The 281,536-nt window shown below is 48.1% G+C and overlaps 11 protein-coding genes across 32 annotated transcripts in view; 5 read left to right on the top strand and 6 right to left on the bottom strand.

Moving 5' to 3' along the window:
• Window positions 1–5,912: 5,912 nt before the first annotated feature.
• NR6A1 (nuclear receptor subfamily 6 group A member 1) lies at window positions 5,913–80,400 on the bottom strand. 3 transcript variants are annotated; one of them, XM_082775546.1, is made up of 10 exons: window positions 80,248–80,400; window positions 66,482–66,541; window positions 25,518–25,748; window positions 23,539–23,594; window positions 21,408–21,565; window positions 20,089–20,313; window positions 19,188–19,442; window positions 14,076–14,197; window positions 11,680–11,832; window positions 5,913–10,673 (listed from the first exon to the last, which is right to left on the bottom strand). In XM_082775546.1, exons 1-10 carry the CDS (start codon window positions 80,312–80,314, stop codon window positions 10,585–10,587), a joined length of 1,416 nt encoding a protein of 471 aa, XP_082631672.1. In that variant the 5' UTR covers window positions 80,315–80,400; the 3' UTR covers window positions 5,913–10,584. The 3 variants fall into 3 exon arrangements, with proteins under 3 accessions (XP_082631672.1, XP_082631671.1, XP_082631673.1); XM_082775545.1 differs by having other exon boundaries at window positions 20,089–20,316; XM_082775547.1 differs by lacking the exon at window positions 66,482–66,541 and having other exon boundaries at window positions 20,089–20,316.
• A 237-nt stretch (window positions 80,401–80,637) lies between these two features.
• OLFML2A (olfactomedin like 2A) lies at window positions 80,638–88,356 on the top strand. Its single transcript, XM_082775326.1, has 8 exons — window positions 80,638–80,886; window positions 84,996–85,259; window positions 85,441–85,548; window positions 85,703–85,888; window positions 85,978–86,236; window positions 86,317–86,538; window positions 86,704–86,889; window positions 87,087–88,356. Exons 1-8 carry the CDS (start codon window positions 80,821–80,823, stop codon window positions 87,686–87,688), a joined length of 1,893 nt encoding a protein of 630 aa, XP_082631452.1. The 5' UTR covers window positions 80,638–80,820; the 3' UTR covers window positions 87,689–88,356.
• A 7,865-nt stretch (window positions 88,357–96,221) lies between these two features.
• Window positions 96,222–98,004, bottom strand: RPL35 (ribosomal protein L35). The gene is made up of 4 exons (XM_082775869.1): window positions 97,891–98,004; window positions 97,523–97,659; window positions 97,143–97,224; window positions 96,222–96,442 (listed from the first exon to the last, which is right to left on the bottom strand). The coding sequence occupies exons 1-4, from the start codon at window positions 97,891–97,893 to the stop codon at window positions 96,293–96,295; spliced, it is 372 nt and encodes a 123-aa protein (XP_082631995.1). The 5' UTR covers window positions 97,894–98,004; the 3' UTR covers window positions 96,222–96,292.
• Window positions 98,005–98,055: 51 nt separating this feature from the next.
• Window positions 98,056–140,253, top strand: SCAI (suppressor of cancer cell invasion). Of its 5 annotated transcripts, none has more exons than XM_082775864.1 (17): window positions 98,056–98,177; window positions 110,395–110,526; window positions 116,995–117,090; window positions 117,721–117,807; window positions 118,393–118,491; window positions 119,808–119,904; window positions 121,252–121,350; window positions 122,124–122,276; window positions 123,113–123,214; window positions 123,929–124,030; window positions 124,584–124,662; window positions 126,766–126,865; window positions 127,333–127,414; window positions 131,678–131,750; window positions 133,264–133,437; window positions 133,632–133,732; window positions 134,847–140,253. In XM_082775864.1, exons 2-17 carry the CDS (start codon window positions 110,420–110,422, stop codon window positions 134,994–134,996), a joined length of 1,701 nt encoding a protein of 566 aa, XP_082631990.1. In that variant the 5' UTR covers window positions 98,056–98,177; window positions 110,395–110,419; the 3' UTR covers window positions 134,997–140,253. The 5 variants fall into 5 exon arrangements, with proteins under 5 accessions (XP_082631990.1, XP_082631992.1, XP_082631993.1 ...); XM_082775866.1 differs by having other exon boundaries at window positions 134,850–140,253; XM_082775865.1 differs by lacking the exon at window positions 98,056–98,177 and adding an exon at window positions 98,536–98,680.
• Window positions 140,254–140,660: 407 nt separating this feature from the next.
• Window positions 140,661–156,106, top strand: GOLGA1 (golgin A1). 2 transcript variants are annotated; one of them, XM_082775984.1, is made up of 23 exons: window positions 140,661–140,752; window positions 140,991–141,295; window positions 141,966–142,056; window positions 142,870–142,944; window positions 143,285–143,382; window positions 143,880–143,912; window positions 144,568–144,696; window positions 144,986–145,155; window positions 145,558–145,669; window positions 145,793–145,888; window positions 146,113–146,238; window positions 146,748–146,843; window positions 147,293–147,388; window positions 147,669–147,821; window positions 148,046–148,141; window positions 148,894–148,983; window positions 150,218–150,320; window positions 151,003–151,160; window positions 151,630–151,791; window positions 152,351–152,410; window positions 153,258–153,428; window positions 154,388–154,474; window positions 155,309–156,106. In XM_082775984.1, the coding sequence occupies exons 2-23, from the start codon at window positions 141,161–141,163 to the stop codon at window positions 155,387–155,389; spliced, it is 2,418 nt and encodes an 805-aa protein (XP_082632110.1). In that variant the 5' UTR covers window positions 140,661–140,752; window positions 140,991–141,160; the 3' UTR covers window positions 155,390–156,106. The 2 variants fall into 2 exon arrangements, with proteins under 2 accessions (XP_082632110.1, XP_082632111.1); XM_082775985.1 differs by having other exon boundaries at window positions 151,003–151,121.
• Window positions 156,107–158,320: 2,214 nt separating this feature from the next.
• Window positions 158,321–161,122, bottom strand: ARPC5L (actin related protein 2/3 complex subunit 5 like). The gene is made up of 4 exons (XM_082775989.1): window positions 160,935–161,122; window positions 160,791–160,863; window positions 160,248–160,424; window positions 158,321–158,894 (listed from the first exon to the last, which is right to left on the bottom strand). The coding sequence occupies exons 1-4, from the start codon at window positions 161,072–161,074 to the stop codon at window positions 158,832–158,834; spliced, it is 453 nt and encodes a 150-aa protein (XP_082632115.1). The 5' UTR covers window positions 161,075–161,122; the 3' UTR covers window positions 158,321–158,831.
• Window positions 161,123–161,354: 232 nt separating this feature from the next.
• PPP6C (protein phosphatase 6 catalytic subunit) lies at window positions 161,355–164,700 on the bottom strand. The gene is made up of 7 exons (XM_082775988.1): window positions 164,542–164,700; window positions 164,330–164,425; window positions 164,181–164,246; window positions 163,835–163,976; window positions 162,789–162,868; window positions 162,444–162,653; window positions 161,355–161,646 (listed from the first exon to the last, which is right to left on the bottom strand). The coding sequence occupies exons 1-7, from the start codon at window positions 164,614–164,616 to the stop codon at window positions 161,398–161,400; spliced, it is 918 nt and encodes a 305-aa protein (XP_082632114.1). The 5' UTR covers window positions 164,617–164,700; the 3' UTR covers window positions 161,355–161,397.
• A 13-nt stretch (window positions 164,701–164,713) lies between these two features.
• On the top strand, window positions 164,714–167,818 carry RABEPK (Rab9 effector protein with kelch motifs). 2 transcript variants are annotated; one of them, XM_082775986.1, is made up of 7 exons: window positions 164,714–164,829; window positions 164,914–165,059; window positions 165,158–165,310; window positions 165,449–165,610; window positions 165,841–165,990; window positions 166,333–166,482; window positions 166,740–167,818. In XM_082775986.1, exons 1-7 carry the CDS (start codon window positions 164,774–164,776, stop codon window positions 167,027–167,029), a joined length of 1,107 nt encoding a protein of 368 aa, XP_082632112.1. In that variant the 5' UTR covers window positions 164,714–164,773; the 3' UTR covers window positions 167,030–167,818. The 2 variants fall into 2 exon arrangements, with proteins under 2 accessions (XP_082632112.1, XP_082632113.1); XM_082775987.1 differs by having other exon boundaries at window positions 166,336–166,482.
• A 133-nt stretch (window positions 167,819–167,951) lies between these two features.
• HSPA5 (heat shock protein family A (Hsp70) member 5) lies at window positions 167,952–172,463 on the bottom strand. Its single transcript, XM_082775983.1, has 9 exons — window positions 172,104–172,463; window positions 171,801–171,940; window positions 171,390–171,621; window positions 170,987–171,124; window positions 170,628–170,740; window positions 170,151–170,541; window positions 169,594–169,831; window positions 169,234–169,401; window positions 167,952–168,836 (listed from the first exon to the last, which is right to left on the bottom strand). Exons 1-9 carry the CDS (start codon window positions 172,446–172,448, stop codon window positions 168,274–168,276), a joined length of 2,328 nt encoding a protein of 775 aa, XP_082632109.1. The 5' UTR covers window positions 172,449–172,463; the 3' UTR covers window positions 167,952–168,273.
• A 1,459-nt stretch (window positions 172,464–173,922) lies between these two features.
• On the top strand, window positions 173,923–202,469 carry GAPVD1 (GTPase activating protein and VPS9 domains 1). Of its 12 annotated transcripts, XM_082775741.1 has the most exons (29): window positions 173,923–173,968; window positions 176,723–176,811; window positions 177,537–177,748; window positions 178,154–178,997; window positions 180,249–180,335; window positions 181,342–181,476; window positions 181,598–181,787; window positions 184,205–184,365; window positions 185,278–185,407; window positions 185,787–185,867; window positions 186,270–186,395; window positions 187,108–187,281; window positions 187,587–187,727; window positions 188,304–188,438; window positions 189,026–189,145; window positions 189,704–189,781; window positions 189,906–189,995; window positions 190,083–190,279; window positions 190,813–190,900; window positions 191,472–191,552; window positions 192,218–192,340; window positions 192,795–192,924; window positions 193,338–193,447; window positions 193,811–193,970; window positions 194,442–194,629; window positions 195,989–196,202; window positions 196,786–196,858; window positions 197,610–197,807; window positions 198,546–202,469. In XM_082775741.1, exons 3-29 carry the CDS (start codon window positions 177,564–177,566, stop codon window positions 198,684–198,686), a joined length of 4,380 nt encoding a protein of 1,459 aa, XP_082631867.1. In that variant the 5' UTR covers window positions 173,923–173,968; window positions 176,723–176,811; window positions 177,537–177,563; the 3' UTR covers window positions 198,687–202,469. The 12 variants fall into 12 exon arrangements, with proteins under 12 accessions (XP_082631867.1, XP_082631866.1, XP_082631876.1 ...); XM_082775740.1 differs by having other exon boundaries at window positions 189,906–190,279; XM_082775750.1 differs by having other exon boundaries at window positions 185,278–185,344; window positions 189,906–190,279.
• Window positions 202,470–218,389: 15,920 nt separating this feature from the next.
• Window positions 218,390–281,536, bottom strand: part of MAPKAP1 (MAPK associated protein 1) — a 102,763-nt gene continuing 39,616 nt past the window's right edge. For 2 of the 3 annotated variants that reach the window (XM_082775505.1, XM_082775506.1), the window contains exons 5-12: window positions 277,217–277,389; window positions 272,927–273,103; window positions 263,130–263,239; window positions 246,884–246,991; window positions 238,341–238,481; window positions 233,155–233,292; window positions 222,119–222,216; window positions 218,392–220,278 (exon numbers count right to left, since the gene is read on the bottom strand). In XM_082775505.1, the coding sequence (XP_082631631.1) occupies window positions 220,153–220,278; window positions 222,119–222,216; window positions 233,155–233,292; window positions 238,341–238,481; window positions 246,884–246,991; window positions 263,130–263,239; window positions 272,927–273,103; window positions 277,217–277,389 (1,071 nt within the window). In that variant the 3' untranslated portion in view covers window positions 218,392–220,152. Of the gene's footprint in view, window positions 220,279–222,118; window positions 222,217–233,154; window positions 233,293–238,340; window positions 238,482–246,883; window positions 246,992–263,129; window positions 263,240–272,926; window positions 273,104–277,216; window positions 277,390–281,536 lie in introns of all 3 variants that reach the window. The other variant, XM_082775507.1, reaches the window with a different exon arrangement.

Raw genomic sequence — 281,536 nt, forward strand, 5'->3', positions numbered from 1 at the left:
GGTGGGCAGGGGAGCTGCAGGTCGGGGCAGCCACGGGGGCCCTGCAATGAGCCAGCTCCTGGTGAGGTGGGCACACGGGGCTCTGGCACTGGGGACACCCAGCTTTGTCTGCAATGAGGGCGCCAGCTCCAACACCGGGGCGCTTTGCAGCAGTGGCACCCACCACTTGCCCAGGCTGCTGCTCTCCTTGCCATCCCAGTGCTGGGTTTGCTGTAGGACACGGGACTGGCAGTGCCTGCGGGCACCCTGTGTACCCCCACAGCAAGTGCCCGTTCAGGTGGCAGCAGCTGGGCATGCAGAGCCCGTGCCGAAGGCTGTGCACAGCCCTGGGGGCGCCTGGGGACGGGCAGAGGGGTGGAGTGGGGCAAGGCTTTGGTGGCAGAGGGACGAGCTGGTGCCAGCACCCAGGAGGGGACAGGGCCCTGGGCTCCCAGCGACACAGGCTCCCAGGGAGGTACTAGGAAGGGGGGCTGGCTGCCACTGGGTGCCTGCACCCAAAGGCCCTGCTGCAGCTTTGGTGGGGGCGTCCCCAGCAGCCATGGGCACAGAGGAGGCACCGCTGCCCCCGGACACGCAGTGACACCATCCCCATCACGGCTGAGGGACTGGCACAGCCTCTGCTTCGTGCTCCCGATGGGGCCAAGCCCTGCCACGGCCATCGCCAACCCCAGCTGTTGTCACCAAAGCCCCGGCCATCACCAAGGGGCCGGCACAGCCGCAGCCGAGCCCGTGGGGCCGCACCACCCGCCGCGGGACGCAGCCGCGCTTTGGCTCCTTGCTGGTGCGCAGCCTTGATGCTCGGCAAAGCGTATCTCCTTCTCGGATGTTATCTTCATCCACTCAGCTTATCTGCGGCGGGGCAGCCCTCCTGCCTGCGCCACGTTCCCGGAGCGTGCCTGCAGCAGGTGTGGTCAGCACTACTGTTGGCCAGAGCCGGCCGCCTGCGCCGCCGGCTGCCCGCAGTCCCTGACTCCGGGGCGCGTGGCGATAACGTGCGCGCGGCGAGGACTTTGGCGATAGCGTTCCCGATGACATTACCTTGTCCCCCGCATTCTTCCGATGCCACGCACGCCTTTGCTCGGGGGTGCGGGCAGGCCCAGCGCATGGCGGCGTGTGCAGATGGTGCGCAGGCAGCGCTGGTGGTCTCCTCCCGGGGGGACTCATTGACATATCAGTCACATAGTTCTGCATAATTGGGACTTGGATGCAGCCTCTCTTTATGTTTCCTCTTGGCAGTTGCCAACAACATGAAGCACTCCTGGGTCAAAATGACAGCCTTTTGTTTACTATTCCTGCTTATGTGCCTCATTTTCTTCAAGGATAAGAGCTCTTTATAGGAATCTTTATTGTGATGAGGTTAGCAGAGAGAAAGATTTCTCTCCAGCTTTCTCTCTCTCTTTCACAGCTGATTAGCAGGGTCGGCCCGCGGGGAGAGCCATGTGGAGCTGGAACCCAGCGCCCACCTCGGGGTCCCGCCGGCCACAAGCCGCCCCGGCCCTGGCTCAGCCCTGTCCCGGCAGCGCGGTCGGGAGCGGCGCAGCCCCGGCAGGGCCCTGGGCAGTGGCAGGGGAGCGGCAGCAGCAGCAGGAGCTTGCTGGGGTCGCACACCTCTCACCATGCTGCTGCTGTCCCAGCCATGGGGGCCCGTCCTTCCCCTGACCTCTCTGGTGTCAGCCCTGCCAGAAACGCCAGCAGCCATTCGTGCACCTGCGCCAGGCAAACCCAGAGGTGAGGTGCTCAGACTGCTCCAGTAAACGCAGCCCCACTGGTCCACTGCACGCAGCGGGCTGGTGTCCGGCTCTGAACGCCGGGGGCAGCGGCTGAGCAAAATGCGAGGGCAAAGCGAGAGCAGTTGGTGAGACGGTGGGGAGCTCACCCAGGGGACGTGCCCGGTGACGGACACCATCGGGGGTCCGTCCACAGCCCAAAGCCTGGCGGAGGCCCCCGAGCACCACCCCGGCAGATCTTGGCTCATCGCTGGGTCAAGCTGTGGCAGCACCACATGTGGGGGCCCAGCCTCACCTCACAGCCCCGTGGCCGAGGGGTGACACCCCTGGGAACTGCACCTCGTTGTAAGAGGAAAGCAGCTTATCCTTGAAAGTTACTTTGCGAAGGTCAAGAGTGGGACTGTGACAGAACAGCCTGACAAACACATCTCCCAAAGTCCTTGGGCCCGATAATGTATGTCCCATGCAATGTTGACACTAGTGATCCACCAAAGATCAGGTTAACAAGTTTGACGTTAGTGACAGCGTGATTTGTTCCGCGCTGGCTCTGAATTCATAGAGCGGCTGGCCTTCGGTGATAAACTATGGCACCGCGCGCACGAGGCTGTGGCAGTTGTCACCAGCCGGAGCACGGAGATGAAAAGGAAGCAGAGCTCTAATCAAAATACAGTGGTCAGTAGGGGTTGAGCTGGATATTGAAGCATGCTGGTACTTTTCCCACTCCGGGCTGCTCTCCAGGCAGCCCTCTGTGCCCAGGCGGTGCCGCCCAGAGCCTCCGCGCCCCCCCGGCCTCTCCCGCTCGGCTTTCAGGTGCGGACGACCCCAGAGCCCCGCGTGCGCCGTGTCCTCCGCCACCGCCGACCTTCAGGGCCCCTCGGGGGAATAAATCCAGGCGGCGTGGCAGCAAAGGCGTTGGAGCTGCGCCGCAGGTGAGGAGACGTGCTGTAAATAAGGACCATTAACACCACGGAGGGGCAGCAGGAGGGAGGCGCTTGGCAGAGGAGCGGGGCAGCACGGCTCACGCGGGGACCGAGACGAGGACACAATTTGCCCTGGAAGGAGCGGGGAGGGGGCAGGCACGGCGCTGCAGAGGGCAGCAGGGACCCTGCGGGCTCAAGGTCAGGGACACGGCCACCCTGCAGCCCCTGTGGTGGCAGGGATGGAGCAGCCGAGCAGGGCCAGGGAGGCTCCTGGACCAGGCTTGGGGCCAGCTCCGTGTGCTGGTTCCTGCAGCACTGGGAAGAGGAGCAAAGCTCTCCTGGTGGGGAAGGAGGATCTGCACAGACAGCCAGCCGGGCTGCTGGAGCAATTCTCCCCCTGATGTGACCCTGGGATTCTCCTCCCTCACCCCACCCGCACCCTCGGGAGGTGCCGTGCAGGGGCCGCAGGACGAGGCCGTGGCCTGCGGGCACAGCAAAATCCCTCCTGGGCACAGCAAAATCCCTCCCGCGAGCACGCGGCCCCGGGGCAAGCTCGGGACCGGCCCTCGATGAGGCTGAAGGCGCTCGGCGCTGATCTATGGCCTGACACCTTTACTGCAGCTGCTGTAAGGGATTATTGTGAGCACCAAGTTCCAGCTCAGGGGGAATTACTGCTTCATCTGGCTGCAAATTACTGTCAGGGGCCCAGGCTGGAGCAGATCACCGTTCAGCCAGCCCTTTGCCTTGGCCTGGTTCTGAGACAGCTCCCCTGACCCCCTTCTGCTCCCTGGGGCAAAGCCCCTTTTAGGTCTGAACAAAGGGATTTCTGCTGTCTGAAGAAATGCTGGGGAATTTCCTAGGTACAAAGGCTGTTGGGCCAAAGTCCTGTCCTCACAGGCACCTCGCATGGATCCATCTGCTCCGTGCAGGACCCAGAACCACCGATTTTAGAAGTTTTGCAATTCACGAGCTGCAGAGCAATCCCAGGACGGACTCAGGGCCCAGCTGCTTGCTTGGTGCCGCCGCTGCGCTCAGCAGTGCGTGGGCCTCAGCCTGCACCCAACACCCACAGAGACGTAAACGTGAGAAGCACTTGTCAGCCTCTCACCGCACACCCACCTCGGTGACATGGAAAAGCTCCAAACGCTTTCTGCAGTGCCTCCGGAGCTGCTGGTCAAGGCTCCCCGCTGCAGCCCTCGTGCAGACGCTGCCTCCTGCCGCAGCTCCTGCTGCAGCCGCTCCTCCTGCAGCTCCCAGCCCGTCCCGGCCACCCCCGTGTCCCCAGGTGACAGCCCTGCCACGGCAGCAGGCACAGCAGGCTGCAAGGAGGCAGCGGCAGAAAGAAGCTCTGTCCTCCTGCCCTCCTGCCTCTTGGTTAGGAGGGGATGCGCCGTGCAAACCGCTGCTCTCACATTGCCCCCCTGATGCCTGCCTGCTGATCCCAACAGGGTGGGATCGTGCACCCTGGGGACCCCCAGCCCCTCCCAGAGCCACCCCAGTTCCCGTGCCAGCCCCCCCTGCACCAGGGGGTGCCGTGGGTGCCACCGCACCGGCGCCCAGCCCCATCACCCAGATGAAAGGAAGCAGCAGCCTCGCCAGCGGTGCAGAACAATTCACATTTATTAGTTCATACAGCTAACACTCGCTACACATGCGTTCAACACTTATTGGTCACATTTCCACAGGTAGTCAAGTCACAGAGCGGGGCAGCGGAGCCGCGCCAGGCCGGGCTGGCAGGGAGCTGTGCCGGTGCCGCTGCAGCAGGGCCGCCGTGCCCCGCACCGTGCCACACCGGGAGGACGTCCCCTGGGGTGCAGCAAGGTGACGGGGACACGGATCCCACCAGGTGCTCCCCAGGGCGCAGCACCCGACCCCGGCTCCCCGCTGCTAACGTGCCATGCCAGGCAACATCCTGCTTCCCTGATTTAGGCAAGGGATCGTGGGAAAAACGCAGTGTTTGGGAGAAACCATTGCTGGGAGCATCTGCAGAAGGGCCCCAGGACCAAACTGGCCTCGGACCCACCCCAGGAGGCAGCAATGGCCAAGACGAGCACCACTCAGCGGGCCTGAGCTGCTCCCTTGCGATCTGCAGCCAGGACGTGCAGGCTTGTGGAGGCCCTGGGCCATCAGCACTGGTCTGCGCCGTGCTGCAGGAACATGGAGCTTGGAGCCCCCGTGGCACTTCGTCCCGGGAACAGCAGCAGGACCCCCACGAGCCGGGGTGCCCGTGGCTGGGGGACATGAGGTCAGAAACCACCACGGGTGCACCTACCGGCACCAAGAGGCAGGGAACTCCTGCCCTTCACACAGCCCGCTCGTTAGCAACAAACACTGGCAGCATTTTGTTTTTCTCACAATCCCTTTGAGATGATAAACAGGATGTCACACGAGGTAGTTTTGTTATGGAAATCGAGTCAATAATGTTATCAACTATTACAAGACATTTCATAAATCGAAAGAAAACAATGAATCACAAAAGGCTTTGTTAAGGTTGATCGTCATCTGGTTTCAATTTCTGTTTCTTTTTGCCCTTGGGGGCATTTCTTCCACTGAACCGTGTTGCTTCTTTCATAGACTTGTTAGAGGTCAACTGCACAGTATCTTTTTTTTTTTTTTCTCAATTTTTTCTCTCAAAGCGAAGATACCGCCTATACCGCCCTCACCAGCTTTATGCTCTGCTGGTTTACACTCAGCGCACACTCCCTGGCTGCTGGGACAGCCGAGGAGGTGGCTTTTAGCCCCACAAACCTGCTGCCAGGCTCCGTGCTGCGGCTCTGCCTGTGCCCAGCCCTGCCCGTGGCTGCAGCGGGCTGGATGGCGCCGTTCTGATACCCCCAGCAGCAGTGGGTGAGCCGCTTGTACACCTCAGGACACTTCCCAGCCAGGCTGAATGAGCCTACAGTGCTGGCAAACAGGAGGAGGAAGCTGTACCAACTGCAGACCCCAACGCTCTCATTCCTAAGCCACACACTGACGGCAGGAATGGCTCTGCCAGCAAGAGAAGTGCCCACGTTTTCCTGTTCTGTGAGCACCTGAACCCGTTGAGCACTGAGGGCAAAAGGATGCAGCGCATTCACACACTGCTTTGGACATGGAAGCAGCCCAGAGGCTGAGGTGCCTGCTGAAGGCGTGCAGCTGCCCACGAGGCTGGCCCGGCACGCTTCGCCCTGCCCACCCCAGTGGGGCTGCTGCAGGGCTGGGGGCTGAGAGCTGGGGGCTGCGGGGCGCCAGCCAGAGGCACGGCACAGCTCTGCCGTGGGAGCTGCTGCTTGGTCCCCAGCCCCACGCCAGCCCCACGCATCCCTGGGGGGTTCCCCACAGCCACCGGAGGGGCCTAAACAAACGTCCCACCAGGGAAAGCAGAATTCGGCCCCCAACACCTCCATACGGGGGCTCTATTCAGGTCTCAAGGAGTCCTCCAGACAAGTCATGAAAGAAGCAACGGTTGCAACATCAAAACTCGGGTTTCTCTGGGTCCCATTTTAAATACTTATCCCTGAGCTGCTGTGCATTGCAAACAACACACTGAGAACCCAGAGAAACGCCACAGCTTGATACTGACATCTCACGCGTTACCCCCGATTTAAACATCATCTAAAACTTAAAAATTAGTTTCACACTTAAACTAGTTCCCCAAGTTTCCCCCTTTCTCCTGCCTTTTATGTGGCAGGGATGATTGCCGCTTATTATCCTGAGAAATACAGAAATAACATTTTCACAGACACCAAGCTTCATAGCTTCAAATCAAAACCAAGAAAGAAGAAAGAATGATCGGTAAATAGCACATTCACGGGAGAATTTTTTGTTGTTTTAAAAAATGTAATAAAAAGAAATTCAAGTGTGTTTTTTTTTTTTAGTTGTTTTTTTTTTTGTTTTTTTTAAAGGTTGGTTTGAAGGACAGAACTTAAAATCATTAACCTGAGCTGGCTGTGCTTCTGTTCTGTGCACACGGCTGCAGAGCCCTTGTCCGTGTCGGCACACAGATGTAAGGGGGGCAGGATGGGCAGCGAGGGGCTCAGAGTGGTCGGCACCCCAGGACGGGTACCTGCAGCCCACCTCCCGTGCAGGTCACTCCTGTTGCTGCACAGGGGAAAGGTTGCCCACAGTCAGCAACCTGGCCGAGTGACCTGCCCTCGCCATTTGCAAACCGCTGCTCCCCCTCAGTGCCTGTGCTGACAGCAGCTGCAGAAGAACAGAATTCAGGACCTGCAGAACAAGCCAGAGCTACGCCCCGGTTCCCCAAAGCACGCGATGCCTCTGCCCAGCAGCGTAGGCTGCCAGGCGCGAGATGAGCAAGGGAACGGCCACTAGCAGGATTAACAATTACAAAGGAGCTTGCATGGGTGTGAACGGCTGTAGGGATAGCCCCTGCTGTATCCATTTGGCCATCTCCAGAACCCACCGGTTCAGAGGTTTGGGGCGTCCCTGAGCACCCTGGCAGTCCCACAGCCCTCTCTAGGGGCACGTTGAGGACAAGAACTTGCTCTGACACGCGCGGTGGAGTCACGACTCCATTCATGTGACAGAGGCTTGACCCAAAGGCAAGCTTCGGAAGAAAATGCAGAGGTTTTCAAAGAGCTTTTTTGTTCAGGTCCTGGGGTCTTGCCGCTCGAGCGAAGACTCATCGCCATCACCTGCAGCAGCAGTGCCTGCGCTGTTCTCTGTGCTGGCTGATGAGCTGCAAAACAGCAACTAAGAGACCTCCACAGAGCTCCTCGGAATACGGGAGCCTGGGCATTTCAAATTTATGTCCCGAATCTCTGTCCGGATTAAAAGTAACTCTTCAGCTTTCTATTTGCACAAATACTATGAAGGAGAGGAGGGGGTCAGTCAGCCAATTTATCTTTCAAATCGGGGATAAAAATTGACTTGTCATGGCAGAAAATTCTACCAAAGACTATTATTGTTGATTGATTCCTCTATGACAGAAGGTCAGATAAGCAACAGCAGATAGGTACCAAAGATAATGAACTTCCCCCTACTAGCATTAAGCACAAATAAAATATGAGTCCCTGTAAACTGAATGTTACGTGAAGAATGGAACAAAAATTCCAACCTTTCCAGGGTGTCCTTCAAACCAAATTCACAAATACATCTAGCGACTGACCTAACGTCTCTACATTCTAGCTACGTTCCTACCTTCTTATAATACCTGAGTTTGCAATGCAACACATTCACTTTACCCTGTTTAAAAAATACAAGTCATTAGAGGACTTGGTGCAGAAGATATTCCGACTGACTGTCCAGTGAGTTACATTCTGGTTTGGTACATCAGCTTCTGCCTCACTTGTCAATGTAGTAAGGCTTCTTTACTCCCTACAATAAACCAATTATTTGTTAACAGATACTGCTGCCAATCAGCCTTTATACAATTTGGTTATATAACAGAAAGTAGAACGCTCTTGACCGTTTATCATCTTATCTGAATTTAGGTGTGGTTTTTGTTGTTGTTTTTGGTACAGCATTAGTCTTGGGAGTATTTTGGATAAATACAGAATAGCAAATACGTTATTTTTGTTGGGTATTTGGCAACAGGATGACCACTTCTATGTACACTAATTAAAACAAACTCTCATTCATCAACAGATTAGAAGAATTCAGTAATCATAGAATAAAATTACTGCTATGCAATTTAACAATTCCTTGAGTGTATAAAACAGCAAGCCAGAAGATAACCCGTAATAAAAAGATCATATCAAGCTATTTGGAAATTAAACTTAAAAGCTGAGAAATAATTTCTAACTTACAAACAGATATACTAAACTCTTACCATTTACACTTGAGGTATATGCTGTATGCAGAAGGCTTTCCTGAGAAATATGTGCTTGTCTCATTTTACAATCAGAAAGTAAATGAGATTACAGAACCACCTTTGGATTTGTGAAGCTCTATCAAACCGAACTGCTGCTGGTCCCAGCAGCTGTTACCCGTAACATCATATTTAAATAATGAAAAATGAGCAGCTAGTGGACTTTGAGAAAAGGGAAACTGACAAGCTGGAAGATTCCCAACAGAACCACAAAGAACGCAATGGGGCTCGCCGCTAGTCAACAGCACGCCTGCGAGGAGAGGTCTGAAGGGAGCAGGCAGCGCCCAGCACCCAGCAGGGCCGTTGACTAACCTAGAGATGTGCCAAGCCAGTGGGTCACAAGGTCTCCTGGGTTGCAGCTGAACCCTCTGGGATGCAGGGGAAGGAAAGACGAGTGGTGAAGGCATTCCTGCTCACCGCCACTTTCATTTTCATCTCACAGCAACTTCGCTCCCGAGCAGTACTTACTGCGTGCCATGCACAGCTGCTACCAGGACAAGACAAAAAGGGAGCGACTGGTTCCTCCTCCCCTGAAGGAACAGAAGCTGCTTCCCAAAGTATTTTAAAAACAGCATTCAGCAATTTGTTACCTGAATATTATATGTAGTAATAGAGGGAAGGAAGTCCAGGCAGGGTAACGTGGCAGCCTAGGGGAATCTTCCTACCTTAACTGTTAATGAAAGATCAGGAGCTTGTCCCCTGCGCTCCCCACCACCACCACAGGCAGGATGCCATGAGATTTCCTATGAGAATACCCAAATTTAGATAAGCACCAGTACTTAGCAGTTACTCATACAGCTAACCTGCTGTCATTAAACCATCTCTCCATGCAGAGGAGTGGTGTGGAGGTTGCTAGATGGAAATCCCAGCCTTGCAACGCCTGGGACAAATGGCTGACCAAGTACTGTACTCACAGTATTTTTTCCTGGTGCAGAAGGATTCCACGGAGCAGTAAAACTGTCCTGGCAGAATACAACTATGGATCGTGCCCTCCCCAAGTCCAGCAGAGGAAAGCATGCCAGAGGATACTGGAGTCCCTGGTCACCATTATGCAGGTTACATTTAACCACGAGGGGGGTCAACTGGTCCCAGAAACAGGCTGCTTCTGATTGCTGCAGTGCAGAAGTCTCCCCAGCAGTCAGCCACCACCTTGGGGGCATACACTAAAAGGGGCAATCCTGCCTTTTCTCTCCTGCTTTTATGAATGTAAAATGGATGTTAAGGAAGCGATTAGAAATTATTTGCAGTTCCCTCTCTCTACGAGAGTACCTTGCTGTTGTAATGTCAGAGGCCAGCTACGACCTGCAACAGTACAATTTCAATCGAATGGAAAGGAGCAGCAGCAGTGGCAGGCCAGCTGGTAAGGCTGGAGACGGAGGGCAGATCGCACTCCTGCAGCTCCAGGAGGGAACGGGGTTGCAAGCCCTTCTTGGCCTGGGAGCACTGCAATCCTGTGGGCAGAATTCAGGGAAACTGCAGGCACTGCCACTTGTGGCTGAGACCTGCCAGAGGAAGGAAAACCAACTGGCTAAACAAACTGTTTCTTCTTTTCCTCTCCCTGTCATCTTTTTTTTTTTTTTTTTTAATTTCCTTAAACAATAACAAAAATAAAGCTTGGCACTTCTCTAACACCCACGTCTCCAAAACTGTCCATTTGGGAAGCTAACAGCTCTGTCAGTGAGGTGAGGCAGTTTGCGCTCTTCGACAAACGCTTTTGGATACAAATCACGGAAAGAGCAGTGCGTGAACAGCATCTTCTCCTTGAGGTAGTCTTAGTCATGTCAGTCCCCAGCCCCAAAATACAAAAGAACTAACCCTAACAAACACTGTCACATTAAACATCTTCACATTCTGTAAACTGCTGGAGAATGCATCTGCTGCATTCATACAGAACCATGTGCATCGTGTTGAAGATCATACATTCAACTCTGTCGTGAAATAAATATATAGGAAAAAGAGTAAAAAAACAAAAACAAACACAAAAGGTTCTTGCTACAATGGCAGGGACACCCGTTGCCCCGTCTCAGCACTTCCCTCCTGCCCTGGTCATGTTTCCCCCTTCCTCTCGAGGTGAGCCCGCTCCCTGCCTGAGGCACAGAGTAAGGCACGGGTCGGGGGCAAGCTGGGCTCACTCTTTGCTTGCGCTCGTCTTGCAGGAATGTAGAACGGCCTTAAAAAGGAGAGGCAGCTGCTCCAGCGGGACGTTCACCATTTTTCCTGTTAAGAAAAAGGCCAGAATTAGCAGCCATTCCTGAATCAGATTTCCGAGAGACACCTAAGCCAGCACCGCTGACGATGGTTTTACCTTGAACCTCTCAGAGAAACAGTTAATCATCCTACTGCTACATTAGACATTTGATACCCATTTGGACACAACAGGATTTATTATTTACTGAAATGAAAGCTAAATAAATGGGCAAAGTCAGATCAAAATGATTTCTCCACAATGGAGCAGTATTTATAGAAACTGGGAAAGACTAAATGCTGTCTCTCCTCTAACTCCCTTGTAGATCTCGGTGAGTAAATTATGTGAGCTATTATGTGATTATTATCTACTTTGTTACAGCAGGGTAGGATGAAGCATACGGAGCCTTGACACGGGGAGGCAAGTATCTTCCTTTACCATAACACTTGGGAACAAACAATGCCTTAATAACACCAAACAGTGTGGATCTAATTAGTGACACAAGTGAAGCTGACAATTCACCTGCACGTTTCAGATATGCTAACGCCCAGAGGAGCTGACGCCCAGGGTTTACCCCGTAGGACTGCAACAGCTCTGCTCATCCTGTGCTCCTCAGCAGCACTTCAGGGACCTCTCCACCTCTCATGAAACAACCTCTCAGACTGGGGCTACACCTATTTAGGAAAAAATGCCTCTGAGCTAGGACTGAAGGGAGTAAAATAAAATACAAACCTGACCCAAGTACTTAAACTGAAGCACTTGAGGGACAAAGCCTGTCTTCTCGGGAGCAGGGGACTATGAGCAAGCAGCACTGTGCTGCAGAAGGGGACAACTTGCCCCGTGTCAGTCTACCTGCAGAACTGGGGGTGACAGGAGACCACTTCAAAGACAAGGGAGAAGCTTAAGTAGAAAAAGGTCTCACATAAACACCCTCTGGCAAAGCAGGCAAGAATATCATTCTCATAGATTAACTTTATTTTAGAAGAGGATTTCATAATTTGTACATGATTGCGGTGGGAGAAGAGCTCAAAAAGTTACCTGCTATATATCGTATCTCTGGCAAACACATCATTAAATCCGGAAAACGGTTGGGCTGATGGGGGTATTTGTACTCTGTGAAATCCTGGCAGACATACCAGTACCGCTTGTTCAGCTGCTCCAGCTGGGAGGCGTTAGTCAGTCCCCTAATGTCTGAAAGAGCATATGATTAGAGTAATGAAAACACAAGGAAAACATCTGAGACCAACAGATTCACGCTTACTGCCATCTCTTCAGGAAGGACAGATCGATTTCTAAAACTCTAAGCTGGTCACTGTTTTGGAGGCTGACTTCAAATGTCTAGTTACCCAGAGACTAAGATCTCACTCCTCTCCTGGTGTGCCTGCACCCGCAGGGTGTCCAGGTGCAAGACTTCCTTCCACAGACGACACGGATGAGAACAGCACAAATCCTGAGCTGCTCATCTTCAGAGCTTAGTGAACTCTATCACAAGTAACAGCTCCAGACCTGAAATCCCTGACTGCCTTTTGTAAGGCAGCTGTGTGTCAAGGTTTAGTCCTCACAGCAGTTCTGTAATACTTCCTCAGGCAGAAACACGGTGATTTTAGCTGTACCGCCTGGCTGAGCAAAGTGTTCAACTCCATAACTCCAGGTACCATCGCGTTTCTGCCCACCTGCTCACGAGTTATGTCATATCATTTACAGCCTGGTCAAGCTCCTGTTTTAAAATTTAGCTTTACCAGTGTCAGGCAATGTACACAAAGGACAAATGGACATTTCCAAGCCATCAGCCGGGCAGGAAGTCCCACTGCCACCCTTCAGCATGATCAATGACATTTGCATGCTGCTGGGTGTCCTGGGAGGGATCCAGCGCGGCCGGAGCACGGGAACTGCACAACCCTCCTGCGGCTCGCTCCTCTACGACAATGTGACGGAAGAGGCATTGATCTGCTGCCCAAAAGCTGACTTTTAAAAATAATTTTCAGGTATTTCTCATAAAAAAATTGCAAACTTCAACTAAAAATAAAAGGAGGCAGGAAGTTAATGAAAATACACTTCGGAAAACAATGGAGACAGCTAAAGAAGTGCATTATCCAGTGTCAGGAAACTGCCCAGGGAAGCAAACCGGATCTGAGCCCGGGCACACATTGAAGAGTCAGCACTATCTCCTGGTGAAAACGAGTGGGGGAGGAGGGAGTTTTCAGCACATTTTTACAGACTGCAACTATCTTTCACAGTACAAGAAGACTCTGGGGACATTCATTTCCAAAATTACAGCTGAACACCATCTATTAAGCATTTGCCTCTCCACGGTTTTCTTCATTTATGCACACACAACATAAAGAAACGTCCCCAGGGGCTCCACGGATGTGTAATTACGACAAGCAACTACTGAAAAGGGAATCACAACAAACCTATCGATTCCAAACTATTTCAGCACACTCCATTTGCTAGGAAATGACCAGGATTTCCTCACTCATTGAAGAATTAATGTGCAGCTCATTTTGCACTGACTTTACTCGAGATTTTGAAATGTCAAGGGTCTTGCAATGTTTTGGACAGCCAGCTTTAACAGTGGTTAATCAACAGGAGGAGACAGCCCCTTATTAGGCGGAATTCATTGCTTGCATATAAATACTTCATTCGTGAATACTTTCCATTTTAAAGAGGTAACATTAGGCACGGGAAAATATATTGATGAAGAATCTAAATAGCAGGAAGCCAGCTAGATGACCTAAGCATAAATCCTGAAGGTAAATATTTTACAGAGCCAGAAAAGCTCTAAAAACAAAACAAAACAAAACAAAACAACAAACAAACAAAAACCAGGGAAAATCAAGTTTTACAAAGCCATCCCTTCAAGCAGAAGAATGAACAAATACATTTTTCAGTTGGGAATCTGTGAAAGGTTGTCATGCAAATAATCAATACTTATTTTGGGGAAAAAAATCACGTGTATTAACCGTTTTAAAAGAATCATTTAGTTAATTGCCTGAAGAGCTACCTAAACCACTAATACTTTCAGATGACAGATCCTTGCCTGGTGAGAAGTTCATTAGCAGTTGGTAAGTAATGGGTCACCCAAATGTCCTCTAGGGAAGTTTCACCAGTCCCTCTGCTATGGTCTGACTCTGATACTGGCCCAGTTGCTACATACATAAAATGGCACAGGTACCATCCTCAGTGTCTACACCTGAAGGCGATACAAATGACTAAGCAAATGAATTCCTTCACTTTCAGAACTTCCCCACGCAGGTACGTAGGTATGACACTGCGTGGTGCGCTGTCTGTACAACGGCAGAGTTTCCAGAGCCCACATCTGCCCCTGGGTTTCAGATCCTTCCCTCCCATTTTTCATCAGGGAAGCAAAGACTGTTCAGATTGTTTCAGACAATTTCTCTGGCAGGACTGGGTCCTCCTCTTCATTGACTCACCTTGGTTTAGGAAGTTAATGGCTTTCATGCACGCATACTCCTCGTTGCTGACCTTCAACTGGTTAAATTTGCGAAAGAGGTAGATCAACCGCTCCATCACCTCCATCCCCTCTTCACTGAATCTGGAGGACAGAGACCATAAATGAACACCTTCAAGACACAGTCCACACAAGACAGGTAAGAAGCTTATTAAAATAACTTCAGAAATTCTAAAATTTTGCAATGGAATTCAAAAAACCTTTGTCAAAACTGCTTCAAGTCTGCTGGGACTATTAAGTTGAAGTAGAAGCAAGTGTTTCAGTTCATCATCAGCCTGTTCTGATGGGGATTAAGGTTTGATGGAGCCAGCAATGTGCAGCACCTTCTTGTGTGCTTGTAGGCACACTGCTTTGCCTCTCTACATTTCTATTTCCTCAGCTTTCCACCAGGATAGTGCCTTCTCACCCCACTGGGCAGGCACCTTTCTTCAATTTGTATTTCCTGCCACCTGCAGCAACTGAATTTATCCCTGCAAGTGGCCAGCAGAAATACTGAGGCATCCTTCAAGGCGTGCTGTGTCCCATACAGCTGGACAATACCGCTCAGCCAGCCCGGGGGGTTAGGCTGGGTGCTGTTGTACAGCACGTTACAGGGGAACACAAGTTCTCTGCAACAGACATCTAACCTGATGCCCAACTCGTTGGCTTTTTTCTTTTTCTTCTTTTATTAAACGAAACCCTCCATTTCACAGAGCTGCTACATTCATTTTATCCTTTTCTTACAAAATCAGGGCAATCAGCAAGCTTTGGCTCTGCCCAGGGCTTTTCAACACGAGCAGCACAGCACCAAAACACAGCTGCAGCAGTGGGGAGGGCTGCAGGAACAGGGACACCAGACCCCGCTGCGCAGGAACCACCTCCTGTTGCCAGCAGCAGACGTGCCCACAGTTTCTTTTACCCACACACTGCTATTGGAATTGGCTTTGGTTATATACCAGAGAATGACACTGCCCCGTGCACAACAGTGGCACCCTCAGTTATCTAACGGACAGGTGAGGGAGATCACCTCCATCACCTCCCCAAAATTCCCCCGGTGACCGACAAAGGTCCCATATTTCCACACAACCCCACTGACTGCCCGTGTGTTATGGGTTGCTAATCTTTGTCAGCTGAGAGCTTCCTGAAGTGAGACACCACAGTAAGGCTGGGAGCTTTTCCCCAAACACAAACATGCACAGAAGCACAAATAATCCTTGTTACAGCGAGTGAAACTCCAGGTTACAGACGCCTGCCTGCACGCCAGAGGAGATTTAAGGCAGAGGCAGAACCTGAAGGGCGCAGAGCAGCTCCCGGTGCCTGCAGGCGATGTCCCACGTGTGCAAATGGCCAGTACCAGCCTCTCCTGAGCGCCTCTCACTGCGATACCACCGGTTTCAAAGAAACCATAGATTGCATAAATCCTGAGAAGTGGGACAGAAGTGTTTAGGCAAGCTTCAGCTGCGCTCTGGCATTGTACAGCACAAAGAATAAGAGCACAGCCAGAAAGCCATCTCTGAATAGAACGAAAATAGAACCCTTTTCACTGAATAACACCTTATTTTGGCATGTATGTTTGTTTACTTCAAAGTTATTTGTAAAATGCATGGTGCAGTTTGGCCTCAGAGAAGTGAAAACAAGCTATCTGAACTTCAGGTCAATTCTTCAGGAAAGTAATATTGTAAGTGATGAAAGCCTTGTCGGCTAATCTAAAGTTGTACAAGTTTCCTTGCTCTCAAGTTAACATTAAAAATCTCGCAGGTGCAAGATTGCAAAGCTCAAGAAGTTAATGAGCACAAAGACCACTCAGTCGTCTGGTGGGTTTAATTGTTTTTAGAGCGTGCACATTTTTACCAGCCACTCATCACTTCATAAATCCAGGAGAGCTCTTCTCTCATTCCTGCAGTTGAACTGTCTTACTTTTCTGTGCATACTTTCCTCCCCCTTCCAAACAAAGCTGTTCTGTTTTTCACAGCCCTATTTCTTCCTGAGGACTGACTCCTCCACACACTTTTCCTCGCAGTTTACACCAGGCGAGGTTCTGGCTATGGGTTATCAGGATCAGCTGGGGAGAGGGGGAAGGGAAGCGGTATCAGGAGAGTGCTGGGGGAGGTCAGGAATCTATTCATTTCATAGTCATCTACAGAAAAACAGCACAATAAAAGAAAACATTTGATCCAGCAGGCCACAAGAACATTCAGCCCATTGTTAGAAGCGATTAAAACACAGGAGCTCATCCCATATGTTCATTTGTCACCTACCTAAACGGTAACATTGCTCCCGGCATTTTGTAAATGAGACTGAGATTTACCCCAAAATGCCAGACGAGCACTGCTTCAATTAATTTTTCCAACTGGCTGTAAGACCAACCTTCAGTTTGTAATAATCAGCGAACACCAGAATTCAAGGAAACTGAGGTTCTTCAAGGAAAGCCTCTCCTTATGAGTCCCCTTACAGCTTTCACGAGCACGGGTCCCACCGCACGCAGCTACGCTGGGGGCAGCCACCACCACGACAGCTGAGACCAAAAGGGCACAGCTCAGATCCCTCATCTGTGCAGCTTCCCGCTAAATGGCTTTTTGGTGCCATTTTCCCATTTTCCCTCATGACAATTAATACTTGAAAAGCTAAATCAGGAGAAGAGACTACAGAAACGTCGCCCTCCCGAGCACACCTATTTTCACCCATGTGCACGGGTCTGCTCTGAAGGCCTTTTGAGGCTGCGGGCTTTGAATTGCCCCTTTCTGAAGGGCGAGGATTCCTCCTTTGTCTTATTTTCTTACCTCTCGCTCATATTTATCCCAGCCCCAAAATGAAACGCACACTTCTCTTTAGAGGCTCCGACCAGGACAGCAGGAACAAAGGGCGGGCTGAATAGAGGAACAAGTGGCATTGTGTCTTGCTGTGACCCTCGCTGCTCCTCGCAGGAGCGGCACCAGATGCGGGATGAATGGCTGGGCCGAGCAGGGACCTGCCCCAGGAAATGAGGCACCTGGGGCCAGTCCTCGCCTCCTCGTGGCCGTCCCGAGTCAGCCTCCCGGGCTGTGAGAGAGGTTCACAAAGGAACCCCGTGAAACTGCTGGGTGCTGGGATGAGCGAGCACACGAAGTGTTTTAAATCTCTGCTCACCAAGCACCCAGATCCCCTGCGGACTCCTGCAGAACTGCCAGGTCTATCAGGGCACAAACAGGGCAAATGGCAGAGGGTGGGCAGCAGTTCAGTCTGCTGCCAAAAGAAGGACCTGTCTGGCACTGAGACTACAGAAGAAAGAGAAAGGAGAGAAAGGGAAAATAGGGGAAAAAAAGAAAAAGACGCGAAAAATCATCACCATGGCCAAAATGATAAATGAAAGGCAGGTTCCTCAGAACATCAGATAGTACAGGCTATGGAAAAAAAAACAACAGCTAAGTTGCAACATCTTCAAATTTATGCAATCAAAACACTGAGATAGCAATTAATAATGCAGACTTTGATAATAAGGATGACCAGCTTTGTGAACAATCGTTCCACTGGCCCAAGTGATTTTTAAAGACCTTCTGTTCTGGTAACCCTGACCTCAGGGTTACCCAAAGTGTCAGATCGGTTAGTTTTACTCTCTCTGCAGCAAAGGCAGCTTGCAGAGCCGTGCTGCAGGAAGACAGCCTTGCTAAGGGAGAACCATCCTCGAGATGATCTAACCAGCACCTGTTTTCTCCTCCAACAGCTGGGAAGCCTCTGACTGAGCTCTCTGCTCAGCACAGGATGGAGCCCTTCTGTTAGAGCTGCTGTTAGTTTAAAAAACAAAAACAAGAAATGGACTACATCCACGCTGCTGTTTGTTTTTGTTTTTTTCCTTATTTGCAGCTTGATTTTATCAACTTCATCAGCTTTTATCAAAGAAATTAGAAAAAAAAAAAAAAGTATTTTTAAAATGTACTGAAAATTCTTAGAGATATAGAGAAAGCTCAGGAAAAAATAAAAAGAAATGGGCCACTCACTGGGAAACACAGAATGTGAGTGGTTTTCAGCTGCAGGAAGCCCCAGAGACTAGACAGAAACAAAACTATCAGTCTCAATAGAAAACACAAACTGATATCACGGGATTGGTCTGAAATATATTACAAGTCTCGCCCTTTTTCTGTGCACAATTCCAAAAGAATGCTTCCAAACATGATTTACCTTCAGCTGTCTCTCCACAGTCTGAGGACCCAGGTAAGTCAGTCAGTTTGAAAATTTAGAGGAATTCTAAGACAAGTCACCATTAAGAGAGGCTGAAATTGAAACCCTAAGTCTGTATAAAATTCATGGGGATGCGAGCGATAAGGACAAACATTTCAAGTTAAATAAAATGATATTTTAAAAAGACACTACTTAAATGGAAATTACCCTTCAGGTCCAAATACAAGAGACTCAAAGCAAAGGTGCATCAGGCTTCCTAAAAATGTTTGCGCAGCTGACCACCACTTATCTTCTACCTGTTAGAATTGCTAGCATAAGTCTGAGGAATAATTTTCAGAAACACTGAGTCTATGCAAGGTGTGGGTCCTCACCAGCCGCAGGAAACAAGCCTGTGATTCTTACCAGTTAAAACCTGCTGGTTTTATAAATACAATCTCACAGTATTGTTTGAATGAAGCCTGCAGAGAAGACACATACATGTGCACCCACTTTTTCGATGTAACAGATTGTCACATTTAGTGAATGTCCTACCTCCCTAACTGCAGATTTTTAAAAGGTTTCCTGGGGCACCTAAGAGGCTCTTCTGAAGGCATTTGGACCTAAGGATTGCAAGCATGAGCAAGAACAGCATGTGCCCTCCCTGCTCCGGGGACATCCACTCCAAAAGCACGACCAAAAGGAAACTTCCGACAGCATCATACACCGCCCTGAAAATGCAGGTTTTATTCAGCACTGACTAGCCGCGGCCCCTGTCACATACGAAGTCTCAAGCATTTGTTCTCAGCATGGAATAACCTTTCCTTGAAAACAGAAAGGCAGCAGCAGGCGAAGCACCCACAGGGCTGGTGGGGCTGGGAAGAGGCGCCTGGCCACCCTGCTCGCTGCCTGCCCCCCATCACCACACCACGCTCCCTCACTGGGGCTCAGCCCAGCGCCTCACCTGTGCAGCTCGTCATCAGAGGGAGAGTACTTGGAGGTGACATCCGCGAGGTCACCAAAGATCTGCTTGCTGTAAACAGTCAGCGAGGAAAGCAGGATCAGCTCCTGCCAGGTGGAGCTGAGCAGGCAGGTATAGTCCTTGATCGAGAGTTCACAGAAGAACGGCAGCTTCTTGATCCAAGCAATCTGCCTGAAAAGCAATTCATCCGCCAGACGACACAACAATGCAAACAGCTCTGCCTGAGTCACTTTATACCTGCAGGCACAGTTAATATGAAGGCATAGAAATAATTAAAAACATCGAATGACATAATCTGACAAGGCACTTGAAAAGCAAGGAAAATGTCACCGGAATTGGTGTGCGAGCGCCCGGCATGCCGGTGCCCAGAGTGTCACCTGGCGGTGGGAGCAGCGATTGCCAGAGCCTGCCGGGGGCTGGAGGCCCCCCCGGCAGCGGGGGCTCTCCCCAGGCAGGGGGCAGCTCGGCCCCAGCAGGCTGACCCCCTGGCTTTATTCCAGCCGTGTGTGCTTTTCCAGATACAGGGCTTATCCCCAGCCCTTCTCCACGGCTCGGGGCTGAAACCACCAAACCCTGCTCCCGTGCGGGCTCAGCCTGGCACGCACAGCCCGAGGCACCCCGCCAAGGTCTGCGCACCCCAGCGCCAGGGCAGGGCACAGCCCAGCATGGGACACGCTCCGGTTTGCTGCCTGCACTGTGGCTGCAGCTGCTCCCCAGGCGCTGCTCCCCGTGCCCCCAGGGCTGCGAGCACACGCCCGGCTCCCCGTGCCCCCAGCACCCTGCGCACACGAGCTGCAGGCGTGCGCACACACGGGCAGCCCACTGAAGGACAAGCTGAAGGTGGAGCTCGGGGCTGCCTCCCCACCACGCTGCGCACACTCACCCGTCTTCAATGAGCATCGGAGTGCCGAGTGGCTGCAAGTCCTCCGCTGACACCAGCTGATTGATCAGGCTGTGCGACTGGGGGTCCAGGCTGCGCGCTTGCGGGGGCATCAGAGCCGAGTGAGCAGAATAGCTAAAAAGGTGCGGGAGGTACTGATAGTGCATGGACACCGGCGTCCCAATATACTGATCCCTGAGTGCAGCGAATCCATTCAGCTCCACAGACCTACTAGACAGGGAAAAGCATTTTAATATACTACACGAATTCCACACAATTCATTAAAATGATAAAAATCCAGCTCCATCAGAAATGTTGATAAAAACAGAAAAGCAAAAAGAGAGAAGAGAAGAGAAGAGAAGAGAAGAGAAGAGAAGAGAAGAGAAGAGAAGAGAAGAGAAGAGAAGAGAAGAGAAGAGAAGAGAAGAGAAGAGAAGAGAAGAGAAGAGAAGAGAAGAGAAGAGAAGAGAAGAGAAGAGAAGAGAAGAGAAGAGAAGAGAAGAGAAGAGAAGAGAAGAGAAGAGAAGAGAAGAGAAGAGAAGAGAAGAGAAGAGAAGAGATCCCTTTGTGTTTAAACGCTACACTGGAAATAACAGCGTGCAGAGGTGCCTCGCGTTGCGCCTGACTCCAGCTAGATCCATTTAGCGAAGCACTGGGCTCTGCTGCCGAGCAGCCATTCTGAGCACAGCAGAGAGCTGACTGCAGCAAGCATTTCCACTCCTGCTTTCTTAAAGGGCCAGAATTTAGGACTGTAAATTAAGCAGTTTATACAGCCAGCGAACACAAATACCTCCTAGCTTACAATGCAACCGAAAGCAGCTGGGCTGCAAGCCCGAGATTCTTGCCGTGTTTGCAGTCAGATCCTGACTCAGGTGGCCAGCACTAAGAGTAACTGACAAAGTAACACCACCAATTAGCAACCTAAGTGGAGTTCATTTATTTTCAAAATCTGAGCACAGCAGAGAAAAAGAGCTTATGTAGAAGGAACAGTGAGACCTAATCAGGTTTCCATGATCTGCAGGGGAAAAAAATCAATGCAAATTAAGAACTCTATTTCAAATATCAGAATGTTAACTCAACATTGCCTTCTTTTTTCATTTACTCATTAGCATTTCACCTCTCAATCAATTATTTCCAATCCAGTGGCTGTCTTTCTAAAAGCGCATTTAGAGAAGTAAGAACGTGCAGGAAATGTGCAGTACGTTCAGGTCACATGAGGAGGTAATTCCAGGGTAATTTTTCCTACATTGATCCCGAGTATCACTCAGGGAAACAGGGTCAACATTACTGTAACACGAAACTCTTCCAGAGGTAATTCCCACCTTGAAGATGGAGTAGAAACAGGTGAAGGCTGGTTGCTCTCAGAAACTCCATTTCCAGGGGAGCTGTGGTCGCTGTCTCCGTTGTTGCTCCATGACATGTTTGCCTCTCCCTCAAATTCTTGTCCAGACATAATTCTTTCAATCTCTTCCTCCGATATCTTTCAGACATAAGATCATTACAGTTAGTGCCAAGCTGCTACTTTCACTGAGAAGAGAAACACGGCAGAGTTTCCATACACAAACACCCTGACTGTCCTGCCACATCAAACAGGGCTGGAACTGATCTGCGCCAGCAGAAACGCATCAGTGTCCCGAGAAATACCACACTCTCCCTTTACATTTAACAACATACATGAAAAATTCCAGGTACAGCTGCTGATCATGGCGACCTTCAGCTCCAGCAGTACAGCTCGAGTCATGATAACACAGTAGACAGGAATGGACACATGAACAGATGATGTCAAATACGCACGCAGCAACGAGCCATAGATCAGCCCCGTCACGCAGTGAAAAACTGGGGAGCAGCTGGGGCCGGTCCCCTGAAAGCACCACTCGGTACTGAGCAGAGGTAAAAGGCCAGCAGCAGGTGGGGCAGGCTCTGGCTTGGCAGAGCCACTGGGAGAGGCGCTGTGCTGAACCTGAGTTAGTCGGGGAACTGCTCATAGGGAATTGCTGTTCGCTGCTTTGTCCCCGGATAAGAACCAGGCTGCACCTAAAGATGTCATCAAGCACCTCATGCTTAAAACAAGTATTAGAGAGTAAAATTTATGAAGCTAAAATGGACTGAAAAAAAAAAGGGAATTCACTGCTACGGGGTACTGGAGAGACCAGAAGTAGGAAGGTTCAAGGAGCTGGGTAGGCTCCAGGAGCAGGCTTGCATCGATAGTGATGAATATGCAACAACATTTTGGGCTTTTTTCATATATTATGTGCGAGTACCTCAGCATGGCTGTCACAGAACATGGAAAGACCTCGAGTTAGCGATCTGCAAGACAGCGCAGTGAACTCTGAGTGTCATTTTCAAGAGCCTAACATTGCTTAAAGAGTTTATTCCAGTCCTGACAGACTCACATGGGATTAGGAATTAGTAACCGATGTGGTTGTAAACACAGTGTTTGCAAACAGCAGGAAATGCTGTACCATTTCTAAGGGATTTTTACTTATTTATTTGAGCTGTCTCCCTCCAGATTCTGACTGCCAGCAGGGCCGCACCACCTAATTCTTGTTTTCTCCTTGGGCAGTCACAGAGGACCTGAGCTGCCTGGCCCCTGGCTCTTCACATCTGCCATTCTGCGCTGGGGTGCACAGCACTTTCATAGGTGCGCTGTCACAAAAATGCTTCCAGTATTCTTTCTGTTTTATTAAAATAACCAGTAAACTTTTTAAAGGCTGCTTTTCTAGAAACAAGCTGGAAACAGCCATCATTTCTCAGGCGTGCGGGACAAGCTGCTGTGCTGAATTACCTCGCGTTTTACAAGGCATCTCCAGACAAGCTGCGCCATCAATCACCGAGACATTTACTGGGAGCCCCACTTGCAACAACTTAAGAAATTGCAGCACACAGCCCGCAAGATTTACTGGGAGCTTTGGAGGGATTGAGGTCCTCGTGCTGCTCACAGAAGGCAGGCGGCTGCGCCGGCTCAAGCCACAGCCCAGGGATCCCAGGGTGTTCGTGCCAGCACCTGCAGCAATCCCCCGGGGCTGTGACGCGTCCTCTCCCCGCAGACAAGCGGGGCCACACTTTATTTACAAACCTACTGTTCATGACATGCATCTACCTGATGGGGAGCCCAATCCCCACCGGGCTGGCAGGAGGCACGTGCAGGGCTGGCAGGTTGTGCCACAGCAGCGCCGGCCCCAGCCCGCTCCCAGAGGCGCTCAGCTCGCTGCCTCCTCCCCGTCCCAGGGCACGCTGCTCGTGACTCCGGCTCCCAGCAGCCAGAGCCAGGAGTAATGGCAAGGAAAGCACTTGGAAAACACAGCTCCTGTGGACAGGACGTGCCTTCCCACCAGAAAATGGCCGGCCTTTCCCCTGCCACAGCAGAGGGAAGCCCAGCTGATGCAGAGGCGTGTGCCAAGGTCAGCTGAACAGGAGCAAGAGAACCCTGGAGACATTTCTGCATGTGCTCACCTGGACAGGCCCGATACTTTTGTTTCTGCCTCCTGGCATGCCATCCTCTCTGATTGCTGAAAGAAAACAAACAAATCTTGGTAAGGAACACTACCGTTTGGTATCAAAAAATAGATTCCTACTAACAGACTCCTATGAAGGAACACTCAGTGCTTTATCACATTGTATTAATTTGAGAGCTGGCATGTGGAGACCAACCCTCCTGCTCCCCCAAATAATTCAACAAATGCGCAGGTCTGCTAGAAACTGAAAAGCCAACAGCAGCATTTCTGATGCCACAGCACACAGCCCGGTGAGGCCACCACAAGGCACAGACACCGCTGATGCTGGAGACAACCCAGAGATAAAGCAGCTCGCCCCTGCGGCTGTTTCAGAGCGAAGCCCAATTAAGGAGACGATGCTGGAGCTGCTCCTGAGCTGCCCCTTCCCCAGCAGCCCTGACCTCAGAGCAGCCCCACAGAAGGGGACCTGCTCTCCGGCCCGGGTCCCCGTGTTTATCAGGGCACAATCTCGTTCCCAGCGGGCCGGGCAGACTTGGCAGCAGGCTCTCCCCAGCTGCACCATGACCTTGCAGCCGCTGCTGCCTCCCCGTGCTGCACTCAGGGCTGGGGGGGGCTCTCCAGGAACAGAAAATGGGACAGTATTTAAGGAAAAATTCCTCTACTGCACAAGTCTCGTGGTGTCCAGCAGCACCTTTCTGGTGTGGAGCATCTCCCTCTGGGGTATTTCTGCACCTTTTACAGCAGGTACAAACCTGGGCTGGTGCACCAGCCAGCCTGGGGCTCACCTCCCAGCCTGCCCCGGCCCTCCCGCACCGACTGTGCTCCATGTCCAGAAGCCTGGATGATGTGAACCGAACACTGCAGGTGTTTACCCGTGGCTGCAAATCCCTGCCGCATGCACCGACTGCTTGGAAAGCCCAGCCTGAAGCGCTTGCAAAGAGCCACGAGGCCTCAGGAGCCGCGTCCTGTCCCCGGGAGGCTCGGGCTGCAGCGAGCACCAGGAGCAGGACGAGCACCAGCGCGGCGGCCGGGAGATGGCGGCGCTGCCCCGCGCAGCTCTGAGGACTGCTGAGCGCCGGCAGCGTCCGTCCGGAGACACTGCCCAGGAAAATTTGTAATCAAGGCAGTCGGGAGATAAGCTTTCCATCTCACCCCCAAGATGCGTTTTGTAACAAAGACCCTGGTGGATCTGCAGTGAATTTATGGAGGTTTCAGTGCTTTTGACAGGTGGCTTTCAGGTGAGTTATGACATTCAAGGCATCGATAGCTACGTTTAACAAACATGACCCGATGCCTGTGTCTGGGAGGCTGGGCAGCAGTCCTGTAGCAGAGCCTGAGTCCAGGCAGCCCCTGTGCTACAGCAGCCCCTGCTTCTACTCAGCTGATTGTCATTAACCTAGGAAATGTCTGCTTTAAGGTCACAACCTTATTTCTGCAGATTAAAAAGTCAAAAGATTGGAGTGAAGACTAGAGACATGACTGAAATAAATCCCAGTCTAGTTTTTACTGTTAATTTCTGAGCTACTTAGGGTTTCTCATCCTGAAGATGATGCCACAACACTTCACCAGCTCTGTACGTCAGCCACGCATGGGAACCACACCACGGCTGTCCCCAACCCAGGACAGCTCCGGCTCTGGCCTCCCCAGAGACCGGGGCGAGCGGCTCCTGTGCTCCCAGACCCACGAGCTGCTCCGCTGGGGGCTGCGTGCCACCGCCTGGGGACAGGCAGCAGCCAGAGACACTGGCACTTGTCGCAGGCCAGCAACTGCAAGCCTCAGCTCTCACAGACACACAGAGCAACCCAACCTGGGCAGCCCGGAGCCCTCAGGAGCAGGGGTGGCAGAGGCAAGCCAAGGGTCTTAAGACAGGACAAGATTCATTTTGGTTTTGGTTATTTAGGGGGTCTGGGAAAAAGCAGATTGTGTCCCAGAAAGGCCAGCTGGGCCGTGCGGCACCCAAAGCTCAGGTTTCTTTACCTTTCCGGTTCATCCCCATCTGGAGGCATTTGAGCAGCCGGCAGTACTGGCACCTGTTGCGCTGCTTGCGTGACATGACGCAGTTCTTGTCCCGGCTGCATCTGTAAACCCGCTTGTTGCAAATGCTCCTTTTGAAAAACCCCTTGCAGCCCTCGCAGGAGATGATCCCATAGTGCAGCCCCGTGGCTCTGTCCCCGCAGATCAGGCAGGTTCGCTGCTCAACCCGGTCATCTGCAAGAGAAGGGAGAGGGCGCTGCGGTCAACAACCCGGCTTCCCCGAGCGACCCGACCTGTCCCTGAGGGACTGGAGTCGCCTTCATTGCCCACAGAAACCCAAACCTGCTCCGGGGACACGGAACCTGTCCAGGGGACACGGCCACCTCCTGGAGAGCCTCGCTGCGCAGTTCATGCGCCCACAACCTGAGCAAACCGCTACAGAAACAGCACCAAGGTTAAGCTGTTGTGACTCGATTTTACTTTTCCTGCTCCAAACCTTCGGAAGGCCTTTGGATGACAAAAATGTAAATTGTACGACCCCCAGCAATAGGAGCTGTCATATTAAATTCAGTGTCTTGCGGCTGTAACAGCCCCTGTGAGACAGCAGAGGGATGATGCACGGCTCAGCGAGAACCTCCGCGAGCACGCAGTAATCTTCATGGACGTGGATGTCAGACGGGAAGGAAAAAGTAAATGATGGCTGAAGCAACTGACTTCGTTAACCTAGATGTAGGCTCATTATCTTGCATCTGCACGGGGAGACCTAAATCCTGCTTCACATTAAAAGTCAGCCCCGCTAAAATCACGCCGCCACCGCACCGGCAGCCTCCTCCGGCAGATGCTGAGCCACCAGGAGCATTAACCCCTCGCACCCGACGCTCTGCCAGCCCCCACCCTCGTGCTGTAACCCAACAAAATCCTGCTCGGGGTGAACAGAGCTGTGCTGAGGACACGGGCACAGCTCGAGGGGTCCGCACAGACCTGTGCTGTGGCACCTGGCGTCTCCCCAGTGTCAGCGGGCACTGCGGGAAGCCTTGGGCACGCTGGCCTGAGGCAGAGGCCGCGAGGGGCAGGAAGGGCATCGCTGAGCTTCTGACAGCAGGGCTCCAGAACCACGCTGCTGCCTCAGACGGATCACTGCTGGCATTTCTTGGCCTGAGCACGATCTGCTGGGCAGGAAAGTGCAGCTCCCCCAGGCCCCAGGAGGTGGCAATGGCTCTCTGGAGCTCCCTGGGGCTGCAGGCACGAGGCACCCGGAGTCCAGCTTCAGCACCCAGCCTCAGGCCTTGCCCGCACAAGTTTCCCTGCTGCTGCCAACAGCTCGAAGCACAGAGCAGAAACCTCCCCACCCCAGGAGCTCCCAGCATGGCCACGGCTGAAGTGAACAGGGCAGGGCGGCACGTGGCAGTGAGCAGGGAAGGCGCTGGGTGGCAAAAAAACTGAGTGGAGAGAAGGAAAAGAGAGCACGAGCTCTCCTTCGAGCTCCCCGCAGCACGCCGCCGGGCCTTCCCCAGCCACGCCTGACCGGGAGGTTCCCAGCCGAGGATAGTTTTGTCTGCGGGGTTTTGGAGTGGCAGGACACAGAAGTGACACCGAGGTCCTCCCCGATACAGCCCCAGCAGTGTGACAGAGCAGCCTGGCTCCTTCCTACTGCAGAACGTCTGAGCTCGGTAGCAATGAGCGAGCCAGGCACAGCAGGGGCAGAGGAAAGCAGCCCCGGGTTGCACAAGCCAGCCCCAAATGTACACCAGCTGCTCTGACTCCCCAGCAGTTTTCCCCACAGCTTAAACCCAGCAGTGACCACAACCGATTGGTATTAATTTTCTAAAAGATTTACTGACGTGCGACATGCAGATTTGCATTTTTCTGCAAATCCCACCAAAATTGCGACGGAATCCTAAAACAAAGGCCTGAAGAAAGGCAACACAAACTTTAACCAACGCAGCCCTCCCGGTGTCACCGCCACGGGGACGCACTCCCGGCTGCGCAGGCCGGCCCAGCTCAGGGCTGTGCCCAGGAGCAGCAGAGGAATGAACGCTGCTGAAGGCTGCCCAGGCAGGGCTCTGCTGCCCGAGCACCTTGCCCAGGGAGGCCTGGGCACGGCTCCTGGGAGCTGCACCACCTCTGCTTTTTGTGCTCCCGCAATGTGGGGAGGTGTCGGGGATGAGTGTGGGGCAGCGTCCCCCCGCACAGCTGGTGAGGGGCATTGAAGCCAGGGCTCATCTCCAGGCGCAGCTTTTTGTTGTGGGAAGAATGGGGCCGTCGCCTAGAGAACGTAGGAAGCACGGAGGATTAAAGCGGCCGAGCACGGGACCCTTCCCCTGCCGTGCCCGTTCCCCCCGAGCAGGGCAGCGGCGAGGTGGTGTGAGCGACCCTCCTGCTTCAGGAACCTGGGGCTGCACACGCCTCGCCGCACAAGCTGCTGTTGGGTGTGTTTCCAGATCAAAACGCACACAGAGCACACAGAGCAGCGCTTCACGCCACGAACAAAGAAACAAACCCCCGGGGAACAGAGAAGGAGATGCCCGCGTACCCCGCAAACTGCTCCTCAAGCACAACTGGCAGACAAAAAACAATTGCCTACGGGAAGCCTTGGAGTTTCGGTGCTTTAAAAAATCCTGTAGAATTGTGATCCTCCTACAGCCCGCGGGTTTGCCAGCTCCTGACCTTTGCTATTTTTCACCCTGCTTAACGCAAGCTCCTTGTGCAAGCGCACACGGGGATTGCTGAGCTGAATTGCCACTGGGCTTCACGGGAATCGCAAAGCACGGGGGAATTAGAGAAGCCCTGCCCTGGGAGCGCTCCGAGCTCCCTTAACCTTGAAATTTCGCCGAGCACCAAGGCTCAGTGTCGGCACGGCCATCGCAGAGCACAGCAGCCTTCCCCCGCCCCGTCTGGTGGTGCTCATCTCCCAGCTCCTGACAATGGTGATAAGAAATAAAGCCGCCGGCACCGAGCTGCTCCAAAGAGCTTGTTTGTGGCTTGTCTGGGAGGAAGGGCTGAGCAAACACCTCTCGTTTCAGTTTTCTTGGTAGGTCTTACACGTAACGGACTCGTACGCGGGATGTTCGGGCTTTGTTCTCACAACCTATTGTAATGGGGGCCACTAAATCAAACAGTTGCTGCTACGACAAAAGCACTCAGAAAAATCTCAACCTCATCTTGAACCCTGAAGATTTTTATGGCTACTCCCTCACTAACCCCTCCCCAAAGCCACATTAAAGGACGCATTGTTTTCAAAGGTCATGGTAGGTTTCATACCACATTTTAATACAATGTAAATTCTGCAGGAATATTATGATGTTACACAAGAGTCACAGCGGCAGTGTGAGAAAGCAGAGGGACCTCCACTTGTCTGCGCGCCGTAAGGCAGGCGGTAAAAGCCGTGCACTTATTTCATAAAAGACTTTTCCTATCATCGAGATGAGTACTCGGAATCATTTTTAAAACAAAATTCCCATGAATTTCTAAGAAGAAATACCTTAGATTCCTGTTGAAGCGCTCAGCATTCAACTGCCTGGGCACATTTGTACACAGGCACAGAAAACACAAGCACAGAAAACATTAAAACCCATGAACGAGCATATAAAACACAGAGCAAATAAACTATCAGGACACGTGGTGGGTCCTCGGCAAGCCCCCGTCATCGCTCCCAGCGCTGCCACTCGTGCAAACAAGCGCTGCCACCGGGGCACTGCCCCTGCTGCTGCCTTCCGAGTGGGCCGGCAGCTCGTGGTGGGGACAGGAGGAGACACTGGTGAAATCGCAGCCACCTCCCAGAGCTGTGAAAGGTGCCGCACCCGTGGCTGTGCAGCAGCTCAAACCCGCAGCACGCAGCCGCCTGCGCGAGGTCTGCCCTGGGAGGCAGAGCTGGTGTCCGCAGCGTGCTGTTTGGGACACCGGTGCTGCACCGTGGAGCAGAAACAAAACCTACATTTTTTAGACTGAAGCAAGAAGTTAAGACAAAACCCACACCAAAGATCTGAAGAAGAGACCGTGCGGGGATTGAGTTTGGCTGGATGGGAGCAGGAGGACAAAGAAAGCCGCAGCTTTCAGCAGTGCCAGTGCACACAACTGAACTCGCCTTCCACTCAGAAAACCTTCCACAGCAAAGATTACAGGCGGCACCCAACACCGCAATTTATTAATAGGTTTAACAGCTCTTCAACTACGTATCGTTTCTTTGCTTCTTGATTAACTCGTCCGCGGACACGACTCCCGCAGCCCTGCTCAGGCGTTTCCACCTCCAGCTGCTCCGCAGCAGCTGCGTGGGGAGGGGCGCGGGGGGAGCTCCCCCACGTGTGTGACTGGAAGCCCAACACAACCCCGCTCGCCTCTCACCCCTGACGATGCCTCAGACACCAACAGACGTGTTGTGTTGAGACTCCTTTGCCCCTTATCCTTCCCCCTGGCTTCTTTCACGGTCGGCTTTTTGTTTCGAGAAAAACGTCCGGTTAAATTCAGTACTGAGGGGGAACTGCCCTGTTCCTGCACACTGCTGCCTCGAGCACCCCGCCAGCACCCAGTGCATCTGCCAGGGGATGAAGTGACCGACAGGGAGGGGCGGCAGGCAGGGACCACGTCCTCGGGCTGGCCCCCGGCCGCTGCAGGGCGCACAAAGCCAGGGGAGCTGCTGCCCCTCCGGCCTGCGCCGCGAGCCTGACCGGCACCAACCCTCTGCAAATGGAACAAAACCGTTTGTGTGCCCAGCTGTGATGGAGGTTAATTCAAACGGACAAGCCTCCTAAAGCCTCGGGGGAAAAAAAGGAAAAAAAAAAAAAAACAAAAGGGGTGGAAAAAGAGGTGGCCTGCAACGTCCTCCTCTCTGCTGTAAAAAGGTGATGTGCTACAGAGACACGGAGATCGGGCTCGTCCCAAAAAGCACCGAGCGGAGTGTGGGAGACAAAAGTAGGGATGCTGCGATGAAGAAACAGCCAGCACACCTCAGTTTGTTACCCCGTCCAGTAACTACATCCAACAGATGCAGGCTTATTCCACACTGATCTCGTTTCTGCGGACGGGTTCAATCAAAAGCAAACCCTCTTAAAAAGCCAGGGCAAGCACGGCTGTGCTTTCGCACAGGTACACAGCAGGGCATGCAGCGGATGCCCCCGGCCGGTGAGGGCTCACCAGCAGCACCCCAAGGCTCGTCACGGGGCTCCACGCACAGCCACGGGGCCCACACCGCAGCGGGTTCCCCGTCCCACGGCTTTGTGCCGCGCATGGGAGGCAGCCCTGCGGAGGCTGGCGGCTCGTTGGAGCCGGTTGTTTGACAAAGCCCGGGGAACAAAAGCCCGCTGCGCCCCGGTGTGCCCCGCTGGTTCTGAGGGGGGCACCCGCAGCTGCCGCCCGTGTCCGCGAGGCTCCGGGGCCGCTCAGGGCTCAGCAGCCGGCCCCACAGCACCAAACAACCGGCCCCAGCACCGCCACGGGCTCTCCATTCAGCTCCGGGTGAGACAATTTTATAAATCCATCGATTACCAAGCGGCACGGCTAACAGCAGCTTCCCTGCCCCAGCACATCTCGGGGGGAGCTGTCGGAGGGGCAGAGCCCCACAGAGCCCAGCGGGGCCTGGGCACCGCTCGGGACAATGCCGGCCCCACGCAGCCCGGCCCCGGTCCAGCAGCGCCCCGCGCTCCCTCAGGATCCCCCCAGGATCCCCGCAGGCACCGGCCCCGCTCCCCCCGGCCCGGGCCCGGCTCTCGGTGCCCGCCCGCCCCGGTGTCCCCCCCGCACCCCCCTCCCAGGCCGTGTTTCCCGAACAAAGGCTCGTGGGAGGCGCCCCCGGGCCCGCTGCCCCCCCCCCTCCCCAGCCCCTCAGCCCCTCACCTTCCCCGCAGGTCGAGTCCCGCTTCATCCCCCCGGCGCCGCGCTCCTCAGCGGGGCCGCCTCATGGCCGCGGCGCGGCCGGGCTGCAAGGCCCTCACCCGCCCGTCGCCGCCGCGGGCCGAGCCTATGCTAACGAGCCGTGATGTCACCGCGGGGCCCGGCGGGGCCGGGGGCAGCGGGGCCGAGGCGAGCCCCTCACGGAGCCCGGGGCCTGGGGTCGCCCCTCCGCCGCCCCCCCCCCGCCGCCAGGGCCCTGCTCGGTGCCCCCCCAGGCCCCGCGGTGCCCGCTCTGCCCCTGCCCCGGCCCTCGCCGTGAGGCACCGCCGCCTGCTGCTGCTGCCCCACGCCACAGGGTTTGGGCTTTGTGGTGTCCCGGGGCCGTGCCCAGCACCGGGCGCTTTGGCAGCAAGCTGAGGGAGCTGCTGCGGGCACTGCCGGTGGCCCCGAGGAGCCCTTTGGCCAAGCTCTGCTCGGTGGGGATGCCCCCGGCCCATGCTGAGGTTTCTGCAGGGCTCCGGCAGCCGGCATCGGGCGTTCAGTGCTGGCACCGCAGCCTCCACGCACCCTGCATCCGTGTTACACCGCGGCAGGTGTCTGTGGGTCACTTCTTCCACGTTTCTGGTTTTTAGGTTGCAAGACCTAAATCTCCAGACCGTGTTGGTCACATTAGAAACGAGGGAAGGGCCGATGAGTCTCTCTGGATCCTCCCTACATGTGCTGTTTCCATCTCCTCCATCCCAGCACTGGGCTGTGCAGCCCAGCCCTGCCCGCCCAGCCCCGCAGTGCCCTGACACAAGCCGTGTGTGTGGAGCAGCCGAGGTGTGAGCTGGTGTCCGGGGTCAGTCAAATGATCAGGACTTTAAAATGGTACCTGCAGGGCTTGTCAGGAGGCCTGCACTCACTTCGCTAACGGAAAGCAAAGAATTTCAGCAGCGTTATTGCTAGAATGCAGTTAGAGTTACACCAGCCATAGCTCCGAAAAGAAAATCTGTGCTAGAATGGAAAACATTGCATGACACGTTGAGCGGTTCATCTTTTCCCAATTTTTCTCTCACATAAGAAGAAAATCCATGCTGCTTGCTCTCCACAAGGCAGATTGTCTGCCTCCAAACTTGGTGGCAGCACAAGCCCGCATAACGATAAATCTGCGGCTGCTTTAGCTGCCCATGCCCATGCTGGTATCACCTCACATTTATCTGCACCCTCACCCTCCTCCTGGGATGAGCTCAGCCAAAATTGGCAGTTTCTGCCAATGCCAAACCCAGCTTGTCCTCGAGAAGCCTGCACTGGTTCAGCTCAGAAGTCACAGCCTGCTTCTGTTCATCCTGAGGGCTGCAGGGCTCAGCCGCGCTGAGAAATGGCCGGCTTAGAATAAACAAGTCACAGAGGCAACAAAAGAGGTCATATTTCACTTGATCCCCAGCCTGAAATTTTATTGCTTTCTGGTGACATCCAGCAATGCAAATAACCCCGTGCGTGCAGCAGCGGGGCTCCGGCTGGCCGGGCAACCTGCTCTGGCTCAGCCCGTGGGGCCGGGCACCCCCAGCCAGCAGCGGGGCTCTGCCCGCTCCCAGCCCAGGTCCTCTCCTGCTCCTCATTCGGGCAGAGGCAGGTGCACGGCGCGGCAGCAAGTTGCTGCAAAGCAGCGGTGCAGCGGGCCCAGTCCTCTGCTGTGCTCGTGCTGTAAATCTGTGGAGCTGCTGTGTCAGTCCTTGACATGCTCTCCGGATTGACCTCTCTTTTTTCGCTGCGGAGGTTACCAAAGCAGGGCTCGTGAGAGGAGCCTGTTATCCTGCACCCTCAGAGCACGGCCAAGGTAAGCCCATCCCCTGGCTGTGCTGTTTACACAGCTGTTTGCAATTGTGCCTGCTCCAAAATCTCCACATTCTTTATCCTACGCGAGTGCTTTGCTCTGCTCCCGGCACCCCTCGGAGAAGTGTGACCAGAATGCGGAGCACTTATTTGGTAACACTGCGCTGTGCTGTGGGCAGAGGGGGCTGAAATAAAGCGCCTTAATCTCGGGATAACAGCCCAACACGAAATGTTGCTCTCACTACTGCTGTTAGCATTGAAAACAGATCCAAAAAATAAAAAGAAAAGAAAAGAAAATCCAGAAACAACTGCAAGTATAGACAAAACGTGGTGCTGGAGAAAGGGGAATCGGCCAGACAATCCAAATCTTCCAAATTGCTCTAAACTCACTTGTATTGAATACTCATGTCACAGTTTGTCCATAATGAATCCTTAAGGGCAGAAAATAATTGCAGAGATCTGGAACTGTTCTGTAAAATGAGAGCCCAAACTATGAATGGGGCACAGAGGCAGGCAAAGAAGACAAGAAAAATTAATTCTATTGTCTGAACCAAACAGCCTTAAAGCTACTTTGGTAAAAGGAAAAGTATTGTGGCTGGTTCTCCCGTTCTGCCTGTTACGCTGCCTGAATCAGCCACTTCCCAACCCAAACACAAACAACCAAACCAGAAGACGCTGTTTTCCCTGACAGCCAACATTTCAGAAGCCTACCAGTTCACAACAGTAAAAGCCAAAAACACTGCCAACAACTCGACAAGTGACAACGCTGCCTGCAAAGGATTTATTGTCCTGACACGACGGCCATAAGGGCCGGGCAGAGGAAGCAATAGGGCGCACCGAGGCACCCGGGGTATCCTGTAAGGGACCGGGACGGAGGCAGAGCGAGCCGCCTGCAGCAGGCATCCTGCTCCTTCCCCCCAGCCTCCAGCCCGGATACTCTGCACAGAGCGTATCGGAAAGGTTTGTACTTGAACGTCGCACTAGGTGAGTGTGAAAGTCACAGGGAGCAATTCCTGACACCATAAAAAAGGTAAACGGAACAAATGTACAGGTCAAAGCCTGGCAGCATGCATCTGCGTGCAGATCCTGCCTGCTCCTGCTTGGCCTGCTACCAACGTGGCCACTTGTCTGCAGGTAAAGACAGGACGAAGCCGTGTTTAAAAAATTAAAGCGGCTTTGTTTTGTTTTTACACAGCTAGTTTTTGTGCAAAACTACTCCTTGTGTGATTTGGTTTTGGTTTTACACAAACGGGGTACAGCCTCTCTCCCTTTTCTACAGCAGATTGTTCAGAAGCTGTGCAAGGGACTGCAGGAAATGATCCCAGCCATCGGCCTGACGTGTGAGAGGTCTCGGGACAGCAGTTGAATAACAGATGCAGTAATTACCGCTCCTAGCATTTAACGCACCAGGAGCAGGGCGTTAATTATTCCGCTGAAGACGTTCACTTGGTGTGCACAAACTTCAGAATTTTCCTCCTCTCTAATCGCTCGTAGGTCGCTGTGCAAGGTGGATTTTTCTATCACATTTCCAGTTTCGTTTGTTTATATTTTCCTTTGCTCAGCACTGGACTTGCCGCGCAGGCCCGCTGAGCGGGTGGCAAGAAGCGTTTCATTGCAGCGCGCTCCGTGGGTGACAAATCGCCGAGGCTGAGAGACAGAGGAAGGAGCTGGGGGGAGGTTAAGGGCTCCTCAGAGAGGTCACCTTCAGAGGAAAAAAGGAAAACAAATGGGATTGTAGGAATGAGAAGTATATGGCTTTACAGCCTCAGTGGGCAAGTACAAGAAAAGAGAATTGCGGAGGAAAAAGCTTTCCGTTTCTATGAGCAGGCAATCGAGCGCCTTTCTAAACCCTTAGCAGAAAGAGCTCCTCTCCCGCAGGATGACTTCATCCCCTGCCCAGACGCCGGCACTCTGCGACAGCCAGCGAGCCCTGCCGGTCCCACGGCCTCAGAGCATTGCGGGAAGCCTTCGGGAGCCGTGGAGCGGGGTCCTGGGCACCGGGCACCGAGCCCCGGGGCACAGGGGGGGCAGCCACACGGCTCTGCCATGGCACGGGGCACACACAGATTAGCAGAAATCTCTTCATCCAAAACCAAAACAGATCCGTGCCTGGACAGCAAAGGCAGATGCCTCCTTCCAAGGAGGAGGCAGGAGAACTGCCAAGCACTTTGGAGGAAACCTGACAAGCCAAGAGGTTTCTGTAGGCCTGGCTACAGCATCGCTGGTATTTTTAATAGCAATAACAGCAGCGGGCTGACAGTTTGGCATTACAACTGTTAGGATCACAGTCCTGATCCCAGTGGATGAGAGGTGCCGGGTACCCGGGCACTGCCAGAACAAACCCGAGGGAGAGGGCATTTCCCCAGCCGTCAGCTCAGGCAGCAAAACGAAGGGGGAAATACTGCAGAGCTAAAGCTGCAGATCCTGACCCTGCACCAGGCACATTTTTATGAGCACAGCTGCTAATTAGCTGCTTGGGGTCACCAGGAGTGTGGCACAAATGCTCCCTGCACACTGCTCCGTGCCTCCTGCGCATCGCTGGCAGGCGCTCGGGCCCCGAGCAGCGCAGCACCCAGAGCAGAGGCTGCTCTGCAGGGATGTGTGACACGAGGGCAGTGCTGAGCAAGGCACGAGCTGCCTGTGCTGTGAGCAGGGCTGCTGCCAGGCAGAGATAACCGCCCGCCTTCTGCTGAAAGGGAAAACGCCCGCGGTTTGTAATCCTCGGGATTTACGACGAGTTTTAAAAATGCATTATCCCAAAGCCTCGCTATCCGCCGCGCTGAGGCAGGGCCCTGTCCTCGCCCTCCCCGGGAGCATCCCGCAGGGTCACACCCCACACGCTGCACACCACAGCTTTGCCCAGCATGGCAGGAGGAGGCTGGGGCTCGCTGCATGCCTGGGACCCGCTGCTGCGCTGCTGGGCCCTCGCCTGCGCGGGTGGTGCTGCCAGGCTGGAGGCTGGACAGGAGGGGGCAGCAGCCTGCAGCATCCCGCAGCACCCCGCAGCATCCCACAGCATCCTACAGCATCCCACAGCATCCTACAGCACCCTGCAGCATCCTACAGCACCCCACAGCATCCTGTATTTCTGCACTGCTGCCCCCCCCCCCCCCAGTAACACTGCTCTCACTGTTGCATAGTGCAAGAGCCGGGTCCTGAAAAAATACCTGCTACCTGCCCGTCCTCCGTCTGCTAAACATGATCCCAGCCCTTCCCTTCCACCAAACCAGGCTCTCAGCCCTCCTGTAATCCATACCAGCAGCTCCTAGACCCCAGATGCCCACCCCAGGCACGGGGTCCCCAATTAAGACGTCCATGGCTGCAAATACAAGCCAACCTTACTAGACTCACACTAACAAAAACCTTCTCTCTGTTCGTGAAGCTGCACGGGGCAAACCGTTCCCATGCTTCTGACGGCTGCGCAGGGCGGCCGCGGAGCGGGGACTGCTCCTGGGGGTGTGAAGGCTGGGTCAAACAAACTGCCTTTAAGACAATTCGATTTTCAAAGGAACTACACTAACCGCTTCTTCCATGTGTTATCAAATTATGTTAAAGCCAACCTCATAATTCAGATCATTCCATTGGTCAGCTCCTATTTGTTTTCCCTGCACCCTCATTTTTGCTCCAGATCTGTCACATTACATTAACACCTTTCCTACTCACTGCCTACAGAAATAACAGCCTTCGACATGCCTGCACAATCCATTTGTCCTGCTCTAATTACTTTTTGACATAGCCTCTTTTGCTGTTATCTTGCCTTTTCTGACCTCTGTCTGTATTAAAGCCATTTAAAACAATCTTTAAAGTCCGTATCTATCGTGACGTGTCTTACACGATGCCACCGGAGCATCAGGCAGTGCCATTTGGTAAATCCAATATTAAAATCTATTGGAATAAGACAATGTACTCGAGGAAGAAAACTACATATTGGTGGCAGCTACAACTGGCAGTAAATAGAACAAGTCCCCAGGACTGCAGCACATTTTGGGGATGAAATTCCTGTAGTCACGAAACCGTTCTACGTAGCCAGATAGTTCAAAGATAAATGGGGTCTTCTGCAGGCTGAGGAATTTCCCAGAACTGCACCAATAAGAAGGAAAGCAGGAGGAACTGGGAAAAGTGATCACCTTGCACACAGGAAAAACAACAACAATAACGCACGGCCACTGAAGGAACTGAGCAGACAGGAAGAGGACCAGGGCAGGATACACCAACACGGGCAGGTTCAGAAGGAGCTGACAAACTGCACTCTTCTGCACCCTCTCCCCCAAAAATAATAAAAATAAAGGGAATCTTTAATCCCAATATTCCTCTGGTTTCAGCAAGCCCACTCAGAAGTGTGCCCTTGTTTGCTTTTGCAGCCGACTGACGCTGGGGATGAGCCCTCGTTGCCAGCCCCTCGTTGATCTGCTCCGTGCCAGGTTCCTGCTCAGGGGGCGAGAACTCGCCCCGCGTGGTGGGACTCTGGGGATCGGGGTGATCCCCGGACACATGTGCCTCCCGATACTGCCCTTACCTACATCTCCACACCCCATTTTCCACGTGATCCAGCCTCGTGCCACCTCAACTGGCAGCTGGTCAATACTTGCCTCCCGTTAGAGGACCCTTCAGAAGCCCACACCCGTGCTGGTTGTTTTGGGGCAATTTCTCAGTTCACCCGCAGTCTGCTCGTCTCGATACAGCCGGTACAGCCCCAGCGTGCTCTGCTGGGAACACACAGCCCTACATTTTGTCTTCCAGCTGACAGCGCTGTAAGGCCGACACGGGAGAACACCTGAGCATTCAAAATACATGACCTGGGATGTAGCAGCGCGCTCGTTTGTCACAGCCGTCCGAGGGATTTTATTTCTTTGAATTCCTCCAACTTTGTCCCCAGGACATTAAGAGTCCCTGAATGTTGTGGTGTGTTCCTCCCAAGATATCTGACTGCAAACATTTCCATTTTCCCCTCTTTCCTTGCAGTCGGTGAGCTGAGCAGCCTGGCAGCTGTGCTGGGAGGTGCTGCGTGGCGGCAGGGGATCGCTTCCTTCGGGACACCAGCACTGCCAGGCTGGTCTACCCCAACTATTAAAATCTAATTTTAATATAACACACAGCATCGGGAGCGGGGCTGAGAGCTGGTCGGTGACACGGTCCGTACAGGCTGAGCCCACTCCTCAAAGGGAGCCGGGACGCCCTGCATCGCCTTCCACCAAGGCCCGGGGTGACGTGGAACCCTTCAGCCGGGGGAGCAGGAGCCCGAGCCGATGCTGTGCTGGAGCAGCTTTTGGAAATGCTGAGCTTGTACCACATCTAATAGCTGGTGCGGGTTGATGCCTCTGGTAATTACTGAAGCAATATTTGTATCTAAGATGAAAAGCAACAGAACGCCAAAGCTGGAACCAAGACCAGAGGGATTTCCACCTGCTGTGCGTTGCAGGTTAAGAGGCTCGCTCCTCTACAAGGCGAGGAACAAAGCCATCTCTTCCCCTCCAGGTTCAGAAGCAGCTGCCTGGCAGGAATTAGGAACCTTAATTAAGGTGTGCTGAGCTGCTCTCTGAGGATATCAACCACAGCAAAGCGATAATTTCCTAACAGATGCTCCTCAACAGCCACCGAAGGAGCCCGCCTCTCCCCGTGACCGCCGGGGAGCTGGTCTGCCCCGTCCCAAACCTCACGCAGCTCACTGCTGCTGTTTGGGTGTCACTAGCTCTGTTGTGCTGGGAACGTGAACATGGCACATTACATGAAGGGAACGGGGCCGAGAGGAGCCGGTGGTGTCACAGCACGGCCGTGCTGAGCCTCGTGTGGGGCTGCAGCAGGCGCCAGCATCACCCCGACCCCAGCCAGCAGCACGCAGCCACAGAGCCTGGACGGGAGAGCCAGGCTGGGAGCTGGAGCAGTCTGCTCCAGCAACGATTCCTGGATTTCAGAGTCAGCTTTCTGAAATTCCCAGTGTTTGTGTTATGCTCCTTGAAATCAAGGCACATAAAGAACCTCCTCGTGCTTACCACCAGGCATCTCACCAGCCGAAATACGGGGGCTACTTGTGCTGCGTGTTGGTGCCTCTGCAGCACACCCACTACAGCAAATCAGCCTGTGCTGCTCCCAGGAGGCACTCTCTGAATGCTCATGTTCACAGATCTGACCAGCAAGGCTGCCACACCACGTGCAGGAACAGCCTGAATCACAGCTAGCAAGTTCCTACCCCAAACTCAGCAATTCTAGCAAACTGCCACGCCACATCTACACGGGCAGCTCCACGATCTCAGGAAGAGGCAGCACCAGAATTAAAACCCAGTCAATATTTGGTTAAATACGTAAGACAAGAGCTAGGCCTGTTAGCTCTACAGATACAAACAGCAATGAACAGAACAGAACAGAAACACTACAGGGCAGCGACCCCCTTATTTAAAGCACGAGAGATTGCCATCTTCTGTGTGAATTGCCTTCTCAGACACAGGTCTTGCTGAAATCCAATTACTGCGCATTATTTGTAAGAAAATATAAATGTTTTGCTTGTGCCCTTGGACAGAAATCACAGCAGAAACCCCACACCGACAGTTTAATGTATATTATTATGGAATATGAAGCACTCTCATCTGGTATCCCCCACCGACTAAATCCGGAAACTTTTCCTTGCACATACTGTCTGCAAGTCCGGTGAGAAGCCGCGTTGTGCAGTGGCAGGACTACCAAGCTCCCGGTGACAGCGTAACATGGTGTCCTGCTGAGATCCCAGAATAGCAGTGCCTTAAAAGGCAGCGATGCTGAGATCACAAGGAAAAGAGAATTAGGGCACAGCTGTGGAGTTCTGTAGGCTAAAACATAGACTCAATATGTCAGAGAAAATTAAATCACGGAGCTACATGCGATTTCTGGTCTCGTTTATAACTTGGCTGTAGCTGTGCAGAATTTGTACTTGGGTCATGTGTGTGCATGGCTGTGCTTCTGCATGCAGAAATAGAAAGCTGAATTAATTTTAAAAGGAAAAAAAAAATCACATGCAAATGACAATAGCAGGCCCTTTGTTTGGGATGTTGTGTACATGCTGGCACACCTCGGTGCTGCAGCCAGGCCTCTGAGCAGCTCTGCAGGACAGAGGAGCCCCGGCCCCACTGGTGCAGCAAGGCCACGCTCACGGCACAGCGCCCAGCCCAGAGGAGCTCCAGCAGCACCACCCGCACTGAAAGGCCTACATTGTCCTGTGGCTCTCAGGTGGGAGAGACCCCTCCTCAAAAAGAAGGCACCGATACTCACACCAAACTTTTGCAGAGGATTTTTTCCCCCGAGGAGAGGTGTTTTGCTTGCACCCAGCAGAACCCAGTCTCCACACACCCGTGCCGGTGTTCAGCCGCGCTGGGAGCCAGCAGCAGCCCCCCGGCACTCGGTACCTGCAGGTCTCAGTCCCTCACCCTCTGCCCACTGCTCCTGGCTGCCCCCGACCAATGCTGCGGGATGCCAGGCCCCTGACTGCAGTGTGTGGGCTGTGTGACCGGGTGCCACCGGACAAGAGCCTCAGGTTCCCCGGAGGGCTGTAGGGGCCAAGGACAGAGAGGAGACGACAAGCTGGAGCGGGACCTGGTGCTGGCAACAGGGGCACGAGAGCGGGCTTTCCTAAACAGCATGTACTTGAGCATTAACGTGAGAAAGAACAGCAAGAAAACAGAGGTAGGGAGCCGCACGTAATCACGGCTTTGTTTAGCTGAGTGTATTTCCTGTGGAGCTTACAAAGCACAACTGTACGCAACTATGCGGATCTGTTGCTATCAGCTGCCCTTGTCCCTAAAGAGGTGAATTATAAACCTGATCCGTGCAGGGTTGTGGGGCTGTAAGGCTGTGCCTGGCTGCAGACAGGGCTGGGGACCAGCAGCACACCGAGGCGATTCCCACGGGGACAGCCCGTGAAGAGCTCTCCCCAGGGAGGGCCAGGAGAGCCCAGCCCAGCGCCCCGACTCGGGGCAGCACCAGCCAGGGGCAGCTTTTGCTCCGGGCACCCACCTGCACTGCACCCAGACGGAGCTGCACGGACGTGGCGTTGCCTGGGGAAGGGCAGGGGCCCTCGTGGCCATCCCGGGACAGTCAGAGAGCCGGGGAGGCAGGGGAAGAGCACTCAGCCTGCAGTGATAAAGGAGGACAGGATGTTTTGGGCACTGCTGCTGGGCTAACAGAGCGGCCCCCGAGCACACACGGTGCTCACAAGGGTGCGTGCACACACCACGCGGTGATTAATAGAGAAAATGGAAATCTGAGATTTGAAGAAGGTCTGCGAGAAATTGTTTTCCTCAGCAGAACTGAACGCTGCCTGCCTTAAAACACAGCCTGGGTCGTACACGTGCCGTGCCTCTCACAGGTACCTCACAGGTGCAGAAACACTCCCTGAGATGGGGGCGCAGAGCGGGGGGACCGATGCTCTCGGCACAGCCCCGCGCTCCCTGCCCGTGCTCCCGGTGCCTCCAGCCTTGCGGCAGGGCTGGCGCCGGCTGCGCTGCTCGGAGCGCTGCGCTGTGACCCACTTTCCTGCAGTATTTCTGCATAGCGACAGAGGTCCTAGCAGGACAAGTATAACTTTGCAGCTCGCAGGATTCTCCATTTCCTATTGCTCCACTGGAAGAATGCGTTTGGCATTCCCACACACGCACACCGCACGGTGTGACACACACGCACATGTAAAACGCACAAACCCCAGAAGGGGAGGAATGGGAACAACAACGAGGCTCCCCTCTCATCTGCAGGAATTCTCCTGAAGGAGCTCCAGGGCCATGGGAGCTCCTCCAGGAACGGCCGAGGGACCCTCGGTGGCTGCCGGAGGGCGCCCGGCTGCTGCGTCCCGGCTGAGGCTCCGTTAAGGGCTTGGCCCCTTCCCTGCAGCTGGTTCCAGCAGCGCGCTAACCCCGACTCAGCCCTGCGTGCCCACCCAGCCAGGGGCCAGGCTAACGCGCTGAGCTGCCCACCGATCACCTAGCCAAAGCTTTGACAACGTGAGGAAATTCGTTCTCCCTTCCTAAGCCTGGCCCGGCGCACCTCCTGCCTGCCCCGTTTCCTACCCAGCCAGTCCCTGCAGAACGGCTCTGCAGCCACTGCAGATGCACGAGGAGTTCTGACAGCACCTCCAGTCTTCTTATATATATATCTATATCTATAGGTGAAGCATCTATATGTCCCCTGCTCTGAAATTTTGTGCTGGAACTCTAACGAGCCAAAAACCTCCTCAATGGGAAATGTCACAAGCAGAGGATTATGACTTCAGCTACAGAATAAGCAGCAGGAGCAGATGGAACTCTTCAGAAACAATGATTCCATTTTCATGCAAATTTCCTTAGTAGTTAAAAAAAGACGAAGAAGAAAAAAACCACCAAGATATCAGAATGGCTTCTAAATGGAAGGTTTTTGAATGATGCAAAAAGCAAAGGGCTGGTAGCTCGCCATGATCCCGAGCATTTCTGCAGCAGCTAGGAAAAAAAAATAAAACAACAACAAACGTGACAAACTACAAACAGATTCTGCACCTCCTCAGAGCCGTGATAAGAGAAATGGAAAATAGAGAGAAAGTATATTTTAGTTTTTATGATTTCCAACATCATCATACGCTCTGATAATGCACACTTCAGAGCTAATTCTCCTGCTCTTTAAGAGCACAGACTTCATTCATGAAGCAGCATGACAAAAATTCTTTATCCACTTGATGACTACAGAAGGTGACAGCCACCGAGAAAAAGACAGCCACAGGGACACTGTCAGAGTGCTAACCTGCAGCGCTCCTCTCTTTGAGCACAAGTGCTCCCCTGATTACAGGAATACAGACATGCATTTTTCATAGCTGAAATGTGGAAACTGAGCCAATTCTTTTGTTATTAATACTGGCAGCATACCCTAAAAAACAAATACACGCACAGTTAGCAGAACCCGTTCCTGGCTCTTCCACTGACTCGTTATTTAGTTTTGGTCTTATTCCTTTATATTTTCCTCTTGTTTACTTCTCAAGTAAGCAGACTCGAGCTGTTCCCTGACTCTCAGACACGAGAACTGACTGCACAGCACCCAGCGCAGTGGCACGGTCCCGCGGTCTGTGCACAGAACACATTTTAATGGCAGTGCTTCGGATGGCTGATGTAATTCCCCTTGTGAAGGCTGCTTTTCTTCTAACTGAGGTTTTAAAGGTGAGAGGAAACTGCATGCACGGAGAGGCAAGAAGGAAACCCAGGGCTCTGTGTTGGGGATTCACCGGGACAAGCCCCGCAGCCCCGCACAGCGCCCGGATTCCAGCAGTGGCAGCCCCAGGAGCCTGCCCTGCCAGCTGCCGGCCATTCCTCCAGTTTTCAGCCCCAAACCCGAGGCCTTCCCGGTGTGGGCTTCCCCTAGGCTGCTCCTAGGGCTCTGTAGTGACTCTTCATCAATTTCTATCAGTTTTAGCAAACAATTGCTATCTCCCTCAGTTTCATGCTGACGTTTTTATTTTTTTCCCTCCTTTTTCATGCACAAGAGGTATCAAGTTAGCCCTAAATATGACTGTTAGCAGGAGTAGAGGCCTCTGACCGTGTGGTCAATACCAAGAGTACTTCTGCTTTAATCCCATTCTACCCACGCTTCTGCCTTTCATCGTGCCACTGGCCGAATCTTTCCCCTTTGAATTTGCTCTCCAATCAATCTATTCCCTTCCTCATTGATGCAGATGGATTTATGTATTGACAGCTACCAGAAGGACCGAGCACACACAAAATAACTCATAAAATGGGCTCAGCAAGGTTTCTTTCCAAGCTTTTGCCCACTTGCTTCTTAGCAGACAGATGAACGAGTAGAAACACTTTCCTCGGTTAATCCCTCTTTGACCCAAATTAACTTTTGTCCAAACTATTTTCTTAGATAGTTTGATTTACAGTCGTGCCTGACTGAACGAGACCACGGACACATTTTGATTACCCCAGAAGAGGAACAGAAGTGGAGAAGGGTCAGAAGACGCCCGGCTGGCCTGATGGCGGGGGCACACGGGGGGCAGAGGCAGGGCTCAACTCCAGGATCTGCTCACCGGGTCAGAACGGTTTTTGGCTTTGCACAACTGGACTTACCCTCATCAGATGTGAGGCTAAGGACAAGTAACAACCATGAACTTGAGCCACGCTGCCAAGAGGGAGGCAGCCCCGCTCCCTGCTGAGCAGCCCCAGGTCCAGCAGCTCGCAGCCCCCAGCTCCAGGAGCTGTCCTACCCTAGCTCGTACTGGGGACTGCTGGAACGTTGTAATAAAACCAGTATGGATGGGCAGTAACACGTCATAGCAAAATGCCTTTGTCTGAAGGCATCTCCACCCATTGAGCCCCCTTGCTTTCCCTTCACCCCACCGACAAACTGCCCCTCCACCAGGAGCCTGCCTTCTGCTGAGAGCTCCCTGCCGTGGCGCCCCTCACACCTCGCCCCTCGGAGCGGAGGACGACAGCACCACGTCCCCCTAACCTCCTCCTGGTGCCCCTGCAGTGTCTGGGCAGCCACGGTTTATCGGAAGCGGGGCCAGTGAGGCAACTCTTCACAAACCAGCAGAGCTCCCCAAACAGCCCCACAAGCCTGTGCTCGGCTTAACGCCCTTCGTGTACTCCATTTCTCTGTAGCTACAATAAAGATGGCACGGGAGGAGAAAAGCCCTCATGTAAGCCCTCAGCTCTTAGCTCGCTGGGCTTCAAGGTGTCAGGAGAAATGAGACATATTTGACCCAGATGCTGACCTGTCTGAGTCACGCCTATTCGGTCTGATCAAACTTACAGAAGAATTCCTCCTTCCCCCGTTTTGTCACAGCCTTTCTCCAGGACTGGACGTGCCAAAAAGACTCGCAAACACCAGGGGGAAGCACAAGGTGCCCCTGCGCTGCCTTTCTGTTGGTGGCTCAGCAGATCTCCGTTGTGCTCTTTTTGACTGGGGTAAATTTTCTGCACAGAACATACCCCGAAGTCGACTACAGCATTTTAACGTGGTCTAAGGGTTGAAAACTGGGTCAACCCCCAGCTCCTCCTCCCAGCCCCGTTGTCAGTGACAGGGTCCTTCAGGCCCAGCTCCTGCCGCCAGGAGCAGCGTGTCAGGACGCCCTCGGATGCGGTGCCCTTGCCTGGAGAGCTTTTCCTCCACGACCGCTCCAGCAGCAGCTTCCCCCTGGGGAGTGATATTTTCCATAGATTCAGTGAAACACGGTTCTAATTCTGTAATCACGATGTATATCCAATGAACAGGACCTTGTGTTTTGATAATGAGAGCAATATAATTAGGGCAAGCCTCAAAATATTCAAGCAACGTAACCAGGTGGAGATCACCTCTGACATGGGAGACACAAAGGGGTATCTGGAGACTGGGATGTGATTCCATTTACACACAGTGCTGAAGCACTTTCTTTTTCTAGACCCTCACATTTCATGTTTGGGGTCGTTTATGTCATTGCTACAATATTTCATGAAAAGATTTCACTATTTGGACACAACACGAGGCCTGGGAAGTACAGTGTCCATGCACAGCAGGCTGTCAAAGCTCCTAGAGTGCAGCAGCCATTTGGGTGGCTTGCAAAGTCCGTACTACCCTCAAAGACACTCCTGCGGTCTCATTTTTAACTTTTCATAAATAGGTTCAAAGGCACTGTCTTCTTTTCAGCCTGTGTGACCCACAGCTGACCACTCGGGCGCCCATGCAGAGCCCAGGAAGCACCAGAGCGAGCTCTGAGCAGCAGGACGGAGGAGTGGCAAAGTGCCTCAGCAAGTGAGAGAGAATGGCTGGAGACAGAGGGGAAGCTGTCTGGGAACCGGAGAAGTTACCAGAATGATTTTTGTGGGCAGAACGGACAGCAGATAGGAGCTATCGCCTTCACACTCAGGAACAAGAGGTGGGAGCCTCTTCGCCCCCATCAGTGGCAGCTGCACAGCGCTGATAGGAGCCGGGGTCACGGCTGAAGCTCCGTCCTGGCCTTTTTTTTTTCAGTTTGCCTCCTCCTCGATGACTGCCATGTAACTGTCATTTGTTTTTTCATCTCATTTCCCATTTGTGCATCTATCCAGCCCTCGAGGGGGATTCGGTGGGAACTGACAGAGGAATGCTGACAGGTCCTCTCGCCACCCACACCCCTGTCGCGGGAGGGACCCCTGATGCTGGCATCACGACACGACCCAAAACGCTCCCCAGACCCCCGTGCTGGGAGACCCCACAGGGCACAGACCGTGTTACCGTGGCAGCTCCCTTGGGGTCGGCGTTTTAATAAAATTAGGGGGTATGAGGGGAGCTGCCCGCAGCCACCTGCCGCTCCAGCAGCTCACACGCGGCCCCGCGGGGCCTTGGGGGCTGCGACAGCCCCGAGGGGAGCCCCCGGCCCTGCGGGAGCCCTGCCCGGCCCCCAGCCCTGCGAGGGGCGCTGCGCAGCCCAGCCACGGGGAGCCGGGGAAACGAACCGGGGGGGGGGGGGGGGCATTTAGCGCTCCTGGGGCTGCCTCCCCGGGGTGGCGGCACCCAGCGGGCGGGGGAACGGCCCCGCCACCGCTGTTCTGGGGGGGAGCCCAGCGGGACGGGGGGCGCGAGGCCCGGCGGGACCCTCATTCCCAGGCCGGAGGGGCCCGGGGCACGGCTGGGGGCGGCCGGGGGGCGAAGCCCAAACCCCCGCGGGTCCCCCCGGAGCCCTGGGGGCCGCACGGGGCCGGCGGGGGGGCTCCGGTGCCGCGTAGGAGGAGGGGGGGGGGCGGCGACGGCGCTGCCGGAGCCCCGGGGTCGCCCCCAGCCCCCAGCCCCCCGCCGCCATCCCCCCCCCCCCTCCCCGCCGCCCAGACACCCAAACAGCGCCGCGCCGGGCGGGGCGGGGCGGGGCGGGGCGGGGCTGGGGGAGGCCCCGCCCCGTCTGCGGCGCGGGCCAATGGGCGCGGGCGCAGGGCGCGCGTGACGGCGGCGGCGCTGTCCGTCAGCGGGCGCTATAAGGGCCCGGCGGGGCGGCGCGCGCGGGGCTGCGGGGCGCCGGGAGCCGAGCGGGGACGCGCCCGGCCCCGCTGCTCTGCGTGCGCGCTCCCGCGGCGCTGACAAACCCCGGGCGCGGCACCGACACCGGTCACTGGCGGCGGCGGCGGCGCGCGCGCGCGCGGCCGGGCCCCGCTCCGCTCCCGGCTGGGCGGCGGCGGCGGCGGCGGGGGGGGAGCGGAGCGGAGCGGGACGGCGCCTCCCGGGCGCGGGGCCGGGACAAAGCCCTCGGGGCCCCGCCGCGCCCCCAGCAGCGCCCCCAGCAGCGCGGGACGGCGCCGCCAGGTAAGGGCCGGCACCGGCACCGGCGCGGGGCCGCTCGGCGGGGCGCGGCCCGGGACGGGGAGCCCGTCCCGGCGGGAGGCTGCCCGCCGGTGCCGTTCCCGCACGTGCTCCTTTGTTCTCCGCGCAGGAGCTGCCCCGCGGCCGGGCGGCCGCAAAGGTCCCCGGAGCCGCCGGGCAGCGCGGCCGGGCCGGGGGGGAGCCGAGGGGCCGGGGGAATCGGGGGGGGAGGGACCCGGCCCCGGCCCCACCGGGAGGCGGCGGCGGCGGCGGGGGGCGGCGGCGGGCGGGGACAAAGGCGGCGGCCCCGCGGGGAGCGCAGGGCAGGGCAGGGCGCCCGCCGACACCGGCTTTGTGCGCGCCGCCGGCACGGGCAGCAACAGTTGGGGCGGGGGGCACGGCCCGGCACGGCGCGGGGGGCCCGGGACAGCCCCGGGGGCCGCCCGGTCCCTCGGCTGCCCGCAGCACCGGAGGCTCGGCGGGGGCCGTGCGGGAGGCTCGGGGCCGCCAAACTTTTCCCGGCGGGTCCGGAGCCGCGGGGACGGAGCGGGGCCGTGCGGCGGGCGGAGAAAGTTGCCGAGTGGGCGACTCGCCCCGCTGCTCGCGGCCGGAACCGGGGGGCGGCGGGGCCCGAAGTTGCAGCCGGGAGCGGCGTCAAAACGCCTTCAACCCCCCCCCCCCCCCGCTCCCTGCAGCCCCCCGGCTCGGGAAGCGGCGGAGGCTCCGCGCCGAGCAGGGGCTGTCGGAGGGAGCCCATTCATATCTGTGACTACCTGGATTTGAATAGAAACCAGACAGCAATTCTTTGCTCCCAGCCACTATTCGCCCCGCCGGACAATAGAGATTTGTTAGCACACAGGCACAAGCCGGGGGACACAAAGCTGAAGGCAGCGGGGACGGGGGGCTGCAGTGCACAGGAAATTACGGCTTTTGATGCACTATTGGCAGGTCTGCCGTTACGGAGAGGCAACACGACCGTGCCATGTTTAAGAGCTCCTTACTGCCATTTTTAACCACCTAGAACGTCATAAAAGCTTTGTGGTCACGGCCCATCAAACCACGAGTCCGTATGGTTACTTTGCAGCGCCGGTGCCTGCCCCGTGGGCTGGCGGGCAGGAGCGTGGCCAGGCTGGAGGTCTGAATTCACGGGGGGGGGGGGAAGGAATTTTGATGACAGAAAGCCTCGGTGTTTATAAACAGCGCAGATCCGTTACCCAGACAGCTGATGTCTAGCCTGAGATGTGCTGCCTCATGTTAATGGCAGCTGGAAGGGGCTGGAGCTGGAGCGCTGGCTCCGTCCTAAAGGTACAGCAAGTTCACCGCATGCCTCGCCCCGTCAGGCGTGTAGGAGGATGCTGTTCAGTCGGGTCAGCCTGGCAAATACCACAATAAATAAGGAAAACAAAATACTTAGTGTCTCGTACTTCCTATTTCCCCTATTCCCCCCACCCCCCAGTCTTTCAGACTTTTAAAAAAAAAAAAAAAAAAAACTCCTCAGAGACTGGGCTTTAATCCTCTGACTGGAGCCAATGAGCAGAAATTATGAAGATTAGAAAGCCAACCAGCAGGTCCTATTAGATGAGGAGCCTGCCCCTAACTGTACGCCGAGGGGGGAGGTAGGTTCAGCCCTTACCAGGAGGCTGGGGCTGCTCCTCCTCAGCTTCCATAAATCTTCGTACCCATGAACATCACCCAACACCCATTCCAACTGGATATTACGGCTTCCCACCTTCTCAGGCATACAGATGCAGTTCTCAGTCCCAGTATTTAAGAGGGGCCAGCAGATCTCTGCCTGTACGGCCACGAGCACAGCAGAAATACCTTAGCTCTCTCCTTCGCCCAGGGAAAAGGCTGAACAGAGAACTGTAATAAATTGTGGCTGGGAGATGTACGCTTCTGCTCCGAGCTGCACCATCACCAAATAGAGAAAATGGGCTCTGCTCGTTGCTGCTCTTAAGCATGCTTTACTAATGCAATCCTTGTGACTGCAGCAAGACAGAGATGGGTGCTGAAGCAAGGGAAGCAAGGCCCTGTTCCATGGCACCTGGGGGAGATGGGTGGGGGCCCCTGGCCGTGCTGATGTGCCCTGCGTCAGCCCAGCAGGCAGACAAGGATGTGCCTCCGGTGCTCCTTCTGGCAATATAGGGGAACAGAAAGCCTGGATGGCTGAAATACTACACAACTTTTGAAAAACGTGAAGTCCTCTTACTGTAGTGCTAGTAAAATTGAGGTAAAATATCCCTGTATGCGCAGGGCCAGCTCATAGCACCTTGAGCTGCTGTTTCAGGACATTAGAAATACAAATAGGAATGTAAATACTTTGCACAGGAATCAGTTCTGTCTGCATAATATTACAATTTCCTTGAATTCTCTTCCTGATGCAGTACAATGGCTTGGGTGTTTTACTTCTCAGTTAAACTTGGGTGATAAGAATCAGGGTAGATTACAATCAAGCTATTTTAATTTTCTTCGTCATGATACTTACAAACCCAGAAAGACCTATCAAAAAGAAGCCTCTGACTGAAAACAGCCCAGATGATTTCTATTCTAAGTTAAGGATACTGATGCATCTACCAACAAAGCACTTTTCGATTAAATACCATCGTATTCTTAAATTATAGTAACCTTTCCATTGCCTCTGTGACTGCTAATACTGGTTATTCATCAGTAGGCTGATTTTAAAACATTCAGAAAAAAAAAAAAAGTTAAAGTCTTTTGAATTGCTTCCTAAAAAGAAAACAAGCTTAAAGTTCTGTTCGGCCCTGGCAATTAGGTGTCTCAGTTTGAATACCTGTTGGGCATTTCACTTGGAGTGGAAACCATACTGTTAGAGGTTGGCAGAAAGAGTTCCTGCCTAATCAAAATAGGCATAAAAAGAAGGTCCAGGCATGCCCTCCTGGCTGTGAGCATCTGTAAACTCATCTGGGACATCAGAATAATCCCTGACACGCACATAAAGAAGGGTTGCTGAGAGCTGTTGAAGATCTTGTTTGGTCAGGTTGTTCTCAACTACACACAAGTACGGGGTAACTCAAGTCAGTGCTCCCAACTCCACTTACAGCTATTCCAGTATAAAGTTTATGAAGACTCAAAAAAAAAAAGAAGAAACCTTTTAACTACTAACAGGCTTTGAAGTTGCAGCAGTTGCAAAATACCCAAGTGTATATAATCTGAGGATTTATTAATATATAATACTGCATTACAGGGTTAGCTGCCAATAAAAATGTACCAGGTATGCCCAAATTTAGCAATATACTTGGCAATTTAACGAACGTGGAATCTTAAGAATTTCATTTTATCTCAGTAATAGCCAGCAGATGCTACAATCGTTTCAGGACCATACCATTGATTAATGTCACGCAAGATTCAAACAAAAAACACGGAAGACAACAACCAGGTATTTTCATATTACAGATGAAATAAAGGCATCCTTTCCCCATAAGCAGCAGCACTGACGTGTAGATTAGTAAAAACACTTTTTAAACAGACTTCAATCACTCTTAGTTTCCCTGTACTGCATGGAAAGTTTGGACCATCAGCAGCTGCCCCGACCCCCTAACGCAAGGAAGGACCTTAGTACCATCACCACGAGTTTTCAGTCTCAGCTCTCTTACAGTCGCATCAATTTGGTTTTGCAACAGCAAATGACTCAGATCTGTGGTCAACCCGTGAAAACACACAAACTCCCGACTGTCGGAGATGAGATGCCAAAATGCAGTCGAGGACAGGAGCAGTTTGGGGGCGAGTTGCTGAAATTAAAGGGCCTGGAGCTGCCCGTGGTGCACCCGCACACCTCCCCAGAGGGTGCTGCCGTCAGCACAAGGCGCCCCTGCCCTGAACAGCAGCAGGCATCGTCTGTGCTTCCTGCCACAGCTCCGGCACGAAGCACGTTGGGAGCAACGCCGTCACCTGCCAGATGCAGGCCCCTGACAACACAGCTAGTGAGGTCCGGCAAACCACAGGTCATCAATCCAAAACCTTCTGTGGTGTATTTACCGAGTCTTAGTTGGTTACCTAAAGGAACTTAACATTTTATTGGAAAATATCTCGCCATGCCCACTTAAGGCTTTATTACTTAGATTCTTCTGGGCTTACTGGCAGGCCATGCATTTATCAGCACACATCCCTCTGTTCTCACACGTAGGAAGCCTGTAAATGTGGCATTGTCCGCAGCAGGCCCTGAAGTCAGATGTCACGAACAAGAAGGATTAGCCGGGTCTGCAAACAGGCGGTCAGGGTTTGACCACACGTACCGTGATTTCCAGTCCCATCTGAGGCGTGCATTCACAGCACACTGCGTGCCCCGTGTCAGCGGCTCCATTGCCGTAACTGCAGGGCCTTCACTCCGGGTACCGGCGGCCTCGTGCTTGGCAGAATCGTGCTCCAAGCTCAACTGCCCGCTCCAAGGGCCGACAGGGCAGCCCAGTCCAAGACACGGTGCCCCAGCGGTCACAAACAGCTGGGCGAGGTGTTGGGAAGGGCTGTGCTCAGGCTGCTGGCGGGGGAGCCCCACGTTCAGATTTTTAAGATACCAACCTGGCTGCAGATAAGGCTCGCGGTACAAGGATAGATTCCAGGTATAAAAGAATGCGTTCAGGTTTGCCATATATTTTTTTCTGCCGAAGATTTAAATATCATGTGGCTTTAGCTTTCTTTCTGTTCACTGAATATCAAGGTCAATTAGGAATGATGTCTGGCTAGTACTCTCAGAGCAGATTAGACAGTTGCATCAAAAACTAGGACCATGTATAGGTCATCTGTTACTGTGACCTAGATTTCTGAGAATCTGTTCAATTTGTTTTATTGAAAATGTAGTACTGTCTCAGTTCTGTTTCTCATAGTAAACCTTTCTATAATAGCAGAAAATAGCTTTATTAGATACTTACAGACATTGCTTACTACTTCTGCTAATACACAAAGAAAATCAAATCCGTGCAGCAGACCTGTGTCTGTCATCCATTTAATTTTAAAATAACTTAAGGTTCTGAACGGCTTATGCCTTATAATCTAAAGCATTTGGTCCACATGCCAAATACTAAGCAAGCTGAAATACATAATAGCTTAGCTTCAGCTTTGTTTGCCCTACTTAATAATTTTTTCCTTCAGTACCCAGTGGATAGACACAGTATTTCAGCATTATACTCTGAAAATGAAGAACATGCTGAAGTATTTGAGTAGAGCGAGGCTGTTCCAGCTGTATCATCTCTGTGAGCAGTGGTTTGTGTCGCTCAGCCTGGGAACAGAAGCAGCCTTCCCTCCAGAAACCTGCAGTTCCGTGTTTGAGCACGAGGGTCTCGCTGTCTGAGTTTTGATACCCTTGCAGTACGTCCACCTATGCTTTGTGCTGTCATTCGGAAACCCCCGAGTGTTCCAAACAGCAATCTGCCTTTATGACAGGTTTCCTCTCTTCTCACAGCCCTTAATTGTCCCAGTTAGAAGGCAATTACTGAAACACAGATATGCAAACACCCGGTTGTCAGTGAAAGTACATGGAAGAGGGATGGAAAGAAGGTATATTTTGAAGTGTTAGAAACTATTTTCTAAATACCAATGAATTGAGTGTAAAAGGGAAACTAAAAATAACGCTGCGATTGTTGAATCCCCAACTCGAAGAGCAGTACACGAAACAAATTCCAGAACCATCATCTGCAGTGTGTGGCTCGTTACTGTGCTTTGATAACTGTGCCATGAAACAGTCCTGTTCTTATCACACCCCAGGAGAAAGGTAGGTAATAGAATTAAACAACTATAGAAAAGAGCACGGAAAAATAAAACAAAGCCAGCAGATTAAGACTCACGGATTAAAACCGCCAGCATGTTACTCCTTCATAAATTGTGCTCCGTAAATCCACTCCAGTCTTTCCAAAATTCTGAAGTTGGTTCTACCGAGTCATCTGAATTTTATGCTACTTCCATATTCAAACTTTTATGTGCATCTCAGCACACTGGGACCAATTTATTTTATAGGGAAGATAAAAACGAGTAGTACTTGGGTGACGTTATCCAAAGATCATTCTTCTAAATGAAGATGAGTACATTTTCTCCTTTGTGTTTCACAGAATGGCTATGTTTAAATAGGTTAAGTCTACAATTCTGAAAAGAACAGCTGAGTCCTGCTCACCTGGATGGCATACCCATCATCATCTGACACTTAAAGCACACAAAAGCAAAGAAATTAAATACCTGAGGGGGGCAAGTCTTCCTTCCAGCAGGATACGTGCCAGGTCACCAGATGTAAGGGAGTGTCTTCCCACCCACCCCCAAATTATACTCAGTTGTTCTGCAAGAGCCTTTGAAGAGGCTTCTATTTTAAATGTTAACACCTGCAGCACAGTCACAAAGGCACGGCTGGTCTCTAGCTGAGCAGCACACCCAAGCAGTGGAAGAAGAGCATCGCGGGCCGCGGGTGGCTGGCTGACCACACTGCTGCTTTAGGCATCATCTCCAATTCCAGCATCAGCTGAAGGAGATGCTAGAACAGGAGCGGTGAACTAGTGCCAAATTGCAAGAACCAGGCAGGTGAGGGTCATTTACAGATTGTAAGGAGGCTCAGTTATGAAGTTCGTAAGCCTTCAACAACTGTGAAGCCATGCATGGGTCCCTCAGCGTGGCACCCAGGGCTGGGCACGCCAAAGCAATGAATGCCCAGGGCCACTGCAGCTGTCTGCTGTACCCAGCTCAGGGCAAGAACAAAGGCACTGTCTTTTACAGTTGTCAACGTGTGTTTTAGATGTTTCCTTTTCTTTTTCCTCTCATATGGGAGTGGAGAAGTGAGAAATGGACACTAAAGCAGTGTAAAGCAGTAAAGACACTACAGAAAGGAATCCTTGGTCTCACAACCGCGCCCTGCAGCAGTTCTCCATCTTTTCTTTCTTTCTGAGAACTGAACTGAAAGGGCCCACAGTCCCTGCAGGCAGAGGTTCTTAGGGAAGAGAAGTATTATTGGCCAATAACTGACTAGCAGTCAGGCACGCTACCAGGATTTGCATCTTTCAAAACAGCAAGTCTGAGTGGAACTGCATCCTGGATCCCAGACAGGCAAGTCTGAATCAAGAGAGAAATCCATTTGCTTCCTTCACCCATCAGCTTTTCTAGCAGTAACAGTATACCCAATTTAAGAGTACTTCAGAATCTTCTCTAAAAACAGAAAATCAAGTTAGAGGTACCAACAGTACACACAATGCTGTAGTAGTACAATACCTGGTTAGAGAAGAGAAGGCTGTCCTTGCCTTCTGAGGCATCCGGTGGCTGAGGTTCCCTAAAGTCAATGCTGTGGCTGCATGCTGTAGTCTAGATCATTCATAAACAAGCCTGCAATACTTTGGTATGGAAACCTGAACAAGGAGCAGTGAAACTGAGGAAGTTCATTCACTGTGAGTTAGAGCAGGCACAGGATCTGGTAACGGTGGTTTTATTTCCTGATGGCGTAAGGAGCACTGCACTGAAACCTCACGGTACCTGCTGAGGCTAAACTAAAGCACAACCGGGAATTAACCTAAACTGGGAGGCTTAACCTAAAGCACAACTGGGAATCCAGCATCCTGAAGTTCAGTGAGATCACGGCACCTGTTCAACTCCTGAGGCAGACATTTCTCATTAAGACAACGCCACATTTCCAGCTAAACCAGACATCGCCAAGCTGTAAGAATAGGCTGAGAACATACGTTCTTGCAGCTCATCATGCTGTCATTTACTTTGCCGTAGTTATTTAGGGCTATTAGAAGTAAAATCGTTATTGTACTAAATGTATCTTGAAACAGAGTCCTGAAAGATGGCAAAATAAAATTGACTCAGAAGTGCCATGCTGTCTAAACTGAACCAAAACCTGTGAAATTTGGAGGTGTTTTTGTTGAGAACTGCAAACCTAGAATTGTATCAGCTGAGAACTGCTGGTTTATATAGCTGAAAAATAGAAACTAATTATCTTCAAAGGACAAACTATCAATGAATCAGAAAGAGACATGATTATGAAAAGCAAATCCTTCATTTGATCCCTCTCCATCCATACTGCTTCCCAAGCAGATAATCTAAGGTTCATCCAGCTAGAATTGTTAATATTCCAACAGAGTAAGTGAAATATGAAAGTCCCAATTTGCATATGAAAAAATCTGCATTTCTATATTTTTAAGTATGATCAGTGTGTGAACACAGGGACATTGCAACAGCCACAATGTGGCTCATGTTGCAGGAAGACACCTCTGCGGTGTCCCTACCTAGGAACAGATCTTCCATTGCAGGGATCACATTTAATACAGTCTTTCAAGATTAAACCATATAAACAAAACAAAATCTTTAAATTTCTCTGGTGATTACTTTGCAGGACATTTTTCTATGTCTGTCAAGCGTACATGCAGCTCCTGGGCATTTCTTCACTACCTTGAATTGAAACACAGGATGATTCCTTGTAAGACACAGATCTCACTGCAGACACCACGTTCAGGAAGAGCTCACACAAAGCAGACTTTGCAGCATGCACTGGCTCATCAGAAACAAAAGATCAAGAGAGTCCTGGTCTTTGCAGTTAACATTATAATCTCTAGCTACCCTTATTTTTTTCTGAAGCATATGATGTATCTCAGTTTGACTGTTGAGATGTGTGTTAGGACAGAAAGTATTTTCTGCCCTCCCTACTGCCACCACCAAGCCTGGCCAAGTCCAGCCATTTCCCATCTGAAAGCAAGAGGTCAGTTCTCTACAACAGCAGAAGCTTTTGCTAACAACTGTCGTACTGACAGCTGGGCCAGTAGATTCTAAAAATACCAAAAGGAAGAAACCAATCTCAGGCTCGGGCTTGCACTGGTAGCACACTCGAGTGGTTGTAATTACAATCATCGCTCTCCTTCCTGAACCGAGTCACAGGAACTGCGCCTAAATTCACGAGTGGGAAATCTTTCTGATCTTCAGCACAGATCAGTCAGTAAGAGCATTCAGCAGAGCAGTGTCTTCCGAGGAAGTACTTATCTTAAATTCACCACCACCACTATAACAATGTCCTAGGTTTAGTGCAGCGCAGGACAAATATTTCAGCGATGAAGAATCACCAGCATGTCGATATACCAACAGAGACAGGGTTGTTTATATCTACAGAAGCTGCTTACCCAGCAGTGGATGTGTCGGAGCACAGCACAATGGCAGGAGTTCATTTTTAATAGAGAAGAATCTCAGGAATCCTAACAATGAATCTAATATTGACAGTAATCTTCATGGCAACAAATGTTCTCTTAAAAGATGTGGGATAAGATAAGAGTTCACAGGGACGCTGGACAGTTCACAAAAACTCGTTCACTGCTACTGAATGCACAGAAACCAAGAAACGGGGAGCTGAAAAACATCTGGAAGACGAGATATGATTTGTAGGACATGGGCAAGTTTCTCCTGCTTGTATCCTTAACCCAGCCTCAAGGGTCTGCATTTCCCCTGCAAAACCAGATACACCATGAAGCTTGAGCCAGCGCTGCTGTGCTCTAATTGGCTCATTTGTGCAGGTAAAGATATTAACAGAGAGGACAAAATTCCCTACCCTTCACCATTTTGCTTCAGAGAGCTTTATTCTACTTTTAATCTTCATGGGCATCCACTCAGGACCTCAGTGTCTGCATTTTTTCCCCTTTCAGCTTTGGTAGGTTATCTTCAACAGGCAGCTGCACTTCAGGATAATCAAATACCTTTCCTGGCTGAACGAGTAGCTTTACTCCATGAATAACTGAAGCACCCATTTTGTATTTGGGGATTTTGTTGTTGTTTTCTCTGAACATTTCCCCTTGAGGTGCTGCTTAGATCCCCAGCTCCCAACCAGGACCAGACAAACGGTGCAGACCTGCACCATTGGAGCAGCAGGGCATAGGGCTTGCCTGCAACAACCCATATAAACAAGAGCAGCTCTTCTCAATAGAGCACAGAAGAGTTTTTAAATGCTCTTAGTGACAGACAGTCCATCTGGACCACTGGCAACAACTGGAACAGTCTCATTCTTAGAGCTGGAAGTTGCAGATTGGAAGCACGCTCTTCTGTGCTCGCAGAGATGCCTCGCTTACGTGATGCTGAAGGACCCTTTATAGGTGAGCTTGTGCTCGCCGTATGCACACTACTGGGTTAATCAAGTTGATCCTGACCCTAAGCTAAACAGAGGCTGCCAAGTCTCTTGATTTTCCAATTTGCTCTTCACTTAGCTTTTCAGAAACCTCTCCAGCTTAGTGATCTCTCTAGCGTAGCCTTTAGCAGACCAGGACTGCACCGCTTGGTCAAGTTCCCACTTCGAATTACACCGAGACCTCCCTCTTTGTCATTTCTCAGTCCTTTCAGCATTCGCCACAGCAAATGTATATCACACCCGTCTAAGATGTCACATGGCATTAAGTCCAAAAGTCTGCGGTTGTGCTGCATCCACCAGCAAGGCTGTCGATGCACAGTTACATCAAAATAACCTAAGCCCCCCCCCCAGATCACTGGAAACAGGTATTAGTCGCACTTCTCTCAGGTCCCAGAAGAGCTGTGTTTGTTTGCGGTGGGATCAGCACCGTGACGTTATGTTCTATATTCTAAGAGGGCAAAGGGAACAGTCGGGTAGCTTTGTCCCCTGATTTCACATATCACAAGACTTGTCAAGTAGTAATCCAGCGAGCTTTTGGGCAGTTAGGAGAAATAACACCGTGCAGTGCTAATTGCAGAAGGCTGCTGATGCTGAAGTGTTTGGCAGTGGCATTGCTACTGAAACACGTTCCCAAATTCCAGTGAAATAGCAATAACTAAAAACACCGGCAGTGATTGCATCCTTATCTGCCCCCCGTTTCCCTAAGGTGTATTTGCATGCTTACACCGAAGTAATTTACCTCTACAAACACGTTTATAGGACAATTAAAGTTGGTTACAGGACAAAGCAAACACGCTTGTGCAGGGCTTTTCCACAAGTGCTTCCCCCGGCAGAGGGGAGATTGTGGAGAAGTGGAGCTGCTTTCCTACCACATGCATACTGGAAACGTATTTAGCGGCACTTAGGGCAGTGCTGCTAGGGTTCCTGCTAGGCTCTAAATAAAAGCGTTGCTGTGAGGAACTGACAGAAGGATTGGGTTAGGGTGTAAGAATTGTTCAGGCACCACAAATACACAGAATACCAGAGTCATCCACAGAACTAAATCTTGTCACCAGACCTTACACAATTTATCTGCGTTTGAGGATGTGTATGCACATTTTGAGGAGAGTTTTCTCCATACAAAAACCTGCTCTCTGCAGTACAGGTTCAAAGAGAAGCCCTGTGCTCTGCGTGCAGCACTTTCAGTGCCAAGTTCTGCTCCGGCAGTGCTCTGCCCCAAGCTCGTTCCATCGGTGAGCCCTGCTGCGGTTCCACACGTCAGCCACTTGCAGACCCGTGGCTACCAGCTGACTGCTGCTATCACTTAGGGAAGGCATCAGGTCCGCCCGGAGCTTTTCCCACTTCTGGGGCACATCCAGGGATGGGAATTCTCCTGAGCAATGGTGCTCGCACACTGCTGCTTCTCAGCATGTTCCCGGACAGATTCCCCACCGAGGTACTGCCTCCCCCAGGGAGGGCCGTTCCCCAGCTGCCTGGTGTTTCAGCTGAAGCTGGTGAAGGATTCAAGAAGGTGCTGTTGAAGAGCCATGTTCTCTTTCTGTAAAAGCATGACTTAGGGGCAGGGAAGTGTCCATTTGTTTTTATTTTTTTACACTCCCCAATTTACAAGAGAGATCTGTAACACTGCATAAAAAAGTAATAGAAATAGAGATGGCAGCTGTCAAATACGGGCTGGTGTCAGCGCTCACTAGGAAAAACATTTGAAAGGAACATGAGTTCGAGATTCAGTGCAGATAATGAAGCTTCCAAACTTCTGAGGTTTGCCAGCCCAGCACAAAATACAACCACAACAGCATCTCAACAATTTTGCTATGCTAATGCAAAAGAAATGTGCAAAAAATGTTGTGCGGTAGGCTCACACAACCCCTCGGCAGCAGCTTTGTGAGGCTGCCCTCTGCCCAGCTCAGCACGTGCTCTGCTCCCCAGTGACGAAGCTTTGGTTAAGCACGCAGGTGAGGCACCTCAGTAGGGAAACAAAATGGGGAAGAAACGGCATGAAAAGTGACTCGGCCTGTTGTGTGATAGGATACAAGCAATCGCTCGAGCACCAGTAAGAGAAAGTGCTAGGACTATGTAGGACAGAATCCGGCCTCCAGGCTGGTGGTGCACGTTGCTGTCATTGTAGCAGGGTGACCCTCCACGTGTGCTTACACAATGTGCACAGTGTACGTACCCCCCATATGGAAATGTAACACACCAGGAGATGGAAAGACAAAAGAGAAAAGGGGTTTTGTAGGTGGTTTGGGGGAGAAATCCCCTACAGAAGGACACTTGTAACAATTTCATTTGTCCATCCCAAGCCTGCAAACATTGCCCAGTTCCATTGTTTCCGGGGAATATTTTTTTCATCTCAGAATCCGACCAAAAATCTAGCAGATTGAGAGCTTTGAACTTTGCAAGAGGGAGGGAGCATGCAGACAGAATATAGAAATAACACGCACGCTTTGTGGGATTCAGAAAAAAAAAATGATTTCCATTTCCAAAATGAGATGACGACAGTTACCGGGTAGAGGGTCAGTGGAGGTACAAGAGGAGGAAGATGTGAACTGAGGAAAAAGCCTCTCTGCAGTTTAATACATGCATGCAGTTTCATGCTCGGTTTGCACTTGGTTCCCCTGCTTTACGCTGTACCTACCACCTGCGGTCACCCGGGCTCAGCACTTGAGGTCAATCACTGCTTGTTATTAATGCAAATGTTCTTTGTTCGTTCCACCAGCTCCCACTCCAAAAAGATTGCAGGAACAAGGTGAGACTAATTTTCAGAGAATTTCTTTAATTTCCAGGATCAGTTGATGTTTAATGGTACCGCTGAACTCAGCCCATTTAAGTGCAGTCTCCAAACTATATTCTGTGAACAAGCTCATCTCTCAAAGATACAACTTACTCAGTATACAAAAAATATTTGTTAAGTTACATGTATCAGCTCGGGATATTCAGAGACTTCACAAGAGAAATCACTGAATTAAAAGCTAGTCTACAGAATTTTAAAGTAAAATCATTCCTACAAGCTTTGCAGGCTCCAGTTCACCTACAGCAGCTATTTCAGATACAGCAAGAGATTCCATTTTTAACAAACAAGCTGCAAGTAATTTCTCTCTCAAACCGTGGAAGCCACGTGGAAAAAGTGAAGGTAACTGAATGCAAGGTAGAAATTTAAGGAGAATAAATCCATTTTTCCACTTTCCAGGATGAAGATAATCCAGTTCAGGCATTCTGACCGGTACGTTCTTAGGCAGACATTCACATACTCAGTTTAAAACTCACAGTTTAAGGAAAAAGCTGTTCCAGTAATGCTCTAGATCATATTAAAAATGATCTGAGAATCAGACAGACTTTTGAGGCAGTTCTTCACTTTGGGTGGGATTTCCCAAGCCACCTAGCAGCAGGCTGATGGACTCCCACCAAACGGGAGGAATCAGGCTCTGAACAGAGCCCAGCACGAGTGCCTCTGTGAGCCTGCCCAGAGCCTACACTCACCTGGGGCTGGGGAGACCCTTCCACGCTTTCAGCTGCCACAGACAACTGCAGATGGACCTGCAGGTTCGCGGCAGCACGTAGGAAGCAGCTCAAAATATCAGACAAGCAAGAAGCAGCAAGAGGTAGAAACGATTTTGTGCTGCCTGCCCATCAGCAAGGTTGGGATGTCACCTCCGCTGCAGCCAAGAGGAAAAACCTGGAGTCGGGAGCAGCGTGCCCAGCGCCCACCTCGCTTGAGCAGCTCAAGCTTTAAAAACCTTGGCGATGCTATGTACAGTGTGCACATCCACAGGAGGAAGGCTTTTCCACAGCTGTGGTTCAGATATACTCAAAGCTGGTTTAAGAACCACGAAGTCAAGCTAGCATCGATAACAGTAGTGTTACACTTCTGCTATTCATTAGTCCGCATGGTTCCATTTCGTAATTAAAATACTTGCAGTTTAAGACTTTACAATAAAGAATGTGCAGCCCTCAGCAGTGTTTCCACTGCTAGTCTATGGAAAACATATGCATGGAAAGTATGTACAGTGCATGTACACAGCCGTCTTTGGATAGCTTCAGTGAACATTCAACGCTGTCGGTGAGTTTGAGAACTAAAAAAAACCATCGACCGTTGACTGTACCTTGAGGTTTATCACAAACCCTCTCTTAAATGGAAAGCTTGAACCTTCGGAGTTTTTCACATATGGTTGCTATTAACAGGTCATGATTTAGATTATATTAAGAGCTAGAGGTTGAGTTTTTCCAGCTCTACTTCCCTACTTTCTCCAAAAATGAACTGGTAAAAAAAAAATAAAAAAATGGTTGTTTTCTATTTAACAGCAACAACAAACAAAAAGACTATGAGCTAGACCAGAATTTCTGCAAAAAAATGAGTAATGGAAGGTTTTCTGTGGACAGCACAAGAGCAGTAATGTATACACGGCATATGGCATGCTTAAACAAGTCTGGGTATGGGGTATGTTCAGAATAGCAGAATACAGGCCAGATCAGGAGGAAAACCTCCTTTCCATTTGGACTGGCAACTTGAGCTCGTCTGGAAAAAGCTGTGGAATGTCAGTTCATTTGCTCATAGGAACCTGTGCTCGATTTCAGCAGCTGCTCACTGGGAACACTGGCCATGGACTGGATTCCTCCCAGCGAGGTCCAGCTGCTGCCGCAACTCATGTTTGCCTGCTCGTACAGCGACAGCAAGAAGCCAGCCTTGATTCCCAAGGGAAGGCAAGGTGAATGCCCAGGCATCTCAGCCGTGTCCACCTGGTACCCTGCCTGCCCCAGCTGGACCATCCCATGCAGGACTCCAGCCCTTGTGGTAAGGAGTCAAGAACGGTCTCGATTCCAAAAGCAATACTCCTGACAGCAAGAATCTGTAGCCTAAGCGGAGTAACCAAGCAAAACCATGAAAAAGGAAATCCTGTATTTTTAATGCTGTTTCTGAAGTGAAGAATGTTTTCCTACTCTTCTCCCTGTGTAAACGTCCTTCCCAGAAGCCTCCAAGATACAAGAAGCCCTGCAATAGTTGTGTCCTGAGACCGGGATGGCTGCGACCCCGACCGTGCCCTGTGGAAGCACGGAGCTGCCCGCAGGAACAGCACCTAATGGCTGCACTCAACATTCATTGCTGTCGGTGGGTTTTCGTTTCTATCAACTCACTGATCAATGAATGCAAACTGCGGACCAGCTAGCTGAGAGACTGCCCGCTCCTACTGCTCGGGGCTCGCCGGCAGGAGGAGGGACGTAGGCTGCGTGCTGAAGCAGCACTGAGTTCAGCTTCTCCTTCCTCTGGCACAGGGCAGGGCTGTGGGAGCTGTGGGACGAGCCGCTCACGCTCCTTCATGAGCACAGGCCCACACGGATGCTTTGCCACCTGACAGCCACTGCAAAGATAAAGTGTTTTACAAAGCAGTAAATTCTGGATGAAATAAGCATCCCCTGTAGAAAAGCAGATGTTGTAACAAGGCATGAACACGGCTTTTCTCAAGGCTGTATTTTTGTTCTACATACAGGAAAACAATCCTGATCCAAATTCAGGGCAGACTGACTTATTCCTCCCGGTCCCTTACCAGCTTCAATGGAAGCTGCGCCCATGCCGGACACTTTATAAAGATACAGAAAGCGTTCTGGTTAAATGTGGAAGCCTTTTCATACAGGTCTGTACTGTCTACTGAAGCACATTAAAACAGTATCTTGTAATATTTACATTCTGCTGTGAAGTGTTTTTTGTTGTCTGTTTGTTGTTGTTTTGTTTTAAGAATTTTACTTGAGACATAAATACTGAAAAGCAGGAATCGATTATTGGCATTTATCAGTGACTTCAAACATCTTTTTCACATGTTACAAATCTGAACATTAAATGTAGCCACACGCATGTTAAAAAGTACTTTTTTTAAAAAAGGCCCAAATGTACATAAGACAGCTAACAGACCACGTAAGGAGGTAAGGAGTGATCGAGAGAGCTACAACAGGACTTGCAGAGAGTGCCTGGGCAGGGGGGGACACACCAGCTCCACGGCCATCCTGGGAGGATCAGACGCTTCAGTACGCATGACAGACACAGCTGCTGCTGCCTTGAGGCAGAAAAAGTAACCTCTTTAGCAGTCTTCCAGAGTCTCCATGATTTACATGACACAGACACGTGCCCAGGAGCCCCATGGTCTCCACAGAGCACTGGGCACCCCCCACATGCATCCCACAGCCCCCGAAATGCAGCACCAGGCACGACCAGAGGGGCAACGGTGAATGCTGCTTTGCCCAGCAGAAGCACCAGAGTCAATGCATGGTATTAACGGGCACACTCGTTTTCCTTGAGCCTCGTTTGTTCCCGCGGTTGCTTATGGGATTATTTTGAAAGCAGCCCCGTGCTGTGCAGGGTACCCCCAGTAACTGATGTGCTGCACACATCCAGTCAGCACCTACTAACGGCATGTAACCTCCAGTTAAGCGAGTATTAGTAGTAACCCCCCTTTACTCATTCTGCTAAAAGACAAACTTTTTTAATTGTAGACAGGAACAGCTTTGCTGAGTTCAATTGATGCACAAACTGAAGGCACCTCTGCAAAACACGGCTTTAGAAAAAATCTCCCAGGTGTGGCACTGAAGGGCTCTGTTCAGTGCCAGTCACCTACACGGAGCTTTTCTACTGAAACCCTTGGCAAAAGTCAGTTTGTATCTAGAAAGTTCACTGCAGTAGTACAGAAGCGATCAGGCTGAAAGCATGCCTGCGCAATTGCATAACCATGAGCTAGACAAATGACTTGTTTTGATGCAGTTTGACATTTTGCCTTTGAAATTCCAAATTTTTCAGCATGTTTGGAAGACTTGCTGAAAATGTATGATCACACAATTTGTACTTTTTCCAGTGGCTTCTTAAACAATATAAAATAACACAAATGCTTTCTTGTAAACACCAAAATCTCACTTGACCTACTGGTTTTCCCTACATACATCTGTATGAAAATACAAAATAAAGTCTTGCCAGATGTTCATCCTTACTGCAAAAAAAAATGTGAAAATAATTCACTGCAATTACTCCAAGTAAGACATTTCAGGCAGAAAACTACAGAGCAAGTTTGCTAATGCATGAAAATCACAAGGTTTAAGCAGACGCTCCACAGCTCAATGCTCCTAACGCACAAAGAAGCATAAGAACTCAGTTTGCTACTCCACTGTGAAAATCCGTAAGCCTTTTGCTTTAATCATGTTTTGTAATGAGACAGCAAAGAAAAAAAACTACTAGGGGAAAAACAGGTTACCCGACATACTCAGAATTTTTGAAAAATCATGCTTGGGAAGTTTGGGATGCTTCTGACGCCAGCTGCTCGCGCCCTAGCAGAGGCCAGCAGCCTCACAGGCAGCAGGACCAGCTGCTGGGCGCGGGACAAAGCTGAGCACCAGCACCCCCAGTGCTGCCAGCACCGCGGACCGGACAGCCGGGGCTGCAGAGCTCTAGGGGCTGCCCCAGCAGGAATTGCCAGGGCTCATCTGTCAAGGCCCAGCGGCTCGGGCCCTGCTGCCCACCCGACACTTCTGGCAGCTGGCACCAGCGGCAGCGTGCCCGTGTCCCTGCTGCTGCGCTCAGCCTGCCCACCAGCACTGAAGGTGTGATCGAAAGACAGGAAGACGTGAAAAGAACTCCAGGAGCTCAGTTTATTTAGTTTATCAACAGTTTATATAAATAACTTCATACGGAACAGAAGTTTGACAAGCGTTTTTCGGTTTATCAAAGACAACAGCTGCAGCTAGACAAATTCAGACCAGCAATAATATACAAGTATTTAGGGGAAAAATGTCATTTGACTCATCTTAGACAGCCTTTGCTTTCAGTATTTGGCAGATATATCCTGATATGAGAACACAGTGGAAAATTAAGTTTCAATACCTTTTACTGCATTCAGACCCCTCATGCATTACCTGTAAGCTATGCCAGGCTACAAAGATTCAACCGAACATCAAACAAGATTTTCATAAGCTATACACATATAGCTTATGAAAATTATATATACATGTGAAATTTCTATATAAAAATGAACAACTAGAAGAAAGCCTAGCTAGATGAATATAAGTAGTCCTTAACACACAAGTAACTGCACGCACATTTGCAACTCTGAGCCTATGTTACGTTCATTCCACAGGACTGCTCTCATTACAGAGGGAGGAAACATCTCCCCTTGCAGAGGAACCACAGTTCTCCAACAAAAGTAAGTGCCATCAGCACAATAACAGAGGTGGAATGCCCAGTGCCCTGACTCTGGAAAAACTTTAGTAGTTCTGAGCATCTGAACATTATTTTAAAGTGTCAGTTAATAGTATGCCACACCTGAAAAATCCAGAGTGTTTCTAAAAATGACCAAAAAGTTGCTTTAAATGATAAATTTGCACATACCTCATCCCTCTATTATGAATAGAATTGCATTGATTTCAGTCTGTAACATCTGCAAGTCCAACAAGGACTTGTTGCCATCTAGTGGATTATAACCAACAAAATGCATTTGATCCTTGGACACAGCAAATACCACTAGATGGAGTATTAAAAAAAAGAATTCTACATTCACCTTATTTTAAGTGTCCAGCAGCCCAGATTTTTAGTCTCAGAATGTTACAGGCCCAGAATTGCACCACAATAGATTTTACCAACTGCTTTCAGTTTCATTAGAAATGCCCAGCTATAGCATTTCTAAGTTTAATAGGGATACACTTCACATGGATACTTTTAGGTCAATGTAACCTGCCAGCACCTCAGGTTCCTTTTTAATCATCCTATCACTAACATTCAGGCAACTATTTCACAGCTTTCACTGACCTATCTCTCATGGCAAAATCTTATGCAACCTACCTTGTGCTGGTGTAAACAGTGATGTGCAGACCTGGACTGTGCTACTTCTGTAACCAAATATCAGGTCCTCAGTTCTGTGAGTAAGCATTAGCTGTAAAACTTCTCAAAGTCTCTACAGTGAAGTATGAATTCATCTCTTTATATGATCTCAGAGTGAGAAATTCTACCTCATTGTATTTGGCAAGAAAACGAGGTACTTACTGCCCATGGAGTTCACAGGAAGGACAGGAGAAGAGGAACTCATCTGCTCCACATCTGTAGCTAATGAGAAAGTGAAAATGAGAAAGTTGTGATGTGTGTTTTACCAAGTGCCTTAATAAGTTTTTAATCTTGAAAATGTACATTTAAATTAAACAGGTGTATCTTATCTATGGAAGTACCTTTGAGAAGCAGTTTTTAACAGCGCTGCCCTTTTCCCTTTTACAATATTATCTCACATACCCATTACCTGCAGACTTGCTTTTCAAATTGCCATTCCAGCAAAACCACTGCAAGTTAGATAAGAACATGACTTCAGAACACTTCAGCATGAAGAAATCTTAAATTCTGTCTGCTTTAAAAGATGCTATTGCAGACAGTTTAAGTGGAGCATTACCGCAGATGAAGAGAGATGACAACTGCGTCCAGTGCTCCTTCAAAAGATTCATGATAGGAAGACAGATTCCCTTCCAAAAGCATACAAATGCTGGCATTTGATCTGAAGCAGTACCAGAAGTATCTTTAAAGACAAAGACATTCCAAAAAGCTTTGTTTTATAACATCTGAAAAAAGAAACACAACTACCTTCCTGTGCCTGCAAAGAAATTAAAAAAAAAAAAAAAAAGCATGATCTGAACCAAGAGCCAGGTATTCTCTGCACTTCGCAAATGATCCAACTTCCCAGGATCCAAACCAAGAAAGTCATCTCCTAGTAATGGGGTCAGTTTTAATCTGAGATTAGGTAGCATGAAGAAGTGCTCTCTTAAGGGCTGGATCTCTCTCAAAAAAGACAACATTCATTCTTGTGCCATCACCACAAATGCCCAAGTTCAGCAAATCAGTCTCCCTCTCCATCATTTTGATGATGGTAGATCCCACAATTACATATAATTGTCATATTTAAGAGCCAGCAAACACAAGTTTACATTCCTCAGCCACAGAGCGGAGCCCCAGAAGCCCAGCTCAGCCCACAGCCAGGGTTTGCTGCCAGGCCAAATCAGGCCCTTCACATTCTCACAGCTCGGCACTGAGGGCTTCTGTTTACACAGAGCAGTGCAAAGTTCTGCTCTAATTAGGCAAACCACAAATGAACGTAAACACTTCAGCAGACCATTGTCATGGAACACGAAGAGCACACACAGCACTGTGCTTACAGAAATTAATCCCGCTATGTTTCCAGCCACACCTACTGAGCTCTTTGCTGAGCAGCCTTGGTCTTACCACACAAGTCCAACAGCTTCAGTTCAGCGTACCGACGGCCACTCACAATAAAAGTGGCAGGTTTAAACAGCCTGGGTTATGCCCATCTCATTTTCTGTTGAACTGGAGACATTTACTGCCCAGAACTTCTACCAAACGTGCCCTTGTACGGCTGGGCTCTTCCTCGTGTTTCTCACACCGCTGTCCAGAAAGCTGGGTATGGCACAGCCATCCTGGAGCACTCTGACAGCCACACACCATGCAGCACTTCTTACAGCTCCCCTGATCTGCTTACAGGAAAAATAATTAAAAAAAAGTTTTGCATCTTCCTGTTTTCCACTTTATTTCTATGATCTCCTTAATGCAGGAATTGCGAACCCTTTGAAAGAGGTAGGTAACTCAAACTATACACATTTTTGTAAGTAAAAAAAGATTCTTTATCTGCAGTATAACAATTTTAGATAACTGGAAAAAGCCTCTTTTTTCCCCTATTTAAAGCTAAATATGCTTCCATATATAGCCAGGACAACTTCAATAGTAAATGCAGCACTGAAGTTACTTTTATTCTCCTGAGAATGACAAGATTTAGTCCATGGAGACACCAGTGCTGCGCACAACTGAGCTTTCAGGAAGGCTGCAGTGACAGATCAGCAGATGGTCATTTAAAGGTTACCTGCTGCTGTCCGGCAGGGAGAGGCCAGCTGCCCCCAGTCAGCCAGATGGCAGCGCCCGAGGAGCGGCGGTGTGAATAGCCAGCACTTCGGGCAGTAAGCTACACCTGCCAACATCTGGAATAATTTATCAAATATCATTCAAAAAGCAACCACACAACACGCGTGCCTTCGGAAGAGTAATTCTGAGCGGTAAGCGTGTCACCAGGGAGCTGGCGTAGGCTCAAGTCCTGTACTCTCACACTGCTACAGTGCCACATGGAAAGTTGCAGCCAACAGAAGCGCAACACTTGCTAGCTACACTTCAAAGGATAATTTCAGCTCCTGCTTGACATTACATCAATTTTTTAATTACCAACATTCACCACGGCCAGCACACCGGTCACAGCTCTCCTGGTGCCCAGCTCTGAAGTTACTGGGATCACCTCCGTGTTCGGCCAAGCCCTGCTGTGAGCCCCACAACACCATCCCAGCAGGAACACGGCGAGCCGAGACCCCAAAAAAGCACCAACTTGCCTCAAATAGGTGAATTATAAAATGCCTCTTATTCACATAAACTAGCACGTTCAGTATTTCAAGCAGCTCTTTACGAAGCACAGCAATGCTGGTTCTCATGCACACCCCTCCCCTCCAGCCCTTTTTTTGTCATAATTCTATGCAACATTAGGCTCCTAACAACAACTCAGCTAAGAGAGGAGATATGGATCAACAACCGGCTACAGCTTTGGAAACAGGTTTGCTCTACCAGATGAAAAGGACAAAAGTCTGCTCAGCTATGAAGAGCAGCTGGTGCCAATACAACTATTTACCCTCTGACCTTTCCTCTGCCCAGAAAGTGAACAGTGCCAATTGTTTTCTTGGATTATATACTGTTTACAAGCCCTGAGTGGCATGAAAGGAATTAATAATTTAGCTCATGGAGCTGATGACCTTTATTGGGGTACCCCCTATTTGCTGGGCAGAAATCAGAGCAAAGGCTGCCTTGAAGCCACAGGGTTGCTTTAAGAGTTTCCCACTTTACAGCCTAATTGGCCACCATAACATAAATCAATTATTTCTCCTGTTTTAAGCAACAATGCTACCTATTCTCAACCGCTCGATTTCGAACTTCCCTTGTATCAAGCCGGGCCTTGTTCTCCCACTTTTACAGCTGTATAGTAAACACGATGGCGAGGGGAGCGAGGAGAGCTTTGCAGGATGAGCAACGTTGGGAAATGCCAGCAAAAAGAGGTTATGCTGTTCTGAACTTCTCTTGACCTTTGCCTGCCCTTGTCCCCGTTTATGCTAATTGAAGGGGTGCGCGGAGGATACTCCTAGAAATGAACTTAGCCTGAACCTGGGACATCGCATTGGACTTTGAAGGTATCGGTGCACGAGTTTGGCAGCCCAGCACATGGCACACAGGAGTACAGCGTGCAAGGCACCCTGAGCAGCTGCAGGAACCCCACGGTCAGCAGCAGCAGAATCACACTCGTACGACCATCGGGAGAGTGGAAGGCCTCTGCTGCTCACCTGGTGCCCTTCCACTGGAAGCAGAGCCGTTTTCAAGGCTGGATCAGCTTGCCCAGGGGTCTCTTCACCAAAATTTTGAAAACCTCCAAGGATACAGACTCCATGGCCTCTCCAGACACCAGTACTGCATCACCCCAGAGAACATCTTCATCCCCTCAAAAAGTCCAGCAGGAATTCCCATCGCTGCAACCTGCCATCACTGTCTTGACCTTTTGCCATACACCCCCGAAGAGTCCGGCTCCATTTGTTCCTAGAACCACTTTTCAAGGACTGGAAGGCCGGCCGTTAATCCCCACTTAGCCTCCTCTTCTCCAAGCTAAACAACCGCAATCCCCTCGGCCTGTCCTCGTCTGTCAGGCGTTGGAGCCCCCAGCCCTCCCAGCACCTCCCCGAGGAGCCATCGCGCTCCCCAGCGCCCGCGAGGCTCAGCAGGGCCCCGCAGCATTTCAGCAGAGCCGCACCACAGCTGCTCTCTGTTGAACCTGGAGGTTTCGGTCGATCCTTCCCTTCTGGTCACTGAGGTCCTCCCGTGCCCTGCAGAACCTCACCAGCCGGTCAGACACACACCCCGCCGTGCCCTGGCTGGTGCCAGCACCGAGCAGCACTGCCCCTGCACAGGTCCCCTCGGTACCCGGCCACCCGTCAGCCTTTCACCTACCAACTGCTACCCTCTGAGCCAGGCAGAGTTCGTTTTTCACCCACATTTCCTCATTTGGCCACAACGCTGGCACGTCAGACCATGTCAAAAGCCTTGCTTAAGGTTAAGGCAGTCAGCTCTCCCCTCGTTTGGGGGCCCAGCCATCCTGGCCCAGGAGGAAGGAGCCTGCTCAGGCACGGTTTGCTCTTGGTAAGCCCCTGTCAGCGTTCCCAGTTACCTTCCTGCCCTACCTGTGCCTGGAAACATCCTTGGGGAGGATCAGCTCCATGCTTTTCCCAGGAACTGAGGCGAGGCTGACCAGCCTGCAGCTCTCCAGATCAGCTACTGCTGAGCAGAGCCGAGTTAAAGGTGATTCATTATCCCTTATCAGCTAATTTTACCATACAGAGACATTCCTCCCCTTTCCCCTACATCAGGCAGAGCTCCCCGTCTCACCTCTCCTCTGAAAACATGCTGTTTGGAGAGAGGAGTGGGAAGTAAGGTCACTTCGTCATAAATATTGACAGTTATTTTTGTTAGCATGGAAAACACTCACGGCTCCTATTTACCAACAGAGCTGCAAGCAGGCACGGCACTCCAACGTCCCGCGTGCTGCGGGAGCTGTACCTGCGCTCCCCTCCCTAAGCACAGACGTTCCCCTAAATGTCTGTTTACATTCCAGGGAAATTCTGTCAGCGTGCTGTCTGATTTATTGATGCCATCAAAAGTCACGGGATTCCTGAAATGCCTCCTGAGACACAGATCGGAGCAGAGAGGAGACGCGTGTGGCTGTGGTACCAGCCGGACCGCGACTTCCAGCCTGGATTTCCAGAAGCCTTCTGCACCGCGCCGGGCAGGCAGCCCGCACGGTGAGGGTTTCAGAGCACAGCACTGCCCTGACTCACAAGGCGCATCTCTTAAAGGCATTCCGTCCTGATGTGAGAGCAAAAACCACTACAAGATGTAGGAGTAACCAAGAGTAAGAAATCATTGGTTTCAACTTGTATTTTTAATCTGAATTCAGAGCTTCAGCTTGCAGCCTGGTAACGCCGGGTCCTGTCTGTGCTGGAAGCACAAGACATCCTTTCTTTACCCAAGAGATCCTTTTTGTGGCTGCAATCCAACAAGATAATTACTCTCAGTCTTTTCAATAAGCTAAGACAGGACTACCAGGCTCCCTTGATCTTTGGGGGGCAATTCCCCGTATTTTAGGCGATCAGGGCTCCAAGCAGCACCACACTGTTATCACTCCGACACAGCGCCGTCAGCACAAGATGGGCAGTGACCATGAAGGGCCCACCTCCAGCTCCAAAGGACCACATCAGCATTTCTGGATGAAGCACTGCAATGACAGGCACTTCCCCATAAAGACGTTTCGCAGCCAGTGCCTCTCAGCATTAGCTGCCCGCTCCCAGCCATGCCATTTACCTGGAACACGCTCTGGCTGAATGGGATATCGCCCAGCAGGCAGCCCAGACTGCTCCAATATTGAAAGATCAATTGCATAATCGTTCTGCAAATCTTTGTGCTGTGTGTACATTAGTGAAAATCCTATATTTGCTTTTTGATCACTGATAAAATGTTGGCCAACACAAGTCCTTGGCATACTACCTCAGAAAAATCCATCCATTCAGTCTAGCAGATTTACCTACATAAGGAGTAGAATCGAGCAGTATTATGCAAGGGTAGAGATGCTGCTGATTTTTGAAGCGTTATCAACCCAGAGTAAGACTCAACCAGTAACTAGCAGCACATCGTGCCACGTGGAACATACCAGAAATCGGGCTGTAGGTTAGCCAGCATTCCCAGAGGTGCCAGCCCCCAGCGCTTCAGAATGGAAGCACGACCGTTCCTCTTCGCCGTGCCCTTGTAATTCAGCAGCCGGTGCACAACCAGCACCGACAGACAGATCCTGGGCAAGCACAGACATGTGGGGAGCTCTGAAAACAGTTTTCCCCCTAACCTCAAGGTTAATGAGTTTAACAGTGTTCGAGTCTAATTTTGTGAAGATAGCATTGCAGCTTCTGGCTGCACCGGGCTTCAGCTGCACCCAGAGCTTGCTGCGACTCGGCTCTCCTGCTACCCTGGGAAGGAGAGATGAATAACTAGGACTCACTGGCCACGGGGTCGTGCTCTGTGGAAGGATCTCAGCAGCATCCCAGAACGTGAGAAGGTGAAGGAACTAGGCATGAAAACATTCCTCCACTGCTGCCACACGTGCTCAAAGACTGAACAATTAAAACCAACCCCTGAATGCACAGTGAACATCTAAACACTGCGTTAGGAAGGGTGAAAGCTTTGTAAGGGCCTACCTGCAATACATTTGTAATGCTCAATCCTAAAACAAGACAGCTGAGCTGCAGCAGATATGCTCCCCGTGCCATACATAAAGCTACCGCTGGCATCCTGTGGTTAGGTCTATAACTCACTTTCAGCACAGGGAAGTGGCAGGTGTTAGAAATATGATATTCTGTGTCGTATAAATCAATCACCAGAGCTGTAGCTCTTGCTGCACATCACGAGAGGACCAAATCAATGAATGAGCTTAACACGTAATTTGTCAGCGTGGGTGTAGCTGTGGTTGGTGCTCTTTCATTTTCGTGAGGTCTTTGTTTCTTCCTACAGGCCACCTGAAAGTGTTTTGTGGCTCACGCTGATGACTGCAATAAATGAACTGTCCTTCGGCAGCAAAAGGATCGACCCGGGGCTCCCCGTGCCCGAGGGATGCTCAGTGCCTGGGTGTGAGCCCCCGGCTCCAGGCGATGCTGCAGCCAAAGCCCCACGAGCAGCCCCTGGGCTCTGTCCCGGACACGAGACCAGGGCCAGCTCTGAACCTCTGAGAGCAAACGGGAAGGGGCAGCAGTCCTGCAGCCTGACTCAAGCAACTTCCGTGCAATTCAGTGATCTACGGCCCTCCAGTCTCATTGACCACTTGCCTTGCAGCCCTAAAATACTGACATTTGGGGTTTGTTGGAGTGAAAAGCTTGTATTATCGGCCTCCTAGGAATGGGGACTGCATACAGACAAGAATCAAGGGAAATTTGATTCTCTCGCAGCACCTACCTCTCTGCCTACTGTCTCTGGTGTTTGCAAACCGTATTAGCTCCTGCTGCTTGCAATTCCAGAAACACTCCTTTCTCTTCAGCCTCATTCCATCTGCATCTGTCTGCTGCTATAATCTCATTTCGCAGGACGCCAGCTCGCTTATTAGCTTGTAAGTGTGGCAGCACACATCTAAGCAGCACGGAAAACACAGCAAAGTGTTTGAGAACTAGAAAACATACTCCAAGATAGAAGCATCATTCCTAGCATTCGGGTATTTGTTGATATTTATTTCTATCTGTATTAGATTACAGGACAGGGAAAATACCTACATTTTTTAAAAGGAAGCTACCTTCTCCCCAGTGGAAAAATCATTTTGAAGTGACTTCAGTATGCACTGCTGCTCTAAAGACAAATCTGAAGCTTTAATTCTAGTTTGATCTGACCTCACAGCAACAACACAAGAGTTTACGTTTTGCTGGTTTCCATGAAAAGGCAGGATAAGATTTTGCCTTTTTTGTATCAGGTTAAAAGAGACGACTATCAAACTTGTAATTCTAAAGCACTAGTCACGTACATTGAGAGAAATCTGTTCCTATTCTTCTGTTAGGAGCTGAGCATATTTGCTCACCAAGTAGATTAAAAACATTTGAAGATCAGCATGTGTTTTTTTTCCACCAAAACCAGGCGGAACAGTAGCAGCAATTTATCGTTCAATTTTTTATGCAGCAGCACAAACACAGCTTAAAGGAATTATCTCCTCAGCGTACAGCTCCAGCTGTCAGGACAGGGTATCAGCACCTCCCCTTCTGCTCATGACTCGTTCGCTGTCTCCTTTAGGAAAGTGTCTCTGAAAACCCGCATCCTGGGCAGCTGAAGTGTGAATGGAAAATATCCGACAAACAAAATCATTTGCTTTTCTCACCATCAGCTTGATGAAAACCTCACGCACCTCATTTCCACCGATTTCTTGTGGAGGAGGTGTGCAGAGCGCAGCTCACCAGTGGACAGCCACTAAACGTGCTCGTGGCAAGCGACTGCGGCCAGCTGGAGCTGAGCCCCCACACCCCAGCTGCAGTGAGGGGCTCACACGCCCTCCCAAAAGCCTCCTCAAGGCCGTGGCACCAGTGGGCAAGCGGCCCCTGGGCCAGCGTCCCACACCTCAGGGCAGCCAAGGCACGGCACAGGCATGGCACTTACCGAGTGCCCGTACAGCCCAAGGAACAGACACCCCTACCTGGTTTCTTGGCAGCATGCTCGGCTCCCCCAAGCACAGAGCTATCAAGTCACTGCGGACAAGCAGCAGAGGATGGCCCTGAGCAGGGCACGGCTCCTCCTGGGGAGCTCTGCACAGCAGCATTGGGGCAGGAGCACCACCGCAGCCTCGTCTGTCCCGACAGCATCCTTGCCCAGCAGCACCCGACGTGCTCACACTCCCAAACCAGAGACATTCGAGTTCTCTCCTCGTGTTACAGAGAAATCGAGCGCCCTGTGACCCCGAAACAAGAACCCCCGCCTCGGCAGTCCCCGTTCCACAGATGGCCACGTTCTGCTTGGCCAGCGGCGTGCTTCGAGGCTCGCCACTCGAGCGCCAGCCCAGCTCCCCCCACCGCAGCCACGAGCCGTGTCCGTGCCTGGAAGCAGCTCACCGTCCTGAAGGAGAGCGTTGAGGAGCAGCTGGCGGCCTGGCCCTCAGCCACGGCGCAGGGACCGACCCGTTGGGTGTGTTCTGCACTTACAGCACCGGGTTCGAGCTCCTGGAGCTCTTCAAACAGAAGAAGGACAAGGGTGCAAGGAGCCGCGCTGTGCCACCCCCAGCACGGGGCAGCACACAGCTCCGGAGGGCAGCGGGGCTCGTCAGGGCCCGGAGCTCAGCGCTGCTCGGGTCACAGCAGGCACGCGGGGATGGTTTTCCTGGTGCAGGAGTTCTGGCAATCCAAGTGACAGCTATCTCACCATAAATATTATGGTATTCCTTACACAAGGGCTACTGCAGGAGTCCTCATAGAAAGAGCAGTTGTAAACAACTTGTTTCAGCTTACAGCAATTTCCCAGATAAGAGTTCACGTAACCCCTACCCGCCTGCCACAATAAAATACCCTACAGACGCTGGCAGGGACTGTTTGCTTATCGTTGGGCAATCTCCAGCTCTATGTATATATTTTTATTTTCAGCACAGGTTAAACACACAAGGAGCAGCACCCAGAGGGCCGTCCCTTCCCCGCTATCAGCCTGCAGCACAGGCTGTTTAAACTCGGTTTGTGTCATGAAGCTGTAAGTTTCTGCAACCTGCCCCTGCAGGCAGCGTGCTGCTGGACCTGCGGGTAGAGCACAGGGAGGCTTGGGAACACGGGATGAGAACGGCTCCTGTCGGCCACAGAAACCCCAAATAAATCCAGAAGCAAAGCACAGCTCAGCTCAAGTGCTGGAAACGTCTTTAGCCTGAGCTGAGGCTGCACAGAGGTGATTCATCAGTTTTCCTCACAGCTTTGCCGTTTGTTTGTTTTCACACACAGAAGCAGCCTGCCCGTCCTCGTGTGTGTCACCTCCTGGGACGGGCACGGACACGGACATGGACACGGACACGGCGCTTCCCCCGCCGACGCTGCTGTCGGGGCAGCGGCCCCACTTCCCAGCCGGGGTGATCGATCACGCTCTGCCCCTCAGAAGGGCCGATCGGTTTCCTGGTGCCAGGAAAATGATTGATGAATATTTCGAGCCGTGGGCCTCTCCTCCTGCTGGGTGCCCTTTTTACACGTCTCCACCGGGCCTGGGGAGCTTTTCCGAGACGAGGAAGTGTCATTTTTATGGATATCATCCCGGGGCAGGGACAGTGCGCTGGGGAGAGCTGCTATGGAAATCGAGATGAAACACAAAGGCTGGCTCCAGCGCGAAGGTAACAAAGCAATGCAGCAGGCACCAGGGAAGCAGGGAACGACAAGCAGGCAAAGAAAAGCCTCCTGAAACCACAGGCAGGGCGGGAGGCACGGAACAGCCACACCGGCAGGGTAGGGCAGGGCAGGCTGCACGGTGTGCCCGCACCTCGGCGGCTCCCTCACCACTCTGCAGCCCCGTAGGGCAGGGGAACGCATCCAGCCACAGGCCTGCTGGCAGCCCGGGTCTCTTCTCTTTCTAGAGACGCTTTCAAAAAACAAACCTGAAAGCTCAGAAGAACATCCTGCCTGGGAAGCACCGAACAAGAATTTCTAACGAGGCCTCAACTACGAGGCCAAGCCGCGGCTCCTGGTTCACATGGGATGGTGGCATCGCCTTAAACCCAGCTCCGAGCTTTGTGAACCTTTCAAATCCACCTCCCAGCAGCTTACACTCGTACAGACTTCCCCATTTAGCCACGTCCCTAATGAAATACCAGTTGGGCTTTATGAGTGGCCTTCACAGTCACCCCACACGGGCTCCAAGCGACACGGCGATGCGATGGCCGAGCTGGGCCCTGCCCCGGGTGTCCAAGCTGACAGACACTGCTCAAAAAAGCTGGGTGCTAGAGGCTGTGTTTGCAATTAACCACCCCAGAAAAACACCAAGCACGCGCCCAGCATTACTCCTGGGTGGTTGAGAAACCTGGCTCAAGGTGCTACAGAGAAACAACGGCTTCTCTGCGGCAAAACTTCGGCTCCTGCTGAACTGACACCCAGAGCTCCAGCTCTGGGGAAAAACTATCTTAAAAAAGCTCACATTCCACTGCAAAACAAGAGGAGACCCCAGCTCGGCTGGTACCCACCCCAAGCCAAGGCTCAGTAACCAAGAATGGGGCGCCGCAGCTCCCCACTAGGGCACGGGCTGCCTCCCGCTCCTGCCTTCTGGGAGCCTTCAGACTGATGTCCAAGGACATAAAATTCGAGGTTATATTTCCTTGAAATATTTAAAGTTCCCATCAGGTTTCAGCCGGGAGATGTGCTTCAAGCCAAGGACAGCGCAGCACTTCGCAGTCAGCCCGGCATTAGAGCTCTGGTGAACCTTTAGCATTTTCTGATGCGCACAAAGGGAAAAAACAGCTAAAAGTGTTCAATCCTTCACAGCAACCAGAAACTTCCCCAAGTTTCCAGCACCCCCACAAAGGCAGCGAGGAGGTGACACGAGGCAGACGCCCCACACACACCTCATGAAGGACACGGGGTCACAGAGCCACCGAGAATTGGGGTGCTGCAGGCAGGGGCTGCCTGCAGGCTACGCGCAGGGAATCCTTCACCAACACAGCATTTCTCTGAAGCTAGCCTACCAGCAGTGTACTTCCTCTTTCTAGAAAGAGCTGCACAGAACCATTTTTATCAACAGAAAATCTGAAGTCTTCTAATTAGGTAATTAGAACTGTAATAATTAAGACTAAAGCTAAACCTCGCAGGGTCCTCTTGTCCCCCAACTTCCCTTTCTCAATTAACTCTGCGAAGTGATAACCACTGTGGCTTAAAGGCTCAAAAAAAAAAAGAAAAGGGAAGGATCAAAAGGCTGGTTTAATACAGCTGGAGGGAAAGAATGCATTTCAGCTCACCAGCAACCATCTGACGAAATCCTGGGCCAATTCTTTATGTAAATGACTTCATTAGAATTACCAGATTACACCGCTGAAGGCTTTATTTAAATAGGCAGTTTATCAACAGGATAAACTGTGCTCTCATTCTCAGAGAATGCTAGTGTAAAAGCATTTGTTCAGAGCTGCCGCCACGAAGAGCTGCACAGTAATTCACTCAACCCCTTGCAAATTTGCCTCCCAAAAAAAAGATATCAAAAGTGACCTGCTAGAGACGTGACTAAAAGCTCAGCATTACGGCAAGCAGTAAGCACAGCCCCCTGACCAGAAGATTCCGTTTTATTTTCTACTGCAGAGTAACTTTACAACAATTCATAGCAGAAAAAAATTGTTGCAGCTTCCCATCACACACTGCCTGCTGAATTCTTTGCTAGTCTTGTTTTTAATACAACGAGGCACGCATAAAGCCTTCTCCCCCGATTAATGATCTACAGAAGCCATCAATACTGAATTCCAGCTTTACACCAAGAGGTATTTTTCCATCTAACCATCCAAACAAACAGAGGACTCAGTTCTTCCTAATTTATAAATCTTATTTCTCACCACATCCACAGGCTCACAGTTCTGGTGTTTATTGTCTGTTATTATTTACGAAAGCAAGAGGCACCCACGTTCCGCAAGCCAAAACCGCGCTGAAATAACACCGCAGCCTCTTGTTTATTCAGAGACATTTGACTTCGGCAGCGTTGCCATTCGACAACTCAATTTGTTTTTCTTCCTAAACCTTCAAAGAAATGTTTATAGCAAGTAAACGAAGACCAAGCTGTATCAATGAAATAGTCTTTGTTAAGCAAAGGCTTATCTCATCAGATGCAAAGCAACCAAGCATAAAGAGCCACTAAAAACGTCAGTGCGTACCAGTAAACTTTCTAAGAGAGCTGCAGGAGAGGGAAGGGATGCAAGCAAGGGCGTTTTTCTTGAGAACTTTGCATTCTCTGTGCTCTCATAACTTTGCCCTTCTTTCTGCTGCAAAGCTCTCCCGGATCAGTAATTTACCCATCGGGAACATTAAGGGAGCTAAATAATTCAGTTAGTTTCCTGATTCTAAAATCTTCCAAGACTACTCACGCAAAGCACCCGGAGTTGCCTTAATTCTAGATAAGCAGCTCCACTGTTGTTTTATTTGAAACTTAATGGTTTTTATACCGCTTCAGTTATTTTATGTTTCATTCATAGAAAAAACAACAACATGCCAAATGAAACTCTGGGGAAATCGGTGCTAAGGGGATCCTCCAACAGCTAATTGCTAGCAGCGCAGGAAAAGTGAAAGCCCGAAGAAAATTATTTAAAAAGCATTGATTTGACTCGTTTGCCTCTGATTCACACAGTTACAAAACCCGTTCCCCACACGGAGGGGACCCGCTCGCAGCGGTAAGGAGAAGCCGTCGCCTCGGATTCTGAGGACATGCGAAATGCCCCTTGAGATAATGAGGCTGTAATTGCCAGCAAGCGCTGCCCTCAGATCCCGCGGCCGCATTTCAAAGTTCCTGCGAGCCTCTCCCTGGGCAGCCCCCAACCTGGGGCGGCTCGCCCGGGGTGCGCAGAAGCCACGTGCGGGGCTGAGGGGCAGGAACGGCTCCGAGCACCGCCGCCAGGACCCCAAATTACGGGGGCTGCCCCAAAGGGGGCTGCGCTTACAGGGGGCAGAGCAGGAGCCCTGCCCGCGGTGCCGGGAGGGCTGCGGAGCTTTGTTCGGAGGGGGACGCGGGGGGGGGGCTGCTCGCCCCGCGGGGACCTCCCGGGCCCCCCCCCGCTCCTCCCCCGGCCGCAGGGCGCCGAGCAGGGGCTGAAGGTCGCGGGGCGGCCCCGCGCCACCCGGAGGCGCAGCAGCGGAGGGGCCGGCACCGCCCGGGGGGGGCTGCCCCAGGACACGGCACCCCCGGACCGGGCACGGGGAGAGCCCCGGGGCGGTGCTCGGGGGGATGGGGGGATGGGGGGCAGCCCGGGAGGGCCGGCGGGGGGCACCGCAGGCCCCGGGGGCGCCGCTGCGGCCTTTGTTGTGCCCCCGCCGGCCGGGCCGGGCCGTGTGGAGCCCGCCCCGCCCCGAGCGGCCCCGAGCGGCCCCGAGCGGCCCCGCTCCGCTCCTGCCCCGCTCCGCTCCGCTCCGCCGCGCCCGGCCCCGCTCCCCGCCGCTCCCCCCCCCCCCCGCTGCCTCACTCACCGCTGCGCGGCGGCCCCTTGGCGGCGGCGCAGGGCTCCGGGAGCTCCGCGGGCGGCTCCAGCTCCATGGCGGCGGCGGCGCCGGGGCCGGGGCCGGGGCCGGGGCGCGGCGCTCTCAGGGGCCCCGGCGGCCGCGCGCCCCCATGGCCGCTCCGGGCGCTGCTGACAGCCGCGGCCACCGCCGCTCGGCCGCCACGCCCCCCCCGCGCGGGGCACCACGGGAAACGTAGTCCCACCGCCCCCACAGCAAGCCCCGCCCAGTGGGTGTGGAGGCCACGCCCCCTCCCCCATGGCCACGCCCCCTCTGCGAGTGGCCCCGCCCCGCCCCGCGCCGGTGCCCCGGGAGCCGCGGGGCGCCAGGGGGCAGCCGCCGGCAGCGGGCAGCGGGGGCAGCCCCAGGGCACGGCGCTGCGGGCGAGGCGCTGCCGGCACCGGGGCGGGCACCGGGCACCCGGCGGCGCCGCTCGTGGGGCCGGGGCCGGGCCGGGGCGGGGCGGGCGGTCCCGCGGCTCCTCCCCGCCGCCGGTCCGGGCGGAGCGGGCGCTCGGTGCGGGCGCTCGGCGCCGCTCTCGCCATGCGGGCGCTGCTGCTCCCGGCGCTGCTGCTCCCGGCGCTGGCCGCGGCGCGCGGCGGCAGCACGGTAAGGACCCGCCGGGACCGGCACCGGGACAGGGACCGGGACCGAGCTCGGGACGGGACCCCCGGGGCGGGCACCGGGGGGCGAGCGGGGCGCTGCGCTCAGGAGCGAGCCCCGGGGGCAGCCCCGGCCAGGCGGGAGCGCGGCGGACAGGAGGAGAGGGGCGGCGGAACCGGAGCCCGAGCCGGGAGCGGCCCCGGGACGGAGCGGGGCCGGCAGCAGACGGTGCCCGGAGCGGCCCCGGGGCAGGAAGGGCGGTGCGGGGCCGGGACGTGCCCGGGCACCCGGTGCGCAACGCCCGGCTCCGGGATCCGCGGGCGGAGCTCCTCGCGGTGCCCCCCGGGGCTGAGCGCAGGGAGGAGGAGGAGGAGGAGGAGGAGGAGGAGGAGGAAGGTGAGGGCGAGGGTGAGGGTGCCGCGGGTGCCCTGCCTTGCCCTGCCCTGGCACCGCCGCCTTCCAGGCGCTGCAGGCGAGGAGCGCGGCACGGCAGCGAGCCTGGCGCTGAGCGGTGTCCCTGCGGGACGGGACAGGTCCCCTGGCACAGGGCACAGAACGGCTCAGGAGCGGCCGGGCTCGTTGTCAGAGGCTCTGTCAGAGGCCCTGCCTCCTCCAAACGCTGGCACCAACTCAGAGCTCGCACGAACGCTTTTGCAAGAGGTCCCAGAAGCTCAGCGGCGCTGGGATCACCCCACTTGGAGAGCTGGGAGCGAGGACGCCCTCGGCACGGCGCAGGGATGCTCTCGCCTGCCGGCAGCCAGCACACAGCCCGGCGCTGCCGCAGCCCCCAGAACGCTTCTGGGGGAGCCACGGGTGGGGGTCCCCCGGCCTGGGGCAGGAGCCACCTCGTGCCCCCAGCGCACGGGGCTGGGGCTGAGCGCGGGGCCAGGCAGGGCTCTGCAGGTTCAGCGCCGCGGGCGATGCTCGGAGGCAGCGACCTTCGCGGAGCAGGCTGCGCGGGGAGCTTTTTTTTAAGACTTCCTTGTTTATTGCCTTTTGTGTATAAATAGAACATATGGTTCCTGTTTAAGGAAGCCATTTAAAAGGCAGAGCGGGGTTTAATGTTACCGCCCGGGTGCAGGCAGGCGCGGTGCCCTGGCTGCTGCTCAGAGGTGCGTGCACCGCCGGGCTCGCCGCAGTCCCAGCACCCGCTCTCGCCCTCGGCCCCGGGCGAGTGGCTCTCGCTGCTGCCGACCCCTGCGAGACAAAGGGGCGGTGGGCACGCTGCCCCGAGCAGGGGCTGCTGCTGAAACGCGGGCGGGAGATCCCTCGGTCTCCGGGTTTAGGGGTGGCTGCCTCTTGGTGCCGCGGGGGAGCCTTGGTTTGCTCAGCCCCCCGCGCAGTGTAAACAACCCGCAGCGGCTACGGGCGAGCTCGCTGCGCACGGCCCCGGCCCGCACGCCCCACCTAAGCGCGACGCTGGGGCCTCCGCGCGAGGCCGATCCTCCCTGGAGCAGCGCTGCCAAGTGCGAGGGGAGGGAACGCGCCGCCCGCCGCCGCCTGCTCCCACGGGAACCAGCCTCCGGCACGAGGAGCTGGAGCCGTGCCGCGCGGAAGGTGCTGGTGCGGGCAGGACGGCAGCGTGCTCACAGGGCTCGGCCGCGGGTTGGTCTCGGGGTGCTGGTGGGCAGGAGGAGCCCTGCACGGGCTGTGCCAGCAGCGCTGCGCTCCCAGCCCCTTGGCACAGCCCTCGTGGGGCTGGCACCGGGACGCACGTGCACACAGGGACCTCGCGCAGCCCCCTGGGTGTGGAAGGCTGAGGCTGGCGGCCGGGCTCCGAACCTTCCTGCCCGTTTGCACAAGCACAGGCATTGCTGTGGGGAGGTCGGAGGGAGCCAGGGGGGAGCGCAGGAGCTTGGGGACGCGGTGTTTGCCCAGAAGGATCCTGCTCCCCGCACTGCCCTGCCCATCCCCATCCCTGTCCCCATCCCGCCAGCCCTCTGCCACCGCTGCCCGCGGCACCCTGCCGAGCGGTTTATGAGATCCTGTTAAATTTACAGCGCTCCCCAGCAGCCTGTTTTCCTCCCAGCTAGTGAGACCTTCGTTTCCCTATGAAAAGGGAGAGGGTTTTTTTGAAATGCAAAACGTAGGGAGGCTTCGCGGCAGCTTTGGGAAGGAAAACCCCCAGCTCCCAGGGCCGGGGGAGCCGCTGGCACTGGGGCCCGACTGGGAGATCAGTGGCCGAGGGAGCGCAGCTCCCTGCTTGCCGGTCCTGGGCCACCGCCAGCCCCGCGGTGCTGCCTGCAGGCTGTGCCTCTGCCCTTTCCCACGCCGCGCTGTGCTCCCGGGGGGGCGGAGGAAGGCAGAGGAAGAGTTAACCTCAGCTCCCAGCCCTGCCACCGTTTGGTTTCCCAGGGTGAGCCAGGCTGGCCCTGGCTGCGGAGCCCTCCTGCCCCCAGGTCCCCGGCACTGCCTCTCCCAGCCTTGTGGTGCGCGGAGCAGGAGGGACCCCAGAGCAGGACGGTCCCCACCAGGACCTGTCCCCAGCTCCCCAGGGCTCCCGCAGACCCAGCGAGGTGGGGGTCCCTGCACTGCCCCCGAGGCTGTGGGGTCGGGCTGAGCCCACCCACGGGCTTCTCCTGGCTGTGGGGGGCTGACGCCGGCAGTGCCGGTGCCCACGCGTGGCGCCTGTCCCAGCCCCAGGAGCCGAGCCCCAGCTGCCCCCCGTCACCCGGGGGTTCCCGGAGCCTCCAAGCAGCTCTGCATTTCCTCATTAATCAAGGGGCTCGTTAGGGCACTGGCAGAAAAATGCCAGGGTTTGTGTGTGCAAGGTGTGGCTGGCGGCAGGGAAGCCTGGTGGGCAGGGAGAGGTTCCCTGTGGCTGCAGCCGGCTGCCCTCGGGGGGGCTGCCAGGAGCCATGGGGCGTCCCCTGCCCCCGGGCTGCGACCCCGCAGGGAGCTGAGCCCCGCGTCCCCACCGCTGTCCTGCGATGTGACCGAGGGCACGTCCACAAACGGGCAGGTGCCAGCCAGCAGTGAGCAGCGTGGCCGTGACCACGGGTGCTCTCCTTCCCCGTTACCCCCAGGGGTGGGGGCGTTTTCCCAGGACAGGTCCCCCCGGGAAGTCCCTGGCTTGCTGCAGCCTCCCACTGCCCCAGATCTCCGGGGGAAGGCAGCCTGCAGCACACACAAGCTGCTTTTTCCAGCTCAGCAGCGTGGCCAAAGCCAGGCTGGGACACGGGTTTTCACACAGATGGGTGTGAGAGGGAACAAGCAGCTCTGCTGGCGTCACTGCTGCCGGCCGCTGCCCCGGGCTGGAGAAGCCTCCGCAGCAGCTGCTCGGCTGCGGCTCCCAGCCCTGCTCCCACCACTGCTCCTGACCAGAGCACGAGGAGCACGGGACGGGCTGGCAGCTGCCCGCCACCAGGCAGCGGTGCCCCTGCCATTGGGATGTGCAGCGCGGCGGCTCCGGGGAGCAGGAGCAGCCTCGTGCCGCGGTGCAGCCACCCCTGGGCAGGACAGCGGGTGCTGGGTGACACACGGCTGTGCCCACCCGGCCCGCCAAGCCTGCTGCACTGGGGGCTTTGTTCCCAAGCACAGCCGGGGAGAGAGCAGTTCCTTATCTGGAAAAAACAGCAGAAAAGCACCCCGGGCTCTTGCGTGAGTCAGGGCCATGTGTGGAAACAAGGGAGTCCTTGACTGGGCCTGAGGCCATCGCGGGAGCCGTCCCCGTCTGGAGGGGCTGAGCTCACCCCGAGGTGGCTGCGTCTCGTCACGAACAATCGTCCCTGTGTGGGCTCGGGGTGTGCAAGCAGCCCCCCCCCAGCCATGCTGCAGGCACGCGAGGATGGAGGCGCTGCTGGCTCCTCTCAGCGCTGCTCACCCAGGTCCTGCCGGCAGCTGGGAAATGGCAGCAGGAACCAGCCCCGTGTCCCCAGGGCACGAGAGGGTCTGGCTGTCCTGGGGGTGAGAGGCTGCTCAGGTTTTGTCACCATCACCATCAGCTGGGTGCAGAGAGGAGAGACAGGGTGGCGGGGCTGCGCCATGCCCCATCCTCCCAGGGCACAGCCAGGAGCCCCTGGGGAGGGGGAAACCCAGCAGAGCCAGGGGCTGCAGCGGGCGGGAGGCTCGGTGGTGGCGGGTGGCCTCATGGGACCTGGCACTGTCCCCCGCAGGCGCTGGGTGAGGCGGACCAGGTGCGGATGACCTCGGAGGGCTCCGACTGCCGCTGCAAGTGCATCCTGCGGCCGCTCAGCAAGGACGCCTGCAGCCGCGTCAGGGACGGCAGCGCGCGGGTGGAGGACTTCTACACGGTGGAGACGGTGAGCTCGGGGGCCGACTGCAAGTGCTCCTGCACCGCGCCCCCCTCCTCGCTCAACCCCTGCGAGAACGAGTGGAAGATGGAGAAGCTGAAGAAGCAGGCGCCCGAGCTCTTCAAGGTACCTGCGGGCCTGGTGGGACGTGGCTGTGGGGCAGGGCCCCCACCCCATGCAGCAGCAGACCCCTGGGGAGGCAGCAGTGCAGTCCCGGTGCTGCAGCCGCAGCAGGGAAGGGGATCCATGGGGCACCCCATGGGTGCTGCCCCATGGCCCCTGCCCCAGCCCGGCTCTCCCTCTGCAGCTGCAATCCATGGTGGACCTGCTGGAGGGGACGCTCTACAGCATGGACCTGATGAAGGTGCACTCCTACATCAGCAAGGTGGTCGCGCAGATGAACACCCTGGAGGAGGTGAGTGAGCGCCGGGGCACCCTCCCCACCGCGTGCTGACAGGCAGCCCCGCAGCACCCTCGACGTGTGGCCTGGCCCCATCCGGGTGCTTGGGACTTTTGGGGGTGCTGTGGGCTCCCCCAGCAGGGTTCCCCTCATCCTCCCCTCCCTGCAGACCATCAAGACCAACCTGAGCAGGGAGAACGACTTCATGAAGCAGAGCGTGCTGCACCTCACCGACCAGATGAGACGCTACGAGAACTACTCCGACATCATGATCAGCATCAAGAAGGAGATCTCCAACCTGGGCTACCAGCTGCTGCAGAAGGACGCTGCTGCGGTCCCTGACAGCAAGGCACAGGTACCCGACCCCCCCCCTGGGCTGTCCTGTGGCGCTGCAGCTCCTGGGACTGCAGCAGTGCCGGAGGGGTCTGACCGGGGCTCCCCCAGGACACGGCGGGCGGCCGCGGGAAGGAGGCCGCGCGGTTCCCCGGTCCCCGCAAGGCGCTGGCGGACAGGGCGGCTGCACGAGCACCCAAGGAGAAGCCGCTCAAGCCCGAGAAGCCCAAGAAGGAAAACGCGAAGCGAGGGGGGTCGCAGCCCACCGCCAAGCCCAAGCCGCCTGCGCAGCAGCAGACCGTGGTCCGGGGCATCACCTACTACAAGGCCGGGCAGGCGGAGGAGGCGCAGGGGGCGGCCGGCAGCCGCGGTGAGTGCAGGGCCGTTCTGTGGGGTGGGGGCCCGGGGCTGTCGCTGCCAGCACACCGAGCCCCCCCTGTGTCCCCACAGAGAGCACCGCCAGGGGGGCGGCTGTGCCCGAGCGGCAGGAGGAGAGGGACCCCACGCCCCCCCCAGCCGAGAGCACCCCGTCCCGTCCCAGTGCACGGGCAGAGACCACCGTGCCCAGCACCACGGCTGCGCCCAGCACCGCCCTAGCCCCTCGCACTGCTGCCCGCAGCCCCCCCGGGGACGGGGCTGACAGCACCAGTGGCCCCGAAGCGCCCAACAGAGGTGAGTGAGCACGGCCACGCTGCGGGGAGGGGGCACAGGGGGCACCCACGGCACCCGTCCTGGCTCCTGAGGGCTGGTGGCCCAGCTCCTGGCCCTGCAAGGACTGAGCCTTCCTCCTCCTCTTCTTCCTCCTCCTCTTCTTGCTCCTCCTCCTCCCTCCCGCAGTGAAGGAGGTGGAGTGCGAAGGCACCATCAAGTCGGTGGAGCCCCCCACGGAGCACCACAGCTACGGGCGCAACGAGGGGGCCTGGATGAAGGACCCGGCGGCCAAGGATGACCGCATCTACGTCACCAACTACTACTACGGCAACAGCCTGGTGGAGTTCAGGAGCCTGGACAACTTCAAGCAGGGTGAGGCCGGTGGCGGGGGGGGGCCTCGCTTCCTGCCGGGCGCTGTGCCAGGCCCTGGGCGCTGCCTCCCCGCGTGGGGAGCGGACGGGGACCTGCCCCTGGTTCCCTGTGCCTGGCGTCCTGCCCGGCACCGGGGAGCTCAGGGGGCGAGGGGCCGGGGCCTCCCGGAGCTCTCAACACCTCCCGCCCGCCCGCAGGCCGCTGGAGCAACCTCTACAAGCTGCCCTACAACTGGATCGGCACCGGGCACGTGGTGTACCGGGGCGCCTTCTACTACAACCGTGCCTTCACCAAGAACATCATCAAGTACGACCTGAAGGAGCGTTACGTGGCCGGCTGGGCGCTGCTCCACGACGTGGTGTACGAGGACACGACGCCCTGGAAGTGGAGGGGGCACTCGGACATCGACTTCGCAGTGGATGAGAGTGGGCTCTGGGTCATCTACCCCTCAGTGGACTACGACTACTCGCAGCAGGAGGTGATCGTCCTGAGCCGCCTCGACCCCGGGGACCTGTCGGTGCGCAGGGAGACCACCTGGAAGACGGGGCTGAAGCGCAACGCCTACGGGAACTGCTTCATCATCTGCGGCATCCTGTACGCCGTGGACACCTACAACCAGAAGGAAGGGCAGATCTCCTACGCCTTCGACACGCACACGGACACAGAGGCGGAGCTCCGGCTGCCTTTCCTCAACGAGTACGCCTTCACCACGCAGGTCGACTACAACCCCAAAGAGAAAGTGCTCTACGCCTGGGACAACGGCCATCAGATGACCTACAGGCTCCACTTCGTGGTCTGAGCGCCCGGCTGGGCACCCGGCAGCAGCCCGGCACCGGTACCCGAGCTGGGCTGGGGCCATGGGAAGGGCCCGGTTCCCCCCGGGGCTCTCCCAGCCAGCAGCCACCGGCAGGGCCGGGCTGTCAGGGCCCCGTGGTGCAGGGAGCGCCCCGGGGACACCCCCACGATGTGGCAGCTGCCAGGGCTGCGGGACCGGGTGCCACCACCGTCGGCTCGGCCAGCACTGTCTGCTGGAGGCCCCGGGGCTGCAGCAGGGCACGGGGCAGCCCCGCACCTCTCCCACCCCAAGGCGCTGTGCGCGGCCTGGCCCCGTGCCCGCTGCAGCTGTTGGTGCCCTTAGCACCCCCGGGACCTTGTCCTGCAGGGTGGGTGCAGCCGGGGCGCTGCCTCGCCGGCAGGAACAGCCACTGATTGCTATTTTAGAAGATGCAAATAAGATGCCTATGCTTTTGCAATTCATAGCTTGTTATTTAAATGCATTCACAGGAGGCGTGCGCTGGCACGGAGCAGCCTGTCTGCAGCACTGGTGTGTGTCCTGTGCCCAGCACCACGCGGGGAGGGGGCGCGTGGCCCTCGTGCACTCCTCCCAAGGCAGGGCAAGGGCCCAGGATTGCTTGGCTTGGTTTCTGTCATTTTAGAAGTGAACAGTATTAAAAAGTAACAGACGTAAAAACAGACTGTGTGCCTCCGTCCTTTCTCCTGAAGCAGGGACGGGGAGGTGTGGGTGCTCGCGATCCTGCTGGGGGTGCGCCCATCCCACGGCCGGGTGTGGGGCTGCCTGCATGCATGGGGGCTGCTCCCTGCACACGCTGCCTGTGCCGAGGAGGGCACCGTGCTGCCATGCTGCTCGTTCCCACCCGCTGGCAGGGGGGCTCAGCCCACCCCAACCTGGCCCTGCGGGGCCCCAGGGTGGGCACCGAGGGCTCAGCACCCAGCGTGGCCACAGCTGCGTCCCGCGGGCCCCTGCCCGGCGGTGCAGGAGGCAGGCCAGGACCAAGAGCAGGGCCAGGAGCACGGCCTGGCTCAGTCCTGGGGAAAAAAGAGGAATTTGCTGTTTCCAGGTCTGAGCTGCAGCCTGAGGAGGAACATCTGGGAGCCGGGACCGGCTGCCAGGAAATCTGGTCTCACTGTAACCTGGACACAGAGAGACGAGAGCAGCTGAGCGTGGGCATGGGCGGCAGCAGCTGCCCCAGCCCTGCTGCGAAATTCTGCAACCGTGGAGCTGCCAGGGGGCCCCCGAGGGGCCAAGGGGCGAGAGCAGCCCCCCCAGCGGAGCACACATCCTGGGCATGGCCGAAATGACGCTTCCTGCAGGGAACGCCCAAGGCGGGCACCACGGGCAGGCAGGGACTGTAGGACGCCCTTCGCGGCTCTGCTGCAGCCCCAGCCCGGAGCCTGCCCCGGTGCCCCGCTGGCCGTGCGGTGCGGTGCGGCACAGCCCTTGCTCATCCGCCAGTCCCCCGCCAGGGGAAAGGAGCTGGCTGACTTTTTTCCCCTGGCTGGGTCTCTGCCAGGCTTTTATCTAACGATCCCCAGCAAATCCCTGTCTAAACAATACGGATTTCTGACATTTTTTTGCGGTAAAGTAAACTCCCAGCACATCTCTAATTCCAGGGCTTTGTTGTTTTTCTGCGGGGGCTGCCGCTCTGCCTTGCGCTGTCTTGCTGTGCCGGACCAGCGCTGGGCTGGGGGTTAGGGGCGTCCCTCGATTCCCTCTGGGAACGAAAACATCAGGAACAAAGCATGGCCCTGGCTGTGCCCTGGGGAGCTGACTGCACCCAGTGCCACGGGGATCCGCAGGCACCTGCACCGCAGCGCCCCGGGGCCTGTCCCTGTACCCCCAGTGCCCCCGGCAGCGCTGTGCCCGTGCCCGGGGCAGCGGGTGAAGATGCAGCCACGGCTGCCCGGGAAGCAGAGGGTGCGAGGGGAGGAGTTGGTTTGGGGCCCAAAGGGGATGGGACTGGGGGGTCCCAGGGCGAGGTTAATTAAAACCGCGTGGCCGGAGGGCAGCGTTGCCTAATTGCAGCTGCGGGGCCTCCTGCAAAGGCGCCCTTCTGCAAGCACACCCTGGCTGCCATTAACACCACGATAACGAGAAACTTTAATTACACCCAAATGACAGACATTTCACGAGGTAAGTCCTTCCCCCGACGGCTGCTGGCATTTCCCCAAGCCCTGCAGCCCCAGCCTGTGGCAACCGTGGCCAGGACAGCTCGGCACAGCCCTGGGGGACACGCAGGTGCTTGGGTGACACCGACCACAGCACATGGCACCCGGTGCCCAGCACCGCTGGGCCCTGCACTGGCCATGGGGCTGTGGAAGGATCCCTGACCCCCGGCTCAGCACCACCGCAGCCCTGCCCCAGCTCCTGCCTGACAAAACACCAGCAGCGAGCAAAAACAAAGGGGCTTTTGTCTCCCGGAGGGGTCATTATGCTGGGTTCCTCGGGCTTCCCCGGCCCCCCACCGCTCCCTGATGTTCTCTCAGCCTGAAGTCACCCCGATGCCTTTCTCTGCCATTGTGTGCCAGGGACTCCCCCCTGGCCTCGGCCATGGAGCTGCCCCTTGGTGCCTGCCCGGGGGCTGCCCACGCAGCCAGGACACGCTCGGGGACACGTGAAACCTCCTGGGCCGCTGCCCTTGCCACGGGGCCGGGCTGCTCGTGCGTGTGGTGCCACGATGTGTGTGACGGCAGCCCCGCCAGCCCGTGGGCTGCACGGTGCCAGCTCGTGCTCGTCCTGCTGCTGCTGCTGGTGCCCCGCCAGGCAGGGCAGGACGGAGGTCCCAGCGCAGGACGCGGTGGGGACACGTGGCTGGGGACAGGCCGGGTCCCTGCCGCGCCAGACGCCACTGACTTCCAGACATTCCTGCTGTGCGTGCCCAGCACCACCTCTGCTCATAACGTGATTAAGAGATTAAAAATCCCTCCATGCAGCAGCAAGCAGCAAATGAAGCCTGAGATGGGGACGCGGCGGGGTGGCAGCGCCCGAGGCCTGGTGATGGTAACACAGCACCTGGGGAAGGGCGGCCGGGGCCAGCGGGGCCGAGTGGCTGTGGGCACCGTGACCCTGTCCCACAACGCCCGCTGTGGCCAGCGAGGTGCAGGCAGGTCCTGGGGGCTGCCCCCCGCGGGCCCCTCTGCCAGCTGCTTCCTTCTCAGTTACCAGCCTGGCTCTGTGTGTTTGCGGTAGCTTTGCCTCCCTGCTGGCCCAGCTAATCAGGCTGGGGCCCCCACTCAGCACAGAGCTGCCCAGGGCTGCATGTACACCCCCGGTGCCAGCCCCACGGCAGGGAGCAGCCCAGCCCCATGGGCAGCCTGCAGAGCAGGACGGGGCGAGGACGCGGTGTAGGGGCATTGAGCAAGGCACGGGCTCTGCTCCAGGTGGGGCTCAGCCGGAGCCTGCCCGGACCCGCTGTGCTGGGAGCTGCTGCCGTGCCAAGGGCACCTCCTGCCTGCCACAGGGCACCAGGACGGGGCCACATCTGCCTGCGGGTGGCACCGAGGGGAGTGGGGCATGCGGGCTGCGTGCCCTGCATGGGCCTTTGCTGGGCATCACCCACGGACAGCTGAGGGTCGCGTGCCCGCGGTGCTGCGCAGATGGGCCCGGCGGTGCTCAGGGAATCCGGGCCCTTCCCTCACTTCTTATCTCTGGCCAGGGCTGCTGACCCAGGGAATGAAGCAATGTGTGTCCGGCAGCAGATGGAAGTGTGTCCTGGTGCTGTGCCCACATTGCAAACATGCTTCAAAGCCAGAGCCAGCCGTACCGGGTGTCACATCGGTCTATTTTTATCGCCCCCCCTGACCCTTCCCTCCACGCTGTCCCTGCTACGTGAGGGCCCGGGCACAGCCAGCAGCACAGGAGGCATTCCCGCTGCCTGCAAGGGGCACGTCCCTGCTGCGGGCTGCCCGGCAGCCACCAGCTTGCTGCACCCGCGGCTGTCAGCAAGGGGGGGCTTCCCCCAAAGCACCCCGCTGCCCTGCACCAGGCCTGCTGCAGTGACCCCCTTGGCGGGGCTGTGCTCGCCGCAGGGAGCTGTTTCTCTTGTAAGCGTGATGAAGCCGCATCTGGCAGTGCAGCGGGAGGCTCGGGATGTGAATATCGACCAACGCAAACAAGGCTGGTCGGGTGAGCAGCAGGCGCTGCCGGCCCCCACACACCTTCTCAGCACGCCGGGGCTGCGTGGGGCTGCCAGAAGGAGGGGGAGCCAAGGCACGAACTGACCCCAGGACCAGGGGCCCTCTGGCCTCCCTTGAAGTTCCCCTTTCTGGGCTTGGGCAGGCACCAAGGGCACATCCCAGCACAGACGCTGCAGGAGGGGGCAGAAGGGGCAGAGCCCAGGGCATGGAGCATCCCCGCATCCCTCCTGCTTTGCCGTGGGCCCCACCGCCCCCCTTCTCTGTGCCGTATCAGGCACTGTTGTTCCCTGTACCTAAAATAGAGCTGATGGTCCCCAGGGCCAGCAAAAGACGAGGCTGTGACTAAGTTACCGCAGGAAGCAGCGCAGCTTGGCGGGGAGCACGGCCTCACGCCCAGCAGGGCCACTGTCCCCAGGCCTGGGGGGCCGGGAGCTGCGTGGTGGGGCTGGGGGCTGGGGGGCTGCTGGTCCCTGGGGCTGCAGGGCCCGGGCTTGGTGTAGGGCTGTGCCCATGACAGTGCCCAGCCGTGCCAGCAGCGTCTCAGCAGAGCCTAGCAGCCCCCAGGACTCCCGGGGGTGGGAGGCTGAGCCCCTGCCCGTGCTGCTCTGTGTGCCCTGACCCCATCGGCTCCCCACGCTGGGACTCGCTTGGTGGGAAGATGTCGGTGCTGCAGGTCCCAGTGCAGGACCCGCAGAGCCGTGGGCGACGCAGGGCTGTGGGGCCGAGCCCTGCTGACCCCAAACGCCGCGGGGCAGGGCTGGGCAGCGGCAGGCGGCAGCGGCCGGAGGGAAGGGAGGGAGCCGCGGGCCTTGGCGGTGCCGGGGCTGAGTCACCCGCAAGTGGAAACACAAATCCCTTCCAAGGCTCGCCGCTGCTGCTCCAAACCGCCCTGGTGAGGCAGCCGGGCACGGCAGCCCCCTCAGGGTGCCCTAAGGGCTGGATGGGGCCAGAGGTGATGCTGGGACAAAGCACCCGCTCCCAGAGCAGCCCCACCACCCGCCTGGGCAGCAGCAGCCCCCCCAGGACCAGGGAGGATGTGCAGAGGGGCCACAGCGCCCACTGGGACCCTCAGCCCCCACTGCCAGCCCCAGGGCAGCCCCCACCCGTCTGTCGGTGCCGTGCTCCCGGGGAGCTCCTCAGCTTGGCCAGCTCGCGCTCTGCAGTCCCCGCCAAGGAGAATCTCAGCAAAAATGGGCCAGAACTAAAGAAATAATGCAGGATGCAAAACTTTTCCAGATGTTGGGGTTTGCTACTGTTCTCCCACGAGCGCTGCTGCCTCGGCCCGGCACACACACTGCCTGCCCGCAGCCCGGCCAGGTCTGCACCCCCATGCTGAGCACCCTGGCACTGCCTGGCTGGCAGCGGGGCCACGCTGGAGCCACACAGTGCCCATGTCACTGCCTCTGCCTGCTGCAGGAGGGGCTCCTGCTGCTTGGGGTGCTGTGGTGACCCCGCACCCTACAAAGGCTCCCCCCATATGGCGCCCTGTGGCACGGCACAGAGGGAGGAGGGCCGCTCATGCAGCTCCCCGGCCGGGCTCTGCTCGGCCTCGCACAGAGGCTCCCTTCATCGGGTGTGCAGCCCGGGCTGGCAGGGAGTCAGGGGGCCCCGGCACGCAGCACCCCCGGGCCCGGGAGCCCCAGTGCCACCTTTGTCCGGGAGCCACCAGGGCAGCGGGAGGGGGCCCAGCAGCGCAGCGCCTGCGTGCAGACACTGCCGGCATTCACGGGAGCAGCGGGGCCGGGGGCGGCGTGGGGACGAGGCCTCCCCCTGCCCGGCCAACAAAACCGGCATTCAGGGCAGCGAGCGGGCGGCTGCCCCGGGCCGACCTGGGCTGCCCGTGGGGCTGGCGGGACGGGGGGCCGGCAGGATGGGGCTGGTGGGACACGGCTCTGCCCACCAGGCTGGGGGTGACGATGGCATCGCCGCTCACACGGCTCCATGGTGGCACATGGGGGGCAGCAGGCACGGCCGAGGACATGAGGGCTGCGGTCACAGCCCCGCATGGCCCCACACGTCCCGCTGCGTCCCCATGTCCCCTGCCACGGGCAGGAGTCAGGGCAGCGCCCGGGGAGCTGCGGGGCTGAGGTCCTGCAGGAGGGAGGCACCGGGAGCAGCCCCGGGAGCGCCAGAAGCGCCGGGCTTTGCGTGCAGCGGAGCCCCCCCCGTGCCCGGGGCTCCCCGCAGCCGCCCCGCCGGGCCCCGGCCGCTCCCCGCGGGCTGTGCCCGTGCCGCTGGTGCCGCCCCGCGGCCGGCGGGGACACGGACAGAGCCCGGCCGGGGCCAGCCCGGCTGCAGCTGCTGGCAGGAGCCGAGCCCCGCTACCGCCGCCTGCCTTCGGGAGCAGGGGCACGGGGACGGCTGCAGCCCCCCGGGCAGCGGCTGCCGTCAGGGGGCTGGGACAACCCCGCAGCCGCGGGGACGCTCAGGGAAGCAGCACAGAGCGCTGGTGGCCCTGCAAAGCGTGGCACAACGGGCAGGGAGCAGCATCTTCTGTTCTGACAGCTGCAACGTGCAGTTCTGTACCTGCAGCCCTCTGGAGAACCATAGTATGCTACTCCCAATATCTTTAAAGTTGTCCACAGGATGTCGTCTGTAACAGCACGGGGTGATTCTGACCTAAGGGCAGGGCTCACGTTTTGCCACCCTGCTCCAGGCAGATGGAGCAATTCATTTAAAGAAGTGCCAGAAACCCACTTACCTCTCCCTACACGCCTGGTGCAGATTGTGCAAAAGCTTCAGGTGTTGTCCCACATTAACTCCCACAGCAGTGCCCATCCCTTTGCCTCATGCTCTGGGCTTCAGAGCCAAGCATCTGACAGGTCTCCTACTCCCCCTCCCGACAGGAAAGCACAGCACGAGAATCCTACCCCCATCCAGCAGTTACACTGTGCTCCACCACCGCTTGTGTGAGAATGCAGAAACAAAGCGTGCCCCGAACCCTGAATGCGGCATTGAGGGGAGCTCAAAGTGGCAGAGCTGAGGCAAGCTGAACATTGTTTTGTTGTTTCACAAGTGGATATAGAAAAGCTTCTGAAAAACAGCAGATTGCAGCTGTAACCCATCAGCTACAGAAGAATATGGAACAAGTTGGACAAATTGATTTAACTGCAAAGTTGGCCTTGCTCTCAGCAGTTGCACTGGCGACCTCCAGGGGTAGCTTCTGACCTGAACTATTCTGTTTGGAACCACATCATGTAGAACTGCAGCACAGAATTAACAAATTCTCAGTTATGGCTTTAGGATGTTCATCTTGCAGCTTGCATCAGCTGCGAGCCACGATTCATTTTGTCTCTGCAGCTTGGCCAACGTGTTTAGTCGTCTCTGGGCATGATGCCATCCAAACCTGTGGCTTCACCTTAGATTGTTAGTGCCTGATACTTAAGCTTTTTCCCCCACGTTTTCTCCCCTTTCTTTTCTGAATGGTAAGCAGCACGTTGACAACCTGTAACCCAACTGCATCAGGCTTCTGGGACAGAAATGTGCAGATCTGCATCCTCACAGTGGCCTGCTTGTTTTTCTTCTGGAGGGCCACGTGTGCTGGGTGAGAAGCTCGTGCTTCTCCAGAACAGGCTACTGCTGGCCACTGCAGGGTGTTCAGGATCAGTAAGCAAAGCATTTTGCAATGCTGCACCTATTTAGGTAACGTATCAGCCCACAGGAGCCACAGCTCAATGCTCCAACCTTACAGCGTGCTTCAGCAGCCTGGTCCCTTGTGGGGCTGGGGCCGGAGCTGTCAGGCTGCGCCTCCTCCACTGCCAAGGAGGCACTACCATCCCGTCCAGGTCTGCATTCGGCCCTTAATGAAGCCATCGGACAGCCAGCATTAGCATCATTGTAAAGCCATCCCTCATAGAATCTCAATATATGGGAAATTCACTTTACCACAAGTAATTAGACCTCTCTCTGGTTACAATTTGCTTTAGGCTTAAAAATCCTTCAGATCTACGCTGAGTTCAGCGAGCAGAATTAAGACCTATTCCCTGAACAGAATCTGGATCCAATTGTGTGTAAGGACTCCCTGCTGGGTAGAGAATTTCTGGTGTTAGAATACATCAGCTATACTGACACAAACCATCACTGCATCAGTAACGCTTGGACTGCTCTGTGCAACTCTTCACTACATCAGAACCAAAAAAGGCCTTCAGAATCACAACTCTGGGTTCCAAAGAACTCCAGTGAGGGACAGAAAAGGAAATCATTTAATGGGTTCTATGCCAGCTCCATGGATCTGTACTCAATTACCTGCTCTTCATAGAGAAAAGATAATCGCAAGCTATTAGCATATTCATTACCGATAAAAGCTCAAACAAGTTTTCTGTGAATCCTCTGATTTCTCTCCATAAAGGTGATGACATCTTTATCTAACTGCTACTCGAAAGACCACCACTAACACCTTCCAAACAAAGTTCTATTTAATGAGACATACCCAGCCAATATAATTAAGAACTTTCAGTACACTGCAGTTTTACGCCTTGATGGCGTATTTCCGCATAGGGTACAAACGTTCTTTTCGCTGCTGTTTCTTGGTCTTCAGATTTTCTTCGTGCTTGTTTAACCTGCGTCGCATGGCACGAGTCTTCTTTGGCCGCAGATCCAGAGGCTTGTACTTTTTGCCCTGTTTTCAAAAACATACAACAGTTGAGTTTAAAGACTGCAACACAGATCAGATTAATGAGCTCACAACGAGCTGAGTTACCTACAAAAGCATTAGCAGCAGTGCTTTAAGCTTGTTTTTGCTAGAACTATCATTACAGTCTAGAAGCTTATAGAATTTCTCTCTGCTGGGAAGCGGGAATTGATACCAACTTTTGTACCAGCTCTACTAACCTTCACTCAGGTTAGAGGTAAGTAATTGATCTTATGAGTCCCAATTTCCCAAGACCTTTTCAAATTTTCTCGTCCCATTCTAACCAATCCAAATCCCTAACAAGTAGCATTCTAAAGACTACAGGAATGTGCTGAGCAAGAGAATTGCTCACTCACCTGCAACTTAATTAAGATTTAGCAAGCAGAGTATCTGCATTTCTGGGAACTGCATCATCTAGAAAATATACTAGAGTTTCAGAGAAAAGGTGCTGCCCAGAAAACTCTCCTCGCAAAACATACTCACACTGGGTTAGTAGCCATAATTCTGGTTACTCTCTTAACAGTGTTTTAAAATGAATCATGATTAGAAAACTTTGAGCTATACATACATGAACATTTTTTCCCTTACATTTTAAACTTCACAAGTAAGAATCTATAGTTAGAATGCTTCTAAAATTTCAGTGTGTTTGAGAATAACGAAAGTCACCATGTAGGAAGTTTGGACTTACCTTGTAAAACTTTCTCAAGTTCTCCTTCTGAGTCTGGTTGATCACAGTTAAGACTCTAGCAATGGATTTGCGCACCACACGGCTGCAGGTGGAGAAAAAAAAGAAGAGGATGTCTCAGAACACACCGAGGGACAAACACCACGGACTTACACAACCAGCGCTGTGCAGTAAACATGACGCAGATACCGGACAGCCACACAGCCCACAGCGTGCCTGCCCTGCAGCACGGCGCCCAGCAGGCCTCCCCTCCGCGCCTCGCAGCAGGGCCCACGCCCCGGGCCCAGACGCTCCCCTCCGGCCCGCAGCAGGGGGCGGCCGATCCCTGCCGGTCCCTCCCGGTGCCCGTGCCCGGCCCCCGGCCCCGTCCCGTCCCCGCTTACATCTTGGAGAGCTTGGAGGCGGCGCCGCCCGTCACCTTGGCCACGCGCAGCTGGGACAGCTCCACCTTGAGGTCGTCCAGCTGCTTCAGCAGCTCCTCCTTCTTCTTCCCGCGCAGGTCCCGGGCCTTGATCTTGGCCTGCGGGCGGCGGACACCCGGTCACGGCGCGGCAGGGCCCCCCCCCCCGGTTCCCCCCGGTTCCCCCCGGTTCCCTCCCCAGCCCATCCGCCCCCAAGCCCCGCTCCTTCCCCCCCAGCGAGGCCGGGCCGGGCCCGCAGCGCTCGGTGCCGCCGTGCCGCGGCTCGTGGTGGCGGTGGCGGCGCGGATGTTGGCGGATGTTGGCGGATGGCGGCGGCGCGGGGCTCTCACCATGATGGCGGCAGCGGCGACTCGCTCGGCGGCTCGGGCGGAAGGGCCGGAAGGGGCGCGGGGCGGGGGGGAGGGGCCTCGGGCCGGCGCCTACCAATGGGCGAGGGGGGCGGGGGGAGGGCCCCGAGCCGCGCCGCACCCCCGCGGGCCGCGCCGTGGAACCGGCCGCGGAGGGCGGGGGGCGGCGGCGGGGCTGGGCGCCGGTAGCGGGCTGGCAGGCCGCCCCGCCGCCCCGCCTCGAGCCTGCCCCGGAGCACAGCAGAGCCGGCGGCGCGGAGCGGGCCGAGGTGCGGCGGACAACGCCTGGGGGCGGCGGGGACGGGGACGTGAGGGCGGGCGGGGGGCGGACATCGCGGCGGGGCCGGGGATGAGACAGCGAGGGGCAGCGAGGACCGGTGCCGGTGCGGCGGAGCGGCGCGGGGCCGGCCCCGTGTGTGTCCGCGCCGCCTCCCCGCGCGGTGGCGCCGCCGCTCGCCGCCTGCCGCCCGCCGAGCCCGGCCCCGCGGGGGGGGGCTGAGGCGCGCCGCCGAGTGACGTCCCGCGGGGCCAATCAGCGCGCGCCGCTCCGCCGCCGGCCGGGCCGCTCGCCCAATGGGAGCGGGGGGGCGGGGCCAGCCCGGCCCCGAGCGGCGGCAGGCGGCAGCCGCGCTCCGCGCCCCGGAGCTGGGCGGCCGCGGCCGGAGCCGAGCGGGGCTGGGGGCGGCGGCGGCGCCCGCCCGGCACCGGCACGGGCACGGGCACGGGCACGGCACTGACAGCGGCACCGGCAGCGGCAGCGGCGCGGCTCCAGGTGCGCGGGGCGGCGGGGGGGGCAGAGCGGCGGCGTGGGGCCGGGCAGGGCCGTGCCGGGGTCCCCGCGCCCCCCGCCGCGGGCCGAGGCCCGGCCCAGGTGAGGCGGCGGCGCCGCGGCAGGTGCGGGGCCGGGCCCGTGAGGCGCGGGGGCGCGCTGCGGCCCTGACAGCGCCTCACAGCGCCGCGCCCGGTGCCCGCTGCTCCCCCCGGGGCTCGGCGGGCGCTGAGGAACCGGGGGGGGCTCCGGGCCCGGCTGGGGGCCGCCCGTGCCCTCGTGCCCCCGCCGTGCCGCCCGGTACTGCCCGTGAAGGTTCCGGTCCTGGCGGCCCCATGAAGGCTGCGGGCAGCGGCAGCGCCGGGGCTGGGCTCGGTGCCGCGGTTGGGCAGCTGCAGCCCCCGCCTGCAGAGCGGAGCCGGTACCGGAAAGCATCGGGGGCTGTGCGAGCTGCCCGGGCCCGGCCGCGGCTCGGGGTGCGGAGCCGCTGTGCGACCGCGGGCTGCCAGCTCCCAGCGGGCTCCTGCCCTCGCACCTTGCCGGCCGCGGCGGGGAACAGCCCCGGGGGGGGCCCGGTGGGCGATCGGCACGGAGACTGCGGCTGCCTGGAGACCCTGGGTGACCCCCGGGGTGTGACAGCCCCGGCGGCCCAGGGAGCGGTGCCGAAGCGTGACCCCAGCCCCTGAGCCGTGGCCCTGCTGCTTTCTGGAGCCGGATAAGCCAGTCTCCTCTCAGATATTTCGATAAACTGGATTATGTTCGTTAAAAAGAAAAATTAATAATGAGCTACTTAATGACAAGCAAGGAATATAATTTGCCAGTCAGTCTGGGCTGCCAGAATAATGCAGACAGCGAACACAAACGTGGTAGCCAGGTACTGTGCTCCAGAAAATGTAACAGCAATTGTTCACAGAAACCGTATGGAGAGGAAAAAGATATTATTGCCTTATAGGGGCAGTTGCCATCATTGCTGTATTGAAGCACAGGTACAGCGCACAGACAAAAGTCACTCAGTTATCCGTGTCCCGTGTGTACACAGGAGGTTTTCTCGCACAGTCGGCCGGTTGGGGTGAGCGTGTACCAACACACGTATGTTAAACTGTGAGAAGCTGGCAGGCGGTAGCACCCTGTTGTTGTTCGCAGTGATCACCTGAGAAGCTAGATCTGCTCGTGGTAAAAGGCTGAAAGGCGCCACTGTGCTCGCCCCGTGCAGCCCGCACACGCTGCTCCTTCGCTTTGCTTCTACTCCGATTTAGCTCTGCTGGCTTTAAAAGGAGTTGTTGATAAACAGCAGCGTAAATGAACAATGGAGATGAATCTGATCATCTGGACGCGTTGCTTTGGCTTGTCTTTTGCCATGTATGGTGACTTTGAGGCCAGAAGGAAGAGTTCTGGTGTGAAAGTCTGTTCGGAAGTGATGTTGCAGTGAAGTCTTAGCTATCCAGGCAGTATTTGGAAGGAAAAAAAAAAAAAAAGCAGAACACAGCCATCGGTTTTATCACAGAAATCTGTGTTGGTGTCTTTTTTTCACAGAACTCCTCATAGTTCTTTTCATAGAAATGTTTAGCTGGAGCGAGCTGTGCAGGAGGAAAACCAGGACTTCTGCAGGCAATTTTTGCACTCGTTTTCTTTGGTATTCTTGCCTAAGAACATTCTGCAGGCTTGGCTCTTACAGCCAGGCTGCTCTCTGTAAGCACATAAGCCCTATTCTGGGTATGCAGTTTTTAAAGAGGCTGGAAACAGGGCTATGGAGCGGGGTATGTGCTGCAGCAGGGGAAGGCTGTGTAAAGGAGTGCACGAAGTTGTACGTGGGAGCTGCATGGAGGGTCAAATAGAGGTCTGTTTCTATAAAGTATGTGTGTTAGTCGCCAACACAAATATTACCTAGCAGTTTACATGTGCTGAGAGAGCACAGTGCAGTCCTGCAACAGGAATAGAGTAGAAAAACCACCAGTCTGGCTCCCTCGGGATATCAGTCAAGAAAGGAAGTGTGTGGTGCCAGAAAGCCTGGATGGAGCAGCAGGTTTGGAGGACTCCTCGCTTGAAGGATTTTTAATTATTGCTATTATTATAATGGAACACAGACTAGGAGCTCAATTTTTTATATAATTAAGGTAGAAATCAGCAGAGGGATTTCTCTGCCTTGTGGTGGAGTGATGGTCCAGGAGCGTCTCTGCTCTGCAGGGTGAATTCCCAGGGTGGTGACGCTCTCCGTGCAGTTCCTGTGCGTGCTGGCAGCTTACTGCCAAACACTGCTGTGGAGGGAGGAGGAGAACTGAGCTGACCAAAAAGCTTTCCTGAGCTTGCGCTGCATTCCCTCCTGTCAGGGTAGGGATCCTGTTGGAAAGCAGCCACTGACACCTTGGCCAAGAATGCAAACAAGATGGGGCATGTGATGAGGCCTGCCCTCCAGCCCGATGCTGGCCCCGGCTGCCATTTGGACTATCTAGTAAAAGGCTTGCCCTACAGAGGTCTCCTGAGTCTCTGCACCACATTGACATCAAGTCCCATCGCATGGCAACCCTTCTGCTTTGAATTAGGAGCGTGTATAAAGGAGTTAAAACATCGGTCGTTTTCTGACTCAAGCAAAAAAATTATCGTGTAGCTCGGATGCTTTTCAGGAACTTGGCCGCCGTAGATGCGAGAGGCATGTGCTTTTCCACACTGCTTTAGGTGATGGCTTAGTTCAAGGGGGCCCAGCTTTGGCTCAGTCAACAGTTGTGTTGGCGCCTTGCCATGGAGCGTGCATAAAATGGAGCTGGCTGCAGCTCCCCGCTCGCTGCAATATGGAGGGGCAGCGTGGGGCTGCGCAGCCCCGCGGCTCTGCTCTGCTGGGACCCCGGAGCTGCCTTTGAGTCCCTGGGCTGTATTTCGGTGTCTGATCATAGCCGATGCATTTCAGCCCTCGCTGTGCCTGTGCTTCCAAAATCCTCCTCCCCTCTCGCAGTGGCTTGCGTGCTTTTCCAGATGTGCGAGGTTCACGTCTCATTTCCAGGCTCTTCCTATGATTTTGTGGCTTTCTGCGCGTTGCCACCAAATCGAGATAAAACACAACTGGCATTTTAGCTGCTCCAAGCACATTGTGTGTAAATAAACCACTAAATAGTTGAGCTTGTGAAATGTAAATACACACAGCTCAACCCGCCGCAGCTGATGGTGTTTTTCTCTCTCTCCTCTTCCCCTCCCACCCCTGCCAAGAGTAGGCTAGCCTGATGTTCTTTTTTCCTCCTGCTCTTTCATACAAAGCAAATGACTGCTCAGCACCACGTAGGTGGGATGCAGGCACCACTGCAGAGTCACGATTTGAATTAGACGTGGATGAGGGCAGTGGGTGCGTCCTCTTCCATGCTGCTTCTGAACCATCTCCTGGGGATTCCTGGACGCCGGTGGCCCAGCGGCTCTGCCCCAGCCTGACTTGGAGCTCGGGCTCATTTTCAGCTGCAAGCTGGTTAAGGCAGGCCGAGAGCAGAGAGCCAGCCGGGAGGGCTTCTGGGGCTTTGCGCTTTGTTCATCCCCTACACAGAGGGTCGTGAGCTGTAGCGAAAGGGGGATCACAGAGGGCACGGAGCGGACAAACGTGGAACAGATTGCGAGTGGCAGGAGCATAAAGAAGAGAAGCAGAAGTTCTGTGTTATGCAGTTAGTTGAAAAAGGCCACATACGCATCCCATGGTGATGTTGTGTTGCGTGTATTTGAAGTGAGTCGGCCCGGAGTGAATTCAGGAGGGGCTGCTGGCCCCGCGCCCCCGGCCTGCTGGTGGCTGTGCCCTGGGGCCAGCAGTGTTAGGGGACGAGAAATGCCTCTGTTGGCTTCCAACTCCTACTACAAACCTTGGAGTGAGAAAGGAATTGGTATTTTTTTCCTCATATTTCTTTATCAAGCCGCTGTACCTGAGGTGTCTGACTCCTCTCCCTGCCTGCCCTCGCTGGCTGTGACGGATGCCTGCCCCTCGCCACCCCCCTGCAGTGCTGGCAGCAGCGAGCTGTGAAGCCTTTGGGCGTGTGAGCGGGGGCACGTGGGGACACGCGTTTACTGATGTGAAAAGTGGATCTTGCACAGAACCGGGCGGCGTCTCAGGAAGCTGGGGACGGTGGCGCTCAGCAGAGAATTAGGTATTCTGGCAAGAAGAATGAATCTGGGTTCTAATTAATTTTGTGTTGTCTGCAACTCCGTCAGGACTAGCGCTCTGAGCAGAGTACGTGGAAACACACAGATGGTTTTCCCAAAACGTGCAGCGTAGCTTTGAAAGAAAACACAAGAGGCGAGTGTGCCAGTCTGCAGAAGGAGGAGAGAGGCAAGGAGCAAAGGTAGACGTCTCGCTTGACAGAGGCACAAACACTCACATTTCTGCTGGCCAACAGCGGCAGAGTGGGGCTGGTCCGTCTATTGTAGAGCAGTGATTGTTTGTTTGTTTTTCCTTAAAGGATGAAATGGGAAAGGACGTTGGCATAATGCAGGGGCGGGATTGATTTTTTCCTTCCGATGGGCACTGCTGTCAGCTGCGGTGGTTCGGTTTGGTTTTTCAGAGGGAAGCTCTCAGCAGGGAGGGTGCCACAACCAGCTGCTCAGAGCAAGGCACGAGGAGGATTCTTGGCATCTGTCTTCTCCTTTTAACAGGCAGTTAGTGGGCTGTCAGGAGCCCAGCACCATACTTCAGCATCATCTAGCGAGAGCTGTGGAGCTTTCTGCATCCAGAATGGTGCTGGGATCTGATCTGGGAGTCAGGCCTTTGTTGGTAGAGACTCGAGCTGTGATGGTGCCAGGCTTTGGGTATGAGTGATCAAGAGCTTAGTTTTGTCTATCTGTTTCTTATCAGCAAATTAATTCCTGCAGGGTGTCTGGCTTTATATTGCAGTCCCTTTGGGCAGTGATGCTGTGGGAGATGTTTCAGGATGAAAAGTGAAGAGAGAGCCGGTCTCTCTGACTCAAGGTTAGAAACCTTTCAAGTCCTGACAGATTAGAATGATTAGAGACAGAATTCCACCGGCAGCTTCTGCAGAGAGCAGTTCTAATAATGCCTTGGTCTGGGGAAGTTCCTGTTTCAACAAGATAGATGTAGGAAGTTTATTTGCTTTTGCTTTTTGGTTATTACCTGCATCTCTGAGCTAGGAGTGGGAAGCGTTTGAAAAGCAGTTTATATTTCTCTGCTGTGCTTTCTTGATTAAAACGGTAAAACTGGCCATGAAGCTGGGAATCAGGATGCGACCGTAACTTACTCTTATCATTAGCTCACTTGTCTAAGCACATGATTATATTTCCTGCTTGACTCCAGCATCTGAATATTAATCAGAGCCTCAACTGTAAACCCCGGGCCATTTGTATTCGGTGCAAGCAGTGAAACTCCAGATCAGCAAGAGTTTAGGACGTGCTGTTTGTATGACAGTTTGCTGTTTCATGTTGCATCTGTTGCAGAAATGCAAGCTCTGATGCTCAGGCTCAGGGTTAATCAGGACGGCCAGCCCAGCCCTGCTCGCTGCTTGGTGTACAGCCTGCTGCCATCAGGTGTGGGGGTGAGCAAAGCTCCAGCAGCACCTTTGCCATAAGATATTGCTCTTCCTCTTATTCCTGTTCCCCAGACTGACCACCCTGGGCTGCCATCCTAGACTTGCCTCTGCTGCGCTGTTCTGAAGCTCCTGTGGGGGGTATTTAAGGGACAGAGTCAAAAGCTCAGTAATCAAAACAGCTGGAGCCTGAAATAAAATGGATTCTTGTTCTAATTTTTGCCACAAAGCTTCCCTGGGTCATATTGATCACATTTCTGGGCGGTAATAAATGTTTCTCTGCATAGTGGGAATATTCAACATCCAGAGTGGGAATATTCAACATCCAGACTTAATCTGAAAGGCTGAAGCTCCCCGGAGATCAGTGCTGGGAAGGTGCGGGAAGTCACTTGCCACATGAGCGATGTGTTCAGCTTTTACAAAGAGTTTTAAGCCTAAGGCTGATGTCTAGTGAGGATTTTTTTTTTTTTTTTCAATTGACCATTTAAATGAAGTAGGTAAAGCTAAAAAACGGCTACTGGACATTCTTGGCTCTTATCCCGTAAGTGTTCCTGTGGGGAGCTGTGCTGGGAGGCAGCTGGGCTGCTGAGCCCACTGCTGAGTGGGGGCGATGGCCTGGCAAAGGAGGCTCCAGGAGGTGGAGGCGCCTCGTGCAGCCCACCCTGCTTGTGCAGCTCCGGGGCCCTCCCCTCGCTCAGCAGTTTGCCCGGGTCCTGGCACCGTCCCGGCACCGTCCCGCTGCAGTGTCACCGCTCGTTCCGCAGCGAGTGCCGGGCGTGAGGCTGTGACCGCCCTGTCCTACCAGGCAGGTGAATCCCAGGTCAGTTACCTGCCTGAGCAATAACCCTGGCTGAGGGGATGTGCACCTAGTGCCCCTGTTTAACATACCTGTGCCTGACTGTCGTTGTCAGCTTGGTTTCTGTGCAGCAGGTGCTCTCCCACCATGCACAAAGCAAGCCTTGCTTTGCAAGCTTGAGTCCGAGTATAGGGCCGGCTGGGAGTGCGTGCCGTTGACTTGAGCAGACTTTTTCCTTTCCAACCGAGCCTGGAAAACCTTAGCCAAAAGACAGCAAACCACAGGGAAGTGGAAATGTGTGTGATGTAAGTGACACATAACTTTAAAAACTGATTGCTAGCATCGCGAAGCTTTCATCCATTTCCCATCCAAGCCCTCCTTCTCCTGCTGCCTTGCAGCTCCAAATGCTCTGCATGGTCTTGGCGTTCTCTGGGATGCCTGTAAGCTCTTCTCTGCTATTCTCCATGCTGCAGTGGGATGAATTTGCACAATATAACAACGTGTTGTGCTGAGCAAACCTGGAATGGTGCGTTCTGAGAGCGTGGTGGAAAGAACCTGGCATGTGAAGTGCGGTGTTTGGCTAGCGCAGATTTTCTGCCTTCTTTAGCCTGAGGAGTTGGCAAAACCTTGGAGAGAATAACAACTTCTGCTGAAAATCACATTTTTCTGTCTTATTTTAAGTCTTAAATCAATGTTTCAGAGTCTCCTTCTGCAGACTCTAGCATACCTACCCACCTGCCTACATCCACATTTTTATATATATACATTTTTTTCCCAGCAGCATCGTTCTAAAATGTGCTACTTGAATGAGAACCAAGCAATGTGCAGAACAGCCCAGTGGTTTCTTTTGTGTGAAAGAAAACAAAAAACATCAAACATAAGAACAAAAACATAAGTAGGTGATATTTCTAATATAGCTGGGCTTAGAAAACTGGGACAACCGTCTGTCTGCAGAAGAGGAGCACGGATCTGCGGGGTTACTCCTCGAATCGAGGAGAGGTCTACGTTGGGGATATAGTGCTGGTTGCATTTTATTTATTTTTGTCGTTTGTAGCTCAGCAGTCCCTGAGGAAACGGCGATGTCAGTAGCTATCTTCCTCCCTTTGCTGTGCCACTTGCTGTTTCTAATAATAATTTTCTGTCTGTGGTGCTGCTGCATTACAACACAGTCTTTAAGGCAGGGAAGACCTCCTCCTTTCCTGCGCTGCTGTGATTCTTTGTACAGCACCAAATGCCACCCTCTCTGGTGCATGAGAAGCCAAAACCAGTGCGTGAGATAAGTAACCTGATTTTTCTTCCCAATCACAAAGGAAAAGCCAGCTTCTCCTGCCACTGAACTGCTCATTTCCCTTTTTCTGTCCATCTTCCCTTCCCTTCTTCTCTTCATATTCAGGCACATGCTGTGGCTGAGTGAAGCTGGGGTTTAAATTGCAGCAGTACTCAGCTCGTGCCTGTAACCAAAATGTTGCTTTGAACCTGGGATCTGTGGAAAAAATTACCTTCTAGCAGCTCTTTTAAAGATACCTCACAGATGGAAATTGTCATGTTTCTTACAACTGCACTTATTTTTTCTCTGCTTCTACTTCTTTCTTGGTTGAGATCCTTATTTCTTTTTCCATTATTTTTTCCCTGGAAGGAAGACTCTGCTTGCCCATTATGTGGCTCAGTCCGAATGTTTTGGTAATGTAACTTCTGTGTGGTATTTTTTGTAATCACCATGAAGATAGGCTTGATGCACAGAAAGAAGCCTGTCCGTCCTGAGCAAGCCTCATCTTACTCCTTAAGCTTATCCTCAGGGAATTTCAGGAGGACTTTCCACTGTACCGTGTCCATCTGTAAACGCACTGGGTGGTTTAGAAGTACTCCGTTTTTGTGGATGCAGTACGTGGCAGAGCCAAAATGTGCCTTTAATTATCCTGCACAGGGGTGAAACTTGAGCTCCTCCGCAGGCACCGTCCAGCGGTGATACCTGGGACGTGCTCGCTCCTCTTCCCACGGAGGTGCTGTGTCTGTTGTGTCTGTTCTGGCCCACAGGCCAGATGTTTGCATCTTCAGGTCATTGGTGGTTTTGGGATTGTGTGGATAACTACAGTTTGGTTTCATTCACCTTTTAACTGCGATTTGGCTGTTTCATTATAAAATAACCTAAACGAAATAGGGCACGTTGAGACTTCTGTGTTTAATGTATTACGTACTAATGAAATAGCTTGTTATAAACACCTGAGCCCTACCCGTTCATTCTGATGTCTTAGATCAACTTCTAAGTCTTCTGGTCACCTCCCTCCTTCTAAAAGCATCGGTAGAAAATGAGATAAATTCTTGTGCTCGTCTCACTAGGTAATGATTAAGGTCGGGTGAGAGGAATACCTCAAAATGTTTGACAGATGTTCATGAAGTTAGGTTATGCATGTCTGAACAGCTGGCAGGTGGGGTTTTTTCCAAGTCACGCTACGGATCAGGCTGTTCCTGGTTCCTCACAGACCTCTGCCCAGAGCCCTCCGGAGGAAGGCTGCCCGCAGCCTCGGGTGCCCGCGGCCAGGAAGGAGCCATGGCTGTGCTGCTCCAGGGGCTGCCCGATGGACACGGGGTCTGGATCGTGTGAAACAACAAAATCACAGACTCCAGAACTAGTTTATGTTGGCTGGAAGGCTCTTGGGTAAGGCTGGATGTTTTCCTGACACCAGGTGGTGGCGGGGCAGTGGTGAGCCTGCCCCTCGCTCCTCGTCCTGGCTTCGCAGGGCTGCTTCAGAGCCTGGCCTCGGGCTCTGGGTGCCTCAATGCCACCTGCGTGGTTTGGCTGCAACATGCATCTGTTTTCAGTCCTGAACCCTGCATAGAGGGGAAGAAAATGTTGTGAGTGTTGTAGCGGAGTGTCTGCGGGGTGTGCTAACTTTGCAGGTCCCTGTGCAGTGTCAGCGTGTGCTGAAATGCGGTTTGTCGTCTGGGTTCTTTCAGCAGGAGTCTTTAGTAAGAAGACAGCTTGCTCCTGTGCTTACAGACATTTTGTTCAATAAGCAGAAAAGGTGCTTTGGCCCTCTGCTTCAGGAAGAAGTTCAAACCCTTGTGCCAGTAGCTGTATTGTGAAGCTGAACATCCAGAACATTCTCCAAAATGTTTTGTTTTCAGCTGGGGAATCTCTCTCTTTCTCCCCCTCATCCTCCCAACTCCCCTGCAGTTCTTCTGACTTTGCACAAATTAGAATATGCTAAATCATTAGGAACTGGCAGGGCTGAGCATAGGCTTTCGAAGTACATTTTAACTGTCTACGATCTGAAAAGTCTTTTTTTCCTTCCTTCCTTCATTCCCATTTTTTGTTCTCCCCCGGCTTTTCGTGGTTTCTCTGCAAGTATTTTGTCTGCCACCTGATACCTTTCAGAGCAGCAGGCAGGGAATTTGCTGGCTTATCTTTTAGTGATTGCATAAGCAGCCCTGTTTGCAGAGGGCCTGGCGACTGTACCGTGAGGGCCGTGGTTGGTTTTACTCGCCTGCTGCAGGGCGAACACAGAGCCAGCTGGCCAATGTTAGCGATGGCTGGGGTAGATGGTGTAAAAAGTGGTGTAATTTAAAGGTAGCATACGATAAAACTGACTGTACCATTAAATTAAATGTGGGGAATGATATACGGACTGTCTGAAACGTACTTAGCCATTTAAGCAACCCCTCCTTTTTAGAGATCTGTCTGCAGTCGCTCCAGAGCGTCCGACCGTCCCCAGCGGAGCGCTGCAGAGCCCAGGGGCCTCGCCGCAGGATTTAGGTCAAGCTTGCTGCAGAACACGTGAAACTGGGGTATTGTCCCTCTTCCTGAAATTCTTGAATCACCTCCTGGCTGCTTCTGACGTCTGTTTTTCAGCTCTCATTGCTCCCTTCGGTGTGGTGTGTTGGTGCTCTGAGTGCTGGCTGTTGTGTTTGGCGCTGTGTGGTCACAAGCGGAGAGGTCTCAGACGCGGGCCGGTGCTTTGTGATATTCAAGTCCTGCTTTGCTGGACCCATACCAACAGGTTTCGGCATCTGGTTGGTATGTGTGAACTCGTACGTTGTCTGGCACCCATCCTCACCCATGTCACAGTCCCCTGACGGTGAGCAGAAACTTCCTCTTTTTCTGGAGCTCTCCAGCAGGCAGCCGGTGTGCAGCACCCTGTGCTCCTGCAGTGGTGCTCTGGGCACTGCCACGTGGGTGTGCAAAGTCAGGTGAATGTGTCTGCATCTTGTCTGCCCTGGGAATGACCGAATTGCTTGGCCAGCAGTGCACACTCACTGCCAGCCCCCCAGACTGGAAGGAGCTGCTGTGATCTCCTGAATTTGGTAGGCACGAAATGCCCGCTCAGGGAAGCGTTTCTGAAGCCTGTTTGGTTATTGGGAAGGTTTATCATGGCAAGTGGAGAAAGATACTTGCGGGTACTTTCCAATGACTGGGAGAAGTTAGCTCTGCTATTTTCTGGCTTGAGTTGGGATTTGGGGGTAATTATTTATGCAAATAACATCCAAACAGAGCTTCTGCACGAATGGAAAATCATTACCTAACAAAAGTGCTTACCAGATCTGGTAGAGAAGTCACTGAAAGTAAAAGCTCTGCATTTGCCCAGTTAGAGGTGTGATTATCTTGCACTAAATTTCTTAGAGAGCACAGAACAGCCCGAGATGACCTTGCAGCCGTTTTTAGAGGATGTTTTGCTGCTGCTGTTGTGACGTGTGGCATGTGGAAGGTTAACTTTATGTGTATGTATGTTTCAAGTCAGATTGTAAAAGCCACTCTGCCTTTACAGGCTTTCCTATTCCCTTACTTGTTCAGTACTAGGAATATCTGTGTTATGTCTTAGGTTTTTTTTTGTTTACAGTATGACATTTTGCTCACACGAACAGTAAAAATAGATTTTCAGGTGTAATTGTGGGCAGTGCAAGCCATGGAACTAAACAGTCATGGGGAAGTGGAGAGGAAGCAGAGTTTTCTTTTTTACCAGTTTGTCTAAAACTGGTGTGTTGCAACAATAGCAACTAGCAAACTACAGTTTTCAACAGTTCCAGATTGAAAATGAAATATAAACAGAACTGTAAACATGGCTGCAGGATAAACACCTCTGCAGGAAGGCAAATTCAGAGATGTCTTTGTCCAAGTATGAAACTCAAATGTTTATGTTAAAATCCTTTTGCTGGCATTTTTGTGTTTGTGAATACAGTCCTCAGTTATTTTATGACTCTTGTGCCAATTCTATTTTTAATTTTGTTCTGTTATCTAGTGCATTGTGAAGTAATAAGTCCCGTGCTTTGATTCTCAGATGTTGCTTTTAATGAGTCTTAAGAAGAGTCACCCAAGGGAGCACTGCATGCTCGTTGTCACCATCCCCGTGGAACATGCATCTAATCTGGGTGAGTTCACAGTAGCCCTCAATTGCTGAGTGATATGTCTATTTTCTTCCTCATAGGACTGAGTTTGCCCTAAAAGAAATCATGTCATCAGGAGGAGCTGAAGATGATATTCCTCAGGCAGAGAGGAAAACAGTTACAGACTTTTGCTACTTGTTGGATAAATCTAAGCAGCTCTTCAATGGCTTAAGGTCAGTGCATTGCACATTTGGTAGTATTCCTTCAGAAAAGCGTTGGAACATACACTCGAGTATGTGAGGGAATGTGAAGTAAGATGTACAACTAGCATTTTCATCTCGAAACTAGCAAGTTTGTTTAGGAGAGAGCAGCGTGCACCTGTGTAGGGGTAGTTTTGGACCATATATGTAAGAACGTCTGTGGAAGTTTGCATGGTCTGTTTGCACGTTGTTCAGGTGCAGATCACAAAGAAGGCAGAGTACTTACAGCCGTTCTGTCTGTTCCTTTGGGGCAGAATTAGTACCTTTATTGGATTACCAGATAAGAGATGTAGTTTCCGTGTGCATCCATGGTATTTTGACAAAAAGAAACCTTCTTATCCAGAAAGAAGATAGAAAATTTGGGTGGGATTTGGGCAATAAAAAATAGAGAGATGGCCTTCAGCAGCCAGCTCTCCTGTGTGAAAATAAAAACGTCCTAGAATGGGAAGCTGCCTTTGTCCTTGCTGTAACTTGGCACAGCTAATGTAGGTGCTTCTTGCACCAAACTTCACTGCCATTTCACCTACAAGGCCTGTGATTCCTATGGTTATAGCTGGGTAAAGCAGCCTTCAGGTATCTCCTCTGTTAATGCTTATTCTGTTCTGGAGAGTTCACCTGGAAAGGACTTGGCAAGTATCCTGATTCTTAGTCCAGTTGCTTGCTTTTCCTTTTAGCATAATAAATACATTGATACCTGCCTGCCCTCTTCTGTTTTGAAGATGATGGTAGCCTTTGCTGCTGTATTTGATGCCGTTCTCTTTTCCCTAACATGTTTCATGGAAAAAAAAAAAAAAAGTGGTGGGGGAGGGAGAGGAGAGCAATGATTTCCTTCCCAAAATCTCCTCTGGGCACTTCAGCTGCAGGGAACCGAGCCTATAGCTGTGTTGGCAGCTGCTTAGCTATTGCTGCTGCCAAAAATGCAAGGGCTCAGCCTGCCACGTCTTTGTTTCAGTAGCATTTCCTTCCTCTCTTCCCAATACAGATGCCAAATACAGCATTTGAGGAAAACATATGATGATCTGCCAAGGTTGCTGCTCCAAAGTATACTTCATGCTCACACTGCCAGTGATACCGTCCTTTTGTGACCATACCTCCTAGAATAACTTAGGAAGGAGGTTGTCTTCCTAGTATCTATACTTGGTTTTGGACGAGCTATAAGTTATAAACAACTGTTAATGAAGTGTGTTCCAGTTTCTCTTTCTCCTCCTTTCCCCACTCCCACTTGCTTTTCTCCTGGAAATGTGGAGAGGGAGCGTGTTACAAAGAAGCTTTTCACGGTGTGCTATCACCTGGTATTTTCTTTTTGATGCTAGAAAGTGCTTCGGTGTGTTCAGTATCATAGAGAAGCTTGAAACTTAAATGAGACTTTCCACATGTTCTGTACTTCCCCAGACTACAAAGTCTTGTTACTCATTGTGTTGGCTGCAAGAATCGTGACTGCTGTCCGTTCGCGGAAAGAGCTGGTAGTATTTAGCTGTTCATTTCTCAGACTTGCAGTAAGATGCAAATCGACCCTCTTCGTTCTACGAGATGCTGCTGATGTAGAAACAACAGGGCCCTGCTAGCTTCAGGTAGAGCAGCGGGCTGTAGCCCTGTCTCACGCTGGCTTCTCACACCACCTGCGGCGGTGAGGCCGGCGACTGCGTGCTGTGCTGGTGTGCTTACTTTGTGGGTTGGTAGAGGCCAGGGGAACGCTGTGCTGAAACCCCGTTATCCCACTGCTGTCTGGGTTCTGGGCATAGCAGCCTGTAATTACTACAAGCATATGAACATAAAAGGAAATCGTCCTTTTTATCACCTGTCAAAACTGAACGTGTTTGAAGCTCTGAATGTTAAACTTGCTGTAACCTTCTTTTTGAATAAGTGTGCTGCTGAGCCTCTAGGACTTCCTCAGTGTCTTTGTGTCTCTGTGAGCTGTGTCCCTGTGTGACAACTCCCACGAGGTGCTGGCCAAACAAGTCTCAGCACCTTTAATTGCTTTCCTGTGCTATCTGGCTTCTGCCAACAGCACGGCTGGAACAAACTTCTGACAGAAAATGAATGACAAGCACAGGAGCAGTGCTGGTCTTTGCTAAGACTATGCAGCAATACTGGATAAAATCCTCTGTGGAATTTACCCACCAGCCACTCCAGTGTGGTAAGGGAACCAGCCTTCTGTGCCCGGGGTGAGAAACCCATCCTTTCAGAACACGGGAGGCCTTGTATTCATGTCATTTTGGAATATTGCAACACCAAAATGTCAGAAAGTCTCCATGTGTTGCTGGAGGCCGTTGTAACGAGGTGTGGGTGACCCTTGTCCTTGTCTGAACAGGACTGACCTAAACCAGAGCATCTCCAGTCCCTCTGCACGTGGGTGTCTTCTTGCTGCCCCGTTGTCCCTCCTCTGAAGCTGGTCATGATCAGTAATAGCACCAGTGGGTGCCCCTACTGCTGCTTGCTCCCTACCCAGCGTCCTGAGCCAAGCACACCCTGGAAGAGGGAGCCCTTGCCTTTTTCTCTGTGTATGGCTTTTATCCTTCTCTAGATCTGAGAGCAGCAAAATGTCTTGCTATGCTGTAGGTCTTTTGCTTTCAATTTGGGTGTGTAGTTACTTCTGGATCATATATTCCCTGCCTCCGTCGGTGGGAGGAGCTGTGCTAATGATCCACTTTGCAGTCAACTGAGTCTTTAAAATTCTTTTGGGCTATTACTTCCCACCAAATAAGGCAGATCCTCTGGTCTCATTAAAGAAGCTGTGCACTAAATGTCCTCTCTTGCTTATGCCGTCTGCTTTCTCACAGCAAAATTTCTTGGTACACGGGAGCAACACGCGTGATCAGAACACAGAACAGCAAATGGGAAGGAAAATGGATGGTAGCAATGGCAGGGCTTGTCTGCAAAAATCTGTGATGGAACCATGGTAATGTATTGTCATAAATGAAGTGTTATTACAGCCATGTCAGAATACTATCAAAAGAACAAGTGCTACTGTCTGTTTCCATGGAGATCTTTCCTGTTCCCTGGGGAGCTGAGGAATCGCATGGTATTGTGCAGCTATGCCAGCTGCAATTAGGCGAGCATAAAGCTTGAGAAATATACGTGTGGACACCCAGCAGTGACCGTGGACAGCAATGGCCAAACATATGTACGCTGCACTAACAGCTTTTTAAAATACCATGGGTTTTCACATATTCCAAACTAATGCAGCACAGTGAGTTGAACTGGGCTTCAGGGGAACGCTCAGGCTTGTATAGAGAGGAAGGTGCAAAATAAGAGGAGTCAGTTGCATGAGGGAAGATGTCAGGTGAGGTACAAAGAACGTTTTAGCTTACTGAAGTGGGATATATTCATAAGCATCATCAGCAAACAGATGTTTGTTTCTTAATTTATGCAAATACCTGCTTCTTCCCGGTATTCAAGGGAAGAAGGGTGCATCTTCTTCTCTCCTTATGTCAGACCTCTGCTCAAATGTCCTAAGCAACTTTGCCTAGAAAGCTCAAATTAATACTTGGAGTCAATTTACTAATTTAGTCATTAAGTCAGTGTCATTGAACTTTTTTTTCCTTTTTTTTTTTTTTTTAATTTAAATTATCAGTTTGTATCTTATTTTTTTTTTATTTTTATTTTTTCTAACTCTCAAAACCCACAAACATTGAAACTTGTGGACGTGCTAATTAAATTTAACATTACCTCTTGCTATATCAAAGCTTGCAATATATCTTAGTCATGTGTTTGGACAAATTATTAACTTTGTTTAGCTGTAATGTTTGCATTTATTACTGCAATATTTTGCATATATTACTACAATAGAAAGTGGTGAATATTTCACTGCAGTAAATGATTTAAATGTATGTATTTTTGTATCAATCTGAATTTGGATGAAGATGTATATTGTGTTGGTGTCCTGAAGCACATGCTTATACTCCTGTTTACCCCTCGCTACACCAAAGTATGTTCCAAGATGTCGAGCAGTTTGAGATGATCTTTTTTTAAAAAATAAAATACTACCTTGGCATCTCCATAGAATAGCAGCAGCAGGTACTGGAATGGCTTTTCTGGGTTGGTAAGTGTCATAGCAGATAACAGATTCATTTTGCATATAGTAGCTAAGCTTGGTCCCCTCAAGCTGTGTGGGAAGTATAGTTGGCTGATGAGCAAAAGAATATTAATTTACTTTTCTACCCAGGGTGCTGTTAAAGCAATTCCAGTTAGCAAAAATGCACCACAATTTTTTTCTCTGGAAATTGTGGTGTGCTCCTTTGCCTGTCTCACTCTTCCAGAGGATGTGGTGTGGTTTCCAAAAGGTGGTTTGGAATGGTTTGGCAGCAGTCTGGGCATCCCAGGCTTGGAGGTGGAATATGCTGCTTTTGCCTGCAAGTCTGCTGAAGACTGAGGTTTTGGATGGTGCATGAAGCAGCCCAGTGATCTGAGAGAGCATTCCCTGAAGGAGTAGTTCTGGAATCAAATGACAGATTATGCCATCTTGAACAAGTGATTCCAGTTCCATGTAGGGTTGTATACCTCCTCTGAATCAGCTTCAGGATACTCTGTAAGCAACGTGCATTCAGTGAGACCGATGGGCTTTGGTCTCCTCCGTTGCATTTGTTCCAAGGCTCAAATAACTCCCAGATGAAGGCCTTCTACTAGCATTAAGAGCATGTGTATTTAAAGCTAAGATCCTTAGGACTACATCGTTGTGGGGTGGAGGTGGGGGGAATACAGCTTGGAACTTGAATGAATGTACTAACGTCTCTGCACTGGAGACCAACGTGGAAAAGACAATCTCGGGTTCCAACCTCTCACTAAGTGTGAGTTAGAGGGTGACAAATGTTGCTCGAGTGATGTAACCTGACCCAGTGCATGTTAGCCGTGAGCATCTGTATTGCTTGCTTGGCCGGGTGGCACTCGCACAGCTGATTTATGGATCTGTTATGGGGTCTGTTTCTGAAACAGCGAGCAGCCTCATCCATCTGAAAAAGGAAGTTTCCTTGATGAGTAGCAAGAAATATTATCGATCTAAATGAGTCTAAGTGAACTAATTACCATTAGATTATTCTGCTTGCTCTTGGATAGTGCTTTTTAATTTCTTTTTCTTTTTATTATGGGTAAGAGTCCGGTTTAGCTTTCTGTGCATGTAACCAATGAAAATACTTCTCTTAGCAAGACGGTAAGATGTTTTCAATCACATGTGGAAAAATGCATGTAGGAACATGGTCATCTGTTCTTTGGATTGACTGTAGGCCTATTCTGCTAATGTTGTTGAGAACCTGTTGGCACTGAGGAGCCTTGATAAAGGCATGTTTATGGGGTGAGCATGGATTCCTTGTTACTTCTTAGACTGTACCAATGTTTTTGGTACATATCCAATCACTTGACTCATGTGAGCTCGCTCATGGGAGTACTCCTTCCATCTGCTGCCATTCTGCGTGTTGGAGAAGCCACTCTGGCATTCCAGGTACATCTGGAGAGAACAGGCCCATGTGCTCAGGGTATCGTATGGCCATAATAAACACGGCACGAATGCATCATAAATATACCATACGTTTCATAGCTAACTTCAAAGTGAACGTCTGCCTGTATAACTGGTGGAAGCTGTGGGACACAGCTCACCCCGGACAGTCAGCCTTTCCCAAGGGGTCCGCTGGGTCGGGGCTGTTGGCCGGTCGGATTTGTAGCTGGGCACGTGCCCTCAGGTAGGGTGTGAAGGACGGGGGGGTGTTGACTGGTGATAGACACTGGAATGGTTAGAGTAATTCTGCTGTTCTTTGAATGAGTGATTGAATTACAGTTCACACATATGAAGGGTGTGTTATTGTCTTAGCAGGAAAAGTTTTACCTCAGCCACTTATGGTTAAGCTGCGTACCTTCAGTTTAACGTTACAGCGTTGTCCTGTTTTGGATGGAATCTGTAAAACCAGGGCAGTTTATGACATTGTCTCTCTGTATCCCCAGACACTGATTACCTTCATGCAATCATTCTGAACATTTGCAAAATGCCTGGGACCTCTATTAAATAACTTCAATTCTTTTTTCATTTGAAAAGTGACTAGGGAATTCAGCTGGAAGTAGGAAGCCATAGCTAGGAGAAAAGACTGGAGAATTTCTTCGTGCCCACGCAGGCTTCTTTCTCGTATATATGCATACAGTCTTTTCTTGTACACATGTTAAATGAATATGCAGCCTGGCTGTTTCGGGGGTAAATGTGTTGGGGATAATATGGTCAGATCTTGGTATGTGTACTTCCTACAAGCCAAACAGCATTTCCTTGGAGATTCCAGTTAGAACAGGTTTTGAAAAATGGTAGGAATCGTGCTTCTTGGAGTCCTGGGTGCAGGCAGAGCTTGAAAATATTTCAAGTCAATTCTGAACAAAGCTATTCTGACACGGATTCAAATATGCTGCCATCATGCTGGGTTGACTGGAGTCTACTCAGTAACTCTGTTTGTCGCTTGTCTGTTGCAGGGATTTACCTCAGTATGGGCAAAAGCAGTGGCAATCCTATTTTGGGCGAACATTTGATGTTTATACCAAACTCTGGAAATTCCAACAGCAGCATCGGTAAGGGAATGTTGTAGACAACTGTTTTCTATGGATTTAAATGCAACTTTAATCTCTGGTATTACGGTATGCCTAGGGGCCCCAGTTAAGACTGTGATTTCACTGTTATTCAAGCATGAAGGGAGGGAACAGTCACTTCCTGGAGTGCTCACAGTCTAATGAATTAAAATGTTACAGAGTTTTCATTTTATTTTTGAAGAAAACCTTTTGCTCTACTTGAATGCATGTTGCTTTAATATATTGCCAAGGAGAAGCTGGGCTGGTGGCTTCTGCAGTGCAGAACCCATCTGGAGTGGTGTGAAGCGTCTTGCTGCAGTGTGGGCTCCGATCTTTCACACCTTATGTTGGCTGTGTAGTTGAGTGTTCTCCTGGGAAGTGGTGACCTTTTCGTTTTGTGTATTTTGTGCAACATACTTATGTCTAGCTCTTGCAAGTTTTTGCAACATAAATGGTCCTTGTTCTGGTGTGTGTATGCAGTGCTGTTGGCTCTGTGAGGGACTGCTACTGGGAATGCCACACCAGGAATGAAAGCTGAGTTTGGCCCTACAGCGGCTCTTTGTCTTGTCTGGTGTGATGTTCTGAGAAATTCCGGAATGCCTTTTAATCTTTCTTTTCTCTCTTGCGAAATAGACAAGTATTGGACAATCGGTATGGGTTGAAGCGGTGGCAAATTGGGGAAATTGCTTCCAAGATTGGGCAGCTCTATTACCATTATTAGTAAGTAAGCACAGAAAAGGATTCGGTAGGGAAATGCAGTGTTAGTGGCAGTTCCATGCCAGTTATCTGGATACTCAGTCAGGAGCCTGCTGAGGTAGAAATGAATGTCAGTTGAGTTGTGATGTCTGTTTGTGAATGAGAAGGCACTTGGGACTGCATGGGGTGCTGCACAGAAGGGCACCTGTGAGCCTGATATGATACTGCTGGAGTCACACTGATACTGCCTAAGGAGTTATCTCCTCCCTCAGAAGTGTCTTTAAGGCTTCCACATGTGCTACATTTGACTCTTGTGCAAAAGTGTGATTTACAAGTTTGGGAGCTTAATGTTCCTTTAACCATGAATTAACCTGTCACCTGTACATGTGGGCACAAGGCAGGCAGATTTGATTGTTTTCAGAAATGGAATCCAAGCTCTGAAATCTGTAGTCCCAGCATGCACAAAGAACAAGAGTCTGGCTTTCATACAATGTTATTTGAGGAGGGATTTTTGCCATTGATGCACAAGATGGTTGAGGGGGCAGAAAGGGAGGGTTTGGCATGGATTTTCAACTGAAGCAGTGAGCTAATCTGATTCTTCCTCTACAGCTTGCGCACTTCAGAAACCAGCTATCTCAATGAAGCTTTCTCCTTCTATTCGGCAATTAGGCAGAGGTCATACTACTCCCAAGTCAACAAAGAAGACAGGTATGTCTGAATGCATGCACTCCTTTTTTTTTTCTTCCCCAAGGCTAGAACGGTGTATGAAAGTAGCAAATAATTATAGACTGTAGGATGAAAACTGAGATGAAATCAATGTTTTTGGAGGAAGATTCTTTCAACCCTTTTGCAATGATTAAAAACCCCAGTATAAAGAAGAGCTTTTCAGGATGACTGGAAGAATATTCTATTGTGTGGTCCTGGCTAGAAAGCTATTAGCCCGAAGGTTTTTGTCATTTTGAGTCCTGCACAGTGGCAGTGCTGGGACCTAGTATGCTGCACCTGGAAGATAAATCAGTTGGGCTGAAGCAGAGGAACTGTTTGTTTCTAATCTGGCATTTTGGGGGAGCGTCATTTGGTACTGCTGTACAACAGCCCTCTGTGACTAACTGGGACAAGGTCCAAGAGCTTAAGAAGGCATAACATCTTCCTTTAAGACACGGTACCAACAAAGGTGTACTCAAAAGAGGGATGTGTTGTGGCAGTGCCAAGCCTGACTGACTGCCAAGAACATAGATATAAATAAGAATAGCTAGAAAACTCAATTCTGGATCCTGATAATATGTTCTAGAGAGTAAACTTGGGTTCCATTATCAAATTAAAGGTAAAGAAGAAATTATCTGAAATCATCATCAAGATAATGCAGAAGGTTTAGTGAGGGACTTTCCTGCACGATATTCAAGGATCTCTGGACTTCTTTGCACTTCTGTAGTCTTGCAGATTTCTAAACGTACCTACGTGCCACAAAAAGATGAAAGTTGCTCTGCTCTGGTATCTGTTGTTCCTATTCTCTCTTAAAAATCTCTCAATTTCAGTCTGAGTGCTTGAGCGGTTCCAGACAAGGTAGGACTGAGCGAGCATGTTTCTAGATGCTGTCAGGCAGTTTTGGAAGTGGTTAAGTAATTACAGGCTATGCTGACTTGCAGGTCTCTTAAGTTGTCCCAGGTGGGTGAACTCTGAGCCAGCTTTGGTACTCATCTGATGCCATGGGGTCAGATACTGCCCATGAACTGTCAAAAGGCTTAAAGACAGCTATTATAAATGATTCCCATGCCTCTTCTTGTGTAAGGAGCCTGTGAGGAAAGGGGTTTTCTTGATTTTTGTATCTGTATTCAGTGTAAATAAACTGAGCCAGGTACCTGTTGATGTCTACATGAATTCAGTTAGAATTCCTAATTTGCAGTGTGTTTGATCTCTTTCTGACCTTAACCTCCTCCTCTCCCTTAACCTTGGCTCCCCGGTTGCCTATCTATATTGTATTTTAATCTCAAACTTGACTGTGGTGTTTTTGTTGTTGTGTTTAGGCCTGAATTAGTGGTTAAGAAGCTGCGTTACTATGCAAGGTTTATAGTGGTTTGTCTCTTGCTCAACAAAATGGATGTTGTAAAGGACCTTGTAAAGGTATGTTAAAATGATGATAAAGATGATGGGTGGGAGGCTGCTGTTCATTAAAGGCTTTTCTCCTAATTAAGGAATCTATAATATAGTCTATTTCATCTGAAATATCACTCATTACATCTATGATGTTTGCTGCTGCTACAACATAGCTTTTTTTTTTTTTTAATTTATTTTGGTTGTGCTGTTGGATGCCACAGAAGGAAGGAATAACGTGGATTGATCTATGGAAAGATGTCAGTATGATGTGAACATTTGGCTAGAGAAAAAAATTACAAATTGATGTAGTTACTGGGAATAAACTGTAAGATGCACGTTAGCTATCTGAAAGTGTGGGAATCATCCGGCAGCTCTGAGTACATCTTCATTCCTGTATGACACCGTATTGCTGTGAAAGCCAGCGTCTCCTAGTTTGATATTGGGCTTATTGTTTCTTCTTTCCAAACTGCTGTCACTCTGTCCCATGTCTAGGACGCATCCTGAATATATTTTGCACCTTCCAGAGACCCATCAAAATAAAACCTTGCTAAGGGATATAAATATTACTATGAAATTGGAGAGGCTGAATCTGCATATGCCTCTGCTGTGGGAGTAAAGTACTGACTGCATATAAACCAAAGTCTTTAGGTACAATGAATAAAGTACTGACCAAGGTTGATCATTGCCTTTTTGGCATATCTGGCATCCAACACAGTGAATATCCTCTGTGAGCCTGACATTTAATAACGACACCTAATGTTCCAATGATTTGCCGGTATTGTTTGAACACCAAGTAAAACATCCTAACAGTTACAACTGAGTTTGGGAGGTACCCTTTAACTACACCAAAGGAACAGTATGCTTCTCCTGACAGCATATGTTTCCCAAACCTCTCCGACAACCTTATGCAAGCAACTTCTGGCATTGACAGTTTTGTGTAGGTTGCATTACTGTCTTTTTGTCTAAGCTTATTTGAACTACCAGTAGCAGCTAAAAAAGCCATACCATTCACTTTCTCAATGCGTTTAAAGTTGCTTGTAAGCTTAAATTTGAGTCCTGTGTGTCCGTAGATTCAGGTAATAACCAGTGACGTAGCTGTATGCGAGTGTGATAGTTACTAAACTTAACTCCAGATATGCTTTGCATTGGGACCTGATGAAAAGACACTTCTCGTTGCCAAAGCTCAATGCAACATTGGCATTCTGTCTCTTGAAAGAGCACGCTTTGGCTAGCATGTTAGTCACAAGCGTGCTACATATGTTCTTAAGTAAAATGATTTTTTTTTCCTTAAAGGCCAGCACAGCTAACCAAATTGTGAAGTTACTGAAGTTCTCAGTTTAAGAAGTAACTGTGTCTTTGAACTTTTTACGTCAGGAGCTGTCAGATGAAATTGAAGACTACACTCATCGGTTTAATACTGAAGATCAGGTGGAGTGGAACCTGGTTCTGCAGGAAGTGGCAGCTTTTATTGAGGTGAGAATAGCGGTCTCTCTTAGTTGTCAGTTGTTGAAGTTTTTTTTTTGCAGGCGTTTTGACTGTGTTTTAAAGTGTACTTTGTTGGAGTACTGGCCTTTTACACAGGCAACACATAAGCCGTTGGGAAATATAATGTAATCATGGCAGTTAACTGATAGTGTCTCTTAGCAAAGTTGTAATGTGACCAACTTCTGAAGTTTGTTAAAATAAATGTATTTATTCTATCAAACAAGACAGTGTTCTACTTTCCTCTTTTTGTACAAGACATCACTGTGTAGCATGATTATGTATTTACGTATTGCCAGAATAGATGGCAGCATTATCATTGATTGACTCAGCTCCCTTTCTAGTTCCTTCTAGGAAGGGAAGAAGTAGTAAAATAGTGCACGATTTTTCTGTGTTCTAGGAATGTGTAGTTTGTTCTGCATCAATTCGTAAGGTTGTTGATGGCATTTGGTTCCTCAGGTATAGAAAAGCTATAGGATAGGAAGCAGAGTTTGTGTTGTTTGAGGGAATACATTTTTTCTATCTGCTGTACCCTCAAGTACTTGTACCACGTATTTGCTTTAAGTCTCTAAAAGCGGTTTCTTTTCCAAGTGCTGAGGCATTGCTGTGTGGCTTGCATGCAAACATCTGCATGGCAAATTAATTTTAAAAATCTGCCTCAGTTATGAAAGGTTTGTTGTAAGTGGCAAGACCTTCAGTCTTCTCTCTAACTGTAAATCTGTACATTCCATTGAATTCCTTATTTATTCTGGTTGTTTTTTTAGGCAGACCCTGTAATGGTTTTAAATGATGACAACACCATTGTAATCACCTCCAACAGGCTTTCTGAAACTGGAGCTCCATTGCTAGAACAGGGAATGATAGTGGGACAGCTTGCTCTTGCAGACGCACTGATTATTGGGAACTGCAATAACCAGGTAACAGAGATTGTGAGGCCTTGGGCTTGTGTCTTTGGAGTTCAAAGTCCCTCCTCCTGTGACATCCCTTTGGATCATACAATAGAAACTAGAGATTGCAATAAAGTGATCACTGACGTATTTTGGAAGTGATGCTTGCAGTGGCAGCAAACTTAAGCTGTCTCTTATTTCTGAGAACCTCTTAAGTTGTTTTTTTTTTCAGATATTACACCTGTGGTACTCACCTCATATTGCTTATTTTTCATCATGTCAATAAGTAGATACAAATGATTTTTCATATAACAGATCAGTCTGAGTAATGTTCAAGCACAACTGGCCTGTAAGCTGTCTAGAAAAACCTTGACTTGGGCTTTCATATGATATACCCCAGCTTGTTGCAACTTCAGTTGTGACAGGAAGGGATTTTCAAAAGATATTCAAGGTCTTGTGTTTTACATGATGATGATAATGAAGTTGTGCAAACATCATGACTTTTCTCTGAGCTCTTTTTTCAGGTAAGCAAGTTTTATCCAAATTACAGTCTGTGTATCTTCCAGATTTTGTCTAGATTCACAGTACATAGTAGGTTCCAGCACTTGATTTGCAAACACCTCAGGAAAGTCTAACTTGTGAAGTAGAGCCTGCATGACAGTGAACTGGCCTAGAGGACCTTTAATAAACAAACTTCGTCCTCTCTGAGCTCTTCTAAGACGTTAATGGGTCTTTAGAGATTCAGAGATGATACTGACAGAAAACAGTCTGTCTGGGATGCTGTTGAATCTGTTATCTGGATAATTGCAAAGAAAGAGACTGTTTAATTTGTGTCTGGCAGAGTAAACCATTTAACTTTTTTGCAGGTCAAGTTCAGTGAATTAACAATTGATATGTTTCGAATGCTACAAGCACTTGAAAGGGAACCAATGAATTTAGCTTCACAGATGAACAAACCTGGAATGCAAGTGAGTTCCATTTCAGTGACAAATCTGACAACAGATCTTAATAGATTAAAAAAAAAAAAAAGTTGTAATATTTCTGTACTGTCCCTGTGCACAGCAGGTTATGAAGGGTAGCTCAAAGCCTTGGAATTTAACCCAAGTAATCAATTCTTGTTGTTGTTTTCTTGGAGAAACCTCTAATAGTGTGTAAAGTATCAAAAGTGAATATTTGGGTATCATTTCACAAAAGGTTTACACTGGTATAGTTTGAGTACTGCTGAAGGGGTGTAATGGCTGTCCTTGTCCGTGTACACTCACCCATTATTTTGTTTTCTCTCTAGCAGACATGCAGCCACACAAGTTCATCAGCTTGCTAATTCCTAGGAAGTTTAAATGTTCCCTCCAGAGAAAGCACAAAAAAAACTTTATCTGTAGGCAGAATTAAATAGCTGTATTTTAATTTATTCAGGTGACATGGGGAGTGTGGTTTTTATTTTCATTCTTTTAATGGGCTATGCTTTAGAAAATAAGAAAGATCTAGATAAAATGAAGGATAATATAAAGTTCTGGTGCAAGTACTGTGCATCATACTTTACAGTGTAGTAGGAAATGCTGCACAGACGGACCATTTGTATGAAAAATACATTGAAGGTGAGCATTCTAATATAAATTTAGAGGCTTACGAAGCTGCTTTGTAAATATAAAGTTTTTGTTTTGTTTTGTTTTGTTTTTCAACAGGAGTCAACAGAGAAACCAGCCAGGCGGGAAAACCCCCATAAATATCTGCTTTATAAACCAACGTTCAGCCAGCTGTATACGTTTTTAGCAGCATCATTTAAGGTTTGTGAAAGTGGTCATTTCTGGCTGCCTGCATGCTCAGCCCTTTGCAGAAAATAGAAGTATCTCCTTCCTCATGTGGCCAGTCCATAGACAGGTGGAATATAGATTTTTTTTTACAGGTCTGTACGGGAACCTGGATGTGTTGTGCTTGTTATCCAGATGAGAAGCTAAAAGGGTCAGGGGGAAGAGGCAGATATTGCAGACCCTGCAGACCCCATGGAACTTTTGATTTCCGTTCTGTATTTGAAAATCTTTTTTTTTTTTAATATAAAATTGCTGTTTGAACCACTAATGTCAGCTTAAATGTCAATATGGAAAAAAAAAAAAGTGTTAATCTATCTCCAGTTTACATTTTTGTCTATGTACTCACCTGTTTGAAGGGGTCATGTAGTGGGGCGAGTTATATACACCTAACAATAATAGAATGAAGGGAAGCTAGAAGCAGAAGTAGCGCAATCTTAAATTATGACATTTTTACTAAGATGTTGGTGATGTATTATAATAAATTTATACATTTTCTCCCTTGCTACTGTTCTCTCTATTTGAATTTCAGGAGCTGCCTGCAAACAGTGTACTGCTGATTTATTTGTCTGCCACGGGCGTGTTCCCATCAGGTCGTTCGGATAGTGAAGGTACAATAAAGGAATGCTCCCTGTCATGAACAGGGCTTGAATTCTCTATGTGTTCCAGGACAAGTGGCCAAGAAAGATGTCACAAAGCTCCTTTTAAAAGACAAGTCAATTTTATTCTCCTGTCTACTTAGTCAGATAGTCTTTTCTTTGCACAAACAGTAGTTAATTCCATGTATTTTAGTTAGTGTTCATTAACCTGAGGCCTTTTCAGGGGACATAGATAGTTTTTGATGCATCTGAAGTATTAAAACCTTCACCAATTTTAAAGACTATATGTCTCTGTTGATGCATCCGTACAAAGTTAATAAAATAGCTAAATGGCACTTTGTGATTCTTTCAAATCTCCAGTACCATGAGAACATCTGGTCAGGAAATGGCTGGTAAAAGGGCTGAAGCATCTGCAGGGATTGTTCTATTTGTGTGTTTGTTAATGTGACAATTCAAGCCCTTCTCATGATTTTTTGACAATTCCCCTCACCTCATCCTCCTATTCTTTGCAATCTAGCAGAATATTTGGATGCAGCTGCAGTCTAAAAGTTGAAAACTGGTTGGCTGAAGCAAACACAGTCAAAAGATCTGTTTATATAATTTAAGGGAAAAAAATGTTTTTAACATCCTAAATATTGTACACGCCTCATCTGTTTGAGACTTGCATTCCTTTATAAGATGCATGCCTTGTCCATTCTCATGCATGATTTTTGAGCTCTCAAAATGTTAAAGGAAAAAAAAATCCCTGTCAACTTCTGATTGTGGCAGTGATTTTTTTTACATGCTTTTAACATTTTATTTTTTGCTATGACTTGGTGGTGGCTTCTAACTGAACTGTGTTCTTTACAGTATTACGTTCACTTCACTGCATGTATTATTTCAGCTTAGTACTTTACCATAGAGCCGTCAAGGCTCCGTTTTCTGTAAATCTGAATAGTTAGACTTTAGTTTTTATTAAATGAATCTCATTACAACTGCATTCTTTTAATAAGGTAGTGTAATCTGCAAAGACCAAAAAGTTCTACCTTATTAAAAGGGAGAGCAGCTGCAAGATGCACTGCTGATTGCCTGTAAGCAGTTTGTCAGATCACATTAAACATTTGTAACAATACTAAATTAATGTATGTTCTGCTCCTAATTTTCTATTCCCAAAGCTTCCCTTAAAATGGAAGGGTGTCTTGCATATCCAAGCCTGAAAAACAATGCATTTGGTGGCCAAATACTAGTCTTTCAACTCTGTAAATATATAACAGAATTAGGAAAACCTAATACTGTCTTTTACTAATGTTAATGATGCTTCATAACTGTATCAATTAAAGAAATACTTCTTGGTATTTCTAGTGCTTTTTTTTTTTGTAGGGTTTGGTATTTTTATTACTTTCATCTTTGCACTAAATCAAACAGATAGGCAGGTGCTCAGTTGTATAAGATTAGCAGAATCTTTCTTTAGGTTGCCTTAGGAGCACGTGTCCAGGGTGTGTGCATTTAAAAACTGTGAATTGTGTATTTGAAATCTTAAAAATAAATCTTCGCTGCAGATTTGAAACCCAGTTAAAATGTTTTGTCCTTTCTAGAAGTATTAAAAGCATATTAATTCTTTGAGCTTTTTCTTTTCCCCTTTGCAGACTTCTTACTGCAGATATTATATCCATTCTGAGAGGCAAAAGGGTTTTTGATTGATTTAGCATTAGTTTTTGGTCAGATTCTGATCCTAGAATATACTAGCTTACATAGTAATTTAACAGAGGTGTTGATTTTCCTGTATGAAACATGTAATGGGTTTTAAACTTTTTGCTATGTAGTATAATGAGAGACAGTATTTGGACCTGTTGTGCTATATTTGTGGATAAATAGTAAATTAGAAATTACGAAGTTCTGTTGTTTTCTTCTATTTGATAGATGCTGAAACTACTAAAAATGCTTACAACTGAGCTAGTAAAGTCTCCAGGTTCCTCCACCGTGTCCCTAGAGCTATAGTAGTTCAGATTCACATAGTTCTCTGGGATTTTTGGTTGCTTCTTTCCTTTCATGTATTCATTAAATCCATAACAGAGCTGACTTAACTTCTGCTAATTTTAACTTTTTTTTTTTTTTTTTTTTTTTTTCCGTGTGTAGGTCCATATGATTTTGGTGGTGTTCTGACAAATAGTAACCGGGACATTATAAATGGAGATGCTATCCACAAGCGAAACCAATCTTACAAGGAGATGCACTGGTAAGTCTCATGAATGTGACAACTGAGAAGAATTTGTCTTTAGTAGAGAAAAATACATCAAAGCCTCTTGAATTCAAACTTGTCATTGTAGAACATCATAAATATAGATTGGCTTGAATTTCAAGAATTATAAATGAATATGGAATTCTGAATGATGATTTAAGCACTGAAAATTATTACCGTGACTTAAGGTAAGTTCTTTATTATTGGAAAATGGATGATAAGTTCGGAAGAAGATAAACATCTCTTCTTGGGAAGGAGCTAATAACAAGTCTGGTAGCCCACATTACAGAGCATACCAAATTAATTCTGCAGTTACTTTCTCAGGATGCACCTGAAGATCAGGGCAAGAGGAATCTGCTTTGTTTTTATCTGGACATGGGCAGCTGCGTATCTGAGAAACTTCTGCACTGTCACAGCTTTGTAGCGATTCTAGTGCTCTGCGAAGCATCTCTTTCTCTTTTCAGTCTTCACCCTGGAGATCTCTACCCTTTCACAAGGAAGCCTCTCTTTATCATTGTGGATTCGTCAAATAGCGTCGCCTATAAGGTAAGGCTCTTGAAGGCAGCTACTGACATGATAGGATACAGTGTCAACCCCTAGTTAGCTTACACTTTTAACGGGCTATTTTTTTTAAACACTTTGTATTCAGTCTTTCTTTTCTTTTGAGGTTGTGCATGCTAGTCAGGATCTGATCCTATGAATAGGAACAAGAAGGAGAACCACATGAACAGCCGCTCATTGGAAAGTAATAAATCCTCCTGGAGGGAAAAAAGGTTCAAGATTTCCAAGATCTCTGGTGGGAGGTTTATTTTTGTTATATACCAAAGACAAATCTTGGTGCGTGTGCATGGGGGAGGGAGCTAACTAATCTGCTTTTTCTTTTTCCAGTCGTCCAGCACTCAGTTGCTTTTAACCAACAGAAACGAGTCAAAGCATTGAGCCTGATCTTTTAAAACACGGGGTGTCTGTGTCTGAAAAGTGTCTCAACCAAGGAAATAACAAGACTCAAATTAGCATCCAGTGTTACTGTAGAGTGGTATATGCTTGGACAATCAGTCTCCTTCTAGGGGGCTGTCGACTTAAAGTAGAATTACTCCATGCCAAATCACCTTTGGGAATCTGCAATTCGGGTAATAAAGAAGCAGGCATTTTCAATCTCAGTTGCCAGTTGCATCTGGATAGCATTAAGACAATTATTTAATTCCTGAATGGGATATTAAGAATATGCTGTGTCTGGGGATAGTGCCACTTCCTTATGTCTTCCTTTTTCGTAGCTCCATTATTTGCAGTGAGAAAAGCGAATGTTCACAGCTGCATTTCTGAAGAGGAATAGGGACGTCTAGTGGCCAGATGAACTTGTTCTTTGTTCAGTATCCATAGTCTGTGTCATTTGTTTTAAAGGCATGTGTTGGCTAACAAGTTACTAAATTTGTGATCAGTATAATTCAGAATCATCCAGTATTGAATCATAGAATTTTTACCCAATGGTTTTAAAAATGATGTGGCCCTCTCTGTAGGTTTTTCTGCTTGTTGTATTGTAATGCATTTCAAAGGGCTTTTTAACCACTATTGCATTTAACTTTGCTGCACTAGATATCAACACAAATCTGCTTTTTGTTAAGTTCCCTTCTCTGTTTTAGGGTGGTTTCCTTGTCTTTCTGAGAAGACGAGGATTTGGTAGGGGTTTATTTTCCTTTGCTCTTTCTTGACACTGATTCTGGTATAACAACAGGGGAATTCGGGTTTGTTTCAGGGGGAAAAGAGCAGTTTGGTTCCCCCCTTTCTCTCTAGTAGATTTGCTGAAAGTGGTCAAGTGGATCAGCTCTGGAAGAGACAGTAAGGGATTTCTGGAGATCCTTTGTTCCAATACAGCTCTAGACATAGCAGGCTTCTGTGGATAGCTTAGAGCAAAGGATCTTTTTGAGGTCATGGATTCTCACCTACAGATTTGTACCTGTTTTGAGTATAACTGCCAAGATTTTTCACTTTAGAATTCACTTTTTGTACTAAATGTTAAGCTGATAACTGAATTATCTTTAGATAGCATTTTTTTTTGGTGGGCACACAGTATGTAAAAACTTGATTCTCCAATTTTTTTACCTTGTTCTGCAGTGAACTGACCATCAGTGGTATAAAATACTCCCAGTGCTCTGCCTGTTAAGCACACAGAACAGCTGGTGTAAAAGAGGTCCTGTAGTTTCTGCCTTTATTAAGGAGCACAGAAATGTGAATAGTGTGGGTATAATTGTGAGGAATCTAAGAACAGAATGGAAAAAAAAAAAAAAGCAGGGTCCTCTATTAATATATATACATATATTTAGCATTTAAGAACCTGCACTCACCTTCACAGTCGACTGCCATTGCACCTAGGCAGATGAGTATGTGGGAATGCGTATAGGGTTTTTGGTTTGTTTCCAACTGAAGGTCAGTGACAGAGTTCTCAATATCAGTACTTCCTAGCCCTTATCTGTTGTTGTTCTGCAAATGTTTACATGCTTGGTTTCAGGTAGCCAGAATATACTGATAGTGTTGTCCTGCAAATACCCTCCGGGTGCGTTACGAGATGCTTTGTAGACTCAAGCACTGGCACAAACAAAGAGGTTCTGTGCAATTGTGTGAGAAGTTGAAGTCAGTGTACTGACTTTCTTTCCACATGGCTGCTCTGATCTTTCCTGATAGGACAGCAGCTATCCTGACATTTAAATGTCACTGCTAGCAACACCGGCAGTAACAGCAACTGCTCACACATCTTTTTCTACACCCATTTCTGATCTTCTGCGTGCATTCTCATTCTCACTGTCTTTCTCGAAGGTTTAAATGGTGATGACTGGAAGTCAGTCTTGCCAGGAAGTGATTTGCCAGTTTGCCAAATCAGCGGCACTTACTTGAATAGCTTCCTTCCCTATATATTTAGCTGAAAGTGGAAGAGAACTGCACATCAAGCATATCTATGTAAAGCTTTGAATATTTTTTACATCTCCATTTAAATATAGATGGCTGTGCTTTCGAAGGTTACCCCTGTGTATGTGGATTAAATAATATTTTAAATTCAGTATGTTCTTGTAGCTGTGGTTGTCTAAGATTATGATCTAATCCAAAGGCTTAAAGAGTACTGCTCCAGCCACTAAGAATGCGAAGTCTTTGTTGGTGATGTGATATAATACTCAGTAAAACTTACTTGTGAAATGATCTTTTTGGTGATGACAGGTAGCTCTTTTTTGGAAAGAGATGTTTATGAGATGTGAAATGTATTTTTAAAAGCAGCAGTGCTTCTTTTGGAAGACTTGAATACTGAAGTAAAAAAAAGAGTCAATTTTGAACCCCAAAAACCCCTTTTTTGAGTTGTCCATGCACTGAGGGGTAGGTTATTCCTTACCCAGAACTGCTGTTAACCTCTACCCTGCAGGGCTGTTTTTTTCCTGTTTATGTTGTGGTCATACTCTCTAAATCATGGCTCCTTTTCCTTTGCTGCATGTGTGCACACAACTCTTCTCTGTTGAAGTTAGGGGCTAGGTTGGTGGAGAGTGAATCCTGGTGTTTGCTTGGGCTGTGTCCGGGCAAGACCTGAAACAGGTACCTGGAAGCTTGAGAGTCTGATTCTCCTGGATCTACAGTTTAGGCGTAGCGACTGCATGTAAGCAATCATCTTCCAGAGAGCTGTGAGTTAGGGTAAACCAGGTAGTTTCTTCTCTTTGTAGGATGCCGTTGTTTTGTTGACTTAACCTCTTATGGGACATTTAGAGTCCAAAATGTTCTCCGATGTTGTCAATGAATAATACCCTTTCTGAGATATGAATGACCCTTGGTTTTGCTGTAGGGAGCATTTAATAGCATTGTTATGTTTACTGAGGGAGTGTATGGGAAATCTACTTTGGTCTCTACTTGGTGATACAAGATTGAATTCAACATGTGGATCTGTTCATGAATCCTAAGCATGTGTGTTGCTTGAGAGTGTGTGACCTGCCAGTGCCTATTCAGTTCAAACTGGCAATGTGGAGTGACTCCTGGAGTTTTAAACTCCTTCAGTTTTAAGAAAGCTATTGTTGACAAGAGGTATGAGAGGTAATGCAGGCAGGTTGTTTAAATGAAAAATGTTTTTTGTTTTTTGTTTTTTTTCCTTAGTAATCATTATTACCAATGAACATACCTCTTAGATACATAGTAGGACTATTACCAGGTAACTGTTGGTGAAACTAGACATGCTTCTTTTGAGGTTTCTGGAGAAATTTCTGTGCCACGGGACACTGGTGCAATATTTAAGATGCTGGTCCCAGAAATGGTTATTTTACAATACGACTTCAGTATAGCAGATGTTAAGGTCATGACCTACTTCTTTTAAAGCAAATGTATTTTAAAACTTTTCTCCATTGATCTCTTCTGTTTCATCAGAAAGAAAAGTGTAAAGAATTCACTTTGATTGGATAGTTCAGTGGGTATTGAGGAAAGACAGTAGATCTGTTTTGACCTGAAAACCAATGGCTTTCATTTTTATTGCAGAACATGGTTGGGTTTTTGTTTAGTTTCTCAAGTAATGTGTTACTACTGAAAGCCATATTTCTATGAAATCGGTGTCTGCTATCGATAGCAGTGAAATGAGAGAATTAAATATCCTTAAATGTGTAATGGGTTACATTCCTTCTGTCTGTGTTCTAGGAGTAAGTCCATTTGTCAGCCTTACTGTCAATGCTTAACTGTGTGACAGGCGTTAGCGCATCCTCTGTCATGAATAGTCTTTGTACCCTTAACCTGTTAAATATTCAAAAGCAAGCAGAGTGACAATCAATACTTCAAAATTCTTATCTGTTACAGAATTTCACAAACTTATTTGGACAACCATTGGTGTGCTTGCTTTCTCCAACAGCATATCCAAAAGCATTACAAGGTATGTGTAGTACATTGCATTTCCTAACAAGCTACAGTTGTGTCATTTGTCCATCTCAAACATATGTAGTGTAGGTTCTTCAGGAAAAGATACCCTTTTATCATTGTTTATCCCCTAAATCAGATTAACATTCTTTATGTCAATTCTATCATACTACTTTAAGTTTATGGCAAGTAGCGTACTGTAACAACAGACAGCTTCAAGTGCTAAAAGGCAAAGTTGCTCCTACACGAAGACTCGGAATACTGCCTGCTCATTGTTGGGATTCTAATTATTGTATTACTGCTTATTTATCATTGTTATTATTAGTACTTGGGGTAGTTTTATTAGTACCAGAAAGTCAGCAGAGCCAGTTAAGGTATCAGCTTTTAAATACCAGATGTAGAGCAAAATCTTCTCAGATCTGGTTCTGATTTTGGAGGGTAAGTTTAGGAAAGCTTGGATTGGTATGGCCTGAGAAGGTGGGTTTATAGTAGGAATGGGCAGCAGAACATTATGCTTTTCTGTCTTTGTGATTACTATAAAATATAAATAATTCCTAACTTCCTTATTGGAATTTGTCATGTTAAGGTTACTCTTTGTCACAAAGACAGGTATGAAGATCTACCTCAAGCCACAGAGAGAGGTGTTAAGCAAGTATTGTGATCAGATGTACAAGAAACAGAAGCTTCTCATTTGTTTTAGAACTAGTTCTGTTACTTAGCTGAAACCTGAGTAGAAAGTAAACATTGTAATAATGAATCCCGTTTAAACAGAAACTCTGAAAAACAGAGCTTAATTCTTTATTGAATACCAGATGCTTTTGTGGTGTTCACTGACCAGTCAGGAACGTCTTGCTGCAGCCCTGCAGGTGGGGCACACTGCACTACAGCGCCATGCAGAGACCTCTTAGCTGAACCTAACTGAGCCCCCGTGCCAGTGTGGCATTTTATCATGCAGGACTGTGTGCCTGTGTCCTGAAGAAGGAAGAATTGCACCAAAGCGAGTTAGTAAGCCTTGCTGAGGAAAAGCAAGGAAAAGCAAAGCTGAAGCTCCATGTTGAACTGCATGGAATAAATGGACTTTAAGATATTGTGATGCCCAACAAAAGAGTGACTGTGTAGACTTCTGGGAGGTAGTATAGGTTCAACTGTCTGGTTCTGTGAGTGGAATAAGAATGTCCATGTTTAACTAGCAATTCCTCTTAGGGTTTATAATCAGTACCTTCTATCGGTTGTTTCAGTTACAACTTGTATGTTCAAGTTGTGTGCACAAAATGATGACACAGGCTTCCTACAGTACATGGGAGAATCTCATCTTTCTTGGTGTTAATGCACATCTCCAGCGAGCCTTTATTGCTAGTCATGTGCATCACCTTGAGAACAGATCTTCCACAAAAGGAGAATATATGTAGCTAACACAACCGAGTAGTTCTGCTGTTAGAGCATTTAGTGGGTGAGTGACTCCATTCTGTGGCAGGGACCTCTTTTCTGTTTCATGTGCCAAATGTATCTCTTTGTCTATTGATTTGTAGATCAGTCTCAGCGGGGTAGCCTCTTCACACTCTTTCTGAACAATCCTTTAATGGCATTCCTATTTGTCTCTGGATTATCAAGCATGCGCAGAGGTTTGTGGGAGAAGTGTCAAGACTATCTTAGAAAAATCAATCGAGATATTGCCCAGCTGCTGACCCACTCCCGCTCCATAGGTACGTGCCTACAGATGTACAACTAAGACTTAGTGTGCTGCTTCAGGAGATGTTGGTTGTTCTTGCCCAGCCTTACCAAGGGACAGAACAGTGAATAAAGTGAATGCACAGGTATTTGTGGTGGTTTCCTGCACGTCTTTTCTTGTTTTTAAAGCCTTTCTAAATGGAGTTTTCTTTGTTGCCTTCCTTTGCAGATCAGTCCTTTCTTCAGTTCTTTGGGGATGAATTTCTTCGTTTGCTTCTAACAAGATTTATTTTCTGCTCGGCTACTATGAGGATGCACAAAATTTTCCGGGTACGCAGGGACTTCTGTCCTTTTGTGAGAGCAACAATTGATTGCATATAGAATTGCAGCTTGGAAGGGTCTTATTGCTAAGCATATCATTGTGAGTTCAGAAAGACGGCTGATTCTCACGTGCTAATGACTTCAGCTTGTATTGAATTTGTTCCTCTTTACCTCTCCAAAGGCATGAAGCCTCTGACTTGCTTCAGTCTTATTTTTCTACATAAGTAGCAGACACTTATGAGATTCACTTATGTCACTCTAAGCAGCCTTGTGTGGTAGAACAATTCCTCTTAATAATTCAAGATTATTATTTCAATGCAACTAAAAAGCTGTAAAACAAGAGTGTAAGAGGAAGAGGGGAGTAGTGGAACTTTATTGCTGGGAATGTATTTTAGCACAAATAGTTTGAAAGGTGTTTGAAGTTAGAGTAAACTAAACATGAAGATGGTATTTTCCCTCCCTGTTGGTTAGTGCTTTGCCAACAGTGAAGTCCTACTTCTGGATCTACACCATTTTCTATTTCTAATTGTTGGCATATAAACTGCCTGCTCTGTTTTAAACATTAGAGGAAAAAAAAAAAAACAAAACAAACCAACACAAAAGTCAAAACACAGGAAGGTGCAGTATTCCTCTCATCTAACTGCAGGCACCTGGTAGCTTTCCAAACCTATGTTAATCTACCTTGGCTTCCTTGGTATCAGGGAAAAGTAGGTTATCTGTGAGCGGGGATGGATTTGCCCCCCGTGTCTTAGATATTTGTTTTAGGATGAGATGAATCTCCCAGTGGAGATGCTTTTTTCAAGAAATTTCAAGAAATGAACTCCAGCCTATTACGTAAGTATATGTCAAGCCTTTTTCAATTATTATTCTATTTGCAAAGTTTCTTTGAAAATATGAATAACCATCTTTAGATGAATGGGCATTTGTATTGCCGCTACAACCATCCCTGAGTAAATAGGAAAAGAAAACTGAAAGTGGCTTTATTTCTGCTAGAATCATTTCTCTCTGTAGCATGCTAAACAGACTAGGGTATCTCTTACGTGAAACTGGCCTTTTGCAATCTTCTTCTGAAAGGCTATGAAAATAAATGAATGTCTGATTCTTTGTTTTCACTGTCATCTAGCAGGAAACACGAAATTATCCAGAATCTTATCCTCAGCTGCCAAGAGATGAGACGGTGGAGAACCCTCACCTCCAAAAGCACATTTTGGAGCTGGCTTCCATACTGGATGTTAGAAATGTTTTCATGGAAAACACTCTCGACGACTATTAAAAAAAACTGTCGTACTGCAAAGGGGTTTCCCTGGCCACAGATTTTGAATGGTGCAGTTTTCTAATGTGAAAATCATAAAAGGAAGTACTTGATTTTATTTTTAAACTTAGGACCATTATTTTAAAAAGTAACAATAAACAGCTGTTAGGTTAGCTGTTCCATTCTGTATGGGGTCAATTTTATATGCAGAAGTTTTCATGTCTTGTAAATGTTAAACTAAAGAATCACTAGAGGTTTATTTGTGGTCTTGTGGATATCAACCACATTTCCAACAGCTAATCCTAAGCATATACGTATTATTGGTTACCTTTAGCCCACATTTGTGGAAATTCTTTATTTTTATACAAATTTTAAAAAATTGGAAAAAATCAATAGAAAAAAAAAAAACAAACACAACACAATATTTTATCCCCAAAGAGTCTGGATCTGAAATGGCAAAGGTGGAACAACACAGTGCAAACCAACAATAGCAATAATACAGAGTCCTTCATAACAAATATATTTTTTCAGTCTTAGGCGAGTAAGTAGACAAAACTGTGGAAGATTAGGTAGTATTTGGATGCAGCAGGTTTGAAATTAAGTTGTAAAGAAATTAATGCTCCCTTTAAATTTGACACAGCAATTTATATATAAATTTATACTGCTGACCAATTTCCACTCTGCCTGGCTGGGTAGGTGGTTAGCAGGTTAATAAATTAGAAACTAAGAAAGCTAGCCCCCTTCTCTCAGTGTAATAAGGATCATCTTGCCATTTGTATTGCTGCCATGATTTTCTAGGAGAGGGCATTCTTCATTTTGAAATACTAGACAGAGATCTTTAAATTTTCAGCAGGTGTGGTCCCCTATTTTCTCTGTGTGTATGAAATGCGAGGCTCCCACAGTGTCACTAGTCCCTGGTTGGAGTTGAAAGAATGCCCCACAAAGCACTGAATACAAACAGTCCCTTCCTGTCACTCGTTTATCAGACCAGTCTGTGCTGGATCCCAGTGCCCAAGGAGAGATGCTGGTGCTCCTCTTGCAGGTTGAAGAAAGCGGGTGCTGCCATAAAGCCCTGTTAGTGTTTTGAGTGCCCAGCATTGCATCTCGGTCCTTTGTTTGAACCAGTAAAACTGGGGGGCTGTGGTTATGTTTGGCAGAACTATGGGCTCCCTCAGACATGGTATGTGAGGGAGTACAGTGGCCTTTGCAAAGGCACTTGCTGGAGAAGGCTGCTCTGACTGCTGGGAAAGGTTACTGCCTGCCTCATTTGGACTGTACCGCCTTCTTTGCAAAGCTAGAGCACCTCCTGCAACTCCTGACAGTGAAAGCATGATCAGAGGGAAGGAAATGAAAATATTTTAATTAAATAAGCCAATGTTTGCTGTTCCATATACTAGAAAGGCAGTGAAAGAACAAGTCTGATCGGTTCTTTTAATGTTGAACCCCAGCCAGGCCTCCATTTTTGTTGGGGAAAAAAAAAAAAAAAAGGTGACTACCATAGTTACTACAGTAGACCTGTTTGTAGTGCTGTCATACAAAGTGTGATCTACTCAGCTGGAATAGTGCAGGGCAGCACATCAGCACTGATACGCCCTCATTCAGCTGAAGAGAGCACAGTATGGTATAGCAGGAATTGCTGGAGTGTAGGTGGGAAGTTTGTATGAGGGTTCTCTGTATCTGGGCTGTAGCTGATGCAACCCATTCTTTGCTTTCCCAAGTGTTAAAAAAGAAAAAATGTGTTTGTTCTAAGCAGTCTTGAAGCTATTATGTTGCCCCCACCATCACTTGGTGCTGCTCTTCTTGGACTATGGCAGGACTTTGTTACATGGAATGTGGAGTTTATTTTAAAGAGTGTGTGTCTGTGTGTGTGCATGTGTATTCTAGGCGTTTGTGTGTATATGTACAATACGCATACATCTACTGGCTGGTGTAAATTGTAAATATGTATATATGTATAGGTACTTGTATATGTATTAAAAAGTATGAAACAGTACAATGTCTATATACAAAATTTATATATACACACATACGCCATTCTGGGTGCATTCCACAAAGTATACCGGATCATTTGTGGTTGTAGTAAAGGTAATTGCTCTTCTGCCATTGTAATTCTCTGTTTTCATGGACTTGCACTTGGTCCTTGAAGTAATTCAGATCTGATTTCAGGTACAGGAGGCCTCAGTTAGCCAGGGGGGAATGAGTACTCCTGTACGTATGACAGTGATTAGATTCATAGATTCTTAACTGTGAAGCTGATGATCTTGCCTTTTCTCCTGGTAGGAGGTCCCCAGATATTAAAATGTGGGATTGTATGGGGAAGCTGAAAATAGTGAAAGCCTTTAATGCAGCAGCAAGGGATAGATACGCATTATCTGTTACCCCGTCTGCTGTTCCTCCTCCAGCAGTGTTCAGCTTGCACGGGAGAGGGGAATTCAGGTTTCCCCAGCTCGCTCCCTTCCAGTCAAATGCTTTTGTTTTGCTTTAGCTCTTGCTTTTATGAAGCTGTTCTCGTTTTGGCTCCGTGTATCTGGACAATAGTATGCTAATTCTAAGCATGGGCGTGATGATTCCATCAGCGTGGGCTGGTGACCCTCTGTGGGATGTTGTTACCTGACTGGGGAAGCCTTGGCAGACTGCGAGTCTTCACTTCAGCTGGGCTGAAGCAAGGAGTCCTTGCTTGTGATCTGGGAGGCTTCTAATCCACTGTTCAGCCCTGAGAAGAGGTTTTGTTTGCTTGTTACCAACGTAGATCTAATCAGAGGAGAATGCACTTTAAAAAAACAAAAACAAAACAACAAAGCAAAGATTAAGAAGAAGCTAGAATACATGAGGAGAATTTAAGGCTTTTGAAATGAGTTCAGAAGTTGAACTTCTTAACAGTATTGACTGTCCAAGTCAAAAATTCATTCTGGAAGTCCCTCTTTCTCTTCTTACCTCCTGACCTTTGCTTCAGAAGGTTTGCTGCTGACAAGAGTATTCAGAGATACTGATTTTACTCCTGTTGTGTTAATAGGAGTACTTTTTCTTTGTAAGAAAAAGGCTGATACCTTCTGTCTGCTCTAGTTGTAGATAGGATGAGTATCTAATCTTGGATTTTGAGCCAGCCCCCTCCCTTCTGGCCCAAAACAACTGCTTTCAAGATGAAAATATTGCTATTTTCCCTCCTTGTCTTGTTTGAACTTACTAAGTCATTCTAAACTTGTGCTACCGTGTGCTGTGTGCCGTGGTTGTAGGTACCTTCTCTATGTATGCTTGTATGTACTGAAGAAAAAATTGGTTTGTGTATCTAGCAGTCCTCATTGGAAGCGAAGGAAAGACTGAACCATTTTTAAGTGAGAACAGATCCTTTTCTTCTCAGGCCTAATGCCTTCCCTCTTGTCTCATTAACCCTTTCTTCACATATAACTACATTGCATATGTTAGTGGATAAGACTAGTCACCACCAAGCAATACTGAACTAAAAGGGTCAATTTTGTATGTAATATACTAAGAGAGGAAAATGTGAGCTGTACTGAATGTCTCTGTCAGACTACTTCTGCCTAGCTCCCGGCTTACTGCATGTGATACGTTCAAATTAATCCTACTTCCACAGGAGGCACCTCTATTCCTACTCCTCTGTTCAAACTGGCTTTACAACATCTAGGTTAGTGTTGCTGCCTTCTGTTTCTTCCCTGTCTGACTTCCCAGAATAACGGTGAGAGGGGAAGAGAGGGTCATGAATCGTTACAGCTCTGTGTTTAACTACTCTTGGGATGTCATGCATCATTTTCTCCATGCATAGCTAAATGGAGCACTACCTTCTGCGGGCTGTGTGAACTGGAGTTGCTTCCCGGAGTGCTTTCTTGAAAAGTTTCAGGACTTTGTTTGCATAATTTGTCAAAACAGTAGCTGTAAGGTCGTGACTTTATTAAAACTCTCAAGACAGGGAGATGTGCAGAGATGTCTTTTAAAGACCGTATGAAATAGATGAGGAAAGGGAATTAGACTTAAGGTAATCATCTTCAAAAGCTACAACTTCAGTAGCTTTGGTCAGGCTTCCCTTCTAAGGATGGAAGTATTGCTCCATCATTCATCCACAGGCATGCTGTTGTGAAGTGCCTCCCCCTGCTTTGCCTTCTTCCTTGCGCTGTAACTCCACGCTATGCCTGAAATCTGCTTTTTCCTGAAAGCTAAAAAAAAAAAAAAAAAAAAAAGCTTGGAATCTGTCTAAACAACTTTTTTTCCCCCCTCTCTTGAGGCTTCTTTTGTAAGATCTTTAGCTACATTAGATTCTTCAGTAGATGCTCTTACTACAGATCACTGATGAGGCAGTGGCACAGCCCTCGCTTAGTCCTGCCCGTTCCAGGCCCAGAGGCTGCTTGGGTGCGAGCAGCTGATCTGCGATGGCTGCTGCAGTTCTGTGACTGAGGGAGCTCCGCAGGTGGTGCCAGTAAGGGAATCTGACCAGCAAGGGAAAAAGCTAACGTACGCAGCTGGAAGCTCTCCCTGCTGACGTTAGCCTGGTGTCAGCCTCAGTGTGAGGGAAACTGGTGCAGAGGATGGGGCAAAAATCTGTGGAGTAGAGAAAACATATTCCTGAGATGGCTCCTGTGTTTTCTAGTATCTTTGACTTCTAGAGCAACTTTGGTACCGTGACCAAATCTATTGTAAGTGGTTCCAAGATTTGGATGTCTACAAATAGTACCAGGAAGGAATACATCAAACAAATGTCTGCTTTATATTCAAGAATGAAAGTAAAGCTACTTTTTTTTACTTTTTTTTTTTTACTTTTTTATTATTAATTATTATTATTATTATTTTTTTTTTTTTTACCACCAAACCATTCCTCTACTGAGACAGAAAAGACTGAGTTTGAGATTTCTGCATTTGACAGATATTTTGGAAAATGAAGGACTGTCTCTGCATTCCGATTGCTGCATTAACGAGCCAGCTGCCCTGAGCATGCATAGGTGTTTCTCTTAAAGATCCTGGTTTCATGTTTAGAGCAGATTTCAACTGCTACGTGCTGGTCCCAAGGCGTTCGTTAGCTATTTAGATCTTTCTGGATCTAACAGCAGCTCTTTGTTCAAGAATAAAAGCCTGGTTTGAATATCTGCCCCCTTGCCTTCGCGGATTTCTTTTGGCATGTGTTTTGTTCTCAGTTCCCAGCGGTAACCCAGGGCTGAGGGGCAGCATCCTGCAGCCCCGGGCTGAGCCGGGACAAGGGGGGCGGGCGGGGAGGGGGGCGCGGGGCTCGGCCGGGGCAGGACCAACGAGGGGGAGGAGGAGGAGGAGGAGGAAGCGGGGGGGGGGGGGGCTGTGCCTCGGCCAGAGTGATTGTGTAGTGATTGGTTTACAGGTGTTTTACAGCCGTGTGCCTGTGTATCGTATTTTGGTAACAAAGCAGATTATTTTACTTTAAAAGTACAAAGATCTATAAATAAACTTTCTTTTGGAGCAAACAGCCGTTCTGTGCCAGGGCTCTGTAACTCGCCGAAGCGCTGCGTGACGGCAGCCTGCTGCCCAAGGGAGGAGCCGGGCGGGGCTGCGGGCAGGGCCGGGCAGGAAGCGGCGGGGAGCGCTCGGGGGGGATCGGGGCCGGGGCCGGGACCGGGGCTGAGGGGAGGCCGAGAGGAGGCCGGGGCTGGGCCGGGCCCTGCTGGGGGCCGGAGCCGGGGCCCGCCCACGGCGCGTGCGCAGCGTCCCTCGGCGCTTCCGGCCCGCGCGGCGCTTCCGGGTCGGCGTCGCCAGGGGAGCGGCGGCGGCCGCGGGGTCCCGGCGGTGGCGGGCGAGGAGAGGCGAGGCCGGGGCCGGGGCGACGGGAACCGGGGGCTGGGAGGCCGGGGAGCCGCGTGCAGGGGCCCGGGGAGGCAGGCGGCGGGGCCGGGCCGCGGGGCTGGTCGGGGGCTGATCGGTGTCCGCGGGCCCGCGGCTGCCTGGGAGCGGGGCGGGGGCGGCGGGGCCGGGCCGGGGCCGGGTTGGGGCCTCCCGCGCGGCCCCGGGGGGACCCTGACCCCCCCCGGCCGTACCCTGCAGGCGCTGCCGGGCCGCGGGGCTCCCCTGGGCCGGGAGGCTCCGTGACACGCCGCGAGGACGGAGCTCGGAGCTGAAGCCCGGCACCGGGAGGCGGAGCGCGGAGCTCGGAGCGTTACCGGCGGCTGTGGGGAGCGCCCGGCCGCTGCGGCACCCGCGGGGAGCGAGGAGCGATGTTCGCGAAGCTGAAGAAGAAGATCGCGGAGGAGGCGGCCGTGGCCCCCAGGGCGGGGGGGGCCGCCCGGATCCCCCGGTCCATCAGCAAGGAGTCCATAACCTCCGTGGGGGCGGACTCGGGAGATGACTTCGTGAGTTCAGCGCCTGCCGCGGTTTGGTTCCTCCTGCAAACGCGGTTTGGTTCCTTTAGGCTGTGGCTTCGGCGGCCGCGAGTTCTGAGTGTGCCCCGCGAGGTGTCTGCGTGTCGGGTGTCTGTAGGTGTGCACCTCGATACGGGGATGAGTCATTAGTTGGAGGCAACTTAAGTACTAATGAGGAAATGTTGGTGTGTTTACTACAGCACATCCTAGTTTACTCACGTATACAGGAGTTACAAAGCTGTCTCAGTACAGAACACTGCAAAGCAGTTATAAAACTGAGCAGATGCTAAATGGGCAAACAGGTAAGGTGCCTGTTTGTGAAGCTAATTACTTGAAGCGAGCTGGATGCAGGTTAGCTGTGATCTCGCCGTGCACCTGCGTTTGCCTCCTGACTAGCCAGCACGCTGTGTAACTGCTGAGAGCGTGTGCTTGGTATTGTTGCACGCAGAGCACTGTAGTACCTCCCATGTTCTGCTCAAGCTGTCTTTTGTTATAAATCATTGCTTAAGAAGTCTGTATAATTCCAGGTGTGAAGGGATTAAATGAGTGCTGCAATGCGCTGGCACCTTGGTGGAACAGTGTTTATCATCCTAGAGTCTGTATGTGACAGGATTGTTTTGTCTGTATTTGTAAGTTACACGAGTGTTGTTCTTCTGTCAAGGCTTCTGATGGAAGCAGCTCTAGAGAGGATCTTTCATCCCAGTTGTTCAGAAGAAATGAACAAATAAGAAAGCTGGAGATCAAGCTGTCTGGTATGTGTCTTGATGCGTATAAAATCCTATTAGAAACTATTTCCTTTCAACTTAAGTGTTTAAATTTATTTAGAATGTATGTTTGGTTTCAACATTGATGGATGACTTCTACTGATTCCTTGAAGCATTGATGTGCTCCTTTGGAACAGCTGGGGTACCTTCTGTCCCTGTGCCTTAGTGTTTCCCACTTCTATTTTAATATTTTTATGTGATGGTTCATGTCTCTCCGTATCTAAGACTTCTGGTGTTGACAGTAACACAGTTGAAATGAAGAAAAAGCAGAGATTTGAGCATAAAACAGTCTTGAGGCTGTTTTTCTTTCTAAGATGGTACCTTGATCTGTAGAGCCGTTGTAAGGGCTCTGCTCTACGACTGTTTCCATTCCTGCCGCGTGGAGTGGGTCAGAGACTAGGCTGAGCTGTTATGCAGCTCCTTCCCAAAGGTCAGAGGCGACCTTGGGAAATAAGGAGAGGTTGTAGCCAGATGAAGATGGGCTTTTTATAGCCAGACGTGGGGATAGTTTGCCATTCTCTGGTACTGCCCTTTTTTGTGTAAGTAGCGTGCTGAGGACAGGTCCCTCCTGTTTGTACCGGTCATTTTCCCTATGGACAGTATAGAATTAGTTGCTTGTGTTCATTGTTACACTCACCCAGGTTTTCCTCAGCAGGAATGATTTTCTGGTTGAGAAAATCATTGTCATTTTCCACTCATCCTTTTTTCTTTTTTTTTTTCCCCTTTTTCTTTTTTTTCTGTTTGATTTCTTTCCCTAATGTCTGTCCATTCCTGGTCTGTGCTTCTCCCTCCTCACACAAGATTATGCTGATCAGATCCGAAACTTGCAGAAGATAAAAGAGAAGCTTGAGAATGCATTAGAAAAGCATCAGGATTGTACGTATTTTTCTCTCTCTCTTTTTAGTTGAAAACTGCTATGATTTAAATACAGCTGAAAAGAAACAGTTTTGATTGTTTTAAACATTTCAAACTGTGTGCCTGTGGGTTGGCTGACGAATTAAATTGTTAGTACACTCTTTTTGGCAAATTTGGGGCTAATATGCAGGAGAGACTTTTTTGAAGCCTACAGCTTTGTTATAACCCTGTGAGAAACGATACTTGTATCTTTGTTATTTCTGGAACTTGTTTGATGTGCAAGCAGTGTGATGTAAATGATGTAAAAATTTCAGAAGCCGCTGATGGGTTTTTAACACAGCTGGTGATTCTCTGTTGATAGCCTCCATGAGGAAGTTTCAAGAGCAGAATGAAGCTCACCAGGCCAACCGAGCCAAGATGGCTGAGGGAATGGCTTTGGCCTTAGAAAAAAAGGACCAGGTAACAGAGTTTGAACAGCTTGGGTTTTGACTGGCTGTGCGTGACATTGATGTTTCAGACAGGTGTCACCATTAATTAAAGTAGTTGTTCTGCATTGTGTTCCATTAGTGTGCCAAAGTTTAAAAACAAACAAACAAAAAAAGGTGCAGTGCTTGTCGTTTTTCTGAGTCTTCTTAATGTTTTGAATAAGAGCCCACAGAACTTTCTAATGTTAAGTTCACACTTGTAAGATTCCACTGCAGTAGACCTGTTGTCATTTTTGCTTTATTCTGAATAATACCTTTATATGCAGGTAACATAGATTATTCCACAGCTTTTATATATTGAAATATTACCTGTTTTTTTGGGATGATTACTGTGTTTTTTTAATCATTTCCACAACTTATCAGTATCAGTAACTTTGTATCAGTACAAATTTTTTTTTTTTTTAAACTATAATTGTTCTCCTTTAAAGTCTGCAGCTGGGTTTTGATTTTTCTTCTTTCTTTCTTGTTCAGGAGTGGATGGAAAAATTGGGTCAAGTTGAAAAGGTAATTAAGCTTTTCTTTTGTTTTGTATTTTTAAACAGCACCCACATGCTTTCTACAGCTCAGCTCTGTTCAGCTCTTTTAAATATTTGATCATTGTTCAGTGGGTGGGGCCAGAGACTTACCAGCTCCGGTGCTTTATGAAATGTTTCTGGAATTAATTTTCAATGTGGGAAAAAAAAGGATGGGTTGCAAGAAGAACGATCTTACTGAGGAGGCAGCTGGGATGCAGAAGGAGGTAGTGATTTAGTCTGAGGTCTTGTAGTGGGTCATCTGTTTCATAAAAGAAAGAAACCTATTTTTTTAGTGTGGGATTTCAGTTTTGCTGTAGTTCTCACCATTTAACTTAGTCTATTTTAAAGTACCTCTGACTATAAAGACATTAAACAGGTTACTATTTGCTGTGAGTTGCATTTTCATTGACCACATTGTAACGAAGACAATTTTTAAAAAAAGATTTTTGCAGTTCAGTAATTTGCTCCACATTGCATAGTGCAACACGAATTTGAAGAGGTTCTAGTTCTGTATGTAGCACTGTCAGAACACCTTAGGGATGCAAGAAAAGATTTCTTTCCCAGAGAATTTAACTAAACTCATATTGACTTCAAATTAGCATTCAGATATTCTCAGATTCCTTTTAATTTTGTTGGTTTATCAGGAAAAAAAAATGCTTGAAAAGCAGTTACGAGAAATGAGGGAGCAGAGTTTGAACCTTTTTCAAAAGAGAGATGAAATTGATGAGCTGGAAGGCTTTCAACAGCAGGAAATGGCCAAAGTTAAACACATGGTAAGACTGTTTTAAACATAACTTTTTGCTAAAATTTCTGTTAGAACACCTACTCAGTGGTAGCACTGCATTGTTTTCAGCCTTAATGCTGATACACAGTCTTGTTCAGTGTCCAAATCCTATCAGGAGGTATGTGTGTACAGTACTGCGTAGAGTATTACAACAGTGACTTTTCTGGGAGTTATTTAATTCAGCTCATAACTTAATAAGGGAAACAGGTTTAAATGAGAATACTCTATCAGCACTACCAGTTCATATATATTGTTAAAGATAACATTCTGGTATCCAGCTTTTGAAAAAGGAAGAATCTCTGAGCAAAGCAGAGCAGGAACTAGAGGCATGCACTCAAGAGCTAGCCCACACTAAGGAAGTGCTTCAGGATGCAAGCAATGAGTCATCAGGCCTACGAAAAGATCTTCAGGAGCTGCAGCAGCAGTTCTTGGAGCTAGAGGCACAGAGGTATGGATGTCGTATTTCGTGAGGGGTGTATTAATTTCCCCTATACTAATACTTTGTGCCCAAGTCTGTCTTTTTTGGAAGAGTTTATATATGCAATGAACAGACTGAATAATTGCTTCTAGTGTGGCAGTGTGGATGCAAATGCCAAGTTTATATATCTTGATTTTCAAGCCAATTGAAGCAGTATTTGTTTAGGACTTTGTAAGAATGTTACAGTTTTTGTGTGTGTAGTTTGAATACTTAATCATTACCTTTTTGGAAAGTGTATAATCAAGACAGTGGCTGGTTTGAAGGCAAGAAAATGTTCACGTTGCTTAGTCCATTTTCATAAGAAGCAGAATTATCTTCCAAAGGTTACTTTTCTAGAATGCTATGTCACTTTTTTTCCCTCTTTCTGTGAAGAGATGAACTAAGGACAGCTGAGACAAATGCAGAAAATAAGATCACTGCTCTGGAGTTACGAGAACAAGAACTACAAACTGTCATTCAGCAGCTTTCTGTAGACTTGCAAAATGTAAGTTTCAGATAAGTGAGGTTTGATTCAAAGAGCTAACTGTTTACATAAGTTATATTTGATATCAGTTTTGTGGTTTTGGAAATCTAAGATTTAAAGCAAGTCATTTCTCAAAACTTTTAGGCTCAAGTTGCTGGTTCCGGTTGTGAGAAGAGACTGGAAATGTTACAAGTGGAGCATGAATCTCTGAAGGTGGAATATGAACAACATAAGCTAAAGGTTAAGTGTTTTCTGATGCACCTTCTGTTGCCTGGTGTGAAGGTGTATGCTTTGGTAACGCACTGTTAGTCTGAAATGTGGTGTTCATGAAGTGTTTGAACATTATATTGTTTTTTCAAATAGAACTTTTCCTAGAGGCATTTGTTCATGTCAAACTACAATGGATTGGATGAAATCTTGGCTACAAAAAGTAAAAAAATAAAAATGATTTCTTGTTCCCACAGATGACTTTTGAATTTGCTGAGAGAAATAAACTTACCGAACAGCTGCAGGAAAAAGTGTCCTCTTTGGAAAAGAAGCTAGAAAGAAATCTTTCAGGGGATGAACATATGCAGGAACTACTCAAGGAGGTAATTTTACATTTATAGACTGCTTAAAAGTGCAATCTCAAGGAGATTTTTTTAGAACATACATTGTTTACTACATATGGAAAGAATATATGATGATGTAATGCGGGCACATTTGTTCCTCTGGTGTATACTGGCACGCTACGCTGAACAGGCTTATGTGGATGACTACATTGGGCCTGTTTATGTACTTTTTGCACAGATGTCTGCATTGGTCTTTCTGAATTGTCTGTGAATGAAGGGAAAGAAGAGCTTTTTAACATGCCCACAAAAGGTGGAACAACTGGAAAGTTTTACCGTTTAATCCTTACGGAGAGCAGTGCGCCCTTCTTATTGTTCATTTTTTATTATCATGAATTGAAAAGCATGAAGATGGGAGTGAGAAACTTTGTTTTTGCATGTGGGTCCATTTTAGTATTGTTTTATTAATGCAATGCAAAGACAAATCTTAATTAAAATCCTATCTCTTTGTCTGTCTGTCCTCCTGTTCTTCAACCCAATATAATCTTCAGAAAGCTGCTCTTGAGCTGAAACTGGATGAAACCAGGCAGCAGATACTAACAGACAGAATGCATCACGCTGATACTGTGAACCAGTTGGAAACACAGGTAAATATTTTTTTTCATACAAATTCCCACTGTTTCCATCTTCTTGATACTCAATACCTATTCGTCTTGCTGTACTTTTGCTCTTGACCAAAAGTGAAGCTATATGTCCCATTTAGTCTGAAAGGAAAGTTTAATTGATCCGTGGCTCTGGTCATCCCCCCACCTACAGTGATGGAGAGGTGCCTAGTGGTTCTGAAGTTAAGAGTTTTCAAGCATATCTTTCCTACCCAAAGAAACAAGTAGCTGGAGTGCAAGCATTGCTGAGGAAGGGCTGGGATGGTGTTGAGTTTTTAAAGAAAGCAGCGTGTGTCAAGTAGACTTTCTCTCTGAACTATGTGGTTTCATTGTTTTGATGTTTACTGGGTCATCCCACATTCTGTATGTTACTGTTTTTTTCTAGTGATGTAGATGCCAATGGATAAGGAAGTTAATGTATTGTTATATTTTAGAATAGAGAACTGGAACAAAAACTGCAGACCACAACAGAAACGTTGAAAAAGATTAAAGAAGCAGCTGGTGAGCAAGATCTGAAGATTCAGAAGTTGGTGAGTACACTGCATAATATTTTCATGACCAGTTGCAAATCAGTTTTCGGCATCTCCACTGGTACTATTTTCTCTGTGTTCGATTTGTTGCTCTGGTGTTTTCTTGCTGTTTGTCTCCTAAACTAATAATGTCTGTATGAGAGTGCATGGCACTACTGCCAAAGAAATGGTATTAATTCAGTTTGAGTATGTCACATGAAATTATGTCCAATTCTTACCAGAGAATAGTACAATTAATAAAATACCATTTTATTACTCAGTGGTATTTATTTTTCTTAAGGAAACTGATCTAGAAAATGAAAGAAATAAACTGCAGCAGCAGTTATCAAGTGAGAAACATCAATATGAACAAAAAGTTACTGAGCTGGAGTCTCAAATTGCTGCTCTTCAAACAGCTTGGGAATTTGATAAAACATCTACTCAGCACAAGATAGTAAGTACAGAAACTGTTCAGGGGGCACCTGAGTCTTCACAATTATTTTAACAAAGCTAGTAGATACTCATGTTGTCTGAATGTGCTTACTCAGAGCTCCTAAGCACTCCAATAGATGTTCTAATACTTTGAGATATTAAATATGAACAGAGAACTCGCTGGATCTGTTTAAACAAAGCATTGGAATACTTGTGCTTAGTACTTAAGCAGTCTTCATTTTACAGAGCCAGTTGGAGAAGGAAAATGAACATCTTAATGAAAGCAGAGAAAAGTATGAGAGTTCGTTAAAAAATCAAGAATCTGAACTAAACAGGCTAAAGGTAAGGGCTTAATTGGTTAGTGATACTGGTTAAATGTTGTGCTTGGTTTGAGAAACAGTTCCTGGCAAGGTGTGTTACCTTCCTAACACTTGGAATCAGATTGCATTTAGGTTCTGTGTACTTAAAGCTGCAAATCATCTTTGTTCCTCAGTAGAAACGCATCTGAGGAGTGTTACAAATGGGTGATCCTTTCCTGAAACAGAATGCTTGTATCTGCCCAAATCAGGCATAAATAATACATTCCCATATTGTCAGGCATGAAGAGCTTTTAAATCCTGTTGGCAGCAATGAACGCAGAATAGTTCCACATCAATTCCACTCGTAGCATTCAAAAAAAGCAGTCATAAGCATAAGTGGAACATGGTTAGGTATTTACAGCTTATACTTAGTCTTCTGACTGTAATTTTAGATTGTTGAAAGTTTTATCTTTAGCTACTGTTAGATGCCCAATTAAATTTAAAGATAGTTGTAGGAAGGAGCCACCACTTTGTAACAGATACTTCAAGCTAATAAGAGATCTTTTAAGTGTTGGATATGTTTGGGGTCTTGTATCAGTTCTGTACTGCTCCTGCGCGTGCAGGTGTCAGTAGTACAGTCAAACAAAACAATGGTGCACAACTGGAAATAAATGTAAATCACAGTGTATTAGAACACCGATAAATTGTAGTTGCTAATGGATTTGGTTTTAAAGATGAGACACTGACCCGATTTTAGTTGTCTTAAGTAACATCTGAATTACCTTTGTTTTGCAGAAGGAATTAAGCAGCAGAGAGACTGTCAGCACTGAAATTGCCAAAGCACTGGAAGAAACACGAAAACAGAGAGAGGAATTTCAACAGCAGGTTGGTCAATACCCATAGTCTAAAATATGTTCAGGTGCTCTAACCTCTAACAGATTGGATGAGACTTGGACGTAATGTTCCTGATTGTTATGTTAATTAATTGGAATCATCTTCAGCATGCAAGACAGCCAGGGTTGCCTCAGTAAACGTGAAAGTTGGGGTGACTATGTAAATGCTTGCACAAGAATCTTTATCAACTTATGCAAGCTATTCCAGTGGGAAAATGTAAAATGCTGCTAGCTGCAAAGTTGGAGATATTTGTAAGTTTGTAGGCTCAAGAGTTAGGGCAGGTTGTGACATGTACTATAAAAAAAAACTGAGGGGAAGACCAGTTGGTAGCAAGTGAACACATTTACTCAGAATAGAGATGATTACTTCAGACCCCTTTAATCTGTAGGATGGTGCGTAGTCCCAGTGGGCAAGTCATCCCGAGACATGGCTAGCTGGCTTTTTTTTTTTTTTTTTTTAATCATTCTGTTGTTCCTTTTAGTGCTTGTATCACATCTTTGTCCCTCTTAAGCACAGCAGTTCTAGAACCCTATGCTCCCTTTTATGGAAGAAGTTTATATCCAGTAGCCAAATGGAAACTCTAGGTAGTCTTATTTTGTTCTTCTATTTGTTCAAAGCAGGTGTAGTGGATAATGGGAACTCCTGTTTTCTTAAGCTGGGAACTGTCAGCTGAGCAAGTTTGAATTTAGTTTGATCTTGATCTTTCAGCTTCTTCATGCTTCTAGAGCAGTTGCAGATAATGTACTTGCTCGATCCAGCTGTAGAAGGGGTACAGTGATATCCGGTTTTGCACAGCGGCTGTTTTACAGCTGCCACCTGCTGGTTATGAGGCAACCTGCAGTTGTGACACGGAGCTTGTTAGAAGTGGAAGTGTGGTTTTAGCTCCAGCACTGCGTTGACTTCAGTGCTTTCTAAATGAGGACAGTGTGGATGTGATGCCTTCTGTGAGTCTTGGGATAGATCACAGACATCCAGACTGTATTATCTGTAACACTAATGCTGCACAAACTACTTCTCAAGGTGCTGTATTGCCTAGCACAGAGCTCATGCAGCCCCTGCCTAGTTGTAGATACCAGCCGCTGCCTTCCACTGATAGAATTCTTCTCCAGTCCTCCCCCCTCGCTGCATTCCCCAAAATTCTGAACCTGAGATATGTTGAAATCATTCCGTAGCCTCTTCTAGTTGCATGTCTTTAATGAATTCTGTTTGTTTGACTGCTTTGAAGGTTTCACATCTGGCTTCCTTAATAGAGGAAAAAGACCGACTTATTGGTGAAAAATCTGATGTGCTTCTAAAACAGAAGGAAGAACTAAACCAACTAAGACAAGGTTAGATCAAATGAGCTTACTGTATTCCAGATAGCTTCATCTGAGTACAGTCTTGCTGTACTTCTTGTAGGCAAACGTATTGTGCAAAACACATGAAATAAAGAATTGCAGTTCAAAAACCGCTACTTTGTTGTACCACTTTAAAAACTGCACTTGCATGAAATACTTTATTTACATTCTTAAAGAGCAATTGTAGGCTGATATTCCACAATTATACTAAAAGATGAAGTGCAGTCATCTACATTCAATTCCAGGCACCTCTATGTTTCTCTTGTGTGTTGTCATTGCTTAGAAAGGGAACAAAACTTTAGCCTCTTGTTGCACCATTCCACTGGCTAGCCATTTGTGCTCACAGCTCAGCCCCACGTGTTCCTGCACAGTCAGAACACAAGTTGCAGACTTCTGGTGGAGGTCCGTGTTCTTTTAGAACGGGTATAATTTATAATTATACTTTTAAGTATTAAAATCACCCTGACTTTTAAACAGCTAGAGCACTCCTCCGCAAAAATATGCACATGAGATTGGTGGCTTAAATTTCATTGTCTTCTGTCTTCGTGACAGAGCACAACTCAAAGGTCAGGATTTACTGTCAGTGTATCTTGCTTTGTCTAAGAAAAATAATTTAAAAAAAAATCCCATTTGATTCAGAAGACTGATACTAAGCAGATTTCTCCTTCCTCAGATCATGAAGCTGTCTTGCTGCAAATGCACCAGTTGCAATCTGATATAGAGGCATGTAATAGCCAAGCAGTGGAGAAAGAAGAAACGGCAAGAAAAGAAATAGATGAGTTGAAGTTGCAGGTACAGGAATGCATGTTGGCCAGAGAACATGAGAAAAATGTGAGTGCAATTGCAAAGCTTCTCTCTTCTGACTTTTTGGGAAAATCAGCAGTCGTGCAAGAGATCCCACTTCTGTCATGCCTTGGTGGTACACCATTATTTGTTGCTCTTTGTCTTCCTAAAGGAAGCTGTTCGCTGTCAGATCTGTGAGTGGTTCGTGAAGGCTACCACCTTATTTTATTTGACTTACTCAATCCCCTCAAGACATTTTATGAGACAGAGACCCAAAATCTCTGAAGAGGCCACTGGGAGATGATGTAGCCAACTCAATTGTCACTAATGCTTTGTACTTTTAAAAAAAAAACAACACACAGACACCAGAAAACTGCTGCCACCCACACACAAAAGCAAACAAGAAAAAAAAAAAAAACACCTACAGAAGTAGGAAAGTTTAGCTTTCTCCATGAAGAGTGATCATGGGCTGCAAATACCATGATATCTCTGCAGTTCACCATTTACATTTTTACAGGTTTCAGATCTAGAAGAATCAGCAGGACCCTTGAACAACGAGCATTTACATCCTCCAGAAAACCGTGTGATGGAACAGAATGGAGAGGTAGCAGCTGCAGATGTCATTCAACTTCAGAAGGATAACAGAGAGCTGGAACAGCAAATTGTTGAGAAAAACAAGGTAAACTGAAACAGGAGAAACAGCTGTTAGTCTTTCCCATTTTAACTAGGAAGCCTAATAATTGGTGCTACCTGTGCCACAGCCTTAGAAAGATGGGCCTAAGCAGGCTTCCCCAAATGAGAGATCCAATCTGAATCCAACATTCTATGAGTAATTTTTTCCCCTCTGGATTGTATAAGGGTATCATAACAGTAAATGAAAACTGCAGCCAGAGTTGAAAGGAAATCTCTTCTTGTGGCATGTTCTGCTCCTTATCTGTTTTGGAGGAAAGAAGCACCAAATGATACCACGCACATCTTTCCTGCAGAACCCTTTTGTTTGAATTCATTGAATTAATTTCCGTTGTGCTGTCATTAAAACCCAAGTGTCCTATTGCATGCCTGTGAACATGTGCAGCCAGAAAGACAAGACATTCAGGTTGCTTCTTTTGAGCTGTCTGTGTTTAATTATTGTTCTGTTCCTTACACTTATTTGTCATGGGTTTTTACATATACCTGTGGGTCAAAATGTGTCCTAACAGTGAATGCTATGTTAGTGCTGTCCTTTGCTCTGTTGACAGATGATAAAGCAGTTACAGCAAAGAATGACAGAACTGAAAAAAACCCTCCAAAAAGAACTGGTAAGTGTTACGTTTCTCAGTCTCTCTCCAGCTGGCACTCGCTGACAGTTACTCGAACCAGTAGTTCCAAAAACTTGACTGCTAGCTACAGTGTATTTTTTTTTCTTTCTACTGGGAATGCTTGCAGTTTCCTTGCATTTGCAGGCAGTTCTGTGAACCCTCAACTTAAGGAAATACGTCATCCTAGATCATTATTTATTGAATGGATGGTGTGACAGGTAGCCATCACCTCCGAGCTATTGCAATGTCGAATTATAGCAATAGGTGACCTGTGTTTGGTAGTGTCCAGCATCCAGTACATTTCTGTGGAGCGATTGGCTGAGGTTTGATGGCTACTTAGCTGCCAGTCATTGAAGTTTTCCCATAGGAGTGAGGTCAGCCCTCAGGGAAAGCTCTTCTTTAATCCCTCGTGCAATAGCTTTTCTCTCTGAGAAAAAGTTCTATTTTAAACATTTTAAAAGCAATTTAAAAATACTCTAATGATGTGATTTTTGTTCTGAACTTGAGAATTGTTTGGAGAAAGCCCTCATTCGAAAAGCATAGAGCAGATGAGTGGTGAAAGAAAATGATCAAATGACAGTTTCTAGGCTGAAGCCAATTCTGCTGGTTTGTGTCATGCAGACGTAACACTAACAGCAACTAGCTTCTGTCCTAGAGTCTAGGGAGGGGTGAAGACGCTGCTCTGCTATGATACCTTGAAGGATGAGAAGCTTGTCCTGTTGATGCCAAGGTTTTACCCACCTCGTAGGTACAAGCCCTCTGCGTTAGATATTTCAGATGCAAATCTTCTCCCAGTGCCAAACTGACACAGTCCACAATGTACCACGATGTCTCTTTTCCTTTTCAGAAAATAAGGCCTGACAGTGAGGTACCTGAAGTACGTGAAAAAACAAATTCTGAAGTGCCTAATACTTCTGTGACTGTCACAAACAATTCTGATTTAAATGACTCAAGGGAGATAAACTTTGAATACCTTAAACACGTTGTACTAAAATTCATGTCCTGCCGGGAGTCTGAGGTAAAAATGTATGCTTATCTTTCAAGTCTTTTGTTCTCTAGAAACTGGCACCTGCTAAGGATACTTCTGTGCCAGTTTCATACTTTTGCACTTAAAAAGTAATTGACTGATTCAGCACAGTAACACGAACTAGCTAGCAGCAGTATGTTTGGAAGTAGAGATTTTTAGGATCTAAATGGAAGGTAGGAGGTAATTATGTCTGGAAGTTAAAGATCTGAAGCCATAAGGCATTCTCTGCGCTATTCCTAAAAAGCATATGGAGTACATGCAATTAGTGTAAAGAGGCTATATATTTAAGGCAGCAACAAAAAAGGATGACATAAACCACTTGCTATTAAGGTGATATTTATGAGGTGCAATTCTGTGTGCACTGGGGCTCCTTCTTGTTCTCTACATTATTTTGGAAAAAATACAGGTAAAAGTCATGACAAATACACTTCTCTTATTTGCAAGTCAGACAGTAGATAAGATCAAGGAAATAATAGTGCAGCTCCATGGCTTCTTGACTGCTTGACTCCTTTACTAGTTCTTCATGATTGACACATTTAGAATACTAGCACTGTGCAGTTCGTGCACCTAAGTGTGTGCTTAAAACACCATGATTCTTACTTACCTATGTGCTGGCTCGATCAACTTACCAAAGCTTAAAAAAAACTAGGATGCCACAGGAGCCAGGCTTCTTTATTCTTACTAACTAGGCTCCTCATTTAGTCTTTTCCCCCCCCAAATATGCAAACCACTATTAAAGAACAGAAAGCCAGGAAACACAAACAGAAGAAATAAAATACAAGCTGTCCTGGCCTATTGGAATTGGGAATAGTGGGAAACTGTTGCTCTGCTGCTCACAGTTGTGACTAAAAAGTCTGTCACTAAAACTGCAAAAAAACAGTGCTGCACTGTAGTCCAAAATGTGGAGCCTGAGAGCATCATAAGCAGCAAAACTCTGTGGTTTCTTTCAGGCATTCCATCTAATTAAAGCTGTATCTGTGTTACTGAATTTTTCGCAAGAGGAAGAAAATATGCTTAAAGAAACTTTGGAGTACAAGGTAAGGATTCTGTTCCACTTGCAATTTCTAACTGGATTCTGAGCAAAAGGAATGAATGTTCTTTGATGCTAGGAGATCATGAAAAATATCTTTTTCCAAATGTTAAGTACCATAATACGTGTAACTTACTATTAAAACGTTAGCTGATTGCATAGCTACATGTTGGAAATAGTGTGTCAGCAAGGGAAATACAGAGCAACTTTCCAGTGCTTCAGAGGAGCAACAGCACAGTTTTGCCCAGTGGAATTAGCCTGTGACAGGAAGCTAGAAAGCTCTGTGAGTAGTCAAACGTTTAAGAGGAAACTGAATTCTTGGTTTTGTCATGTTGACATTAGGCTTAGACACCTAGATCTGTTTCTCCTTTCCCCTTGCATGAAATGAGATCTGCTGTATGTCCCTGGCTGTGTCATTATTAGTGGATGTTCATAAATGAGTGCTGCCTCAGTTTCTTCAATGTGCCCTGCATTTATTTCTGCTGATTTGATAGGTTGAACACATTTGGTCTACGTACCCTTTGCCATCTTTTTCAGAGAGCAGCTTAATACTAGATTAACTAAGGTACTGTTTAAATGACTAGATTTGTTATTACTTTAAAGAATACATGTAAGTGTACTCCAGTAGCGTTCACTTGTGAAAACAGGATGCTGTTCCTTCTAGGTTTGGTTATGTGAAACTGCTTTCAGTTTCTTCATCTGAAGTCCGCAGTGTTGTTTTATAAACAGCTCTTTCCATCAAATGATAGGGAGATACATAGGTGCTGTATTGTTTTTTTAAGTCTTCAGCTTCTTAAAAGTGTGTACCCAGCATAATGCGTGTTGTGCTTTCCTGTCCTAGATGTCGTGGTTTGGGTCAAAGCCATCTCCTAAAGGCAGTATCCGGCCATCTATCTCGAGCCCAAGGACACTGTGGTCTTAAGGGAACCTGAAAATGGGCGTTCAGCATCTAGCCACTTTTTTTTCTGTGAAAAGAACTCTGAACACACCACTTCAGGTGTGTCTTAATCACTGTCATTGCAGTATTTTGTACAGGAACTTTGAAGCTGTTTACAAAAGTGATACTGTGCAAGGAGAAATTTTCACTACAAACTGCAACACCTCTTCTGGGTTGGATTCGGGGACCATTGTCTCGATGGTCTTTCAAAGGAAGTCAGCTCCTTGTGCTCGTCAATCTGGTTTTCTTGGCACCAAAGGGTAACGTTAACCTCACTAACACCGGTGCTGGCAGTTCAAGCTTCTAACACGTGCATCTGTTATGAGGGTGGCTCCGGCTTCTGTTACAGAGTGCTAGAGTTGAGTAACTCTAGACACGGTCAAGCTTCCTTGTCTTGCTGTGGAAAGCAAGCGATGGAAGAAAAATGTTGGCAATACTGTACTGAATTTTTGACAGTTTGAGAAGGCTTTCAGAGAACAGGAGCAGGAGCTTTAACCAAAAAGAAATTTGCCTTGCCTTGTTATACTGACATAACTAATAATTTGCATCTTTTCATATCACTGTGTAATTTAAGGTGCATATATCCTGGCCTGCAGTCCTGAAGGCTGCATGTTGATGACGATTATTTAATTTGAGAGCACAACTTTAGAGTTGTCTGATTTTACTTTTCTTAAAGAAAAATAATATTTAAAATGGTCTTAATTATAGTCCTAATACTCAGTCGCCTTTAAAACTAATCTATTAGTCTGTACTATAGGTTGTTAGCATTGGGAAGAAGGGGAGGTAAACTATTTTAAATTTTTAAAGCTGAATTCCAGGTATTGTAAATGCACACTGAAAATAGCTTTTATTTAAAAAAGAAAAAAGAAAAAAAAGTGAAGAATATTGGTACTATTTTTTTTTTCCTTTACAAGTCTGATAGTGACAAAATTTCATAACCAGTATCCACCTCTCTTGTGGTTTTGTATAGTTCAGATACTGATGCTTAGAAACTGTTATGAACATGTAGTGGGCTGTTAACTGTGTCCTAGCTACATGGTAAAAGGAACGCTGCTTATGAGGTTTTTGGTTTTGAGGGCAAAATTCAACTCTTAATAGATCTTGGTTCCAGCAGGTTGCTTCCTTCTGCCTTAGGAAGAGGGGACCAAGCTGGCACAGACTGGAAGCACAATTTTGCCCTTTAGTTACAACACCACCACGCAATCTAGATGAAAAGAGGAAGCAGCAATCAGTCTGGCTCCTTAAAATTTGGATATATTTTCAAAAAACTATGCATGTACAAAATTTGAGCAGGCTGCAATTCTGATAATTCTCTTACAATGAGGTTCATGTTACTAACAATGTTAAATGCAGTCAAGAAAATTCCACCTGTCCTCAGTGAAAATAAGGTCACTGTTCAGAATTTTAACTTTGTTTGCTAACAGGGGTCTGAATGACCTTGGTGGTGGCAGTCCAGAGGCAGTGCTGAGTTTCAGCACGTGGACTGCTCCCATGCACACGGGCGCTGTGGTGAAGATGAAAGTATCCTACATGAGGTCAAGTTGGTAGAGCAGTAAATCTGCTGCAAATCTTCAGTTTTGGTTAAGTAGCCATATATAAGACATAGGAGCTCACAGTAGCTATTACCTTGGCACAGGTGATACTCCTCAGTTTAGAGCTAGGCTCAATTTAAGTTTAGTAAAACCACCTGGACTTCTTAGTACATTAAACTTGTCAAAACAGAGTCTAGCAACTTTTGATCCATGGCACTTAACTGTATAGAGTAGGGAAGTTTAGGGGAAGAGTACAACTCTAATAATGAAAACAGACAATCAGAAATATACTTTTTATCAGCTGCTCCTGTATTGAAACAAAGTGGGGGCAGGCTGATAACCCTATTGGTTCTGGGGAGGGCCTTTTCCTTTAGAATGTCCCCTTGTCCTGTTTCTGTGGGACCAAGGCCAAGGGACAGGATTCTCTCGTGCTGATGCCTGCTTAATGACAGATTGGTTTAAGTTGAGCCTGGGTTGAAAAGTTACTGCTGAATAGTAACAAATGCAGGACAGGTACCCTAGAAGAAAGCGTGATACGTGTCGTAGATAACAGACTGACTAACACTTCCCAAAGCTCATACAGGATCAACTTACCGTAACAACTAGTTCTCAAGTGTTGAATTTTCTTCAGATACCAGAGCAAGAATGGTGTGTGTGTGTGGTGTACTAAAAAAAAAAAGCTAATGCACTTTCCCTTGTATAGGAACAGTGGTATACACAATCCTTTCTATGGCCAATGGATTTCTTTCCTTCTATGCTGTAAATATGGATTGTATTGAAACACTATGAAATTTGTGGTGCAATACATTTTGGATTAAAACTCTAATCTTGATTTCTTTATAGTCCTGGTTATGTCCCCTGGGATGCTGTAGCTAATTAAAATTGAGAGGCTTAAAGCATGAAACACCATTTATCACCTGCCCATCATAAGAAGGGGTAGTTAGGTAATTAAGGCCTCTGTTTCTTGTAGGGAATTAGGTCAGGAATGAGGCAGAGTGCTTCCTAAACTCATCTCACCAGGGACAGCTGCTGCTGCACTTTTAGGAGCTGATAAAAACAAAGACAGAAGAGAATACAGCCTCCCTTCGCAGCTGCTTCAGGTGGAGCAGGCAGGGCTGTGCCAAAAGAAGCAAGGCCCAGACTCTGCACTGCAAACTGAGCCCCTAGGGACACTGCAACCAACGCTCCTACCTGGGCTGCTCCGAACTGCTGCTGGAGATGATGCTGGTTTGAATAGCTGCACCTGTAGTAATTTAATGCCAAACTTTGTAAGGAAGTGGAGAGCAGAGCACTCTTGTAGAGGCGGGCCCTTTGCTTAGAATTGCTGTACTGGTTTTGGATGTGTCATGCTTAGGATTAAGCCAAAAATACGTTACTAAACTTGTATGATCGAAGAACTTTATTAACGCAGCAGGCACTTTACAATGAAACCAACCCCACGGCCCAACTAGTCCTTTGACCACATCCATCTGTATGTGTGCACGCACACAAAACCATCTTTCTAGTAACCACTTCTCCCATTCATAAGCTGTCAGAATCTTGCATCCGCTAAGGCCCTCTTAACTAAGCAGCACAGCCAGGATCTGCTATCACCACACTTAGATTAAGCAGCATCTGAGAACACCTGCTCACTTACAGTAACAGCAGGCAGGAGGTTGCCTTCCCTCTGCCTTTTAAAGGGAGCAGGAGAATGTCTTGGCTCCTGTATTTGGTGGTCAGAATATACAGGAATACCTTTGTTCTTTCCCCACCTTTAAGGTTAAAAGCATTCCAAGAGGAGGTTCCCGGAGTAGTTCAGTAGATTGCAATCTCTAATAAGGATGGACTGGTGTTGTTTCAGCTAATTCCTTCTTCTGGGTCCAAACCTGATCGTCATCGTGGTTCGTTAACAGTCTTTAAACAGTCTTTCTTGCAGTAAGAACTCTTACTATGGCACCTAGTCCACCTACTGCTAGTGCCTGTGGGGATGGGAAAGGAGAGAGGCGTTACTCCCAGTCACACAGCCAGCCCCCGTGCAGGCACTGCAGGCATTTGAAAGTTCCACTGAGACCCCGAACCGCGCTGTTCTCTGCAGGCTGGGCAGCGTTCTGTCGGTGCAGTGTTCCATCACACACACCGTGCGCATCCCTCGCTTAACTCATGCAGCTGCCTCCAGGCTGAGCAAGCACTGCCAAGAGGCGGGACAAAGGCAAAGTTTTAAATACTGCCCAGCCTACTTCTGCCTCACCTTGTTCCTTTCAAAACAAGAAGGAAGAGATGCTTACAGGTGGCCACACGCTCTGAACACTGACTTCTTTCCAGTCAGGACAGTATTGTGCAATGTTACACACTGGGAGCACCAACCCACGGTTACCCAAAACCAGGCCCCAGTAGAAAGAACAACAAAAAACAAGTCAAGCAGAAACTTGTTCCTTCCCGAGAACCTTCCTCTTCCTCCTCCTCCCCTGTCACTGTTCTGTGAGGCTTGTGACAGCTGCCAATGGCTGGAGTCACCATTACACCACTTCTGCCTGAACGTATCACAGGAAGGCAGCGCGCTTTAGGAAAATGCCACGGGCCTCAGCAGCAGGCTGTGCCACGGCGCAGGCAGCTCCCTGAACTGCAGCGTTCTGTGGGTTGTCTTCCCTCGGAGAGGTGCTGGCAGCCAGTGCTGCAGCTAAAACCTGTGCAGCTGGGGGCATCTGAAGTAGTTGCAGTAGCGTCTGCAGAACACTTGCTGCAGGTGCCTCGCCCAGCACAAAAACCCGTCAGCTGTCAGCACTCCTGTCCTCCCTGTGCCCTCCCCTACCTCGCTACGAGCAACTCACAGGAACAGCCGGCAGCACCACTACGGCTGCCACCAGAATCCTTCCGGAGATGGCAGAAGCCCTCCCTGCACAAACAAGGCAGGCTCACGAGATCCCAGTGAGCTGGGTCTGTGCTGAAAGCACCCGGCTGATGGCAGGGTCAGACCTGAGCCCCCCCCAGCCACACACTCAGCTACAAGAAACCAGCAGAACCCTGCCAGTTACAGCTCCGCTCCCAGTTCTCGCTCCTTGGTGGGCGAAACCACCGCACGTGTTAGAAGGTGCAACACCTCCTGCTGCAGTCGCTGCCCTGCCACAAGACTCACCTCTCCCTGGCTGAGGAGAGCTCTGAAATGCAGGTAAATGCTTAAAAAGCTCAAAGAGACACAAGATAAAATGCAAGACCAAGGACTGCACTCCTCGGGAAGGGCTCTCCTGCCCTCACACTTCTCCTCCCAGGGACTGTCCCTGGCGGTGCCGTGCTGACCGTGGCTGTGCCAAGAGGGCACCGGCGGGGACACCTACCTTTTCGTGCCATTGGAGTAATATTGCACTGCTATTTTCTGTTGGCTTTTCGAATCCTTTATAAATATACTTCATTAACAAGTCAATGCCGTTTCCGTCTAAGGAGTTCACCGCTTGTTCTATCTCACTGCTTTTAAAAGCCATGAGCACTTTCAGCATGGTTCCCTGCGCCTGCTCCTGCGAAGGGAAGGAAAACGACATCAGAGCCGGGCGCAGCCCCCGCACCGTGCTGGGCGCGCTCAGGGGAGCAGCGGCTGCGAGAGAGGGCGGTTGGTTTGTTTGTTGTACCGGGCAGGCGAACGTCCTTCACTTCATGCAGGGAGAAGGCAGAAGGGGAGGCCTTTCACAGCGGGCTTTTTGATGCCGTTTTCTCAGAGGAGCCACCAAAGCGAGCTGCCCGCTGAGCTGCGCCAAACCCCGCGCGTTACGCCCGATTGTCCTGCTGTGTTCCCCCCGACCCCCCCGGCCACTCATCTGGGCACGGCCGGCCCGCTGCGGCTCGGGTCCCTTCCCCTTCCCCTCCCCTCCCCTCCCCTCCCTCACCTTGGTGTCGGGGCTGGCTGCCAGGCGCGTGGCGCTGCGCAGGGCGGCGTGCAGGGCCCTCAGCGCGTCCCCGCTGCGTTGCTGCGAGTCAAGGAGCGCAACGGGCGCGGCCCCGTTCCCCCCGCCCCCCGCCGCCAAGGATACCGCCGCAGCAGCGCCTCCGCCTCGGGGCCGGGCTCGGGCTCTGCCGGCGGCGCCTCCTCGGGCTCGTCCTCGAAGCGGCTCCCGTCGAAGCGCTCCACGTCCAGGCGGCGGAAGCGCGACGACAGCGTGCTCCGCGCCATGCCGGAACCGGAACCGGGAGCCGCCGGAACCGGAACCCGCCCGCCGGAAACGGAACCGGAACCCGCCCCCTGGAACCGGCAGCCGGAACCGGAATCGGAACCCGGACCGGGACCGGGACCCGGCCGCCGGGACCCTCCCTCCCCCCCGGCCCCGGTGTGAGCCCGGAGCGCACCCGGGCAGAGCCGGGGCCGGGCCTCGGGCTCTGAAATTCCCCGGGGGGGCCGGGACCCGCCCCGGTTTCGGCGACGGAACGGGAACAGAGGCAGGAGGCAGCGTTGGGGCAGCAAAGTGCGAAATAAAAATGTATTGGGGGGGGGGGGGCTCAGAGGAAGTACGGCGTGGTGGTGCGCGGCGGGATGACGCGCTCCGAGTCGGGCACGGCGCGGAACAGCTTGGGCTCCCTCGTGTTTACGTCCTTGAACACCATGATGGAGGCGATGTTCCCGCAGCGGTAGCAGTAGTTGGGGGCGGACCACACGGTCACCAGCTTCTCGTCGAACATGAACTTGTAGCCTTCGTGAACCAGCTGGTGCGCTCTGCAGATCAGCTTCAGGTTGTTGATGTGGACAAACTGCGGGGGAAAAGGAACCTGAGCGCTCCGCACGCTGTGCCCGGCGCCCACAGCCTCTGGGCAGCCCCCAGCTGCAGCCCTGCTGCACAAACCCGCCCCGAGGCTTCTCTCTTTCCCAGCCCTGCGTCAAGCTCAGGCTGCGCAGATGCTCCCAGCCTGCCCGGCAGCAGGCAGTGCTGCCCACGCCAGTGCGAGGGTGCCCCTGCGCCAAGAGGTGGCAGCAGAACTGGGGTCTGGCTCCCCAAGCACAGCAGGGGCAGCGCAGCGCCAACAGTGCCACGAGCAAACCTCTCTTGGTGCATGCTGGGGTTTTCAACCCATTTCAGAGGCAGTCGGGATGCCTCAGGCTGCGCTGCCAGAGATGTCAGCCCTTCCTCTGTAGGAAGGCCCCAGAAAAAAGGGGCAGCACAAGGCTTCTGTACCATCGCTGGCTCAGAAGCCTGGGAACATCAAAACGTCCGAGCCTCGAGAAGTCTGCTCGCTGCTTTGCAAAGTAACAAAAGTTACGTGAAGAATTGTTAAGGAAAAGGTATCTTTGTCTTCTCCCAGCTCAGCGTTCTGTCCTTTGGCAGTTCTCTCTCTGCCATTAGGATCAAACAGCTGGCTCTTTTCAAGTGGGCTTAAAGGGACAACAACAAGGCATGAGCAAACCTCCTCCTCCTCCACAGCTTCCTTGCAGCTCCCCCACGAGGCCAGTTCCCCTCGCAGTGCCCCAATCCACTCACCGCCATGGTAAATGCCGAGGCAGCCCCCAAGCAGCGTCTCACACCCACAGTTACGCGCGGCAGCACCCTCACCTCGTTCGTCACCTTGGCTCCGAACAGCCAGCCTGCCCCCCGCGGGCTGATGGCCCACGTGTCCACGTCCTCCGGGTCCGACCACACCAGGTCACAGAAGGCGCCTTTGTGAGGAATTTCTTGATTGCGTTCAATGGTTCGGATCTGATCGAGCGTCTTGATGTCTGGAGACAGACCGCCGTGCACGCAGAGGATCTGCTCGTCTATTAACTGGGGAAAGGCACGCAAAACACTCAGTATTTCAGTCAAACCCAGCACGCTGCCGGGGTACCCCTAGCGGCCACCAGTGCTGGAGGTCGCATGTAGATGACCTGCTCGGGGCGTTCCTGGGGCGTTTACACTTACAGCTGCTATTGTGAGCATGTCAAAGACTTTGGTGCAGTACCTCCACGCGTTAGCATTGCCGTATTTGGTTTGGCACTCATCTGTTAAATAGACAAGTTTTTCCTTCTCAGCAGATCAGAAGTTCAGGCAGTAAGGTCAGAGGCAACACAACAGAACTTGGAAAGTCAGGCGTACAACAAAAACACAGAACACAAACCCAAGCAGCCAACAAGCAAACAAAACCCCGGTCAGGAGCAGCAGCAGCAGCGGATCCAGCAGCAGGGAGCAGCCCCCGGTGCCTGCAGCGCTCTGCTTGCAGAGCACCACGCGCAGACACCGGGGGCACAAGCAGCCGACGCTTTCCCTGCTTCCCACAGACCCCTCGGCTCGAGGGCAGCTTTGGTTAGAGCCGTACAACGTGACATTGAAGCTGGCAGACAAATGTCTCTTTTGAGCTGACTGGAGAACGTTTACTGGTGCTCTGGGTGGCAGTCACCCAGCCGGACGCACGTCACAGCCCGTGCTCTCTGCTCCCTGTTGCAGGCGTTACGCTACTTCCCAGGATTTCTCACATTTTACCAAAGCCTCACACCACAGAACAAAATAATTTTCCAAGCAACTCAATTCCCCCAGATTTTCGAGCAGTCGTTCTGCTGCTCGCTTCTTGTCCGGGGCTTTCCCAAACGGGAACTGCTGACAATAAATAAACAGCCTCCACAGCAAACTCCACACACGGACACTTTTGGTTATACACAGGGAGAGTTACAGTAACAGCAGGGTTTGGTGCAGAACCTTTCATTCAGACACCGAAGCGCATTGCCAAACAGAAGCACAAACAGAAACACAGACACTGGAGGGAGGGGTGGGTGAGGTCTGGCCTAGAACACCTCTACTTCACGAGCACAACAACCACGTTGACAATGTGAAAGGTTTATTGAGTCCATTTCCCCCCGGTTCTGGAAAAGCCCCACGCAGTGCCGCGTTCAAAGCGGGTTCCCAAGGGAGAGGTGAGGCACTGGGTCCCGGCACGCCAACCCCCAGTCAGACAGCGTTGGGTGAGCACTTACCGTAGAATCCATACACCTGCGTTATCTGCCTGCTCTCATGATTGCCCCGTAACAGTGTGATACGATCAGGCCACTTAGCTTTTAGTGCAAGGAGGTAAGTGAAAGTCTCGAGACTATAATAACCTCTATCTACAAAGTCACCCTGCAAGTCAAAAACACATCGGTGAACGCACAGACAGGGGCGGGGAGGCGGGGCAGGGCTTCCCGGCAGGAACCCGGAGGCACCCGGAGCCCGAGGGACGCGCCCGGGGGGAACGGGCTCCGGCCGCCGGGTGGGCGCTGGGGCCGCCGCGCCTGCAGCGGCACCGGGAGCAGGGCGGGGCGGGGCGGGGGGGGCCGCACGTACCATGAAGATGTAGTTGGTGTCCGGCACCTGCCCGCCGGTCCGGAACAGCTCGCACAGGTCATAGAACTGCGGGGAGGGCGCGGGGCTCAGCGCGGGCGGCCGGCACCGGGCGCTGAGGCCGGCGCCGTGCGGCGCGGCGGGGCCGTTACCTGCCCGTGGATGTCGCCGCACACCGTGACGGGCGTGCAGACCGGCTGCACGTTGGACTCCTCCAGCAGCAGGTCGCACACGTAGTCGCACAGCCGCTGCGGGGCGCGGCGGGGCACGGTCAGGGGCGGCGCCAGCAGCCCCCGGTGCCCGCCGCCGCCCCGCCCCGGTGCCCGCCCCGCTCCCGGTGGCCGCCCGGCCGCGGTGCCCGCACCTTGAGGTCGTTCTCGGGCAGGTACTTGCAGAGCCGCGCGATCTCCACGTACTTGTCCAGGTCCAGCGGCGCCATCTTGGCTCGGCGGCTCGGGGCCGGAAGCGGAGCGCGAAGCTTCCGGGCGGCGTCGCCGAGCGGAAGCGGAAGCGGAGGGGGAGGGGAAGGGGGAGGGGAGCGCTTCCGGCGGCGGCCCCCGGGAGGGCGGCGAGGCAGCGCCCGGCCCGGCCGCAGCATGGGGGCGCCGCTGGAGCCGCTGGAGCCGGGGCAGCGCCCGCAGGCGGCCAAGTGGTGAGCGGAGACCCCGGCACCCCCCCGGTATCCCCCCGGTACCCCCCTTGTACTCCCCCGCCGCTGAGCGCCGCCTCCCCGCAGGTACCGGCTGCGGCCTCGCGGCGCGGGGCCCAGCGGGCGCGTGGGGCCCGGCTGCCTCCTGCTGCCCGCCCGGCCCGGCCGCGTCCTGCTGCTGGGCGGCGCCGACACCGACGGCGCCTTCGCGGACGCGCACGTCCTGGAGCTGGGTGAGCGCCGGGGGCAGGGGGCGGCGGGGCCCTCACGGGGCTCCCACGGGGACCCCACGGGGCCCTCACGGCTCTGACGCCGCCGGCGGTGCCCGCAGGGTCCCTGCGCTGGGCCCAGGCCGGCTGGAGCGGGCTGCGGCCGCGCTATGAGCACGCCACCTTCCTGCCCCCCCGCCGCCCCCCGCGCCTCTGGGTCTTCGGCGGCGCCGACCAGGCCGGGAATAGGAGCTGCGTGCAGGCGCTGGACCCCAGTGAGTGACCAGCACCGGCAGGGCGTGGGGGCTGGGGCCGTGGGCTGGTGGCAGCGGGCAGCCCTGGCTCAGGCCCGGGGGTGTTCTCCGTCCCCACCCCCCTGCTGTGTTGCCTTCTTAATGAAACGTCTCAATCAGAAACAGGAACCTGGGAGAGTCCTGCGGTGGCTGGCACCTCGCCACTGCCCAGGACGTTCCACGCATCCTTGGCAGCTGTCGGGGACCGTCTGTACGTCTTCGGAGGGGGAGACAAGGGAGCAGAACCCGTCCAAGACCAGCAGCTTCACGTGTTCGACACAGGTACCTCTGGGTTGTTGTCAAAGGGTGGAAATGAGCAGCCTCTGGGCTGCAGGTCTGCGTTCTGAGCTCCTCAAGGATACACAAATACTGGGCCCCTGCCTTGTACCCCTTATTGCTCTGTTCACTCCTCTGGCCCCGCATGCAGCAAAGGGAGGCATCAGCAAGGCTGCGGCACCGCTGGTTTGGGGAGCCCCAGAGCCGTTCCCTCACATGGCCGTGCTCTGTTGCAGCCATCTGTACCTGGTCCCAGCCCAAAACCCACGGCGATCCCCCATCCCCCCGGCACGGGCACGTCATGGTCGCAGTCGGGACCAAACTCCTCATACACGGCGGTTTAGCTGGCGATGTTTTCTACGATGATCTGTTCTGCATCGATACAGGTAAGGATGGATGCAGGTTCCTCGGAGCAGGAGCTGTGGTGGTGCACTTTGCTCTCAGGGAGATCTTTTCACTAAAAGATCACTGAAGTGTGGTGGGCAGGGAAGGTGAGGTCATGTGCTGCCACATCTTGCTCTGCTGCTTTTTGCAGAGTAGTATGAAGTAGTCTGCAGCTGGCTTTGCTTTCTCTTTTAAACACGTAACAATTATTTCCTGAGCTCAGAAAAGCAAAATCCTACAGGAACCCTTTTTAAAATAAAGGAAACCTATGATTTTGGGCAGTTGCCATGAAATATTTCAGTCCTGCTGAGCATTACTATTTTTGTGTTGTTTTCCTCCCACAGCAGACCTGACGTGGGTTAAGGTACCAGCCAGCGGTGACGTCCCAGGGGGACGGGCGTCGCACGCCTCAGCAGTGCTCAGGGACCACGTGTACATCTTCGGGGGCATGGGCCCGGCCGGGGCCCTGGACACCACGCACAAATACCACACGGGTAGGGAGACCTCAGGGCGGGGCGGTAAACGCAGTGTCTGCAAACAGCCCTCGGTTCCCGGGCTTCATCTTCTCCGCAGTCGGTGTCATTGCCCTGGGGTTGTGCCAGCACGAGGCCAAACGCTGCGGCTGCCTCTCTGCTGGTTTTTAGGGCTGTGTAATGGTGCGGACTGGTCCACGGTGATGGCACCGCTCCAGCAACGCTTCTCTGAGCCCGAAGCACTGTTTATGCTGCGACCGCCTCTCTTTGCTCTGCAGGGGAGCAGCGGTGGACGCTCCTGCGCTTTGAGTCCCCGCTGCCCGCTGCGAGGCTGGACCACGCCATGTGCGTCATCCCCTGGCGGGCCCCTGGCAGCCCTGGCGCTGCGGGAGAGGAAGCCGAAGAGGAGCCGGCGGGGGGCAAGGCTGACCTCCTGCTGGGGAGCCAGGAGGAGGAGGAGGAGCAGGGCTGTGGAGAGGACCCAGCCCCGCATCTGCTGTTTGTGTTTGGGGGAATGGACACGCAAGGGGAGATGTTCAGGGACTGCCTGGTGACCCTGATCGAGTAGCGTGCGGGTAGGCGGGCCTGGGAAGGTTTTGTAGCAGTGGCTGAGCAAGGCCCTGCCCTGCAATAAACGCGGTGTTGCTGTCAGGGGTGGCTCCGTGCTCCCAGCCGGGTACAGCCGCTCGCTCTGCGCTCACAGCTCCCGTCCCTTGGCGAGGCTGCGGAAGAGCCTCAGCAGCCGGAACACGGCGCTGGCTGGGGAGAGGCAGAGGCTGCGCGGCGCTGCTGGGCAGCTCTCAGCATCCTGCTTGGCCACGGAGACCTGCAGGGCGCTGTTACCTACGGCTTTCTGAAGGGTACTTAAAGGGGTTTAAATAAAGGGGTTTAGCTGCCACTACTGTGAAAATGAGTGTGTAGGGCCACCTGTCTCCCACCCCAAGGAAAACACCACAGAGGCAGAGGAGTTGGACTTTGTTCCTGCAAGGTGAGAGGCTTTGTCATCACTGAGGGAGGCTGAGCTTCAAGAAGCTGCTTTTCAGAGCCTGCTGCAGCTGGGGTTCAGGCCTTGTGAGCGAGCTTTGAGCTGAGTCTCCCCCATGCTCACACAGCCGCACTCCAGGAGCAGCAGGTGAGGGTGAGTCTCACCCAACCCTGGGCAGGGGTCAGACTCCTGGAGCTGGTTGCTGAGCACTTCCCCACAGGTGGAGCAGGCTCCTTGTACAGAAGGGGCCTGAACCCAGCTTTCAGCAGCCACCAGCAGCATGGTCACAGCTCTCGCCAGCCCCTTTCCTTGGCAGCTTTCTTTGCATTAAGCCCTGCAGCCAAAGCTCAGCTCCTGGCGGCCAGCAGAGCTGCTACAGCTTACCCCCTCCCAGGGCAGTGTCACCCTGAGGCACTGTGTCAGTGGTTACCCACCCCTAAGGTCCCCTCTGTCCCCTCATGAGGAGCAGCTGCTGCTAGGTGACAGCAAGTCCAAGCTACAAAAATCCAGTGTAAATAACAAATTTATTGTGGTCACTTCAGGTAGAAAAGCTCTACACCAAATTCACATGACCGAGTTGTTAAATAGAACGTTTCCATGGCCAGTACTTCTACACCCCTGTTGTCATTTACACGCCCCCCCCGCTACCCTTCCCTCCCCAGACAAACACCTGCTAACGAAAAGCAGTAAACAGCCACTTTGGGCTAGCATTTCCAGCTCCACTCACAAGTGAAGATTCAAAGTTACATTCCAAATTAAGAGTTCAATATTTTAAACAAGTGTTCCTGAGTCCAATATATACACACAACATTCAGGGATGCCAGTATCTACAACTCATCCTTTTCTGCTGTTTCTTCTTCACCGGAGGGAGGGGGGCCTGCGCTTCCGTAGAGCTTGCTAACAATGGGCTGAACGACTTCCTCTAGCTCCTTCTTCTTTGATTTGAAGTCTTCGATATCCGCATCTTGGTGGCTTTCAAGCCACTCGATCTTTTCCTCTACTGCCTTCTCTATTGTTTCTTTGTCTTCAGATGACAGCTTGCCACCCAGCTTCTCTTTGTCCCCAATCTGGTTCTTCAGAGAGTAGGCATAGCTCTCCAGCTCGTTCCGGGCATCAATGCGTTCCTTAAGCTTTTTGTCTTCCTCTGCAAACTTCTCAGCATCGTTAACCATCCTCTCAATCTCTTCTGGTGTTAGCCGATTCTGATCGTTCGTAATTGTGATCTTGTTTTTGTTCCCAGTGCCCTTGTCTTCAGCTGTGACGCGGAGGATCCCATTTACATCTATTTCAAAGGTAACTTCAATCTGTGGGACACCACGAGGAGCAGGAGGGATTCCCGTCAGATCGAAAGTTCCCAGAAGATGATTATCCTTGGTGAGGGGACGCTCACCTAGAAGACACAATTACACAATTAGATAGGTCACAATTAGACAGTTTTCTTTGCTACCTGTGGTTTGCATTTTTTGCAAAACCACTAGCATTAAGCTACGTGCTTTTCAAAGCTGAGGTTTTAAATTCTACCTCGACATTCATCTTGATGCCTACACTATCACCTCTTCTTACTCTAAAGAGGAGCTCTTCAGAATGCAACCATGGAGTAACCATGTTTAAGAGCTGATCTTTTGAGAACTGATCTGCAGAGCAGCCGTTGATGCTGCTCAGAGCTGCCTCGGTCTGGTAACAGCCAGGGATAGGTGTGTGCATCTGGGAGTACCTGCAGCTGGCTGCCTAGCAGACAGTGAGTCTGTGAGATCCCAGCTGCTGCAGGGGACACGGGCAGCACTTACCTTCGTAGACCTTGATTGTCACAGTTGGCTGGTTGTCAGAAGCTGTAGAGAAAATCTGAGACTTCTTTGTGGGAACCACAGTATTTCTTGGGATCAGTTTAGTCATCACACCTCCAACTGTCTCAATACCAAGGGTCAGAGGACACACGTCAAGCAGGACCAAGTCACCTGCAAAGAACAGATCAAGGGGCAGAATGTGAGCGACTTCAGCTCCTCTTTGAGGGAGTGCATTGCAGCAGTCTGAGGCTGATACAGAACTCAGGAAATTCACATCCACCACTATTTGGCAGTAACAGTACCCGCTCTTCAGTCACTCTTGAGAGTGACAGTAAAGATGCAATTACCTAAAGATTTAATTACCTGTGTCTTGGTCCCCAGAGAGAACACCAGCCTGAACAGCTGCACCATAGGCTACAGCCTCATCTGGATTAATGCCACGAGAAGGCTCTTTGCCATTGAAGAACTCTTTCACGAGTTGTTGTATTTTGGGGATGCGAGTAGAGCCACCGACAAGAACGATCTCATCAATATCAGACTTCTTCAGGTCAGAGTCTTCCAGAACTTTCTGAACAGGCTTCATTGTAGAACGGAACAGGTCCTGGAAAGACAAGAGTTCAGACAGTGAGCCTCTATTCCCACATGCCTAGTCCCAGGCTTAGGGTACTAAGAACTACCGAGTCAGCTCACCAAGGCTGTGTTCAGCCTCGATGAGAACTTATTTGTCAGTAACGTGTGCAGCCCCAGATGCCCCAGGAAGCAATGGCTTTCTGCTTTTTAGAATATAAATAACTTGCTACTTGAACTAAGTTATTTGCATTCTGCTGAAGTGTAACAAAGGCACAATGTGAAGTCCTGTGCATTCACCAGCAGCAATTTTGGGAGGGGCTGAGGCAATTTAACTCATTTTCTAAGCTTACCATGTTCAGTTCTTCAAACTTGGCACGAGTAAGTGTCTCAGAGAAATCTTCTCCCTCAAAAAATGATTCTATTTCAATTCTGGCTTGATGCTGAGATGACAAGGCTCGCTTTGCTTTCTCCACTTCCCGTCTGAGTTTCTGCACAGCTCTATTATCCTTCCTGACATCTTTCCCGGTCTTCTTTTTGTAGAGTTTGATGAAGTGTTCCATAACACGTTGGTCAAAATCTTCTCCACCCAGGTGAGTGTCTCCATTAGTAGCCACAACTTCGAAGACTCCATTGTCAATGGTGAGGAGGGAGACATCAAAAGTCCCACCACCCAAGTCGAACACGAGGATGTTCTTCTCACCCTCTCTCTTGTCCAATCCATAGGCAATAGCAGCAGCTGTTCTGTTTAGGGAGTAACAAGTTCAGCAGACTGATCACCAGGCCCCACCCCCAGACACCCTGCAGGCAGAGCTGTTTTGGCTACTCACGGCTCGTTGATGATCCGCATCACGTTCAGCCCAGCAATGGTACCGGCATCTTTTGTGGCCTGGCGCTGAGCATCATTGAAGTAGGCTGGCACAGTAACAACTGCATGGGTAACCTGCAGAAAGAGCAAGAGGAGATTATCAGAAAAATAAAGGACAAGCTACACACCTCAGAAATGAGCGCAGCAGTGCCTGGAACAAGTAGCCCATTGTTCCTTATGTAAAACCCCCACAATCAGCTGAGCCACCTAAGCACCGAACAAAGTTTATGACAGCAAGCTTAACCCTGAGATTCTGCCCAGTTATCTTCAGTTTCATAAGGCACCTCTGCCTTAAGTTCCTGTTAGCAGCACTCAGCTCACCTTCTTCCCCAGGTAAGCCTCTGCGGTTTCCTTCATCTTTGTCAGGACCATAGCTGAAATTTCTTCAGGAGCAAATGTTTTTGTCTGTCCACCGCCAACATCAACTTGAATATGGGGCTTGGCTTTCTTTTCAACAACCTGAGAAGAAAGAGACAGTGTCATATATTCCAGCAATTCTTGAAGTTATTCCTAACTGTCAGATTGCTTCTTTCTCTCTGATGAATCACTAAATCCTTTAAGAGCGTTGATCTGAATAGAAAACTATAAAAGCCACAGTGTTGCTCATAAAAACCGCTGATTTAAAGGCCTTGCTTTTCTCAAGCAGGAGAGAAAGCAGGCAGCATCTGCAGCCTGTTCATCTGACCCCCCCCACCTCCATCCACCACCCTGTGACCAGGCGCACCTTGAAGGGCAAGTACTTGATGTCCTGCTGCACCGAGGGGTCGTTCCAGGTGCGGCCTATGAGCCGCTTGGCATCGAACACGGTGTTCTCGGGGTTGGACGTCAGCTGGTTCTTGGCGGCATCCCCGATCAAGCGCTCCCCCTCGGGCGTGAACGCCACGTAGGACGGGGTGATGCGGTTCCCCTGGTCGTTGGCAATGATTTCCACCCGGCCATTCTTGAAAACGCCCACGCTGCGGGAGAAGCGGAGCCGTCAGGCGGCACAGGGGCCTTCCCCTCCCTCCCCTCCCCCCCAAGTTCCGCTCTTCCCCTCCCCCTCCCCGTGCTCTGCCGTTTCCCTCCCCCCCCCCCCCCAGCCGTTCTCCCAGGCCCCCAACCCCCAACCCCCGCCCGGCCGCAGCCCCCCACACACCAGGAGTACGTGGTGCCGAGGTCGATGCCCACCACCGTGCCCACGTCCTCCTTCTTCTCCTCGTCGTCCGCCCGCGCGGCGCCCAGCAGCAGCAGCGCCCACAGGAGGTGCCTCATGCCGGCCGCTCGCCCCTCGCCGCCCTGCCGGGAGCCCAAAAGGTCACAAAATGGAGGCGCCACGTGCGGGGCGCGGCCGCTCCGGCCCCCAGCGCGTACCCCCCGCCCCGGCACCCACCCCCCGGCCAGGCCCAGACCAGGCCCAACTTAGGCCGCGGCCCCCCCCCCATCCCCGTCCCGTCCGTACCGTGCCACCGACCGCGCCGCGCCGCCAACTGCCGCTGAGCGCCCAGGCCGCGCCGGCCGCCCTTATATACCCTCCGTTACTCCTGCGTGGAGGCTCGCCATTGGCTGCGGAGCCCTCGCTGGAGCGCGCCCATTGGTCGGCTGCCACTAAGCTGGCCTTCCGCGATTGGCGACGACCGCGCGGCCGCTCTGACACACCGGGCGCGCGCCCCTCCCGCCGCGCGATTGGTTCGTGCCCCGGCGCCGCGGGCCTATCAGCGGAGAAGCGTGAGCCAAGCGGAGGGCGCCCATTGGCCGCGGGACGCCGTCGCGGCGGGGCCGGGGGGGACGTTCTGGAAGTTTCCATGGTGACCGCGCGGCCCCGCCCCGCTCGCCGCGCCTCGCGCCTCAGGGCCGGCACCGGGCGGGACGGGACCGGCGGGGGGGGGCACCCCGGAGCCCTGCCCCGGAGCCCAGCGGCGGGGCCGGGCCGGGGGCTCGGGCGGTGCCTCGGGGCCGTGCGGGTGCTGGCTCCCCTCGGGCCGCGCCGTGAGGGAGCGGCGGGGGGCGACGCACGGAGCGCGGGGCCGGCTGCGGGCAGGGCTCGCCCCGTGTGCGGTGACTGAGGTGGCCGGCGGGCGGCCCCAGCACAGCCGTGCCCAATGCCCCCGGCTGGTACCCAGGGGGCCTCGTGCAGCCGAGGGGGCGGCTTCGTGCCCCCAGGCCTCGGGCTGGGCGCTGTTTCCCTGGGGGAGCGAGGCCGCCAACGCCCCCGGCCCCTGCGGTGCTGCTGGGGGCGATGCTGGCAGCCGGCTGCGTGGGACCAGGCGCAGCAGTTGGCCGACACGGTGTGTGTGCAGGCTCGATAAACGTTTTTTTGCTGTAGTTCGGTTTGCCGTGGTTGGTTGTAAAGCATCAGTTGGCTTTTTAGAAATCAACGACGTGAGGCGTTCTCTGTTATCAGCGGGGAAAATGCAAGGCGGTGCCTGTGCCAGTAAGGAGGAGGCACACACGAAATAGCTCAGAGAATGACAGATACAGAGCGTAAATGGGTGGCTCTGGTGCTGAGCTGGCCCTTGGAGGAGCTTCACAGACAATTTAGGCACAGAGGAGCAGCTGCGGTGACTCAGGGATTTGCTTTCCCACCTAAACCACCACCGGCCCCGTGCTGAGGCCTGGATGCCCCATCCTGACCCACAGGGCACCTGGGAGCCCGTCAGCCCTGGGACGTGAGGAGCCGTGGGTACAGCTGGCACCGCGCGCTGTGACCAGGGGCTGTGCCCGGGTGAGCTCCCTGCGAGCCTGCTGCTGTCACACTGCAAATGGCCCTGCTGGGGTGCCTGTGATTCCCTTTATTTTTTCTTCTTGGAGAATAAGCTTAAATTCTGTGTCGGGACACACTCTCATTTACCAAGTGGTGTCCAGCTCTCTAGTTTTCCCTAGCACTCCTGCAAACACCAGCCTAGAGGCACATGCGGAGGTTTAGCCGTGCCCGTGGGGCCGGCAGGCCCAGCGCTGTGCTCGCTGCCCGTCAGGCCGTGCCCTCGGCGGTCTTTGGGCCCCGTCGTGAGGCCCCGGGCACGGCTCCGCGCTGCCTGAGGCCGGGCAGGGGACGGGCCCTGCGCCTGTTTCTTAGCCCGGCCGCGCTGCTCCGCACGGGGCAGGCTCCGGGTGCCCGCCCGGGCCCTTGCCGCACGCTCCGGCTCTGCTTCGGGGGAAGGGCCCGGGCCGGGGCCGTTGGGAGCGGGGCCCCGGGCGTCGGGACTACAAGTCCCAGGGCCCCGCGTCCCAGTAGCGCGGTGTCGCCGCCCGCCGCCTGCGCAGTGCCGCGCCGGGCGCGGGGCCGCAGCGGGAGCCGGGCGGCGGCGGAGCCGGGGCGCTGGCCGGGTAGGGGCGCGCTGAGGGGCGGCGGGGGAGGAGGAGGAGGAGGAGGAAGAGGAAAGGGGAGGAAGGGAGCGGAAGGGGAGAGGAAGAGGAAGGGCGGCGGGAGGGCAGGCGGGCGGCAGCCCGGGCCTGGCCGAGCTCTGCCCGTTGCCGGGAGCCGAGCGGGAGGAAGGCAGCGCGCCGGGAAGGAGGTGCCGGGCGGGGGCAGGGGCAGGGGCAGGGGCAGCGCGGCCGGGCTGGCCCCGAGGGGGGCGGCTGGGGCCCGGCCCCGGTTGCGGCTCGGGGCTGCCCCGCGGCCCTCCCCTCCCTGCTCGGCGCGGCGGGGGCAGCGGGCGGGGGGCGGGGGGCGGCCCCGGCAGCGCGGCGCCTTTCGCGTTCCGGAGCTTCGCAACTCGCGGCTCGCAGAGCGCCGGGACTTCCTGCTTTGTTTGTTTTGGGTTTTTAATCCTTTCTGATAGGGTCTGAGCGCTGGAGAGCTCGACCGAGCGAGTGTCTGTGCTTGTTCTTGCAAAGTCATGATACCGTGCTGCGAGGGAAGAGCTGGCGGTGCCGCCGGGAGCAGCTCCCAGCCCGAGACGTGATGCTCGGCTTAGGACAGGCAGCAGGCTGCTGTGGAGGGCGATGCAGCTGACTCACGGGTGGGAGCTGCGGTTTGAAGATGATGGAGGGGGGCACGGCACGGTCAGTCCGTGAAATCCCAAATGCTGCGCTTCCGAAAAACGGGCAGCAGCCAGGACGGTGATTTTAGGAAATGCTCCTAGGGGCTGCTCCTTCTGGGGGGGGTTCCAGAGCGCTTGAGGTGCCATAGGTGAAGGTTTGTGATGCGTCAGGTCCTGGAGCGTGCAGGCTGTGCTGACAGCCCCCCTTTACGGTGGATTGCAGCGCTGGGACGTTTCGAGGTGAAGATGGGAACTGGTCTCAAGACAGGAGGCTGGGAACGGGTTGTTTTTGTCAGTGACTTCAAGTTCTTCTGACTGAAAGTTAATTAGTATGACTCATTATGTAAGGGGAACCCCTCTTTCCAACAGCACAGGCAGCCGGAGCACATTTTAGCCTGGCTGCGTGCTCCTGTGGATTTTTGCGCAATGCAATCATACCGCAATTGACAGCTCAGGAGCCAGCCGAGCCTGAGCACTCCTGATAAGCCCTGTTAGGGGCATGGGAAACGAGGAGCTCGTTGCACGTAGATCTTACTGCGTAGGCACTGTGCTGCGCGTTGGCTGCAGAGCAGCCACGTTCAAAGACACAAACTTGAAGAAAGAGTTTCAGGTTAGTATTGACAGCCACTGTAGCAGGTTGAAATGCATTGTGCGTGTTGGACCTGTTTTGAGATGGTGAGTATTGCAACGTGAGAGTTCAGCGGGTAGATCTGAGGTCATGGTGAACTCTCCTGCTGAAAAGTGTTTGCTTGTTTTTGCTCAAAGTTGGGAGGTGAGTTGTTAGCTTGTATACAGAAGGCTTGTTAGTTGTTACTGTAAATATTACCAAAGAAAAAGAGATTTTCATCGGGGTAAGCTAGTATGGAAGTTGTTCAGCCCTGCTTTGGAATTCTTTTTCAGTAAGATGGAGTGATTTCAGCTTTGCCTTGCCCTGCCCTGCCTACATTAGATCTGCCCAAACTTGCTTTGGAAGTTGAGTCTTGCGTAGCTAGACTTAGGAGGAGCAAATAACCTTGAGCAGGAGGCGTTGGAGGAGGGAGAATTTGGTGTACTGGCAGTAACTGTGGCTTGGCTTAATCTCTTTTCTGTCAACTGAATCGCAGAAATATTTAATGGAGGTGTCACTTGTTTCTGTGTGCCACGGTACAAAACCACATACTCTGTAGGTTCAGTACCTGAAGATTTATGACATTTTTCCCAGGACTTCTAAACATGAGAAGCAATCCCATGTTTAGTCCCATATTTATCAAAGGCAGAGGTTGTCTTGGGTCCTAATAAACTTAGGTCACGCTGATGGCAGGACAAAACATCTTAGAAGCTGTCAGCTCACACAATCTTTGTGGTTTCGGTGGAGCGTCACAAAGTGGAATTGCTTGAATTGCTGTGATAAGTTTTTCATACCGTGCCACAGCTTTCAGTAGCTTTCCGAGCAGCTTTACGAAATATGAAGTGTTTTCCTATTGAAATGAGATTACCGGGATTGAAAAATAGCTGGCAGATAGCAGGAGTTATTTAGTACCTGTTGTTTCTTCAGACATCAGATTGCCAGATACCTAAATTTCCTAAGCTCTCTTTTATACGACTACGTGCAGGCTTCTCTCATTTCAGGTTTGATGAACGATAGTTTTAAACGAGGTAACTGGGTAATTATGGACAGCTTCTTTATTTGTGAGAAACTGATAAGGTAATCTGATAAACAACTTTCCGGAATTAGTACCAGCTGAAGCTGCTGCTGCTCTGTCTGTCTAACCTTGCCTTCTGCAGTGCGTTACCGAGTACGTAAGTGTGGCTAATTGCTTTTTAAAGCTCTTGTCCTGAGCGCTGGCACGGAGTGAATGTTGTGCAGCGTGGGAAGGGTAGAGAATACAGCTGTTGTCCTTTTATACTAATCATAATGGGAAGAGTTTTTGTTTTGTTTTGTTTTGTTTTTTTTTAGGGAGCAGTGCACTGTATAGGTGTACTCATGGAAGAAGTTTCCCCTTTCAGGTTAGGCTGTGTTCATACCAGTATCCCAACAGAGGAACAGCATCTGCATCTTGCTTAAGTAGGTTTGGGGGATTTTATTTTCTTCTTTGACAGTGCTGCATGTTTTCTTTAGAGCCAGCCTGAAGCCTGCTGAAGCGCCGTATGTGTCGAGCTACCAGCGTCACAGCTCTGCTGTTCTCAGCCCTCTGCCAGACACTGAAGGTGAAGATAGTTGTTTGCACTGTTACTTTCTATGTTCGTGTGATTTCAAAATAATTAATTTTTAAAAACTGGTAATAAGAACGAATGAGATGTTCTTCATCTGCAGAGGTGTGTTTCAGCAGCAGTTGTTAGCTGTCAACATGTTTACGTTTTCTGGAGGACTGTAAAGCCATGGATGCTGCTGCTCCCTTTTTCTTGTACACGGGTCCTGAGGTTTGCCATGGTGGTTTGGAGAAGTAAAAAAAAAAAAAGAAACCAAAAAAACAAAAACCAACTGCACAGCAGCGTGAAACTTGCCACGGTTACTCAGTGCTTACACGTCTCTGCTTATTTACTGGCTGTGGTACTGCATCACGCAGAGATGCCCAAATCCTTTGTATGTTAGGTGGTATTTCTGCAAGACCCACGCTGTTTGGTTGTTTTTTTGTTTGTTTTTTCAGGCAGTGTTACAAATGATAACAGCGTTGTTCTGTGGTAGTCTGCTCTTTCCTAAAGCTGCTCTTTTTGCTCGCTGAACAGAGCCAGGTTATGTGTGTGTGTGTTAGGACTCCAGACTGTGTGGGAGTCTTACTTGCTTTCTGAGCATTAACTATATATTTATTCTTGATTGAATGCACAGACATATTTACTGCTAAGCTTATAGCCTTCTTATTGCTTCATTGGGGCCAACAAAACTAGTTCCTGGAAGTGTTGGTATTCACCTTTTTCTTCCCCTTTTCTTTCAGTGAGTGCTGTGTAGTCCACTGTCAAAGATGGTGAAGCTGGATATACACACGCTGGCTCATCACCTCAAGCAGGAACGACTGTATGTGAACTCAGAAAAGCAGCTGATTCAAAGGCTCAATGCGGATGTATTGAAGACAGCTGAAAAGCTGTACCGCACAGCATGGATTTCCAAGCAGCAAAGAATTAATTTGGACAGACTGATCATAACAAGGTGACTTGGCAGGGTGGTGGTGGAGAATTTGTGGGGAGAAAAAACTCTAAACTTCTGTGAATTGCAGCAAATCTCTCAGATTTTTCTCTTATTATCTCGAGTCCATTGCTGTGCTGACTATAAAAATAGTGAAGTTTTAAAACAAATCTAAACTAGGGTATCTGACTCACCTGAGGCTTGCTTGTTGTCTGTTTAAGGTACCCCCATTTTACGTGTGTATTTTACTTCTGTCCACAGTTTATGTGAGCAAACTGTCCTTGTTCCTGAACATGGCAATAGTTTGGGTTAACTGTACGGGAAGACTTTTTGCCTTGGTGGTACCCTTATTAGCAGATTGACCCGGTGATGCCTTCTGGTAAACCTGTTTGCTTACGAGTTACACTGTCTCTGTGTTTTTCTTTAAAGTGCTGAGGCTTCTCCTGCTGAATGCTGTCAGCATGCAAAAATCCTGGAGGACACGCAGTTTGTGGATGGATACAAGCAGTTGGGATTTCAGGAGACTGCTTATGGAGAATTCCTAAACAGACTGAGAGAGAACCCTAGGCTTATTGCATCCTGTCTGGTTGCCGGAGAGAAGCTCAACCAGGACAACACACAGGGCGTCATCCACACAGTCTTCACTTCCATTTATGGCAACTGCATCATGCAGGAGGACGAGAGCTACCTCCTCCAGGTCCTTCGCTACTTGATCGAATTTGAACTTAAGGAAAGTGACAACCCCAGGCGGCTGTTGAGACGAGGTACTTGTGCGTTCAGCATCTTATTCAAACTTTTTTCTGAAGGACTTTTTTCTGCAAAACTTTTTCTTACTGCAACTTTACACGAGCCAATCATGCAGCTTCTGGTTGAAGATGAAGACCACCTGGAAACTGATCCAAACAAATTAATTGAGAGATTCTCTCCGGTACAGCAGGAAAAGTTGTTTGGAGAGAAAGGCACAGAAAAGTTCAAGCAAAGAGTTCAAGAGATGGTCGACTCCAATGAGGCCAAACTGGTGACCTTGGTGAACAAATTCATAGGCTATCTCAAACAAAACACGTACTGTTTTCCACACAGCTTGCGATGGATCGTGTCACAAATGTACAAAACGCTCTCATGTGTAGACAGGCTGGAGGTCGGAGAGGTCAGAGCAATGTGCACGGATCTCCTGCTAGCATGCTTCATCTGTCCTGCGATTGTTAACCCAGAGCAGTACGGGATAATTTCTGATGCTCCCATAAACGAGGTGGCAAGATTTAATCTGATGCAGGTATGACTCCTTTTAAGCTAATATTAAAAAAAAAAAAAAATCTGAAAGAAATGTCCTTGGCCTTTTTTTTTCTCTACTGCAACAGGGTGGTACTGTGTTAAAGGTAGAGTGCTCTACCTCCAATCAACAAGATAAATGCTAATACAATATTTGTCATTGCTGAGAAGGCATGTTCTAAAGTTTATCTGCTTGTTTGCTTAAAATATTTGCTTTTAAAATGTTATAGGATGTATTCCTTTCTCTCTTACGAGAGTTGCAAATGTACTTAGCTTCCATTCTTCATAATAGCTTTTATAAAGTGTAAATGTGACTGTAAGATGAATTCTGGAATATCTATAAACGAACACGGTGCTCTTCTTTCTAACGTTAAGTATTATGCCAGGTATTTAACAAAATAATTACGTATTTTTCTGACAAAAAACCTCTTGTCAAGCAGTAGTGACCACTATGTAACTGTGTAGCTGTCTACTCTTTTATTAGAGTATTCCCCAGCCCTCACGGCAAATTTTTGTCTGTGTGAATACTTGGACAATTTAATGCTAGTGTATAGAGGTGTGGGCTGCGGGCATTAAGTGAGACTCATTTGGCTGAGGATATGACCCACACAAGTAACAAAACCTATTTTTAAATGTCTATGAAGTGGACAGTGATCCCCACAGAAAATCATTCCAGTGAAGTTTACTCACGACACTGTTACCGCCAGGGCCTTGCATTGGTTTTCAGATACGTTGTTAGTCCCGTCCAGTGCCGCTGCTTGCCTGTTGCAGCAGATTGCAATTGGCTCTTTAAAACTGAGAGTAGGTTGTAGTTGGTGATTAATAAGGAGCATATTCTCTGATCTAGAGTTAGACTTTTCCCTGTTTTGTTTTTCTCCCCACTTACACTTAGTAAAGTACTTACAGCCTTTTAAAATCTCTAGCTTTGAGATAATCGGAATTGAGAGTTGAATCTAGGTCATGTTGTAAAAACAAACATGCTTTGTTCCTGCGAAGGAAGTATGGATACTCATGGCATACCATGCATGCAGATTTTCTTATTAAGTGCAACAGCTGCTTTTTTTTTTTTTTTTTATATGCTTGCATTTTTTCTACCCTAAAAGCAAACACAAAACTATCCAATCAACCAAAAGTATTTCTAGTGTTACATTAAAATGAACGTAGAACGGAGGAGTTGCCTTAACTAATTTTTGTAACAGGGTCCATTGTGATGATGTTTTGCAATACTTATTCCTCATAGTTTTTGTCATTTCAGGTTGGGAGACTTCTGCAGCAATTGGCAATGACTGGTTCCGAAGAGGGGGATCCACGTATGAAGAACAACCTTGCTAAATTTGACAAAGTAAGAGTCCAGACTTCAAAAAAACCAAGACTCTCCTGTCTATACTTCATCCTTCTGCAGCCTCTTTTTTCTGACATTGCAAAGCACTTGCTAAGCAGTTAACTTAGGATTTCCATGTTCTGAAAAGCAGATTAAATGCTGCACAGAGCTGGGAACAAAATCTTGAGTACTAGAATTAAGGCTCAGGGATTCTCACTTCTACTTTGAAATCATACTTCTTAAAAGAAAATACAGAAAAGAAATTAAAGCAAGTTACCTTTTAAACTGAAATGCTGAATTACTGTCAGTTTTTTACTGATGCGAAAGAAAACACTTAGATCTGCAGACAACTTTTGTATGAAATCTAGTGTTTAAAAAGGAATTTGTTAGCACAAGGAACTTCTGTTCTGTTTTTGTTTTGCTTTTTTGTTCGCCTTTTTATGTTAGTATGACTCCTCCATAGCAATTAGCTTCATCAGAACAACAAAACTAATGATTTTTGATGTACTGTCATATATTAAAAACAAACAAACAAAACCATACACTTAATTTGCTTGTGTAACTTCCAGATTTTGGTTAATTAAAAATGCTCTTCAGTCATCATGTGAAGTTACACATATATTGTACAGGTAATGTTCAGTCAGATTAGAAAGTGATACTGTGTGATGCTTCCTTGTTTCACTTTTAATCTGTGCTCAGCAGATCCTTTAGGAAAGGGCAGCTTCTTTGCCATAAACAGTTTAATTCGTATTTATGATCTGAAACTGCTGCTCTGCAATGAAACACTTCAAAAACTAAGAACACTTAAGTAGTACTTTTGAATGCAGAGAAGGATTGCAGGAAGTACTAAAACTTTCCTTACCTGCCTTTCAGTGGGTTTAATAATGCATGGTATTTTATCCCAAGATGTTAAAAGTAGGAAGCAAAACTTAATGTTATTATGTAAACTATTTAGCTCTTGTCATAACTTAGGTTCTTTTCAACCACTGGTAAATGGTCTTTCATTTCAAAACTTCTTCCCTTGCAGAGCTGTGTTGCTGCTTTCCTGGATGTAGTTATTGATGGGCGTGCAGTTGAAACTCCTCCAATGTCTTCAGTTAATCTCCTGGAGGGGCTGAGTAGAACAGTGGTTTACATGACATACAGCCAGCTGACGAGTCTGGTAATATCTTAAGTTCCTAAATAGAATTAATATAAACTTGCACCCCTGTGTTTACAGACTGGATAAACAGGGCTGATAATTCACACTGAAATTCTTGCCCACGCTACTTCTAAACTTGTAGGTTGGTTTTATGCGGAATGTGATGTCAAGTGATCAACTTAAGGAAGATCGGATGGCTCTGGAAAACTTGTTAGCAAACTTGCCCCAGAACAAACCAGGGAAAAGCAGCAGCCTTGAAATGACTCCGTACAATACCCCACAGCTCTCTCCTGCAACCACTCCAGCTAACAAAAAAAATCGCTTACCAATAGGTAAGGACAGCAAACAGACTTCCTGCATGATTTCTGATACCGTGATATATTTCCTTTACCTTTTTTTTAATCATCTTGTTAGGATTATTCTTTGGCTACACTTTCTGGTCCTACTTTTTAGTCTGTAGATGATAGAGAATTTTCTTTTGCATAGATAGCCAGGCATCTCTATTACTTTCTGATGTGAGTGTCGTGAGCTTCCCCACTCTGGACTGAACTGGAGAAGAATGCTGGAGTAGTTGTTAGGCTAGTGCAAGGATAGTAAGGGCAAAGTTTGAAGATGGAAAGCAGATCTAGGAGGGAAGATTGCTTAGGAAAGTGGTAAGAGGGAAGCTATGATATTTAATTAGTGGGGCAGACTAAGTTTAAAATGATTGTATCATAGAAGGGAGGAAATGTAGAGGAGGAAGAAAAAGAGTAGAACTTTGAGTATGTGTTGAGAACAGAGTATCTCTTCATTCTCCATTATTTACCCAATCTAGTTTCAGTAGTTAAGATACTGTAATGCAATTTTGTGTTTTTGTTTTTTTTTTTTCTTCCTGTTTTTGAATAGGTTTTCTGAATCTTGAACTTTTCTATTTTAATAATATTTTTTCTTAAAGTAAGAAGTGTGGTAGTCTTCGTCAGTGTGTATTTATGTGGATATGACCAAATGGGATATTTCTGTTCATTTGAGACCTTTGGTGTTAGTTTTTAGCAGAATCAAAATATATACAGACAGGTAAGTGGCACAGAAAAACAAACCCCAAAACAAACCTATCCCATGTTGTTTTAACTCTGCTGCTGAATGGTTCTGGTCTTAGGCCTACAGAGTAGTGGCACAACAGGATTTATTTTATGTTATAAAATAGTTTTGTTACTCAAAGTTTTGATTTCTTTTGTTTTACTTTAATGCTTTCGAAATCCAGGACAGCAATTGGCAGCCATTACTGCCTGGGATACTTCTGCCACCAATCTTTCAGCTCATATAACTCTAGTAACCCCTTTTGGTGGGTAATGCCCTCTTTCTGTTCTTTTCTGTGAAACTTATTTAGAACACAACTGTCATACTTAAGCATGCTTTTGGTTTACTTTGGAAATAAGTTCTTTTTCAGATTTCTTAATTGATTTCTCTATGAAACTCATTCTTTATGTACGTGTGGTTTTTAAGAATACCGTATGTGTATTTGTGGATGATTTTAAAATCAAAATTTGGCTGTTAGTTCTGCACACTTGCCTTGTTTTCCTTGGACCAAATAAAAATTAACTGGTGTCATGCTGCCATACTTAGCAATGTTAATTCCCTGTGGGTGTTTTTCCTTCCACAGTGTCAAACGTGAAAATAAGGCTACTTGAAAGGACTAATAAAGAGTCACCAAATAATCCGAACAAAATACCTGATGTTGATTTTGTGGATCTGCATTTGAGACACCTGCTAGAATAAATTGTCTCTACTTAGAAGTTTTTCCTCTTAAAATGCAAATTAATTAAACATCATTTTTAAGCCACAGGAACCTAGACCTTTTTTGTAGGTAAAAGCCTTCCTAATCACAGAATCGTCTAGGTTGGAAGAGACCTCCTAGATCACCTAGTCCAACCTCTGACCTAACACTAACCAGTCCTCCACTAAACCATATCCCTAAGCTCTACATCTAAATGTCTTTTAAAGACCTCCAGGGATGGTGACTCCACCACTTCCCTGGGAAGCCCATTCCAATGCCTAACAAAATGTTCTCAACTAATTTATTACGGGTCTTCCTGTGATTGGAACACACAATTCTACAAACGCAGAATCTATTTTTCAAGAGATCTTTCTGTTTCTTTTTGGGTGCTTTTTAAACTTTTCCTATCTACTAGATCAGTGGCAGTCTCTTCTAAGGACAGATGTTTTTTCTAGGTTGTGTGGGCATGTATGACTACTAGTTAAAGAGAGAAGAAATAGCATGTGGTTCTTAAAATATTTAAAACATAAGTATCTTCCTCGATTGCTTTGAATTATATGGACGGAGTAGACTTTTTTACAAAATGAATGCAGATATCATATTCCCACTTTTAAGTGTATATAGCTGGGGAGCTCCTCTGCAGCTACCACCACATCAAATTCACTATTACTACTTGGTTGCATTTTTGATTTCACGTGCCAAAACTCTGGATCCTTTAAAGTTACTGAAATTTGTGCTAATCTTTGGTGTAAAAATTTGTGCAGGCAAACAGGATGTGACAAACAGGATGTTTCTCTCAGTTTTTCACAGTTCAGTACTCAATGTTAAACACTGGTTCCATCTCTCAAATTCTATTAAGACTTGGCATTTTATAAATTTATTAGTATGCATGTTATTAATTCAAAACTTTGCAGTTCTGTATTTCCATTGCATTGTCTTTTTCTCCCTAAACAAGGAACAGCTTTCTAATGTTGATATTTCAAAACACTTTCTTAGCAACTCGTAGCAGAAGTAGATCAAATATTCTAATGGATCAGCATGGGGATCACGAAGGATCCTCGCAGGAGACCATCCCAGAAGTTCAGCCGGAAGAAGTGCTGGTGATTTCTTTGGGAACAGGTCCACAGATTACTCCAGGAATGATGTCAGAAAATGAGGTATGCAAAATCTATTACAGCTTAGATATTTTGTAAAATACAGCTTCTGTATTCTTTAATAGCAGAACAATGAAGTTGTGATGCTTAAATTCAGATAATATGTTCAAAACACTGATTAAAAGCTTCACTTGTTTGTTTGTGTTACTGAACTTGGGTATTTTACCTTTCAAATTTCCGCATGTTAGAAGTTTTTTCTCCTCCCTTAGCATATCTGCAAGTTCTGAAAAACAGTATGTTAACGCAGGAAAAATGGAGCTGGCAGTTTTATGAAGAGGCTTTGTCATCTAACATGCTTAACAAACTGGGGCTGTTTCTTCCGAGCCTGAATAAATTAATTCTATTACCTCCCTGTGTGCTTTGTCCTCTGCATCAAGTGACGTATGTGAATAACAGCACAGGAACGCTGATCCTGATGTTTTTGGCAGCTCAGAGTTGAATCACACAAGCCCAGCTTCTTGTGAGGGTGGAGCTGTGGTCATGTTGCCATGAATGCCTTCAAAATATGTCACTTAGGTTAAGGCTGGTTTTCTAGCCTGTTCTTTCAGCAGGCGTAGAACAGCATTCCGCTTTCATCTTCACTGCTTTGCTTGCTAGTTGGGATTATCTCCTTCTGCAGCCTTGTGTAACCATCAGTTTCCATGTTACATCAGACTGATGGAGTAAGGAGGAGCTGGTGGGCCTGTTACTACCAGGGTTTGCCTTATGTTCATGTCTTGGTTACCTTACGTTCCGTCCAGGCTCTAACTTTGGAGATAAACGTGTTTTTTCAAATGGAATGTTAGGAGCTTGATTGTACCATTGACATCTAGAAAAAAAGTGCAAAAAGCATGTGCAATATTTTGTTCACTGTGTAATTACCTGAAAAATAGATTATGTTAAGGAAGTCTTGTTTGTTTCCCCCCAACTCTCTAGGTCTTAAACATGCAGCTTGCAGATGGCGGACAAGGAGATGTCCCTGTTGATGAAAACAAACTCCATGGTAAACCTGATAAAACCTTGCGCTTTTCCCTCTGCAGTGATAATCTGGAAGGAATATCTGAAGGTGAAGGGTTACTTAAGTCTTGAAGAAGTTTTGTCACTTTTTTTCCCCTTTTCTGTAAAAGGAACTTCTGTTAAATATAGCATGTCATCTCTACTGTTTTAAAGATCAAGCTAGGAGCTTGTCTTTTCTGTTAGCCATTCAAAGAAAAAAGTCTGGAACAGGACTTTGACCAGGAAAGGCATAACTTAGTCTGAGAATTATGACCAAAAACAGTAAGTGTATTTAGAAGAAGAAAAGGGTGTTCTTGTTGTTGGTTTTTGTTTGTTTTTTAAATTAAGTGCATAACTAATTATTAAAAATAATCTAACTTTCCTCTAAACTTAGAGTTCTCAGACTTTTTTTTTTCCATCCTGTTCTAATAAACTATTACATATCTCAGAATGGTTTCTGGACTCAGGACAACTCCTTTATATTAACCTCAGACACAACAAAGCAGAAGTTTATCAGTGGTATCGAAGAGGTCTGTACAAATTATTTAGTGTGCTTTATTTTTTTATAACTTCTGTAATGTAGTTCTTGCTCTCTTTCTTTTCAAATAAACAATAATTAAATTAATGACAAAGGCTTTATTGGCTCTTAGTTGAAGTATGGTAATGGTGAGATTCTAGATCTCTGGTAATCTGTTTGTAGATTATGATGGTCAGTATTGTCCTTCATACATGTGCAGTATAAATCATGGTGCAGATTGAGGATCTATAGAGTAGGGATCAAGAGTAGCAAAACACTTTGTTAATCAGTTCAGTATTTTGTATTGTACTTCATTTCTCTTAATCATTGTTGCTAATTGTGTCCGGGATTGTTAATCCTGTGTATTTGGAAACTGTTACTCAAATTAGATTTATGGTAAAATGTGTTTTCACAGGTCCTTCAAATCGCTCCAACTCTGTATCATCTTTGGATTTAGAGGGAGAGTCTGTATCAGAGCTTGGTGCGGGCCCCTCTGGGAGCAATGGTGTTGAAGCTCTGCAGCTGTTAGAGCATGAACAAGGCAGGTGCAAATTCTCTGAAACAAGTGCCTGAGGTGCTGTAGATGCTAAAGCAAAGGTTGAAAATAAAATTGCATGGAATTTTGAGACATAAGTAGTTTGTAGGAAACTGCTTGTAAAGTTTTGCTTGATACTTACTTTTCCTTCAAGGGAATAAGGTGGTCTAGATTGGAGTAGTCTTAAAGCAGCTGAATAGCTTTCTGTTTAACATACATACATGAAACACTGGAACAGGTTGCCCAGAGAGGTTTTTGAGCCTCCAACCTTGTAGATTTTCAAAACATGACCATGAGCAACCTGCTGTAATAGACCATGTTTTGAACAGGGGGTTTGGACTTGAATGATCTCTGGAGGTCCCTTCCAGCTTCAACAATTCTGTGTTAAGTTTTTTGTTGGAATTGTATAAGTTTCTTGATAATGTGTTAAGTTTTATCCATTACTTTATCTGTCTCTTGGGTTGATAGGTCACCATGTGTTGTTTAAGATTCTTCTTACATCTCAGATGTACTTAAACATTGCTTTCAGGGAGCATCTCTTGAATTGTATAATAGTGCTTTACAGGCCTTACTTTTAAACACTATCTTATGTGACAGAATTTTTTTGTTTTGTTTTGTTTTGTTTTTTAATCCCCTTTAATGTGCTCTTACAGATTTTCAATTAGAAGTAATCAGAGAAGCCTTTCAAAAAATTCAGAACTTTTTTATTTTTATATAGCCACAACTCAGGATAATCTTGATGACAAGCTCCGCAAATTTGAAATCCGTGATATGATGGGGTTGACTGATGACAGAGATATATCAGAAACTGTGAGCGAAACTTGGAGTACAGATGTCTTGGGTAGTGACTTTGATCCAAATATTGATGAAGACCATTTGCAAGAAATTGCAGGTAACTCAGTCGTGCATCTGGTATGTTAAAATGCTTCATGCTTGCTGTGAAATGGTGAAGCTCCAGAACCCTTCTCCTCTCTTTCTAAATAGGTGTTTTCATTGATTAAAGTGGAGCTGCTCTGTAGGAGGATTTTGTGTGCATGACTTGTACTGTGTTTGGTTGCCGGTTTTTATCTTTATAACATTGTCTTTCATTATCAGTTTATTAAGGACACTTAAAAGAGAAAAATAAGAACATGTTGTGTTAGACTTATCTTCAGAAAATATGTATCTAGTTAACACATTTCTGCTTTACTTTTGCAGGTGCAGCTGCAGAGAACATGCTAGGCAGCTTGCTGTGTTTACCAGGTTCAGGATCTGTGTTGCTTGATCCTTGCACAGGTTCAACCATATCAGAAACCACAAGTGAGGCCTGGAGTGTGGAAGTATTACCAAGTGACTCAGGTCAGAATTACGTTGTTTGTATTTATTACTTTAGTGTGAACCAGAGGCATATAATTCAAAGCACCAGCCTCTTCCTCTGCTTCCTCAAGAAACTCCTGTTGTAAGCTTAGGTTAATATTTGTGAATACTTCTAGAAGGATGTATTATTCCTAGGCAGAGAGAAGATAAAAAGCATTGTAAGAGACTTACTGTTACTTAAGAAATTCTTAAGGGCTGAAAAAGGAGAGAAGGCAATGCAAAGCAAAATTGTTTGCTCTTTTTTATAGTGATGTTTAGTAGTGCTGTATTTGATCACAATTTACTTTGGTTGTTTTGGTTGTATACCGCTGTCTCTAAGTAATACAATACTTAAATGGATAAGAACTTGTCAAAATGCCTGTGCAAATAGGGCATTGCTTTCTGGGCAGAGTCCTGCCTTCTGTGTAGGGAGAAGACTTGCTGAAGTGGTTCAATTAGCTTAAAAATTAATATTCCAAATCAAGCCTCACAGTCTTCTTTTTGTATGTGAATTTTAAGGGAGCCTGGTATTGACTAATGATGCTTTTTCTCTCTTCTCTGTGTTGTCTCCCTTTGTAGAGGCCCCGGACCTAAAACAGGAAGAAAGACTGCAAGAACTGGAAAGCTGTTCCGGGCTGGGTAGCACGTCTGATGACACAGATGTAAGGGAGGTCAGCTCTCGACCCAGTACGCCAGGCCTCAGCGTTGTATCAGGTGTGTTTAATTGCATTAAAAACACACTGGTATATTAGAACTATTAGAACATAGTCAGCATCTGCTCTGCTGTGTTTGCTTTAGTTTCATGAGAAAAAAATTATGTATAACTTTTTGTACTCATTCTGGGATTTTCAAAGCTGTAATTCTTTATTTAACTTATAAAATTAAAAAGAAAAAAAGTAGCAATGCATAGAATACTGCGTGGTACAGTAGCAATGGTTAGTAGTGGAGCACTGATTTAGAGGAGACTCCTAACTTTCTTGTATTCAGTTTGTTATCATAACTTTAAGTAAATCAGCATACATGTACTTGAGTTTCTAGTTTTCCACAAAGTGTTTAGCAGAGTGAAACATCTTTCTAATGTACTTCTTCAAAGAGTATTCATGGGTATGTTAAAACCATTGAATATGTAAAGCAGAAACATAAAATCTTACTTTACAATTATGGAAATTTTGAATGTTTTTATGTGCTACTGTCAGTTATGACTTGATTACCATTGTTGACCAAACATATTAACAGCTTCGGGATTTTGCTTCCTTTTTGTCTGGAAATGTATTTAAGGTGCTTCTTTTGTTATATGTAAGGTATTAGTGCAACATCTGAAGATATTCCTAATAAGATTGAGGATCTCAGGTCTGAATGTAGCTCTGACTTTGGGGGAAAAGATTCTGTGACAAGTCCTGACATGGATGAAACAGCCCATGGTAAGTAAGATACCTGTAAATGAGAAGTAAGAACTCTGATAACTGAGGTCTCACAACGTTAGTAAAAGTGATGTATTTATAATGGATATTGAGAATCCCCAAATTTTTATGTTGTAGTAGGAGCACAATGGAAGCTCAGAGTGCAATAATACTCCTTCTCTTCTGTTTTTTTCCACTATTTCAAAGATCTAGTGGCTGAGAAGTTTGGTGTTTTCTTTATTTCTAGCACTGTATTTGTTTGGCAAAGAGATGCCGGTATTTTATAGCACTAGAGCTTGATCCTTCAATCTAAGATTGCCTTTTGCTAATTCTGTTTGATTGCATTGATTGTTTTCTTGCACTTTGGAATTGGTCTCCTCAAGATTTTCCCCATTTTTGTGATGCAGTTCTTTGATCATTTTGGCACATTAGACGGGAATCTTTCCATATATGAATACCTTTAATAATTTTTTAGAACATAAGTCCTGTGAACTGTTACTGAAGATTGTTTTCTCAATGTCCCTTATGTGTAGGTGGTTCTTTGAACAATGCTAACTTTTTTTTAACCTTTTGTTTCAGGAGCTAGTCAGTTGACATCTCCTCCTTCTCAGACAGATTCTTTGCTTGCATTGTTTGACCCTCTGTCATCAAATGAGGGTAAGTGGTAAAGAATAAACTCTGTTAATAAAAATTGCCATTCAATACTTCTATGTTAGTATCAGCTAATTTGGATGAATATTAACAGAAATGTATGTGGCTTCTTTTATGTTTATTACCTCAGGTGTATCAGCTGTAGTAAGGCCTAAAGTACACTATGCAAGACCATCTCACCCACCACCAGATCCACCGATTTTGGAAGGAGCTATGGGAGGTAATGAGGCCCGATTGCCAAACTTCGGGTCTCACGCTTTAATTCCAGCTGATCTAGAAGCATTCAAGCAGAGGCATTCTTACCCAGAAAGGCTAGTCCGCAGCAGGAGTTCAGATATTGTGTCATCAGTTCGGAGACCTATGAGTGATCCTGGGTGGAACAGACGTCCTGGTAACGAGGAGAGGGAACTTCCAATGCCAACCACCAACACTGGGGCAGCTGTTCTGGTGGCTGCATCTCAGTCATCGTCTTCATCTCCCAGTAAAGACTCCTCTAGGGGAGAGGTGAGGTTCCTGTTTATCATTTTGTGTTGCTGTTTTGTTTGTTTTTTTTCCTAGTGTGCCCACTATAATTATGCTTCTCATGCCAGAAAGCTGTTAGTAAATGTGTTTAACCAAGGAATTACAATGTATTGTGGGTACTTCTTAAAAATTGGCATATGATTTGCAAACTAAAACTACAGGCGTTCAGATTGACTTAAATCTACACGTTTCCTCTTAAATGTACTGGATAAGCTTTACTTGACTTGGTAGGACTTCAGAAATAGTTCTGTTATATTGTTAAAATGTAAAATGCTGCCGCTTCCTGGAAAGCAATTGATTTAAAAATAAATAAATTCTTTTCACAGCATTTGTGTTGTACTCGGGCTGTCCTCCTCAGGAGGGGTATTTCTAACTTAACCTGCTCTGGCTTTCTGTACTCTGCCGTAGTTCTGTTTTTACAGTTGATAAAGCATAACTTGTAGCTGTTGAGGAGAAATTCTGTATTTACATGTGATGTGGTAATATATTAAAATACATATTCCATCCCTCTACAGATTGAAGAGCGAAAAGACAGTGATGATGAGAAGTCTGACAGAAACAAGCCATGGTGGAGAAAACGTTTTGTGTCTGCCATGCCCAAAGGTAGGATCATGTCTGTCTGGTTTTGGTGCTTTAGTACCTGATGCCTTTTTATTTTATCTTTACTCACTTCCATAGAATTTTTTATTGTTTCATAACATAATCCTCAAAGCATCAATGTGTGACTGTAAATAACTATCAGTGTTTTAATACTGCTTTATTTGGTCTTCTGTTTAACAATGTACTGTCTTTACATCTTCCCCCTGGACTTAATAACGGGAAGGAGTTGCCAGAAAAGATTCTTGCCATTACAACCAATATTTGAGTTACGACTGTCGGCTAAATTAAAGTACAAATTAAAAATAAATAGAAATGGAAACCAACATGGCTTCTAATAATTTCATAGAATGTACTGGAAGGCAAAAAAAAGGTGCTCTGCCTGGCTCTTGGTAGTATTTTTGTTAACAGTAGAGCTTACTGCATATGGTGATAATACAGTTTAGCTCCACCTCACAGAAAGGCTTTTGATGATGTTTATTTTGTGACAAACTTCCTCGTTAGCCTTTTCCTTAAAGTTTCTTCAGTCTGGACTTGATTTCAGCATAGTCCCTGATAAGCTACCTTGCATTTTCAGCTCCTATTCCATTTAGAAAGAAAGAAAAACAAGAAAAAGACAAAGATGACATGGTGCCTGACAGATATTCAACGCTTCAAGGTATGTGAATAATATCATCATAGAAATTTTTGCGTATAACATGCCATTTAAAATACCAGAGTGCCCATTAGGTGTCCAATACCAGAAAGAAATGCACTATTATAGTTAATGTTCACAACTGGCTTTCTGAGTAAGAAAGTGGATGAAGACTTGTTTCCTTGAAGACTGATTTTAAATTGTCATGCTTCTGTCAATATGTATAGTACTGGAACATTGACTCAAGTTGTTTTTTTTTTTTTTTTTTTTTTTTGGTCTCCATTAAAAAATGCACGTCCTTATCATAGCTGAGCTGTAAGGCTAGCTGCAGACACATTCCTGGGATAATTTCTTAAGTGCTAAATTTAAACATAATTTGGACCTGGGTCTTGAGTTTTCTATTTGCCTAGTCACCACTTCTAGAAGTCTTCAAATAGGCAAGAACTGTTTGTGTATACAGTATAAATACGCCAAGGATTTGGCTTTATTTGCTCGCTTCCATTGCACTTTATTTTTTTTCCTGCTTTTGCTTCAGACCCCATAAATGTATTTGAATTGTGGTTTTATGCAACACAAGCAGCTATTTGTTTTGGCTAAAGGCAGAGCCCAGATGTGTGGGTCTAAATTTTTGTATTTTGCTTTCAGTTGTCACAATATAAGGTTAACTCCTTTTGTTTTGGACTTTTCAGATGATCCCAGCCCAAGGCTCAGTGCACAGGCGCAAGCTGCAGAAGATATTCTGGATAAATACAGGAATGCGATTAAGCGAACCAGTCCCAGTGAAGGAGCTTTAGTAAACTATGACAGTGGAGGTGAGAACCTGGCTTTTATGGTCATCACTGACATAGTTTTTTCTCCTTAAAGATAAAAAACACTTCAGTGTTCTAGACAAATGTTAATGCTAGCACCTGAACAATGTGAGCTCTGGAACAAGAACATTTTCTCATATAACCTGTAGAGTAGTTTGTCTGAGAATTAAGTTAGTATTCCCAAGGGCAGCTCTTCCATGTTGCCATTGAGGTGGCTGTTTTAAAAAAGCAAACTGGCAAGAGATGTTCTATTAACAAATGGATACCAAAGAAGTATATTGCCTTTGAAAACTGTTGCAATTTCTTTTTAGTAACTTGTAGATTGTGTATTTTTCAATATAGGTTTTCCACTTATTCAGAACAAGTTATTTTACTTGCTGTCTTCATTTCTCCTAGAGTATTAGTCTAGGTTCTTCTTTGGACTCCTTCACTCACACGTAACTTTTTCTTTTCATAGAGACTACAGGGGATGGTGAGAGCGTGCATGACTCTCCACGTGATGAGGCTTTGCAAAACATGTCTGCAGATGATCTACCAGACTCTGCAAGTCAAGTAGCCCAGCCACAAAGTTCTGCTTTCTCCTACAGGTAAACACATTTGCAAGTTTAATCTTAACCACAAAGCAGAATTAAAAGCTGAAGTCATGTGATAAGATTCCCACAAATATCAGTGTGGATATGGGTGTCTTCTTTAATTGTAAATTTCTATGTGCTTTTAGTTTTGAGCATCTCAGACTGTTCTATTTCCACTGAGGTAGTGAGGGATATTGTAATTTGAGAGAAGAGAGCAATTCATTGTTTGGAAAAATTCATTTGAAACTGCTCTAGGTGGTGTATCAAAAGAACTGATACTCGAAAGTCTTGACAACACAGGTGTATTCAAATTATGTTAAATAACATTTTATAAGTTTAAAATAAAACAACAAAACCAAAAAACATAGACTGCATAATGAAGAAGCTGTGTTTGCAGCAACTTTAAGAAAATGCTTTTCCTCTTTAAGGGATGCAAAGAAGAAATTGAGGTTGGCTCTTTGTTCAGCAGATTCTGTTGCCTTTCCAATGTTGACACATTCAACAAGGAATGGTCTACCAGATCACACAGACCCTGAAGGTAAGTTTTATTTATGCATTCAAATGTTTTGTACTATATTCATCTCCTCTTTTCTGCTATCTAATGACGCCTGTACTGCAGGTTGTAGGTTGTAGGTTTATTTGCAGACAGGTCAATCTGTCTTCTTGTCTGGTCCTCTTCACATTTCAGAATTAATTCTATATAGTAAGTAAGGTAGTGATATGAAAACTTATCCCTTGATATCTGGAAAGTTCAGAAATACTTAATTTAACACTCACTGCATCATGTAAAGAAGTTTTGGTTTAAACTGCTGCTTGCATGTCTCCCATATTCAAGAGTGTTGTTCCATTTTCATTATGCCTACATACTTTTCCTTAGTAATTTTTCTTTTTTCTTTGTTAGATAATGAAATAGTGTGCTTCTTGAAAGTTCAGCTAGCTGAAGCTATTAACCTTCAAGACAAGAACTTGATGGCGCAGCTGCAAGAAACAATGCGATGCGTAAGCCGCTTTGATAACAGGACTTGTCGAAAGCTGCTGGCCTCTATTGCAGAGGACTATAGGTTTGTTCTGTATCTCATTATCAGTGGCTTTGAGTCCATATGCTTATTCACTAACAGATTGGAAAGACCTGTTTGGACTTAAATTGTACTTTACCAAATCAGATATTATATTTCTGCTTTCCCACAAAATGATGTAATTGTCTCCTATTTCTGGGAATGGCTTAAAGTTTGGACCTGAAGTCAGTTCAGGTAGAAATAAACTTGAATTAAATCAGTTTGTGGCTAATGTTCAGTTCTTAGCACACAAAAGACGCAGTTTAGAATTTGCTTTAGTCTTGCGTTCTGGAGTGCTGCAAGGGCAGTAAATTCAGGCAGAGAAGTCTGTGTAATAAGACTGAACTTCCTAATTCAGGTGTTATCTTTGTTTTAAAAACAACAGGTTGAAGATTATTCTTGCACTACAGCTCAACAGTTTATAAAGCTATTATTTTCTATCTTCTCTGTGAATCTAATGTAGAACACTTCTTTTAGGAAAAGAGCTCCATATATCGCTTATTTAACTCGGTGTCGCCAAGGTCTGCAAACAACACAAGCACACTTGGAAAGGCTGCTGCAAAGAGTTCTGCGAGATAAAGAAGTGGCCAACAGATACTTCACTACAGTATGTGTGAGGTTACTGCTAGAGAGCAAAGAAAAGAAAATAAGGGAGTTTATTCAAGGTAAGATTAATACAGACTGTGGATTGTTTATATTCCTTCACTCTGTATTTACACGCTGTCTTGGGTTAACGTTTTAAAGTACAGTTTCTGATCTGAGGAGGAGATTCTTGAAACAGTCTTCATTTCAACTAGTGAATTAATGGCTCAAACGTACAGATTACTGTGATTTAACATTGTGGTAACTGCCTGTGTTTTTCGTGGGCTAGAATGAAAGTAATTTCACCTCACCTGGTCTTAAGTTATGCTAAGTCATATTATCTAGCATCTGCTCCAAGCATGAACACTGTTAAGCAATTAAGATCGACTGACTAATTATGAAATGATAAATTAAGTTGCAGCATTTAGTTATCAGTACAGATCCTGTGGTTGTATCTTAGAAGATGTGGAGAATAGTAGTAATTTGAGTCAGATGAATCAAAGATACAAAAATGTCATAGCATAAGCAATATAGGCACAGGAAGACAACTCTCTAAACAGAGCCTCCTAGAACAAACTATTTCTGTTATATATGCACATACCTGACTTAATGAAGCACATAAGAAATTTGGAGTCAGTTCTTGCTCCTTGAGCAGATAGTGCTGTATATTAAATATGTCTGAATAGGCTAGTATTAGTATAAGAATTTATATCTACTGGGATTAAATTCTGGTAACAAGATTCAGTGACCCAGAAAAGGAGTTAAGCCCTTTCATTGGACAGAAAGAAGGCAGCTATTTCTGGATGATCTAAAAGAGAAATTGGCAACTGTGGCATTTAGGCTGCTGGCAGATGTGAGTGGCAGTTGTCTTCTGATCTAGAATGCTATAAATATGGTGCTGATGAATGGCCAGTGATTTGGTCACGCTGCATTAACTTGGCTGCATCACTTGTTCTGTATTTTGTAGATAAATGTGAATGTTGCAACTATGCATACTTAATAAAGGTAGGGGTAGAAAATGGTACACATGGGTTTTCTTGATTTTATTTATTTATCTTTCCCTCTCCGTGACAACTTTGTGTGCACTCATTCCAACTAGTTCTAATGATTGTTCTGTGTTATCTCTGTGGGTGGCTAGAAAGAAAGCACAAGAATTGGTACTGCAGAGGAAGTGATTGATACATTATCAAGTATTTGACTGTATGCTTTGCTAAATATGGTCTATATGCTTTTCCTTTAATTCCTTTGCTTAATTCATGTGTTCTTGCGTGAATTTCCCTGACCATGGTGTGGGCAAAACAGAGCCCCAGTGTTGCCTAGTGGGAAGTCTGAAATGTATTCTGAGCTCTTCTTTCCAGAAAAATATCTAGGAAATAATGATTGTTTGTTTGTTTGTTTGTTTTAACTTTAACTGAATGTACTTTTTTTTTGCTTTTTATCAGATTTCCAGAAACTTACAGCAGCAGATGATAAAACAGCTCAAGTTGAAGATTTTCTTCAGTTCTTATATGGGGCAATGGCTCAGGATGCCATATGGCAGAATGCCAGTGAAGAACAGCTTCAGGATGCGCAATTAGCTATAGAGCGCAGTGTGATGAATCGCATTTTCAAACTCGCGTTCTACCCTAATCAGGATGGAGATATTCTGCGTGACCAGTAAGTTACTGCAATTTGAAGTACCTGGCTTCTCTTTTGCAGTTGGTGCAGAAGGAAGCTCTGCAGTCTTCATGTGACAAACTTGATTGTCTTAAGGCCGTCATGCCATACAAACTTGCGTTTCCTTTTAGAACATTTTGTACAAAACCAAAGGAGTACTTTAGCATCACGTGCAAAAGTTCGTGTTTGCAGCAAACAGCTAGAATGAAATAAAATTTTAAGTATAATGACTTGAGATACAGACTTTGAGCTCTGCAAGTGTGTATGCTGAGAATGATTAAAATCTGCTTCAGGACTTGCTCCTTCCATTTTCTGTTTTAGTACAGCACTTTCCATACATTTAGGTGTTCTGCTGGTTTTTAGAGCATGTTTTTTGAATGCTTTCCTGGCTGCATAGTTGAACTTCCCACCAAATCCTGTGTGTCACTTACTGACCTAATGCTCGTTAGCTGGGACCACCATGATACACATTCCTGAAGATCTTTCTTACAGTATACCAAACCTGAAATTAGTGGGAAACCTCAGGGGACTGTTGGCTGGCTGCTGCTTACCTCTTACTCTTATTTTTTGTGTTTGTTTTTAGGGTCCTTCATGAACATATACAAAGGCTATCTAAAGTAGTGACTGCAAACCACAAAGCACTTCAGATACCTGAGGTAACAACTTCCCCTTTCCTTTGCTTTGTGTGTTGGGGTTCTTGGGTTTTGATTGTGTTTGTGATGAGAGGATTGTTTTGCTTTACACCTAGAAACATTTTTCTATCTGTGCCAGCTCTAATATCCTGCACTGCACCAATACTAAGATGCAGTAACTTTCTGATAGTTCCCTTCAAAAGACAAGCCTTCAACCCTTTATATTTCTGATGTGATTCATAGGCTGTAGCTGTGGTTTGCAGCTATCAAGTTAGCTTTCAGAACTAGCCATCATTAACAGAACCTTGACACATCTGGGAATTTGCACAGCATTTTCAATTTTTTCATGGTTAATAGGGTAACTAAAAGCAGGTTGGTAGGCTTAAGAGGTCTGTGAGAGGCTGAATGTTTGCAGCCTTCCTAATTCAGTGCTTGGGCTGTGTGACTCCAAACGGCAAGCGTTCATAACGCTGCTTATATGGACGACAGAGACATACAGCTCTACCTTCTTTCAAAATAGTGTACTGGAGAAGTTAGTAATAAGTACAGGCTAATTATGTTAATTGCACGTACAGCATTGTCTCCTTGTAGTTTTTCATTATAATACAGCAGGAAGCGGCCTTAGTTCGGAGTGTAATGCAACCATCTTGACCTAGCGCTTCCTGTTAGTCTGGAGCCTTGCTCCTGCCTGCAAGTCTGTGGTACCTCAGATCCTCTGCGGTGCACATTAGTAGCTTGGACAAATGAAAGCAGGCAATGTGTTTCTTTTTTTTAGGTATATCTCCGGGAGGCACCGTGGCCATCTGCACAGTCTGAAATCCGCACAATAAGCGCTTACAAAACCCCCCGAGACAAAGTACAGTGTATCCTGCGAATGTGTTCAACAATCATGAACCTGCTTAGTCTGGCAAATGAAGATTCAGTACCTGGGGCAGATGATTTTGTTCCTGTTCTGGTCTTTGTTCTCATAAAGGTGAGTTCTTCTGCAAAGATCACAAACTTCAATTAATTCTTTTAATAAGCAAGCACACATTAGGAAGAAAAATAATTGACTTGGGTAGCTGGGAGCATGCTAAATTAAAAAAAAAAAAAAGAAAAAACAACAAGCAAACAAACAAAAAAACTAATTCAGCATGTTTAAATAGAAACAACAGAAATGTGATCACAGTTACGGTTTTCGAATCCAAGCAAACTTTGCAAGGTGGAACCAAGGAAATTGGGGCCAGGCATTGTTGGAGTGATGGTGCTTTTTTGTAGTTGTTGTTTTGGGTGTTTTTTGATGTGTCCATCAGCCTCGTTATCTGCATGCTTAATGTTGTCCTCTTCAAAAACCAAGATCCACATTAGTACGGACTTGCTTTTTTTTTTGAAGCATGAGGGTTTGGAGGATGGTCTGTGATGTATAAAATTCTGAAATAACAGGCTATTCCGTGTGTTGAAATCTGGGATGGCTTTTATAGATTATGCCTGTGTTCTTTCTCTTGGCCTGCCAGTTGTTTTTCCTTGTTGGAAAAATGCTCCTTTCACCAAGTAAGATGTTTTCTGAGGCTGTGAAAAGGGGGTGGTCTGGATAAGCAGTCACTATCCTACAGATGTATTAAATAATCATGTACGTATTTGGGAGGATCACTGCAGAAGTAGAATTGTACTTCTACTATGTATCTTAGCTTTGCAAACAAACAAACAATCTTTTTTCTTCTTTAACCCTCAGGCAAATCCACCTTGTTTGCTGTCCACTGTTCAGTACATTAGCAGTTTCTATGCCAACTGTTTATCTGGAGAAGAATCTTACTGGTGGATGCAGTTCACAGCAGCAGTTGAATTCATTAAGACTATTGATGATCGCAAGTAACTCAAACAGCACATACACGGGCAGACTGTTAGCAGAAGAGTCTATAAGAATGTACAACAGCTGCAAAAGCTAAGAAGAAACTTTCTTTGTATATAATATTGTACAGAATTGAGGCATTTTAAAACACACCTTTACTAATCAAATTAATTTAACAGGTTTTCCTCTTCTCTTTTGGTTGCGTTTTTCTCCCCTGTAGATACTGGCACTGTAAAAGGGACCACAGTTTTCAGGTATTTTGGAATCTTAAAATATGCAGAAAAGTCTCCATGGTTTTTTTCATCACCCCTTTTCCTGAATTCTTACTCATGTGAATAATTCACTTCATTTCTAATGGAATACTGAAACAAGAATCAGGGCAACCACTTAGTATACTTTCTAGCTTAATACACCTTTTATTAATAAAACACCAGCCACACTGCAAGTTTGTAGTAGGTGACATTAGTTACCAATTGTATTTCACCTAAATTTAAAATCTGAGAGGACAATGTAAATATTATATAACTATATTTAATGCATTGCAATTATCTTTGGACTCATTATCCTTTAAATAAACAAGCAAAAGCCTCTCTGACCTCTAACAGGTTGTTACGTACTGTGTTTTGGTAAATGAAAGGACTTTCTCAAAAGGAGAGATCTCAAGATTAAAAAAGAACAAACTAAACTATTTATTAAAATGTAATTACTGAAATTTCTGAAACTGGAATTTATAATAGATAGGGCTTAACTGATAGTTAAACACTTTTTGGCTAGGGCATTAGGGTGTTATAAAGGTTTGAATATATAGAGGAGAGGGACTGTAAGTTACAATAGATAAGTCTAATATAAAAAGGAGTAATATTACCTTACTGTAATATTTTTTTCTGAAATATTGTGTATACTGTACAAACCCCAAACAGAGATCCTTAACAAAACCTTGGGCTGTAATATATATTTTGATTAGTGACATTAAATACATATGCCAGGGGTTTCAGTGAATGTTTTTACTAAATGTTCTTCATGTTGTCTGCTATGCAGCAGTGCAAGTTTTACTGTTCATATAAAATATTTTAAAATATAACACTGTTCTTTATGAAACATATCATGACATCAGGTCAGGGTGTTTTATAGATTTCTCACCCCACCTTTCCCTTAAACTGATAATTATGAATTCAAAAACGTTTTTATGCACAACACCCCATAAATTTTTCATGAATGAAATGGTCTGAGTGATGGCCAGTGGTTGTCACCTGTATATAAGTAATTGCTGTTCTTTTTTAGCTAGAATTACACTGAAAAAGGACAGCAAGCATTTAATTTTTTCATGTCAGTATTATTCCTTGCTCTTCCTGGAGTGTTCGGTGCACTTCTGACAGAGGGATGTGTTAAGACTTGGTGTCTGTGACTGGTAAAGGAAACAAAATCTTTCTCACATTCTTTACAAAATATGTTTTTCTTTCGTTGTTCTTTTGCTTTTTTGTTGGGTTTAGTGTGTGTATGTTTGTGTATGCATTTTGATGATTAAAACCTGTAAGGAACTAGTACTTAAAATCACTTGGTTAACTGAAATTGGAACAATTTATGTAAAGTATCAAGTGCTTTATTTGGCAGTGCTACTTGTCAAGGCATAATTAAAGAAACTTACTTTCTAGGGCTCTATATGTAATTCAGTACAGCATTTTTGCCAAGCTAATCACAGGTGAAAGAGTGGAATGGTAACATTTTTTATAGTCTTTCTCCTTTATTAGAGACTTGATTGTGTGGAGGAGCAACACTCAATAGAAATGAATTCCTCTGATCTGCCTTACTGTGGAAACTCAGTGTGTGTACCACTGCAACATTCTGGTTATTTAGCCTTGATGGGTTTTTGGTGCTGAACACGTAACTTAATATTGCAAGCACAGCCCTGACCGATAACACGCAGCAGTGAAGCACAAATACGCCCTCGCAAAAGATATGGCCAGATCATATCTAAAAGCAATATAAATTTATTTATATTTAAGTGTCCTACAATATGTAACTATTACTTGAATATCTGAGATGTTAAGACCAATGTATGAAAGTTCTTTTAGTCCTGAAGTTTGGGTTTTAGTTGAGGATAATATTTGATCCTTAAATCAGTCTTGTTCTAAATCTTGCTAGTTTAAAAGATGGCACAACGACACCTAAGCTGGTGATTACCCTGTGCATTGCGTCCCGTTTGCAAGCTTGGCAAACAGAGTTTGATCAGCATCATCTGGTCTTTCAGATTTGCTTTCCTTCATGGAAGTGGCAAGAACCATTTTCTTCATTATTTTTATTAATTTGCTTTTCTGTGTAGAAAAATAAAAGAACTGGAGTAATTTTTTAAAAAACATTTTTAAACCAGTAAGTGTTTCGGTTAGCCCCAGATTAGCTGAGAGTATTCATTGTAAGATGGTCCTTTGCTTTTTTTTTTTTTTTTTTTTTTTTTTTTTACCTGCTCTGAAAGTCCTTTATATAGTATTGCTAGGTGTAGTTAGAGAATTAGGCTTTCCAAAGAATTAAAATCTTGTAATGTCATCTTAATATTTTCCCGTGGTGTCCCATAACATTTTGTTTTAAAATGATAAATTACGTGTATAGGAAGTGATGTTGTTAGATTTTTGGTGTGCAATAGTAAATGTGAAAAGAGTGCATAAAGGACCAAAAGTAACAGAACTGTTGCCAAAAGGTGCCAGCCAACCACGTACACCCATTTCTGTAAACTTGGTGCTTTCCGTTAGAATTACTTCAACCACTGAAGGATGAACGGAACACCCCGAGGGAAAGGGGCTGGGGGGAGGTCATTAGCAGTAAGTGGATTGCATTCATGGACTTGGGGTTTGGTCATGGACTTCAGCACTGGGTGTTAGCGTGGAGAAACTGCCCAATTAAAAAATGGCATGACTATGGCCGTTAATTTTTGCAGAGGTGGTGTTTTCCTTTTCCTTTTCTGGGGGATAGAGGCGTGAAAGAAAAGGGCTGGTTCTTTCACCCCCAGGAGATTCCTTTTTTGCTCCTAACCCTAAAGGAGTTTTCTCTTGAAGGCTTCTTTTAGATCCTCTTTAAGGAGAATTGGAATGTGTATGACCTATTTGTCATTGAGGTTTAAAGGTTTTTGTTTTAAAGACCTTGTATTACCAAATGCTGAATGTAACTGCCATAAATTTCAGGAAAAAAAGCCACTATCGTGATCCCGTTTCCTGTCGGTGGGTTTCTGGTGAGCACAGTGTTGGTTTGCATCACTTGGAAACATCGGTGTTCTGTAAGCAAAATTCCAGCAGAAGTTTGAGAGCTCACCGCCGCGCTGAGGCCAGGTAGCGTGTAGGGGAAGGCTGCTGGGCCAGCGAAGGAGCAGCAGGAGCAGGCAGAGCTGATCAGCCGCAAAGCTTCAAGCAAGTGAAGCGTGTGTGTGTGTGTGAAGTGGAGTGTGAGCAGTGTGCCCGTGCTGCTGTGCCCGCCGCGCAGCCTGGGGCTGGCAGCGTGACCGCAGAGCTGCAGCAGGGACACGGCCGAGGAGGGGGAAGGAAGGATGCTCGGTAACAGCTGGGAACCTGCTTGAGCCTGTACTGCTTGGGAATTAATCTCTGCTGCGTTAGTAACGTGTGTTCCGTACCTGTTAATTGTGCTTTACCTCTATCTCAAAGCTTTGTACTGCCTCTCCTCTTTGAAACTGGTACAGCCTTTACAAACCGGAATTAATGAGCTTGCACAATCTTGTACGCAGGAAACCCATCTTGTCTCTAACCTGGTTATTAATGTACTGTTCTGTAAGAAACTGATTAAAAGGAGAGCAGTTTTACCTGACCGGGCCTCCTCTTTCCGCATCGCCCCCCCCCGGCCCCGGCCCCGGCCCCGGCCCCGGCCCCGGCCCCGGCCCCGGCCCCGGCCCCGGCCCCGGCCCCGGCCCCGGCCCCGGCCCTGCCCCGCCGCTCCCGGGCCCCGCCGCCGGCCCTCGCCCGCCCCCTGGCGGCCGCGCGGGGCGCCTGCAGGCCCGGCCCGGCCCCGCTCCCGGCCCCGGCCCCGGCCCCCGCCCCGGGGCGCCCAGCAGCGGGCCCGGCTCCGCCGCCCGGTGCTGCCGCCCGGCCGCGGCTGGGTCCCCGCAGCGTTCCTGACCTTGATTCTCTCTCATTTGCATCCGGCATTTTTCATCCTCTGGAATATGGCGTTTGGGGACCTTTCCATCATTAAGTGGATTTACAGCAATTTCCTTATGTGTTTTCTCCAAGGGATTCTGTTATGAGAGGCACATTAAATCTCCATTAATACCTCATTATCCGACTGATAAGATTACCATGATAATGAGGCAGAAATTCTAATTGTTTCACTTCTTATTGTGCCTTTCATTAAATCATATACCTGCAAGTTGCCAGTGCAGAGGGGAGCCCCGGGCCCCGTGTGGGGAGCCCGTCCCCAGACACGTCCCATGGCCCCGGAGGGGTGCTGGGGCTGGGGGCCGCGGTCGCCTCTCCCCTGGCTGCTGCTCCCCCTCGGCCCCGCAGCGGGAGGGCTGCCTGGCCCGGAGCTGGGCTGGTGCCTGGCCCGGGGCTGTGGGGCCGCGAGGGCTGGTGGCCACCGCGCGGCCGAGTCCCAGGAGCTCAGCGCCCTGCTCCTGCCCCAGCAGTGCCTTTGCCCTGATGGAGGCCAAGGCCCGGACCCTGCCCCTGGCCATCACCCCCTAACGCACAGCCCTGCTCAGGCCTTGGTGCCCGCTCCGTGGCAGCGCCGTGGTTTCATACCGCGGCTCTTTCCTGAGGGCTTTTAAGCGCAGGGGTGTACAGCGCGTTCGCAGCCTCCTTCGGAGCTGTTACAGCCCATCAGGTCAATGATCCATGAACTAAAAAGTCTCTAAGCAGGAGCAATTATTGTCTATCATGTGTCAAAGGCGCCCGTATTGACCCCGATAGATGGAGCCATTATGGCCTGTTGAGTCAACGATCCATGAACCACACATCCCTGGGAGCAGAGGTCTCCACCAGCACCCGTCCTGTGCGCCGCCTCCGCCCTGTCACCCGCGGAGGGCTGAGGGAGGCCCGGGATGGAGGTGGCTTCGTGCTGCGGGGCTGCCGCCAGCCTCTCTCCCCAGTAAGAGCCCCAGGAGTGGACGCTGCCCTGCCCTGGCCTGGTGCCCACAGCTGACTGTGTCAGGAAACACCATGGGAGCCCTGCTTGGCACCAGAGCCATCTCCAGATCCTGCAGCTCCTTACGGCAGGGCCACAAGCCCTCCGTGTGGCCAGGTCTGTTCCTTGGGCTCGCTTTGTGGCCGCCCTGAGCCTGGAGCCGGGCTCGCAGTGGCTGTGGGCATGAGGAGCAGGAGATGGAGCCCACCCGTGCCCCCGCCTGTGTCCCTTGTATCCGGATCTGCAGCAGCAGATAACGTTATCCTGCACAAGTGGACTTCGTTAAGCTCCTCCTGTGCTAACGAGGCGACGTCTCCATAGTAACTGGCACATTTGGAGGGCAGCAGGCTCACGGGACTGGGAGACAAAGCCTGTGCAGGAGCGGAGGCAGAGCCCACCCACGGCCCCGCTCGGGCAGAGCAGAGGCGATGGCTCCTTGCTGCGGCACCACAGCAGCCCCACGGCTCCCCACGAGGAGCTGGCTCTGACCCCAGCAGCCCTGGTGCTTGCCCCGGCCACGCAGCAGGAGGGACATGGCCGCTGTGCCAGGGCAGATTTTGGCACTGCCCTGCAGCGCCGGAGCCACCGCGTGCCCGGGCTGGGGCAGCCGCGGGCCCGGCTGTGCTGCAGCAGCTGGGCCGGGCAGATGCGCGGGGGCAGCGGGCGCCCAGCCCTGCCCTGCCCTGCCCTGCCCTGCCGGCAGCACGGCCACTTACCCGCGTCGCCAGCGGAGTCGTTGGGCTGGGGTTAATCAACATTCATTCATGTTTCCAAGTGTAAATTGAGCATTTGTTTAATTATGTGTAAGTAGCAATACATTCTGGCCATTATCTAAATCACTATTTTATTTCCTGGATGTGGTTTCATAATGCTGGGTTTGTACTCCAGCCTCTGCATCATTAACAGAGAAGAGTTAATGAATATAAAAGCGTAAAGGCTAATTACACTTTAATTTACAATCATGGTCTCATTTTGGGACCACATGAAATCTGTTTTGAAAACAATTAAAAAAAAAAAAGCTCAGTGAAGGTCTGGTGACTGGAAGGGTTTTGGCACAAAGCGAACGGTGCCGGTGGCCGCTGGGCCCGTGTCAGCACGGCCGTGTGGTGCTGGTGGAGCCGGGGCTGCCCACGGCTCCCGGGAGGCCAGCAGGTCCCTCGTGGCCCCGTCCCCGAGGACAGCCGATGGCAGTGGGGTCGGGGCTGCGAGCTGCTGTGGGGGCCTGTGCCGAAGGATGTAAATTGGAGCCTGAGTGGAGAGCACAGTTCACCTGAAGGAGACAAAGATTTATAGGGCTGCAGATGTTGAAAGCAAAATTCAGCAAGACTGCTGACTCGAGCACTTTACAATATTTACAATTACTGGAGATACAATGGCATGCTTTCCAGCGAGCAGGACTCGTGCAGGAGCAGATATTGGTGCCCACTTATTACGGGGTGACGGTATCTGAAATCGAAGCTCCCAGTAGGAGAGGTGAAGGCGAGCGGTTTAAGGCTCCTGTTCTGCTGTGACACCTGCAGGGGGATCGCTCTGAGCAGCAGGAATTTGATGATCTCGGATGTGGTGTTTGGGTGCCTTGGTTGCTCCCTGCAGGATGGGGTGTGGGGGAGCCTGGGGGCTCCATCCCTGACCGCGGGCGATCGCCCAGGGCAGAGCTCACAGCCTCCTCCGAGGACCTCCACGTCCACAGGGGATGTTCTTGTCCACGTGCAGCCTCCGTGTGGTGCTCAGCACTGAAAGCAGGAGCGGCAGCATCTGCAGTCAGGTGCAGGGCTTACTGGCACGGAGGAGCCATCAGCTTCACTGGCCGCTGGTGAGTGCCGGCACGGGGCAAAGCAAAGTGTTCAGTGAGTGGCTGCCGGGTGTTGCTGCCAGAGCGGCCGTGCCCCGCAGCAGCACAGGGCCTGGGGCAGCGCTGGGGACTGGAGGCGCTTTGTGTAACGGCACAAGCCAAGTTTTGGGTTGTTGATATTTAAAATACTTCAACAGCTGGCGCTGCTTTAGCCCAAACCATGCTGCCATGGTCAGTTCTGTAACTGCTCAGCACGCACCAGGTCAGTGCATCGCCCCCATCCCAGTACCTGCCCCTGGGGGCTGGCTAACGGTGTTTTGTACCCAACAGTAGGGCACCAGGCACCCACCGTGGGCAGACAAACCACGGTGATTCAGCCCCCGTCCTGCCCAGCGTGGGCACTGGGCACTGCTGGTGTGGTGGAGGGCAGGACCCGCGGCAGAAGCTGGAGCACGTGGCTCCTGGCAGTGTGCGTGTGTACCTGCACTCGTGTGCACACCTCCACCCGCTAGTGTTGAGCGAATATCTGCTTATATTTCCTTTATTGTTCTGATTCCCTCAAAAATGAAATAAAAACCAAGTGCTGACTTCAGGAGGGAGCAGTGGCCTCGGAGCGAAAGGCTTATTCTCTCCGCTGGGCTGGCTGCCTGCATCCAGCAGCAGAAATAAATCTCCCTGAGAAAACCACTTTGCTCACACAATTTCAATCCAGCAGGGCATAGTGGCATCACTCACTTCTTGTTTTATTTAGCTGATAATCTTTTATTGGGCCAGCAGAGCCCCGTGAAAGCACGGTGCCGTTGCAGGGCTGCTGTGGGTGCTGCGGCTGAGCCGGGCCGTCTGCTGAGCGCGGCGGTGCCCAGAGGGGAAATCTGCACCGCAGGCTGAGCTCGGGCAGAGCTGTGGCCCTGCTGGGGCTGTGCGGGCCCCTACAGGGCTGTGCGGGCCCCTGCCCACGGGCAGGGATGGGACAAGTCCTTCTGCTCCCCAGGCGCCTCTGGAGGTGACTCAGGGCCATCTGCTCAGGCAGGATTTTGAGGACTCAGCACTCGCGGCGGCCCCAGAGGCTCTGCAAATGCCTCTGCTGGTGATGGATGAGCTGAAGGGCAGAGGGGGCTCCTCCGCCAGCCTGCACCCGTCAGGGCACCGGGTCACCCTCACCAGGCTGCGGGTGCGGGGCTGCTCTGCCGCCAGTGCTGCCATCGTGCATGGTCCCACAGGGTCCATCTGGGAGTGTGTCCCCGCGCCATGCAGGCACCCAGGGAAGCTCAGCTTCCCTCTCCCTCTGCTAGTGCGAGAGCTTTGCCACAGCTGAAGCCCTTACAGTCCCTCAGACAGGTTTGTCATCCCACTTGTCACCGAGCCGCAAGGCCATGTCACTAATGAACACATCCAACACTCCGAGTGCCTGCAGTCGCTAATTGAAAGCGTTCACAATTGGGAATTAATGCGGGTGAGACACATCCACTGCACTAATAAAGATTTGCCTTTCAAAAATCTCCGTCTGCTGAAGGCCAGCGGAGGGATGGTGCCTGCAGCGCCCTGCCCGTGCCAGGCAGCAGCCGATGGCACAGGCTGTGTGTGGCCCCGGCTCGGCCGCGCCTGCAGTGCAGGGGCTGGGGCAGCATCGACACGGGGCACGGTGCTGGCACCTGATGTCCCCTCCATCCCCTGAAATCCTGTCTGCTCAGGCGATGCACAGGAGCCGTGTGGGGCAGGACGTGGGCAGTGCCCTCGCTGCCAGAGCTGCTCAGTGCGGAGCGGCCGCCGAGACACGGTGCGAGTCCTCCCGGCTGGCTGCTCCAGCAGAGGTGGCTGCTGCTCTTCACAGCGCAGAGCTGGAGGGACGAAACGGCTCTATTAGCAGCAGGTTTTCCTTCTGTTACATTGCTCTAGGAAACGGCGTGCCCGGATCTGCAGCCGAGGTGGCAGCTGGCACCACGCAGGGGTTGGGTGCTGCGGCGAGGGGCTGAGGAGGTGTCGGGTATGAGGCTCCTGCAGGGCCACCACGGCGGCACCAGCCGTGTCCCATGGGGGCTGGACACAGGCCCAGGAGCTGTGGGGCAGTCGGCTGGGCCCTGACCTCTCAGCACCACTGCTGCGGCCCTGAGGGGCCCTGGGGACCAGCAGGCTGTGCCCTGGGTGGCCCCAGGTGGAACCAGATGGAGACACGCTGGTTGTTCACTGCACCACTGGTACCATTCCTTCACTGCCCCCTTCCCCTGCCCCCCATGAACAATTCCTGCTCACTGGTGTGTGGCTAGGCTGCAGTGCCCTGCAAACCCTACCCCGCACAGCTCGGGGCTGGCCTGTGCCTCCCACCCGGTGCCAGCCGGGCAGGGCTTGTGTGCTGCTCAGGGCCCCCCGCCCAGTGCTGCCTGGTGCCCCCCGGCCCCCAGGAGCTGCCTGCAAGGGGCTGGTGCACAGGGCAGCGTCCCAGCCACCCCCCGTTGCCGGTTTCAGCTCCCTTGTCCTTGTCATCGCAAGTCGTGTCAGCAGTGATTTCATATTTACTTCCAGATCGTGGATGGAAATGTTGAATATCTTCATTCGGTGATGATTCCCCATTGACAACTACTTTTTGAGACCTGTCAGTCAGCCAATTCTTAATCCTTTTAATGTGTGCTCTATTGATATTATATAGAGCTAATTTTTTAATCAAAACGTCATGTACTATTAAATCAAATGCCTAACAGAAACTTAAGTATACCACAGCTTCCCAGTTACTTTCATTAGCTAAACTTTTAAATTAAGAGAATGAAACCAAATTTTTTGACAAGACCTACTTTCCATAAAGCTGTGCTAACTGGCACTAATTACATTCCCTTTCTGTACCAATTGGATCTGTTTTGAGCTCTTCAGCTGCTTTCTGCGGGACTGATGTTGGACTAAGGGGATTAGCCGTGCCCGTCAAACACCGGCGCAGTGCTGAGTGTGCTCAGGAGCTGCCCGCTCGTCCTCAGAGCAGCAGGCACAGCTTCATGAGCCGTGGGCTTGTCCCGCTCTGGGTGACCAACTGCTCTGGGTAGGATTTCACAAATCAGACAGGTCCCACAACCGTCGGTGGTGGCGGAGGGTCCCCGTGGCAGACAGGGAGGTGCCCGGCGGTGCCCGGTGTGTGTCTGGCTTGGGCTCTGCCTGGGGACAGGATGGGGACAGGAGGGATGTGGGGTGTGGGGCTGGGGGTGGTGGCGCAGCCCCACTCTGCCCACACCAGGGTGCAGGAGCGGTGCCAGGCCACGTCACGGTTAATGGCTTGGTGGGGAAATGGGAATTTTCCTCTTGCGCTGGCTGCAGCCCCTGACCTGAAAACAACCAACACAGCCTCTCCCGGCCGCAGCGCAAGAGCAGGCGTGCAAATGCGATGTGACAGCCCAAGGCACACCCGTATGGCTACCAGCTGGCCGGCCGTGCTGGCCGGGAGGCGATGCCCCAGCCGCGGGTGCAGCGGGCGCAGGGAGGCGCGGGCAGGGCCTCGAACCGGCCCCAACACCGCCACGGCCCTGACGGGGCCACCCCGGCACGGTGCCCGGCACCACAACAGCCTCATGAACAGCTCTGCCATTCCCAGGGGGCTGGCAAAGGGCTGTCCTGTGCCAGGTGGCCTGGCCATCTCGGTCCCCTTCAGATCAAGCAACTCTTTGTAAATCTAAATTAATAAGGTTGCCCGGCTATAGACACAGGAACACGCACTGTATCTTGTCTTTGTCGATCAATGCATTATATCATCCCATAAAACTGATTAAAAAGCAGAGCAGTTCATCTCACCAGGTTCCACGTCTCAACATTATAAATTTCATATTATGGTTAATGATTGTCAGTGCAGACGGAGTACATGCGAGCTGATCAGTATTGTAGTTTATAATTAATTATTGGAGCATCGCTGCAGAGGACACCAAGGAGGGGGTGGCAGCTGATTAGCAATTTATTCCCTCTAAAACACCAAAGGAGCCATGGGGAAGAGGCGTGTGTGTGTGTGTGTGTGTGTGCCTGACACTGCCCATGACCGAGCCTTGCTGCTGGAGGTGTCCGTGCTGTGACGCCGCGCACCGCCAGGCCCTGCCAGCGCCACCACCCCACGCTGGGCCCCGCTGTGCCAGCCCAGCCCCATGGCCAGGAGCTTGCCACTGGCACCTCCTGCCCAGTCCTGCTCCCACCACGCGCCACTGCCGGCCCTGACACATCCCGGCGGTGAGGGCAGTCGTGGTGCTGGTCGGTCTGACGGCAGCGTGATGCACACGCCGTGTCCCTGGCAGGTGGTGCGGTGTGAGCGCTTGTGTTCGGAGAGCGTGAGCAAGCCTTGGCACCAGGGCATGCACAGAGCCCCTGAGCCAGCTGTGACCCCAGCATCAGCCCCGGGCTTCACTCCACGGCCCCAGCACAGCCCCGCCGTGCCCTAGGCACAGGGAACTCTGCCCTGGGGCAGGATGGAGCCGGTGCGTGGGTTCCTTAGGCCTGGCGGTGACCTGGCTGCTGGCACCAGCAGAGCCAGCGCCGCTCTCTTCCTGCAGCTGGCACTGCCCTGTCGTCCGGAGCAGAGAACCACAGGAAATTCTGCAGGAGAAGAAAAAAAACAACAACCCCAAAGTCCCATTAAAAGAGAACAAACATTGGCAAGTGCGGAGCTATAATTGGATTAGGTCTTTATCAGATCTTCCCATTTGCGGAGGCGCGAGCAGTCCCGGGGCTGCGCAGAGTCAATCAGTGAGGCCAGGGGGGGCCGTCTGTTCCTCCGCGGGGGTGCCGGCTTATCGAGGGGATTTAACTTTTATTGACTAATAATAATGTTTTACAAAGGAAGAACCAGGGCCCCGCGCCAAAGGAAAGTGTCTGAGCCCCAAGAAGCGACCGGCTCACAGCGACGGTTTTTGTTTGTTTATTTTCCATTCCAGGGTTTAGCACGGTGATGATTTTAATCCCCCAGCAGCGAAGCAATGAGAAGCATCAAACTGGAATGCAAATGGCTGTGTTTCCCAAGAAGATGGGTTTCTGTGCAATTGAAGCTTCCCAAACGGCATGGCAGGAGAGCGGGGCCGGGGAGGTGCTGGGGAAGAGGCGCAGTGGAAGAGGGACGTCTGCGGCAGGGAGCGTTGCCGGTGGCAGAGCAGCAGTCCCTGTCCTTTGTCCCCTGTTAGAGGTTTGTGCTATCTGTTTGTCCAGAACGCTTTTTACCTCGTTCACCAGAAATCATGGAATTGCTACCACACGCAGGGTTTTTTTAATAACATTTCATTGCCTGTGTGGAAACACCCAAGTGCTCAGCACCCCAGTGCCACGAGTGTGTGGGTGCCTGGTGGCACTGGCGTGGCCCCTTGTCCCCAGCCCCAGTGCTGATGGCACAGCAGGGTGGCTGCTGCTCCCCCGCTGCCATCCTGCACGCCTCGATCCCCTCTTTCCTCTGGGCAGGCCTTTTTATCCCACACGTACAGAGCAGTGCCTTAAAATAGTCAAGTACTCAGGAATGCTGAAACTTTAATGTATGTTAAAAGGATATTAAAGTCTAAAACGAGATTTACATGGAAATATATTAAAATATTTTAGCTCTCAGGAACCCAGAGACTTATATTTTACAATACAGACAAATTTTATCATTTTAAAAGGAATTAGCATTGAAATATTTCTTGTGCATGCCTGTCGCATAACGTGCAGAGACACGGGCGCTGCGGGGCGGCACGGCAGGGATGGGCACCGCGCTGCGGGCAGCTCCTGGTGCAGGAGCCCGTCCTGTGCCACCACAGCGGGTGCCTGCTGCTGGGCGAGGGGCTTCCCAGGAGCACGGCGGGGCCGTGCCCCCAGGGCCAAGAGGGGAGATTTTTAACTGAGCTGGTGGGGGCTTCTCCTGAAGTAAGCCCTGTCATCCTAAGGGAGGTGTCTGACCACTTCTCCAGCACAGTGCCCTGTAACAGACCAGCCCCCCCCTCCCTGGCTGGCCCCAAGTCTCAGTGAACGCCAGGGCCGGATCCTGCCACACTGAACCCCCTCCCCCCCCAACTCCCCCCAGACTTCCCTTCCCCAGGCAAACAGCAGCAGGGACGTCCCGAAGATGCTCTGCTTGCACACTGTCAATGCTTTCCCACCAGCACTGGTGCCTTGGGCACCAACTTCAGGCGCATTCCACCCGTGCCACCACTGTTCTGCAGTGTGGGATGGGGACGGGGTCTGGGACAGGCGAGCACGGGGGGTTCCCCACAGCCCTCACGGCTCCTCATGCTGCTGGTGCAGAGTGGGGGTGCCGGGGTCCCCGCTTCCCCCGGGTAGAGCCACCCAGGACATGGGAACAGGGCCAGGACAGGGACGGGGAGCGTGGCGGTGGCGGTGGGCGCGCAGCCGGTGCGGCGCCGGAGGGCTGCTGTCAGCGGCCTCAAGATGGCACGCTAGGAGTGGGAACTGCGCCGCAGAACAAAGGCTCTGCACAGAGCCCAGCATGCAGCTCCTGTCCTGCTCCACATCCTGCAGCCCTGTCCTGCAGCCCCATCGCACGGCCCCATTGCACAGCCCCATCCCTCAGCCCCATCCCGGCCGCGGGGCAGGGGCACGGTGCGGTGTTGGTGGCCAAACACCACAATTATCCAAAGGGATAAGCCACAAACAGGATCCATGGCAATGAGCGCCTGGTGCACGAGGAGCTGGGTGGCGCTGCCGGTGGCAGCACCGGTGCCAGGCCGTCAGCTCACGGCTGCTTTTCCTCCGGCACCAGCACCAGAGCCACAACGGTGCTGAGCACCAGCCTGTCGTGTGCATCAGCACCGCCTCTCGGGCCGTGCAGGACGCTGAGCTGTTCTCTCCGCTACCCTGTCCTGGTTCTGCTGTTCCTGTTGGGCCGCAGGCGCGGCGCTCCCGGGGCAGCAGCCAGGCCTGCCTGCGTCAGCAGCGCTGGTGCTGGCTCCGAGGCGGCCAAGTTTTGCCGTCCCATTGTGATCTTCTTCAGAGGGAGATGAAAACAACTTGTCTGGCTGACAGGAGAAGGGACTAAGTGCTGCTGCTTCGATTTCTTTTCCTTTTCTTCTCTGCTGTCAAGGAGACAAGCTGCTCTTTCTCCCAGCCCGGGAACTTCACAATGCGACTGGCAAAACCTCAGGATTAATTAGCAGCAGCAGAGCAGGGAGGGCAGTGGTCGGGGGGCAGCACTGGGCCAAGGGCACCCCTGGGGGAGCGAGGGCAGGGCGAGGGGTGCACGCAGCCCCTATGCAACCCCCTGGCCGCAAATCCCTCTGGTGTGGAGGCTCCCCGCTGCCGTGCCCGGTGTCACGGGGGGCTCCTCACGGCGCCTTGTGTCAGCCACAGCGCTCGGGACGTGTCAGGGCTGGCGCTCGGTGTCACAGCTCCCGGTGTCTGCGGGGACCAGGGGCCGCCTGCTCCAGCGGGGTGCCTATGGGGCCGATGCCTGGGGTGGTGGCTCGGCACCCGGCAGCCCCTCAGTGCCACGGCGCCGTGCCAGCTTCCTGCGCCCGCTGCGCCGCTGCCCTGCAGCGGGGGCCCGGGGGCGAGGTGCCCATCCCGCTAATTAGCGCGTGCTGAGGAGGAACTCTCTCAGTTCTGTCTGCCTTGACATTAAGACCTAAATTTGCTGTAAAACCAAATGGATACGCACACCCACATCTACAAGGCTTTTAGTTCAGCAACAAGTGAATCCATCAAAGCCCAGCACCTAATTTAATAGCAATAATGAAAGGTGTGCGTCACTATTAATTTAAGCACTCCAACATTAGCCTTGCACTTAGAAACCAGCAAGGCAAAGCTATTTACAAATGAATGTACCAGGGCAATAAATTGAAAGTACTGGTTTGACCTGTGGTGGCTGCTTTTTTCATTTATACATAGATATATTTCTTTAGATGCATTTACTCCCATCTCTTTAGCAAGGCCTCCCTAATTAAGTTGAAGCGGCAGTGAAAGTGTGGCAGTAAGTGTGGAAAGAAGCTGCTAAAAACATATTTAATTCATTATAAATAATCTTTGATACCATAAGGTTGGATAAAGGTTTGCAGTATCAGAGCAGGCCGCCAAGAAGGCCAAGGAGATTGCTTATAAGCAGCAAAAGCATTTGCATTGCGCGATTTAACCTCCTCACACCCGGGGAAGGGAGAGCGTGCTGGGTGCAGGAGCGCCTGGCTGCATGGTGGGTGTGGGGCGCTGGCACCGGCACTGGCACCAGCACCAGCACCGGGGGCAGGCGGGAGGAAGGCAGGGCGAGGGGCCACGTGGCAGGGCGGCCGGCTGCAGTGCAGGGTGCTGGATCCCTGCTGCTGCGTGCCGCGTGTGCCCCCAGGATGATAATGTATGTTAAGAGGAAGGTGTATGTCACCCACATTAAAGGAGTTTAATGTGCTTGGAGTCACATTATTGTACCCTTGTAGAATACATTATCTGTCATGCTGCCTTTACAGGCTGTCACCTCGCAGAAAGGCTACAGTGTTCCTGGAAACCATTATCAGACTCTAATGATATTATCAAAATTGGAGCTCGCTGCGTGGGGGGGGCCAGGAGGAGGCACCGCGGCGACTGGTGCTTCCTGTGCCCGAGATGAGCCTCCTGCGGCTCTTGCAGGGCAGCTGGAGCCGTGGGACGGGGCTGCTGCGCTGCAGAGCATCGTCTGGAGCAGGTCAGGCACCTGTGTGTGGGGTGCTGCTGGGTGCTGATGTCCCATGCATCTGAGCGTGGTCCGGGGAGCCTTTGCAGGGCCGTGCTGGCACTTTGTGCCTGTGCCTGCACAGGGGAGACCCAGCGCATGGACACCGTCCTCACCACGTCCTGCCCTGGGTTTGCCCTTCCCGTGGTGATGCCTGGTGGGTGCAGCGGTGCTGGATGCTCTCTCAGCAGCTGGCAGAGGGCACGAGCCCAGCTCTGCCTCAGCCAGTGAGCGCTGCTGGAGCCCTGCTTCCAGGAACTGCTCCGTGCGGACAGACTAATGGCCTGGCAGTCGATCAGCGCGGAGCCAGCTGCAGCCGCCCCGGCACTTACGGACGGGGAATCTGCAGAGCAAAGAACGGCTCTGGGGCCACTCATTCCCTGCCAGCGCCCAGGGGCACGGCTGGCACGTGGGAGCACCTGCACTCACTCCTGGTGGGGTGGGTGAGGGCATGCGCTGGGGAAGGAGAGGGGCTGCAGGCAGTCAGTGAGGGGATGCTCAGCCCGTTCCCTGCCCTGGCACAGTTTGGATGCGAGCTGTGGGATGGCACCACCCTCATGCAAGGCAAGGCAGCGGCCGTTTGTCCTGGTGAGGCAAAACTCAGCAGCTCCAAAGCCTGGGCTGGGTGCCCTGGGTGCCCCTGGTGCTGTGAGGCAGCTTGGTGCAGCTCAGCACAGCGCAGCACAGGCCAGTGAAACACCAGGGCCAGGGAATGTGTCGGCCTCTAAATATTGCTCTTCCTTTTCCCTGTCAGGTGAAATTAAAAAAAAAAGGGAGCCTTCTTTTTTGGAGTGTAATCTTCCACCTGCGACAAGGAGCCACGTAAACTGATAAATTGCAGATTAAACGAGTGCCACACTCCACTTCAGTCCCTGGCTGTTAATTCCCCTGTTGTGCAATTCCCTGCTTTCAGGGCCTGTCAATTCCACCTAATCGCAGGAGGCACTAAAACACCCTGCCCTGACAGCCCCAGATCACGAAACCCCTGACTCCTCACTCAGGTGGATTGCATGCATCACTTATGCACAAATCAGCAATATGCCAGCAGGGAGGAATTATGTCAGATGACAGCCCAGACACGAGGTACAGATTGCAGCCCCAGCCCTGACAGATTGCAGCGCGGGGCCGCGCGCTGGTGCGGGGCTGCACCGAGCTGGGGCGTGAGGCGCGGGCACCCCGCGGGGGCTGCTGCCGGGGGGGCAGCACCAGGCCCTGGCTCCCCCCGGCCGTGTCCACGCCACATGAAGGCGTCCCCAGGGCTCGCAGGGCAGGGCCTTGGGGGGGTGAGGGCGCGGGGCTGAGAAGGCTGCCGTGGGCTGGGTGCCTGTGGGACAAGGATGGTGCCAGGCCTGTTCGGGCTGCGGGCCTGGCCTGGCCCCGCGTGGTGCCGCCGCTGACCACCCTGTCCTGCTGTAGCATTTAACTTGCCTTAGCCTGTGATCCTGAAAAGCTTAAATTAATGACAGCCTTGCAGTTGCTCATTAATAATTGCATCATTACTGTATGCGATTGCATTCTCCTGACAATAATGGTGTTTGCTGGTGTATTTCTAATTATCTGGTGTTTCGGCTCCCTAATAGAGCCCCGGCGTGCCTCGGTGTGAAAGCCGCCCCGGTGGGAGCACGGCCCAGCCGGCAGCCTGCTCGGACCACGCAGGGCAGTGGTGCTGTGCCGGCTGGGAGCAGAGAGTGGCTGCTCCCAGGCCACGCCAGCCACTTCCCTCCTTGCACAGAGGATGTGAGGGCACGGAGGGGTCTCGGCCTGCAGCCCTGCTCCTCGCAATCAGCAGGGCTCCTCGGAAACCTTCCTCGGGCGCTGGGCAGCGATGGCAGTGCCAGGTGCTGGCCGCGCGGGTGCAGCCACTTGCAATGGGTCGGGGCCCCGCCGGCTCAGTGCCCGCTGTGGCACGGCGCGCTGACCCCCTGCGCTCCCCACCTGGGGAGGGTGTTCATTTGTAGTTAAAAATCTATTGTGACTTGTCAGAAAAATGAATAAATGAGCACATTATTTTTTCATTTTGGAGCTCAGCATCTGTTTGTCTAATCAAGAAAGAGAACTGGGAAAGTCAACCAGGGCTGACGCACACATTTTATTTAACTTTTCCTCTGTCAAAGGAGTTTAAATGTGTAATGAACAGGCCATGGTGATTTGAAATATAATCCCATTACTCTGATGAGATTACCAAGGCTGTGAGAGTTCACAAATCATGCTTAGGGTTTTTAGAGTGAACAACACACTGTTGAGATTTTTTCCTTCTTCTTTTTTTTTTTTGTTTTTGCATTTAAGAAGAGGTGTGTGGGGAGAGTGAAATGTGACCATGCTTAACCCTTCGTAGAGTGCGGCCCTGCTGTGCCCTGGCTGCTGGCGGTGGCTATGAGCAATGCTGCGGGGCCGGCACCGAGCGGGGCGCGGGGCAGTGCTGCCACCACGCAGCCCCTGCAGCCATCGCAGCCGCACGTCTCCATCCCCGTCCCAGCATCGCACCCGGGCGGCCGCTCCGGGATGTGATTTAAGGGGCGTTAATTTTAGCAGCAGCGGCAGCACCCAATGCCACACGCTGCCACAGCAGCACATTGCTGTGAAATTCATGCGCCCAGTACAAACACGTCTCCATAAAGAACCCCCCCATTAAACTAAGGGCTGTGCCCAGGACTGCTCAGTGCCTTCTGCCCTGCCCCTGGCGTGGGGTGGGAGCCGCCACACTCCTGTCAGCGCCCCAATCCCAGCACTGCTGCTGCAGAGCCCTCGGGTGCTCTGGTGCTGCCACCAGCCCCAGCATGTGGGGAATCTGCTCGGTTTGCTCCTGGAGTCACAGCAAACCAGGGCAGTGCCCTTGGAGAGCTCAGGCCAGGTCTGTGGCCTCGGCTGGGACACCAGCACGTGCCTGGGTCAGAGGTGCTGCCGTGCCCTTCTCTGGGGCAGCCTCTGCAGGCAGGCCGGGAGGCACGAGGGTCTCGAGGCCCCGTGTCCAGCTCACAGCGTTGGCTGTGGCTGCAGGGGGCTGGGGGTGGCCGTTCCTTTGGGACGCACTTCAGCACTTCCACCCCGAAGGCCATGGGTTGCTGCCTGTGGCACCAAGCTGACCACGCACCAGCGGCCGCGCTGCGCTCCTCTGGCTGGCCGGTGGTGGGCTGGGTGAGCCCTGGGAGCCCGTGCCGGATTTGGGACACATTTGTGCAAAGCCAGGCAGGACGGGCAGTGGTGGCTGGGTCGCACCAGGGGCTGTGAGCACCCAGGCTGCAGTCAGCACCCACGTCCCAGGGCTCCTGGTGCTGCAGGAGGAGCGCAGCCCCTGCTGTCAGCTCACTCTGTGTACTCCCCAAGTCACTGGGCTTTGGTGGTGATTTTTGCAGAATATATTTCAACACACAAGGTAAAATCAATGATAAAGCTTCAGGTGCACAAGCAAGGCAGGTCCCTGCCTGTTGAAGCAGAATAAGAGAAAATTCAGAAAAACTCAGAGGCTTCCAATACAGACTGATGCACTTCAGGGAGAAGGCATCCTTGTTACGTGAGACGGCAGCCACCCTCTCCTGCTGAAGCCTAGTAACAAGGCATGGAAGGAACAGCTTGCTTTGCTGACCCAGTTGAATGCCCATCTGAATCAATTAAATCTACAACTACCGGGGAAAGACCAGCCCGTGATGGATTTTTGTTCAGCTGTGCACAGATTGCAACCATGAGCTCTGGTTTAACTCTTCCAGCAAACACAAAACACTAGAAACATTTTCTCCACGCTGCGTATTTAAGCAGATCTGGGTTTTGGAAGTAAAATTGTTTCTTATCTGCAAACGAACATTTTGAAGTGACCTCGTTCCCCGGCTCCCCAGCTCGCCCGTTCCCCACCAAGCCCCCGGGCACGCAGGAGGGCAGCGTCCCTTCCTTCCTGCCTCCCTGCCCTGCTCGGCTGTGCTGCGAGCGTCCCAGCTCCCCCGCAGGCTGTGTTAAAAATCAAGCAGGTGGAAGGGGCTTAAGAGGCTGTAAATGCACGTGCAACGCAGCACCAATCCAGGCAAGTGACCACGCAGCCACAAACGCTACCACAGTTTAGATGGAGTTTTCTTTTTTTTTTTTTTTTTTCTTTTTTTTTCTTTTTTTTATTATGTCAATCTTAAGGCTTTCCTGAAAGAAAAATACTGCACATATTGAATATCTACTTAGAATAAATAAACCTAAGTGGGTGGCAACAGCATTATGGCCATGAAAACAAGTAGGAGACTTGCGTAACTTTTGATACCAAAGTAGGCAATTTTTTTAGTTCGGTTAAAAGAATTGAAACTAGGTGGCAAAAGAACATTCACATAACAACTTTAATGTTAAATAGTTCACAAAGCTGATTAAAGGAGTCAGGTACATTGCATCATTTGAAGGGGCTTTCCCCATTGCATCTGTGCTGCATTTGTGCATATAAAATATTTAAAAATTTAATATCGTACTATAAAATATTGTCTCTCTTGTTTATCCTTTGCAGAGAAAGAGTCACGGAAGACTGCACCCAGAGACCCGTGTGGTGCAGGCAGGGCCCCCCCGGATGCTCCAGCTCTGGCTCCAGGCGGGCGGCACTCGCGTGCTTCCAAAGCTAAACCTTTTAGAACTGAGAAGGTCAATGCGACAGACAACTGACACACACCTCTCTGCCTTAGTGCTTACTCCTAAGCTACGTGTTAAGGCTCAGAAAGTTTTCTTTGTACAAAAGCAAGGTAGGAAAGTGTCCGAGGTGGCATTGCAGCGGGCAAGCAGACGGCCAGGAGGGCGCTCACCCTGCCCCAAGCAGCCGGCGTGCCGCAGCCTGCAAGCGTCAGCTGGGCTCTGAATGGCCTCAGAACGGGAGGCATTTTCTTGATACAAAACCCACTGCAGCAGTGCAGAGAGCTCCAGCTTCAGTGGCTTTGAGAGATTTATGAAAGACACCTCTGGTGAACTGAACCAAAAATGCAGCTCTGGTTCCCCATAATCCCATTCACGTGTTCCCTGATGTGTTAGACAGACAAGGCCAGAATAGTTACAAATCCCAGTACAAAGTAGGTCTTTGTTTGTATTTTTAAAGAATAATTCTGAGGAAAGGTGGAGGCACTTCCCAGTGCCCTGGTGCCAGCTGTCTCGCTGAGAGCAGACCCGTGGGTCCGTGGCCCTACGGCGCTGACCCCGCCGCTCCCAGGAGCAGGGCGATGCTCTCCTTGTAGCTGCAGAGACGCTGCCTTGGTTTTCAAAACATCCTGCTGACTACAGCAAATAATGTTCCATACAACGTATGCGAAGCTGAAAAGCACAGTTAAAGAAAAATATTTTTGAAAAAAATGAAGCAAAAGAGACCTGACTGTCTCAACATTTCTTCACAGATCAGATCCCCTGCAATGGCTGCTGTTCCCTGGCTCACGGTTGCCTCCTGCACTTCAGCAACAGAAGTGTAACCATCTGGGACTGCAGCCTCCCCCCAAAAGAACTGTGCATCATATGGACCTTGAAAAAGATTACATCTGTTTATTAATAGTAAAAATGGATACATTTGTCCTACATTTTGTTTTTAGAAATTTGATCATGTCACAAGCAATACCTGTGTGTACGTGGGTGTATTACAGATGTATATAATTTATTTTAACCAGGCTGTGAAATAATATGTAATCACATCTCTTCTTGTGATTGTACATAATACAGTAATTAAATGATGCCAGTCTACGTCATTCTCTTATTTCTAATCAAAGGAACCTGAAGCGTAACAGTCTTCTTTCCGGCTGATATGGCTCTTTATTTTTGTCACAGGGGAGACTTCCCATCACCAAAGAGGGATAATCTTCCAACCGTGAGAGATGGGATAATTCAGATTTCTTTCCTGGCTGCTCCTGCCTGTTGGCAGCCGGAGCACCGCAGTCCTGGCTCCCACCTTCCCGGGCTGCATGGAGCGTCTCCTCCTCCGAATTCGGCAGACAGGCGTTCCTCAAGGCCGGGTGTTACTGCTGTCCTGATTTCTTCTCCTTCTGGAAGCTAAAGCTTGTTCTCCTGCTCAGTTTTCTTTGTTTCTGAGCAAAATAATCTGCTCTGGCTGTACTTGCTCGTGACTCTAGAATATAGTTAACCTGCAAGACACGAAGTGATATTTCATTTCCTTGCTGTTTCAGTGGAGCAGCCCAGGGAGGGCACAGACCCTCATACCCCTAAACAAGGCGTTAGTAAAAATGGCAAAAATACAGCAGAAACAGCTCAGAGCTTCAGGAGAAGCCCCCTGCTGCATGGGGCTGCGTCCTGGCTCTTCCTCCTGGGCTCCTTGGGTGGGCGCAGCGTGGCCGTGCCCGGGCTGGGGGCTGGGTGCTGAGCATCCCTCTCTGCTCACCCAACCCTCCTTACCCAGCCTCCAGATGAACGCAGGAAGTCATGAAGACCCACAATGCTGGTCTAATATAGTAATGGGCTTCAATAAAAGATTTTATCAGCTTTAATAAAAATAATACTTTCATTATGATGTTTGCATACTCAGCTAATCTCATAGTTTCCCTGTATTTTGGCACATTTTACTTGATGAAAGCATTTTTAAATGATATTTAACAAGCCTGCTATTCCCTAAATTTATTATCTCCAGTGCTTTGTGATAATCACATAGATAATTTTAATGGAAGGTTAATGCAAGAATCAAAAAGATAAAAATGCCCTTTGGTCTGCCATTAGCTGGTTAATATGCTGTGGCTTAAAACTTGCACAATTTTATGCACTGTAGAGTGTTTCACTTTCATTGCATATTACAGCTTAAGGCATAAAAATATAGGGAATTTTCATGGTCAATAAAGTCTCAGTCTTTCTCACTTGATCATGTAAAAAGCCTAATTTGAAAAGTCTGATTTCTCTGCATCTCTTAATGCTGATGGAATTGAAAATAAACTGGTAACTTATGCACGAAACCAGAAAATATTCTGTATAAACAATTTGTGAGTTAAGAAAAAAGTACTGTTCAATAATATTTCTCTCTTGAATATTCATGCTATTCATAGCAAAACTTTTTTAGACTTCTTATATGAACAGTCTCAGATCTGTCATGTGTTCTGAAGACTGCAACGGTTTATTTAGGGTTAAGTAGGAACAAAAGAATTTGTCCTAACAATCCATGAAGAAGTAAAAGCAAATGAACACTCACCTGTGTTATTAATAAAAAATGTTTTACCATATGTCAGTTATTTAGTGGTCCTCTGAACTTCACACAGAAGATAAAAGCAAACATAACGGACAGATTGCAAAAATTACTATTTTAAAAATTTTGAATTGCTAAAAAATCCTAGATTGCAGAAAATTAAATTTAATCTTCCAATATTGTTATGAAAAATTGTTTCAGAAAGTAAATCAGTATGTCTCTGCACTGAGCTGCAAGGAAAGCACACAACTCTGATAAAGGATCGGGGCGGGAGGAATAACCCGTTTGCCCTGAACAACGTGCCCTCCTGGCAGAGCTCCTGCCCTCTGTGTGAGCTGGTGCTGGCGCCACCAACCCCACATCGGCCGGCGGATTGAAGTAATCCTTGGGGATTATTTCAGCGCACGGCTCCGTGGCAGCCCCAACCGCTGGGCAGCCCCGGCGCTGGCTGCCAAGACCCAGCGGGACAGCCCACAGACCTGGACACGTGTCTGAAGGTGCAGGGTGCCCAGACGCAATGGAATTCGGTGGCTTCTGATAAAACTCAGCCGAAGATTGGCATCTCTAAACTGAAAGTGAGTCCAAGAGGCAGCCCTGCACACAGGACAGGTAGTGCCCTGCATGGCTGCCTGAAAAGCCAGTAACAGACACTGGGCACGCTCTGCTAAGTGAGATGCACCTCGGTGCTCCTCAGGCACTGCACCAGCCGTGTATTTCTAGAACCTCCCGAATACTTCCATGTCTAACAAGTGGTAAAGCACTCTGAATTTTGGGTCACGTTAAAATTTAATACTCACCTTCAGTACAATTTCATTGACAGTAGCAGCATCTGATTCAAAGTAAAGGTGTTTGTAGTCATGATTGCTTAGATATGTAAGTTTAAATATTGCATGACCTGCAAAGATAAGAAAAAAAATGCTCAGAATATTCCTCTAAAGTTTCCGCAGAGCTTGTGTGCCTGACAGAAGAAAAACACAGATGGTGATCTTAGCATACCATCAGCACAACAGAAGGAAGTAATGAAACGCTGACAGGCTTCTCATGTCATTTCAATTTAAGGCAAGTGGTGGCTTACAGGAGCAGCTGAACTCTATTCAATAAAGTTCATTTTCCCATCACATCCCCACTGCAGGAAATGCAAAAATCTATCAAATGGCTAGTTAGCTCCCATTCAGCCCAAGACCATATTTCAGTTAAACTACCACATTAGAACTACTTTATGTAACTATTCACTGTATAATCGTCAAATGTAGAAGATAAGTGTTATATTTAAAATAAAAGGTCAATTAACCCCAGAATTATCACTCTAAAATCCTTTCCCCAAAACAACACCCAAACCTACTCAAGTTGCTTAAGGCAAAGGAAAAATGTCACTGTAAAATACAAAACGGATGCAGCGACGATACTACAAAACTAAGCCTCTCCTCCTACAAGCAGAACACTCAAAATTAAAGTAAAACTGTAATTTTTATCTGTGTAGCACTTTGCTGGCAGGCTTCACTGCTCAGTCCCAAATGGAGGTTTTAAGTGATTAAATGGACTCGATCTGATGACAGCCAGGCCAGCCTCCGTGGCTGCCTTTGGAGAATGGCATGGAAACTGGTGACCTTTACCAGCACTGCAGGCAGGACAGGAGGCACGGCTTCAGCAGAAAGCTCTGTATGCAAAACATGTAGGAAGGCAAAATATCCTTCACTCGTTCAGACGTTCATGGCTTCAAAAATTAAAATTAAGCATATTCTATACATTATACTTTTCCACCGGTTTTCACATAATTTATTCAGTTCAAAGGTCAAAGTTAGCAATCCATAAAGTAACAGCCACATTACTGTAAATTCACATCTTTCGTGAAGGAAAGCTAATTTGAAATCTTATTTACATTATCTAATTCTCCAGATTTCCAAAAAATGACTGATATATGCCCCAGATCTGTGGCCAGAAAATTTGAGACGTGCGTATTTTACTGTGGCATGTTAATTAAACACCATTATGATGCACTAATCTGGAATATAAATTCTATATTGAAAAATTGGCTAATAATAATAGTAAAAAAAAACCTTTAAATCACTTGACAAATGATGCCTTGGTGGTACTAAAAATGCGGGAATTCCTGGCTGCAAGCTAATCAGTATGTTAATGCATTCACGCCCGACTTCTGCTCGGGACTGAATTCAGCATCTTTACGATTCTGAAAGGCTGCTCCTGGAGACATGACACAGCACTGCACGGCACCGGCACGCCACGACAGCTTCCCCTGGACGCCTGAACGCACAGCTCCAGAACGCGCTACAAAATAAAATAAAAATCGCACAAAACATGGTCTGGAGGATTCCAAGGGAGGTTTTTTGTATTTGGTTTTGGAAGTTTCCTTGGTGGTTCCTGAGCGTGTGAACGAGGACCCCTTCCCCTGGCTCGGACGCTCGTTCCCCTCTTCCCTGCCCTGGGAGCAGGCGCTGCGAGCCCCGGGACAGCTCTGCTGGTGGGGAGGGCAGGGGGACGGGGGGCACCTGGAGCTGAGCCCCCGCTGCCTGCTGGACGAGGGCTGCAGTCCCCTGCCACCTACCCCTGGGAGCCCCTTCGGGGACACCGCCGCCCAGCGGGTTCCTCACCAAGACGGGGGAGCCTAGGCTGGGTTTGCAGTCCCGCTCCCCTTCTGGTAGAGACACAACCTGCACCAGAGCTGGAAAGAATAAAGACCCAGTGTGCTGACAGTCTGCTGCTCGGCCATACATCACCAAGTGGAGGTGGGGCAGAGAGCCACGGAATGAAATATTAATACAAAAATTTAAGTGAGACCACAGCCTTCGTCATGCCTGGTGAAAAAACCCTCCCCAGTATCCCCAACTTTCCGCTAGCCCAGTGATCTGCTCCTCCGTTCTGGCAGAAGTATTCATACAGCTGACAGAAGCAGAACACAGAACTTTATTTTGAGGACTTATTTTAGGATTGCAAAGAGTCAGCTGTTTTGATGACAATTAGAGCAACGGATGCCAATAACAATTCTGCTGCAGCCTGTGGCAGGAGGCAGAGCTCGCCCTGCTCCCCATGCCCCACGGAGGGCCCAGTGCTGTGCTCATGGCAGCCAGCGCCCCGCGGCCCCCTGCACGCAGCCCCGGCACACCCGAGGACAGTGTCCGTGCCCGCTGCCTGTCCATGACAAAAGCTGCTCTGGGCCCTGCCTCTCGGGCAGGTGCTGGCCGAGGCACGGAGCTGCCCGGCCGTGGCAGGGGACGGCAGCGCTGTCCCCGCGCAGGGACCGAGCGCACGGCGCCTGCCCCGCTGTGCACAGCCTGCGGAACACGTCCTACACCCTGCCAGGTGATTTAGTGGAAAGAAGCTAAAAGGACTTTTCTTTAGAAAGCCCCATTATAGCATTATGTTTATGTGCTCCCATGTCCATGTTATACTATTTACAGCATGAAATATTAGTTCATTGATATCATAACTGGCACTTTGCTCTGCTACTGTTCTAGCCAGATGGAATTTATGAATTGTGAGATTGATTTCCATTTCCAAGAGTGCTTAAATATGTGATGTACCACTTTCCAATAGAACACCACCCTTGACAATTCAGAGATCAATATGAACTTCAATGGTTTTATATTTCCATATAAGAATATCTGGCAACAAACAGCAGTAGCTCAAGTGGCTTCTGCCATACTTGATGGTAGAATTAAAACAAACGCAGATGTTTTGTGAACAACTTCACTGCAGTGCCTGCTGCATGAACAATGTGTCCTTCAGTCTGTCTGAAACACGAGTGTTCAGCTGCAGCAGCTGTCACTGCCCTGCCCCGGGACAAAGGCACGTGTGTACGTATACAGGTACAGTCACCTGCTGACGAGGTGGCAGCGGCTGGTGGCAAGAGGGAACTGAACAGGGAAACTATTAATCAGCATTTTGCTATCGATTTTACTGGCTCTGCAATGGAAAATACATGTTATTTTCAAATACATTTATCTGATAAAACATCGAAGAAAAGCAAGTGAAATTATAGCAAGTCATCTGTTATCGGATGCCATGCGTGCAGTATGAGCTCAACAGATCTCTGCAGCCAACTCTGCTACGCCAGGGGAGTGCCCTGGTGCCCGGACAGCCCGGGTGCATCCCAGATGCTGAGGGTGTCCCTGTGTCACCTGCAGGAACATCTGCTTGGCCCCTCGCCCCGCATGCTGCAGCCAAGACGTGCGGGCTCCCCCAGCCTGCTTGTGCCACTGCCCCACGCCTGCAGCGCTCCTGCCGTGCCTTGTGGCGCTGACATCCCTCTTACAGCAGGGAAACAGCGTCCTATCGCTGGTGCCCTTTGGACGTATTTTGACAAATCTTTCCTAACCTTTGAATGCTAACAGGTTCCTAGGTGGTTACACCTGGAGAAAGGCATGCAAGAGACTCAGATAGAAAATGTTAATTCACTGAAAAGGAGGAGAGCTCACTGTCAGCACGATGTCTTAAACTTAATTGCTTGGCATATCTCCTGGTTTTTAATATTACTGTACTGACAAAAAAGTGAAGGAAGGGGCTAGTTATGGTATAAACAGTAATCCTTCCCAACCCAGAGGCACAGCCACACGCAAATCTACTGGTCATGGCTGGAAACTTATCCTTCTCACGGCGTTTGGTGAAACAGTGCTTGCACAAACTGCAGCCTCCCTGCTGCACGTCACCCCCCAACACACACAATTTGGTTTTGTGTTTACATGAGGCAGACAAGAAATACTGCTAGAAAAGTTTCCAGAATTACTGACTAAAATATATGTACGTGCTCATTAGTAAATCTGCAAATTTCTATCTCAGAAAATACACAAAAATTTTGTGCTCCACTGTGCTTTAATTTATACAGGTGAAAACAAATTTTCACCTTTAAACTGAAGTAATGCACTTTCTTTATCAGCATCTCAAAACCACACTTTTTTTGCCTGGAAAACACTGGAAGGATGTGGAATTGCACAGGAAAAGACAACTTCTTTACTGAACTTGCCAAGACTAGGAATAGTTTGTCTTCTGCCTTTCCCATCTCTGCCAAAATCAGACTGTATCAAAAGCCTCTGTTCGTGCCAATCTTTAAAACAGTATGTACTGAATTAAATCACTAATTAGATGAAGGATGAAAAGAATATTCATGATTCAAATAAAACAGAAAACAAACACAGGGAAATGCAAATTTATGTTAAAATTTCAATACACCTTGATGATTGCTTTGTCATTACAGGGCCCTAAAGTATAAATCAACAATTAAGATACATATAATATAATCTATAATATATAATAAAGAGCTAGAGAAAGACCTCTATGAAGAAAAAAAAAAACCTACTTACGGGCATCATTTCACATTATCACCATTTTCACCACTTTGGAAATTGTGACCACAGTATCAAACCTTGAAATCTCTTCTCACAGACTCGGAAGGGATTACAAAGACTTTAAAAATATACTAGTAAGCAGGCAGGGAACCATGGAAATAAAATACATGGCAAGCAATGTTTCTGTACAGAGACAAGTTTAGCTAAATGTGGTATGAAATGGGGGCATGTCTGTTCATCAACCCCTGAGGTATATACGCTAAAGCTTTGGGGAGGGACCCTGTTGTTTTAAATCCATATGCGCTACGTCAAAAAATGATGCCGTGACCCTGGGACAGGGCCTGAAGGTCCTACAAAAATGCATGTGTTGCACTGCCATCAAAACACCGAACCTGACAACCCCTAATGAACACAAGAACTCAGATGTTTTCTTTCAGGGGGATGTCACAAGCTGCAGCACAGCGGTGGCTGGATTGCCAGGGACACAGCAACGGCTCTGCCAGCGATGGAGACTGGACAGGAATCTGGGCATGAAGGCGGGTTATGCCTACTTCACACCAGCCACCCTCACCCAAGAGGTGCATCGTTTGGAGGAGATTTCTCCTCCACAGGTAGCAAATGCAGCCGAAGTTATGGATGAAATGCTGACCCCACCAACATCACTGGAAAAAACGTGGAGTTGAGACCAGGCGTTACTGAAGTGGGAACAAATGTTATGGATGTGACGAAAAGAAAGCTGCTGCCCTGCTGCCCTGCTCCATTCTCAGGGAGCAGCGTATTTCAGGAACACTTGTCCCACAACTCAGGTCTTTATATCCTGCTATAAGCTTATTGTAAAACATTGCTATTAGTGGATGTCTTGTTTCTAGATGTCCTGTAAAAGACCACTTTTATGTCAAACTATAGTAACTATTCACACTTCTGGATTTTTTTTCCTGAATCCTTTTGTTTCTTCACTGAATTATTATCAAAGGCAAAATACTAATAAAGATTTTTGCAAGAATGGTGAAAATCGAGGTGGAACTCAGGCTTGCCCAAAACCTTTTCACCAGCAACCTTGTTTTGGAAAAAAGATGATAAATAAATCAAAATGCACTAAGCAGTGTTTCCACATGGCAATCGCCTCCTTCATTGCGTCTGCACCTCATCAATCACGCTATTGTCTGCTTGAAAGGCGAGCCTTGTAAATGTCATATCCACTCAAGCCCAAGGAGAAGCGAATCAAAATGCAGCAAGGAGTTTTAATTGGATAGTGTAATTAAACTAAAAAACCCCAGCAGAATAGCTTTGACAGGATAGATGAAGACCCCTTTTAATAGGGCTACAAAACATATTTGTTAAAAGGATGAGGCAATGCACGCTCCTGATAGTGCTCCAGAGTACTTTTATGAGGAGGCTACTCACTGGTGGATGTTTTTAATAAGTTGCAGCCACCCTTGTGTACGGCACCAGGCAGGAGCAGCCCTTGCCTCCAAGCCACTGGCAGTGGACACTGAAGCGGTCACCAAGCCGAAGCTGTTCCTTCAAGCCTCCCTTGCTGCCAGCTGCTTCTCCGGGGTGTAAATTGTACGAATCGGTGCCAAACGCACACGGCTGAGTGGCCAGCTCCAGCGCTAGAGGAAAGGCAGAGCAGCTCCCGGCACGGCACAGCGCAGACCACGGACGGCTGCTCGCACGTCTCCAACAGCTCTGCCCTTTTGCCAGGGCTCAAGCTGGCCGCCAACAACCTGGGCACAGTCCTGAGCCTGCCACAGAAAATGGAAAATACGACGAAACCAAGCACCATCTGTGACTTTGCTCCCTTCCCTTTGAGGCATTTAGCCACTCTGCAAACAACACGTCCACACGCATTTGGGCTCGTTTCTTTCTGTTGCATACCTTGAGATTTCTTTCACTCCACGCCTGAGTCTTGGTAACATTTTCTCTGCTGAATCTATTTTTTATCCTTTGACCAGAATCTGTGATTAGGCTTCTATCAAGTACGATTTTTCTTCTATTATTTCCCAGACTGCGTTGTTCACAGCAGGAGCATTAATATTAGGAACTACCGCACAATATTTTGTGCACCATTTGCACAGTGCCTGGATAATTGCTGGCTCTTTGCTCTGGCTCCACTGCAGGGCTATGAACAAACATGCAACATCTTTATTTAAGATCCCTGAGCAGCAGGAATCCATGCCTTCCCAACACATTCTGTACATTTTTAGTCCTTTCACAATCCAATAACAAATTCATTAAATTAGTATTACCCAATGTGCATAATCTGGAGGAACCTGATACTGAATTAAAACATCACATACCTTTAGCTTTAAATGAAAACTACATAAAAGCATTTCAGCCATCACTTTGGCTATCACTTACAGCCAGTATGAATACTGCTAGAAAAGCTATTTTCGTGCAGATGTGGAATTCAATGGGAAAGACTGACTCGTGTTGCAACATCAATCAAAACGTCGGCTCTGCTGGCAGCTCTCGACAGTAAGGCAGGTTCAAAGGTCACAGGATAAAGAAAAAGCCAAGCTCTGGTTCAGCTCTAATATCTCCTCGCTAGAAGTCTTGCAAAGGTACCTACCCCCTTCTGTACTAGGCGGCTTTCATTAATCTTCTTGCCATCTTTTTTAACTAGTCATGCAGAACCGCTCGATAGCAAGACATATAATGGGGAGGCCCTGTGCCTATTACCAGGTTAACACTCTGTTAAGCCCCAGTGCAACAATGGAATAAGAATTTAAAGGAAATCTTAAGCTGCAGGGTGCAAAGCAGGCAATTAAATTACAAACTGAAGTTACCAATGTACTCCATGACCTACAGAACACCTTTGTTTAGACTCCCTTAATATTAAGGATATTTTGACCAAGCAATTGAGACGTATATGCTTTACTAAAAAAAATCAAACCAAACAAGAAAATCCACAAAACAAACAAACAAACAGAAAAACGATCACAGAGAACATTTCTTCAATGTTTCAAGTAAATTATCAAATAAATCTGATTTCTGCAGCCGTCATAAAATGCGCTTAATGGAAAAAAAACTCATGTATTTTGAAAACTGTAAGTCTGCCCAACCAATTAGTCTCAGTGCCACTGAAAGGCCTCCCCTGAGCTCTGCTAAACCCCGTGAGCACCAGTGCCAGATGCCAAGGCAAGCTGGTAACCCTGGCCCTCAGAAGGACAGCGACACCGCGGCGGTCACAGCCGCGCTTTGTCCACAGTGCACTTTGTAGGAGAGGCAGTGGTTAGTGACACTGAAGTTTCTCCCTTGTCCAAATAATGTAAGAGACATTAACAGAATCAGATTTCCTTTAAATTACACTATTGCAAAGGGATATAATTGTATTAAACATATTATGTTGCTTCCTTAAGACTTTATATTATGTACACTTAATTGAGATACAAAGCTCTTTTCAGCTATAAAAATGACAACTACTTTATTAAGGTTTAAATCTTATTTCTCAATGATAGGATGCTTCCTTTCAAGATTCAAAACATTCAGAATCTCTCGTGATAATCAGACTGAACCTGATTTAAACAAGCATTTTATACACAGTGTTTCCAGGTTCTAATGGCATTTGATCGAGCCAGCAGGGCCATTACCTCTTCCCTCTGTCTAAATTCAGGGAGTCTGATTTAATTTACAAATAAAAATTCAAATTCTAACCTGGGCCTACTACAAGGGCAAACAAAAATCATCAGCCATTCCTGCCTATGATACCCCCACCAATGACAAATTAGATGCCAAAGCTTTCTCTTTCCATTCTCCATTTCCACTAAGTGCAGCTCCAAGTCCTGCTGCAGCAAAGGAAAGCTTCGGCTTCGAGCCTTCCTGGAGGTCTTTGCAGGTAAAACTTTAATTGAAAGTAAGCATGAGCACCCCCACTATATATATACAATTTCTATTTTTACGTTTCTGTAGACAAGTACCAGTAAAAACCTCTAAAATCTCGTTAGTCAGAAAGTCAGACCTACCTGAATATTAAACTGTGTTAATTACCACATGCAGGTAAACAAATTTTGCATGAAGTTTCAGCTGTACTGAGCTGTACTGTGACCAGCCCTCCACAAGGACCCTTGCTCAGCCCCTACACAGCATGGCCAGCCACAACTGGAGGCTCCAGAAGCCCCTTCCCTGCTCTTCAGAAACACAGCATGTCAGCACAGCACAGCAGCACCCAACTTTAGTATAGCCCCAGTCGCTAACGTCTGGGGAATGCAGTCATTTAATAAAATACACACTCTGTTTTCCCCCAGTGTAACTGTACAAGCCCTGTTACATGTGCAGAACACTTCTGAAAGATGAAATGGAGCATGTTTGTGTTACAAGAGATAAAAACATGGAAACAAAATATATTGCAGAACTCAAACACCTTATCTTCACTCAGCCTCTCTTTCTTTGCAATAATTCATTCAAGAAAGATCCAGGAATAATTTTTGATGTAAACTCTGCTACAAACATATATCACTATGCTGATAAAAATCACAGACAAAACTTGTGAAATACAGTGAGTTTCATTCCTTTATGCTACTAAAATAACTTTTTTCCATTTAAAATTCAAGAGATACCGATCTGCTGTTAAGAGTTCCCCAAAATGCATCATTCTGAGATGTCACATTAAGAATCTCTCCTACTGACCCAAAATAATGACTTTTGGAACATCTTTGGTGAATCTGGAGGAGGCCAGTGGATTTCAGGGGGAATTATTTTCTCCTTTTGAAACTACGTCAAACACTTACTTAACATGAAAACTTTATGAATGGTCACATGAAAACAAGTAAATAAAATCCCAGTATCATAAAGATTGCCTTTGTCATAACCTGTCAGAATCCTCTCAGAAGTGACCACAATTCTTCATTTAATCGTCTCCACTGAAAGGCACTGCCCTTCTGGCAGCAGACTTCGCTTGGGGCTGAAGTTCTGCCCCTTGTTTCTCCCTGGGGTGGCAGTCACTGCATTTGGATACAAGGGTCTTTTCCCAGAAGAGTGGGGGCTGCCTCTGGGGCTGCCAAGCCCCCATCCCCTCCACAACACAGCACCAGAGGCATTCAAGGACAGCCTGAAGGTCTCACGTATGTGTGTTAGCAGGAGTGTGAGCTGGAAACCTTGACTTTCGAGGCTGGATTTTCCAACACAGCCCCATTTGTTGGCACGATTTTACCACAAGTATTTGCAATTGAAACGAAACATGGCCACAAAACCAGAGGTGTTGATGTAGTTACAAGTGCAAAACTACACCTTTAATAAGAAAAATTGGTCTGAGGTGCAACTGGAAATCAAGCACTTAGGTATTTAAAAGTACTACTGCAGATTCTGCTGTGGCCTTTGCTGACTGCCAGTTATCTGTTATGGAGCTGTGCTAGATCACTTCCCTCGGAGCTCTGTAAGGACAAGTGTTACACATTTGGACTGCCTGGTCACTAGCGATGTCCTTCCCCAGAATCATGCCTTCCCAAGGACCATAAAGACTTGCTGGAGAGACAGAAAAGGAAGGCAGTGACTGGACTAAGAGCATGGAAATAGGAAGGGGTAATGAAGGGGAGAAGGATATAGTTCAATAATTGCTGATAAAATCTGTGGCAGCCATAAATTTACTCTTCCAAAAGAATCCAACAGATCATTACCTCTGTAAATATGTATCACATAATTCTCCCTCTCCGTCACCTTGCAGATAAGTACTTAATATTTAGCATCTCTACCCTGCACAAGTGCAAGTGTAATAAAATCCATCTGAGCTTTAGAACTGCAGTTACTTTTTGACAGGAGATAGTTACATTTTGACACCACAGGGGGACATTGCCCAATTCCCCTCAGGCCCGTGCCCTGCTTTTTTAAAACAAATTTTACAAATTTAGACTCTCATTACTCCACTGATACAATAAGCAAAAGCACCAGCTTTTTAGTTGTACTCTGAAGGTAGCAATCTTTTCCCCCTTTTTTTGGAGACCGGTTGAACTGGGACATCCAACGCATCCTCCAGCTGGTTTAGCTATCACTGCTGCCCAGGCATGGGCAATGTTCTGAAACAGGACTCCCAGCGTGGCATGTCGTAATTCTGCTGATCCTGCAGCCACGAGTGAAGCAAATGGAGACTGTGCTGATACTTACTGTATGTCTCAGATCCTCAGTTGTGTCTGAGAAATTGTTTAAAACCTCTCCAGATATTAAGAAATTAAAAAAAAAAAAAAAAAAAAAAAAAAAGCAATTATGTGGAAACCTACATTTGACTACCGAGCTATGGGGCCAGACACCAGCTAGGAAAAACCAGTTTCCTTGGTATGACAATATTAGCAGCTACTGATAGTGGGCAAGAAACACTCTTAATGATGCCATTAGCTGCAAGCGGCATTTAAAGGACACTCATAAAATGTGTATCTGTTTATGTTATGTTCTCTACAACAGAATCAAGTCAGATTAAAAACATCCTATAATGAATAAAATACACCTATAAAAGGAAAGGACATGGTAGCAATAATTCTTTGGGCATCTAGCACATACAGAGAGGGAGAGAAGAGAGAACATAAATAAAAAGGACTACTCACTTGGGCTTTTTTCTTCCGCAAGGTCACAGGCACAGAGGAGTTCAGAATCGATTGAAATGGGTTTCTGCTTAATCCAAAACTTAGTGCTGGCCTTCTGATTAGTAACAGGGTCTATCTCTACCTTGTCTCCAGAAATACCTGAGATGAGAAAGGATAGAGAGCCACAATAGTGATCTTTTTAAGTGATTTCGTATCAGTCATTTGACACACTTTATAAATCATAAACGGGATGAAGGTATATTGCCCGTTTGGGCTTTTTGAAAGCACAGGAGCTTTTGAAACCAAAAGCAAATGATTATCAAAGTGCATTGATAATCTGCATTTTATTCCCCTGCCTTGCTTGGAAATAAGCATACCAATGAGAAAAAAAAACATCCCAGAAAAAATTTTTCTCAACACACACAGAGCTCCTCCGGAAACAGCAGCTACACAAACTGCAAGATTTATACAAAGATACTGCTACTTTTTCCATCATCACTATTATATGTAGGAGACACTATCACACAACGTCACTGTTCTATCTCCTGTACTGTAAAATCTATACGAGAGGACAACACACATCTGTGGTGTTACAGGAACTGTCTTTGTGTTAACCAGATAATCATAAACAAAGGCGCCCAGTCCCAGAGATCTTGTGCGTTTTTACACTGCTGGCATCCTAAAGCCAGCTCTAATTAGGCTGCTTTGAAAGCAAGCTGAGGATCTGAGTAGCTCCTGGCACGGGCACCGGGCCCTGTCTCTGAACACGGGCTTCCCCAGATGGCTCCGGCTTCGCTCCTGCTGTGCGTAGGCTGACCTGGATACACGGCGTGCTTCCACGCGCAGAATCATACAGCAGACCTTTTGTGAGGGAGTGCAGAAAATTCCTACCCTATTATCCCTCTGCATGTCTCTCTCGAGCTCATGAAAGGAATGTTTTTCCAGTGGGATGCTGCACGAGCAGGCTGAAAGCTACCCGTGTGCTGGAACCTGCCCCGGGATGCTCCCTGCAATTTACAGCAGTTCTCATCACGGTGGTACAAAGCAAACGTCCTGCTACACCGCACTGGCGAACAGAAGCTCACTGCGTAGTGTCTGTTGACATGGCTGAACAAACTTCTCAGTCTGCTTTTTACACCAGGATATGTGGAACCTTAAAAATAATTACATTTCTCAAGTCACGGCTTACTGGTGGAGCTCATGATGCAGCGGCAAAAAGGAAGTAGCACAGGAAAAAAAGTATTTAAATTTCACTTCTGCACCTCTGGAAGAATGGCAGAGAGAACCTTTCCCTCTTGAGGCTTTTGACAATGGTGTTTTTCAATACATTATATTTGGCTTGTCTGAAGCACAAGAAAACTAAAAGGAGCTGATGATTTAACTTTTAAGAGATGTGACAAAACAAACATAAGATGCCACACTCAAAACAACTCTCTCAAGCCCTCCAAAATTAAGTCAATGTTTCTTAAAGTCTGGTCACTGCTGCAGAATCTGCAAACCACGTTTGTACTTTATGTAACTAAAATCCAGGCATACAGACAGCAAGCAGCACCTGCTTACAGCAGCCTTCTTGCTGCAGTCCGTTCCACTGCACACAAGGTAACCTTCGTTTTAACCCTGCCTGCTAAGACAGGTGATAATAATGCCACCAACTCCCTCCCCTGTTCTATTAATCCAAGAATGCACTCTGTCATTAAACATACGTCACATCAAAGATATCACATTTCAATTAAGCATTGTATCAAGAGCCCAGTTAATACAAGGGCTGTTAGAACTAGGTAATGTGAGCTGGCTGATGTTGTAACCGGAGCTCATTTTGGTTTGCAATTTCATTTTGGACACATTATTTAAAATTAGCTTTATTGTTTCACTGTAGTGCCTAATTATTCAAAATGGGATTTTCTGTAGTTTAAGGAAAATTCTTATGTTCTTATTTCCTCGATGAAAGAAGTCAAAGCAAGTTCTAAAAATAAATGTGCAAATTCTTTGTGTGCGAGGTTTGTTCCCTACACCTTTCTTAAAAAAAAAAAAAATCACCCCGGAAAATATCCTTTAAAAATTTTCATAGTACGGTCCTGTAACTTCAGAATTCACAGTCAGTCAATATTGTTAATGCACCTTGTTAATTTGATAGGATTTGTCAGGTAACTCCACTGGAAAATTATATAAAACTGTTCCAGATGAACAGATGATAGTGACATGAATTAAAGTGATAGAACAATAGTGGAATATAAACCAGAAATGACACCCAAAGTGGCTGTTGATTTATTGCCATCCTGAGTTTGGTTCTGGGCTTCCATGTATATTAGTGCTACAAATCTGGGTCCATTTAGCAGAGAGATGCTCATACATACATCACCAGCTCCTGCTCCAAGCCAAGGTCACTCCCCATTGCATCAATCTTTTCTGCAGAGGCTACTTCACCAAGCATGGATTTTGTACCCATCTCAGATGTAACAGACTTCCTCCTCTTTCATCTTTTTTTTATCATGTAAAATACACTTTAACTTCTATTATTTTTATCTGCAAATTGTTGCTGTATACTTCATCCATTATTTCTGTATCTCGACATCACTGGCTTAAGCTCACACACATCCAAAGAGCACATTGACAAAGAATGTTGTCTTTTCTGTGTTATTGTTTTTGCAATCTGTATGCATTGAAACCTAAAATCAAAACAGTATTATATATGTGGCTTCTACAGTCTTGGTATCACAGCACAAATTAGTCACACTCAGAAAACAAGTAAAAATGCTTCCTCTACTATTTTTTTATTCATTCATTTTAGCAAAAGAAATGTCATCACTGTAGTAGTCCAGTAACACTGCTCTGTTCCTGCTTCCCTTGTGGGGGTCTGCAACTGTCCCCCGCCCCTTCTGAAATACTTTCCGGCAGCAGTTTTCCAAGACAACATGCTTCTTTTAGTTTTGCTAATGTAGTACACAAGCAAATACGTCTTGTGCCTTCACAACATGACTGAGCCTTTGTAAAGATGTCGGGAACACTGCTGTATGTGTATTACACCGTAACATTAGCTAAAACATAAAAACCCAGACCTTAAACTGCCACGGCTAAAGCTTTCAGCTGTAATAAAAACATCAGTCAAAAGGGTCATTCCTCCCCTTGTCATTTACGTATCTCTGTTTTCTACCAAGAGCTAAGCACAGTGTACAGACAACTGAGCTTATTCAGATATTTTCAGGAAATCTTGCCTCAAATTCAATAAACAGTACTCAAACAGCTAAAAACATTTCAGAAAGTACCTCTATGCAAACACCAATTCACAAACAGCTCACGTTATTGCTACTTGTTCTGTGCAAGTAAAATAAAATACAGTACAGACCCTATTCAAATAAAGTAAATATTTGCATGCACTTAAACGTTCTTCTGTGTTCAGCCTATGAAACTGGGACTCTTTTCCCAAAACCACATGGATATTTTCAGTACAACCATCAAACGGCTAGCCAGACAGCCAATACATTCCTGTGCTGCTACCAGACCATCAGTGCTGCCAGTGAGGGGGCAAGGCGATGAGATCAAATTCTCTAGAAAAACTGTCGCTTTGCCACGGCTGCTACATAGAACTAAGGACACACAAAACTGCTCGGAGAAAAGTCTCTGTAACTGACCATCACTAAAACAACACAGAGTATCTCCAAAACCATAGTTACTGATGAGAAATTTATATATATATATATATATATATATATATATATATATATTTTACATTTCAGATTGCATGGAGCAGTCTGTCACTTGCACAAGATTAACACGGTGACACTCTGCAGCACTACTGCAAATAGCACCTCAGTGTTTATTTTATCAGCATTGCTCCTTTAATATCTTAAAAACATCCGTGAGAAAAAACAACAATATACAATTATTTCAACTTTATTTAGAAGCTTTGATGCTGCCCATTTGCCCAAACTTCGAATACCTCGCTGGGATTTCTTTGATATTTACACAATAATTAGAACAGAAAAATCCCATTGTCACTGTACTGTCAACAAAAAAATACATGTTTGCAGGATTTTATAAAAAGGGAATTTTTATGGTCCTTACACTACTGGACAGGGTCAGCTCCTTCACTACCAAACAAGTTAAGCCATTTGTTTCATTTAACAGCTACTCTCCCTTAACCATTTATCTTTAGTGATCTGTCATGACCTTTTCAGGCTCTCATTTCTGACAGATTCCAGATACAGTGAGTCAAACTTCACTGCGAGCAAACTATCACACCCAGATAGTTTACTCAAAAGCAGAAAACATGCCCAGTGCTGTCCTGCTTCAACACCAGCATATAAATCCTTCCTTAACAAGACAGTTCACAATAAAACTAGAAAGCCTCTTACGTGCAAATTTTGGAGACATATACTTTTATATCTGCTTAAGAACGGAAGAACAAAGAGATTGTAAAGACAACAATACAGATAATGCTATAGCTTAAATTTAGCAGTTCTACTGAATTATCAAAAATAAACATATTTTGTAAACATTACAGCACTTAATATCTTACTGCTGAATCATTTCTTTATGGAAGGTATTTGCAGGAATGTCACAGGTCACCTACCAATGCATCATTAATCAAATTTTCACAATTTAAACACAAAGATAAAAAGCCATTCAATCATTTTAAAACAGTAATGGGGCTTTTATAATTCAAGATTCTGTCATCCCTTGGCCTTCAGGTTTTCAAAAGCATTCAGAAAGCTAATAAGGACAGTATAAAGCCTTCAGAGAATGCTACTTGTACTTTGTTTCACCTCAAATTTCTACCTGGTCATTAAAATTTTCAGTCTCAGAAAAGAAAAAAACATCTTAATTCCTAATTTGGAATAGCCTTATTTAAAAATAACAAAACAGTTGGCAAGAAGCTTTCTATTAGGAATCCCAGATTTATAATAAAAAAAAAAAAAAAAAAAAGAGAGAGAGAGAGAGATGGGGTCATTAAGTAATGGCCTTCTTTCAGAAGAAACATGTGCTAGCTGATGGCGGATAATAAAAATACAGAAGTGTTTTCAACTAAAAGCAATTTTTTTAACTGCTGAAATGCTAGCAACATATTCAAGTGATGTGCTCCATGATAAAATAGACCAACATAATAATGACTGCTTTAAAAATGTCTGAGATGGACAGTTAGCTATTAGAGATGGCCAAAGGTTTGAACCACTCCATTTTCCTAAGCGCTTTAGTACGGATTGATTTACCTAACTGAACATCAGTGGTGAATCGAAGCCTATGGATCATGCTGACTTTGAAGGACTTGTAATGGTGGCTACTGAGCATATCCTGAACTGTAGCTATATCGATCTGGGGGTCCTCCTCCGAGATCTCTTCTCCTCTTGAACCTGCAAAATACACCAACAATAATGAACAAGAGGTTTAAAACATGGCATACGATGCAGCTAGCGTACAGCTGTCTGTGCACACCTGCAGTAAGGTTTGCCCCGTGAGGACTGGCTGATTCGTTTAGGAAAGAAGAAAACGCTCAGGGCCCGTGTCTGTGGGAGGAGGGAGCTCTCATCCTCCATCCAAAGACAAAATCACTAATTTATTACAGACAATGCAGTACCAAATCACGTCCCACCTGAAAAGCAATGCAACACCCTGATGCCCGATTCTCACAGGGCACGAGACACCCGTGGCACCAGCCCCTCTGCCTGGCACACGCTGTCCTCAGCCACAGCAGGATTTTCAGGCACCTTCAACGCACACACTTTTACTATTTCCCTGTATTTCAGCACATCCCGATATGGGTGTAACACGGGCACCCCACCGCAGTGGCACTGCCCCTGCCACTTGCCTCAGGCCCGTGGTACAGACGCTGTGCTTTATTTACTGATTAGTATTCTCATTACTACTGCAGGTACCGGCTTTATAAAAGGTAACATCTCATTAAGCCCAAATACCAATTACTGAAAAAATATAACACGCTTTAAAGATTTTTTGCGTTTTATGATGTTGGATTAACACCAATTTAAACATTACTATAATGTGATATATAATTTTGCACAAAGTAATTTCTATGCCAGCTGCTAATAAAGCATCTCAGCTCTAAATGATCATTCCGATGCTGTTAGATAAAGTGGTATAAATATGTTTGAAAACTGATTTAGCTTCTTAGAGAAGATACTGAAGAATGACACGTTTTGTTTAATATCCCAGCTAATGTAGTCCTAAAAGCTGAATCAACTGCCAGTTCGGAGTACTAAATTTGCTGCAGGAGATTAATGAAAACTTTATATTTTGCTGAAATTTTAATAATGGGAAGATGAGATGATGGAATTTTAGTACAGGTCTTAAAGCTGCAGCACAGCAGGCTAAGAACTTGTTGAAGACAGGCAGCCCGAGCAGCCTCAGCACCAACGCTTCCCGCACCGACCTTGCACTCTGTCGATGCACACCCCCGCCCCGCTGGGGGATCCCAGATCACAGCTGAGCTGGGGTGAGTTTCTGTATTTGGGCCCTAACAGCACAGAGACTGCTTGCTGGGAAAAGCAACAGCTCCCAGCGGAGGAAAACCCTGGCACTTGGCTCAAATCCCCGCTGTTGATTCAGAAGCAGGCTCCCTTTTAACAGGGCAATTTAGAGTTTCAGAACTACAAGCCATTTGCTTCAGCGAGGGAAGCTGTCAAGGTATGGCCATAAGCAGGACAAACGTAGGAGAGAGAAGAAAAAAACCCACCCGAGCAGCGAGCATTTTCCCAGCTTGCCAAGAGTGTTCCCTTTCCTATTTGCTAATTCAGTAACAAATGTCACTGCTTGTGATAAATATCATTCATGTCTGCATTAAAGTAAGGTTAGCATTTGCTGTTAAATGAGTCAAAATACATGTTGAAAGCACACAGCAGAAGATTCACATTTCATAGACATTAGTCACATAAGCTTTCCATCCTGCCCACAGGAGAGCGGGCGAGATTGATGCGTGCTCCTTGCTGCCCGTAGCACCGCTCCTGAAACACGGACGGGAACGCATCTTAGGGGAAGGGGGGACACAGAAGGGTTAAGCGACAAATTGGGCTGGGCCATTCGACTTGAAAAAATTCCAAAAATCAAATGAAACAGTCTACATGTGAATTTATGCAGAGCCATCTTAACATTGCAACCACTCTATGCTCCGGAATGACAAGATAAATTGTAATGGCTCCTTCAGAGACATTACAATGTATTTTGTCAAAGACCCCTGTGTTAATGTCTCTATACTATGGATTATCATAATGTATCATGTCAAACTCTCATGCTGCAGTACTTCAAAGATACACTGAGATATGTCAAACTTTTTGGTGCACTTAAAAGCATCTTGAAACACGGTGGCGTGGCAGTGCCTGACAGCAAGGCAGGAGCACTGCACCGGCACAGGCTGCCTGCAGCTGAAAGCAAACCTGCCCCCGATGGGTGGGAGTGGAGGGGGGGTCACGAGGGGCCGAGGCGAGCGCGGTGCAGCTCGGAGGAGGCAGCCTGCCCGTGTCACTGCGCCATGCACCGCAGAGCAGCGGGACCAGGCTGTTACACTGCACAGCTCGTGGCTGGGTGCCTGGGCACCTCCGCACCCCTGGGGGATTACGAACTGGGGACGTGGGGACAAGGTGACAGGGGACACCCAGAAGCTGTCACGAACCCAAATAGTGCAGCAGGGTCACAGCCAGCAGGGCTGTATGGGAGGAACCCTGGGGAGCCCCCTCACTGCTTCGCTCCCAGCGAGTGCAGGCAGGTAATTAATGCTGCCCCTAACGAAACGCTGCCCCATGAAAGGGAGAGGCCTCCTCTCCCGAGACATTTCCAACACCGCGGTGCACTGTGCGCTCCCTGCCGTCATCTCCCAAAGCAAGCCCGTGTTTTAATGGGGGATATGGAGACTCACCTCTCCCAGAACGGACAGTATTTTATACTGCTGTTTTTCAAGTACGGTGCTATTACAAGAAGCTTTAGCACCAACCGATGCACTAAACTGGCAGCAATCAGAAATTCAGAAACAACAGAAAGAACATGTTAACCTCATCCCTACATCTCCTGTGAAATGTTCTTAAATCACTTGATAAAGATGAAGACACACAAGAAACCTCTGCCAGGTTCCACTGCCTCTGCATTCCCAGTTCCCTGCTTGCCTCAAACTGTCCCTAACCTCGCTGCCTGCATTTAGTTACTGTTGAAATGGAAGGCTTAATGTCCACCTTACATGGCTTTTCTGAGGCTGTCTTCTCAGATTGCGTACACCCAAATTAAAAGTATTAGAAAGCAAATTAGCGACCTGCCAGATCATATCCAGGGGAAAAAACTGTCACCACAACTGAAAACGTGAACACCTTGGCAGTGTGTAAAATTGCTGGAGTATGAACTGCTGCAGCTGAAGCAAGCTGAACAGTGGGCTTTTGCACTGGAAGCATTTCAGATCCTCTGCGTATCACATAACCTCTGCTGATTTTGTTTTATGAAGCTTTGTGAATGGATTCAGGTTTACAGAATTTCTACAGTTGCTGCTCTTGGGAGAGGAGCCAGGAACTCCACCATCAAAACAGATCATCTGTCTAAAGATGGCAAGACACTCAGACCCCTGAGGGTGCACTGGATAATAGCAGTAATATCAGTAACAACAGAGAGAAATGCCCTGCAGGGAAAAACCTGACTGCAGAGCTTGGCATATTGCTCTCACCCCGCAGCTCTGCGAGGATGTCTGCGAGACTGCCGGAATTCAGCAAGGAGAAAAGAGCCATCTCCACCAGCTGATTGGGGGAAAAATCGTAAAAATATTTTCCACATGCAAGCAGCTGTGAATAAACCTGTCAAATATTTACAGGCCTGTCAGGGTATTTGTAATGGAGATCACACTGTGGCTTTTGAATGTAAAAGCTTCTGCTTGGGAAGACAATCAAGTAAAGTGGATGCTCCAGGACTATTATTTAGCCCAAGAGCCGATCCAGCAATTCGGCTCTGAAGGCAGAGGCCACTCTGTCCTGGGTGGAGCAGATCCCTATGCCAGAAACAGACTCCTTCACATCAGGGCTTGCAGAGGACACGGAGATTCACTTTGTAACGACCTCTGCATTTTGCTAATAGCTTACCTAATCAAAGAAGATTTACTTTGTGAAAGAAAAAAAAAAAAAAAAAAGCAAAAAAAGCTGAAGTTGTTTGTGGGATAGACAAGGCTTGAGGTAAGAACCTGCCTGAACTGCAAAGCCCAGCTGAGAGGCAGGCAGCCCCCTGAGCCCATCACAGGGGTTTAATTACTGGAGAAGCAGGGTAGAAACTCCATGAAGGGAGAGCAGAGAAAGAGCAGCCCAGAGGAAGTGTGTGGTTCTGCCGCTGGTCCCCAAGCCAGGGACAGAGCAACACATGACAGCTAAACAAGAACTGTCATGATTTATTTTCCAGCATCCTGACAGATCCACCCTGCCTGCAGAGCATGTGCCTGGAGCCAGAAGGGGGCTGAAGCTCTGGTGGGCACAGGAGCTGCCTGCAGGTCAGCACAGCCAGTGCCTGCTGCCTGCCCACCCTGCACAGCCACCAAGGCTTCAGCACTACGATGGGTGCCACCAGGACACCTTCTGAGGCCAGCCTCCCACCACCTTTATTCATTAAGAGCTGTATTCATACAGTTTGTACTCAGCAGCACCTGCCAGCAGCCTGGCGTGCCTGGGGCTGTACATGCAGAGTGCAGGGTGACCCACGGTGCTGAATTCTAAGCGCAACGCAGGTAACAGTAAGGTAGGCCTGGTTCAGGTGAGCCTGTGTTTTCAGACATCTCCTGGAGAGAACTGCAGACACTGTGCAGTTGATGTTATTCTCACAGAAATTGTTTTGAAATCCCTAAAAATGAAGTTACACTGTGAGGACTTATGGTGCTGGACAGAGGAACATCCTATACAGGCATAAGCATTCCGTGCAGCTGTGTGTCCGTTTGTTTATCCGTATCAGCTCTCTCATCTCCATCCAGAGGAGGAAGGGGACTTCCCAGCCAGGGCTGGCCTGTTCTCATCTCTGCTCAGACTGCTTGTGTAGCACAGTCACACAAAATGTCAAATCACAGACCTTAAGAAAGTATGAGCGGTGCTTTCTGCCTGCAGAAATTGAATAAAAAGCAAAAGCAGTATCAAGCACTACATAATCCTACACTTTAAGATGGCCACTGTGGTGCTTTGGAAGTCACAGTCATGGAACTGATTTCACAGTCTCCATTTGACGGTCATTCAGAAAATTCACATATTTTCCAGTCTGGAAACAGCAGAGCTGTGTTTTAAAACCAGGTTGAGTGTAGAGGTTGTACTTTTGTTCATATACTTGAATTATTAGGAAATACTGAGCTACATCTGTAACTTGGTCAGCTCTCCTAACAGAAATTCCTGATTTTCAAATGCTGAAAGAGATGAGCAGTAATAAAACGGCAGGGACCAGAAGCATGAGCCTGAACTTAAGTTAGAAAGCTGAAACAGTAAGTCCTATCCAAAAGGGACTCTTGTAAGCAGTAGAGATATGTAAAAATTACTCAGTAATATCACAGTACAGAAATGCTGCATGTAGCAGTTTCTTAAAATATTTAAGAAGATCATATTCGAGAACAAAATAATTTTCTGTATTTTCTTGATAAAACAACAACACATAAAGTTAACTCCATTGCAGAAATGTCCCCTTATTACTTAATGTACTATATACTGCTTAATGAAAGTTCTTAATTGTTATACAATTAATTACATACACAGAGGCCCCAATTACATTTTCCAATAAGACATTGGCTTTGGTACAGGTCTAAAGGCACTAAACCAATTTTAATATATTAAGACCAATTTCCCTTGAATACTAATTACTACCTAATGATAAAATGAGAAAGAAGAACTTTCCAGAAGTAAGATGGCAAGTACAAAACTAAATTAGCCATGAATACTTCGTTACTACGCATAAAAGCATTTCACATTACAAAGTGCACGCTTTTAGTTTAAAGATAAATCTTAGTGCAAGTTAAATAGTTCTAAATATTGGAAGCAGTTTGTTAGTTTGAATGCTATTAGTAAAAGTTGGATAGGTAGAAGATTTCTCCATGTATATTTTTAATAATGGAAAGTTTTCTGTTTCATTTAGTACTTGGAAATATAAACTTTCTGTTTGCCTAACGGAAGATGGCAGCTATTCTACTAGTATATGTTTGGCATCTTATATATGTGTATATATTATATTGATTTATGGTATGAGACTATGAAGAGTGCATTTTAAAAAATAGTTAATGTAACAGTTTTTTTCCTAAGTGGCATATTTTAACTAAAATAATTTAAATAAAAACAAAATGCACAAAATATTTCATTTTGATGTTACAATTTTCAAGTTATTTCTTTACAGCACAACATTGTTATTATTTCCATTTAATGCCATGTCAAAAGATAGCTCCTTAAGCACTACAAAATCTAGTTTTTCAGTTTGCGTAGGGGAAACTAGGCTATGTACAACGCATGAATTATGACTGATCTTACATCCTGTACTGTCCTTGAATATGTACGTGTGTAGAGAGTTCACTGCACGGGTGTTTCCCATATATCCTGAGCAGGGACAATGGAAGATGACTTGAAGTTCACGCACTTTTGGGGGGAGAAACTGTAAGCAGAAGACTTCTCCTGCGTTCTTTATTGGAGTTTGGTGTCAGTTCAGAGAATGCTCAGTTACAGCATGGCAGAGAAGGTGCAAACATTTATTATTTTGCCTAGAGTACTGTCAGCACCAAGCAAACCAAAACAGTGACTTGCTTTTGAACTGCCCAAAATGTCTGTTTTGCCTTCACTTTCAAACACACACAAAACCCATGCGGAGGACAAAAAGCCACTCACCCACTACCTGCATGATGACGCTGCAACAGCCTGACGAGAAGGCAGCACAGGGAGGCTGTCGAGGCTCGGCCCCAGGCACGTCCAGCTAGTGGTAACCCCTGTCCCAGCAGGGGCTCCAGGCCACAATCTTGGAGGAGCTCCGATGATTTGCTTAACACAGGCCAGGACAGCTCACAAATTAACAGTACTTTTGACTCTACAGCCTCAGGGATCTATCTTGCACCCTTCCTAAGCTGTCTTCTGCACAGAAGCTTGTGTTCATGTGTGTGCTGCCTAGCCTAGAAGGCCAGTGGCTGCTGCACAAGAACTTTGGCAAAAGGTGAGTGTTCCCTCAACGTTCTGACTGGTGTTTACTTTGAGACCAAGCCTCCGAGGCTCTCCTGCACCTGCCAGGGCTACAGATTTGGGACTGATGCAGAGCAGAATGAATTGCTGCTGCTAAACTGCTTACAAACTTCCAACAGCTTTATAATCAAAGTAATGATGCAACATGAACCTAGTAACCCATGAGAAGTAAAAGCATCAATAAGAATACCTGCAAACCACAGCAGGGATTCTTCCACAGATTATGAAAATAGGTTAAAATGCAGTGCATGATACCTACTTTTAATTATGGAGCCTGCACACAAAAATGCTATTTTTGATCACATATGCAAAAACCTAAGAAAATATTGGAAGTACACATCTTTTCACAGACTAAAAAATCAATACAAAAACAATAGCTGGGATGCTGTTGTCAGGGAATTCTGGCCTTTGAAAGAGTGTGACTGGAGGTTAAAATTGCTCCATTTCTTCATGCACAGCACAAACCTCTTCTACTTTTCACATCATTCTCTCCTGCAGTTTCTTAGAAACACTCTATGAAGAAATGAAGCAGGAGTGCCAAGAATATTTTGGGAGCAAGTTCGATACTTCCCAGAATGGCAGCCAAAACTATGAGTGCTTAATCTCAGCTCCAGCACTGACATACCACCACAGAGCTCAATGCAGCTGTCTCATTTTGCTATACCTTACGCAAGAGCAGAGTCTATCGCTTGCCACTGGAGTTAGGAGTTACTTCAGTGATGCTCTGCTGTCTTTCCAGAATAAAATATGAAATGCTGTATCAGAAAAGCATAAATGAAAGGGTCTAATCTTTGCAAGAAAGAAAAAAAAAAAAGTATGCTTCTTGAAATGGACTCTTACTATGACTGTTTGCAGCAAATACTCCAAGCATGGTCTTGACTGAGACCATAAATGCCATCAGTTTCCTCATTAGTACTATCAAAATTTTGACAGCTAATGTACAAGACCAAAAGAGTACGACTGTTGGAAAGAATGATGGATGGAGCAAAATGAAATGGAGGACAAACCCAAATCTATGTTAAATGTCCATTTTGTAAGTTTCATATTATTTCTTGCAAAGGAATAAATCAGGAAATAATGTTAGGACCATTAAAACAGTAACAGTAAAAATGTTTCAGAGTAGCTGGAGAGATGACTATTTGTCTACCTTTTAAAAAATCATCACACTACTCTAATTATAGCTTCATGGTTAATTTCTTTAAATTCAATTAAAAAAAATATATCAGTGCCTTCTACAGCAGTATTGACATGGCAAAATATATTGCAGACCAATCACTTTATTCACTAAATAGTGTCTGCAACAGAAAAATCTTCGTATTTCCAGTGTTTTTCAGGGTTGGTCATAACTTTATAGAGCAGAGTTTAACAGAAAAAAAGATTCATCATGAAGTGATAAACAGGATGCAGACTATTTACTAAAAGGTATGAAAAATCCATCATTTCCCTCTGGAATATTCTTTTGGCACAACAGAGAAATGCCTCAGGAAAGAGTCTCATCAAAACTTACTTGCCCAGACAGTACAGCTTGTATTCCAAAATACATAACTTATGTGAGTTTAAGCAATTTACAAGAGCAAAAGTGAAAAGGGCAAACGTACTGTTCTCTCGGACAAGGCAGAATTCCAAAGTGCTCTGGCTCTCCAAGGTACAGTCTAAATCTACTGGGACATTAGGTTCACTCTGCTTCTCCAGCCGATACTGAGGACCTGAAACATAAAGTAACTTGTAAAATCATCTGTTTTCTAACAAAGTGATGGCTTATCACGTTTGACTAATACGAGATTACTCACACCCTAGAAGTAAGGCAGGTAGGTGCTTATGTTCTAAAGCTCTTATCCAAAGGGAAGAGTCCTATCATGAAAAGGTGGAGGATGGTGTGCAAGAAAACAAAATATTCCAGACATCTATAGCACTCCAGCAATGCTACCCACCATGTTCCGACCAAATTCCAACCAAAATTTCTGTATTATTCCTATGCTAAATAGCACAGATTGTTAATTAATAATTCTGTATTAAACACCCTGCCCATGCTGCAAGACAGGGGCATTGTCTGTTGTAAGAAATTCCTACCCAGATCTTGGTGTGCAACTAAGATGTATTATTTGGGCATTTTTCCTTATGCGAAAAGCACGATGTGTTGCTGCCCTCTGCTCTGCCCTCTCTGTAGCTCTACGTACAGAAAACATGTTCATTTTCAGGAGCAAAAACATTGCTCCTGATGCTGGAGAAAAGGAATCCGTTTCTTTGCTACAGGGTGGGAAAGGACCCCAACAAAGACAAGTTGTAAGTTAATTTATATTTAAAACCTGGTGTAGGTTGTAGGTAACAGAATCAATGACAGCAAAACCTCCTTGCTTTGTCCATTTGTTAAATACAGCTTCCCAAATTCCTAAACACCCAAACATTGAACGATACCCAGAAATGGCAAAGCCAGCAGAACTGCTGTTTCTGATCTGAACTGCTGTGTTGCTGGCACCTGTTACTGAACCCACCGCTCCAGCTGCTGCTACCACAGATGAACCACCGGGTTCAGCAGGGCCTTCAGGCCACGACCAGTGGGGCTGGGGATCTGCTGGTGCCAGCAGCGCACGGTGTGCCCCACTCCCTGCCTCATCACGGCAACTCTCCCGTGTTTCCCAAGCTCTTGTTATTCCACTTCTATTTCCCCATCCCAAAAACGTATACAGTATGTTAATGAAATGAAGAAGCGGAATTGCCCCTCTCAGAAACACTGGTGTCTGCACAGGTCACACCTGAGACCTGTCTGGTGAGACGAGCACATTGCTGCCCTAAGATGCACTCCTAGGTATTATGCTATCGCCTACCCCTCTGACCCATTTCTATTCATCCAACATTGTTCATTCGCTTGGTAAATTGTTCTTCATCTGATAAATTGCTTTGCACAGGTTGTGTCAAGCCTGTATTAACTGTCAGTTAGTACAGTAACAGAACTACAGGCCAAAACCAGGAAATACCGCGAAACTCAGAAAAAAGTAAAAATGGACTTCTAGACAGTCCCTACTCTTAAACAATGTATCTTAAATGTCTGTACACATTCACATGACCTGTACCTCACAACAGCTGAAAAACGTTAGGCTGATTCTACAAGGAGTTTTACTACCGGACTCTTCTCACAAGTTCACATGATGTAACTGCAGCAGAAATACGATGTGATTCAGGGGTCTCCTAACAACACTGCTCTGGGAATTCCAACAGAATTTCAGGTTATAATGCCAAAGCTGGGTTTTATGGGTTTCTGTAACTGGAGGCAAATGCTCTGCAGGGCTGGAGGAGAAGCCCTGGGGAGCATGGCAGAGGGTGGCAGTAGGACGTCCCGTGGGGCCGCGAGCTCCTCGCACGCCGAGCGCTAGGCCGGGCCACAGCCAGCCGCTGCTGCTACGCTCCACAACAAGCAGGGAGCGGGTACGTCAGTGTGGAGTTACCAGGGCAAAACACCCAGAAGACAAAGCTAATGAATGCGAACTCCCGTTCTAGTCCTGTGATTTTGTCACCAATTCTTGGAGAGAGAAAAACTGTTGCTGCGTAAAAGCAAGCAGGGCGTGGATAAACAAACGTGCAGGCGCACAGAGAGGCAGGAAAGAACCACGACAGCTGTTTGAAACAAGCCACAACACGGTGAGAGAAGAGTGGCTGTACTCTTAAGCACAGTCTTTGGTCAAAAGCTCGCAGAGACTTGCTCAGGGCCCCAGAGGCACCCCGGCCCTGGGGTGGGTGCAGAGCGGCCTGGGCACCTCTCTGCAGGGCCACGCTGCCAGCACAGCGAGCTGCACGGGGGAGCACACGCCAACCCTGTGCTGCAGATACTCCTGGCAGCAGCCTTTTCCCTCATCTCAGCTTATTTTAATGTACCGGCAGACCAGCAGCTGCTGAGAATCGGGGTGTCCCCACCACCGTGCACCCCTTCCCCAAAAGCCCTGTTCAGCCTCCCACACCGTTCGTGGCTGGTTCCTGCTTACAGGTACCTATTGTGCTTTATTATTTCGAGATACCCCTTACAGCAGGGGAAGGCTTATCAGGAATTAAAACCAGACAACAGAACAAACCCCAATAACTCATCCATAGCATTATTTTCCTATGGAACAACACAAATGTGTCCCAGGAAGAATCAGGGAGTATAATCAAATTAAGCGGCTCTCTTACAAAAGGCGAATGGCCATCCGCATAACAACAAACCAATTCTGTTGCCATTTAAGCAGCAAAGCCTTCAGAATGGGGTTTTGAAAGCATGACCCATCAGTTCTAATTTTTAAAACTTATCCTTTCAGTCAAGACTAGAAAAAGGCCCATTCCAACTTTTATCTTCACTACAAAGTGCTGTTATCTTGGGCTGATGTCAGGAGCTCTATCTCTCTTTCTGCTGACAAGCAGAGACGAGAGAGATAAGATTGGGAACGAATCTCACTTCTCTGAGTAAATAAATAATCAATACTCATCTAAATGTAAATGAGAAAGTATCCCCCTCTGATAACAGGGCTCTTATCAAACAGCCAATTTTCTACAGACATTTGGCCTCAACCAAATCACCATCATTCAGCCCCAGCCTAATGGCTAAAAATCGTAACTAAATTGAACCGATCACCAGAGATCAACTAAGTTCAGCCATGGCTACTACAGGTTCAAATGTTTGGAATGCAATTTTTCCCCCATTAACTTTCAATAGCAATGAAGAATACCACGGTCAGGGGTTGAATCTGCACAATAAACAAATACTAACACTTAAAAAGAGAAGGAGGCTTTAAGGAAAACCCCGAACAAAAGCCATCCCCGTCTGCAAACAAGTTAGTAGGATAGAATAACAATTATAGAAAGACTTACCTCAATATTTAATGTTTGTGGAGGTCAAACCTAACCTTAACTAACCAGACCAGTATAAACAAAAACCTCAAATGGTTTAAAACAGAACCTGTATTTCTACAGTGTTAGTCTCTGCAACAAAACACACTATGTCCTGCTCAGTCCTTATCTTTACCTTGTTCTCATGAGCTCCTGAATTCTCACAAAGTCCCAGCTCCAGCTATACTCTTTTGTCAACCATTTTCACACCCTTTGTCATCCATGCATCTGTTCAAAACATTTTTGAATTTCTGATTTCTGTAACATCGACTCCCATAATTTATTGCACCATGTGAGAAAAAGAATTCCCTTTTGTCTCAAAACATCATTGCCTACCCACTGCTTTTGGTGCCATGTAGTTCTTGTTTTATGAACAGCAATGATAAAACCCTCCCAATTCACCATCTGTAGCACTTGCGCTTCATAGACTCCTCTTGTACCCAGTCATGTCTTTTCCAAACTAGAAAAGCTCTTCTCTGCTTACCATCTCCTCCTCATTTCACATCTGATCCATTTCTGCACTCATCTATTTCTGTATCTTTTAGCTCTGTTTTATCATTTTTGAGATAAAATATAATAATTAAGATGTGGGCACATCAAGATTTATGCACTGGCATAATAATGCTTTCTGTTTTGTTCTATACTTCTTTCCTAATTTCTAATGTTCAATTTGTCTTTCTGACTGCTCCTAAGCACTGAGCTGAAGTGTTCGGAGAACTATCCATGCTGACTCCAAGATACTTTTCTTGACTGATGGAAGGTAATTAGAGCCCATCATTGTATACGTATACTTACGGTTGCTTTTCACCATGTATATTATTTTGCACTCATTGACACTGAATTCCCTCTCTCATTTTATTGTCCTGTCACTCAGCATTGTGAGATACCTCTGCAGCACTTCACAGACAGCTTTTATTTGCACTATTCTTGCTTCTTTTGTATCAACAGCACATTTTGTCACATCAGCATTCACATCCTTTTCCATGCTGCACATTAACTGAACAATGCAGGTTCCACCAGTTCCACTGGAACTCCACCAGTAACCTAGTTACTAATAACGGAGAGCCATTATTCCTATTCTTTGTTTCCTGTCTTTTAATCAATTATTAATCCATGTGAGGATCCTCCTTCTCATCCTGTGACAGCTTAATTGCTTTATGAGCCTTTGTCAAATCTTTTTGGAAATCTAAGCATGCTATATAAAACACATCAGCCTCATTCAGATGGTCTCTGGCTTCCTCAACGGCTGCTCACGTTTGCGAGGCACAACCTCCTCTACAAAGGCTGTGCAGTTTCTTTCCTCAGTGTACTGCATATGTCCATATGTTATCTTTTATTTCTGTTTTTTGCTAAAATTTTAGTGAGCTTAGCAAGGAAGCCAAGGTATGCTGGTCTCTCGTACTCTTCCAAAGAACGGGAGCTGTATTTGCTGCCACCCACACCCCTGAAAGGCCAGCAGGAGCACCACACTGCACGCCACATTTAACAGCGCAGCATTTCTGTATCCCAGCTCTCCCAGAACTCCCAGTGGCTGCTGTCCGGTCACAGTGCTCTGGTACCCTTGTGGAGTAGTTTTAAAACTTACTCTATGGGCAGAGCTCCTCAGACACCTCCATACAGAAAAGCTCTGGAATTAGGACACTGCAGCCTCCAGAACACAGGAGCAGCTGGGAGGGGAGCAGGCTGCTGGGCTTCAGCAGAGGTAGCAAACCCGGTCTGGTTTTACAGCAGACAAAGATTGTCCCCAGTGAGTCAGCCAACACCGTGCCAGGAGCTGTGAGGCTGCCTGAACATCTGTGGTGTGAAGGATGTTAGTCTTTGGCCCGTAACCCAAAACAACCCCAGAAGTTTACGCGGTGATGCTGGAGGATCTCCATGCTCCTGAGACCAGCGCCAGGCGCACCAGGAGGGGTGAGGCTCAGCACCACGCACTTGCAGCACACGAAGGGCTCTCCCTTCTGCAGCCTTCCCAAGCCCTGCTTTGCTGCTCTCCCGCACGGAGCAGCGTCCCACCACCGCGAAGGATGGCAGGCACCTGGCACTCACCTGCAAACGTCCCTGCAGCAGTGCCAGGCACTGTCTCACGTGTGCAGTTGTAATTCCAAAATAGCACACGAGAAATTCAAAATTTAAAGACGGTTTGGCAGTCACCGCCTAATGGTCATGGCAGCAGAGGCCAGGCAGACAGTAAGTAAGCAAAAATGAATGTGAGAGAGGTAAGGCAGGAAAGTAGTCAAAATAAAACATGTGATAAACATTTAATGTTGATGTCTGTGGTACTTCCCTATTTTAAGTTTCTTCTTTCACAAGGATACATGATTTACTGCCTTACTGCTGCAATCCCAGGTTTTGAAAGGGTGATTTCTTTTTAGTTTAAAGTATGTTTGTATTTATTTTTTGTTACCACTTTCTTATTATTGCTGGAAATATGCGACAGCTATTACAAGGTTATAAAAAAGAGGAAGTTTATGTATTTCTATCATTTCAAATAGTCTGTCAAAAAATATCAATTGTGCTAAATGTAAGACTGCTGGATTCCAGCTTTCGCTCTGCCAGCCCATGGGTGGCACAGGGAAGAAGTGCAACAGCTCATTCTGGGCACTCATTCGATGCTGGCTGGGAGCAGGCGAACTGTGCCACCACATTGCCCTCCTTGTCTGCACTGCAATGCAGCTCCCCGGAGGTGCAGGGCAGAGCGGGTTTCCCATCAGTGTTGGACACCGACCCTTGGTTGTAGGATGGGGCAAATATCATGAGCGAAAGAACTGAAGGAGAGGGATCAATACGTTGCAGAAAGCAAAGAAACTGAGAACACAGAGAGGTCCCAGGCCTCCTGCTGCAGGATTTTTCTTAGAACATAACAGAAGGGGCAAAGATTTCATTGTGTGCTTGGCAATGACAATAAAACAACAGAAAATATGTAAACAGTTTGAGAGGAAATAGCTGTAAAGCCAGAATGTTTACATCTCAAATCCTACTGCTATGAGGACATCTTAAATCTGTTTATCCGTTGAAAATCTCCAAAGCCCCTCAACACCTCTGAAGTGGAATAAAGATTTTATCATTAGAAATGCAAATACTGTTAATAAAGATATTTGAATAGTGAAAACAAACTTTTAACAATATGCACAAGCACGAGACTTTTTCTTTTAGTCCAATCTGCTTTTTCTTAACTTGCACTGTTGTGACATTACCAAATTTTACACAGTTATCTGCTGCTCTCCACAGAAATACAGATGGTTTTTGTAGAAATAAACAGTCATTTATATGAAACAATTGTAAAATAGTTTATGGAAACCAGTGGTGTAATGCATTCAAATAAATGCCAGGACCGGCTGATGGAGAGCCAAGGTGTTAAATCACACTGCTTAAGAATTCAGCTGTGGGAAACAGATAGTAAATCCAGAGTGACAGAATTTCCAGTGATGGCAAAGGTTTCTGACATCTAGTCCAGTACACAAAAACTACAGCAGTTCAAACCCATTTTACTTAACACTACCTTGACAGCCAGTGAAATTAAAGAATTTAGTCAAAAGCCCCTTAAAAAGAAACAAACACACTTCATTTATGTATTGCTCTTTTGTAGAACAGAACGCGTGCAGCGTGACTAGCAGCAAACTAGTCTGCAGAATATTAACAGAAGTATTTTATTTAATGTCTACTACAGGCCTTTATTCTTTTTACGTTAGCATCACAGCTCTAAATAAAGCTGAAAACAGAAAGAAATCGTGTTTTGTCTTTAACACAACATACCAATGGCCAAACCACAACAGCCGTATTTTTTATATACATATATAAAATGTGTATTGTCAATCACAATTTCAGAGACATTGTGCAGGAACTTGTCTGTGCGGGTTAGTGACAGGGCAGTACACATGACAGCTAACACACCACGAGTCCCCTCCACGAGCTGCTACCTAAAGGACAGCACCAGCGCGAGCACCCTGAGATCCAGGCACAGAAGGCTATTTGTGAGGTACATCAGCGTAAGGGCTCTGCACTGCTGACTTGAATTATGCAGTGAGGAAGGTGCCTTTCCCCGTTACGGGTGTATAAGCAATAGTATTCCAGCAAGAGTAATATAACTACCCAGGCGGGTGCTTTGCGAGCTTCACAAAAAGCTAGCAGGATGGAGGTGGTGCCATGAATGTACCTGGTGTAAGAGCAGTATCTTCTTTCATCAGAGTGGATAAAATAAACAAAAAATCTCTACCATCCAAACATTGAGCTGTAGAATTTAAAATGTCACATAAATTACAGCTTTATTACCGATCCAGAAGAACCAATAAATGTATGATTTCAATACCAACAGCTCTAAAATAGACTCGGTCTAATATTTCACTTTCATTTCAGAGGCCAGACATGAAAAATTTTCCTCAACAATTCAGGCTGATGTCCAGACCCCATCAGCCCAAACGCACAGGACTAACGAGCTATTTCTATTCTGACAAACTATTCACAAACTTTATTCCCTGTGAGCGGCTCCACGTCCACCAGCATCCCTGCCCCCGTCACGTCAGCATCTGCACAGCATCAGTGGGCTAGCGAGAAAGGGCGCACTGAAATAAATCATTACTGCTGCAAAACAGAAGTGGAGATTGTAGGCAAAAGGAAGAACTTTCAAGCAGCCTCTGTCACACCCTCTCCAGCACAGAGGTGCTTACACCACACAACACCAATCCAAAGGAAATTTTGCTAAAGAAATAATGGGCAAATGATCTAGCCAGCTCCTCGCTGCACCTGGCAAGGGGACAGACACCACTGGGAGAAAGCTGTGATATTTGGGGGCTCTATGTTTAAACCTAAGCCATCTCTTTTTTTTTTTTTTTTTTTAATAGATTTCCTCTTCGGTGAGAAGAGGGCAAAAAGCAGGAGAAAGTCTGGCAAAGGATCTACACATATTGATGTTTTTAAGTTTATAAATTTGTATCCTGCTAGTGTAAACAGCGTAATGCAAGGAAAAAATACTTCGAAGTATTTCCAGGTAAAGCCATTTATAACTGAGGGCAGCAAACTCTGCAGGGATGCTATAATTATCCAAAACAAAGCACTGAAAGCCAAGGAAACTCAAAACCACCATTAAGCAGAAAAGCACGCATGTAAGCACAAGGAAATACAAATTAATTGGCTCTTCACTGTCACAGATGCTGGGGCTTCCATCTCCAAAAGTCAGAGCAAACATATGCATCGCCTACTCTAACATATTTACTTTTAATTTTAAGCTCCTCGGTTATCATCATCCAATGACAAAATCAAACTTAAATGACAGTTCCTTCTAATCGTGGTTCATCTCTTAAAAATGCCTTAATCACAGGCTCGTGGTTTTACATGGTTCCTTTCATCTATTATCTCTGCATCTCTACATATGCATATTTCCAGCCATTTCTTCTTGTCCGTTATTCCCCAGACAGCTAGTTACTAATTTTCGGTAATTTAGAAACTGAAATTGAGGTGTGTACGTCCTAGAAAGTAGACTCTGTGTTTGAAATCTATAACGAGGCTCCAAGAGAGTGCATGCCACAACGGCCCGGGCACTGGCTTTAGACACACCGCGGGCTCCCCAGACCCGTATTTGCCTCCAGAGCTGAAGCCGACGGCCCTGGAGGGAGCCAGCACCGAACACACGGCACAGACCCACCGCCAGCCCGGGCGGCCCCGGCATGAGCAGCGCCAGCTCTGTGCTAGCAGCTGCAGGGGACAAAGGGAGCAGGGCACTGCAGCACCCAGCCCCCTGCGTGCCATCCGGACTGCTGCGCTACGCCAGGAGCACCGCCGCCACGGGCCAGGTTTAAACAAAAACCTTCAGCTTGACGGCATCCTAGCGATTTCCCTTGGGCCTGGCAGGGTACTTGACAATAAGTGGTTTTTCACACAAGTGGTGTCTTTGTATTATAGTTTTTGCTTATCTCCTGCATACGTTTTGAATAAAATGTGTTTATAAACAGTTTCAGAAGCATGTTTGAAACATGAGACTTGACATTAAAAGTGGTGCTGAAACTGCTATGTTAGAAAGTGAATTTTCAAAACAAAAACCTCAGATCTCTTTTCCCTTGTTACTCTCTGAATGAAAGATAAGCTTCATGTTTGCATCAGTGCTCCTCACTTTGAGCTTCTGTTCTCGAGGTTCTGAAGGGTAACTGAACAGCCCTGTGCAAACAAATCTCAAACAGAGGAATAGCAAACTGCTACAAAACACGGTTTTGTAATAGGCTGTGCTGCTCGGCACAGCTCTGGGTTACCTGGTGATGGAACAGACCAGAGTTGCAAAGGCCAGTTAAAATAATTCCCGTGGCAGAGACTAAAATACAATAGGGAGGCTTTTATTTCTATGTTCCATCCCTGTTTCTTGAATTTTTCTCTTTATTACTCAGCTTCCTTTGGCAGTGAGATAATACACTTACCCAGATTAAGAAGATTATTTTAGACTATTTTTGGTCACTTTACACATTTTAAAGAATGCAAAAAGCAATAGTTGACAGCTGTTAGGGACTTCGGTGTTATTGTAAAGCAGCTGTTTTCATTTATAGAAAAAGCACTAGTCTTTCTGCAAGCTGAACAGAATACTAAGTTAATAACTCACTCTAACCTGCGGAAAATACAGGTCATGTCTGTGAAATGTTGGCAGAAGATATTGTTTATAACAATTAAACTTGTATAGCATTTTGTTCTTAAAAGGACTGAGCATTTCTGGTTCAGGGATGTTTACAGTTTGAAGGAGCTATTAAATAATAATCAGTAGCATGTTCATCCTGCAAAGAATTTCTACTTAAAATCAGACAAGATTAATCAGACAAGGCTTCTCTGTTCACAAGAAATTTCAAATGAAGAGAGGCTGACATGGACCAGAAACAGGCAGGATTATTCTAATGTTTCAGCATTTTACATTGTTTAGTTTTGTCTCGTTTCCTTCTAAGAACATTCAGTTGTTATAAACGGGTATCAGTGCTTCATTTGTTTGAAAACAAAGCCTCTGCACATATTCTCTTTGCATTCTTATTTATTTTACATTAGTATTTATAGTCCATTCAGTCAAGCTCTGGGGAAAAGGCCACTGGCATCCTAGAGAGTGTATTTGTTGAAGAGCAAAAGGTATGTATGAGACAGCTGAAAGGCAGGGAAGATAACTTCCAAGCGTACATATAGTTCCTGCACGTATTTAATTTGAGAATCACCATGGCATCAAGATACACAAAGCATCAAGGATGAAGTCATCATCTTCCTTATGTTCTTAAAATTGTTAGCCATGCAAACATGCTTTATAGAAAATACTGAATGTGGGTTTTAGCGCAGATATAAAAAACCTGATACGATCTACTTGCCTACCGCACGTTGTGGGATGCTGTCAGACCAAGCCTGAGCTGCGCTGTGCTACATGAACAGAAGGGTCTCTGCGTCTCCTCTTGGAACAACTCTGTTTTTCTTGGTCTAACTGAGAGCCTTCATATAAAGCAGGATTTAAAAAGTGCCTCTACCATAAGCTGAATTCCTAGTGTAAGCTGGACTAACTAGCTGGGTAACATGTAAGGACTGGTAAAAGAAAGACCAGAAGAAAGACACACCGCACTGACTGTAGAAAAATGGTTTAGCAGTAGAGCGAATCAACAGTTGTACTGATGCTGGTATTTTACAGCTACACAACATGATCTGTACATCTTCCAGGATTTTTCTGCAAAACGTGAGGGTGGGATCTTAAAAGTATGCCTGAAGTCTACTCCTTTTTAAAGTTAATATTGAGGCTAACTGACTTCTAAGGAGTAGCATTATGCTGAATACTAAACCACCCAAATCTCACCTTCTAAAAGGGCTTTTCAAGGCTCCATTATTATCTGTCCAAATTCTAGACAGCACCATATCTGACATTTTCACTGATAAATTTAGGAAGAACGAGAAGTTCTTATGCTCGTGATTTCAAGCATGTGATTCCCTTTCCATAGATCTGCTGCATTTCAGACCGACTTTATATTTAAACCTTCAGCTGCTGGAGTGCTCACAAAGTTCAATAATATTTTCAAAGAACTGCAGACATATCAGGATTATACAAAGCAACCCTTACATCATCTGTGCATATTAGGGTACTCTACAGAGCCATTATCACAGCATCTCAGCACTGCCCAGGTCAATGAGGCATGCCCAACAAGGTACCTGTAGAACTGCATGGAGATTTCAGCTTTTCCCTCCTCACTGCCTTGGACCACTGTGGTTAGGGTATCATCCAAACCTAATTCTCCTCTCCCATTCTGCCTATTTCGAGAAAGCTGGCTTGCATCAAAGATTCTACTGAGCCTCCCTCAAGGTGGTCCATCGCTGGATTTGTTGCAGGAAGACGCAGGTCAATAGATGGAGACAGAAGTGGGCTACGACCTTTCTTGTATAGAGAGTACAATAAAAGAAATGGAAAAAGCATTCTGTCTAGCTCTATTTAGATATTATGTTAGATATTTAGATATTATGTAAGATAAAGTTACTGCAAACAATTCAAAGAGAGATCCCAGAGGTGGATCCTCTGGGAGCTCATTCCATGACCAAGAATGTTTTATTTTCAGCTCTCATGTAAAATATGCATTTGCAGTATGTGCTGCTGAGCACGCAATAGGTTAAACAAACTGATGATAAAGTATTCTACTTAGTTATTTTTCATTACCATAGGAAAACATCAATTACATTTTCTATTTTATGAGTGAACACAAGGGAATCCATTACAATAAGAGAGCTTATATGGCTGTTTTTGCTGCTTCTTTCCTAAGCAAAAAGAATAGTTTTAAAGACAATGGAACCAGCCCACTGAAAGGCAGGCAAACCAGCATATCTGCATACAATTCCTATCCCGGTTTATCCAGCCTGACTCCAACTAATTAAACATCTGCCTCAACAATTTCCTCTGCAGATTTATCTTCTCCAGCGTGTGGCACTGACTGTTTGTTACAGACTTTTCCCTAACTTGCCACCATTCGCATACAATTCTTCCAGTTTGTTATTTGGGCATGTGGCAAGAAATGATACAGTACTGCCATTAACCCCCTGCTGCTATCTGTTGTGGGACAGGTCATGAAGCTCCCAAAACACTGCTCCAGTAACAACCATGTCCTCTATGGAAGGACTTGAGGGGTCTGGTTCTCTCAGCTATAACACACAGGTTATTTTAACACCTACATTTAGGGCAGATTTACTCAACATTTATTATTTAAAAATTATTCATACCTTTCATATCTTCAATGCAGTTTTTTGACACAAAGAAAGGGCAACTGCAAAGAATATAAACCACTTTGAATTGTTTGCAGTAACGTTATCTAACATAATATCTAAATAGAGCTAGACACAATTAGAATGCTTTTTCCATTTCTTTCATTGTACTTTCTGTAAGAGAAAGGTCGTAGCCCACTTCTGTCTCCATCTATTGACCTGTATCTTCCTGCAACAAATTATCTTTGGCTTTGAGTTAGATTGCAGTCAAAAGTCTTATTCAGCTTTGGTCTTTTCAACAAATGGAACTCTGAAATAAACACACTGATATTATTTTTACTGATGTAGTCCCCACTGCAGCTATGTGAATGCCAGTGCACGTCCTGAAATGAAACATGCAGAACCCTGGGCCCTGCGCTGCTGTTCGTCAAGAACCTTTTTCCCTGTCATTAACAGTCTCATGCTCCAGAAGGGAGCAAGGGCTGATAGCTACAAATACAGTAAAGGCATTTTTAAACAGAAGTCGGAAATTGAGAAGCTCAGGTTGTCATCATCTCACAGAGGTGGCTTTGGCTTGGGCGTTTTCTGGAACTTGTGCTTCAATTGCTGGTTAAAAAGCCTACTTGTAAACTGTGGACTACTAGCTGAGTAAAACAGCTGTATAAAACTAGCCTGGTATCTTAGTTCTTCTCATAACAGAATGTCCTCTTCCCAACTAGACAACAGCAATTCTTCAGTTTCTTACTCAGAACAGCCAACCAAGGCTCGCATTTTCTTATAAACATAGGACAAGTTTGAAAAATGTCACCGAAGTCAGAAGTGGAAATAGGTCAGAAAGCAATTCCTTTTACAAGTACTTGAAACTAACAAAGCTATAAACATAATTCATTTGTCCTGTGAAGACTGATCTGTAGGCACACTGGAAATGCAGCACAGTTCATATGCATTCCAGTTTTATTAAACTATTACAAATGCTTTAAGTGAACACGCTACATCTACTTCTGCTTAGTAGCTTCTAAAATCCAGAACAGTCAGCTCAGAAGAAAGTGTTGCAGAATGAGCAGAAATACTTTTCCTAAATTATGTCATCTTTTATTCAGAACTCTGACATCCTAATCCACTGCTTCATAATGACTTAAATGACAAAGGCACAGGACCTTACTCTGCTAATAGTCTGATCTTGAATTCCATTTATCTGTGTATCTCTCAATGAAAGTAAGAGGCATATTCACTCCAAAAATGAAGAATGTGGTGCTCTATAAAGAATGATGACAAAATCTTTTTCTACGCCTGCCTCAGTCAATCCATGCCCACTGTAGTGGCATCCTGAGGTTTAACCATCCCTTAATCTAGGCAGCATTTTTATCCCGTTCTGCTAAGAGCATCAGAAGGGAATGGTAAAAGGCTTGTTTCAGATCCAGAGGGCAGTGCAAGCAAGAGGATCCCTCTGTGCAAACAGCTGCAATTTCTGCTGTTATAAAAAATGACAGCAAGACTATAAATAAATAAATAAGTGCTAACTGATGAATTGCAGTTTTGGATAAGAGAAGTAACTGAGAAAAAGGGAAGTTGTGGATAAGGGAAGATAATTTTAATAGAAAGTTGTAATTTATGATTTACTGATTTAATACATAAATGCCTAGTCTGAGAAGTCCCATCACCCACGTGACAGCATTACATGGCAATGTGAACAATGCACTCCGAGTGCTCACCAACATTTTAAGAACAGAATTTGTATTCGTTTTATGACATTCACTAGTATGGGAATTCAAGCAAAAACCTTTCCCTAGAGTGATCACTCTTCTAACAGTGACTCCAACTCATGAAGTTTACAACTGCAGGTCCTAATTCTGGATGTATCTACACACAAGCTTAAAGTGAAATCTGCAAACAACAAGGCTTATTGCAACAAATCAGATTACATGTTCAAAAGTAAACATACACACAGTGATCAAAAGGTTTTTAGTTGTTACTTTTACTGTGACTTATATCCGGCAATGATGCTGGTCATATATCAAAGAGGTGAGAAGTCACATGTATAATTTATAAGAAAATTTAAATGATTTCCTACATAATCAAAAAAAAAAAAAAAAAGAGATGAAAAAAGAAAGAAGAAATATGTATGCTTCTATATCCTGTTACTACACAGGCTTCTGAGCATAAGTTCCAAGAAAACAGAAATTAATATATTAGCTGAAGAAATAAATGACAGTTCCATTCCTTTTCTAAACTACTGAACAAAAGTAACAAAATAAAAGCAAAAGCAAATTTCAAATGGACAAGGAATAACATCTGTTACACGAAGGAGGAAAGCAGTTTAAAGACTGAGCTAAGTGAATCCTCTAGACATCCCCCTTCTGGGAAGAGAAATCTGACCCCAGGAAATAAATAAAAGTCACCCAAAAAGTGAACAAAAGAGGTGTTTGAAAAAAACAGAACACCATTCATCGCAGCTAACGACTTGTTCATTATGAGTGATGATGGATAAAGACTTCTCATGCTGAGATGAAATCAAGATTTATATGCATTGTTTCCTCTCCCAACTTGTGGGAAGATCATCATCATTTAATTCTATCTCTGCGGCCAGTGATGGGCATCCAGAGAGCTGGTTATCAAACGGCGCAGTCAGCTGGCAAAAGCCGAAACGTGCAGTTGGCACATCTGGACTGAGCCGCCACAGCCGAGGGTGAACAATGACTTCTGGCCAGCCGCCAAATTGCTCGCAGACGCAAGCGGGTCTCATCTACAACACCCCTACCAGCATCTCGCGTGCACTTTTTTTTTTTTTTTTTTTTTTTTTACGAGAATCAGATTTTCATTGCTTCATTCAATTGCTCTCCTCTGCCATTTTTTACAGCTCTTATCGTTCCCTTGGAATATGGCCTTGAGACAGCTCATCCGTGTCCTTCACTGCGTTATCTCTTCTAACTTTTATTAAAACTTCAGCTTTCATCTGAAGATAGCTAATTAAATCCATGACAGATTATACACTCGTTTAAAAACTGCACTGAACTACTACTTCTAAACAGAAAAGGGTTTATTTTCTTTTCACATAGTTAAAACTAAGGGTATATAAGGAGGCTTCATTCATTTACAAAGACGAGATCCTTATCTTTACCTCGTATATAGATAGGTTTATATTAAAGTTCCTTTGTTGTGTGACAAGGCTCAGTGCAATTTCTCACAGTAATTATTTCTTGTTGCTGGAAAGATCTCTCAGCCTTATACTTCTGAAATGTACGCACTAATATATATGTGAATGTGCATTTATACCCTGGAATGGTTTTGCTGTAAAATATAAATGCAAGTACCGCAAATTTTCTTTTTTAAAATGTTAATATGACTTAACTATTACAGTACTACCTTGACAACACCACGGAAAGTAAATTTGTCTTTTTCTCGAAAAGTAACAACTAATCCTTTAAATTATTTAAAGCCATATTAGGCATCATTTTCTTACATAACTTAAAAGTCTAATTCTATCAAGGACTGGCCCTACTGTACTTCCACCCGTCATCTCATGCTACTGCTGGCTGGACTTGAATGCAAATGGCTTTGTTATCATAAAGAAATATTTGCAGTAATGGATACACTGCTTTGCAGCAAACATCACACAGTTTCTCCACGGTCTGCCTTTTGCCAGTATCTAGAATACAAACCTGTGCACAGAACTGCTTCAGAGTGCAGATGCAGACTGCATCACAACACCCACTGAAAAAAGCGTGCATCTTTCATAACAGCTAAAAAGTGATATAAAATATCCTCATGGAAAAACACCCTCTCCTCTAAAAAATACAATAAATAACCCACCTGAGCCTCTCTGTGATCCCTTCCTTCTCTTTAAGGCCTTTTGCAAGATATCCTTCATGGTGACCTTCATACTGTCCACCTGAATAAGTGAGAATCCATGAGCAGCATTTCTGCAAGACAGATGCACATGCATTTTTACAAAATAATCATCATCGGGCAGCTCACCACAACTTTTTTTGTTTGTTTCAAGCAAAATACTTATCAGGCACAGCACTGAACAAAGTTGTGCTCTAAGGGTAGTTAAAAGGAGGAACTCGGCAAACTCCTTCAGAAAGGCAAAGACAAAAAAGGAGAAAATGTATTGAGATTCAAGCTGTGCAAGGACTTTCCTAATTTATCTTTATTTTTGATCAATTTGCATTCATCATTAAAAAAGAAAAATGAGCAAGTGTACGTACAATGCTCCTCAAGTACTCATTATTAAGTATCTGATAGATGTTTTACAGTGCTTACAAGAGGAACAGTTTGCAATGTCATTTTCATACGTGTCCCAATGGCAGATGTAGCAAATCATTAAGGAGAAGTGGAAGGAAAACACTCAAAGAAGTAACAGCAACTTTTCAGCAATATTAAATTATAGCATCGTTTTAAATGTAATCTTTTTGGACATGTTTTTGCAACCATTGTGGCACAAAACCTCCTGGAAGGGTTTAGGCCAGCAGGGCACTTGTCTTGGCTGTGGGCACAGGAGAATTGGACACTTGGAGGAAACGTGGGAAACAGCATGCAGGTAGTTATGGAAGATACCAACTGCCAAATACTGAACGTGGCATCACCGGTGAAGCAGAGAAGATGACAATGTAACAGAAGAGCTGCTGGATTAATATATCAGTAAATTTTGCCCCTTAGACCTCGCAGTCAATCTCTGCTCATGTCAGTAGATGTCACTGCAGACAGTTAGCACAGAAATTTGAGAGCTGCAAGGCACCCACAGGGAAAGATTTGCACTGCATGAAAAAAAAAAACTGTTTTGCAAAGCTATTTAGACAGGAGGAGGAGCTTTTTATCTGGCAACTGAGAATTTTAATCAGAGAGTGGAGCTCTATATGAATATCACAGCTGGAATATTTTAAAAGCAACTGGCAGTCAAAACCAATCCAAGCAACACAATTGCATCATTAAAATCAAGACCACATTAAATGTCACTGTGAGCCACAAATGCTAGGAACACGAGTTTAAGCTCAGACCACTTCAGATGTGGCATCCCCAGTCCAGTGTGTGAGGATGGACAGGCAGCAGCTTCCATTAACACCTCGTCCCGGCCGCTGGCTGCAGGGCACGCACCGCGGCCAGCGAACCTCGGCCCCGTGCACACGCTAGCCACCAGGTCACTTGTTTGTACTCTTCTTACAAATACCAGAGCCACAAACACTGTCGCCTTGTCGCTCACAGTACAGAGCTGGCTGCTTCAGCTCAGGATGGCCAAGAAATCCACAACAGAGCAGCTACCGAGGAACCTCTGCACGAGAAGGCCTCTTCCCAGAGCGTGAGCTCGACCCCTCTGCGTGTGCCGGCCTCGTTCATGCAGTGCCAGCGCCCGATCGCCCCACGGAGCCACACAGGATGGGGCTCGTCTCAGCCTCCCCCGGCTCTGTGCCTGGCCCGACACAGCCGGGAGCTCCGTGGGGCAGCGCGGCTCAGCGGCCTCCTCCTCCTCCGTCCCAAGCCCGTTTCATTTAAGGTTCGTTCTCAATTCTCTTTGTTCCTGGCAAAATGAAACTGCCTAGAAGCCCCAAGTTTATGTTCTCTGGACCATTTAAAATGTATTACTCTATGTTACTCATACTCAAACAAACATTCCTGACCTTCTCAAGTATCTACTTTTTCCCCTCTACTTCTGTCATATGCTTTTTGTACGGACTGGTCAGAACTGAGCACACTGCCACATGAGAGTACCATGGATTTCTGCAATAGAGAGACGACAGCCCTACAGCCCAAAGACTTAGGGGTTTTGAATACCACCATACAGCAAGCAGAGACCTTTCTACACTCTCTTAACTGACAAGCAAATATTTCCTTCAACTGCTACAGAGAACTGCAATGTGCATGAGTGTTGTGGCACGTCCGACGCCTTCTGATCACCTCGCCAGCTTCCTGGGCATCCACCTGGCCACCCAAACTCATCAGAGCTCTGATCTGAATCGACCCGCTGAGCTAAATTTAATGGATTGTTTAAAATGAAAATCTTTCATAGAACTATGCTATACTTAAATAAATAAATAAATAAATAAATAAATAAATAAACAAACAAACAAACTACCTTCTCCCTTGTATGTAAATGACATGATGTTTGAGGAAAAACTGGAACCAACCAACAGCGCACAGATTCAAAGGCATCTGGCGCCTTCAGGTAATGTGTACAACACACTGCAGTACCAAAAGGAGGTTTCCAGAGAACTGCAACCAAAATACAGGACAATAAATCAAAATACTGCAGGAAAAAAAAAAAAAGTAAAAAAAAAAAAAAAAAAGTAAAGGCAAAGAACGCTTTTCAAAATACTCTAAGGCCAAAACAACTAGAGATCTAATTTAATTTTTTTCAGCATGAGATGTTCCTGCCATGTGTTTTCACCCAGACAGCGCTGGGTGCTGCGGACCAGCCCCGCTTCCTGCTGTGCGCAGGGCGAACCGCGGCCGTGGAGCAGCGCTGACCTAATTCGGGTTTGCTAAAACCAAGACGTATCTGGAACCTCCTGAAAATGGAAAATCGTCTTTCAGTTCCTGACACTTGAGCTGTTAAAGAGCACATGCTGTTGTTGGTCCTGCTCATGTTTCAGCCCATCCTGACTCGGTCGATTCTTTCTATTGAGCAGCTGGCCTGAGAACTGTCAGCCTGATTTTCCTGACACTCTATTACTAAATCATGCCTGAGCCCCAGCCATTCTTTGCCTCAGAAGCTGGATCTCATCCCAGAACAATCTTTAAAAGTTTATTTTACTGATCAAAGCAAAATAAGAAAAACCTCTGTGTTTTACTATATTTAGTGTGCTATCCAGTAAGTGAAACTTTGGCAAGAGCAACGAAATGTAAAGCGCACCCCACATTTGTAAACTTTTGGATATTTGCTCTGGAAAGCAGCCAGAAGCGCTTGAAATGCCAGTCAGAGTTCAGATGCACTATTCCTCCCTTCCTTCGCTGCAGTTCAATAAGCAGGCAGCGTTGCTTTCCCCTACCCGTGCCACCTCGCTAACGCCCTGCGGTGCTCGGCGAGCTCCGAGGCCGCGCTGCGGGTCCGTGCTGCTGTCCGGGGCAAGTGGGGAGCCCTGGAGACACCCCTGCTCTGCGGCACCCGGAGCATCAGCCGCTGGCAGCAAGGCGTCCTTACGAGCCGACAGCACAGGGAGGCTCCTCTGGAGGAGATGTGCACCCACCCAGCCCAGCCAGCTTCTCGCCACGCTCTGTACTGACGGTGCACATGAACTGTCCTCACCCAGCCTAACTCCAGCATTTCCTGATTATAAATTACGTACGTGTTAGCTTGCTCTGCTAAGATGTACCTTTACTCTAAGTCAACACACTAGGAAACAGGGCAGATAAGCAGATATCATTCTACCAATTAAAACTGCTGCTTACAAATTAGAAGCCAAAGAAATTCCTTAGCTTATATTTTCTGTCATTTTGCAAAAACATACCTGGGTGACAAGGTTAAATCAAGCAAAGGAAATCCCTGGCACTTATCATCCACAGGCATTACTGATAAATTGTGCTGTGGAGGAATAAAGGATTACCTTCTGTATTTTTTCATTACACTTTTCTTTTGTTACAGAATACATAAATCCATTGTGGCACAATGTAATATGTATCATCGTGCTACACCTGTGGACGTTTCATAACGGCTGCCATGTCTGTGCAGTCAGGAATGATAAGTGAACCACCCGTGAATGTTAATGATAGTGATCATTCTGCGGTAACTTGGCTTTCCATCTTCTTTTACAGCCTGAGCGCTGGAGCCAGGGTGGCAAGGTTCAGAAGAAGAAAAAGAAAACAAGAGAAGAGACGAGAGCTGCAGTGGGCTGGTGCCGGGTGCTGCCAGGGGGAGGAGGCGCAGAAACTGGCAGTGGCCTCTCCATGGGCTTGACTTGTGTGAAAAAAATAAAGAAATTCCTCTCAGAAGATGAAAGGCTTCTGTTCTGAATGAGGAACAACTTCTCTAAAAGCCGTCTTTCCAATCTTTTTTTTTTCTTTTTTTTTTTTTCTTTTTTTTCTCTGAAGCAAAATTTATAGCATTTAAAGCTCACAGCAGAGAATGACTGGCATGGCCAAAAGCGTCAAGGAATGACTAATAATGATTTCCACTTGAACAGCACAGAGTCGAAGTTAAGAGTAAAAGTCCCCATTGACACAATGTGCTTAACCTAAGCTGGGAAATTTTTAGGATAAAGTGCACAGTGATATGAACCAGAATGGCTGCCAGCCGTACTTTTGGTTCTGAGCCTAAATGACCTTGATTTGGTGGATCTAATATTAGCCTTAGATAATACTGTGTGTTTTTGGGTTTAATTATCTGCATTTTGACACTACGGTAGGCGAAGACTAGACACTTAACACATCAGCTTCCTGCTCTGACTCCTTCCTTGGGGATCCTACCCCTCCCTGTTTGCTATCCTGGGAGCCCTCCTTCTCCACTTCGAACCTACATTAACTTTCTTAAGTTTGCATTTTTTGAGTATTCTAAAATATATTTTGCCAATTACCTACACCCATGTGAAAACTGGTGAGAGGCTTTCTGCGGAGTGTTTCTGTAACCTAAGTAAAATACACATTTCAAATCTTTGAATTGAATTAAATGTACTATGAAAGCCTGGTATTTTTAAAATGCTTCAAACCTTAATCTATCAGGTATAACAGAGGTGTCGCTTTGAAATATATATATATAATAGTCAAAGCAATTTAAACATAATATTAAAACAGAAAGAGGTGCTACAGAGCAGAGGAACTGTATGCCAAATTTCATCTATGTGCCAACTGGCAGCTGAGTTACAACTCCTAGAAACACCATTAGATATTGTATGTCAAATTGTGATAATAAAATTTCCAAGGAAAAGCCCCTAAACGATAGTATGGATTTATTTTAAGCTACCTTCATTCAAATTCTTTCAGGTATTACTTCATCATCTCAAGGAGTCTGCATTTCCATGAATGCAGCGCTTTGTTTGACTCCTTCCGACAAATCATATTCGACATCAAAGAGGACTGTTAGAGAATGCCGTGTTTGACATTGGACAAAGCACTCCTTCCCACAACAGACATTTTCCAAAAACATAACTCGCTAGACTAATGGGCAGTTAGAAGCCAGGATGGCTGCCCTCCGTCTTCTCCTTGTGTAACTTTGCCAGAGTCCTTGGAACTTGCCAAATTCGGTCATGCCTGCTTAGCTTGCTCGACTGATTGTGCCAGAAAAGAAAATAAGACACAGATGTATTTGAGCTCTTTGAGATGCCAGTAAGAGAGACAGCTAATGGCTTCATTTCGACCCTCCCCTACCAGCTGGGCACAGGTGGGGGGATAATGAGGTCCCTCTCCCTAATCAAACTCAATTATTTACTACTCTGTGTAACCACAAAGACATTCACATTCAGCTCAGAATATAAAACACACTGTGGGCTACTTCCAGCCACTGCCACTGGGTATTTATAACTAACTCAAGTGGCTAAGAGTTTGCCTTGGCAGGAGTTTAAGTGTATGAAGTTCTGCAAACTGTTTCTGCTCAAATATGTCCTGCTGAAACGGGGTCCCTGGTGAGGTTCCGTAGCTGTCTGCTCTGCGACTGCACAACATCTGAGCATGTATCTAACATGCAGGATAGGTGAGATCTGTAGTAAAAACACCATGCTTCATCATGAAGCTTCTCAGAGGCATCAAGTTTTTGCAGCAGCGATTCAATATTAATAAACATTACAGGTCATAAACCTGACACAGCAGCTGAAATACTTTAGAATGAGGGAAAAAAATCCAAAATACAAAAACACGATTACATGCGCTACTAGGATAACAGAGAAGGAAGATGTAGAACTTAAAACAAATCCCTATAAAAATAAGAGAGTCTGTACTTTTAATATTTTAATCAAATAGTTTTCATAGGGGGACACGCTAAAAATTCTAATCTAAATCTAACTATTTCTGATTACCTATCTGCATAGGAAGTACAAGCAAATTTGAATTACCACACGGACACAGAAAAAAAACCTCTCAGAGAAGCTCTACTACTTACGATGCAGTTGTCCTGTTTCTAATCTGGAGTACCTTCCCAGCTAGAGCACAGAGGACTTACACGAGCATACATTACACTAAAGATTTCACATTTCTTTTGCAGGATTTGCAGCTGGACCTCAGTTCTGCTACAGGCACCAGACAGCGAATTGCTGGCAGGGCCAGGACCCTGCTGAAGTCTCTGGGCTCCAGACAGGAATGCCGGTCCTAGCTCCTCCAAGCTAACGTCCGGAATCAGAGACATCACGTGTTCATTTAACTTTAATTGTAATCCCAATTCACATGCTAAGTACAGATGATGAGGATTAAGTGAGGTAGGTGGTGGTGGAGAAAGAAAGGGTTTTCTTTTCCAGATGAGAAATTATCAACAATTTCGGAACCACTGCTGATAGAACCTTCTCACCTGCTCTGCCATGAACACTCATAATCCTTTGTTATTGCTTGCAACTAGAATAGAACTTGCCATATCCCTGATGGACTTTTTTTTTTCCCTGCAGATACTGAAAATACACGATTATCTTAAACTAAATTCTATCCTGTGAACTGGAAGTGCTTTCTACACACCAGAAGCCAAACAAGTTCGTTTGCGTTTTACAGGAACCACACCTGCACGACAAGGTTAATCAAGCAAAGAAAATTCCTGTTACTTACCAAAGATACCGCTGGTAAGTTATACAACAGGAGAGCAAGGGTTTTACATTTCAGCTTCTTATAAATTAATAATTTTAAGTGCTGCACTAGACAATTTTCTTTACAATATTATTACTTTAAAGGAAATTTAACAAATTTAATCCCTGCTTCCAACTACCTCGATTTGTGTTCCTTCGCTTTGCTGGGGAGCAACTTGTGCAGGTCCAGGGCAGACTGCTTCCCTAGGCTTTGGCTCTCCCCACATAGGAATTCCTTTCTGAAGGGCTTTCCGCTCCTTCTTGCTTTACAAAGTGTGAAGACCATTTACAAATCTGGTGGTAAGTGATGCAAAGAGTTCTCCAACTTAAACCGCAGGCTACCACAAAATTTCATGAATTTTTCATGTTAATACATGTGTTCACACTGTATTTCTGCAAATACTGATGTTAGTTGACTACTGTTTAATACAGAACACATTGGTTTAACAGATATTTTAAACATTAAAACTAGCAATGAGAGGCTTTCAACTTAACTTATCTGGTTACCTCTGTCAGTACAATCACACAAAAATGTTTTCTACTTTCCAGAGAAGGACCACAGCCAAGAAGGAAATCAAATCAGAATTAGAAGTACTGACTTATGCAAACTGAATGTCCTGCCCTTCTATCAGCTAGGAAAGTGAGTGAAATAAAAACAGAATGAGGGGGGAAAAAACATGTTTTCTAAAACTTTGGCGAATAGTCTACAAAATGAGATGCCTTAATGTTAAATTTTCTTTTCCTGTGCTTTAGTGTTCCCACATTATATACTATAATAATACCGTATTTCAAAGCAAACAGACCCAACTGCTGAGGTTTTTAAAGGCCACATCAGATTTAATTTTTCTAAGAAGATACTATCAAAGCCTGGAGTTACATCTTAATGATGTATATCGGTCTACTATTATTAGCAATAATGCTGCCCTCACATTGCAGAAAAGTTACGCCTCCTCTCCTGATAAGCTCTTTATAAGACTTTGAACCTTTGAGAATTTCACAGCACTCTGCTACAGCCAGTATTATTTTGCCTATGGCTTGCTGCCATTCGTGCAGCTGCTGAAGCTCAGTCCCATACCTGTCTCTAGAACCACCTAATAAGCACCTGGTAATCTGCAAGTAACTCTTTTTATTTCACTTCAGTACTTTGGAAAACAAAACAAAGAAAACAACAAAATATTATTAAAGGATGATTTATCAGGAAAAAAGTCAATTAAAAATCAAATTCATGGCAGTAGCATTGACTTTAGTGCAATGCATGTAGGTGAAAGAGATTCCGTCTTTCAGAAAAAACATCCAGCATTCTCCAGTCAGGTGGAAGAAACTGAATTATCTGCAATCCCACAGGCGAAAGAGTCAGTTGCCTGTCTCAGCTGCGTGCCTGTAACCTGTACAAATGGCAAAAGGGCCCTGTAATCTGACCGGCAAGGCTGCTTCATCCCCTCCTTGTATCAGCTTGTACACGGCTGCATCCAGTTCAGCAGAACTGAATATATTTGCCTTGAATAAATTATTTGTAAATATTGTTGACAGAATATTTTATTTTCCGGTGACCTAACGCAGTGGAACGGAGTGAATGGGCCTTTGGGAAATACACCACGGGATTTCTGAAAAGTTCTTTCAGTAGAGTGCTTTTGAATGTCTCTAAGAAACACATTCCACAGTAAAGACTGTAAAAATAACTAGATAGGTCAGAAGTATTTTATAATGTCTGAGTATTAAAACTGGAAGCATCCGTATGGTTCTGAAATACAAATAATTCTTGTAAATTAAAAAAAAAGCTTCAATAACCACAAAAACTCTATTAGCATTTTCACTTTGAGAGATCCAAACTATGCATACTTCTCCCCTGTGTTGTGGTTTCTCCCATAAGTTGTGGCTTATGTTACTAGTATTTTGGAAAAATTACTAAGGTCAGCTGATAGTTTTAACTTTTTTCACTCAGAAGTTATGAAAGAAGAAAAATAAGTGACCAAGCACAGCATGTATCACTCAAAGACTAATTCACTGAGAATAATACAGCAAATTCTTGAGCAAAAAACCAAACTGCTTCCAGACTAAGTGGTGGATGGGGTCATCCACTTTGATTCTTTTTGAACTTCATAATGGCACGTCCAGTTCTATTCTAACCAGCATGCCTCCTGACTAACCATTTCTCTCCTCTGTCAGCACTGGTATTACTGTGTTCTATAGCTAATTGCATATAGAATTACTTACTATTCATAGCCCACTAATCAGATCTGTTCCCCGTTAGTCTTAAAATACAAAGTTACTGTTTTGGCTATCAGATTTAGAAAGAAGATTTTGAAGTCTCTCATGCTTGGAATACCGAAACAATGTAAGTGTACTTTTCTTCTGCTAAAATTTAACACATTTTCCTGAAATAGTTACTAAATAAATAAATAGCAATTAAAAAAACACCAGCCAGATCTGTTCTTAATACCTGCTGAAAAGGTATTAACATGAATGTATAGGTCAACATGAATGACTTTAACACTCTCAAGCTATTATATGCATACTTCATTTATTATTCAGAACATAGTTTTAGGAAATAAGCAGCACAGCTGGAGCAAAATGACGATTATGAGCTCACACTTCGTGTAAACTCCAAGTATGTATTAGCAGGAGTGCAGTAGTTCAATGTTTTCCACACTCATCATGTGCAGAATGGCTAATTTTCTTCTCTGCACTTTCAGACTCGCAACTCAGACACACAGACCCATTCGAGTCGCTGCCAGTCCTATTCACTTCCTACTGCCTACCTTCCAGACCATAGCGTCGTCTGCAAAAAACACGAATGCACGGTGCCCCCTGAATTTTGCTACAGTCAAATGAAGAAAAGTAGGGAAGCTAAAAGATGCGGAGGTGGCATGGACACAGAGATGCTTCACAGTGATTGGGACAGTTAGCACCCATACTCACATTCGAACAAAGAGCGACTGTTTTGCTGCCAGGCCGGGAGAGGAGTACTTTTCAACCAATGCCAGAGTGCTGAAGCCAAACTTGTGAATGGGCTCATTGGAATCCAAGGGTGGAAAATCTGTGTCAACCTCACCGTCGTCCTCAGCAATGTGGAGACAGTAGGCATTGACGTTATCGCTGAAACAAACAAAAAATGGGTCCGTTTGGGAGGGAAGCTAGGCAACCAATTCAGTTCAGCAGATCGATATCAGTTTCTAAATGCTGTAGAAAACAAATAAGCACACAATACAGGAGTAATATACTTAAAAGCCACCAAAGGCATGTAAATTAGTATGTCTCACCATTTCTTGCTACCATAACCATGTAGAAATAGAAAAAAACAAAACCTCGGATTAAGGCAGCAAGTCTTACTTCTTCATTAAAAGGACTGGAAGCGAAAGACCAACAGTGATTGAACTACACCAGGTCCACAAAAAGTTTCAAGTCTTCATAAAGCTGGAAGTACTACCTCACCATTTGTGAAAATGTATTTATTTATATGACTGTTAAATTTTAGAATTAAAGACACATAAGCAGTATCTATCTATTTTACTCATAGATCAAGCAACTGTGAAAAAAATACATATACAAAAAACCAACTGAATATACACTTGAAAAGCAGAGAACACTTTCAGGCATGTAAACAGTGTAATAAATAAAAACTAAGGAGTAAACTACGGGAAAAGTAAAAATCTGTCTGACACAGTAACAACAATTAGTAGAAAGGCTGTATTTTCTAAGTATCTAAAAATTCCAATAACTAAAAGCAGTTAAACCTTAGTACTAACAAGCAAGAACCAATTAACACCGAAAATCTTAAACAAACGCAGCATGAAGAAAAAATAGAAGAAAATCTCAGCCTCTCATTCCCACATAATAAATTCCATAGGAAATTATATATACAAAACATAGTTTTAATATTAGGAAAACATGATAGTACTATCTGGAATATTAATATTTAAATTGCTGAGCTGAAAATAAGCATTCTTTCTTATTGTAGATCTGCCAGCATATATAACTTGAATGTTCACAGGGCAGTATATTTCTAAACTCTGCAGTTTAAATTTGGAGTTTTAATTGCTTGATTGATGCTTAAATTAATTAATTGCAAAGTGTATGCTAATTGTTTAATTGGTTGCTTGATCTATATAGATCATTTTTTGAATTAAATGAGTTGATTTACAAAGTTTATTGATTGGATGTGACAATGAATTATTTCGCTGACTACCTGATTTGCAATTTTCTCAATTAATTCACAAACCTTTGGTTGCAACTGTGCTTTGTTGAGTGTACTTAGTCCAGGTGATCTATATGCATCTTGTCACATCTAAGATATTTACTATCTAACACAGGTCATAATGGTGTGTTACTACTAATGTAAGCTGGAACTTTGTTAACAAAAAGGTAATGCAGAAATGTTTGTCACTGTCCATTTTGAAAACTTTGCCATACTGTTAAAGAAACTTTCCTGAGGCTCTGTACTGCTACGAGGAACTCAAACACTGCTGTAGAATTAATTTTTAATTTTTTAACACTGTCAGTTATTACTGTCAATTATATATATATGTCGATTATATATATATATATACTGTCAGTTATATACTGTCAATTCCTCATATCAGGACACCAAACAGAGATAATAAGTAACAAACAAATTATAATAGGTAGACTAAATGGATACAAAACATAAAGAAAGGAAAAAGAATTATTAAGATATATTTTTCCTAAAGGCAGCACAGTTGTTTCTCCTTATTACAAAATCTTTAGCCTCCTCATTATTCTCAAATTTTATTACTAGAAGGTACATTTACCATTTTGCACGCACTGTACATTACATTTGAAGCATTATGTGTATGTATTTCAATTGAATGTCACAGTGAACCTGATTTTTTCTTTTCGTACTAAACCAGGAACAAATACTAAAATGTGCAACCTACACAAGCTATTTTGTTACTTGGGAACAATTAGTCTACAGTTATATCAATCCTTGCTAAAGGACAGAACAGGCAGTCAGCAATGCTAAAACAAACAAACAAACAAACAGAGGCATGACAAGTAACTAAGAACTACACAAGAAACCAAACTTCTTGGATTCTTGAGGCACTGCCCCTGCCTCTCAGCATTTGTATCCAGTTTCTCAATTGCTGCTGTTAGACTGTTCTGGGGAACCAAGTAGTGCCTCCATTAATTATTTTATTTTACTATTTCTGTCCTGAGATTTGATTACATGAGACAGCTTCCTTGGTCATAATCACTCTTTGACACATCGTAACATCTTATCCTTCAAGTCAGACAGTGAAATTCATTTCCTCCCACTGCTGACTTTAGCTGTGGGCAGCAATGTTTCATGGAATGCTTCTACTCATTGGCATTGTTCCATCTGGGGTGTGCTGTGCTCCTGAAAAACATGCATGTGTCCAAAGATTTATTTTAGTGGAATCTTACTCGTTAAAAAATAAGCTAATAATATACATAGGCCACTCCTGAATTTATGATATAATGAACACAAATCAGTAACAGCAAACGAAATGGCACCACCTGCAAATAATTTTATATTTCTTCTTCTCCAGCGTAAAAACAAACAAAAAACCTGAGGTGCTTACCCTCTGAAGTATCTTATGTGTACGTTCAGAATTGCTAAGGCAAATCCTTTATCCAAGGAAACAATATCCATGAAACTGTTTTCAAGAGAGGTTGCTCTTCTGTGCCACCCTCTGCCTACATCCATTAATCAGAACTCCACTAAACCCCAGGATCCTAAAAAAGGGCAGTTCAAGCAACCTCTCAAAGTCTTCCCTTCCCCATCACAACTGTGCTACAAGAGAGAGGACTACAGAGTTCTCAAACACTTGAAAAATGCTGAAAGAGTCAAATACAATACTATAGAAAAAAACATTCATCAAACATTCCAGGAACAATGAAAATGAGAAAAACTGACTGGCTTGTATAAAAGCCTCAAAACTGTTAACCTTCTTTGGACCAAAAATGTCACCTGCTAATAACTGTTACCGATAACTCTATAATACACTGTTTTAAGTTCTTTTCATGCTCTATGATCCAGCAAAAAATGAAGTATTTCTTTGCATGTTACAGAACTGTTTTAAAAGCAGAGTTACTCAGATGAGTGGGCCTGAAGTACCTGTTCTGTGTACTCCTTCAGTCAACTACCATGATAAAGCAAACAATCCTTGCTCGCCAGCGTGAAAAATCCAAACCATTACTTAGTCTCAGAAATTTTAGAGGCACGTTTTTTCCCCAGTGAAGAGGTAAGCAATGACTACCAAACGTACTGAAAACTCCATCCATTAACCGAAGCTAAAATTTCTAAGAACTTTGCTCTTCTTCTACTGAAAAACAACAACATGACTGAGATAAAAGTTTTATAGCAATTACAAAATACTGCATGACTTTGTTTTTGAATTAAAGAACCCAGCTGTATTCATAATTTCAAGTTAAACTGCTATTTATTTTGTTTTTAGGACCCTTATCTCATCATAGAATGTCATCACCATAGAATGGTTTAGAATTTGGTGATATCTCCAGGATGATAACCTGGAAAGAAAAGCACCAAGAAATATTTTAACATGACTGTAATGAATGAAAGTGATTATGTCAACAAAATACCCACAGAAAGCAAGCAGGATAATGTGGAAGTTCTATGACAGAATTCTTGTTTGCAGACAAGCATTATGGCTAAAATATAAACTATAATTTCAGTAGAACATTAATGGCACTTCCAAGACACACCGTCACCCAGTACAGTGATTTCTCTCTCCATGAATCTGGAGGAAGAACCTGGTACAGAGCAGAGAAGTAAGAGGCAGAACCTAGGTACCTTCTCTCAGAAGAAACAAACGGAGGGAGTTACAGATGAGCTCTACATTTTATTTGACATCCTTGTGATCTTAGCCATTAAGAACAGTACAAAAAAAATAGATGGGACATAAAAAATGTCTCCATGACACCAAAAGAGATAGGTTTTACATTATTTTTACATAGTGTTTTGAAATTATGATTCTTTACAGATCCATGGCCTCATATGCTTATCATTATACAGTAACAAGAAGTTTAATTGAAAGAGAAATGGATATAGATGCCTGTGTATTTCTCAAAAGGAAATACAGATAAATGTGTAGGTAGATTCTCTAAGATTTATCTACTAAAATATTGACATGAAAATCCATTTCATTATGCAAAAATGCTGCAGAGGAGAAAATTAGAGATCAAGAGGTAGTAAAGAAAGAACATTACTTCAGTTTTGGTTCCCGTCCCTCACTTGTATATTGCCAGCATATTAGTCCAATCAGGTCATGCACCTTGGCATTTGCTATCGTCACAACTGTCATGGGCTGTAGTTTGTCTTGGCTTGCATGCAGTGGGAGGTAGACATCAATTTTTTTGGTTGCCGTTGTACCAACATGACCCTGTCAAGAAAATACATTTCATTAGAATGTATGAAAGAGAAGGTATGACAGAGCTAATACACAACGTGGTACGGATGGAATTCTTTTCAGTAGCGAGATCAAAACACACTGCTAGGCCTTAAAACTGAGAGGAGTTTGAATTTAAATTCTAATTCATTTACAGCTGTTTAACGTTTCTGCAAGGGGAATATGAAAGATTTGGCAAAGACTTTGCAGGTTTCCATAAAAAGCCTGAACTTCACTGCAAGATTCCATGTTCTTGCAGGATCTAAATGAAGAAATGAAATTGAAAAAAAAAAAAAAAAGAAAAAGAAAAAAAAGGAAAAGTAACCAGCCTACCTAAGACTTCAGGAAACACTTCTCCCCACCAGTCTCTAATATTAGCATAACCCTTGTTTCTGCACTTCTGCCTCCCTCTGTTCCTGCTGGAGCTCTGGCTCTGCAGCCAGGGCTTTGCTCAGGGCACGGGCACAGGCAGCCCCGCAGCACGGCCCCGCAGCGCGCTCGGCTTCGCCAGCTACTTGAGCTCGGGACAGCACCAGAGCTGGCAGCGCTCCTTGCTCCTTACCACTTTGAGTTTGCCTCCAGCTTACTGGGACTCATTCTCTCTCTTTTCCCTTTGGCTCCCTTCCACCTGCTGACATACAAACCAGAGCCAAAGGCTTTCACACCGGGACGTGCCCCAGGATACAACGCATGGAGACACCCAGCTGCAGGACAGGCTGCGGGGAGGCTGCTGCAGTCAGACGGAGAGGAGGAGGAGGAGGAAACTACCACAGCTGGTGGTGGTCTACACACACAAATTCGCCAGACCTAAACCTGAACCTTAGAGGTGCGAGCAGTCCAGAAGCAAGAGCTGTCCGCTGGGTGCCCTGCTCACAGCGGCTGGCAGCAGCACCGGGCGCTCGTCCAGCGGAGCCCAGAGCTGGAGCAGCCCAGGCAGGGGCAGCAGCAAATGCTGACCACGAGCGGAGGTCAAGGCATGGGTCAGAAACAAACCTTAGGCCTGGCCTTGGTTTGCCAAGAGAGCCAGTCAAACGTATGGCTGAGCCGTGCAAATATTTCCAACTAGCTGAAGACGACCAAGAAAGATTAACTAATATTGCTCTTTATTGGAACTTACTGTATTAAAAAAATCCATCTATTTGGAACTGTGAGGATTAACACAAATAAAATACAAAATGCATAGCAACATAAAGCTTTATAAAGTTTGCATTAAAAGAAAAAATCTACCACAGATTTTTAAACCTGTAATCTTTTAAACAGACAAAAGATTTTATATTGTGATCCCCTCTTCAAAAGCACCCAACGTGACCATCTATCTCTGTCTAACTGTATACATATATGGGCCTTGAGAAAAGAAAGTATCATTAGAATTAATCACTTGGAATTCTAAGTAACAGAATAAAAGGATTCAATACTATATTTCTACAATGAGACTATAAAACAGGGAGTTAAATGCCATGTGCTAATTTCGATATATTGTTAAAAACCATTTGATCCTTCAGTGTGATTATAAATTAGAGAAATAATAGGAATTGAAAGATTAAAGTTATTCATACTAGCATAGCTAAAAGCATTATTAAAATCCATCCAAATATAACGAATATGTTTTTTAATAAAGCATTGTTGTAGTGTAGACACCTCCTCTTCCCATGTTAAGGTACAGAAGAAATCGTTTGTAGTCATTTAGAAGGTGTTAGGTTTGTCCCACAGTCTGGGGAAAAGCACGGAATTGCTGCATTACACCACCTCGTTTGGATAAGCCTTAAGAAGCCTTTGGATAAGCTTAGTAAAACCAAGATGACATGTCAACATGTTTGTAGGAGGGACTTTGCATAACTTTTTCATCTTAAAGGCATTTTCTTAAATTGATAAAATTACCTCCAAGTTAGGCAGATTTGGTGCAGATATTACAGCATCCATCCAGCCCAAGCACTTGGCTGTTGTGTGCCTTTGATGCTCTGAGATACCTTACCTCTCCAACAAAACCACTAACACAACAGAACTACAGCTACTCACATAAACAGGTTGTTGGTTTTCTTGTTCTCCCTCCTCTTGCTTTCCGACTTACATGACTATTTTTAAGGGACATTAAATAATATCAGGTAATGAATCCCTAATCTCAAGTCTGTCTGTCTTTGTCCAGGTGCAAACGCTAGCCAGGGGAATATCCTAGCACGCATAAATCTATGCACGTTGCTTACACTGCAGTAATGACCGGAGATAGCGGCAAGAACAGGATACCTGTTGTTTCAACAATGTTTGCACTTGAATGAGCAAACAGCAATTATTAAGGAAATTAACGGGAATCCTAGATATGCCTGGTTATACACTGAAACCCAAAATGGCACAATCACAAGTAACAGTCCTAGCGCGCTAAAACTGATTGCCATAAGACATTACAGGGCCTGAAACCTGAGAATTAGAAGCTTATTAGACTTTCTATTAATAATGAGAACATTCATTATCACAGGAGGTAAGAGAAATTAGTATGGCCTATAAACACACGGGACAAGGCTTGGACTGATCAAACGCTAAGCCAAAGAGCTTTAGAAAAAATCTCTATTACAAACTGATGCTTTTATTACAAATGGGTGATATTTGTTCTGAAACAGCGTTAGAAGTCCAAAACATCAGGTACCTGTCTACAGGACTGAATGAATCCATACTTACCTTGATCCAGCAAAATATTAATTGTGCAGAAAGTCCCACAGAGCTCAATTACTACCTGTGAAAAGCTTATTAGGTAAGTGTTTGTAGGTGGTGGGACTGAATAAAATGGATCAAACTATTAGTCTCAGTGGCCAAGAGTCAAAGATCTGCCCACAATGGATTTAACTAGTAATAACTTGTGGGGTTTATATAGTGCTTATAGTCACTTCTCTAGGAGGGATCATTCAGACCCAGATTACAGGCACTACTGGAAGCGTAATTACTTTTTTCTTCCAACTAAAAACAGTATTCCAATTGTAAACGCTGAGGAGACACAGAAGATAAAGTACAATTACCTATATTCAAAAAGGCAGCGACAAACTTTATTAATAGATCCTGTATAAAATTCAATGGAAAATCTATTCAGGGCCAAGGGCCTTACCATTTGGAGTTTCCTTAATAGCCTCCAATAAATCTGGGAAGCATAAAGGGGCTGTTAAATTAACATTTTCCTGATCTGTCACCTGTGGCATAGTTAATTTGTCAAGAATTCTTTTAGCTTGTCACTGGACACTGTATATTCTGACAAATGAAGTCTGGAATAAAATTGACAAAATATCTCGTTAATTTTCTAGGAAATCACAAATCTGATTCCATTAAGGTTTTATTGTTAGAAATGTTAGATTCCACCAATCCTTTAAGGAAGTCAAGAGTAACTGAATGCACACTAAACATTCAATAAATCACAGAAAATTTTCTTAATATTTTCATTAATAGATTCTCTTAAGACTACCTACTATTTTCATTCAGTTTTATCATAAAAAAAATAATTTGCTATTTCTACAGCATTTTCATCTCACTCAAAGCAACGTGTTACCACCAAACGTGGTGCTGCAATTAGGACAGAAGACATGGCCCTGTGCAGCATACACAGCCTTGAAGAGACAAAATAAAAAAGGGATACTACTTCACAAATTATTGTTAATTTTGTATGCATATAAATCATTTATTTTTATATCTGTTTACCTCTGTTTTCAGAACTCTTACTGTCTAGCGCATTGTAGCTTTTTGGCACATTACATGTATTCTTTGCTGCTGCTATTCATGAACTGCATGAAATTATATATGCTATTTGACATTGCTGAAATGTACAATCTGCTGAATTCACAGATTTTCTGTTTTCAATTTTTTATAATTTTATTTAAGCAGATTAATGTATGTTTTCGCACTTTGACAATTAAACACAAAAGTAACAGCAGCTAAGCTTAGTAAAATTATTGGCATTAATACACAAACTTCTTCTGAAAGAATAAATTGGCATCCAAGACTACAGCCGCTGTGAATCCACTTTTCTCATATTGTCCAAAATAAACACAGCCAGAGTACAGCAATCTTTGGAGATGTATAGCAATGGTATTTGTTGGTCTCTTGTATTTGTTGGTCTCTTTTCAAACATAAGTAGCACCAACAGCATGCATGCGTGCTACTGCTT

This window comes from Aythya marila, assembly GCF_965140915.1.
Source record: "Aythya marila genome assembly, chromosome: 19".
NCBI classification, from domain to species: Eukaryota; Metazoa; Chordata; class Aves; order Anseriformes; family Anatidae; genus Aythya; species Aythya marila.

Excerpts from the sequence above, each read along its gene's own strand:
- HSPA5 (XM_082775983.1), bottom strand. The coding sequence starts at position 172,448 with ATGGAAACTTCCAGAACGTCCCCCCCGGCCCCGCCGCGACGGCGTCCC. Across the intron at positions 171,125-171,389 it reads TCAAGTACTTGCCCTTCAAG|GTTGTTGAAAAGAAAGCCAA; the intron begins GTGCGCCTGGTC and ends CTTTCTTCTCAG. Across the intron at positions 168,837-169,233 it reads GACAATCAAGGTCTACGAAG|GTGAGCGTCCCCTCACCAAG; the intron begins GTAAGTGCTGCC and ends TGTGTCTTCTAG.
- PPP6C (XM_082775988.1), bottom strand. The coding sequence starts at position 164,616 with ATGGCGCCGCTGGACCTGGACAAGTACGTGGAGATCGCGCGGCTCTGC. Across the intron at positions 164,426-164,541 it reads TGCCCGAGAACGACCTCAAG|CGGCTGTGCGACTACGTGTG; the intron begins GTGCGGGCACCG and ends CGCGCCCCGCAG. Across the intron at positions 162,869-163,834 it reads GCAGGTGTATGGATTCTACG|ATGAGTGCCAAACCAAATAC; the intron begins GTAAGTGCTCAC and ends TCTATTTAACAG.
- RABEPK (XM_082775986.1), top strand. The coding sequence starts at position 164,774 with ATGGGGGCGCCGCTGGAGCCGCTGGAGCCGGGGCAGCGCCCGCAGGCG. Across the intron at positions 165,060-165,157 it reads CGCGCACGTCCTGGAGCTGG|GGTCCCTGCGCTGGGCCCAG; the intron begins GTGAGCGCCGGG and ends CGGTGCCCGCAG. Across the intron at positions 165,311-165,448 it reads CGTGCAGGCGCTGGACCCCA|AAACAGGAACCTGGGAGAGT; the intron begins GTGAGTGACCAG and ends CGTCTCAATCAG.
- GAPVD1 (XM_082775740.1), top strand. The coding sequence starts at position 177,564 with ATGGTGAAGCTGGATATACACACGCTGGCTCATCACCTCAAGCAGGAA. Across the intron at positions 187,728-188,303 it reads AGTATTACCAAGTGACTCAG|AGGCCCCGGACCTAAAACAG; the intron begins GTCAGAATTACG and ends CTCCCTTTGTAG. Across the intron at positions 194,630-195,988 it reads AATAAGGGAGTTTATTCAAG|ATTTCCAGAAACTTACAGCA; the intron begins GTAAGATTAATA and ends GCTTTTTATCAG.
- GOLGA1 (XM_082775984.1), top strand. The coding sequence starts at position 141,161 with ATGTTCGCGAAGCTGAAGAAGAAGATCGCGGAGGAGGCGGCCGTGGCC. Across the intron at positions 145,889-146,112 it reads ATGAACAACATAAGCTAAAG|ATGACTTTTGAATTTGCTGA; the intron begins GTTAAGTGTTTT and ends TTGTTCCCACAG. Across the intron at positions 146,844-147,292 it reads TGAACCAGTTGGAAACACAG|AATAGAGAACTGGAACAAAA; the intron begins GTAAATATTTTT and ends GTTATATTTTAG.
- NR6A1 (XM_082775545.1), bottom strand. The coding sequence starts at position 80,314 with ATGGAGCTGGAGCCGCCCGCGGAGCTCCCGGAGCCCTGCGCCGCCGCC. Across the intron at positions 66,542-80,247 it reads CAAGGGGCCGCCGCGCAGCG|CTACAGATGTGGAGCAGATG; the intron begins GTGAGTGAGGCA and ends CTTTCTCATTAG. Across the intron at positions 23,595-25,517 it reads GATGGGGATGAACCGGAAAG|CAATCAGAGAGGATGGCATG; the intron begins GTAAAGAAACCT and ends GTTTTCTTTCAG.
- RPL35 (XM_082775869.1), bottom strand. Across the intron at positions 97,225-97,522 it reads GCCTCCAAGCTCTCCAAGAT|CCGTGTGGTGCGCAAATCCA; the intron begins GTAAGCGGGGAC and ends CTCCACCTGCAG. Across the intron at positions 96,443-97,142 it reads ACTTGAGAAAGTTTTACAAG|GGCAAAAAGTACAAGCCTCT; the intron begins GTAAGTCCAAAC and ends TTTTGAAAACAG.
- OLFML2A (XM_082775326.1), top strand. The coding sequence starts at position 80,821 with ATGCGGGCGCTGCTGCTCCCGGCGCTGCTGCTCCCGGCGCTGGCCGCG. Across the intron at positions 80,887-84,995 it reads CGGCGCGCGGCGGCAGCACG|GCGCTGGGTGAGGCGGACCA; the intron begins GTAAGGACCCGC and ends TGTCCCCCGCAG. Across the intron at positions 86,539-86,703 it reads CCCCGAAGCGCCCAACAGAG|TGAAGGAGGTGGAGTGCGAA; the intron begins GTGAGTGAGCAC and ends TCCCTCCCGCAG.
- ARPC5L (XM_082775989.1), bottom strand. The coding sequence starts at position 161,074 with ATGGCGCGGAGCACGCTGTCGTCGCGCTTCCGCCGCCTGGACGTGGAG. Across the intron at positions 160,425-160,790 it reads CAGCCAGCCCCGACACCAAG|GAGCAGGCGCAGGGAACCAT; the intron begins GTGAGGGAGGGG and ends TTCCCTTCGCAG. Across the intron at positions 158,895-160,247 it reads TACTCCAATGGCACGAAAAG|GCACTAGCAGTAGGTGGACT; the intron begins GTAGGTGTCCCC and ends CCATCCCCACAG.
- SCAI (XM_082775864.1), top strand. The coding sequence starts at position 110,420 with ATGTCATCAGGAGGAGCTGAAGATGATATTCCTCAGGCAGAGAGGAAA. Across the intron at positions 123,215-123,928 it reads TGAACAAACCTGGAATGCAA|GAGTCAACAGAGAAACCAGC; the intron begins GTGAGTTCCATT and ends GTTTTTCAACAG. Across the intron at positions 124,663-126,765 it reads AGGTCGTTCGGATAGTGAAG|GTCCATATGATTTTGGTGGT; the intron begins GTACAATAAAGG and ends TTCCGTGTGTAG.